The sequence below is a fragment of the Mobula hypostoma genome, chromosome 2, assembly GCF_963921235.1.
Source record: "Mobula hypostoma chromosome 2, sMobHyp1.1, whole genome shotgun sequence".
In the NCBI taxonomy this organism is placed as follows: Eukaryota; Metazoa; Chordata; class Chondrichthyes; order Myliobatiformes; family Myliobatidae; genus Mobula; species Mobula hypostoma.
In genome coordinates, this window is record NC_086098.1 from 181,982,034 (window position 1) to 182,218,733 (window position 236,700).

The window sequence follows — 236,700 nt, forward strand, 5'->3', positions numbered from 1 at the left end:
TCTCGGTCCTAAAAGGCTTCCCCTTTATCCTCAAACTGTGACCCCTCGTTCTGGACTTCCCCAACATCGGGAACAATCTTCCTGCATCTAGCCTGTCCAATCCCTTTAGGATTTTATACGTTTCAATCAGATCCCCCCCCTTAATCTTCTAAATTCCAATGAGTATAAGCCTAGTTCATCCAGTCTTTCATCATATGAAAGTCCTGCCATCCCAGGAATCAATCTGGTGAACCTTCTTTGTACTCCCTCTATGGCAAGGATGTCTTTCCTCAGATTAGAGGACCAAAACTGCACACAATACTCCAGGTGTGGTCTCACCAAGGCCTTGTACAACTGCAATAGTACCTCCCTGCTCCTGTACTCGAATCCTCTTGCTATAAATGCCAGCATACCATTTGCCTTTTTCACCGCCTGCTGTACCTGCATGCCCACTTTCAATGACTGGTGTATAATGACACCCAGGTCTCGTTGCACCTCCCCTTTTCCTAATCGGCCACCATTCAGATAATAATCTGTTTTCCTGTTTTTGCCACCAAAGTGGATAACTTCACATTTATCCACATTAAATTGCATCTGCCATGAATTTGCCCACTCACCCAACCTATCCAAGTCACCCTGCATCCTCTTAGCATCCTCCTCACAGCTAACACTGCCGCCCAGCTTCGTGTCATCCGCAAACTTGGAGATGCTGCATTTAATTCCCTCATCCAAGTCATTAATATATATTGTAAACAACTGGGGTCCCAGCACTGAGCCTTGTGGTACCCCACTAGTCACTGCCTGCCATTCTGAAAAGGTCCCGTTTATTCCCACTCTTTGCTTCCTGTCTGCCAACCAATTCTCTATCCACATCAATACCTTACCCCCAATACCGTGTGCTTTAAGTTTGCACACTAATCTCCTGTGTGGGACCTTGTCAAAAGCCTTTTGAATATCCAAATATACCACAACCACTGGTTCTCCCCTATCCACTCTACTAGTTACATCCTCAAGAAATTCTACGAGATTTGTCAGACATGAATTTCCTTTCACAAATCCATGCTGACTTTGTCCGATGATTTCACCGCTTTCCAAATGTGCTGTTATCACATCTTTGATAACTGACTCTCGCAGTTTCCCCACCACCGATGTTAGGCTAACCGGTCTATAATTCCCTGGTTTCTCTCTCCCTCCTTTTTTAAAAAGTGGGGTTACATTATCCACCCTCCAATCCTCAGGAACTAGTCCAGAATCTAAAGAGTTTTGAAAAATTATCACTAATGCATCCACTATTTCTTGGGCTACTTCCTTAAGCACTCTGGGATGCAGACCATCTGGCCCTGGGGATTTATCCGCCTTTAATCCCTTCAATTTACCTAACACCACTTCCCTACTAACATGTATTTCCCTCAGTTCCTCCATCTCACTGGACCCTCTGTCCCCTACTATTTCCGGAAGATTATTTATGTCCTCCTTAGTGAAGACAGAACCAAAGTAATTATTCAATTGGTCTGCCATGTCCTTGCTCCCCATAATCAATTCACCTGTTTCTGTCTGTAGGGGACCTACATTTGTCTTAACCAATCCTCTTCTTTTCACATATCTATAAAAGCTTTTACAGTCAGTTTTTATGTTCCCTGCCAGTTTTCTCTCATAATCTTTTTTCCCCTTCCTAATTAAGCCCTTTGTCCTCCTCTGCTGAACTCTGAATTTCTCCCAGTCCTCAGGTGAGCCACTTTTTCTGGCTAATTTGTATGCTTCTTCTTTGGAATTGATACTATCCTTAATTTCCCTTGTCAGCCACGGGTGCACTACCTTCCTTGATTTATTCTTTTGCCAAACTGGGATGAACAATTGTTGTAGTTCTTCCATGCGATCTTTAAATGCTTGCCATTGCATATCCACCGTCAACCCTTTAAGTGTCATTTGCCAGTCTATCTTAGCTAATTCATGTCTCATACCTTCAAAGTTACCCTTCCTTAAGTTCAGAACCTCTGTTTCTGAATTAACTATGTCACTCTCCATCTTAATGAAGAATTCCACCATATTATGGTCACTCTTACCCAAGGGGCCTCTCACGACAAGATTGCTAATTAACCCTTCCTCATTGCTCAATACCCAGTCTAGAATAGCCTGCTCTCTAGTTGGTTCCTCGACATGTTGGTTCAAAAAACCATCCTGCATACATTCCAAGAAATCCTCTTCCTCAGCACCCTTACCAATTTGGTTCACCCAATCTACATGTAGATTGAAGTCACCCATTATAACTGCTGTTCCTTTATTGCACACATTTCTAATTTCCTGTTTAATACCATCCCCAACCTCACTACTACTGTTAGGTGGCCTGTACACAACTCCCACCAGCGCTTTCTGCCCCTTAGTGTTATGCAGCTCTACCCATATCGATTCCACATCTTCCCGGCTTATGTCCTTCCTTTCTATTGCGTTAATCTCCTCTCTAACCAGCAACGCCACCCCACCTCCTTTTCTTTCATGTCTATCCCTCCTGAATATTGAATATCCCTGAATGTTGAACTCCCATCCTTGGTCACCCTGGAGCCATGTCTCTGTGATCCCAACTATATCATATTCATTAATAACAATCTGCACTTTTAATTCATCCACCTTGTTACGAATGCTCCTTGCATTGACACACAAAGCCTTCAGGCGCGCTTTTACAACTCTCTTAGCCCCTATACAATTACGTTGAAAAGTGGCCCTTTTTGATGCTTGCCCTGGATTTGTCGGCCTGCCACTTTTACTTTTCACCTTACTACTTTTTGCTTCTACACTCATTTTATACCCCTCTGTCTCTCTGCACTGGTTCCCATCCCCCTGTTGTGAACTAACCTCCTCTTGCCTAGCCTCTTTAAAAAACTAAGGCATTCTACAAGTATGTGAAGAGCAAGAGGATAAGACGTGAGAGAATAGGACTAATCAAGTGTGACAGTGGAAAAGTGTATGGAACCAGAGGAGATAGCTGAGGTAATGAATAATTTGCTTCAGTATTCACTACGGAGAAGGATCTTGGTGATTGTAGGGATGACTTATAGTGGATTGAAAAGCTTGAGCATATAGATATTAAGAAAGAGGATGTGCTAGAGCTTTAGGAAAGCATCAAGTTGGATAAGTCACCGGGACTGGATGAGACATAACTAAGGCTACTGTGGGAGGCAAGGGAGGAGATTGCTGAGCCTCTGGCAATGATCTTTGCATCATCATTGGGGACAGGAGAGGTTTCAGAGGATTGGAGGGTTGCAGCTGTTGTTCCCTTATCCAAAAAAGGGAGTAGAGATAGCCCAGAAAATTATAGACCAGTGAGTCTTACTTCAGTGGTTGGTAAGTTGCTGGAGAAGATCCTGAGAGGCAGTATTTGTGAACATTTGGAGAGACATAATATGATTAGGAATAGTCAGCATGGCTTTGTCAAAGGTAGGTCATGCCTTACATGCCTGATCGATTTTTTTGAGGATGTGAGTAAACACGTTGATGAAGGTAGAGTAGTAGATGTCATGTATATGGATTTCAGCAAGGCATTTGATAAGGTACCCATGCAAGGTTTATTGAGAAAGTAAGGAGGCATGGGATCCAAGGGGACCTTGCTTTGTGGATCCAGAACTGGCTTGCCCACAGAAGGCAAAGAGTGGTTGTAGATGAGTCATATTCTGCATGGAGGTTGGTCACCAGTGGTGTGCCTCAGGGATCTGTGCTGGAGCCCCTACTCTTTGTGAGTTTTATAAATGACCTAGATGAAGAAGTGGAGAGATGGGTTAGTAAATTTTCTGATGACACAAAGGTTGGAGGATAGTGCGGAGGGCTGTCAGAGGTTACAGTGGGACATTGATAGGATGCAAAACTGGGCTGAGAAGTGGCAGATGAAGTTCAACCCAGATAAGTGTGAGGTGGTTCATTTTGGTAGGTCAAATATGATGACAGAATATAGTATTAATGGTAAGACTCTTGGCAGTGTGGAGGATCAGAGGGATCTTGGGGTCGGAGTCAATAGGACACTCAAAGCTGCTGAGCAGGTTGACTGTGTGGTTAAGAAGGCATACAGTGCATTGGCCTTCATCAACTGTGGGACTGAGTTTAAGAGCCGAGAGGTAATATTACAGCTATATAAGACCCTGGTCAGACCCCACTTGGAGTACTGTGCTCGGTTCTAGTCACCTCACTGCAGGAAGGATGTGGAAACTATAGAAAGGCTGCAGAGGAGATTTACAAGGATGTTGCCTGAATTGGGGAGCATGCCTTATGAGAATAGGTTGAGTGAACTGGGCGTTTTCTCCTTGGAGCAGCAGAGGATGAGAGGTGACCTGAGAGAGGTGTGTAAGATGATGAGAGGCATTGATTGTGTAGATAGTCAGAGGCTTTTTGCCAGGGGTGAAATGGCTAACATGAGAGGGCACAGTTTTAAGGTGCTTGGAAGTAGGTACAGAGGAGATACCAGGGGTTGGTTTTTTCACACAGTGAGTGGTGAGTGCATGGAATAGGCTGCCAGCAACTGGTTGGAGGCGGATACGATAGGGTCTTGTAAGAGACTCCTGGATAGGTACATGGAGCTTCGTAAAATAGAGGGCTATGGGTAATCCTAGGTAATTTCTGAAGTAAGTACATGTTCGGCACAGCATTGTGAGCCGAAGGGCCTGTATTGTGCTGTAGGTTTTCTATGTTTCTATGAGTAGGATGTAATTTTCAATAGCATGGTATGAAGACAGCCCATCATCTGCACCTGGTGTCCATGCTGATTTTGTTCATTGTGTACACTGGATGAATTCCTCCATTGATTACTATTAGGAACTAATACACAGATTTATAGTACTCTAGTGGTATTGGTAGTGTTCTAATTTGTTCTGTATTTCTTTTAAATACATAATTTTTTACTCAGTTAATTGGTAGCTTGTCTTTTTTATACCTTTTTAGCTATTTCCATGAAACATCTGTCACATTGGTGGGGAATTGGGAGCAAGGGTGGACCCAAATGTAAGACACATCTTGTGAGGTGAATTAAATTGAGTTTATTGTTTGATACCAGGAGAGCAAAGCAGGAGCTGGAATAATAAACTGGACAAGGACTCAGGACTACGACTAGGCTGGGACAAGGGTCTGGTCTTGGACTCGGAATCGGATCCCAGAACTAGAGGCGACATGAAGAGGCTACGGTATGGACTCCGAGCCAGGGATTGGGCAAGGACCCAGTACCTGGGTCTTGCCCCGGGCTCGGACCCCAGAACCAGGCATGGACATGACATGGGCTAGGGAGAGGAGGAACATGGAAAGAGAGAGCCTCGGTCTCAGGAGACCAGGTACATGGAACCATGGACACATACACAGAACACAGAGTCGAGACCCCTCCTTGGGTACAGGACATAGGGCCGGGACTCACACACAGAACAGAGAGCCGGGACCCCTCCTTGGGTACAGGACATAGGGCCGGGACTCATGACACCCGCGGGTCAACGGCAAGACGGCCTGACTTACCCCACTGAGGCAAGGACAAGACAAGACAAGACATGACTCCCCACGGGGCAGCAGCAAGACGGCCAGACTTACCCCACAGGGGCGAGGACCAGACAAGACAAGACCAACACGAATGAACACCAGTCAGTACCTATCTAGCTCTGGTGATGGAACTAGACCGAAGTGTAGGTGAGGGCTGCAGACGAGGGCTAGAGGCGAGAGTGGCAGAGAAGGGATTCAGACCGGGGGTAGGACAGGAATCACAGACCGCCAGGGCCAGGACTTGACTCGGAACTTGGATGCCACCAGGGCCAGGACTCGATGCAGAACTTCGATGCCGCCAGGACCAGGACTCGACTCGGAACTTGGATGCCGCCAGGACCAGGACTTGATTTGGTACTTGGATGCCGCCGGGTAGTGGCGAGCTGTCGACTCGGCTCGGGAACAGTAGACAGCGGTTCTTGATTCCCTCCAGCGGGTTAACTGACGGACCCACCTCGGTGAGGAAACTTTGCAGGCTCGCTTTAGCGAGGTAACTTGACAGGGTTGCTCCGGAGAGGAAAGGCGAATTACCGGCACTTGCTTCAGGCGGAGACTAGGCTGGCTCCGGCCAGATGACATTGGCACACCGTACCTTGGTGACTTTGCGGACGCTCTTGCACCGAACGGCTGAAAGCCGGAGACTATAAACTATCGGTTCAGCCGAGAGTAAATTTCCTCTAATCACCAAGGCCGAGGGACACGGGAAAACAGGGAACCAAAGGGAAACAGGGAGTCAACGGTCCGAATCGTAACATAAACAAAGTAAATTTGTCCTTTGGATCGGGACTACAGAGCGTCGTGGGAGCTGAATTGTGAAGGAAGGCAGTTTTTTTAAAAAACTTCTTCGAGTGCCAGAAGGGTGAGACTGCGCAGGCGCGTGACGTCAGCAGGACCGCACGGAGAGTTTAAAAAGGCGACCAACCTATACAGCGGGCAGCTGTCGGAGCGGGCAGCGGAGTGAGCGGTAGCAGAGTGTAGGGCTTTGGCTTCAATGGGCTTCGGAGATAAATGGGAAGAGGCAAGAGTGAAGCGCCAACTCTTTTTTCTGTCCCTCCCCCCCACCACTTTCGCGAATCGGCCCAGACAGACAGGAACAGCAGGGCTCTCACAGCTAACGGTTTAAAAAGTTTGTCTGTTTGGCGAGGTAAGTGGGTGAGTAGACTTATTTTTCCTGTTTCATTCATGTAGAATTAGATAGCATGCCTGCAGGGTTAGTACTTTGTTCAGGGTGTCAGATGTGGGAATCCTGTGAGACCTCCAGCCTCCCTGATGGCCACATCTGCACCAGGTGCACCGAGATGCAGCTCCTCAGAGACCGTGTTAGGGATCTGGAACTGCAGTTTGATGACCTACTGCTTATCAGGGAAAGTGAAGAGGTGATAGACAGGAGCTACAGGGAGGTAGTCATCCCTAGGCTACAGGAGTCAGAACACTGGGTCACTGTCAAGAGACGGAAGGGAAATGCCCGGATAGTGGAGAGCACCCCTGTGGCAGTCCCCCTCAGCAACAAATATCTTGTTTTGGATGCTGTTGAGGGGGATGACCTGACAGGGGACACCCACGGTGACCGGGTCTCTGGCACTGAGCCTGGCGCTGTTGTGCAGGAGAGAAGGAGGGAGAAGAGAAATGCGGTAGTCGTGGGGGATTCCATAGTCAGGGGAACAGACAGGAGATTCTGTGAGCCTGACAGAGATACCCGCATGGTGTGTTGCCTCCCAGGTGCCAGGGTACGGAATGTCTCGGATCGGGTCCTGAATATTCTAAACGGGGAGGGTGAGCAGCCAGTTGTTTTGGTACATGTTGGTACCAATGAGATAGATAGGACAAAGGAGGAGGCCCTGAAGAGAGATTTCCGGGAGTTAGGAAGGAAGCTGAGAAGCAGGACCTCCAGAGTAGTAATCTCAGGATTGCTACCTGTGCCAAGTGCTAGCGAGGGCAAGAGTAGTCAGATCAGGCAGATGAATGCCTGGATGAGAGACTGGTGTAGGGGGCAGGGCTTCAGATTCTTGGATAATTGGGATCTCTTCTGGGGAAAATATGACCTGTTCAAAAAGGACAGGTTACACCTGAACCCGAAGGGGACCAATATCCTGGCGGGAAAGTTTAATAGAGCTGTTAGGGAGGGTTTAAACTAATTTGGCAGGGGGATGGGAACCGGAATGATAGAGCGGAGGAAGGGGAAAACAGAAATAAGTCTAAGATAGTGAGCAGTAAAGATGTCAGGAAAGACAGGCAGGTGATGGGGCAAATATGTAGCCATTGGGATGAGTTGCAGTGCAATAAAGTTGCAGTGAAATCAAAGCAAAAAGTATCAAATACTGGTCTTAAGGTGTTGTACTTAAATGCACGCAGCATAAGGAATAAGGTGGATGATCTTGTTGTACAGCTACAGATTGGCAGGTATGATATTGTGGCCATCACTGAGACCTGGCTAAAGGATGCATGTCTCTGGGAGCTGAACGTCCAAGGATACACGGTGTATCGGAAGGATAGGAAGGTAGGCAGAGGGGGAGGTGTGGCTTTATTGGTAAGAAATGATATTAAATCATTAGAAAGAGGTGATATAGGATTGGAAGGTGCAGAATCTTTATGGGTTGAGCTAAGGAATAGCAGGGGTAAAAGGACCCTGATGGCAGTTATTTATAGGACTCCAAACAGCTGCCAGGGATGTGGACTACAAATTACAACTGGAAATAGAAAAGGCTTGTCAGAAGGGCAGTGTTATGATAATTGTGGGGGATTTTAACATGCGAGTAGATTGGAAAAATCAGGTCGGCACTGGATCTCAAGAGAGAGAATTTGTAGAGTGTCTGCGAGATGGCTTTTTAGAACAGCTTGTTGTTGAGCCCACTAGGGGATTGGCTGTACTGGATTGGGTATTGTGTAATGAACCGGAGGTGATTGGAGAGATTGAGGTGAAGGAACCCTTAGGAGACAGTGATCATAACATAATTGAGTTCACTGTGAAATTAGAAAAAGAGAAGCCGAAATCTGATGTGTCGGTGTTAAAGTGGAGTAAAGGAAATTACAGTGGCATGAGAGAGGAACTGGCCAAAGTTGACTGGAAAGAGACACTGGCGGGAAAGACGGCAGAGCAGCAGTGGCTGGAGTTTATGTGAGAAGTGAGGAAGGTGCAAGACAGGTATATTCCAAAAAAGAAGAAGTTTTCGAGTGGAAAAAGGATGCAACCGTGGTTGACAAGAGAAGTCAAAGCCAAAGTTAAAGCAAAGGAGAGAGCATACAAGGAAGCAAAAATTAGTGGGAAGACAGAGGATTGGGAAGTTTTTTAAACCTTACAAAAGGAAACCAAGAAGGTCATTAAGAGAGAAAAGATTAACTATGAAAGGAAACTAGCAAATAATATCAAAGAGGATACTAAAAGCTTTTTCAAGTATATAAAGAGTAAAAGACAGGTGAGAGTAGATATAGGACCGATAGAAAATGATACTGGAGAAATTGTAATGGGAGATGAGGAGATGGCAGAGGAACTGAACAAGTATTTTGCATCAGTCTTCACTGAGGAAGACAGCAGGATACCGGACACTCAAGGGTGGCAGGGAAGAGAAGTGTGCACAGTCACAATTACGACAGAGAAAGTACTCAGGAAGCTGAATAGGCTAAAGGTCGATAAATCTCCTGGACCAGATGAAATCCACCCGCGTGTTCTGAAGGAAGTAGCTGTGGAGATTGCGGAGGCATTAGCGATGATCTTTCAAAAGTCGATAGATTCTGGCGTGGTTCCGGAAGACTGGAAGATTGCAAATGTCACTCCGCTATTTAAGAAGGGGACAAGGAAGCAAAAAGGAAATTATAGACCTGTTAGCTTGACGTCGGTGGTTGGGAAGTTGTTGGAGTCGATTGTCAAGGATGAGGTTACAGAGTACCTGGAGACATATGACAAGATAGGCAGAATTCAGCATGGATTCCTTAAAGGAAAATCCTGCCTGACAAACCTATTACAATTTTTTGAGGAAATTACCAGTAGGCTAGACAAGGGAGATGCAGTGGATGTTGTATATTTGGATTTTCAGAAGGCCTTTGACAAGGTGCCACATATGAGGCTACTTAACAAGATAAGAGCCCATGGAATTACAGGAAAGTTACATACGTGGATAGAGCGTTGGCTGATTGGCAGGAAACAGAGAGTGGGAATAAAGGGATCCTATTCTGGTTGGCTGCCGGTTACCAGTGGTGTTCCAGGGATCAGTGTTGGGGCCGCTTCTTTTTACATTGTACATCAACGATTTGGATTATGGAATAGATGGCTTTGTGGCTAAGTTTGCTGACGATACAAAGATAGGTGGAGGGGCCGGTAGTGCTGAGGAAACGGAGAGTCTGCAGAGAGACTTGGATAGATTGGAAGAATGGGCAAAGAAGTGGCAAATGAAGTACAATGTTGGAAAGTGTATGGTTATGCACTTTGGCTGAAAAAATAAACGGGCAGACTATTACTTAAATGGGGAAAGAACTCAAAGTTCTGAGATGCAATGGGATTTGGGAGTCCTCGTACAGGATTCCCTTAAAGTTAACCTCCAGGTTGAGTCGGTAATGAAGAAGGCGAATGCAATGTTGGCATTCATTTCTAGAGGCATAGAGTATAGGAGCAGGGATGTGATGTTGAGGCTCTATAAGGCGCTGGTGAGACCTCACTTGGAGTACTGTGGGCAGTTTTGGTCTCCTTATTTAAGAAAGGATGTGCTGACGTTGGAGAGGGTAGAGAGAAGATTCACTAGAATAATTCCGGGAATGAGAAGGTTAACATATGAAGAATGTTTGTCCGCTCTTGGACTGTATTCCTTGGAGGTTAGAAGAATGAGGGGAGACCTCATAGAAACATTTCGAATATTAAAAGGCATGGACAGAGTGGATGTGGCAAAGTCGTTTCCCATGATGGGGGAGTCTAGTACGAGAGGGCATGACTTCAGGATTGAAGGGCGCCCTTTCAGAACAGAAATGCGAAGAAATTTTTTTAGTCAGAGGGTGGTGAATCTATGGAATTTGTTGCCACGGGCAGCAGTGGAGGCCAAGTCATTGGGTGTATTTAAGGCAGAGATTGATAGGTATCTGAGTAGCCAGGGCATCAAAGGTTATGGTGAGAAGGCAGGGGAGTGGGACAAAATAGGATAAAATGGATCAGCTCATGATAAAATGGCGGAGCAGACTCGATGGGCCGAATGGCCTGCTTCTACAGTGTGACTGGGGAAGAACTTCAAGAAATCCCTGTTGTCTGTGCAAAGCCTGCACTTTAGATTTTAAAAGCCTACATTACCAAGATCAGTACCAGATATTCTGCAGATGCTGAAAATCCAGGGTAACACACACAAAATGTCAGAGGAACTCAGCTGGTCAGTCAGCATCTATGGAAAGGACTAAAGAGTCAATGTTTCAGGCTGAACCCCTTCATCAAGATTGGAAAGGAAGAGGAAAGAAGCCAGAACAAGAAGGTGGGGGAAGGGGAAGGTGTACAAGCTGAAGGTAATAGCTGAAGCCAAGTGATGGAGAAAGTAGGTGAAAGATATTGGGGGAGGGGCAAGGGGATGAAGTATGAAGCTAGGGCATGGTACGCAGAAGAGGTGAAGGCCTGAAGGAGGAACGATAGGGGAGAACAGTGGAACATGGGAGAAAGGGAAGCAGGAGAGGTACCAATGATAGGCAGGTGAGGAGAAGGGAAGGGGTAAGAGGGCGCTAGAATGGGGAATGAAAAAAGAGAGAAGGGGGAGGGGGAGGGGGAGGAATTACCAGAAGTTGGAGACATTAATGTTCATGTCATCAGGCTGGAGGCTACCCAGACAGAATATGAAATATTGCTCCTTCAATCTGAGAGTGACCTCATTGTGGCTGTAGAGAATGGGAATGGTGATTGGAATTAGTAGGGATGGTCACCAGGAAACCCTGCTTGTTGTGAATGGAGTAAATGTGCTCGCCTTCATCCAAAGACCGCCAGAAAATATAGCGAGAGTTCAGTAATTACAATACGAATACAGGAATAGCGCATGCATTGCAGTTACACAAAAATGTGATTAAACTTTCAACCTTGTTGAAGCTTATTTACTCAACAGTAAGATCATAAAGAGTCATTGTATGCACTAAATATGTCATCAAGCAGAAATATGTACTGTTGATGACCTAAAAGTAAGTGGGGTGATTGAGAGGCTTGCAAAATGTGTCACTATAAAATAAAGCTCTCGAAGGAATATACAGTACTGTGCAAAAGCCTTAGGCGCAAATATAGTATATATCTAAGGTGCCTAAGATTTTTGTACAGTACTGTATTTGTCAACAAGGAGATGAGAGTGAGTTTCTAAATCCGGCAGGAGCAAAGGATGTTGGGAATGGTGAGGGTGGAGAGCTATGGGAGAGATGAGGCACAGGTGGCAGAGAAGGAGTGTCAGAGGCAAGGATGATGCAGACACACCCAGCCCTGAGACACCGGGCAAGGTCATTTGATTCCAAACAATTGGATTATTGATCATTACAGAATGTCTCCCTGGTGCTTCCCACTCCTGCCAGTCCCCCTTGCCCTTCTCCCAACCATGGTTCCCCTCTCCCTGCCTCCTTCCCACTCTCAGTCCACAATAGAGACCCATATCAGAATCAGATTCATCATCACTCACATACGTAATGAAATTTGTTTTTTTTTGCGGCAACAGTACAGTGCAATACATAAAATTACTACAGTACTGTTCAAATGTCTTGGACATCCTTGCTATATATGTGTACCTAAGACTTTTACACACACCTGTAGAATCAGTTTTTAAAATAATATTTAATAAATAACATTAACATGCTAATCTCTTGTGTCCATTTTGGGATTAAGGGGAGACAGGCATCACATCGAAATGGACAAACTGAATCTGTGCTGTTTAACTCTATGACTAAAGATTCTAGCACTTGAGAACAAGCAACATTCTTTAGCTCAGAAGTATAGTAAAGGGAGCCTAATTCTTCTCTGCTGAGCAAATGAAACCAGCTCAGGTTAACCATACAGGGAGATTTTATTCAAGTATGTATTTTGTAGATGGGACGAATCACTGCTAGGGGTAGAGGACATGTTTAAGGTAGAGGTTAGGTTGCCCGTCAAGGATTCCATTACACTCCTAACCTGCGAATTGTGGAGAATGAGAAGCTGTGTCCCCTGCCCAGAATGCCTGAACTTTGACCTTCTCTTGTAGCTTTAATATTATGTGATTAGTTTATTTAAATGTTTGGTTAGCTGTGATTTCCAAAATGCAGAAAGTAGAATATTCACAATTGTAATGGCCTTGATGTCAAGGAGAAGGTTCAAGACTCTTTCCTGTAGGAGCACTCATTACTTGGCATAGTTTTAAGGTGCTTGGAAGTAGGTACAAGGGGGATACTAGAGGTAAGTTTTTCACACAGAGAGTGGTGGGTGCATGGAATTCACTGCCAGCGAAGGTGGTAGAGGACAGATACAATAGGGTTTTTTAAGAGACTCTTAGGTAGGCACATGGAGCTTAGAAAAATAGAGATCTACGCGGTAGGGAAATTCTAAGCAGTTTCTAGAGTAGTTACATGGGTGGCACAACATTGTGGGCCAAAGGGCCTGTAATGTGCCGTAGAATTTTATGTTTTTGTGTTTCTATTACCTGCCATGTGACAAAGATGCATTTTTAATCATATGGAAAATGCCTTATAATATTTTAAACAACATATGATTTGTTGTAATGGATAAAGCAGACAGTTATTCCTTTCTGCAGTGATTTTTTCATAGAGTCACAGAAAGGTACAGCAGAGAAACAGGCCCTTTGGCCCAGCTAGCCCATGCCAGAACCATTTAAACTGCCTACTCCCATTGACCTGCACCGGGAGCATAGTCCACCATATCCCTTTCCATCATTTTCTTTTGTTAACTGTCTTTGGTTCACTTTGCATTAAAATTGACTCTTTTTGTTCTGATGTGTTCTTTCTTGCAAAAATTGTATATAACTTATGTTCACATTATGTTTTTTTTTCCTGTGAATGCTGCTTATATGATGCTCAGTGCCCGTGATGCTGCTGCAAGTAAGTTTTTAATTGCACTTGTGCATGTGACAATAAACTTGAGTTTGAATTTGGTTAAAATAATTACAATAGGAAAATATGACTCAAATTAGTTGATTAAGAGAATGTGTTCATTTTATGTACTATGGTCAGATTTGCCTCCATTGACCCTAATGAGCCCCGGATATGACATGGACGAACTTCAGACTTTATATTCCAGAAATCTCACTCTAATATCCACACCCAAATTTAATGCTAGCACTGAGTGGAAGGAAAAAAGACTGAACTACACAGATTACTGTCCTTAAAGTCAACAGGAAAATTGGTAATTGGAACGCATGGTAGCATGGCGGTTAGCACATTGATTAACAGCGTCAGTGACCCAGGTCCAATTCCGGCCACTCCCTGTAGGGAGTGTGTATGTTCTCTCCATGACCAAGTGTGTTTCCTCTGGGTGCTCCAGTTTCCTCCCACAGTCCAAAGAAGTATTAATTACTGTAGTAGGTTAATCGGTCACTGTAAATTGTCCTGTAATTAGGCCAGGGTTAAACAGGTGGGTTGCTGGTGGGCCGGCTCACTGGGCTGGAAGGGCCTGTTCGTGCTGTATCTCTGAACAAATAAAATAGTAAACAGTTGAATTTTATGCTGATGTGCATGTTCTGATGTGCATTTACAGAGAGTGAGGGTGGGATTTCTACAAGACATACAAGTAAATAATGTCTGAAGTAAATAATCCATTTCTTATATTCACTGAACTCATCCCATCTGCCTGTGTTTGACCTGCATCTCTCTCTTCTGCCTACTATCATCAGCCAGGGGTGCAGGAATCTTCACCCCCACGCTGCCAGGTTCAGGAACAGTTGTTGCCTAGCAACCATCAGGCTCCTAGGCCTGCTTCACTTGTCTCAGCGCTGAACTGACTCCAAAGCGTGTGGACTCACTTTCAGAGACTCTGCATCTCATGTTCTATGCAGTATTTGTTTACTTTTTATTATTATTTGCACGATTTGTTCTCTTTTGCACGTTGGATGTTTGTCAGTCTTTGTTTTTTGTTTTTTTTTCTCGTGGATTCTATTGTATTTCATTGTTTTCCTGTGGCTGCCTGCAAGAAAATGAATCTCATATATGGTATACATACTTTGATAGTAAATCAATTTTGAACTTTGAACTTTAACTATGTGCATTTTTGACCATAGAAATCACAGAATAAAATGTGTCCCTATTCCCTTTTCCTACATCTTCCTTAGAGATTTAAATACCATGCAGAAATCTGCAATAAAAAGGAATTATAAATTATAAGTCATGGAGACTCCAGTCTGGTACTAAAAGTATGAACACAGTGATATCTTTTTTTTAAACTGTTTAGCTTTGTTCATTTAAGGTTCATTGCAGTTTTTATGGCATTACACTAAAATGACCTTTTTATGCAGTAACAGGTAATTTTTCCCCATTTCTCTGATCGTATTCCATGGCTTTAAAAACACTATATGGCTGTCACTTACAAAAAGCAATTCCAAACGCTAAAGTTCATGAATGATTTATAGGAGCCTTTGATGTCTGATCTGGACCACCTCTATTGTTTCATCAGCTGTCTGATCGGCAGCAAAAACCTCAGCCATAAAAGGGTAGGGGAGCACTCAAGGTTTTCAACCCCCAATTGCATCAGAAGTATACTGTTAAGTGAGCCTTGTACACCAAGAAACAGAGATTTAATCTACATTTTAGTTCTGCACCTCAATTCTCGAGTGGCAGGGTGGAAAATTGTCTCTACCAAAGGAGGTGGAAGGCGCTCCTTCTCTCTGCTAGCCTGCAGGTCACCCTTGGGCAAGGTGTAGCACCTGCTTAGCACCCCCCCCCCCCACAGTCAGGGTCTCATGAAGCCATGGGAGCAGCTGGTGCATATCACAAGTCCTGGTTATGCAACCTCTGTCACCAGGCAGACAGTCTCTGAAGAGTATTGATAATGGCTGGGGTCACCCATCTTGTAAAGACACTGCCCAGAAGAAGGTAATGGCAAACCACTTCTGTAGAAAATTTGCCTAGAATAATCATGGTCATGGAAAGACCACGGAAGCCCATGTCATACAACACGGCACATGATGATGATGACGATCACAATTCTACATCTCCCTTTAAAGCAGGGGTTGCCAACCTTTTTTATGCCATGGAGCTTTACCATCAACCGAGGGGTCTCTGGACCCCAGGTTGTGAACCCCTACTTTAAAGGATGCAAACAATCTAGATTTTATCTTTTTGATAATCATATCTAATTCAGAGTGATGTGTAATACATCTGAGGAAAATCTTGCATCATTTTTTCCAAATTCACAACTTCTTTTAGCTGAGACAGGTCAGAGGTAAGTACCTGATTTTGACTGCCTCTGTGTAATCATCTACTCTTAATGGGTGGCTGAAAAACTGGGTAGCGGACAGTTATTGAGTCATGGAGGTAACCATCTTGGCCTCTTTCAACAATTATACTCAAACATTGAATTGTGAGCAAGTGAGGGAAACTTGTCTTGCTTTTTACTAGCTGAAAATGCAAACAACCTCAACACTAAATGATTGTTTTAAAAACATGCAGATGCAGGAAATCTGAAATAAAAACAAAATGCTGGAAAACTCAGCAGGTCAGGCAGCATCCGTGAAAAGAGGAACAGTGAACATTTTGGGTCAACCATACTTCTTCAGAACTGGGAAAGAGAGAAATGCAAGTTAGTTTTCAGTGGGAAGGAAAATGGGGAAGAAATGTCCAAAATGAAGGGGATGTGATAGGATGAGTTGAGATATTTAATGATGACAGACCAAGCTGCTTGGTCTGGGTAATGTATCATTAATGGAACAACCTGTCAGCAGGCTGGACAGAAGAGAAGGATAAGAGCAAGTGAGCCAACATGATCAATAAATGGAAAATGCTAGAAAATCTGACCACAAAATTTGGTCAGACAATAGCCAACTTATTTGACCAACAAGCAGTAACTGAACACAAAGCATTCCTGAGATAAGAAACAGTGCAGGGACCTACTAGAATTTAACAGAAGTCTCTTACTCAATTTCATGTTATGTATAAAGAAACTCCTACATATGCTTTGACACTGTAACATGGGTCTTTCAGATAAGCCTAAAGAATACATAGAGAGCCTCTTAAAACATAAAGTATATGAAGGGTACCTAAACACCTGAATGTTGCATAAAAAGATTCATAAAATGGGCACTTTTAACTTGCTTTTGCTTAGTTCAGATTCCAAACGACAGATACTCACAAGTCAACTCCTTTAACATAGCAGCAAACCTATTACCCCTGCAAGAGGACCACAACCTTGTCGTGGTTTAGAGATTGGCGTGCCTCTGTGACCCAGACAGCTATGTTGGCTAGAGTCATGACTTTATGCTTTGGTTCTTGGTCGGGTCACCCATGCCAAACAGTTCAAAGGGTAGAGGCCTGAGTAAGAGTGGTCCACTGGTCCTCCAGGTTCGGGAGTTTGGCTCCGGGCTAACAACCCTAACGAGTAAAGCAAAATTGGTATGGAAACAGCAATGAAGAATCCTTCCACATCTGAGTGTGATGGTATTACTGAGTCTCCAGCTGGAACTTGCATGAGTGACAGTAGTGAAAACCAAGAGGAAGTTACTGACATGCTAAAGAAAGCCCTGTGCACCACCAGAGATGGACGACCTTCATTGCTGCCCTAAATGCCATTGGCATTTAACAGAAATGTTCATTGGCAGTGTTTAACAGAATACTAAATAATTTTAAAATTGGCTGCAAATTAAATTGGAAATAGAGTTTATAATTCCACAAACACAATCACTTACATGTTAGATTCATCTTCAAAAGCTGCATTAACAATTCTTTGTCATTCATTACCAGGGATGTTTAGAAACTTTTTTAACAGCAGTGAGATGTCAAAGAGTGTTCAGTGAGCCTGAGGGAGAGAGGTGTTTCAAAGCCCACAACCTGAGGCCTAATCACCTCTCACTGATCCATCCACCACAGGGCATATACAACAGCAAGGCCTGGAGCTCTAATGAAAGCACAGAGCCATAAATAATAAGTGCAGAAATGGACTGGGGGTGAGCGTGAGTGCAAACACAAATAGGCCCCATTATTTATATTCTGGATAGTATTGGAAAAACTAACAATGTGAATCTTTAACACAGACATCCCACCTCTCCCGGAAGTTCCAGGAGTCTCGCGCATATTAATAGTGGTTCCCTGATGCCCGCAAATTACATACAATATCCCGGAAATCAATTTTTTTGAGAGCAAGCGAGCAAGAGAGTGCGAGAGCGAGAGAGGGAGAGCAAGAGAGAGTGCCATGGCAGAGTGTTCCAAAAAAAGAAAATATAGAACGTACGTCACCACAGACTACACTAAAGTGTACTCCTGCCTAATAGGGGTCAAAAATAATGACAGTGTTGCTTGCTGCACTGTTTGCAACAGTAACTTTTCTATTGCCCATGGTGGGTTAAGACTGTAAAAGACATGTTGATGTGAGTTTAACAGGTGTCATTCGTTCATTAGCATAGCTAACATCATCTAAACTAGTTGGCTAGCTGCTAATGAGCTACTCTATTGCAGACATCCAACCTTTCCCGGAAGTTCCGGGAGTCTCCCGCAAATTGATGATTCTATCTCCCCGAAATGAGTTTTTGCAGGGTGGGATGTCAGTAAACATAAGATCCTTCTAGAAAACAGTTCTCTACCTGTGCAACAGCTTCATAATAAATTATTGTGTGCACTCACTTGTACCCAAAATGAGATTGTCTGTCTAATATAGTGGTGTAAAACCTTCTCTGCTCACTCAACAGCAATGATAAAGGTCAAAAATTCTTGTTTCATCTCTTATCAGTCTCTAAAATTTGTTTACCTTTTGAAGCACCAGTGTTTTGGAATTGACTGTAGTTTAAAGATGAAATGTCTCAAACTAGGCCATTTTGCTAAAGGTTTCTGGGTTTCTACAAACTTGTTCTTGGATAATTAACATGCAGGTGCATAGAATGTAGTGATGGGAACAATGGGTGATTAAATCTCAATTAAGCCAAATTCTAATGTTGTAATCTTTTCCTGATCAGAATCAGAATCACTTTATTGCCAGTATGTGGAACATAGAGAATTGATTGTGGTTCGGTGCCAAGCATAAAACACAGAACAATACCATAGCAGGCAACACACAGCAACCAACAATTTACAATGTAATAGTGCAAACAGCCACCAGCAATCAACAATTACCGGAATGGTCACATGCGCAAATATCAATAACCAAACAAATAAATGTGAACATATGAACAGAATAGTTATCAATGAACAAGAAAAGCAGGAAAGACCATTGAATGGATGTTGTGCAGGGACAGACAGGGTGTTACATTTGAGTGAGATTGGATTTGGGCTGCAACAAGTTCAACAGTAGGTGCCCACGAGTTGAGAGCAATGTTTAATATACATATTTAAACAACTGTTCTCCTTAAAACAATGAGAAAGTGGCCACCAAGTTTTATAAAAAATGCCTTTATATAACATCTTTCACTTCTCTCTCAGGGCATCTCAAAGTAGCATCCAGCTCACAATTATCCTGTTATTCACAATCTACTTCAAAATGATCTTGCACCTTCTTGTTTACCTCCACTGCACTTTCTCTTTAGCTGTTACACGTAATCCTGCATTGTTATTGTTTTGCCTTGTTCTGCCTTGATGTACTGTATGAAGAATTGATCTGTAGGAACAGAATACCAGGCAAGCTTTTCACAGTACATCAGGTCATATGACAATAATAAACCAATTCCATGAAATCATAAAATATAGGAGCAGAATTGGACCATTTGGCCCATCAGGTCTGCTGCACCATTCCATGATGGCTGACTGATTGTCCCACTCAACTCCATTCTCCTGCCTTCTCCCATACCTTTGATGCCTTGACTAATCTGGAACCTATCAGTTTCTGCTTTAAATATACCCAATAACTTGGCCTCCATGGCTGTTTGTGGCAATTTTTTTTTAAGCGTGTAGTACCAGACATTCAGCCATTCTTGTCTGGCACGTGGTGTCAGGATTAATCGACATTATGAACATTCCTGACTCGACCCTTGTATTTTTTATGGGGCCGAGTGGCTAGCTCGACACTCAACCCGGCACGGATGGAAAGCGGACTCAGGGGTAGCCCGACCTGGATTCGAACTCGGGAACCTTCGTTCTGGAGTCCGGCGCTGATCTCACTGCGCCACCAGCCGGCTCTGTGGCAGTGAATTCCACAGATTCACCACCCTCCGGCTAAATAAATTTTTCCTCATCTCTGTTCTAAATAGACATGCCTCTATACTGAGGCTGTACCCTGTGGTCCTTGATTCTCCAACTATAGGAAACATCCCCTCCACATCAACTCTATCTAGGCCTTTCAATATTCAATAGGATTCAATGGTATTCCCCTCATTCTTCTAAACTCCAGTGAGTACAGGCCCAGAGATGTCAAACACTCCTCATACGTTAACCCTTTCATTCCCAGAATCATTCTCATAAACCTCCTCTGGACCTTCTCTAGTGTCAGCATATCTTTTCTTAGATAAGGTGCCCAAAACTGTTCATAATACTCCAAGTGTGGTCTGACCAATGTCTTATAAAGCCTCAGCATTACATCCTTGCTTTTATATTTTAGTCCTCTCAAAATATATGCTAACATTGCATTTGTTTTTCTTCCCACCAACTCAACTTGCAAGTTAACCGTTAGGGAATCCTGCACAAAGACTCCCAAGGATGCCCGATCATCTGCCTGCCCTTCCTCACAGTCTCACTACATACTGTATCTACTTGTATACCAATTGACCCATCCTCAGCCCTATCATTCTGTTTCCCATTTAGCAAACCTGCTGCAAGGATATTGGTCCCCCTTGAGTTCAGGTGCCTATCTCCCCAAGAAGAGATCACAAATTATCCAAAAATCTGAAACCCTTCTCTCTGCACCAATTCCTCAGCCATGCATTTACCTGCCAAACCATCCTATTCGTACCCTCACTGGCATGTGGCACAGGCAGAAATGCAAAAAATAGCTACTTTTGAGGTCCTGCTTTTCAGATTTCTACCCATCTCCTTATATTCTCTCTTCAGACCTCACCCCTTTTCCTGCCTATGCTATTGGTACCATGACTTCCAGCTGTTCATCCTCCCCCTTTAGAATGCCGTGGATCCAAGCCAAGACACTTCTGACCTGGGTGGCAATATACCATCTGGATGTCTCTTTCATTTCCCTAGAATCTCCTGTCTGCTCCTCTATGGAATCCCCCATCAGTGCTGCACTCCCCTTCTCCCCAATTCCAATTCCAATACCAACTGTACCCCCAGTAAAGACAGCAACCAATTTGTGTAAAGCAAATTCATAGCATTGTAGTAAAACCCTGATGAACTGTTTTTGGTCATGTTTCTCCAGGGAATATCTTTGCTGTTTGCCTTCTGACTCCCATCCTTGTTTCTTATCAGAAACACATTGCCTAATCTATTGTTCCCAATTCCACTTTAAAACGTCTTTAAGTAATCTTGCTTTCCTTTAAGAGTTGCTGCTTCAATATCTCTCTGTCAGCATTTTGTAAATGGATTTTAAAGAATTTATTCAAATTAACTTGTCATGGAATGCTTCGGTTCCCATTTCTGCATTTTCCACATGAAATTTAAACTTACTCACATCATGATTATGCCTGTGGTTTCTTTTTGGAAAAAGAAATTAGCTCCAGTTATTAAATGCATTGCTCATTACTACAATGATAACGTGCTTTTTTCTTGAATGTGGTTGTGCATACCACTGTATAGTTATTTCAGGAGGCAGTTTGTGCAGCTGCCACATAGCTCCAGTGATCGGGGTCCATTCCTGACTTTGGTAGCCATGTGCATTTCCTGGCTTCCTGCCACATGCCAATGATATGTTGGTAGGTAAGTCAATTGGCCCCTAGCATACATGGGTGGCAGGGAAATTAGGAGCGAGTTGGTGGGTATGTGTGAAAGAATGTTACAGAGAGAGTGATTCAAATATATGTAATCATTTGAAGAAGGAGATGCATAAAATTATGGACAGCTACATACAGTGACTAGAAAGGAATTACACATAAGCGATTCTGTTGGTTTGGAAATCTACAGTAATGTACAAAATGCTGGAGGAACACAGCAGGTCAGGCAGCATCTATGGAGAGGAAGACATTTTGGGCTGAGATCCTTCATCAGGACTGGAAGGGAAAGAAAGAAAGGATTGATGGAACTCTCTGGAGCTGACAAATGTGATGAGCTACTCAAATAATGTAAACTAAAGCCACATATAAACCGGACTGAATGCAGTGGCGACAGGGATATATGGGGTTTAGGGCAAATTTTCCTTTCTGTTGCCATTAATGAAATTGTACAATTCTTATAAAAATCTAGCAATTGCCTATACTCTTGCTTTTCAAAAGTTAACTCATTGGCTTACATCAGCTCAGGTTTGCTTATTCCTGGTTATAGGGTTATTTGTTAGAAAAATGATCAATATGGCTACAGTTCACAAGATGCTCTTATATTCTATCACTTATTATATAGTTAATCTTCCAGCGGTTGACTATTTCCTTCAATATTCCCACTTACCAGAACTCACAAGGTGGAAGACAAATCTCAATACATTGAGAGTATTGACAGCCATTCTAACAGTTCCAAATACTACAACATTGGTTGATAAAGTTATGTTTAATTTTACTGTATGCATAATGCTCACAAAAATGGGAAATGTATATAGAAATTCAAATGTTTAATTATTTTATTTTCGAAGTACATATAGGTCCACATATACTCTACTACACTGAGATTGATTTTTTGTAGGGATTCACAGTAGAACAATGAAACACAATAGAATAAATGAAAAACTACACACAAAAACTGACAACCAATGCGCAAAAAAAGACAAAATGTACAAATATAAAAAACATCTAATAATAATAAATACATGAATAAATAAATAATACTGAGAACATGAGTTGTAGAGTCCTTGAAAGTAAGTCCTTTGGTTGTGGAATCAGTTCAGTGTTGAGGTGAGTGAAGTTATCTATACTAATTCAAGGGCCTGATGTTTGATGGGCAATAACTCTCCCTGAACCTGGTGATGTGGGATCTGAGGCTCCCGATCTCCCTCCCGATGGCAGCAGTGAGAAGAAAGCATGGCCTGGATGGTGGGGGACTTTGATGATGGATGCTGCCTTCTTGTGGCAGTGCTCTTTGTAGATGTGCTCATTGGAGGGGAGGGATTTCCTGTGATGGACTGAGCTGTATCAAAGCTCATCAAAACAGCATGGAAATTAAGGTGTTGGTAGTCTTGTACACTTGACCAGAACTTCTCTCCTTTGTTTAACTTTGTACCCAAGCAATTTGCATTCACTGGTTTGTTATTTTCTAATAAATAATCTTTACTAAATCAAACAAAACATCATTTTCATCTAACATCCTGCAGGAACACAGCAGTCAAAGCATCTAAGCAGGAGGAGAAAAGGTCAACATTGTGGGCCAATGTTGCCTGACCAACAGAGTTTCTCCAGCATTGTGTGTGTGATAGAACATAGACAAGGGAACTGTACAGCACAGGATCAGGCCTTTTGAGCCACAATGTTGTGCTGACCAATTCAATTAATAATCAAGTGGCCAACCGATATGATCCCCTCTGCCTACACAATGTCCATATCTTTCCATTTCCCTTACATTCATGTGCCTACCTAAACATCTCTTAAAAGTCTCTAATGTTTCTCCCTCTACCACCATCCCAGGAGTATATTCCAGGCAACAACTACTCCCTGTGTAAACAAAATTGCACCTCACATCTCCTTTGAAATTAGCCCCTCTCACCTTAAGTGCACGCCCTCTAGTATTAGGCATTTCAACCCTGTGGGAAAAAAAGATACTGTGTGTCTGCTCTATCTACCCCTCTCACGGTCTTATAAAACTCTATCCCATCTCCCCTCAGCTTCTGCCACTCCAGAGCAAACAATCCAAGTTTGTCCAACCTCTCGTTATAGCACATATCCTCTAAGCCAGGAAACATCCTGGTAAACCTCTTCTGCACTCTCTCCAAAGCCTCTACATTCTTCTTATAATAGGCAACCAGAGATGTATGCAGTACCTCAGATGCAGCCTAACTAGAGGTTTATAAAGCTGCAAAATAACTTGCTGACTTTTGAACTCAATGCCTTGTCTAATAAAGGCAAGCATACTATGTGCCTTCTTAACTTAAACACCCAATCAACCTGTGTAGCCACTTTCAGAGAGCTATGAATTTGGACCACAAGATCTGCTCTTCCACACTGTTAAGGATCTTGCCCTTAACAGTGTATTGTCTCTTTGCATTTGACCTACCAAGGTAAACACTTCACACTTGGCCAGGTTCAACTCCATCTGCCATTTCGCTGCCCATGCCTGCATTTAATCTATATCCCATTGTATTCTTTGCCAGTCTTCTACACTATCTGCAATCTTTGTAGCATCTGCAAACTTACTAAACACCCATCTAGATTTTTATCCAGGTATTTATATCCATCACAAACAGCAGAGGTCCCAGTACAAGACTCCTGTGGAACACCACTAATTGCAGACCTTCAATTTTTACCACCACCCTCTGTCTTCTAAGGGCAAGCCAGTTCTGAATCCACACGACCTATTCACCATGTATCATAATCTTCTGGATGAGCCCCCCATGAGGGACCTTGTCAAAGCCTTACTACAATCCATGAAAACAACATCCACCGCTCTACCTTCATCAATCACCCTTGTAATCTCATCATCTCATCAGAAAAACTCAATTAGGTTAGAAAGACACAATCTGCCCTGCTGACTCTCCTTAATTAAGCCATGGCTTTCCAAATGCTCATAAATCCTACCCCTAATAATTCTCTGCAGTAGCTACCCTCCCACTGATGGGAAACTCACCGGTCTATGGTTTTGAGGATTATCCCTTCTTGAATAATGGAACAATGTTAACTTCTCACCAACTGTCCAGGACGGCACCCGTGGCTAGAGAGGACACAAGATATTGGTCAAGCCCCAGTAATCGCTTCTGATGCCTCTCTTAATAATCTGGGGTATATTCCATCAAGCCCTGGGGACTCATCCTCCTTAATGCTCTTTAGGGGACCAAACACTACCTTTTCCTTTAGCTCAAAACGCCCCAGCATAACAATATACTCAGCACTGATCTCCCTATCCTCCAAGTCCTTCTCTTTGGTAAATACTACTGTAAAGTACTCATTAAGGACCTCATCCACATCCATCGCATCCAAATAAATGTTTCCCCCTTAACCCTTGAGTGGTCCTACCTTCTCCCTAGTTATTCCCTTGCTCTTGACGTGTGTATAAGATGTCTTGGGAGTCTCCTTAATCCAACTTGCCAAGAACTTTTCATGGCCCCTCCTGGCTTTCCTAATTCCCTTCTTGAGCATTGCTCAGAATTTAAAGCATCTGCAGAATATCTTGTGATTATTTATTCCCGCAGGTGTCCCAGGTAGAGCACTATCATACATATAAACAATAGGCACCAGCCTTTTGCATTATAATTTTGAAATAAGTTTATCAAAATCAATAATATCAGTTCTTCTTCTTCTTAAGCCCATCACCCCTACTGGGGCATCGGCTAACAACAGCAGCTCGCCAGAGTCTTCTGTACTGGACCAATAGAAGGTTGATTGGCCTGTGGCTTCCACACAACTTCATATGTTTTCTGGGTGAAGATCCTTCCCCTCCCAGGAATGAGGTCTTTGGACTTCTGTTGGCATTTCTGTAGCTCTGGGTTTTTAAGGGATGGGGTTGCTAGCCCCGTGCCCAACTTTCCCTCTTTTGCAGCCAGGCTTGGGACCATCCATGATGGAGTTCAATAACATCACATTCAATTGAAAACCATAATCAAACATTGAAGTTTAGTCTATAGTATTCATAAGAACAAGAGATTCTGCAGATGATGGAATCCTTAGTATTCAGCTTAGCTGCATTTAAACCATTTATAGGAGAGGCCATAAGAACAACGACATCAACACAGGCAGAGGGCATTACAATATTTCTCTTGGCATGTATCTTCATCACCAGTTTTATCTGTGCTCTCCTTTATCATTTACGACCTGGCCTTTATCCAGGGCAAAGTGTTACATTGGGCAAAGGGCCCCTCGTTATTTATTTTTTCAAATCACATCTTTCGAGTCATTAGCTTCAGCTGATCTAACTTCTATCCTGAACTATTTGCTAGAAATCAGTCCTTTACTGGCCCTAGTGAAGGGGTGGGATTCTTCACTACCATAGGAATAAAATACCATAACCAACTTCATGGATCTAAGTTAATAGTCCTTTTATATAATACACCTACTGTGGAGGAAGTTCTGGTGTTGATTCAAATTCCAGTTCCAATACTATTGCTGTTAACCTGATCTGCTTATGTTAGTTTATATTGCAGCCAGAACTACATACAAAAAGCAACTGCTTTCACCTGTATACAACTTCTGTGGAAATTCAGGAAATTAGCAAAGCGTTCAAAAACAATTGCTCATGCATTGAAATCATTTAGGCAATCATCTTAAAATATGCTTAAACTATTTTTCTATTCAAAGAAAAAGTTGAAGAAACGTTTTACATGTGATGGTCGTAAATCCTCGTTAATATTTACACTAAAAGGAAAGAACTTGGATTTACTTTGCACCTTTTATGACCAGAAAGTTCCAACAGTACAAAAGCCATTCAAATGCTATTGACTTGCAATCACTGCTGTAATACAGTAGCGTAGAGTGTATTGTTTTACAGCAGCAGTGATCACAGATTGGGGTTCAATTTCCACTACTACCTGTAAGGAGTTTGTACATCCTCCCATGACTGCATTTAGGGTTGGTGAGTTGTGGACATGCTATGTTGGCGCAGAAGCATGGTGACACTTGTGGGCGTCCCAGCATAATCCTCACTGATTTGATTTGATGCAAACGGCGCACTATGCTGTATGTTTTGATGTACATGTTTCATATAAAGCTAGTCTTTCTTTCTCCCTCTCTAATTCACAGCAAGTTTTTACAAACAGCAATGCAACATTTTTTCTCAGAGATACTGACTAAGAGATAATTGTTGGGAAAGACCCAAGCATAACACCTCTATTGTTCTCTAAGTAGTTCAACAAGATACAAAACTCTTGTGCTGGAGGAACTCAGCAGGTCAAGCAGCATCCGTGGAAAAGAGGAAAGAGTCTCAGCCCAAAATGTCAACTGTTTACTCTTTTCCATGGACACTGCCTGACCTGCTGAGTTCCTCCAGCATTTTGTGTGTGTGGTTTGAACTTTCAGAATCTGCAGATTTTCTTGTGTTTGTGATAGTATTTCCATACCCTATCTATCCTCTAGTGCTGTACCAGTCACCAGCTAAGATTAGATCAAGACTCCAGCTTGATTCTATGTCTTTCAGAGACAAAGGTACTACACTGAGCCCAGATCCACTTGAACTGCTCAGCCAAGAAATGGCCACATTTGTGAGGAGTGATGGGCCCCATATCTAAGAAAGGATGTGCTGACATTGGAGAGGGTCCAGAGGAGGTTTCCAAAAATGTTCCTGAAATTGAAGGGGTTAATAAATGAGCAGTGTTTTTATGATGCAGGGCTAGTACTTGCTGGATTTTAGAAGAATGGTGGGGGATCTCATTGAAACCTATTGAATATTAAAAACCTAGCCAGAGTGGTTGGGTGGCAGGATGGAGTTACACCTCTACCAAAGGAGGTGTAAGGTGCTCCTTCCCTCTGCTAGCCTGCAGGTCATCCTTGGCCAACGTGTAGCGCCAGCTTAGTCGCCCGATTAAGGTCATGTGAAGCCAAGGGAGCAGGTGGTGGATGGTCGTATGAGCTGCTGGTGCATATCTCAAGTCCTGGTTATGCGACCACTGACGCCAAGCAGGCCATCGCTGAAGAGTATTAATAATGGCTGGGGGTCACCCGTCTTGTAAAGACACTGCCCAGAAGAAGGCAATGGCAAACCACTTCTCTAGAGAAATTTGCCAAGAACAATCATGGTCGTAATACAACACAGCACATAATGATGATGATAAGATAGAGTGGATGTGGAGAAGATGTTTCCAATAGTGGGAGAGTCTAGGACCAATGTCAGCACAATGTCAGAATAGTAAGCCGTCCCTTTGAACAGAGTTGAGGAAGAGCCAGAGGGCAGTGAATCTGTAGGACTGATTGCCAAAGACGGCTGTGGAGGCCAAGTCATTGGATATATTTAAAGTAGAGTTTGGCAGGTTCTTGATTAGTAAGGGTGTCAAAGGTTACAGGGAGAAGGCAGAGAATGGTGTTGAGAGAGAAAATAAATCAACCGTGTCAAATGGCTTGTCTATAGGGACCCACAGCTCACATCAATATTGACCATAAGACGTAGGAGCAGAATTTCATTATGGTTGATTTATTATCTCTCTCAACCCCATTCTGCTGCATTCTCCCTGTAGCCTATGATGCTCTTACTATTCAACAAATATTGCTTACATGGGCATGATGAGAAATCACCAGATTTGATTATGTTCTCTGCCTTCAATATGACTTTATTGTCTATTTTACAAATATGCTGTCAATGGCAGAAGTCCAAACAAAAACATAACTGAGGAAGCGAAGTTTTTACCTTGACATTAAAGTGATGCTAGCAACAGTATTCCTAACACATTGGGAATACACATTGCCACAAACTCAATGTAAATCTGGGGTGGTTAAAACCAGCCTTCGGAAAGATCAAGTGAAAAAAAATGAATCAGCATTCTTCTAAATCTTATATAAAATATCTCAACATTTGAGGTAAATCTCTGTGCACACTTGTCTCTTGCTAGTAAGAGGCCATGGCAGCAATAGCCGCAGATGTCCACTAATCCTTCCCTGCTGACAGGTCTGTACTGGCATCCTATTAGCCAAGAACACATTTAAAAAGACCATAATTATGCTGAGGCAGTTTAGGGTTCTGGGTATCGGAATACACATCCTAATATTTAGTGAGGCAGTCTGTATTTGCGAGAGGGATACAGCACTACAGCACAGAAACAGGCCCTTTGGCCTATCTAGTCCATGCTGAACTGTTGTTCTGCCTAGTTTCATTTTCTTGCACATGGGCCATAGCTCTCTATGCCCCTCGCATGCATGTACATCTCTTCAATGTTGCAATCAAGCCCACATCCACTACTTCCGCTGGCAGTTCATCCCACCCTCGCACCACCCTCTGAGTGAAGAAGTTCCCTCTCAGGTTTCCCTTAAGTATTTCACCTTGCACCCTTAACTTCGGACTTCTAGTTCTAGTCTCACTCAACCTCAGTGGAAAGAGACTAATTCAATTTACTCTATCTATACTCCTCATAACTTTGTACTCCTCTGCTCCAAGAAATGAAGTCCCACCCTATTAAAACTTTCCCTATAACACATGTCTTCAGGTCCCAGTAATATCTTTGACATGATACATAGGTGAGTATATTTCACAGTGATTAAGTTACCTAACTATTGATCTGTGGATATGCATTCAGCTCTCACAATGCAGCTTGGGGAAATCAAATTCAAGTAATTAAATAAATCTCAAATAAAAAGCTGGTTCCATGAACTGTTGTGAAAATGTCTTCTGGTTCAACAAATCTGCCATCCCAATGTGGTTGACCAGTGTTTGGTTCCTAATGGTCCCTGAAATAGCCAACACGTCATTCAGTTTGGAGGCGCTTAGAGGTGAGTAACTGATGCTGAGGATATCAGTCATAGCCACATCCAGTGGATGCATGAATAAAAACAAACTGGCCCTATGCCTGACCTGGTCATTTTGCTCATCTTACAGACTATGTATCAAGCGTAGAAGAGCAGCCCAATGAATCTGTATTACATTCAGTATTACTAGGCAACCAATTAGCTCATAGATGCTGTAAAATATTCCCCTATAATTGGTAATGGATAACCCTGTAGCCGGTTTTGACTTCTACAATCACTCTGGCCTAGTTGATATCTCACCCCAGTTTGGACCATTGGGTTCTGCAACTCAACAATCCAAACCTTCACTGAAGTTGGCAGTGTACTCAGTTATCCCATTTTATTTTACACTTCATTCACTACGACGTAAAACCTTTTTGTTACCTATTCTGTACAGAGAATGTATTTTTCTCAATAGGCAGAAGTGAGCTGTTACCTTATCCAGTGACAATTCAGTACAATTCAGGGTGCCATGGTGGTGATGGTATTACAGCTTGGGCATTCCAGAGTTCAGAGTTCAATTCCAGCAGCATCTGTAAACCATGAACCACATGGGTTTCCTCCACGTGCATTGATTCCGTCCCACACTGCAAAGATGTAGTGGTTGGTAGGATAATTGATCACTGTAAATTGGCCTGCTCCATGTTGTATCTCTAAATAAATATAAAATAGATTAACCTTGTGTGACCAGTAGCAACAGGTCTTAAAATCTTGCTAACACGAGAAGTTCTCCATCATCCGTGAACGGCCAAAAACGCCCAAGTTGGTGCGGTCTTTCTTTGATTCTGTTATGGTTATTATTCTATAGGTTATTGAGTATACCCACAAGAAAATGAATCTCAGGGTTGTATATGGTGACATATATGTACTTTGATAATTAATCTACTTTGAATGTTGATCGTCAAGACTTCCCGTCTGACACCAGGGATCTGTCATCGGTGCTAAGTAGCTGTTTACCATCACAAAGTAAATAAAATGATAATGAGCTTATGTGACAGATTGCTCCTGGCAAAGTAACCCTGGAACATATCGCTGTATTTCAAGTTCTGCTATGCCGAAACCAATAATCTGTCTAGTGGGTCTATAGAAAGTTTCACTACAGTCATAACTATTCCTTTCAGACTTAATAACTAAATTAAGTACGAAAACAAACGCAACCAGTAATCCAAGTCTTTAGGGTGGGAAAATATGTAGAGGTAGCTTTGAGTTAGCTGCAAATACCTTCAGAGTCTTTTAGATGGCCCAGTCCAGTCTCCAGAGTAGTATATGTTCTGAAGCATAGCTAAAGAGACAAAGTCAAAGTAAATTTATTATCCAAGTATGCACATGTAACCATAGACTACCTTGAGATTCATTTTCTTGCAGGCATTTACAGGAAAATAAATACAATAGAATTTACAAAAAACTATAAATAACCAACACAAAACAATCTGCAGGTGTTGGGGTCAAAGCAACACTCACAACACGCTGGAGGAACTCAGCAGGTCGGGCAGCATCCATGGAAACGATCAGTCAACGTGTTGGTCCTGACGAAGGGTTCCGGCCCGAGACATTGACTGATCATTTCCACGGATGCTGCCCGACTTGCTGAGTTCCTCCAGCGTGTTGTGAGTGTAAATAACCAAGATTGATAAATAACCAATGTGCAAAAGAAGACAAATCATGCAAATAATAAAAATAAGTAATATTGAGAACATGAGATGTAGAGTCATTGAAAGTGAGTCTGTAGGCTGTGGAGTCAGTTCGGTGTTAAGGTGGGTGAAGTTATCCATGCTAGTTCAGAATCCTAATTGTTGTAGGACCAGAGGAACAGTCTGTGCTAACCCAGTCTAGTCTTTGGACAACAGAAGAGATGTGAGCCAATTATGTTAAGATATCTGATGAATGAATGAGCTCTCAAATGATCAGTTGTTTGAATAATCAAGAGAGAAACATTTTGTTCCGAAAACAGAATGCCTGAGATCCGTGGGTGTTTGGCATAGCTTCCAGAAATCAGAAGACATAAACAGCTAAAAAGCACTTTCTTTCTTTCCTGTCTGTATCAGTATGCAGATGAAGCATCGATAGTTGCCATGAGTCTCACTTGGTGCAATAAACTCTCTGGGCCGGTGCAGGGAGCCAGAGAACGTTGGGCCTCATGGTTTTTAGAGCACCTGAATGGGTTTATTGTTGTTTAACAAGATTCATCAATTGCTTTTATTTCCTTGTTAAGTTTATTCTGAAAGGCTTGGGGATCCTGTGTTACTTGCATTATTTAAGCATACACTCTATTAGCTCTACTGCAGGGTCCTCGTTTGGAGAATGTTTTGACTCATGGTATGACTCAGCTAAGCCATCGATTCTGTTGGAATTCCTATGTATAAACTCTGGTCACCGTCTCTACATGAGAGTCTGTCCTTTCTCCGCACTTAGGTTCTGTCAATGGCAGTGTACAGCGTGACACATAGCCTTGACTCCCGCTCAGACTCCTGCCATGTATACCTTTAAGAATACATGCAGGAATCTGTGTAAAAGAGAGAGAAGAGACCAGCACAACCCATCCAGGGGTCCTAAATGGATAGTGCTACCATCTCTCCCACATACCAAAACTCTACTAAAATAACTTAAATGGAGATTACTAGTAATATTTCAAACTCCACTGATTGCCCATGTTTATTTTAAAATGTATAACATTGAAGCAAAGCAGTCAAAGCATCATGAAAGGGTAAAGAATGAGTAAGGAAATTAGATCAAATTTCGGCCATGACTAACAACCATACTAAGCCTTCCCTTGTGTTGAACGTATCTAGAGTGAACATGAAATGGAAGTGAAATATCCAGAGTGACACTGGGACAAGGTATCACATTGTTTGGACCTCTCCAAAATACTTAAGCAATTTTCTATGTTTGACAACTTAGTACAATATTAGTTGGATTGTACATGCTTTCGTATAATTTGGCTATCTGGTACATCTCATACAGACCCCTATAATTATTAGATGACACCACCACATAGCATTGATGCTCCGTGCCTTGGGTGTGAGAAGCATTAGAATCTCAATCAAGTGGCAGAAAAGATTACATAATCTGTTTGCTTCAACAAGAAATTAAACCAACAGCACTTGCACACATTTCATGGGGATGAAGTCGTGACTTTTGATGGAGGATCTCAGCATGATAAGAGGAAGCAGAGAAAGTTATTTCATAAAACCATAAAACCATAAGACACAGGAGCAAAATTAGGCCATTGAGTCTGCTCCGCCATTTAATCATGGCTGATCCTTTTTTTCTATCTCCTCCTGGGTTCACTAGGTTAATTCCTGGGAGGTTCACCAGGTTAATTCCTGGGATGTCCGGACTGTCTTACGCAGAGAGGTTAGAGAGACTGGGCTTGTACATGCTGGAATTAAGGAGATTGAGGGGGGATCTGATTGAAACATATAAGATTATTAAGGGATTGGACAAGATAGAGGCAGGAGATATGTTCCAGATGCTGGGAGAGTCCAGTACCAGAGGGCATGGTTTAAGAATAAGGGGTAGGTCATTTAGGACAGAGTTGAGGAGGAACTTCTTCTCCCAGAGAGTTGTGGAGGTGTGGAACGCGCTGCCTCAGAAGGCAGTGGAGGCCAATTCTCTGGATGCTTTCAGGAAGGAGCTAGATAGGTATCTTATGGATAGGGGAATCAATGGTTACGAGGACAAGGCAGGAACCGGGTATTGATAGTCATGATCTCAGAATGGTGGTGCAGGCTTGAAGGGCCGAATGGTCTACTTCTGCACCTATTGTCTATTGTCTATTGTCCTCAACCCCAGTCCCGGCCTTCTCCCCGTAACCTTTGATGCCATGTCCAATCAAGAATCTATCAATCTCTGCCTTAAATACACCCAACAGCCTGGCCTCCACAGGCTGCCTGTGGGAATAAATGCACTTCTTTTAGAGATACAGTGTAGAACAGGCCCTTCTGGCCGAGTGAGCCTCACTATCCAGCAAACCACCTACTTAACCCCAGTTTAATCACAGGACAATTTACAACGACCAGTTAACCTAATAACCAGTACATCTTTGGACTGTGGGAGAAGACTGGAGCACCTGGAAGACACCCTCTCAGTTCATGGGCAGAACCTACAAATTCCTTACAGATGGCACCAGAATTGGACTTTGAACTCTGGTATGCTACCATAGCACCTGTTAATTTAGATTAATCTATATCAGGGGTTCCCAACTTTTTTTGTGCCATGGACCCCCACCATTAACCAAGGGGTCCAGGTTGGGAACCCCTGATTGATGGAATCTAAATGGTTCTACAAAGTGAAAATTATGCATTAATGATTGATGTTAAAGCCAAGTATAAAAACCAGTCATGAGCAAATAGAGGAGTTACACCCTGCTCTCTTTAATACATAATATAAAGACATAGAACCCTTTAACAAAATATGGACAGGGCAAAATTGAAACTAATTCATCAAATCTCTAAATGTAATTTGTCCATCATTATGATCCAACAATACACGTTAGACACTCCACACACTCATTTAAAACTTTTTTTTTCAAAACAAGCAATCAATGTTGAGTGTTTTAATAGAAATGAGCACATCATCATAAAACACTAAGATTTAGCCTGCATTTGAAATATACGTACATACCAGGCAGCATCATAGATAAAACCAAGTCATTATTACAATAAAGTTTTACACCTGAATTCTGAGTAAGTCATAGTTCACTGTTAATAACAGGTAAACAAACATACATAGCATTTTGCAACAGAATCTGAAGTTTTGAGATACAGATTTGAATACCAATACAAGGTACAGGTATTGTACACAAAGGCAAAGTTTTATACAATGCTCGAAATGTGAAGTAAATTTTATTATCAAAGTACATACATGTCACTATATACAACCCTGAGATTCATTTCCCTGTGGGCGTACTCAATAAATCTGTAGAATTGTAACTAACAGGATCGATGGAAGATCAGCCAGAGTGCCGAAGACAACAAACTGTACAAATGCAAATATAAATAAATAGCAATAAATAACGAGAATATGAGATAAATGAGACAAAGCATCATTGGAGGTGAGATCATTGGTTGTGGGAACATTTCAGTGGCGGGGCAAGTGAAGTTGAGTGTAGTTATCCCCTTTTATTCAAGAGCCTGATGGTGGAGGGACAAATAATTGTATTCGAATAATCTCTGCATAACTGAATAATTCACCATTGTAGCGAAATACTTACCGTTTCACGAAAGCTTTAAAAACCTTTGCGATATTATGAGAATATTTGCAGGTTGAATCTGCGCGTTAAATCGGATAATCAAAACCGGAATAAAAGGGTGAGAAGAAACAAAAATCTCACCATTATTATGCTTCCAATGGCATTTCAAGTTTCAGTAGTTATAATCCCTATTGAAATGTTTGATTATGGCTCTAAGTTATATTTGACATGTAATAAAATAAACTTTTTTTTAGAAAATCTTAATCTGGATTTTGCTTTTGGGTGGTAAACTGAATTCTCTTGCTCGAAGCGATGGCGTGAGCTGCGGAATTGTTTCGCCTGTGTCATCGTGCATTGATCAAATCGTTGCCTTTTATTTTATCCATCAGCTCTCATGTACGGCAAAATAAAACTATTTCGATTTGACTTGCGTCATGAGAAAATCGTACGAAAGATCTCAACGATTAACTTGCAGCGAAACCCAATCAATAACATCGAAGCAGGGATTTTCAGAGCTACAAAACACAAAAGGAATTCTCTGATTTACTTTAATTTTTCTTTCCGGGGATGTTCGTAAAGGCAGAAATCGTGGCCTCTAAATTGTTTCGAAGACGTGACCCGCGCTGCCACATTTTCTAGTGTCAGCGATGCCAGTCAGAATTGTGTTTTATACGTGCTATTGAACGCAGTCGCTGAAAACTAGCTAATTTACCGCACATTCGTGGGGTAAGGCCATGACTGTCCTTATTTTAGGATTTATCAGTGTGCTTCCCAGTTTAACACGGCAATTTTGTCTTATCTCGGCCACCAAAACTCTTTCAACGGCTAACAGACTGTGCCGCAAACTCAGGATCAGAATCAGATTTAATACACCGCCTTATGTCGTGAAATCTGTTGTTTTGCGGCAACAGTACGGTGCTATACATAATAAAAACACTATAAATTGCAATAAGAAATATATATATATTATATATATAAATTACGTAGTGCAAAAAAGAGAGGGGGAAATTGTTTGGCAATATACATGGGTTCCAAGTAACACGAAGGATAAACTACAGGATAACCTTTATCTTAATAATTTATGAATTTCTAGCGCACTGGTAAGAAAAAATGTGTCGCCGCATATGTGGCGTATTTAATGCTCAAAACTAATGTTGGCCTGAAATTGATCGACTGTCCGAGCGAAGTTCTCCATCCCGAAACCAGAGAGGTTTTGTCTTCAGTAAGCGGCAGTTGTGGAAGGGTGAATTTAGTTGGTTACCTATCTGCAGACGGGGAAGGAAGGTTATGTGCAGAAACTCCGCAAAGTGAAATGTTTTTTAAATTTATTTGAAAAATAATTTTATTGGAATTACATCTAGGATGAGAACGGAGGGTGTGAATTGTCTCAGGCAAGACAAATTGCACAAATCAACAACCAGAGTACAATAAATGCTCTCAAACATACCCTGATGATTTATATACACAAAGAGAGACAATGATGATCTATTCGTGTTAATTCATTAAATTTTCATCAGATGCTTTTGTTCTGTCTTCGTTGATTCCGTAAGATTACAGTTACACAGGTCTGTTGATAGCCCGTCGGCGTTGTGAACCCGATTGTGTTCGTACTAACAGGCTTCAAGAAAACGCCACCACACAGAGAACGTTACAGTATGAAACTCCTATCCCCACCTGCCTCCGGTATTATTTCCCCACAACAGACGGAGTCCAAATGGTTTGGAAGGTGATGAGACAGCGCAAGGCAGATTACTAATGAAGGGTCAAGCCTGGGACTGTGCAGGAATTTCTCCCGGCTCGGTTAAGCGAGAATAGGTGATGTCCCGAATCCTAGCCCTGTACCTAACCAGCTTCGCCCCTATATCCGCTCAGCAACCGTGGATGATCATTGGTTAAGGAAGCTATTCCTTACCTTGGGGAGAAGGGTGGAATGGTTACTATTAACTTCAGTACCTAGGTAGTATAACACATTACTCACATTCAAGTCCACTTCGCTCAATAACCCGATTACGGTTACCACACACCCACTGTGCCAAACACTGGTCTGATAAAAAACTACCGCTGACTGCAATTCCTAGATTTAAAAAAAAATACACAGTTTGAACCCTTCCGCTTTAAAAGAAATGCCTCGGTTCATTCGGTGTTTGACATAAGTAACACTTACTAAATAAATGACTCTTAAGAATTTTAAAAATAGCCTGAAGATTCGCAATTCAAGATTCGAGTTATTTATTGTCTTTTTTCAGTACACACGTGCAAAGGAAAGCTAAATAATTATTACTCCGGATCCTATGCAGCATAAAAAAACACAATAAATATAAATACATAAGATTATCGTATACTGTATACATAGACTGATTGTATGTACATAAAGTCAATGTTGACCGAATATATTCGCGACTCGCAACTCCTTTTAAACATTAAGCAAGTGGGCTAGTACATTTGGGGTGTCGTGATGAGGAACCAGTAGAAATTGCATTCCTCCAAACTGCAGAGTGTCCAAACAATAAATACTCTTATTGCAGCTAAATCTGCCCTGGTCTCTGTCTCATTTTGAGACATCAGCTGATTCTACAGAATAACCTGACCTGAAGAGGCGGCTACAGATTGATAACAGACCAGCTCCTCAATATAACAAAAGCTGTTTCGAATTAAAAACGGACGGGTGGTGTTTGATCCAAAGTGTCCTGTTTATTTTTGTTTTGAACAGGCAATGGCTTCTTCGGGTTCATCGGTGCCATGAGTCGAGCCGGCAATTTCACTCCCCCTCCCGTTTCCATCACAGTTCCGCACCGGTGCCTGTCGCTTTAGCCGGGATAGCCCAGCGGGCTTCTCACGCTAACCTGTCACGCGAGATCGGGCTGGCCGTGAAAAAGGCAGCAAATCACCAGGAAGTCGTGGTCTAATTCTAACGGCCGGTTCTGCTTCTTGGAACACTAATTGGATCATGAAATTACAAAGTACCACAAAATGATCGAACACGGAAGATTAATGTCCGCGCTGATGTCGAAATGCGTGTGTATAAATCATACATTCTGCATACAAACATAAACCGTGTCTGCTCTACCGTGCTGGTGTAGCTGTTGGTGGCTAATTCCTAAAGCGCCACGTTCAACAGTTGAAAATTATGAACTTGCGTTTGCTATTAGTATTTTCAAATCCCCAAACCCTGGGGTAAATGGTACTCGCGGGAACTCTCCCAGTACATTCCGAGCACTAGCTATCATAATTAACTATCTGTTGGATGTTTATCCCGGTGTACAAAATGTAATTCCCAGTGCGTCGAAGTATTTTATCCAGATTGCAAAACTATATGGACGGAATCACTTTCCAGAATAAGTGCGCGCGGCGAAAATATTTTAATCACGTTTAACTAAATGGGGGGTTAAAATTCTTTAAAAGCACGCTTCGCGTTGTACTTATTCAAGTTCACTGGGGGCTACAAAAATGCTTCCAGCCACATATTCCAGCGCGATATTTTAAAACGCTGAAGTACACTATCAAAATGCACGATTAAGAACAATATTTTAATTCAAATCACAAACAAGAGAGAATCTGCAGATGCTGGAAAACGAAACTGCCGAAGGGTCTCGGCACGAAACGTCGACTGTACTTTTTCCATAGATGCTGCCTGGCCTGCTGAGTTCCTCCAGCATTGTGTGTGTGTGTGTTGTTTAAATTCAAATGCAACTTACAGAAATGAATGTAATGTTTACTCTTTGAAGCTAAACTCCAATGCCTCACCTAATGTAGGAAAGGTGAATTTTAATTGTTCCTCTATATACATTTCGCCTGAGTCTAACTATTTTCTATAGTCGGTGAGTTTTAATGAAGCGTTTCGGCCTCAATTTACTTGCTTTGGGGGGTATTGGAAATTCTTTAGATTTTTTCCCCAGTTTATAATAAAATTGTAATGCTACGTTCTCCTTATTTTTTAGAAGGTATTCTCCCTGAGTCGCATCGATCAGTCAGTCTTGGGTAACATGCATGATAGAGTTCGATTCTTCTGCTAGTAGCAGGAACTACGTCCCAAAAGACAGTAAAAATCCTTAAACTCCAGAATTATGTGAAGCCCCTTTTTTAAATTCCAATTGCATTTAATATTTCACAATAGGATTAGAAATAAGCAGAGGCTGGCTGCGTTCTATCAAGACAACATAAGCCTCAAGTCTTGTAAATTTAGGGACTTTCTTTAGATTTCGGAGTGGGTGGGGGCGCTCGGGTTGCTGCCGGCCGAGAGGCTTTACAAACCCAGCCTGACACCTACAGGCCAAATATTATAAGTGCAAGCTGTTGAAATATTTTACGATCAGAGCAAGTTTTTGGTTTGGTGGCGTAGTCGAATTAAAACGCCCTTCAGTGGCCCGGCTGAACACAGTTTATCTACGGCCGATAATCACAACCATGAAACTGTAATACAGTAACGATAGGAATGCTTATCGGTTTATCGGTCGGTAAAATTGGTCCCGTATTTTTAAATTAGATTAATTTCATAAATCTGTGTGGATGGAGAAGAGATCTGATAAAACTGAACTTCTAGAGCCAGATTGAGGTTTTGCTCTTATATGTTGAGTTCTACAATTGGGATGTGTAATATGTGTACTTATAATTCCAAGAAATTAGATCTTGAGAAGGTCTTATTCCATCTTGCATTAATGGAAAATACAAATGCATATAATTCATCTAAATTTTAAAATAACCTAATTCGTGTCAGCAAAAACCTCAATCAGAAATAGATTCAAATATATGGAATCCTTTGAAGGAGATGTATAAAATTACGGGGAGCTGAGTACAGTAGCTACAAAGGATTTACACACAAGAGATTCTGCAGATGCGGGGAAATCCTGGGTGTAACATACAGAAGGCTGCACGAATTCATCAGGTCAGGCAGCATCTATGGAGAGGAATAAACAGTCCACGTTTCAGACTGAGACACTTCATCAGGACCATTTGTTCCTCTCCATAGATGCTGCCTGACCTGCTGAGTTCCTCCAGCTGTCACAGTCCCGACCGTTAATTCCCCATTTTCTCCCAATTCCCTTTGATTGTGCCACAGTTCCAATTATTAATTCCCCATTTTCTCCTAATTCCCTTTGATGACTGCACACCTGGTTTTCATCAAGACCTGCAGCATAAGAACCTCGGCTTTGCACCCACTAGTTGCCAAATCGTTGGTTTTGCCTGTGTGATAATTAACGTTTCCCGGCCGCTTAGGACCATGTGTTCTAAGTTTTGTTCCAGTTTCAAGCTTTACTTATGAAACTCTGTCTCTCTGTGTCAAGGCTCCGTGTCAAGATCCCTCCTGTTTGCCATTCAACGTTCACGTCCACGTAAGCATCCTAACTCAATCTCTATGCCTGTGTTCTGCACTTGGGTTCGCTTCATTCGCTCAATGCAACAGAACGATCTGGCCACAATGGACCCAGTGGACACGAATAGACATGAATACCCTGCAACAAGCCCTCGCCAGCCAAGGCTCCCTACTGGGTCTGCACGATCAACATCTTCGGGATGTCATGGAGAACCGCCATTCCCTGTCCGCTAATGTTACAAAGATGGGTGACCAGGTGGACCGTGTATCCACTCATTTTACCTCATCCACTCCTGGAAACCTGTCTAACCAGCCCAGACAGCCTGCAGTGGCTACCCCCAACATGTCAGCAACACCCCCGCCAAGAGAGCTGCACGTACCTGAACCAGAACACTACTCTGGGGATTTGGGGAAGTGCTGGGCCTTCCTCCTTCAGTGCTCCTTGGTGTTTGATCAGCAGTCGTCCACTTACTCCAGGATAAGTCAAAGGTAGCTTATATCATGAGGTTGTTGCAGGGAAGTGCCTTAGTGTGGGCTACAGCTGTCTGGGATAATCAACCAGATATCTGCTCTTCTTTCCCCACCTTTATCGCAGAAATTAGAAAGATCTTTGACCACCCCATCCGTGGTAAAGACGCTGCCAAGCATCTACTCACTCTCCGCCAGGGCTCACACAGTGTTGCCGAATATTCTGTGGGGTTCCGGACCTTAGCGGCCAACTTGGGTGGAACGATGAGGCATTCCAGGGGGTATTTCAGAATGGTCTCAGCGACATGGTGAAAGACGAGTTGGTGGCAAGAGACGACACCGATGGCCTGGATTCCCTGATCTCCCTGGCCACCAGGTTGGACAATCGTCTTCAAGAATGCCATAGGGAAAAAACTGGTCGTCCACCACCTTTGGCCACTTCACGGCATTCATTACTGTCTCCCACCAGCACAGGCCTCTCTTCTCCTCCTGCTCCTAGAATAGCTCCCAGCCCAGCCATTTCCACCACCCCGGGAGAGGAACCCATGCAGCTGGGACAGAACCATCTTTCTCCCACAGAGTGACTCTGGAGATTGAGTGTCATGGTCCAGATCGGGTTCCCTTTAAATATACTTCCTTTGTGTTATGACCCGGACCGTTGACTCCCTGTTCCCCGCTAATTCCCGGTTTTCCCGTGTCCCTCGGGCTTGGTGATTAAAGGCAATTTACTCTCAACTGAACCGGCAGTTTATAAGTCTCCGGCTTCAGCCATTCGGGTGAGAGCATTATGGTGCGTTAACGAAGTCACTGAAGCTAGTGCGAGCCGAAGTCATCTGGCTGGAGCCAACTAAGTTTCTTGCCGGAGCAAGCCAAGTCTCCTCCCCAAAGCAAGTGCCAGCAAGCCACCTTTCCTTGCCAGAGCTGGCCCGTTAAAGTTAACCTGCCGGGGTGAGTCAAGAGCTTGCCGCTGCTTGGAGCAAACTTGTGTCCAGATAAAGAACTGTCTACCATTGTGTTGGGAACTGTCTCATCGTGTTCAGCATTCTGTGTATGAGTCCCGGCCCTACATCCTGTTCCTAAGGAGGGGTCCCGGCTCTGTGATCTGTGTAAGACTCCCGACTCCATCCTGTGTCCAAGGAGGAGCCCTGGCTCGATGTTTCTTGTCCTCGCCTCCACAGGGTAGGCCCGGCCGTCTGCCACTACCCTGAGTTGGGATCTGTCTCTTCATGTCCAAGTCTATGTCCAGGTTTCGTGGATCAAGTCCAAGCTTCAAGGTTCAAGTATCAAGTCCAAGTTCCGAGGTTCAAGTATCAAGTCCATCTCTGGGTCCCAAGTTCCAAGGTTCCAGTTCCAAGTCCAAGTCCAAGTCAAAGCTTTGTGTTCTCGTTCTGTGCAGGAGTTCCTCATCCAGTCCTGTTGCCTTGTCACATCTTGTCCTCGCCTTGATCCGGAGTCCGAGCCCGAGTCAAGGCCCAGGTTCTGGGTCCCTGTCCAGTCTCTGGCTCGGAGTCCTTGTTCAGGTTCCAAGTTCCTAGTTCCTCGTCCAGGTCCCGCTTTCCTAGTCTAGTCTAGTCCAGGCCCTGTATCTTAGTCTTGTCCAGGGCCTGTGCCTTGTCCAGCATCGTTTCTTCCCCACTTCCCTTACTTTCTTGACACACCTAGTCCTATTCCTAGTCCATTACGCTTATTCCCGCTTCTGCTTTGTTCTCTTTGTAACGAGTAATAAACTCAATTTAGTTAACCCTACAAAACGTGTTTGTGTCCTGCAGTTGGGTCCACCCTTGCTCCGCACAGGGGAGTGTCTCCATTGCGGCCAGTCCGGCCACTTCCATGCTACCTGTCCCCTTCGGCCAAAAGGGAAGGCTCACCAGTAGAAAAGGGGACCCTGGTGAGCCAGACAACATTCCCTTCCGTTCCCTGAACCCGGATGCAGATCCACGCTACTTTACGTTACAACCAACGGTCCCTGCCTCTGTCAGCTCTAGTGGACTCCGGAGCTGAGGGAATCCTTTTGGATGAAGACATAGCTTCCTGGGCTGGAATTCCTTGGGAGCCGTTGAGTATCCCTCCGGAAACCCGGGCACTGGACAGTAGACTTCTGGTCCAAGTCACACGCTGCACACCACCCCTGTCTCTTATTCTTTCCGGGAACTATTGGAAACAGGTACAATTTAACCTAATTTCCTCTCCTCAACCTCCTATATTTCTTGGGTACCCCTGGTTAAGCTGCCATAATCCCCACATTGACTGGTCCACTGGGAAGATAGTCAGCTGGAATCGGTTCTGTCACTCCACTTGTCTACAATCGGCCCGTTCCCCTGAGAGAGTCACCGTGACCTCGTCTGCCGCTGACTTATCTAAGGTTCCAGCAGAGTATCACGGTCTGGGAGAAGTGTTCAGCAAACAACGGGCTCTTTCCCTGCCTCCACATCACCCTTACAATTGAGCAATTGACCTTCTCCCCAGAGCCCCTCTACCCACCAGTCGGCTGTACAACCTGTCCCGGCCAGAAAGTGAAGCAATGGAGGCTTATGCAGATGACTGTCTCGTGGCAGGCGTTGTCTGACCCTCATCTTCCCCTGCGGGTGCAGGTTTCTTCTTTGTGGGGAAGAAAGACGGCTCACTGTGCCCCTGCATTGACTACTGGGGCCTGAGTAGCATAGCCATAAAGAATAAGTATCCCCTGCCCCTTATCAACTCTGCTTTCGAACCCCTTCATAGAGCCAACATCTTCTCTCAGTTGGACCTATGAAGTGCCTACCACCTGGTCAGGATAAGGGAGGGAGATGAGTGGAAAACAGCTTTTAACACCCTTCTTGGTCACTTCAAATACCTGGTCATGCCATTCAGTCTCACCAATGCCCCTGTCGTCTTCCAAGCCCTGATCAACGATGTCCTTAGGGACCTTATTAACTGTTTCAGTTTTGTTTATTTGGACAACATCTTAATCTTCAGGAACACATCCACCATGTCCATCAGGTTCTGCAGAGGCTTTGGGAGAACAAACTATTCGTGAAGGCTGAGAAGTGCGAGTTTCATGTCCCTTCTGTCAGTTTCTTAGGGTACATCATCGAGAGCGGGCAGGTAAGGGCGGATCCCGAAAAGATCCGGGTGGTGGCGGAGTGGCCAAAACCCATGACACTGAAGCAACTCCAGCAATTTCTGGGGTTCACAAACTTCTACCGTCACTTCATCAGGGATTACAGCCGGGTGGCAGCACCCTTTGCTCGACTCACCTCTCCTACGACCCCTTTTCACTGGGACCTCGAAGTGGACTCAGCCTTCTCGGAACTGAAGAGGCGTTTCACCTCCGCTCCCCTCCTGGTCCAACCAGACCCCTCTCGCCCATTCATTGTGGAAGTCGATGCCTCCGACTCTGTGGTGGGAGCGGTCCTCTCCCAATGCGCCGGCCCAGGCCAAAAACTCTATCCCTGTGCCTTCTTTTCTCGCCAGCTATCCCCCGCCAAACGGAACTACGACGTAGGGAACCGGGAGTTACTGGCCATCAAACTCGCTTTGGAGGAGTGGAGGCACTGGCTGTAGGGAGCTGAACATCCATTCATCGTCTGGACTGATCACAAGAATCTCGCATACATCCAAACCGCCAAACGCCTGAATTCCCGCCAAATGCCTGAATTCCCGCCAAGCCCGTTGAGCATTATTTTTTGGCCATTTCAGATTCACACTCACCTATCGTCCGGGGTCCAAAAACAGGAAGCCCAATGCTGTCTCTCGTCAATACGTCTCCGAGGAGACCATCCTTCCACCATCCTGTGTAGTGGCTGCCCTCACCTGGGAGATTGAATCCATAGTCAAAGAGGCCCAAAGGACTCAACCTGACCCAGGCAATGGACCGTCCAATCACTTCTTCGTGCCTGACTTGGTTCAGTCTCAGGTTCTCCAGTGGGGGCACACTTCTCGTTTCACCTGCCACCCCGGAATCAAACAAACTCTGTCCCTTCTGAAGCAACATTTCTGGTGGCCCACCATGGATACTGACACTCGCTCCTTCGTCTCTGCCTGTTCTGTTTGTGCCCGCAGAAAAGCCTCCCACCGACCACCTGCTGGGTTGCTTCGTCCCCTACCTGTCCTTAGCCGCCCTTGGTCACACATTGCTCTGGATTTCATTACTGGACTGCCCCCTTCACATGGGAACACTGCCATACTCACCGTGGTGGACCGCTTCTCCAAAGCCATGTACTTCATAGCCCTTCCCAAACTCCCTACAGCCCATGAGACAGCCGACCTCCTTGTTCATCACATCTTCCGCCTTCATGGAATTCCTTCTGACATTGTTTCTGACCGGGGCCTCCAATTCATCCCTCAAGTCTGGAGATCCTTTTGTCAGGCCCTTGGAGCCTCAGTAAACCTATCTTCCGGTTTCCATCCACAGACTGATGGTCAAACAGAATGAGCAAACCAGGATTTGGAAGCAGCACTGTGCCGCATAACCGCCAACAACCCGTCATCCTGGAGCACCCATCTCACTTGGGTGGAGTACACCCACAACTCCCTGGTCAGCACTGCCACTGGAATGTCTCCCTTCAAATGCTCCCTCGGTTACCAACCCCCTCTGTTTCCTGCACATGAAGTTGACATTGTTGTGCCTTCTGTTCAGGCCCATCTCCACCAGTACCGCAAGATCTGGAAGGATGCAAGCACGACTGCTCCGCTCAGCCAAACGCGACCGGAGGATTGCCGATCACCATCGAATTCCTGCACCAAATTATCGGCCTGGTCAGAAGGTTTGGCTCTCATCAAAAGACATCCCCCTCAAGAATGAACCCAAGAAACTTGCCCCTCGCTACCTCGGGCCATTCAAAATTGAGAGTGTCATCAACCTCTCGGTGGTCAGACTCAAACTGCCCGGATCCATGCACATTTATCCTTCGTTCCACATCTCCCAATTGAAACCTGTGTCTGTCAGCCCTTTGTGCCCTCCTGCTGAACCCCCTCCACCCACCCAGATCATTGATAACTATCCAGCTTACACCGTCTGGCAAATACTGGATGTGTGCTGCCGAGGCAGGGGCTTCCAGTACCTGGTCGATTGGGAGGGATGCAGCCCGGAGGAGCACTCCTGGATTCCCCGCTCCTTCATCCTGGACCCTTCCCTCCTCCGTGATTTCCATCGAGACAATCCGGACAAGCCTGGTGGTTCGCCTGGAGGCTCCCATTAGAGGGAGTATTCTGTCACAGTCCCGACCGTTACTTTCCCATTTTCTCCTAATTCCCTTTGATGATGGCACACCTGGTTTTCATCAAGAACTGCAGCATAAGAACCCCGGCTTTGCACCCACTAGTTGCCAGATCGTTGGTTTTGCCTGTGTGATAATTAACATTTCCCGGCCGCTTAGGACCATGTGTTCTAAGTTTTGCTCCAGTTTCAAGATTTACCTATGAAACTTCGTCTCTCTGTGTCAAGGCTCCTTGTCAAGATCCCTCCTGTTTGCTGTTCAACGTTCACGTCTGCGTAAGCATCCTAATTCAACCTCTGTGCTGTGTCCTGCACTTGGGTTCACTTCATTCACTCATTGCAACAGCAGCATTTTGTATGTGTTATTTCAGTAAGGGGTTATTTCCCCTTAAAATGGGGCTGGGAAAACCCGGAGATACGGATTTAAAATAATTAGCAGAGGAGTTAGAGAGGAGATGGGAGGTGGATGTTGGACAGAGTGGTAGAACCTCCTCATCACACTTAAAATCTGCAGAAAATTCCACTTGAAGAGTCCTAATCTCCAGGACTAGGAACCAAGTGCTGGAAGGTCAGATTAGATTTGGCGTTTAATCTGATACAGATATAATGAGCCAAATATTCACCTCTGGGTTGTACATGTTTATGTCACTGTGCTTCTATGCTTCTACACGTGTATGTACACACACACACACACACACACACACTAAAAGATCCTTGGCATATTTTGCAAGAAGAGTGAATGAGTTATCCCAAATGCCCTGCTAATAATTCTTCCTCCACCAGTATCAGTAAAGCAGGTTAACAGGTCATTATTACATTGGTGTGTGTGGGAGCTTGCTGTACGCGAGTTGTTTATAAGGTTTCTGGCATTAAATCTGTGGCTACACATATGATGTCATGAAATGAAGACACATAAATTCAAGATTTTTTTATTCTTTTGTTCGGAGGTCCAAAGAGAACTGTCGAGATTTACAGCGACAACTCGCGGATACCTCCTCTTATTTACCCCTCGATCGTGACCCCACTAAGGAGCACCAGGCCATTGTCTCCCACACCATCACCGACTTTATCCGCTCAGGGGATCTCCCATCCACTGCTACCAACCTTATAGTTCCCACACCCCGCACTTCCCGTTTCTACCTCCTACCCAAGATCCACAAACCTGCCTGTCCTGGCCGACCTATTGTCTCAGCTTGCTCCTGCCCCACCGAACTCATTTCTGCATAGCTCGACACTGTTTTATCACCCCTTGTTCAATCCCTTCCGACCTATGTTCGTGACACTTCTCACGCTCTTAAACTTTTCGATGATTTTAAGTTCCCTGGCCCCCACCGCTTTATTTTCACCATGGATGTCCAGTCCTTATATACTTCCATCCCCCATCAGGAAGGTCTCAAAGCTCTACGCTTCTTTTTGGATTCCAGACCTAATCAGTTCCCCTCTACCACCACTCTGCTCCGTCTAGCGGAATTAGTCCTTACTCTTAATAATTTCTCCTTTGGCTCCTCCCATTTCCTCCAAACTAAAGGTGTAGCTATGGGCACCCGTATGGGTCCTAGCTATGCCTGCCTTTTTGTTGGGTTTGTGGAACAATCTATGTTCCGTGCCTATTCTGGTATCTGTCCCCCACTTTTCCTTCGCTACATCGACGACTGCATTGGCGCTGCTTCCTGCACGCATGCAGAACTCGTTGACTTTATTAACTTTGCCTCCAACTTTCACCCTGCCCTCAAGTTTACCTGGTCCATTTCCGACACCTCCCTCCCCTTTCTAGATCTTTCTGTCTCTGTCTCTGGAGACAGCTTATCCACTGATGTCTACTATAAGCCAACTGACTCTCACAGCTATCTGGACTATTCCTCTTCTCACTCTGTCTCTTGCAAAAACGCCATCCCCTTCTCGCAATTCCTCCGTCTCTGCCGCATCTGCTCTCAGGATGAGGCTTTTCATTCTAGGACGAGGGAGATGTCTTCTTTTTTTAAAGAAAGGGGCTTCCCTTCCTCCACTATCAACTCTGCTCTTAAACACATCTCCCCCATTTCACGTACATCTGCTCTCACTCCATCCTCCCACCACCCCACTAGGAATAGGGTTCCCCTGGTCCTCACCTACCACCCCACCAGCCTCCGGGTCCAACATATTACTCTCCGTAACTTCCGCCACCTCCAATGGGATCCCACCACTAAGCACATCTTTCCCTCCCCCCCTCTCTCTGCATTCCGCAGGGATCGCTCCCTACACAACTCCCTTGTCCATTCGTCCCCCCTATCCCTCCCCACTGATCTCCCTCCTGGCACTTATCCATGTAAGCGGAACAAGTGCTACACATGCCCTTACACTTCCTCCCTTACCACCATTCAGGGCCCCAAACAGTCCTTCCAGGTGAGGCATCACTTCACCTGTGAGTCGACTGGGGTGATATACTGCGTCCGGTGCTCCGGATGTGGCCTTTTATATATTGGTGAGACCCGACGCAGACTGGGAGACCACTTTGCTGAACATCTACGCTCTGTCCGCCAGAGAAAGCAGGATCTCCCAGTGGCCACACATTTTAATTCCACATCCCATTCCCATTCTGACATGTCCATCCACGGCCTCCTCTACTGTAAAGATGAAGCCACACTCAGGTTGGAGGAACAACACCTTATATTCCGTCTGGGTAGCCTCCAACCTGATGGCATGAACATCGACTTCTCTAACTTCCGCTAAGGCCCCACCTCCCCCTCGTACCCCATCTGTTACTCATTTTTATGCACACATTCTTTCTCTCACTCTCCTTTTTCTCCCTCTGTCCCTCTGAATATACCTCTTGCCCATCCTCTGGGTCACCCCCCCCCCTTGTCTTTCTTCCCGGACCTCCTGTCCCATGATCCTCTCGTATCCCCTTTTGCCTATCACCTGTCCAGCTCTCAGCTCTATCCCTCCCCCTCCTGTCTTCTCCTATCATTTTGGATCTCCCCCTCCCCCTCCAATTTTCAAATCCCTTACTCACTCTTCCTTCAGTTAGTCCTGACGAAGGGTCTCGGCCTGAAACGTCAACTGCACCTCTTCCTATAGATGCTGCTTGGCCTGCTGCGTTCACCAGCAACTTTGATGCGTGTCGAGATTTAATCCCATTATAATATAATCTTGCATTAATGTGTAACAGTTTTAGGTGGATACCGGTGTGAATGAGGCGATATAATATGGGAATACATTCTGGGAATATTTGAGGAGGAGGATCAGTTTTATTTGCCATATGCATTTTTAGGATTTTGCTATGGTGTGTGGTCAGGATGCAACATGCAACAAAAACGACATTCAACAATTATAAAGAATAAAGAACGATATAAAAATATTCCAAAGAACAGTTATTTGGCAATCAGGCCATAACTGAGGAGAGAATGGAGAGTTATCTCTCCACATCAATGACCTTCTCTTGGAAAGGTTAAAGATGCAGCAGTTTTTAAACAGATACAAAGTCATGTTCCTTTTTATTTATTATTTTTGCACCTGTAGTAATCTTTTTCAGATAGGTTAGCTGGGTCAGTGAAGTGATTTGTGAAGTATCTCTGAGACTCTAACTTAATTTGAAAATTAGAACCAAAAGATGTGGCAAATATTAACTGATATTATAAACACAAGAAATTCTCAAGATACTGGAAATCCAAAGGAACACACACAAAATGCTGAAGGAACTCAGCAGGTCAGGCAGCATCTATGGAAATGAATAGTTAAAACAGTTGACATTTTGGGCCAAGATTATTCTTCAGTCCTGAAGGGCCAAGACCCTCCTTCAGTTCGGGTGGCATCATATTTGGTGCAGGCATCGTGGGCCCATTCCTGTGCTGTACTGTTCTATGTTCTATATTCCAAGCAAGAAATATAGACATTTTTCAGACAGGATTGCATATTTTCAAAATACTCTTTAAAATAAAGGCCATAAAACAAATGAAGAATAGTTTTCTGCTTCACTACTCCTGAGAATCTGGTCTCAGAATGTCATTCGAACAAGTACAGACCTCCTTGGTGCACACAAGTCAGCCACCACGTACTCCAAAGGCAAATCAATGATGTGAAGCCCCTTCTGATGTGACTAGAATTTGAAAGGCGCCATGTAAACAAAAGATTTTTCCGACCTTCCTCACTTGTCCTTTAATAATGTTTCATTCCTGATGAGGGCTGTGGTGAATCACACAACTCATCACATTGTTCATTATGAACTGCAGGAGTGAGAAAGATTAATGGTTGATTGGCGGCACAGCGACAAATTCACACTCAATGCCAGCAAGACCAAGGAACTGATTTCAGGAAGGGGAAGTTGTGAGAACATACACCAGTTTTCACTGAGGAGTCAACAAAAGGGTGAGGGGTCCATGGGAAGCTTTAAGTTCTTGGGCATCAACATCTCAGAGGATCTGTCCTGGGCCTAGCACATTAATGCAACCACAAAAAAGGCATGCCAACGGCTCTTCTTCATTAGGACTTTCAGGAGATTTGGCATGCCACGTAAGACTCTTACAAATTTCTAGAGGCAAATGGTGGGGAGCAATATGACTGGTTGATCACAGCCTGGTATGGATGCTGAAATGCAGAGGATTGCATTGGAGCCTCCATACCAGGAGGTTGCACAGAACTTACAGACAGCTCCATCATGGGTGCAACCCTTCCCTCCATTGAGGACATCTTCGAGTGGGGGTGCCTCAGAAAGGCAGCATTCTTCCATCCACCTTCTCCATCTAGGGTGTGCTCTCTTCTCATTACCACCATTGCAAAGAAGTTACAGGAGCCTGAAGACTCACAATCAACTATCCAGAAACAGCTCCTTTCCATCTGCAATCAGACTTCTGAATCGTCCATGAATCCATGAACAATTTATTATTCCTTTCCTTTTGCACTATTTCTTTATTTTGTGATTTGTCATTTTCAGTCTTTGCACTGTACTGCTGTTGCAAGATAACAAATTTCACATCACCTAATTCAGTGATAATTAACCTGATTCCAATTCTGCAGTGAGGGAGCTAGTGACATGGTGGCCAAAGAGTACACAAGAAGGTATTTTCTCCGCCATGTTCACACTGAGCACGAATCCCATTGTATTCTTCCTACATTCCCATCAAATTCTCCCAGAATCCATCACTCACCTATGCCCTACAGAACACATTGACCAACTAACCTGGCAATCATCTTTGGGACATGGGAGGAAACACAATCATCTGGAGCGTACAACTCCACGCAGGCTGTGCCACAGGCCAGTGCTGAACCTGGGTCAGTGGAACTGTGCGGAACAAGTTCAATTGCTCCACAGTGCTGCCCATAACTATCACAGGTAACTCGTTCAATGTCACTATCTTTCCTACTTCATAACTAAGCATTAAAACGTCATTGTTTAGATGATATAAGAACGTTATAAGACCCCAAACAACCTTGAAAGTTCAAAGTACATACCTGTCACCAAATACTACCCTGAGATTCATTCTCCTGCATGCTTTCACAGAACAAAGAAACGTAATAGAGTCAGTGATCTATCCCGGATCTGGGCCATACCCTCCAAATATCCGGATCTGCCTCTCGGTTTTTTTGCACTACCTTACTTTACATTTTTCTATTTTCTACTTATGATTTATAATTTAAATTTTTAATAGTTACTATCAATTTGTAATCCAGGGAGCAGGAAGCGCAGAATCAAGTATCACTGTGATGATTGTACGTTCTAGTGTCAATTGTTTGGCGACAATAAAGTATAAGTATAAATATAAACTACACACAAAGATCGACAAATTGTGTAAATAGAGAAATAAGCAAGTAGTAATAAATAAATAAATAAATAAATGGGTAGATAGATTTTTTTAAAGCTGTGAACATGTATTATAGAGTCCTTGAAAGTGGATCCAGAGGTTGTTTTCGGTGATCAGTACAGTGTTGTGGTGAATGAAAATATCCACACTGGTTCAGGAGCCTGATGGTTGAAGGGTAATAACTATTCCTGATCCTGCTGATATGGGGGCTAAGGCTCCTTTACATTCTTCCTGGTACTGTAGAATCTTTCAACAAAAATATGCAGCAGACTGTCACAGAATTAGGATTTCCTGACTGTGTCCATCACAGTTTCAGAAGGCCAGACTCCACAAGTCATTCCTAAGTGAGTAGAAACAGTCACTTGTAAACAAGCCAAAAATGTCTTGAACAAGAACTGTTTTCAGGCACTAAAAGGAGCAATAATCCTTTGAAGTATACCTCTAATCATCAGTTTAAAATGCTTCACTACTGATTGTGAAAAACTAACAGAAGAAGAAGCCTATTCATATTTTTAATGAGTTCCTGTCACATTAACGTAGAGAGCCCAAGAATCAAAGCAATAACTTCCCATTGCTGATTTTAGAGGCAACGTATATCATTTCAGAATAATTCAGTTGGAATTTTTAATTTAACGTATTTACAGTGAAAGTATCAGAGACTCACTGGCGTAATCATGGTAATCAGGGCAATTTGAATCATTTAGAGTTTTTTAACATTTGTAATTTTCTAAATTCCTTCCTGTTCATTTCTGAGCATATTCTGTAATGTTTAGTCTTCTGCTGAACACACAGAATGTTAAAAAGGAAATACAAAAAAGTAATGGGAATTAAGAACTCTTTCATAAATAAGAATATATAAGAAATACGAATGCCAATGTTTATTTTCAAGCTTTATCGACCACTGAATTTTTTAAGAAGGCTATATTTTGTCAAAGTGGGAACAGCAGAGCAAGATTAAATGTTACAGCCCTGTTTTAACCCCGGGTATTATAGAAGCTGGTAATTAGTAACATTCCAGATATATTCCAAGAGGAACTTCCTATATCCCAATGAGTTGATTTTCTGGCTTGTATTATGATCATCAATTGGAGGGATATAACATCATTTCAAGTTGTGGAGAAAGTTTTGTTGACTGCTTTGCTCAGCCAAGTGCAAATCAGACATACACTCAGTAGCTACTTTACTAGGTATTTTCAGTAACCTAAAAAAGTGGCCACTGAGTGTACGTTCATGGTCTTCTGATGCCCAGGCCCATCCACTTCAAGGTTCAAAGTGTTGTGTGATTAGCGATGCTCTTCTGCACACCACTGTGGTAAAACATGGTTATTTGAGTTACCATTTCCTTCCTGTCAGCTTGAACTAGTCTGGCCACTCTCCTCTAAACTCTCTGACTTTCAAAGCATTTTCACCCACAGAATTTGCCACTCCCTGGATTTTTTTTGTTTCTTGCACCATTCTCTGTAAACTCTAGACACTGTTGTGCATGAAAATACCAGGAGATCAGCAGTTTCTGAGATACTGAAACCAACCCATCTGGCACCAACAATCATTCCAAGATCAAAATCACTTAGATCATATTTCTGCCCAATTCTGATGTTTGGTCTAAATAACAACTGAACCTCTTCACCATGTCTGCATGCATTGGGTTGCTGCCACATGATTGGCTGATTAGATATTTGCATTAACAAGCAGATGTACAAATGTACTTAAGAAAGTGGCCACTGAATGTAGGTCTACCATGGTGAAGAGCACTGCATGGTAAGGTAAACTCCAGTAGATAGATATGCCCAATAAACTGCAGAAGCTTCAGTAATTTCCATTTTGACAAAGGGAGCTGTACTATGAAAGCTCACTTGGTTAAAGTGGAATCATAATTCTATCTCCTTTACCATAGCATTGGAGAGGGATAGGAACAGACAAGTTAGGAAAGTGTTGAATTGGAGTAAGTGGAAATATGAAGCTATCAGGCAGGAACTTGAAAGCATAAATTGGGAACAGATGTTCTCAGGGAAATGTACAGCAGAAATGTGCCAAATATTCAGGGGATATTTGCATGGCATTATACATAGGTACGTTTCAATGAGACAGGGAAAGAATGGTAGGGTACAGGAACCGTGGTGTACAAAGGCTGTTGAAAATCTAGTCAAGAACAAAAGAAAAGCTTACGAAAGGTTCAAAACGTAGGTAATGATAGATCTATAAGATTATAAAGCTAGCAGGAAAGAGTTTAAGAATGAAATTAGGAGAGCTAGAAGGGGCCATGAAAACGCCTTGGTGAGCAGGATTAAGGAAAGCCCCAAGGCATTCTACAAGTCTGTGAAGAGTAAGAGGATAAGACGTGCGAGAATAGGTCCAATCAAGTGTGACAGTGGAAAAGTGTGTATAGAACCGGAGGAGATACTTTGCTTCAGTATTTGCTATGGAAAAGGACCTTGGCGATTGTAGGGATGACTTACAGTTGACTGAAAAGCTTGAGCATATAGACATTAAGAAAGAGGATGTGCTGGAGTTTTGGAAAGCATCAAGTTGGATAAATCTCCGGGAGACGAGATCACCCTCCCCAGGGTGCCGTGGGAGGCAAGGGAGGAGATTGCTGAGCCTTTGGCAATGACCTTTGTATCATCAATGGGGACAGGAGAGGTTCCAGAGGATTGGAGGGTTGCAGATGTTGTTCCCTTATTCAAGAAAGGAAGTAGAGATAGTCCAGGAAATTATAGACCAGTGAGTCTTACTTCAGTGATTGGTAAGTTGATGGAGAAGATCCTGAGAGGCAAGATTTATGAACATTTGGAGAGGCATAACATGATTAGGAACAGTCAGCATGGCTTTGTCAAAGGCAAGTCGTGCCTTACGAGCCTGATTGAATTTTTTGAGGATGTGACTAACCACATTGATGAAGGTAGAGCAGTAGATGTAGTGTATATGGATTTCAGCAAGCTGTTTGATAAGGTACCCCAAGCAAGGCTTACTGAGAAACTAAAAAGTCATGGGATCCAAGGGGCCCTTGCTTTGTGGATCCAGAACTGGCTTGCCCACAGAAGATTGTAGACGGGTTGTATTCTGCATAGAGGTCGGTGACCAGTGGTGTGCCTCAGAGCTCTGTTCTGGGACCCCTTCTTTTCATGATTTTTATAAATGACCTGGATGAGAAGTAAATTTGCTGATGATACAAAGGTTGAGGGTGTTGTGGATAGTGTGGAGGGCTGTCAGAGGTTACAAACTGGGCTGAGAAGTGGCAGATGGAGTTCAACCCAGGTAAGTGTGAGGTGGTTCATTTTGGTAGGTCAAATATGATGGCAGAACATAGGATTGATGGAAAGAGTCTTGGCAGTGTACAGGATCAGAGGGATCTTGGAGTCCGAGTCCATAGGACACTCAAAGCTGCTGCACAGGTTGACTCTGTGGTTAAGAAGACATACGGTGCATTGGCCTTCATCAACTGTGGGAGTGAGTTTAAGAGCCAAGAGGTAATGTTACAGCAATATAGGATCCTGCTCACACCGCACTTGGAGTACTGTGCTCAGTTCTGGTCACCTCAATACAGGAAAGACGTGGAAACTATAGTAAGGGTGCAGAGGAGATTTACAAGGATGTTGCCTGGATTGGGGAGCATGCCTTATGAGAATAGGTTGAATGAACTCAGCCTTTTCTCCTTGGAGCAACGGAGGATGAGATGTGACGTGATAGAGGTGTATAAGATGATGAGAGGTGTGATCGTGTGGATAGTCAGAGGCTTTTTCCCAGGGCTGAAATGGCTAACACGAGAGGGCACAGTTTTAAGGTGCTTGGAAGTAGGTACAAAGGAGATGTCAGGGGTAAGTTTTTTACGCAGAGAGTGGTGAGTGCGTGGGATGGGCTGCTGGCAACAGTAGTGGAGGTGGATACAATAGGGTCATTTAAGAGACTCCTGGATAGGTACATGGAACTTAGAAAAATAGAGGGCTATGGGGAACCCTAGGTAATTTCTAAAGTAAACACATTTTCAGCACAGCATTGTGAGCCGAAGGGCCTATATTGTGCTGTAGGTTTTCTATGTTTCTATAAAAGCACCCTCTACCAAGAGATTACCTGTTTTAAGTTTTTGTACATCTAGTATACCTCTCCTGTTGCTGGGAGCATACAGCAGTCAAGGTTGTGCATAGGTATACAGCTAAACCCATCTCTCTTCTCTGAACAATACATGTTTATAGGTATATGATTTTAGAATCAAGTTAAGAGCAAACCTCTAGAGGCAGCACACAAATATGTTCCTTCCATTTCAACTGCTGAGTATTAAATGTATAACTATCCTCCAAAGGACCTTGCCGATATAGCTCACCACGTTTGTGATGCACTTCTGCTGTTAGTAAAGGCGGTGGATTTATTCAAAACCAACATATTGTCCTTTTATAATGAGAACATGAGCATCTGCAACAGATTTACTCATTGACTGAAACGTTTCTCTTAAATCTCCCTTTAAGGAGTTCTGAGTGTGAGTAAGATCCTTTCAATGCTTTTCCATTTCCAAATATAATGCAGAAAACTATTTTTGAAGGTGAAGCTCTTAAAATGATCCACAATATTTCAAACTACAAAGAGCTAAGGGCTTCTGCCCTTTTCACTTCCAGTCCTGATGAAGGATCTCGGTCTGAAACGCTGACTGTTTATTCCCCTCCACAGATGCTGCCTGAAATCCCTCCAGCACTTTTGTGTGTGAGCTAAGGATAAAGAATGTTATATTGTAATCTCTTCTTATTGAGCAGTACAGCTGAGGGTAACTTGCGTCCATTCCGGTTCTGAGATGGAAGGTGCCTGTGCATTAATTATTCTAATATGGAGTTCCTGTTGAAAGAGAAAGGTCTTGGTTCCTTGACAACGAGATCCAAGAGAATAGGGATTGGGATCTGCTGCACAGAATTAGCGTATGTGAGGACACCCTCATTCTCCATGCCCCTCTGAACCACCTCCCTCAGTCTCCCCCAGCCATCCACACCTCAGTTCCCCAATTTGTAATCTGGTTTCTTTTGGCATATCTTCAACAACTTAATTAGCTTTAATAACATTTCCAATGGATGTTAATATCAGTTGTTTTATCAACTAGTTCATTATTTGTTATATTAAGTAAAGGATATACATGATATCAAGCCCACTAGGCTTTGCAGAGCAGGCAAATCTTCACCTTGCTTAAGTTTTAGTACCAGCATTGACACTTTGAAACTCAGTGCCACCTCAGCCAATTCCCGCCCTTAACCACAAACTACTGTAAGTCCAGTTTATTGGCGAGACCGATGATGGGGGAACTGCGTAGCCTCAGACGTTATGCAAACCAGGCTCTCATGTCGTGGCACTACCCATTACAACCTCCCGGGGAGGAGGCAACAGAGGCAGTGTGGGAGTGAACAGAGGCCCAGCAGGCATGTTGGAATCCTTGCTGGGTGGAGGGCTGGCCCCTGCAGAGTGGTCTCCTGTCGGTGCTGCTCCCTAGTGTTCACTCCCTAGTGTTCACAGCTGGTTTGCTTTCGTCTGCAGCTGACCCCATAAGAAATGAGGAACTGCTGCATGCTTATACTTGTGGAAACATGGCTCCAGCACAACATCCCATGCATCATCAATATTCAGGCCATGCCACTCAGGGACTTTTGCTAATATTGTTTTGTGCCTGCGTGTGCTATCATAACTATATGTTTCGTGAGCTGTGTGTGACTTTATGTGCTCTGTTTTGCATCTTAGCCCCGGATGAATGCTGCGACCAATTTTACCCACCTCAAGATTCAAGATTGTTTAATGTCATATCCAGTAGACAAATATAAAGGAGAACAAAATAATTCTAACTCTGGAACCGACGCAACAGAAAAAACACTATACGATAAAGAACACAATAATTAAAAAAAACTCAATAAGTATGTACAAATATATACAATAGCTTATATGCACGGAATGATTGTGTGTCCATAAAGTGATGCTAGGCACAAGAGTCTCTGTACCTCAGGTGACTCTGATGGGAAATGATAAAGTAATAGTAGTAGGAGGTGTGGAGATGTTAATCAACCTTACTGCTTGGGGAAAGTAACTGTTTTTGACTCTGGTGGTCCTGGCGTGGATGCTGTGTAGCCTCTTCACTGATGCGAGTGGAACAAACAGTCATTGAGTAGGGTGGGTGGATCTTTCACGATGTAACTGGCCCTCTTCCAGCACCTTTCTGTATAAGTCCTTGATGGCAGGTAGTGTGGTGCCAGTGATGTGTCAGGTAGTTTTGGCTACCCCTGGAAAAACCATCCTGTTCCACTGCAGTGTAATTTACACATCATGCAATGATGCAGCATGCTAGGATGCTCTCTACTGCACATCTGTAGAAGGACTCACCTCCTCCCTCATGATGTAAGCAAATCTTCAACTAATTTTGGGATGGTTGCTAGTGAATTTCTATCAGTTGTAGCTTCAATGGTATAGGAGCTTAACACTTACTACAGTTCTTCAAAGGAACTAAAGTCCGCAGGGAAATTACAGTAGTGCGTAAAAGTCCTAGACAGATATATGTAGCTATGGCGCCTAAGACTTCTGCACAGTACTGCAGCAATTTAAGTGATAATAAACCTGATTCTGTAATGGGTCTCTGTTAGTGGTCTGAGAGCGGGAAGGGGGCAGGGAAAGGGGAATCATGGTTGGAAAAGGGGAAGGAGACCAGGAAGCACCAGGGAGTCACTCTGTAATGATCAATAAACCAATTGTTTGGAATCAAATTACCTTGCCTGGTGTTTCAGGGCTGGGTGTGTCTGGACACTCGCCACTGACACCCCCCCCCCACCCCCACCCCGGCACTCCTTCTCTGCCACCTGTCACCCACCCCTCTTGTGGTGCTCCACCCTCGCCATTCCCAACATCTTTTGCTCCTGTCAGATTTGCAAACTCGCTCTCTGCTCTCATGTTGACAAATACTGTACTGTGCAAAAGTCTCAGGCACCCTCGCTATATATTTGTGGCTAATACTTTTGCACAGAACACAACATTGGCTAATCAAAGATATCATCTTGACTTCCAAGTTTTCTACATAAACCAGTTCCTCCTAAGAACATATTCACTAATGTTTACTCTCCTTGGATGCCTGAAGAAGGAGCACGATAAATTCACAATAGGTGAAGAAGCTGGAGAAGGAGGAAGAGGAGAAATTCTTTTATCAAAAGCCCCTAACATCCCAGAAAATACTACAAGAGCAAAGCTCCCATCTGAACTTCTGTAAGAAAAAGTGCATAAAGAGTCATTGCTTCAATCAGACTTTGTGAAATCTACGGGCTCCATGTATTTACTTCTAGAATAGCGGATTAAAGTAGCTTTAAAGTAGTGCTGGCTAGCCTTAAATGATGCTAGCCACTCAAATCTTTGAGGTGCTGTCTAAGCTCACAGGCACTCAGCAGTACATTGGCTGCTTATCTCAGCCATGTTAATTACCAGACATCATGATATTGGCATAATGCTTACCTTGGAATCAATGGACACAAGTTAATTCCACATCACGATCCCAATGTCCATTAATATGGGGTATTAAATTTAGCTGTTCTTTAAGGTTGTTATAGCCGGGGTGGGGGGGGGGGAGAAGTATTGGGGATAATCTCCCACTATCTATTAAATGCCTCTGACAATCAAGTCCAACTCCCGGCCTTCATGAGTAGCATTGCTAACAAGCCCGGTAGAATAGTTTATACTGACAGGAAAAGGGGCAAAGGCAGGTTACAACCAGACACTTCGGGCAGATGGAGCTCGTCAGCCGTGGTTGGCAGCTCATCGGGGAGAAGGAAAACTCCGATCTCAAACCTCCGCTGCCTTGGGACAATACCCACTCATGGGGAAGACTTGGGGAGTAAACCCCAAGGGAAAAATCTGAAGCTGGAGACCCTAAGGCAGTCCTATGTTGAGTTCAACAATGGCTGGCAACTCTTGTGATGCTGCTGGTGGAAACCATATTGGTATCAACTGTTCCATTGGGTTCATCAGCTGTGTGGAGAGGGGAAGCTTGCAGCATGGACAACAGCTTTCCCTCCATATCGTACTGCCCTGGCTTGTTTGCGTACTAGCTTGCATATCGCGTTGACACCTGACCCCAACCAACGGAGGGCCTCAAAAATGTAGCAGTGTCTGATTATATGATACTTCTTGTTGGCATGCTTGGGGCACTTCCTCTTATCAGTTCATTAGATGTTGTTTTTGCTAACTGGATTAATTTTATTATATTATTGTACCACAAAACCTCCACCTTCTACCTTTCAGGATGTATTCCTTATCGTACCAATTCCTGTACCAATCCAGCATTCCAATTCGTCCCTGTGAAACAGTAGAACCAAGGTTGGCAGATCATTTGGAAACGCAAACAACAGGAATTCTGAGATGCTGGAAATTCAAGCAACACACATAAAAGTTGCTGGTGAACGCAGCAGGCCAGGCAGCATCTCTAGGAAGAGGTACGGTCGACGTTTCAGGCGAGACCCTTCATCAGGACAGGGTCTCGGCCTGAAACGTCGACTGCACCTCTTCCTAGAGATGCTGCCTGGCCTGCTGCGTTCACCAGCAACTTTTATGTGTGTTGCAGATCATTTGGAATCCTAGGCTAATCCATTACTTCACTCAACAATAGTTAGGTTTGGGAAGAAATATTATGGTATTATCTTGCTGAAGGTTTATCAACTTACTTCTTCAGTTCAATCAATCCAGTTGGAAAAAGCTCAGTCCTTTTCAAATTTGATTTTATTTATTTAGATATACAGCACAGTATTGGGCCATTTACATCCATGTGACCAACTAACCTACTAACCCATACGTCTTTGGAACGTGAGAGGAATCCCATGCAGCCACAAGGAGAACGTGCAAACTCCTTTACAAGCAGCAACGGAATTGAACCTGGGTCACTGGTGTTATGTTGATTAGGCATTCTTGCTTCTCTAAATAATCATTAAGGGTTATATGTATAAACACGTAAATTGCATACGTCATCAGGCTGCCTTGTGATAAGTGCACGCCTCGCTTAAAGTAAACGTGAAGTTAGACCCAGACTTGATACTCCCCTGTCTTCCTTTGATTAGTTTAATGTTTTGAAGTTACAAAACATAACAACTGGCGCTGTAATAGTGTTACAATATCGTGTCACCCCTTATACATCAATCAAAGTGCATTCATTATCAAAGAATGTATAAATTATGCTCTTTGAGATTTGTTTGCTTACAGGCAGCCACAAAACAAGAAACCTGAAGAGCCCAATTTTTAAAAAATGGAAAGACCATAGCCACTGCGCAGAGAAAGAGGGGGAAAACACACACCTCATGCAAACAATAGATACAAGTGATAACATTCCGAACCAGATTGAGTCCTTAGATCCACTCCCCAGAGCCGCCGGACTAGTAGGCCCAAGCCTTGATCTCAGGTTCATCATAGCAGCAGGTCACAAAATGCTACAAAACTCACAGAGACAGCAGCCTCCAGAGAGAGGAATGAACATCACGGGAGAGTGAGCGAAATCAGCCTGGCCCTCACCGCTGCACTTGGGCTTTCCAGTCTATCTGAATTGGTGTTTAAATTGTCCAAGAATCGGGTTGTGCCTCATTCTAGGACCCGCGCCCCAGCACAGCGACATGGCCAGGCCGCACAGCCCGAAGCTGCTCTTGATATTGCCGTAGGCTCGGTGCCTGAAGCAAACCAACCTCACTGCCAGTTTAGGTGGATGGGCATCGAAACTCTTCTGGATCAACTCCTCTCCAAATCGTTCACTCCAACGGCGACAGCGATAACAACTGCGTCTGCGGCTGCATCTGGAACACGTTGTCGCGTTCCGGCTTTGCACTGTTCCCGTGTGGCCCATCCTTCGAATCAACTTCACCTCCGCATGCTTCTCCATTGTTTGCATGCCCTGTGATCTACACGGCCTGCATGGTTACATATTTTTTTCATGCCTATATGGTAGTTTTTTTGCCCTTAATGCTGTACTGTGGGATTTTTTTTGCGAAATTGCAACAATTTAACAAAACCAAGTACAGCTGTGAAAGCAGAATACTAAACCAAAAGGGAGCATTTCAGTATCAATGCTAAGTAAAACTGAGAGTCTGCAGAAATCTATACTGACCTGCAACACAATATTACACAAACCTCCACTTATTAATTAACAACAGAAAACAGTGCACAAACCACCATAAGCTAACAAGATCCAGAGGACAAAATACTGCTTTTTAAATTTTAAATTAGAAGTTAGGCCTCAGATATTCTGCGTGCATGTCCTCAGTCTCAAGCAATTTTGCAGAAAAAACAGCTTTAATGATTAGATGTGTCTGTAATTTACACTTGCTGAGGTAATTTTTCACATACTTGGGTGTGGGTTATTGTTCAGAGCGGGATCATTAAGGGGCTTCGTGACTCCCCAGTTCTGAAAACAGCATCAAATCCAACACTTCAGAACTAGCTTGCAGCCATGTTTCTGTCAGAGAATCAAGTGGTTTTCAACAATATCATCTATTGGGACACCTCAGTAACCAGAAAGCATAATATTCTAACAAAAAAAGGTAGCTTCTTGAATACAAATAGACCTTTCCAGTATTATTTATAGACAGCAATACAGTAGGCTTCCTCAAATTCTTCAGTTATTTTACTTGTAGGCTGCAACTGCACAGCAGATATTAGGCCATACTATTAAACAACAATGATAAACTACAGATGTTGTATATTTTTGTGGGGAACTTATTTTTAATTGAGTGCTTAATCCACAAATGGATTAATGTTTCTGTTAAAATAGAAGGGGAGGGATGAAATGTTAATTGAACAGTTTGTCTACTTAGATGATAAAGAGTCTTTGTTATAAAATTATTATTTGGAGAACTACACACAAAATGCTGGAGGAACTTCAGTAGGACCAACCAGGGTTGGTCTTACACTGAGGAATGTGGTGCAACAAAGGGATCTGGGAATACAGGTCCATTGTTCATTGAAGGTGGGATCAAAGGCAGGTAGGGTCATAAAGATAACTTTTGGCACATTGGCCTTCATAAATCAAAGTACTGAGAACAGGAAGTTATATAAGATGTTGGTGAGGCCTAATTTGGCGATTGTATGCTGTTTTGGTCACCTACCTACAGGAAAGATATGTGTCCAGAAGCATCACTAGATGTATGTACACAGTAATTGAAAGAGTGCAGAGAAAATTTACAAGGATGTTGCTTGGTCTTAAGGACCTGAGTCATAAGGAAAGATTGAATAGATTAGGACTTTTTCCTTGGAATGTAGAAGATTGAGAGGAGATTTGATAGAGGTATACAAAATTATAAGGAGTATAGAAAGGGTGAATGCAAGCAGGCTTCTTCCACTGAGGTTGTGTGGGACTACAATCAGAGGTCATGGGTTAAGGATGAAAGGTGAAAAGTTTAAGGGGAACTGGTGGGAGGATTGTGTGGGTGATGGACAGAATGAGAGGGCTGGGGGTGGGGAGAAGAGCAGGTGATAGGGCCAGTGGGATAAGGAAGGTTAAATAGAATGGGGACAGAGAGGAATAGTTACTGGAAATTAGAGAAATCAATATTCATGCCATCTGGTTGGAGACTATCCAGGCAGGATATGAGGTGTTCCTCTAATCTGCAGCTAATCTCAATTTGGCTGTAGAGTAGGCCATTGACAGATATTTTTATGTGGGAACAGGAAGTGGAATTAAAGTGGCTCTGCTGCAGAAAAACTGAGAAGCTTCTAGAAAAAACAGAATCTGCTCTATTACAATTACTAGTAAATTCACTTGTACATATATAGGTGATTATATAAAAGTTATTAGCAAACCTAGTAAAGTGAAACTGAAAGAAAAATACTAGAAAAATAGCAATTCTACAGCCCAATGTAACACTGCCTAAGTTTCTTCATAACTACATACAATTATCAACTCTGTTATCAAAGTTAAGTTCAGGGTTTCTACTGCATATATTGTAAACTTGTGATGTATAATTAAAGCACCTGATGCAGTTTGCTCCATTTTATACCACACGACCTTTTGAGCATAATCTGGGGCACAGCGGTGTGAAGTTTGAAAAATATTGCATGCTTGTTCAATTATCGCTTGACAGTCTATTATAACAGAGTGCCATGTGGAAGATCAGTGAGGGGCTGAGTGAACAATATTGTAAATGGAAGGGGTATTTACAGTGGATTAAAGTGGATTCACACAACAGGCTGTGCCTCAGATCGGGAGGGTTTAGGTCATCGCATTGCATTGTAAATCACTGTGGTTTTTGCAGCTTGCAGTTTAGAATGGTGGTATGGCCTTAGTTTTCTCTCAGGGCTTCATTTATCACAGATGTTCCTTAGGTCTGACCTGCCGCACCAACACTTGGACTGAGTGTTTCTTTTTCACTGCATGAGTATCAGACCCTTTCCTCGTTCACCTCTCCTTGGGGACAGATTAGAAGAGGGAAGAAGCCATTCCTTGCCAGGGGAGAGCCTAAACAAACCTACAGTTCTGCAGGTCAGCATATTAGGCCTCATGGAGCACATAAATCAAGCAGCCAAGCTCTCACGCAATCCAACAGGCAGCATTTCAGCTATTAGACCAATTAGAGAACTGCTAGCTCTGATCTGCAGAAGTCCGTCAATGTAAATAATGCAAAAATATTATTTCAGAGTTCCTACATTGTGTCATAATATTATTCCAGGGTCCCTACTTCAGACTGGTGGGACTGCTCGCCCAGAGTTAATCACCCTGGGCATGGAACTGCTGAAAAAATAAATAAAACGAGTTGGAAATCACAGACCGCTGATTTGTAGTTTGCGTGTACTTGTGGAAATAGTGGCTCTAAATGTTTTCTGCTACTTATAATGGATGAAATTAGTCTGAATCATGGTTACTTAAGTAGTGCATTCAATCAAACATAACACTGACCTTTATACATTACTGAAAGAGCAATATTTCATTAGTCACGCTCCAGCAAAAATGAACATAAACTGCTCAAAGTTCCAAACAATCTGAGCAACATTAGAACATCCTTCATACATTTAATTATGAAGCCAAACTGGGGAATTTTTCTTCAGGGACTCTGGGGATTGTTGACTCAATTCACTGTACATGTTTAATTTAGAGTTACTTTCTTGGCATCTAATGTGAAAAGTTATATTCACATGTTTTTCTCCTTCATAAGAAGATTACTGGTAACATCAGGTTTACTCACTCCATGGGTTCAGAAGCTTTCAAATTTTAACAAAGCTTTGAAGATAGAAAACAAGTGGACTGTCACACACATTGATACAAAACCACCAGAAAAACGACAGGGTGGCACAGAATATGGAGCCCTTACTCTGTTGAAAGTTAAAACTATAAAATACATGCTAACTTAATTGCCAGTGAGCCCATGGACAGATGCTGAAATTGAATGAAAATCAAAGAACTGCAGATGCTGGAAATCTGAAATAAATGATGGCAGCAGCATGGGCTTTATATTACCAGCAACCTGGGTTCATTTCCCACCACTGCCTATAAGGAGTTTGTATGTCCCCCCCACCCACCATCCAATGTTCCCTCTAATGTGTACAGTAATGACCAGTGCACGCAAAAATCTTGTGCTGTGCAACCTTTTGCCCAGTGACAACAAAGTATGCACACTGAATTTTTAAGTGAAAGTAAACCTGAAGCTATTCTAAGGATAATAAACGACGAAGTCCAGTTTGTTGTTCATTGTTTAAAAGAAATAAAATAATACACATCAGTAAGACATATTACCAGTGACAATACACTCACATAACACCAGTCTCTGTATTGTACATAAATATTTCTCATAGCTGCATGTTCCTGACCTCATGAGCTTATGGTGTAGCAGTCTCTACTGTTTCATTAAGCCATTCTGCTTTAAATGAACTAGCAGTTCTTTTGCACTTCACGCCCTTTGCTTCTTTGGAATTTGACATAGTGAACCAATAATTTCTTCAATAAAATCTGTGTAAATAAGCTAGTGTTAAAATTTGCAGACAAACCATCGCAAACTCCACGTTGTCAACACCGGCTGCATCAGAAACCGGAAAAGGAAATGTGATTGTATACGATTGTGAAATATACCTAACATGCCAACAAGGTAGAGGGTGATGACCTTTTGTGTGCAGTTTAAATTCCTTTGTGCACTAGTAGCAAAAGATGTGTGTGTGTGCGCGCACACGCACACACACCTTAGAGGGAACACTGCCCATGATCATGTGGGTTTTCTCCTTGTGCTCCGGTTTCCTCCCACAATCCAAAGACGTACCAGTTGGTAGGTTAATTGATCATTGTAAACTGTCCCGTGATTAGGCTAGGGTTAAATTGGGGGTTGTTGAACTGCATGACTGGAAGGGCCGGAAGGGCCAATTCCCTACTGCATCTCAATAAATAAATAAACAGCCTGGAGGAACAGAGGAACCTTTGGGTCCACATCCATTGTTGTTGTTCCTTTTCACGCCATGTGGTGCATCGGGCAGCAACCTTGCGGTTTCTTTAACAATTTTGTCTGTTCTTTACGAGGCCGAGTTGCTAGCTTTACATTTAACCTAGCATGGATGGAAAGCATACAAGGAGCCAGCCGGATTCGAACCCGACACCACTCACCTTGAAATCCAGTGCCAATGCCACAACACCACCAGCCGGCTGCCCACATCCATAGATCCCACAAGTTTGACACACAAGTTGATAGGGTGGTTGAGACCATAAGACCATGAGATATAGGAGCAGAGTTAAGCCATTCAGCCCATTGAGTGTGCTCCGCCATTCCAAGGCTGAACCCAGATCCCACTCCACCCCATACACCTGCCTACTCTCCATATCCTTTGATTCCCTGACCAATCACGAAACGATCAACTTCTGCCTTAAACATATGCACGGACTTGGCCTCCACCACAGGCAGTAGCAGAGCAATCCACAGATTTACCACTCTCTGGCTAAAATAATTCTTCCTTACCTCTGTTCTAAAAGGTCGCCCCTCAATTTTGAGGCTGTGCCTTCTAGTTCTGAATACCTCCATCATAGGAAACATCCTGTCCAGGTCCACCCTATCTAGTCCTTTCAACATTCAATAGGTTGCAATGAGATCACCACGCATTCTTCTAAATTCCAATGAGTAGAGGTCCAAAGCTGCCAAATGCTCCTCGTATCTTAACCCCTTAATTCCCAGAATCAACCTTGAGAACCTAAGAAGGCATATGGCATGTTGGCCTTCGTTAGTCAGGGGATTTAATTCAAGAGTTGTATGATAATATTGCAGCTCAATAAAACCCGTGTATATAGACCACACTTGGAGTATTGTGTTCAGTTCTGATTGCCTCTTTACAGGAAGGATGTAGAAGCTTTAGAGAGGGTGCAGAATTGTTACCAGAATACTACCTGGATTAGAGAGCATGTCTTATTTGGAAAAGATGAGTGAGTTAGGGCTTTTCTCTTTGGAGCAATTGAGGGTGAGAAGTGACTTGATAGTGATGTATCAAATAATAAGAGGCATGATAAAAGTGGACAGTCATTGCCTTTTTCCAAGATGAAAATGGCTAATAGAGAGAACAGAATTTCAAGATGATGGGAGGAAAGTGTAAGGGGTTATATTCATATAGAAAAGTACAGCTCAGAAACAGGCCTTTTCACTCATCTAATCCATGCTAACCCATTTACACCGCTTAGTCTCATGGACCTGAACTGGGACCACAGCCCTCCATTCATCCCTCCCTCCACTGATTTCAAACTTCTCTTAAACATTGAAATTGAGCTCATGTGCAACATTTGCACTGCCAGCTCGTCCAACACACTCACAACTCTCTGAGTGAAGAAGTTTCCCCTCATGTTCTCCTTAAATTGTTCACCTTTCACTCTTAACCCATGACTCTGGTAGAAGTCCCACCCAACCTTGGTGGAAAAAGTCTGCTTGCATTCACCCTATCTATACCCCTTATAATTCTGTATACTTCTCTCAATCTTCTACCTTCCAAAGAATAAAGTCCTAACCTATCCAATCTTTCCTTATAACTCAGGTCCTCCAGACCTGGCACCATCCTTGTAAGTTTTCCCTGTACCCTTTCAACCTTAATTACATCTTTCCTAAAGAGAATTGGTTTTCTACATTGTTTTTTACACCAAGGGTAGTGGATGCATGAGAAGGTGGTAGACGCAGATACATTAGGGATATTTAAAAGTCTCTCAGATAGGCACATGGTTTAAAAAAACCTTAGGGCTATGGGGAGGAAAGGGTTAGATTGATTTTAGAGTAGTTTAAGAAGACAGCACAACCTTGTGGTCAGAAGGGCCTGGACTGTACTGTATTGTTCTATGTTTTATGTACTCAGCAGGTCAAGCAACACCTCAGCTTTTCATACAACAGATGCTGCCTATTCGGCTGAATGTTTCCAGCATTTTTCTGCTTTTACCACTGGGTAAAATATGAATGTTTAGTATATCTCTCAGCTGGTCAGCAAGCATCTGTGGAAAGAGAAGTAGCTAATGCTTCAGATCGGAGTCCCTCTATCGAATGTGATAAGGAATTTAAATCTCAAACACAAGGAATTCTGCAGATGCTGGAAATTCAAGCAACACACATCAAAGTTGCTGGTGAACGCAGCAGGCCAGACAGCATCTATAGGAAGAGGTACAGACAACGTTTCGGTCCGAGACCCTTCATCAGGACTAACTGAAAGAAAAGCTAGTAAGAGATTTGAAAGTGGGAGGGGGAGGGGGAGATCCAAAATGATAGGAGAAGACAGGAGGGGAAGGGATGGAGCCAACAGCTGGACAGTTGATTGCCAAAAGGGATATGAGAGGATCATGGGACAGGAGGCCCAGGGAAAAGGAAAAGGGGGGGGAACCCAGAGGACGGGCAAGGGGTATAGTCGGAGGGACAGAGGGCGAAAAAGGAGAGAAAGAGAAAGAATGTTTGTATATAAATAAATAATGGATGGGGTACGAGGGGGAGGTGGGGCATTAGCAGAAGTTAGAGAAGTCAATGTTCATGCCATCAGGTTGCAGGCTACCCAGACGGAATATAAGGTGTTGTTCCTCCAACCTGAGTGTGGCTTCACCTTTACAGTAGAGGAGGCCGTGGATAGACATATCAGAATGGGAATGGGATGTGGAATTAAAATGTGTGGCCACTGGGAGATCCTGCTTTCTCTGGCGGACAGAGCGTAGATGTTCAGCAAAGCGGTCTCCCAGTCTGCGTCGGGTCTCGCCAATATATAGAAGGCCACATCGGGAGCACCGGACACAGTATATCACCCCAGTCGACTCACAGGTGAAGTATCGCCTCACCTGGAAGGACTGTCTGGGGCCCTGAATGGTGGTAAGGGAGGAAGTGTAAGGGCATGTGTAGCACTTGTCCAACATAGTATTCTCCGTAACTTCCGTCACCTCCAACGGGATCCCACCACTAAGCACATCTTTCTCTCTCCCCCCCCGCTTTCCACAGGGATCGCTCCCTACATGACTCCCTTGTCCATTCGTTCCCCCCCCTCCCCATCCCTCCCCACTGATCTCCCTCCTGGCACTTATCCTTGTAAGTGGAACAAGTGCTACACATGGCATGAACATTGACTTCTCTAATTTCCGCTAATGCCCCACCTCCCCCTCGTACCCCATCCGTTATTTATTTATATACACACATTCTTTCTCTCTCTCTCTTTTTTCTCCCTCTGTCCCTCTGACTATACCCCTTGCCCATCCTCTGGGTTCTTCCCCCCTCCCCGTTTTCCTTCTCCCTGGGCCTCCTGTCCCATGATCCTCTCATATCCCTTTTGCCAATCACCTGTCCAGCTCTTGGCTCCATCCCTCCCACTCCTGTCTTCTCCTATCATTTTGGATCTCCCCCTCCCCTTCCCACTTACAAATCTCTTACTAGCTCTTCCTTCAGTTAGTCCTGACGAAGGGTCTCGGCCCGAAACTTCGACTGTACCTCTTCATAGAGATGCTGCCTGGCCTGCTGCGTTCACCAGCAACTTTGATGTGTGTTGCAGGAATTTAAATCTGGTGACTTTTTAATACATATTAAACATTTATATTTTCCTCAACGAGCAATGCACAAAGTGCTGGAAATACTCAGCAGGGTAGGTAGTATTTGGTGTATAAAATGCTGAGTTAACAGATGCTCCAGACTTTCTCAACTTTCTCGTGTTAATAAGTTACTTCTTTATTATATGTTTATTATTTTATTTGCATCTGCTATCTTCTGCTTTTTATCACAAAGGAATGAAAGTAAATAGATTGATTTTATAAACATAAGCACTTGCAAGTATGTCCCTAACGTCTAATAATTATGAGAGATCCTAATATAAGACTGAATATAGTTCCCTTTATGTCTGGGTAGTTTTTTTTATTTGGATGTACAAAACGTTCAATTTTTGGGTTAAATTTATTCTACACAGAGACACGAAAAGATGGAATTATTCCACCACTTACAGGGGCAAAGGTTAAGGAGGAGATTTTAAGAAGACGCTTAACATTTTGATCAAGACCGTAAGACATAGGAGCAGAATTAGGCCACTTGGCCCATCGAGTCTGCTCCGCCATTTCATCATGGCTGATCCATTTTCCCTCTCAAACCCAGTCTCCTGCCTTCTCCCCATATCCCTGACTAATCAAGAATATATCAACCTCTGCCTTAAATATACCCAATGGTTTGGCCTCCACAGCTGTCTGTGACAACGAATTCCACAGATTCACCATTCCCTGGCTAAAGAAATGTCTCCTCATCTCCATTCTAAAAGGACACCCCTCTATTCTGAGGCTGCATCCTCCGGTCTTAAGATTATCCACCGCAGGAAACATCCTCTCCACATCCACTCTGTCGAGGCCTTTCAACATTTGATTGGTTTTAATGAGGTCACTCTTTGGAATTTCAACAAGTACAGGCCCAGAGCCATCAAACGCTCCCTATATGATAATCCTTTCAATCCCAGAATCATTTTCATGAACCTCCTTTGAACCCTGTCCAATGTCAGCCCATCCTTTCTTCGATAAGGGGCTCAGAGCTGTCCACAATACTCCAAGTGAGGCCTCACCAGTGTTTTGTAAAGGAAGTGCATGCCAGTTGATGGGTAAATTGATAAGCGAAGCCACAGGTAAGTGGTAGTAGAATAAGTGAATGTATTTGCAAAGCAGGTCTTATGTCAGAGGTTTCCCAACCTCTTTTGTGCCATGGACTAATACCATTTAACAAGGGGTCCATGGAGCCCAGGTTGGGAACTACTGACTATGCGGATGTGTCAATGATCAGACATGCACTGCACCTGAAGGTGATGTAAGTGGATTGAGTAGCAGCTTTCAAAAGGGGATTGGAAAATATTTGAAGGAGACATTTATTAGGCTATGGTTAAATTGATTGGATTGGCTTTTCTATTGGCACAAACACCACAGGTCAAAAGGCTTGCATATAATTCCATGCAAGATTTATGGATATGTTCTGCAAGAAAGTTAAATGTTCAAGGATAGAGACTAGATAATTATTTTAAGATTCAATTTGATTTGCCGTTCAGAGCTTGGGAAAATTTTCAAAGCTCAAAGGTCAATGTAAATTTTATTATGAAAGTACATATATGTCACAACCATGAGATTCATTTTCTTGAGGGCATACTCAACAAATCTATAGAAAAGTAACTATAACAGAGTCAATGAATGTCTGCCAAACTGGTGCTTTCAGTCAGAGTTCAGAAGACAACAAACTGTGCAAATGCAGAAAGAAGAAACAGCTTTAAGTTCCTTGGCATCCACATCACTCAGGACCTCACGTGGACTGTACACACCAGCTGTGTGGTGAAAAAGGCACAACAGCACCTCCTTCATCTCAGACGGTTGAGGGAGTTTGGTATGGGCCCCCAAATGCTAAGAACTTTCTACAGGGGCACAATTGAGAGCATCCTGACTGGCTGCATCACTGCCTGGTATGGGAACTGTATTTCTTTCAATCGCAGGACTCTGCAGAGAGTGGTGCGGACAGCCCAGCGCATCTGTAGATGTGAACTTCCCATGATTCAGGACATTTACAAAGACAGGTGTGTAAAAAGGGCCCGAAGGATCATTGGGGACCCGAGTCACCCCAACCACAAACTGTTCCAGCTGCTACCATCTGGGAAAAGGTACGCAGCATAAAAGCCAGAACCAACAGGCTCCGGGAGAGCTTCTTCCACCAGGCCATCAGTCTGATTAACTCATGCTGATTTGAGAGTATTTCTATGTTACATTGACTGTTCTATTTATTATAAATTATTATGAATTACTATGTTTGCACATCGCACATTTAGACAGAGATATAACGTAAAGATTTTTATTCCTCAGGTATGTGAAGGATGTAGGAAATAAAGTCAATTCAACTCAATTCAATAAATAAACAATAAATATCAGGAATGTAAGATGATGAGTCCTTGAAAGAGAGTCCATTGGGAAAATTTCAATGATGGGGTAAGTGAAGCCAAGTGAAGTTATCCCCTTTGTTCAAGACCTAATGGTTGAGGGGTAATAACTGTTCCTCATCCTGTTGGTGCAAGTTCGAAGGCTCTTGTAACTTCTTCCTGATGGCAGCTGCAAGAAGAGAGCATGACCTGGATGGTGGGGGTCCCTGATGATGGATGCTGCTTTCCTGCAACGGTGTTTCATGTAGATGTGTTCAGTGGTGGGGAGGGCTTTACCCCGATGGACTGGGCCATATCCAATACCTTTTTTAGAATTTTCCTTTCAAGGACATTGGTGCTTCCATATCAGACTAGATTAAAGCTATATTACACAGAGGTAATGGAAGGAAAAGAGAGAGGAGAAGATGGCGGCGCGACACAGCGCGCGCGGCCGCTCCGGAATGATATCTATATTTGTTAAGTAGGTACCGTGCACAATTCTGATTTGATGGAGACAGATGTGAGAAGCACGAAGGAACATTTGGAGAAACTTCTGAAATGCCCACTTCACTACCACTGCTACTGTGCGATCGACAATCTCCGGAGGGGAAGGCTCCAAATCCTCGGCTTTGCCTGTTGCTTGGCGGCCGGGGCCAGGGTTGAAGCGCTCGGCAGAGATGGTGCTCGGTGCTCATTGTCAGAGGGCTGGTCAGAGGCTTGAAGTTTTCGGACGGACTCGAGCGTCAGCTGTGGTCGGGTGTTTCCAGGGTGCTGCATCAGCAAGTTTGCGGCGCTGGAGGTTCATGGCGGGAAGAGTTTTCTTCCTTCTACCGTCTGTGTGAGATGATAGGACTTTCGAGAGACTTTGAGACTTTTTATTACTGTGCCCATGGTCTGTTCTTTATCAAATTACGGTATTGCTTTGCACTGTTGTAACTATATGTTATAATTATATGGTTTTATATGATATGTTATCATACTGCAGGAACATTGTATCATTTCTTAATGCATGCATTATTAAATGACGATAAAAGAGGACTGCGTGTCCTCATAATCTAATCTAATCTAACTGATTGGCCATTCCTTATTCCAGAGAGTTTCTACTTGCATTTATAAGTTGAAGATGGTAATATTATTGGCAATCTGGCTCAAGTCACAGCGGCGAAATTGTCCATTTTTCTCTCTCCCCGTTGAGAAGAGGCTTTGACCTGTGCTCAGTGAATCTTCAAAAGTAAGGAATCCAAGGCAAACTCATAATCTTAAAATATTAGCAACGATTTGTATTTCTAATAGAACACAAGGGGCGGTGGGATGAAGATACATCTCTACCAAAGGAGGTGTAAGACACTCCTTCCCCCTACTATCCTGCAGGTCACTCCTGGGCAAAGTATAGCACCTGCCTAGCTCCTCTGATCAGGGTCACGTGAAGCTATAGGAGCAGGTGGTGGATTGTCACATGAGTTGCTGGTGCATATCATAAATCCTGATTATGCAACCATTGACACTGGGCAGACAATCACTGAAGAGTATTGATAATGGCTGGGGATCACCCATCTTGTAAAGACACTGCCCAGAAGAAGAAAATGGCAAACCACTTCTGTAGAAATTTTGCCAAGACTAATCATGGCCATGAGACCATGATCGTTCAGGTCATACAATATGACAATGAATAGTACTCAAAGGAGCTGGAAGAACTCAGCAGGTCAAGAAGCATCTACTGAGGGAAATGGACAGTGGGCGTTTCAGGTCACAACCCTTCATCAGCACTGGTCAAGACTAACAGTAATGTATTGATTTTGGAAAAATAAAACACCAAGGGTATTTCAAATAACATTTAACACAAACCCATGTGACTAAAAGCTTGGACAGATATTAAGGTCCTTCAAAGAAGGATGAGGTAATGAATTTCAAAGGACCCCCTCCCAATAATATAGCATCAAGGCAGCCACCAGTGGGTCTAGAACAGAAGTGTGGAGAGTTTTAAAACTGTTATATACAGCTGGGAGAAGATTACATATATTGAGAGAAACATGGATCAAAACAGTCTTGTACACAGACAAATTACATGGACAGTAGAAAAAAGAATATTTATATTTTGTCACTTTATTTTGGGCCTAACACATAATGCCTTAACAAAAAACAATCTGTCACTTATTACTCTATAGTGGTCATAGAAAAGTACAGCACAGAAACAGGCCCTTTGGTCCATCTAGTCTGTGCTGAGCCATTTAGACTGCCTACTCCCATTGTCCTACACTAGGGTCATAACCCTCCCTAGCCCTACTCTCCAGGAGCCTATCCAAACTTCTCTTAAATGTTGAAATCAAGCTCGCATGAACCACTTGCACTGGCAGCTAGTCCCACACTCTCACGGCCCTCTGAATGAAGTTGTTTTCCTCATGTTCCCCTTAAATTTTTCACCTTTCACTCTTAACCCATGACCCCTCGTTGTAGTCCCACCCAACCTCAGTGGGAAAAGCCTGCTTACACTTACCCTATCTATATCCCTCATAATGTCGGTGGCAGATAATGAATATTTTTTGTGAAATTTGCAATAGAAGAGTCACCACCCAGAAGAAAGCTGAAATGGGACCTTAAACCATATCAAGTCAGCTTCTCTTCACGCTGTGGAGGTGGATCAGCTGAAACTTGAGTCAGTCTGAAATGTACTTTAAAAGAAAGTGTTAACACTCAGATTTTCAGTCCTTTATTACACAGCATTAGATTATATATGGGCAAAAGATTTTCAGCCAATTCAAAACGATAGGTAATTGCAGTGTTATCACAGTGGCCTTTTATGTCTCCTCACACCCTGCCCCCACCCGCCAACCCCTCCCCCATAAGGAGACCACCCATAAGAAATCATTGAAATACGTAGCCAACTGCTTTGAACAGATGTTCCAATTAAACATAATCTGAAACTAATGGAGGTGCCATCTGTCAGACAGGACAGAATGCATTTTTAAAATGTCGCGGTGGGCCGTGCCAGGTTTCACTCAAGCTATTCTGCTTTTTAATTTTTATCAAGCAGTCTCACTCCTGGACGTTGATCCTTAGCAGCTTGTACGTTGTTCCTGCAGAACCTGCAAACTTGTTCAGCTGCCCTGACAGGATGGTGTGCACATCTCTACCCTCTGCTCTGGAATGTATAACCCTGGGAGGGGTTTTTTTTGTGAATAATGAAGGAAATCCCAAATTGGACAGTTTAGGATTAAAATTAACACTTGGGCATCAGGAATTCTGGGACGTGAAGCTCACCTGTATGCTAATATACCTCTGAAATTATTGGAAGGAATTGAAACACGTCTCTTGCTAACAGATCTAAGTTGCAAAGGATAGGTTTTGATCCCTATATTTATCACCTGAAAGAAAAAAAAGTTAGGAAATGCTGAAATAAAACAAATAATTCTGAAAAAGGGACAGTGGATTGACCAGAACTTCTGAAGTGACTCCGCGATGTGAGGTCAATGAATGACACAGAGCTAAATTGAACTGAACTGAAGCTGAACTGAATATCCCTGAACTGGTTCAATGATCTGTGGTTCGATGTTTTATGTTCTGTGTTTTTTTTGCTCGTCTTGTTTGCCCTTTGTGCAATTTGTTCTTTCTTTTCTCATTGGGGTTTGATGTTTTTCATTGAACAAGCTCCATGGTTTCCCTTTCATTGTTTCATGGCTGTCTGTGGGAAGACGAATAACAGGATTGTATACTGCATACATACTTTGATCATAAACGTACTTCAAATCTTTGAAGTGAATCTATTACAACTTCCTCTTTCTTTCCTCAGGATTCTAATCAAAGCTTACACCCAGGTCACTTATCATGCTTTCTCTCAGATATTGATTGGATTGCTGTGGTTTTGCATTGGGCCGAAGTTTACTGCTGCCAGCATCATGATGACAACAGCCAATATATAACCAACCTTACTAAAGTAAGTCCCAGGCATGCTCACATGCACCGCAGGTCAAGATTTACTCATAGATTTGATGTCATAGATCTGGCACCATACTGCATCACATTAATTTGCAACATATTGATGCAATCATGAAAAGGCACACCTGCAGCTATACTTCATTAGGAGTTTGAGGAGATTTGGTATGTCAGCAAAGACTCTAACAAATTCCTACAGATGTACTGTGAAGAGCATTCTGACTGGTCACATCACCACTTGGTATAAGGAATACCAATGCACGGGATCGCAGGGCACTACAGATGGTTATAGTCTCGGCCAGCATCATAAGCAAATCCGCCTCACCATCAGGGACATCTTCTACAGGCAGTACCCATCATTGAGGATCCTCGCTATCCGAGATATGCCCTCTTCTCACTGCTACTATCAGGGAGGAGGTACTGTACAGGAGCTTGAAGCCCCACATTCAACGTTGTAGGAACAGTTTCTACCACTCTGACATATTTCTGAATAGAATATGAACCCACAAACACTTTCTTTATTCTATATTTTCATTGTAACTTTTATGTCTTAATTTTTGTCTTACATTATACTGCTGCCACAAAACAACAAATTTCATGGCATACGCTCTGTCCGCCAGAGAAAGCAGGATCTCCCAATGGCCACACATTTCAATTCCACGTCCCATTCCCATTCTGATATGTCTATCCACAGCCTCCTCTACTGTAAAGATGAAGCCACACTCAGGTTGGAGGAACAACACCTTATATTCCGTCTGGGTAGCCTCTGACCTGATGGCATTAACATTGATTTCTCAAACTTCCGCTAATGCCCCACCTCCCCCTCGTACTCCATCCATTATTTTTTTTATATACACGCATTCTTTTTCTCTCCCTCCTTTTTCTCCCTCTGTCCCTCTCACTATACCCCTTGCCCATCGTCTGGGTTCCCCCCCCCCCTTTTCTTTCTCCCTGGGCCTCCTGTCCCATGATCCTCTCATATCCCTTTTGCCAATCAACTTTCCAGCTCTTGGCTCCATCCCTCCCCCTCCTGTCTTCTCCTATCATTTTGGATCTCCCCCTCCCCCTCCCACTTTCAAATCTCTTACTAGCTCTTCTTTCAGTTAGTCCTGACGAAGGGTCTCGGCCCGAAACGTCGACTGTACTGCTTCCTAGAGATGCTGCGTTCACCATCAACTTTTATGTGTGTTGCTTGAAATTCCAGCATCTGCAGATTTCCTCGTGTTCATGACATATGTTATTGATAATAAGCCTGATTCAGATCATTGGACTCACTGTAGAATCTAATTGCACAGCTCAAACTTGCTGGAAATCTCCTTTCACAGAGATACTACCTTTCAAATTCTGTACCAGGTCTTTTCCTCCTCTCGCTGCGTCTGTCAGGTAGGAGATGCAGAAAATTGAAGTCCCACACCACTAGGTTCAAAAACAGTTGCCTTCCCACAGTCAAGAAGTTCTTGAATTGACCCGCACAAACCTAACCCTACTCAGCAATGGAATACTATGAACCACCATGGACTTGTTTCGATTATTTTGCACTAATGTTTTCATTTGCACAGTTTTTTCCTTTCTCTGCACAACTTGCATAATTTATGGTTTGCTTGTTGTATGAGCCTATGTGTCTGTGATTTTCATTGTACCTCACTGTACTTCAGCACATGGCAATGAACTCAACTTAACTTTCTTTTAAATTGGCTTTATTTGTCACAAGGACATCAAAACATACAGTGAAATGAATTGTTTGCATCAAAGGCCAACAAAGCCTAGAGATGTTCTGGAGGTAGTATGCAAGTGTTGCCATGCTTCTGATGTCAACAAAGGATGCCCACTCTAACCCATACCTCATTAGGAATGTGGGGGAAACCCATGCAGTTACCGGGAGAACGTACAAACTCCTTACAGTCAACAGCGGGAATTGAACCCCGATCTTACAATCGCTGGTGCTGTCAGCATTACAATAACTGCTGCACTACCATGCCACCCCTGACACGGAGAGGGGTCTAAAACTACACTGGTTTCAATAGTGACTTAGAAGCAAGTGGAAGGTTTTCTAAATCATTTTGCTTTCATTTCATATTCATGATTGTTTCAAAATGCTTTGATTTTTATTTATTTTAAACATTTCAATGTTTTTTTTAGATTACATTATGAAAACACGCAGTCCTCTTTTATTGTCATTAATAATGCATGCATTAAGAAATGTCATAGTCATAGTCATACTTTATTGATCCTGGGGGAAATTGGTTTTCGTTACAGTTGCTCCATAAATAATAAGTAGTAATAGAACCATAAATAGTTAAATAGTAATAAGTAAATTACGCCAGTAAATTATGAAATAAGTCCAGGACCAGCCTATTGACTCAGGATGTCTGACCCTCCAAGGGAGGAGTTGTAAAGTTTGATGGCCACAGGCAGGAATGACTTCCTACGATGCTCAGTGCTGCATCTCGGTGGAATGAGTCTCTGGCTGAATGTACTCCTGTGCCCACCCAGTACATTATGTAGTGGATGGGAGACATTGACCAAGATGGCATGCAACTTACACAGCATCCTCTTTTCAGACACCACCATGAGAGAGTCCAGTTCCATCCCCACAACATCACTGGCCTTACGAATGTTGATTCTGCTGGTGTCTGCCACCCTCAGCCTGCTGCCCCAGCACACAACAGCAAACATGGTAGCACTGGCCACCACAGACTCGTAGAACATCCTCAGCATTGTCTGGCAGATGTTAAAGGACCTCAGTCTCCTCAGGAAATAAAGACGGCTCTGATCCTTCTTGTAGACAGCCTCAGTGTTCTTTGACCAGTCCAGTTTATTGTCAATTCGTATCCCCAGGTATTTGTAATCCTCCACCATGTCCACACTGACCCCCTGGATGGACACAGCGGTCACCGGTACCTTAGCTCTCCTCAGGTCGACCACCAGCTCCTTAGTCTTTTTCACATTAAACTGCAGATAATTCTGCTCACACCATGTGACAAAGTTTCCTACCGTAGCCCTGTACTCAGCCTCATCTCCCATGTTGATGCATCCAACTATGGCAGAGTCATCCGAAAATGTTTGAAGATGACAAGACTCTGTGCAGTAGTTGAAGTCTGAGGTGTAAATTGTGAAGAGAAAGGGAGACAAGACAGTACCCTGTGGAGCCCCAGCGCTGCTGATCACTCTGTCGGACACACAGTGTTGCAAGCACACGTACTGTGGTCTGCCATGATACAATTTGTTCCTCCAGAATGATATCACAGAAACATAAGACAAACCAAGACTAAAAAAACTGACAAAAACCACATAATTGTAACGTATAGTTACAACAGTGCAAAGCAATACCGTAATTTGATAGAAGAACAGACCATGGGCACGGTAAAAAGTCTTAAAGTCTCTCGAAAGTCCCATCATCTCACACAGATGGTTGAAGGAAGCTTCCAGCGCCGCAAACTTGCCGAAGCAGCATCCTGGAAGCACCCCAACCACAGTCCGATTCGGAGTCCGTCCGAAAACTTCGAGCCTCCGGCCAGCCCTCTGACACCGAGCACCGAGCACCATCTCTGCCGAGCGCTTCGACCCCGGCCCCAGCAACAGGCAATAGGCAAAGCCGAGGATTTGGGACCTTCCCCTCCAGAGATTCTCGATTGCACAGTAGCAGTGGCAGCGAAGCAGGCATTTCAGAAGTTTATCCAGATGTTCCTCTGTGCTTCTCACGGCTGTCTCCATCAAATCAGGATTGTGCACGGCATCCTATTTACTCTGTTTTTAAATGTTTTTGAAAGTTGCAAAGCTCTGCCTTCAACTTAGTTCCAAGGACTGTGTCTCCACATTGAAGCACTCTTTAAGGGTGAGCTCTGCATCTGACATAAAGGCGCAGGTGAGAGGAGGTTCTGGACAAACATTCTGGGAAGGAGACCAGGATTGGCAAGATCCCTCTCTATTGTATGTTTGCTTTGCTTTTTCTCCTATCATTTCAGCAGAATGTTTGAGCCCTGTTTGTTCATTTCAATTCTTTCATATCTCCTTATGACTGGGAAAGAGGCCATTTGACCCACAATGTCTATGCTGGCCCACAAAGCAATCTGTTCACCATTTGTTTTCCTTGAAACTTAATCTCCGCACATCTCCCTCAGTTTACCTCCAAAATTCTACAACTTACCTGCACATACTAGGGGCAATTTATAGTAGTTGACCTACCAACTGGCATGACCTTCCCGACAGATATGGGAAGAAAGTAGAGCACCTGGAGGAAATCTACGTGGTGATGGAGAACATGCAGACTCCACATAGACAGCATGTGGGGTCAGGACTGAAACCAGATCTCTGGATTTGTGAGGCAGCAGCCCGGAGTAGGCCCAAAGCCTCAGTATTCAGTTCATCATATTAGAGGTACAAATCACAGACATGAAGCACTGCAGCTAGGGGCAGCCTCACAACCTTAGCATTGTGACACGAAGAGCCCCCAGTCTAACTGGGCCAACATTTAAATAAATTCAAATTCAAATAAATTCAAACAATCACAGTAAAATCCTTGTTCCTAAACAGAAATCATGAATATGTAATCCAAATATCACAAAACCTAGCAATCACAGAAGCAAGGCTTATAAAATGATCTAATAAATTTAATGTAAAATCGTGCTGGGTACAAATCATTGCAACTAGTCACTGAATATAGTTTTAAGGCAGTAACATTTACCAGAATACATTACTAATAGCAAAATAACCCTGCCCAAATCTAGTTTACATTTATTTGTTCAGCCATCAGTCACACACGTAGAATTAACATGTAAAGGCCCAGATAAAAGCTATAACAACACAACTTTGTGTACTTTTACTCTTTCACATCAAGTACACCAGCATGGTTGTAAAACAACAAAAAAGGGCTAAAGTTCTTATCTCTTTCTTATCCTGTTCAATTACCACAGTTGCAGGATTCACTAAATATTACTTGTTAGCATTGTCCTTGTTTTTAGGAGCTAATTCCGGGAGCTGGATACATACCATACACAGGCTACAGGAACAGGGTACCAAGGACTCACAACCGACACTGCTCGCAGCAGGAGCTCTGAGGACGGCCTACCTGTACCACGGTACCATAAGCGGAGGCCCTGTGCTTCATAATAAGAAGAGAAACCAAACCAGTGACAATCGACTCTTGCTACTTGTTCACACTTTGTTCATTATGAGCTTGGGAAAGGCCTGGAAGACATATAGACTGGGCAATGCTGCAGGTTAAGATCATTTAAAAAGATGGATAAAAATAATTTATCCAAATATATCTTCCAGCTATTACAACAGCAATAGCAGCAAAAACAATGGTCCCTGGTAGAAGAAATAAAGGTGTAGACTGTTTTCTAAATAGGGAGTAAATTCAAAAATCAGAGGTCCAAAGGGACTTGGGAATCCCAGTGCAGGATTTTCTAGAGATTAACTTGCAGGTCGAGACAGTAGTAAGGAAAGCAAATGCAATGTTAGCAATCATTTTGAGAGTATTTGAATGTAAAAGTAAGGGTGTAATACTGAGGCTTTATAAAGAATTTCTCAGACCACATTTGGAGTATTGTGAGCAATTTTGGGCCCCGTATCAAAGAAAGAATGTGCTGACACTAGAGCGAGTCCAGGGGAGATTAATGAGAATTATCCCAGGAATGAAAGGGTTAATGTATGAGGAGCCTTTAGCTCTGGGCCTGTACTCGCTGGAATTTAGAAGAATGAGGGGGGGATTTCATTGAAACCTATTGAATATTGAAAGGTCTAAATACAGTAGAGGTGGAGAGATGTTTCTAATAGCATGAGAGTCTAGGATTAGAGGACACAGCCTCAGAATAGAAGGACATCCCTTTAGAGCAGAGATGAGGGGCAATTCCTTTAGCCAGTGGGTGGTGAATCTGTGGAAGTCATTGCCTCAAATATCTGTAGAGGCCAAGGCATTGGGTATACCTAAAGCAGAAATGATAGTTTCTTGATTAGTCAAGGCATCAAAGAATACGGAGAGAAGGCAGGAGAATGGGGTTAAAAGGGAAAGTATATCAGCCATGATTAAATGACGAAGCAAACTCGGTGGGCTGAATGAACTAATTCTGCTCTAATTATGGCCTTTTGGTCTTATATCTGAGTTACAGCAGATTAGATACTATCTTAAATCCTATATTAGGTCCTACCTGCGCAAATATAAAAACATACTGTACAAGACTCCAGGAACTTCTGAAATAAGATTTATTGACTTCCTTTAAATGACCCCATCATTGAAGCTAAATGTGCTGCCCTAGCCGAGTATAAGCATTCACCAACTGAGAGGAACTTACAGATCCACAGGGCTGCTAGAAGTAAAGTTCAGCAGACTGTTAGGTGTTGTAACCCATGAGTACTGGATACAACTCGGTGACGACATCCAGACCGCAAAAATGACAGGCAGTATCAGTGGCATCAAAAAAGCCCTCAGCCCCTCTCAAAGCAAGATGGCTCCTCAAATCCAGCAATGGGTCAGTAATCACAAACAGGGTCAAACAAATGGAGAGACAGCTAGAACATCACTCTGATCTCTACTCCAGAGTGAACACTGTCACCACCTCAGCCCTGGACACCATTGAGTGCCTGCTGACAATGAAAGAACTGAATGCCATGACAACCCTGGAGGAGCTGAGCAAGGCCATCGGCAGCTTGGCCTCAGGGAGGGCTCCAGGTAATGCTGGGATTTCTGATCAAACACTGTATCACTACCCTACTGCACTCGCTGCATGAAGTTTTCTGTCAGCGTTGTCAGAAAGAAACTGTACCACAGAATATGAGGGATATGAAGGTCATTACCCTCCACAAAAACAAAGATGAGAGAATGGACTGCAGTGGCACACCCCTCATGAGTGTTGTTGGCAAACTCTTCTCCTGGGTCTTTTTAGTCCGCTCACAGTCACAGAGAGGCTTCCATGCTAGAAGGCCAACTGTGGACATGATTTTCACTCTCCACCAACTCCAAAAGTGCAGAGAACAGAAAAAGGCCCTTCTAGTTGTGCTTATTGATCTCACTAAGGAGTTTGACTTGGGCAGCAGAGGCAGACCCTTTCAGATCCTCTCTAAGGTAGGCCGCCATGCTCAGATCCTTCCACAACAACATGAAGGGGACTGTGCAGTACAATGGCAGCTCTTCAGAGCCCCTTGATGTAAGGAGTGGTATTAAGCAAGGCTGTGTTCTCACCCCAGTGCTCTCAGAGATCTTCTTTGCCCTTCTCCTGAGGCACACATTTGGCAATGCATCAGAGGGGATCTACCTGCACACCAGATCAGATGGCAGCCTAAAACCTCACTGCCTAACAGCCAAAAAAGAAGTGAGTGAGACTATGGTCAGAGACATGCTGTTTACTGATGATGGAGCAGTTGCAACCCACACTCCACAGCACTTCCAGACCTGTAAAGAATTTGGTCTGACTATCAACCTGAAAAAGACTAACATCTTTGGAGAAGGCATGGAGCCACTACCGGTCATTACCACTGATAACTACAAACTGGGTGCTGTTCATCAGTTCACATACCTGGGCTCCATCGTCAGTGACAACTTCTCCTTAGCTGCAGAAGTCGACAAGCACATCAGGAAGTCGGCAACACTGTTACCCGCCTCGCTGCATGAGTCTAGGAGAACTCCAAACTCTCAGTCAAATCAAAGGTCGCAGTGTAGAATGGTTGTGTGACCAGTTCACTGCTGTGCGGCAGCGGGACTGGACAACATACACTGAGCAGGAGAGAAGGCTCAACGCCTTCCATTTAAGGTGCCTTCATTGCACCTTGGGCATCTGCTGGAAAGACAGAGCACCCAGTGCTGAGGTTCCCTCTCACGTCAGCTTCCCTAACGTGTACCCGCTGCTCAGGCAGCGTGGGCTGCACTTGCTGGACCATGTCAACCACACGCAGGGCGGCTGCAACCCCAAAGACGTCCTCTGCAGTGAGCTGGCTTCAGGCAAGGGGACTGCTGGCCGCCCACAGATGCGCTACAAGGGTGTCTGCAAGTGGGATATGAAGGCGCTGGACATCAACATTGAGCCCTGGGGGATCTTGCAGCTGACCGCACCAGATGGAGGAGCATCTTAAAACAACACTTTAAGTCAGGCGAGCGAAAAAATACCTGAAAGCGGCAGAAGACAAAAAAAAAAGAACACTGTATCTTCAGCAGATCTGAGACCACTTAGAGATGCGACCTTTGCGACAGAGACTGCCACTCTTGCATCGGTCTCATCAGCCACAGACAGCGCTGCACCTACAACGTAGATAGCTAGGATACGTCTAAGGTTGACCTCAACCAATGGAAGCCAACAGGAGCTTTGATGTCCTACTTGTCATGGGGCCCTATTGCAATAATAGAAAACAAAAACGAAATAATGCTAAACTGGTGCAAAAGATTCTTCAGTAAAGAATTGCCCGCCCTCAAGAGGTCAGCTCCTTCTGGCCATCCTGTTAGAAACACTTACCATTCCCTTTGTTACTTTCAGAATGAATCAAAGCAGAATCCAGCCCTGTGACAATGAACCACATGTCTAAAGGGGGGAAAAATCTGCAAAGGCCAAGATGTAGGAATGGTTGGAGTAAAGACTCTCAAGGGTCCACAGATTTTTCTTTCCCCAGGACTGAGCTGTTCTCTTCCACAGAGAACTGAATCCTAACTCCTGAAACAAGTGCAGTTGGGATTAGATCAGAACGAATTTGAAACAGGCAGTAAACCCAATCAAACATGCCCACTTGAGGTTTAAAAATGGAGATGAAATGACAGATAGGCAGCCAATGCATGCACGGGAAGCTGGCAGAAACTGTAATGAGGAAAACTGCCTTCTTTTGACTCTCATTCCGCAATGACCACAAGTAGCTGAGTTTTCCAGTTCTATGGAAACCTGGCAGCCAAAAGGAGGAAAGAGTGACTGAATTCATGAGGTAAGTGTCGTTATAACATTTTTAGAGGGCAGAAGGAACAAAGCAGTTACTTCATGCTCTAAATCTTACCCAGTAAACAGATAGTCCCCTTGAAATGTCGTCATCCATCACAGAACACTCTTTTTCCCCACTCCAACCAAATGCAGTGCTATCCCTCTCAAACACCATCAGATTCTAAGGGCACTATCACAGACCCTAGAACTAACTCCCCACCCACACAGCCACACTCTTGACCACCACCAGACCTCTGACCTTCCGCTCCCACTTGACCACCACTAGATACCACAGCCATCAGCAATGTTACTGCCTCAGTCCCAAATCTGCAGTGGAATCCCTCCCACTGCCACAACCCTACCTTCTAGACCTCCCACTCCCCTGTAATGAAGCTGCTCGCTGGGATTCCTTCATTATGAAGCAAGCTTCTCACCTGAAGGGCCTCCGAGCTGTCAATCATGCCACCAGTGGACAATCAGGAATCCCAGCCGGTTAGGTTTCCTGAGTTTACAACAGCCCCCACCCATCAGAGTTGCTCTGCACATTACAACAAACACCCTCCATCCAAACTCCAGCTCTATCAGTCCATCCCAAAGAGTCATTGAGCTCGTGTTACCACATTTGAGTCTGTGAACAAATATTGTGCGCTCTGTAGTCTAAACGACCAAACTGCCAGCTCGATGATATTGGCCTGCTGATGTTCCTCTTCTGCCAGAACTCAGATTGCAGCACCTCAGGTCTGAGAATCTGGAAAGCAAAATAAAAAAGTTTTGTAATAAAATGCTGCTTATAGTGTCAGTTATTATTCTTGACTCAATCCTCTCCTACGTAACATGGAACGCTGGGTTAAACGAGCAAAAAAGCCGCAGAGGGTTGTACACTCAGCCAGCTCTATCACGGGCACAAGCCTCCTCACTACTGAGTACATCTTCTGAACATGGTGCCTCATCATCATCCAGGACATACCTTCTTCTCACTACCTCAAACAGGGAGGAGATACAGGAGCTTTGGGATGCAACACTCAACATTTTAGGAACAACTTCTTCCTATCCACCATGAGATTTCTGAAAGGTCCAGGAACCCATGAACTGGAATTTCTGAAAGGTCCACTCACTGTCTGACTCTCTTTGTGCACTCACTGCTAACTTATTTCTGTATAGTTCTTATTGTCACTAATGGTAACTGATCAAGTATTGCATAGTACTGCTGCCGCAAGGTAACAAATATCATGGCCTATCCCAGTGATAATAAGTTTGATTCTCATTCTGATTCTTAAGTCTCTGAACACCAATAATCCCAACCACCCAACACTTTGTGACCAACTTTAGTTTTCTTTTCCTCTCTGATACCTCAATTCAGATTGGAGCTAGACTGAATAGGAACTCACTCAGTGGGCTTATTCATTGTGTTTGAAACATTATTATTCTCACCTATACTTAATCACATTTCCACCTTAAACGTGAACCTGATTCCTACACTATGTGACTCACTAGGTAGTATCCAGAAGGAAAAACCCTACATCTCTCTGACCCGGAGCCTTGAGGTTAAATGCAATAGCGTTCAACAGAACTGGCTTATGCAGCATGGTCTAGCGATCGTAACCAGAGTCCCCTGTTCTATGCTGATTAGTTGGACCTTTGGCATTGCCTCCAGTCAATAGGTCACTGATGGACTTCATGCGTTTAACGTTTCTCAGGAGCTTGAACAGTGAGCTCCAGTGAGGGTTATGAGTTTCTCCAATAAGCCTCCAACCTGATGGCACGAACATTGATGTCTCCCCCTTCCTTCTTCTTCAATTCCCCACTCTAGCCTCTCATCTCTTCTCCTCATCCTGGTACCCCTCCTCCTTCCCTTTCTCCCATGGTCCACTCTCCTCTCCTATCAACTCTTCTTTGCTAGCCCTTTGCCTTTTCCACCTATCACCTACCAGCTTCCTATTTCATTCCCCATCCTCCACCCACCTTCATCGGGAATAGAAGGGAAGGGGGAGAAGCCAGGATGAGACAATGAGGAGAAGAGAAGGAGTACAAGTTGGCAAGCGATAGGTGAAGCCAGGTGATGGTGATGAAGGGTCCCAACCCGAAACGACAACTGCTCATTCCTCTCCATTGATGCTGCCTGACCTGTTGAATTCCTCCAGCATTTTGTGTGTGTTACTAAACATGGGGATAAAATCACACTGCCCCCTACATCAAGTCAGAAGGGAGTGTTCTATAATGTGAGGCTATACAGTGCACAATGCAAGAGATAGATTCATACCAGCAAGCGGGTATTCAATGGTGTTGCCTCTGGATGTGACCAGTATAAGTTAATTAGCTAAAGGCACACTCACAACAGCAGTAATACACATTTCTGTGTATAATAGATTCACCTTCTAGCAGAGAACAGCCTGTCAATTTCTTCCAGTGATTGTCCCTTTGTCTCAGGAAGGCAAATGCTTATAAAAGCAACAGAAGCAAATCCCACCAATCCATAGAATAGGAATGTTCCAGAAAGTCCAACGGTGTCTGAAACAGAAGAAGAGTTTGGTATAAGTGAAGTACTGGTCTTATTAGGTTACAACAGCAGCAAGTTCTTCGTCAGCTGTAAAACACTACACAATCATGAAAGGAGCTTAGTTAACAGAGAGGAACTCATTAAGTCAGGCAGCACCTATACAGCGGAATAAACAGTCAACTTTCCAGGATTGATGAAGGGTCTTGGCCTGAAACGTCAATCGATTATTCCTCTCCATAGATACTGCTTGGGTGGTGGGGTGGATATACATCTTTACCAAAGGAGGTATAAGACCATAAGACATAGGAGCAGAATTAGGCCATTCAGCCCATCTAGTCTGTTCCACCATTTCGTCATGCCCGATCCTGGATCCCATTCAACCCATACGCCTGCCCTCTCATCATATCTCTTGATGTCCCGACCAATCAGGAATCTATCAACTTTCGCTTTAAATATACCCACGGACTTGGCCTCAACTACAGTTTGTGGCAGAGCATTCCACAGATTCACCACTCTTTGGCTAAAAAATTCCTCCTTACTTCTGATCTGAAAGGTCACCCCTCAATTTTGAGGCTGTGCCCTCTAGTTCTGGATATCTCCACCATAGGAAACATCCTCTCCAAATCCACCTTATCTAGTCCTTTGAACATTCGGTAGGTTTCAATGAGAACCCCACGCATTCTTTTAAATTCCAGTGAATACAGGAAGCTGCCAAATGCTCCTCATATGTTAATCACTTCATTCCCAGAATCATGCTCTTGAACCTCAGTCAGTCAGTCAGTGGGTGCTGTCCCAAATCCAGGGCTGGCGGCTATGCACCTCCATCTTCTTCAATCTTGCGACAGCACCGAGTACAGCCTCTCCTCCAGTTTGTTCTCGCTGGCCACCTTGGCACCGCCCGCTGCCCCCGCCGAACTCGAGCCAGAGGCCGTGTCGGCCTCCAGCCGTGGCCGCTTCTTCCAGCTCAACCCTTCCTTAGGTGGAGGCCTTGGAGAGGTCCAAGCACACAGTGCAGCGCCCAAGTTCATCATATCTATTCTAACTAGGTGCATAGCATACGATTCGTAGATACGTGGTGAGGCTTTAATCTCTTTCACAGAAGATGGCCATTGGCTCACAAGGAGCACATCCGCCCTTTGTCAGGTCTTGTTGTTTTCAGTCCTGCTGGGTGTCCTCACACCCTCCTCACCAGACTAAGTCCGGTGGAGGGGCCGGCCAAGTCGCCGACCATTCGCCCTCGGCCCCTGGACAAGCGCCGGGCGCCTGTCCCCCACCGAGTCTCTCCGAGCGTCCGGCGCCCAACCGAAAACCATGGTGGAGCAGCCGGCAACCGAACCTACTCTAGTACAAAGGGGCACAAAACTGTTGACAATACTCTAAGTGCAGCCTGACCAGTATCTTATCTCTTTGTTTTTATATTCTATTCCCCTTAAAATAAATGTCAACTTTGTATTTGCCTTCTTTACCACAGACTCAGTCTGTGAATTAACTTTCTGGGAGTCATGCATGAGGACTCCTAAGTCCCTCTGCACCTCTGATGTTTGAATTTTCTCCTCATTTAGATAATAGTCCGCACTATTGTTCCTTTTACCATCATGTATTATCATACATTTGCCAACACTGAATTCCATCTGCTACTGTTTTGCCTAGACTTCCAATTCGTTTAACTCCTGCTGCAAACACGTTGCTGTACACTACCTACCCCTCCACCTACCTGTGTATCATCCACAAACTTTGCTGCAAAGTCATCTATTCCATTAACTAGATTATTGAAAAATAATGTGAATAGTAGCTGTCCCAATACTGAGGAACAGCACTAGTTACTGGCAGCCAACCAGAAAAGACCCCTTTTATTCCCACTTGCTGCTTCCTGGCTGTCAGCCATTCCTCTATCCATGCCAATATATTTCCTGTAACTTCATAAGATTTTATCTTGTCCTACAGCCTCATGTCAGGGACCTGATCAAATCCCTTCTGAAAATCTGAGTAAATGACATCCACTACCTCTCCTTTGTCCACCCTGCTTGATACTCTTCAAAGAATTCCTACAGATATGTCAGGCAAGATTTCCCTTTACAGAAACCATGCTGACTTTGATTTATTTTATCATTAGTCTCCAAATACCCCGGAACCTCATCCTTAATAACGGACTCCAACACTTTCCCAACCACTGAGATTAGGTTAACTGGCCTATAATTTCCTCTCTTTTGTCTTCCTCCCATCTTAAAGTGACATTTGCAATTTTCCAGCCCTCCTGGGCCATGCCAGAATCAAGTGATTCTTGAAAGATCATGACCAATGCATCCATTATCTCTTCAGCAACCTCTCTCAGGACTCTGGGACGTAGTCCATCTTGTTCAAGTGACTTATCCACCTTAAGACCTTTCAGTCTGCCTAGCACTTTTCCTTTGTAACAGCAATGGCATTCACTCCTGCTGCCTGACATTCATGGACCTCTGGCAAAGAGCTAGTGTCTTCCACAGTAAAGAACGAAGTAAAGTACTTAAGTTCATCTGCGACTTCTTTGACCCCCATTACTACCTCACCAACATCATTTTCCAGAGGTCCAATATCAACTCTCATCTCCCTTTTATTCTTTATATAACTGAAAAAACATTTATTATCAGCTAGTTTGCCCTCATAGTTCATCTTTTCCCTTCTTATAGCTTTTTAGTTGCCTTTTGTTGGATATTAAAGGCTTCCCAATATTCCAACTTCCCACTCACCTTTGCTATATGATATGGCCTTTCCTTGGCTTTTATGCAGTCCTTAACTTCCCTTGTCAGCCACGGTTGCCTCGCCCTGCCATTTGAGAATAACTTCTTCTGTGGAACGTATCTATCCTGTACCTTGTGAGCTATTCTCAGAAACTTCAGCCACCTCTGCTTTGCCATCATCCCCACCAGTATCCTCCTCCTATCCACCTGGGCAAGCTCCTCTTTCCAGCCTCTGTAATTTCCTTTATCTGACTTCTCCCTCTCAAATTGCAGTATGAATTCAATCACATTATGATCACTGCCTCCTAAGGATTCCTTCATATTAAGCTCCCTAATAAGATCTTGGTTATTACACAACACACAATCTAAGATAGCCTTTCCCCAAGTAGGCTTGAGCAAAAGTTGCTCTAAAAAGCCATCTCATAGGCATTTAACAAATTCCCTCTCTTGCGATCCAACACCAACTTGGTTTCCCCAAACCCCTTGCATTTTGAAGTCCCCCATTATAATTGTGACATTACCCTTATTACATGCTTTTTCCAGCTCTCTTTGCAATCTCAACCCCACATCTTGGCCTATTTGGAGGCCTATATATGAGTCCCATAATGGTAAGGCACTCCTTCCCTCTGCTGGCCTGCAAGTAAGCCATGGGCAAGGTACGGCACCTGCTTAGCCCGATCAGGGTCACATGGGAGCAGGTCGTATGAGCAGTTGGTGCATATCACAAGCCAGGCAGACCATCTCTGAACAGTATTGATCATGGCTGGGGTCATCTGTCTTGTAAAGACACTGCCCAGAAGAAGACAATGGCAAATCTCTTCTGAAGAACAATGAGAACCATGGGACCATGAACGCCTACGTTATACAACACAGCACATAACGATGATGATGTTAGATACTACCAGACATCATTTGTCCTCCAATTCCTCCAGTGTGTGTTGCTCTGAATTTCCAGCATCTACAGAATCTCTTGTGTTAATGCAAGTTGTGCTGGTATTGCTGAGGCAGAATATAAGAGACAGTGATTTAACGTGTCATTTTGATCAAAGCAATGAATGAGTGATATTACACAGGGTAAGACAACGCACAAGGGTACTGGATTTGCTGGGTCATCACATAGGGAGCGATCACACACAGCAGCCAAACTTTTACTTTGTATTGTTTAAAGAATCAATGGACTGCCTGGGTTGCAAGTTATGCCAACCTCTTGCACTTTGTTGGTGCCAGTAACACCATACAATGTCTCCAAATGCATAGGGGAGACAGTGGCAGGCACTGGCCAGAGACTATAGGATTTTCAGGAAAGTGAGTGAAGATCAATAGCACTGCAAAGTGACTCTTAAAAAACCTCCAAGAAGGCAGAGGTAAAAAGCATGTGCCACTTTTGAAGATACACATCCTTTAATTAAATTTTAATTTTAATTTAGAGATATAGCACGGTAACAGGCCTTCTGGCCCAATGAGTCCAAGCCGACCAATTTGTACCCATGTGACCAATTATCCTACTTATCCATGTGTCTTTGAAATGTGAGAAGAAACTGGAGCACCTGGAGGAACCCCACACGGTCACAGAGAGGACAGACAGTGGCGGGAATTGAACCTGGGTCGCTGGTGCTGTAATAGTGTTATACTAGCTACCACACTGCCCTCTTAATACATACAGGTTAATATGCCTAATAATTACTGGGAGGTGATCCATGCCCTCACTCTCCCCACCCACCACGGCCTTTGTGGAACCCTTGGTTTATATCTTCACCAGGGTTAAGAACTAGCGTCAACTGAATAGGACACGTCCATCCAGCATTACCACCTTGAAGTATGGTCCTGAACCAAGTACTAATTCTTACTGGTTTGCTAAACAGTTGCTGAGATTCATCAATCCATTCTGTGTAAATAATTTTGAGGCATTTTGAAAGAGTAAGACCCAATCTTAAAAACCACTCACCAATAATATCCAGGAATGTCACCGTGATAATTAGGTTAGCTGCCCAGTTGAAGCTACTGGAGAATGCAAATGCTCGGCCTCTTATTCCAGTGGGGAATATCTCACTCAGAACCAACCAAGTCACTGAAAAATTAGACCATTTTGTGTTAAGACTTTGGCATTGTTGCTACTAGACGACAATGGATCAGCAGAGCCAATCCTGGACCACTTATTCAGTTATTTTGTAGATTGAAATGTCATTGGAATGGACAAAGCTAAGCATTTATATTGTTGAAACACTTCACTTTGTACTTTTGTTATGGCTTTGGAGTTGCAATTTGCCAGAGATTGTACTGTTCACCAAATGGAACTCAAATAGTCAATCTACAGTATGTTCCAATCCCTTATTTCAGCTTCCCCTTTGCCATCTGCACCATTACCTGACAATGAACAGAACAGCATTGACTTTTATAAAATTCACTTGCCACTTTTTGTTTCAACTTACACCACCAGCACACATAGAATTTGTTATTCAAAAAACACTTCAGATTTCAGACCTAGGCATGTTCCCTAACTGCATCCATGGACCACAGATGGAGAATTGCTGGCCTACTTTTCCAAAATTCTAGGTTTCCTTAGAGAAACTTCCTCCTATATAGGGATCTAGGCTCATGAACTGAGAAGATAAAATTAGTAATCATGACTATGCACCCACCAGAGGGACACAATACTCAAAGTGAGTTTTTAATATCTTAGTGAGTTGCGGAGGAGATTTACAAAGATTTTGCCAGTTTAACCATAAGGAAACATTGGATAAGGTGCACTGGCTATGCTAAATGAAACTGAGGGGAGTCTCCACTGAGGTGTACAGCATGCCAAGAAAGAGGTGATAGGAGTTAAAAAGCAGGAGAGATATACTTAAAGTAATTAGCTGAAGGGTTAGAGGCATGCTCAGGAAATACTTTTTCATCCAAAGGCTGGTATGGGTCCATCATGAGGATTGGCCTCCCCAGCATCGAGGGCACCTTCAAAGACGACGCCACAAAAAGGGGCATCAATCATTAAGAACTCCCATCACCCAGTGCGTGCCTTCTTCTCATTGCTACCATCAGAGAGGACATACAGGAGCCTGAAGACACACACTCAGTGTTTCAGGAACAGCTTCTTCCCCTCTGTTATCAGATTTCTGAATGGACATTGAACCCATGAATACTAACTCACTATTTTTGCTGTCTTTTTGCACTACATAGTTAATTTACTTTTTATATTTTTTATTGTAATTTATAGTTTTATTTTATATACTGTATTGTACTGTTGCTGCAAAACAACAAATTCCACAACATACAGTATGTCATACTGATTCTGATTCTGAATTCTGTTCCTGAATGGGTGATAGAGGCAGAAAATGTCATCACACTTAAACAGTCTGTTTGAAATGGTGTGAGTTATTAGGCTACTGATATAGTGTTAGAAAGTGATATTGGTATGGGTAGTTTCAATTTACCCAACACAGACTCAATGAATCCAATTCCTCCTTCTATCTTGTAAACTTTCTATGATTATTTATTTATTGAGATTCAATGCGAAATAGGCCCTTCCAGCCCTTTCAGCCGTGCTGCCCAGAAACCCTGGATATAACCCTAACCTAATCACGGGACAACTCACAATGATCAATTAACCTACTAGCCGGTACACCTTTGGACTGTGGGAGGAAACCAGAGCACCCAGAGGAAACCCACTCAGTCACGGGGAGAACGTACAAACTCCTTACAGACAGTGGCAGGAATTGAACCTGGGTTGCTGGTACTGTAAAGTGTTGTGCTATCCACATGAATGGCTGCCAGCCTCTATGTGACTCCAGTTCTACAGCATGAGCTTCACTCCTAAATACACTGAAATTACACAAGTCATTCCAAAAAAAATGTTAAATGACAATAAGTGCTGCTTACACCTGAGAATGCATAAATAAAGTTCCTAGGATCCTCATTCTCAATTTAATCCTATGAATAACCAGCCCATGGTCATCATCATGAGCTTGAGTTTATCATCAACTAACAGTCCTGTTGTACATTTTCCATTTTAGGGACCCTGTTATCCACATCTGCACATCAGTCAGCCGTTTTGCCCTCTGTTACCAATCAAGGTAAAGCTTGCCAAATAGCATCCACCATAGTTTCACTACCAGTTTCTGGGATGACCTGTGTGAAAGGACTGACTAACGTTGACCAGTGCTATTTAGAAATTAAATATTGAGAGATGATTTGTATTGAAACATATACAATTCTAAAGGAAATTTGCAGGAGCGAAGTGAAAGACTCATACCTTTGGCTGGAAGGTATAAAACTAAAGGGTATGGTCTAAAACTAAAGCCCTCCCCACCAATGAGGACATCTACAAGGAGTGCAGTCATAGGAAAGCAACATCTATCATTAAGGACTCCAGTTATCCAGGCCATGCTCTCTTCCCACTGTTGCCGTCAGAATGAAGGTACAGGAGCCTCAGGACCCACACCACCAGGTTCAGGAAAAGTTACTACCCCTCAACCATCAGGCTCTTGAAGCAGAGTAGATAACTTCACTCACCCCAACACTAAACTGATTCCACAACTTTTGTACTCACTTTCAAAGACTCTACAAGTCATGTTCTTGATTTTATTTTTTATTATTATTTGTTTTTTTTGTATTTGCACAATTTGTTGCCTTTTGCATATGGGTTGTTTGTCCATCTTTGTTTGTGTGTAGTTTGTCATTGATTCTATTGTGTCTCTTTGTATCTAATATGAATGCCCACAAAAAAAGTTCCTCAGGGTAGTGTATGCTGATGCACAGTATATGTATTTTGATAGTAAATTTACTTTGAACTTTGGCCTCAAGCTAAAGGGCCAGCCACACAAGACTGAGATGTGGAGAAATTTCTTAGTGTTGAGAGTTGCAAATCTTTGAAGCTATCTTCTTCAGAAGGTAGTTGTTACTTAGTCATTGTATATACTCAGAGGTGAAACACCAGGTCTTTGGAAACTGAGAGAATGAAGAGATACGGGGATTGAGTAAGAGCGTGTTTGAAGTACGTCAAAGAATGCATGCCACATGGTCTGTTCCAGCTCCTGGTTCTAACCTTCTTATCTCTAATGTGTGTCATAGGTATTCCCTCCCTGCTTTGTAAACTAAACACAGTAACTTATCAACATTGGCTGAACACTATAAAATATCAGAAAGAATCATACTTACTTGGACCAAATCCAATTGAATAAGCACTGACAAAGCCCATCATGCTAAGCAGTGTAATCCAGTTTAAAACCAAATGTTTGGAGGTTTCAAAAGATTTTCTGGGAATTTTCATGTCATGATTCCGAGTTTGCCTGGAACGGAGACCTATATCCAAAGTGCTTGGGGTGCTTATTAAGTCCATTGCATGCTCGCTGACCAGAGTGCTATGCTTCTTCACATCCAGAGTTAAATGTTGTTTGTCCTGGACAGATGAGGATGAATTATGACTCATGTTCAGTAACCTCTCATTGGTGAATGTTAGATTTGATTTCCAAATAATTGGACCGGAGAGAGCTGCACTGGAGTTCACGAGGTAGAGTGACTCGTTGGGCTGAGGTTTGATTCTGCAGGTCTTATGCAGTTCCATTGTAATAGTCTGGCTGATGAATGCAATCACGGTGACTGAAATGGACATTACCAAGCAACCACCAATGAGCAGCATTCGCCTTCCAACTTTGTCCGCACACACCATGGCTACCAATGTTGTAATAACCTTGACAATTCCCAGTCCTACTGAGGCCAGGATGGCTGAATTATTTTGGTGAAATCCCACTGATTTAAAAATTGTTGAAGCATAGTACAGCACATTGGGCTGTCCTGTCAGCTGCTGAGCGAGCACCAGACCCAGTGCCACCAGCAGTCGTGCCCTCATGTTGTCCCTGGCCCGAAACAAGTCAAGGAATTTGTACTGCCGCTGGGGCGCTTGCATTGAACTAACATCCTCTGACTCCGCACTGTTGGGCTCCCCGTTCTGGAACTGCAACAGAATTTTCTGGGAATCATCAGCTTGGTTTTTTTCCTTCTGCAAGCTCGAGGGAAGGAAGAGAATGCAGATTCCCTGCAGAACTGCCGGGCCAATGGCCAATCCAAACATGTACTTCCATCCATTTTGTACGTCCGACCAAAGATAATTCAGTACGTAGGCACTCAAGATGCCAACGGTTATCCCCACCTCATAGAGTGACACCAACATCCCTCGTTGATGTGGCCAGACCATCTCTGAAACAAATATGCAGCAGGCAGTGGAGGAAATGGATAAGGCAAATCCAATGGCTACCCGGCCACTCACGAGCAGTGAGAACGAGGAGGACAGTAACAGGATGATGCTTCCGACACACACCAACCCCACGCTCAGAATGATCGAGTTTTTCCGTCCATAGTGATCAATAACTACCCCTCCAACCAATGAGGCAAAGAAAGCTCCAAACAGAAGGGCACTGACCAGGACTTCCTGCTGCAAGCAAGTAAGGCTGAACAGCTCCTGGAGCTGCAGTAGTGCGCCAGAGATGATTCCCAATTCGTACCCGAAAATCAGTCCACCAAGGAAGGCCACCATTGATGACAGCAACAGGACAAGCCGAAATTGGTCTGAAATGTAAAACAAATATTTACAGTATGTTCAACCTCAGATCTAAAATAATGAACAGTTAGTCACTGAAAAATAATGTAGCTATACCTTGAACTGCATTACAACGGTCCACAAGAACATGCAAAGGACCTTAACGTACCACTGCTAGTCTAGTGCCAGAGTTACTGTATAACAGATGTACGTATCGGTGACTTTAAAAGAAAGCAAAACCGCTTAGAGGCTAAGCATAGGTGGGGAGTGACACTGTATGACGCACTTTCTATCAAGTAACCAAGTTCTAATGTCAGAGAAAGTACATTTGATCCTTTATCAATAAACCAGCAAAGGTGAACTATCTTGTAACGATAAAACTAATGAAACTAAGATAAGCAATAGAACAAAATAAGCAGTCTAAGCCAAGTGTTCTTAAATGATAAATGATAAACGATAAATGACAAATCGCTCTACGGAGGATGCAATATCCACCACACTGCACACAGTTCTCTCTCACTTGGACAACAAAGACACTTATGCCAGAATCCTGTACATTGATTTCCGTTCAGCGTTCAATACCATCATCCCGCAGAGACTAGTGGAGAAACTGTCGCTGCTTGGCCTTAGCATTGCCATGTGTCGCTGGATTCTGCATTTCTTGACAGAGAGACCACAGTCAGTCCGTGTTGGCAGGAACATCTCTGACTCCATCACACTGAGCACTGGATCCCCACAAGGCTGTGTGCTTAGTCCATTGCTGTTCACACTGCTAACACATGACTGTGCAGCCAGATTCAAGGAGAACCTGATCATTAAGTTTGCAGATGATACCACAGTGGTGGGGCTCATCAGCAAAAATGATGAAACAATGTACAGGGAGGAGGTCAAACACCTAGAGAGCTGGTGCAGTGATAACAACTTGATGCTTAATGTCACCAAAACCATGGAGATGATCGTCGATTTCAGATGGTCTCAGCCTGAGCACACACCCCTCAGCATCAGCGGCTCCACAGTGGACAGCGTGGAAAACATCAAGTTCCTTGGGGTGCAGATCTCGGACAATCTCACCTGGTCCAGGGACACCACTGGGATTGTGAAACGGGCCCAGCAGAGATTGCACTTTCTGAGGAAGCTTAAACAAGCATCACTGCCCAATAACATCTTAACTACATTCTACAGAGGCGTGGTTGAGAGTGTGCTGACCTTTTGCATCACAACCTGGTACTCCAGCTGCAGTGCTGTCGACAAACAAGCCTTGCAGAGGGTTAGGGGAGCAGAGAAGGTTACTGGGGTCTCCCTACCTTCTGTCCAAGACCTCTTTCAGAGTCGATGCCTCCAGAAGACACGGTACATCATTAAAGACCCCTCACACCCTCTCTATGAACTGTTCGTTCTTCTGCCATCAGGCAAACGTTACAGGAGCACCAAAACTAAAACCACAAGGCTACTAAACAGCTTCCTCCCACAGGCAGTCAGACTGCTAAATAGCTGCTCTACCTGACTCCGCTTTTGGACACTTTTAACTCGCACTGGACACTTATAACTTGATTTTAACTGACATGTGGCTATCCTGTTTTACTACTTATTGTTATGTTTATTATTTAGTGTTGCGTTTGTTATGTTATGATTGCACTGCTCCTGGGAAACGCTGTCTCATTCTGCCCTGCAGAGCTGTTGTACGGTTAGAATGACAATAAAGTTTTTTGAATCTTTTGAATCTTAAAAGTGAAGTGGTCAACAAAAAATATCATTCCGGCTGCCTCTAACTCTAACCGGACTAGAAAACTGAACGAAAGGATTTAGCATGAATAGGTAACTATACTCTTCACCTCTACCACGCCTCAACCCACATGGCAAATTACCCAAAATAAACACACGGCATGAAATACAATAGATACATGGCTCCTACAAAGAGTTTGACTCAAATCACTGACGTTCAGTGATTATTCATAGTCTCATGAGTGTGAGACAGTGGTTGACAGGTAAAGTGCTCGTTAATCATGTGGCAGTAATCAGAATGTAGTACTGTGCACTGCCATACAATTTTCAATAAGATTGTGTTGGATTAGGGGGTGAAATTGTTATTTTTCTTGTATTTCCCATGTAGTTTAACATTCCTATCCTTGCTTATATTTTCATATCACCAATATACATATCATTGTTCAGTAATTTTTTTCCAGTAGATGTAGTATAGCTGCTTTTGTATTTTTACAGAAGCTTCTTAGTTTTCCTGCAGCAGATACCACGCTATTTGAATCTGGCTACCTTATAATTCCTGCCCGTTACGCCTTTGGCATTTAGGACAGCAATGAATGTCCTCCTTCTCTGTCTGTCCACACTGTCGCACACAAATAAAGAAGGACTCTTCATTGCTGTTTCTGTAACAATGTTTTTTTTACCATTTAGGGTTGTTAGCCCTGAGCAGAACCCCCGAACCTGGAGGACCGGTGGACCAGTCTTAGCCTGACCTCTACCCTTTGACCTGTTTGGCATGGGTGACCCTACCAAGAGCCAAAGCACAAAGCCCTGACCCCAGCCATCATAGCTCTCTGGATCACTGAGGAACGTAAGCCTCCAAACACTATGACAAGGTTGTGGTCCTTTTGGAGGGACTACCTTATAGGTTTATTGCTATCACTGGAATGTTGTTATCTTTTTAGTCGAAGCTAATTTTTTAATAAGTCAACTACACCTTCTGCGTTGTCTGCTCTTTTTTCTCTGTTCGTGTAACACTTAACCTTGTTGCATATGATTGTATTATTATGCCACATTCTTGACTTCAAAACATCTGGATTCTTAGATGAGGAGCCCAAAACTGTTCACAATACTCAAGGCGAGGCCTCACCAGTGCCTTATAAAGCCTCAGCTTCACATCCCTGCTCTTATATTCCAGACCTCTGGAAATAACTGCTAACATTGCATTTGCCTTCCTCACCACCGACCCTACCTGCAAATTAACCTTCAGGGTATTCTGCACAAGGACTCCCAAGTCCCTTTGCATCTCAGATTTCTGGATTTTCTCCCCGTTTAGAAAACAGTCTGAACATTTATTTCTTCTACCAAAGTACATGACCATGCATTTTCCAACATTGTATTTCCTGTGTCATTTTCTTGCCCATTCTCCTAAACTGTCTAAGTCAGTCTGCAGCCTATCTGTTTCCTCAACATTACCTACCCCTCCACCAATCTTCGTATCATCTGCAAATTTGGCAATAAAGCCATCTATTCCATCATCTAAATCACTGATATACAGCATAAGAAGAAGCGGTATCAACACCGACCCCTGCAAAACACCACTAGTCACTGGCAGCCAACCAGAAAAGGATCATTTATTCCTACTTGCTGCCTCCTACCTAACAGCCAATGCTCTAACCATGCCAGTAACTTTCCTGTAATACCATAAGCTCTTAACTTGGTAAGCAGCCTCATGTGTGGCACCTTGCCAAAGGCCTTCTGAAAGTCCAAATACACAACATCCACTGCATCCCCTTTATCTATCCTACTTGTAATCTCCTCAAAGAATTCCAACAGGTTTGTCAGACAAGATTTTCCCTTAAAACTATGCTGACTTTGTCTTATCTTGTCCTGTGTCACCAAGTACTCCATAATCTCATCCTTAACAATTGACTCCAACATATTTTCAACCTCTGAGGTCAGGCTAACTGGTCTATCATTTCCTTTCTGCTGGCCTCCTCCTTTCTTAAAGAGTAGAGTGACATTTGCAATTTTCCAGTCCTCTGGCACCATGCCAGAGTCCAATGATTTTTGAAAGATCATTACTAATGCCCCCACAATCTCTACTGCTACCTTTTTCAGAACCCTAGGGTGCAATTCCTCTGGTCCAAGTGCTTTTTGAGCACTCTCTCCCTTGTAATAGTAACTGCACTCACTTCTCTTCCCTCACACCCTTCACATCTGCAACACTGCTTGTGTCTTCCACAGCGAAGAATGATGCAAAATACTCATTCAGTTCATCTGCCATCTCCTTGTTCCCTATTATTACAGTGACTATCGCCCTGTAGCGCTGACACCCATAGCCATGAAGTTCTTAGAGAGACTTGTGCTCTCACACATTAAGGCTATAATCCCACCTGATCTGGACAAACACCAGTTTGCCTACCGGGCAAACCGCTCCACAGAGGATGCAATCACAACAGCCCTCCATATTGCTCCGACTCACTGAGAGGAACCGAATCTGCATTTAACACAGTCATCCCCCATACACTGAACACTCTTGACCTCAGTTCCTCCCTGTGCTCATGGGTCATGGACTTTCTCACAGACCGACCACAGCAAGTCAGAATTGGTAAGCACACCTCTGCCATCCTCATCTTAAAAATAGGCACCCCGCAGGGCTGTGTGCTGAGCCCTATGCTCTACACACTCTTCACACATGACTGCACCCCCATTTACACCTCCAACTCCATAATTAAATTTGCGGACGATACCACAGTGGTTGGCCTGATCTCCGACAAGGATGAAACAGCCTCCAGGCTTGAGGTGGATCATGTGACGGAGTGGTGTAAGGACAACGACCTGGTCCTTAACACTTCTAAAACAAAAGAAATGATCATTGACTTCAGGAGATCAAAGGACAGAGTACATACCCCCCTCTATATACATGGAGAGGTAGTGGAAAGTGTGGAAAAACTAAAGTTCCTTGGAGTTATGTTCTCAAAACAGCTGACATGGACCACCAACACCTTGCTGCTTGTAAAAAAAGCACAATAAAGACTCCTCTTCCTCAGAAAGCTGAAACAGGCCAAACTCCCACAAAAGCTGTTGCTTAACTTCGACAGAAGCACAATTGAAACCATCCTGACCAACAGCGCCACAGTGTGGTATGCCAGATGCACAGCCGCTGAGCGACAAGACCTGCATCGCGTGGTGAAGGCAGCCCAGCAAATTGTCAGGATGGGGCTCCCAGGACTAAACACCATCTATTCCAGCAGACTCAGGAGGAAAGCAATCAGCATAACCAGAGACACCACACACCCCGGCCACTCCCTGTTTGACCCGCTGCCGTCCAGCAAAAGGTCCAGGACACTAAAAGCCAGAACAAATAGACTGAGAAATAGCTTCTATCCCAGAGCTGTGGCCTCCATCACACCAGTCCCACAGAACAATGACTGAAACTGTGAGCAGACACAAGGACTCAAATACTTGCACTAACGGCACTTTGTTCATTACTGTGATATTCTGGTGCTGCTGCTGCTTATATTCTGCTACTTATCTATTTAATAGTGTTTTTCTATTACTGTCTTGTTTTTATGTACCGCTTTGTTTAATTGCCCAAGAGGAAGCCAAACAGAGTTTCATTGTACCTATGTATAATGACAATAAAGATCATTCAATTCAATTCAATTATTATTTCTCTGACCTCATTTTCTAGTGTTATATATCCACTCTCACCTCTCTTTTATTTTTCATATACTTGAAAAAGCTTTTACTATCCACTTTGATATTGTTTGCTAGCTTGCTTTCATATTTCATCTTTTCCCTCCTGATGATTCTTTTAGTTGCTCTCTGTAGGTTTTTCAAACTTCCCAATCCTCTGTCTTCCCACTAATTCTTGCTTTGTTGTATGACCTCTCTTTTGCTTTTACATTAGCTTTGACTTCCCATGTCATCCACCGTGTATTATTTTACCATCTGAATACTTCTTCATTTTTGGAATACATCTATCCTGCCTTGGCTGTTCTGTTGTCATCCCTCCCAGCAGCTCCTTCCAATTACCTTGGCCAACTCCTCTGTCATACAACTGTTATTTCCTTTACTACACTGAAGTACTGCTATGTCAGACTTCACTTTCTCCCTATCAAATTTCAGGTTGAACTCATTCATATTGTGATCATTGCCTCCTAAGGGTTCTTTTACCATAAGCTCCCTAATCACCTCCAGTTCATTACATGACACCCAATCCAGTATAGCTGATCCCCTAGTAGGCTCGGCGACAAACTGCTCTAAAAAGCTATCTTGCAGGCATTCAGCAAATTCACTCTCTTGAGATCCGTTACCAACCTGATTTTTCCAATTGACCTGCATGTTGAAATCTCCCATGACTATCATAACAATACCCTTTTGGTATGCCTTTTCTATTTCCCATTGACAGGAAACTCAGAGACCTCGGCCTTGACCCTGCCTTGTGCAGCTGGATCCTGGACTTCCTGTCAGACCTTTGAAACCTTTAAATAGAAGCCCCTCTATTCTGAGGACGTGTCCTCTGGTCTTAGGTTCTCCAACCATAGGAAACATCCTCTCCACATGCACTCTATCAAGGCCTTTCACTATTCGATAGGTTTCAATGAAGTCACCCCTCATTCTTCCGAATTCTCGCGAATACAGACCCAGAGACATCAGCCACTCTTTTAATGACAAGCCACTCAATCCTGGAATCATTTTCGTGAATCTCCTTTAAACCCTCCCCAGTCTCAGCACATCCTTTCTAAGAAAAGAAGCCCAAACCTGATCACAATACCCCAAGTGAGGCCTCACCACTGCATTATAAAGTTTCAACATTACATCCTTGCATTTATATTCTAGTCCTCTTGAAATGAATGCCAACATTGAATTTGCCTTCCTCACCACAGACTCAACCTGCAAATCAGCTTTTAGGGAATCCTGTATAATCCTCATTTTTTTGTATATCCTCTCCAGTTAGAAAATAGTCAAACCTTTGAATTCTTTTACCAAAGTGCATGACCATACACTTCCCGACACTGTATTCCATTTGCCATTTCTTTGCCCATTCTCCTAATCTGTCTAAGTCTTTCTGTAGCCTCTCTACTTCCTCAAAACTACCTGCCCCTCCACCTATCTTCATATCGTCTGCAAACTTTGCAACAAAACCATCATTCCATCATCCAAATCATTGACATTTAACGCAAAAAGAACTAGTCCCCCAGCCACAAAAGACTCCCTCTAATACCACTCTTTGCCTCCTGCCAATCAGCCACTGCTTTACCCATGCTGGAATCTTTCCTCTTATACTATGGGTTTGTAATCTGTTAAGCAGCCTCATGTATGACATCTTGTCAAGGCCTTCTGAAAATCCAAGTACACAACATCAACTGATTCTCCTTTGTTCTATCCTGCTTGTTGTTTCTTTAAAAAATTCCAACAGATTTGTCAGAAAAGACTTCCCCTCGATGAAACCATTCTGACTACGGCCTATTTTACCTTGTGCCTCCAAGTACCCTGACACCTCATCTTTGATAATCAACTCAAGCATCTTCCCAACCACTGAGGTCAGACTAACTGTCCCATAGTTTCCTTTCTTCTGCCTCTCTCCTTTCTTGAAGAGTGGGATGACATTTGCAATTTTCCAGTCTTCAGGAACCATTCCAGAATCTAGTGATTCTTGAAAGATCATAACTAATGCCTCCACAATCCCTTCAGCCACCTCTGTCAGAACTCTGGGGTGTACACCATCTGGTCCAGGTGACTTATTTACCTTCAGACCTTTTCAGTTTCTCAAGAACGTTCTCTCTAGTTATAGTAGCTTCACACAGTTCATGCCCCCTTATATCTGAAACTTCCACCATACTGCTAATGTCTTACACAGTGAAGACTGATGCAAAATACTTATTCAGTTCATCCACCATTACCTTGTCCCCCTTTACTATCTCTCCAGCATCATTTTCCAGTGGGTTCAATATCCACTCTTGCCTCTTTTACACTTTATTTATCTAAAGAAACTTTTGATATCCTCTTTAAAATTATTGGCTGGCTTACTTTCGTATTCCATCTTTACCCTCTCAATGACTTTTTTAGTTGCCTTCTGTTGGTTTTTAAAAGCTTCCCAATCCTCTAACTTCCCACAAATCTTTGTTCCATTGTATGCCCTCTCTTTGGCTTTTATTTCATTGATGTTCAGAGAATCTGCAGTGCAAGCATTGGTCACCATGTTTCCTACACTGATTATACAGTATCTCAGCATCTGTAAGGGAAATCGGGACAACTTCAGGTGTGAAGCAATAAGCTTGAAATGTACGGTATGCGTAAAGCAATAGATACAATCGATGCTATTTTTTGTATGCTGCCCTGCAAGAGTGTCAAAGTTTCTGGAGAGAAGGCAGGAGAATGGAATTCGGAAGAAAAATACGTCAGCCATGATTGAATAAAGAAGCAGACTCAATGGGCCAAATGGCCTAATTCTGCTCTGTGTCTTTTGATCTTGTCAGCCTACAACACAATTGACGTGTATTGTTCATTCCTAACTGGACTGAGGGGGTAGTGATGAAGAAATGGCAATAAACTTAAGTCAGTAAAGTCGCTGGGGTTCCAATGAAACTGCTGTCCTCATTTCCTCTAAGTTCAGAGGTCAATAATTTGGGAGGAGCTGTCAAATAAACCTTGATGATCTGGAACAGTTATTTTGTAAATTAACCCCACTGGTGCTGGAAAAAAAGGAATATGTACAGTGGTGGACTGGATACCAATTAGGTGGGGCTGCCTTGCGCCAGAAGGTGCCACATATCCTCAGTGTTGGTGCTGTTCATTTACACGACCTGTGACGCATTGGGCATTTGTGTGTGTGCGTATCTTTTACAAGGCCGAGTTGCTTGCTCGGTGCTCAACCCAGCATGGATGGAAAGTGTGCAGAGGGCCAGCCAAATTCGAATCCGGGACTACCTGCCTCAGTCCTGTGCTGATGCCACTACACCACCGGCCATCACTCAGTGTTGTTGGGGGAAAGCAAGATGCTGGAGGAATTCAGCTGATCAGCCACGACCCATAGAGAGAAATGGGCAGTCAGCCATTCAGCCTGAGACCCCTCACCTGGACTGTATGTGGAATGAAATCCCATCCAGATAAATGGTTAATCAAGAACACCAACTGTGCCTGGCCTACTGAATTCCTCCAGCAATTGGTATGTTGCTCCAGATTCCAGCACCTGCTGTCCCTTGTATCTTCAGATGAGATTGCAAATGGAATATATTCAGGATCTGAATTGTGTCAGGGTAAGGCAGGCATCACAGTACAGCCAGAACCAGACCAGAGTGGTCTTTGACCTGAAATGTTGATTCCTCTCGACACAAATAAGACCATAAGATATGGGAGCAGAATTAGGCCATTTGGCCCATCAAGTCTGCTCTAGCATTCCAACATGGCTGACTTACTATCCCTCTCAACACCATTCTTTTGCTTTCTCCCCACAGCCTTTGACACCTTTGCTAACCTTTCAACTTCCACTTTAAATATACCCAATGACTTGGCAATGACAGCCACTTTTGGCAATGAAGTCCACAGATTCACCACCCTCTGGTGAAAGAAATTCCTCCTCATCTCTGTTCTAAAGGAACATCCTTCTATTTTGAGGCTGTGCCCTCTAGTTCTAGAATCCCCTACTACAGGAAACATCGTCTCCATGTCCACTGTTTCTAGGCCTTTCAATATTTGGTAGGCCTCAGTGTGATCCTCCCCCCCACCCCCATTCTTCTAAACTCCAGCGGGTACAGGCCCAATGGAAACGCATACAATAAGTACAGACAACCAGAGTCCAGAAGACAAGAAACTGCGCAAATACAAAAAAAGGGGAAAAAAGCAATAACAATGATAAGTAACTAAGCAATAAATATCAAGAACATAAGTTTTAGGGTCCTTAAAAGTGAGTCCATAGGTTGTGGAATCATTTCAGTGCTGTGGTGAGTGAAGTTATCCCCTCTGCTTCAAGAGCCTGATGGTTGAGGGGTAATAACTGTTCCTGAACCTGGTGATGTGGGACTTGAGGCTCCTATACCTCCTTCCTGATGACAGAGCATGGGCTGGATGGTGGGGGTCCTTGATGATGGATGATGCTTTCTTAGAACAGCGCTCCTTATGACTGTGCTCAGTGGTGGGGAGTACTTTACCCGCGATGGACTACCCCACGTTTTGCAGGATTTTCCATTCAAGGGTATTGGTGTTCCCATACCAGGCTGTGATGCAACCAGTCAGTATACTCTCCAGCACACATCTGTAGAACCTACAGAACCTATAGAAGTTCTAGGATTTTGTGATTTAAGTCAGATTTCCACCATTTGTGATATTATTCTGCTTGCGTTCTTGTTATCTGTCTTGCTGTGTGAGAGGCAAATGACATCAGCAATGTAAATACAACAACAAGAATGGTAACAGGTGCACAAATTTCTTCTCCTTAATTTTCCTTCCTCTAGTTCTTTCATTAGACAGATCATACCCATTCCCAAAGCAGCAGCTCAGCACTAATAAACGATCAACTCATCTACCAACACGCTTGAGAATCTAAAGCAACAACAACCTGTTCTAATTTGTTTAGTAACAAGGAAAGATCGTTAGATGCACACAAAATATATCATGAAGTTTATCAAATTCAAACTGTGAATCAGTTAGTTAAGCCCACCACCCCTAATGGGACATAGGCTACCGACAGCAGCTCCCCAGTGTCCTCTGTCCGGGGCCAGTCTTTCAAGTTGCCGCCCGGGTGTAGCCCACCTTCAAAGATCCTTCCTCTCCCAGGGATGGAGTCTTTGGAGCTTCTGTTGTTGTTTCTGAAGCTCTGGGTTTTTACAGGATGGGGCTGCTAGCCCCGTGCCCCGCCCTCCTCCTTTCACAGCCGAGCCTGGGACCGTCTGCAGCAGAGTTAAACTGTGAAACAGCTCGGTGAAAAACATTCCACTTACCCATCTCCTGGTGAGAGCAGCGCCACCTCATCCCGACTAATACCCAGGTGAAATGGTTTCTCCAGAGCCTCTAATCTTTCTCTGTAGCTCATATATCATTAACATCAAAACAAGGTAGGTGCTGGAAATAAGACAGGAAACATCTGTGGAAAGAGAAACAGATTAAAGGTTAATTTATTTATCACATGTTCATTGAAACATGCAGTGAAATATATTGTTTTGCATCAAATCAGCGAGGATTAAACTGGGCACCCTGCAAATGTTGCCACACTTCCAGTGCCAACATATCATGCCCACAACTCACTAGCCCTAACTGTAGGTCTTTGGACTCTGGGAGGAAACCAGAGCACCCAGAGAAAACCCACGCGGTCATGGGGAGAACATGCAAACTCCTTACAGATAGCGACAAGAATTGGAGCCCCGATCTTACAACTGGATCTGGAAAGTCTTGAGTTAACCATTACACTGCTGTACCTGAGTGCTTTTTCATCATTAGTACTTAAAATTGTCCTGTTCGGTGAGCTTTATTCCTTGGAACTTAGAATGCTGAGGGGAGATTTGATCGAGGTACACAAAATTATGGGGGGCAAAGGTGGGCTAAATGCAAGTAGGTTTTTTCCACTGAGGTTGGGTGGGACTACAACCAAAGGTCACGTGTTAAGGGTGAAAGGTGAAAAGTTTAAGGGGAACATGAGGGGAAACTTCTTCACTCAGAAGGTCGTGAGAGTATGGAACGAGCAGCCAGCGCAAGTTGTCTATGCGAGCTCAATTTCATCGTTTAAGGAAAATTTAGATAGTGGAGGGCTATGGTCCTGGTGCAGGTCAATGGGAGTAGGTAGTAAAAATGGCTCAGCATAGACTAGATGGGCTAAGGGGCCTGTTACTGTGCTGTACTTCTCTATGATTCTATGACTCCAATATAGAGACTATTCTTATTAATCTCTGTTATCTGAACATTTTGCTCTTTAATGCCAGCAGGAAGAAAAAATGAAGATTGACAAGTGACATAATGGGAACCACTAGAAAATGACTTGAGGAATATCAAAGAGATTTGTCACCGAGGCAACCAATGGCTTCATTAATCAGTGTTTCATTAAGACCTACTGAGGACAAGTGGTAGCACAGCAAATTATGAAAGCAATGTGATATGCATGAAGTTCATTATTGGCAATGGGATCAGTACACATCAGAACATCAAAGTGTCCAACCTCACCTGCCTTTGCTGGATGCCAAGGGTACAGTTTCCATAGAAACCAAAAGCAGACACATGGACCAATCCAGCGTAAAGTTTGATTTACTTAGTCATTTCATTTTAAAGAGAAAATATCTAATAATGATCAGTCATCAATACTGATTTTGTCTGCACTTGACAGCAAATCCCTTGGAGGTTAGTTAAACATATTGAGGTTAGTTAGACATGCAGCCCTGGATCCTTATTTTAGAGTTATTGTTAACATGCAACACAGCATCATTGTTCTCATAAATTTCATGTATGAAAAATAATACATATGTCAGAAGGGAAATTGGGAGCCCTGAGGATCTCAAACAATAGGAATCAAGACTGGAGTGTTCTTACAGTAGGAGACAAAAGCTGAAAAAAAATCTCATGGTGTGAGACTAAAGCTGTAGTATCTCGCACTGTGGGGTAATAAAGGCTAGAAAATCTCGCACAGTGAGATCCTGAAGTTGTAACTGACTGGAGAGGGAGAGGAAGAGAGAGAGAGAGAGAGAGAGAGAGAGAGAGAGAGAACATAGAATAGTACAGCACAGTACAGGCCCTTCGGCCCACAATGTTGTGCCGACCCTCAAACCCTGCCTCCCATATAAGCCCTCACCTTAGATTCCTCCATATACCTGTCTAGTAGTCTCTTAAACTTCACTAGTGTATCTGCCTCCACCACTGACTCAGGCAGTGCATTCCACGCACCAACCACTCTCTGAGTAAAAAACCTTCCTCTAATATCCCCCTTGAACTTCCCACCTCTTGCCATAGAGGGAGTACAAAGAAGGTTCACCAGATTGATTCCTGGGATGGCAGGACTTCCATATGAAGAAAGACTGGATGAACTTGGCTTGTACTCGTTGGAATTTAGAAGATTAAGGGGGGATCTGATTGAAACGTATAAAATCCTAAAGGGATTGGACAGGCTAGATGCAGGAAGATTGTTCCCGATGTTGAGGAAGTCCAGAACGAGGGGTCACAGTCTGAGGATAAGGGGGAAGCCTTTTAGGACAGAGATTAGGAAAAACTTCTTCACACAGAGAGTGGTGAATCTGTGGAATTCTCTGCCACAGGAAACAGTTGAGGCCAGTTCATTGGCTATATTTAAGAGGGAGTTAGATATGGCCCTTGTGGCTATGGGGATCAGGGGGTATGGAGGGAAGGCTGGTGCAGGGTTCTGAGTTGGATGATCAGCCATGATCATTTAGAAATGGCGGTGCAGGCTCGAAGGGCCGAATGGCCTACTCCTGTACCTATTTTCTATGTTTCTATGTTTCTATATTAACTTAAAGCCATGTCCTCTTGTATTGAGCAGTGGTGCCCTGGGGAAGAGGCGCTGGCTATCCACTCTTTCTATTCCTCTTATCATCTTGTACACCTCTATCATGTCTCCTCTCATCCTCCTTCTCTCCAAAGAGTAAAGCCCTAGTTCCCTTAATCTCTGATCATAATGCATACTTTCTAAACCAGGCAGCATCCTGGTAAATCTCCTCTGTACCCTTTCCAATGCTTCCACATCCTTCCTATAGTGAGGTGACCAGAACTGGACACAGTACTCTAAGTGTGGCCTAACCAGAGTTTTATAGAGCTGCATCATTACATCGCGACTCTTAAACTCTATCCCTCGACTTATGAAAGCTAACACCCCATAAGCTTTCTTAACTACCCTATCCAGCTGTGAGGCAACTTTCAGGGATCTGTGGACATGTACCTCAAGATCCCTCTGCTCCTCCACACTACCAAGTATCCTGCCATTTACTTTGTACTCTGCCTTGGAATTTGTCCTCCCAAAGTGTACCACCTCACACTTCTCCGGGTTGAACTCCATCTGCCACTTCTCAGCCCACTTCTGCATCCTATCAATGTCTCTCTGCAATCTTTGACAATCCTCTACACTATCTACAACACCACGAACCTTTGTGTCGTCTGCAAACTTGCCAACCCACCCTTCTAACCCCACATCCAGGTCGTTAATAAAAATCAAGAGAAGTACAGGTCCCAGAACAGATCCTTGTGGGACACCACTAGTCACAATCCTCCAATCTGAATGTACTCCCTCCACCACCACCCTCTGCCTTCTGCAGGCAAGCCAATTCTGAATCCACCTGGCCAAACTTCCCTGGATCCCATGCCTTCTAACTTTCTGAATAAGCCTACCGTGTGGAACCTTGTCAAATGCCTTACTAAAATCCATATAGATCACATCCACTGCACTACCTTCATCTATATGCCTGGTCACCTCCTCAAAGAACTCTATCAGGCTTGTTAGACACGATCTGCCCTTCACAAAGCCATGCTGACTGTCCCTGATCAGACCATGATTCTCTAAATGCCTATAGATCCTATCTCTAAGAATCTTTTCCAACAGCTTTCCCACCACAGACGTGGCTCACTGGTCTATAATTACCCAGACTATCCCTACTATCTTTTTTGAACAAGGGAACAACATTCGCCTCCCTCTAATCATCCGGTACCATTCCCGTGGACAACGAGGACATAAAGATCCTAGCCAGAGGCTCAGCAATCTCTTCCCTCGCCTCGTGGAGCAGCCTGGGCAATATTCCATCAGACCCCGGGGACTTATCTGTCCTAATGTATTTTAACAACTCCAACACCTCCTCTCCCTTAATATCAACATGCTCCAGAACATCAACCTCACTCATATTGTCCTCACCATCATCAAGTTCCCTCTCATTGGTGAATACCGAAGAGAAGTATTCATTGAGGACCTCGCTCACTTCCACAGCCTCCAGGCACATCTTCCCATCTTTATCTCTACGGTCCTACCTTCACTCCTGTCATCCTATTTTTCTTCACATAATTGAAGAATGCCTTGGGGTTTTCATTTACCCTACTCACCAAGGCCTTCTCATGCCCCCTTCTTGCTCTTCTCAGCCCCTTCTTAAGCTCCTTTCTTGCTTCCCTATATTCCTCAATAGACCCATCTGATCCTTGCTTCCTAAACCTCATGCATGCTGCCTTCTTCCACCTGACTAGATTTTCCACCTCACTTGTCACCCATGGTTCCTTCACCCTACCATTCTTTATCTTCCTCACCGGGACAAATTTATTCCTTACATCCCGCAGGAGATCTCTAAACATCGACCACATGTCCATAGTACATTTCCCTGCAAAAACATCATCCCAATTCACACCCGCAAGTTCTAGCCTTATAGCCTCATAATTTGCCTTTCCCCAATTAAAAGTTTTCCTGTCCTCTTTGATTCTATCCTTTTCCATGATAATTATAAATGCCAGGGAGCGGTGGTCACTGTCCCCCAGATGCTCACCCACTGAGAGATCTGTGACCTGACCCGGTTCATTACCTAGTACTAGATCTAGTATGGCATTCCCCCTGGTCGGCCTGTCCACATACTGTGACAGGAATCCATCCTGGACACACTTAACAAATTCTGCCCCATCTAAACCCTTGGAACTAATCAGGTGCCAATCAATATTAGGGAAGTTAAAGTCACCCATGATAACAACCCTGTTATTTTTGCACCTTTCCAAAATCTGCCTCCCAATCTGCTCCTCTGTATCTCTGTTGCTACCAGGGGGCCTATAGAATACCCCCAGTAGAGTAACTGCTCCCTTCCAGTTCCTGACTTCACCCATATTGACTCAAAAGAGGATCCTGCTACATTACCCACCCTTTCTGTAGCTGTAATAGTATCCCTGACCAGTAATGCCACCCCTCCTCCCCTTTATCCGCCCTCTCTATCCCTTTTAAAGCACTGAAATCCAGGAATATTGAGAATCCACATTCCTGCCCTGGTGCCAGCCAAGTCTCTGTAATGGCCACTACATCATAATTCCATGTATGTATCCAAGCTCTCAGTTCATCACCTTTATTCCTGATGCTTCTTGCATTGAGGTACACACATTTCAGCCCTTCTACCTTACTGTCTTTACACCGTTTATTCTGCTTCTCTTTCCTCAAAGCCTCTCTGTATGTTAGATCTGGCTTTACTCCATGCACTTCTTTCACCTCTCTATCACTCTGGGTCCCATCCCCCTCGCAGATAGAGAGAGAGAGAGAGAGAGAGAGAGAGAGAGAGAGAGAGATAGAGAGAGAGAGAGAGAGAGAGAGATAGAGAGAGAGAGAGAGAGAGAGAGAGAGAGAGGCTATATTTGTCAACATGAGAGTGGAGAGCGAGTTTGTAAATCTGGTGGGAGCAAAGGAAGTTGGGAATGACGAGGGTGAAGCACTGTGTGGGGCAGGTGGCAGAGAAGCAGTGCCATGGCAGGGGGTGGCACAGGTCCAGACACACCCAGCCCTGAGACACCAGGCAAAGTCATTTGATTCCAAACAATTGGTTTATTGATCATTACAGAATGTCCCTCTGGTGCTCCCTGCTCCCTCCCTTCTCCCTTCCCCTTTTCCCATCCATGATTCCCGTCTTCCTACTCCCTTCCCACTTTCTGTCCACAACAGAGACCCATATCAGAATCAGGTTTATCATCGCTCACTTATGTCAGGAAATTTGTTTTTTGTTTGTGGTAGTAGTACAGTGCAATACATAAAATTACTTGTGTACAATGCAAAAATCTTAGACACCCTAATTATATACTATATATGTGTATAAGACTTTGGCACAGTACTGTAAATCAGCCATGATCAAAATGCAGAGCAGACTTGATGTTCCAAATGGCCCTAATTCTGATCCTATGTCTTATGGTCTTATGGGTTGAGTGTTGGAGGTAGGATAGATCCTACAACCAGTAATGGAGCTTGATAAATCTCTGGCACGTTCTCCTAATTAAGTTCCTACTGCTGGAGTAACAGAAGTGTATTGATTAATGTGAGGAAAGAAAGGGGGGAAATAATTTGAGGAAAACTGGAACCCTCCTTTTGCCACAGCTGTTTTTACATAGCATCTTTGGTCGACTGAACAGACTCAAGAGTTTGACAGAATGCAAACTGCCCCTTCAGCCAAACTCATCCACACCAACCAAGTTGCCTGACCGGCACCGTTTTCCTACATTTGGCCCACTTCCCTCTAAACTTTCGCTACACACAAACCTGTTTCAATTTGAGGGCGACAGAAGTGAGAAGGATCAGCTGTTTGAGTGGTGTCGCAACAACAACTTTGTACTCAGCGTCAGTAAGACCAAAGGATTGTTTGTGGACTTCAGGAGGGGTAGAATGACAGAACACACACCAGTCCTTATCGAAGGGTCAGAAGTGAAAAGTGTGAGCAGTTTCAAGTTCCTGGGTGTTAACATCTCTGAGGATCTGTCCTGGGCACAACATATCGATGCAGTTACAAAGACAGCACAACAGTGCCTACATTTCATTAGGAGTTTGAGGAGATTTGGTGTGTCACCAAACTCAATCACAAATTTCTGCAGATCTACAGATGTACTGTGGACAGCTTTCTAACTGTCTGCATCACTGCCTGGTATGGGGTGGGGGGGCTACTGCACAGGATCAAAGTAAGCTGCAGAGAGTTGTAAAGTTAGTCAGCTTCACCATAGGTACTAGCCTGTGTAATATCCAGGTCATCTTCAAGGGGCAGTGTCTCAGAAAGGCAGCGCCCATCATTTCCGACCCCTGCCACCCAGGACATGCCCTCTTATCATTGCTACCATCAAGAAAAAAGTACAGGAGCCTGAAGACACATACTCAGAGATTCAGGAACAGCTTCTTCCCCTCTGTCATCAGGTTTCTGAATGGACATTGAACCCGTGAACACTACCTCACCACTTTTTCTTTTTTTCTCTCTCTTTTTGCGCTACTTATTTAACCTTTAACTATACGTGTGAGCCTGTGTGTGTGTGTGTGTGTGTGTGTGTAGTAATTTACTGTTTTTGTTATTATGTATTGCAATGTACTGCTGCCACATAACAACAATTTCACAACATATGCCAGTGATATTAAACCTGATTTTGATGATATTTTCAATATTGTAATTGTACCCAATTCTACAGTTTCCTCTGGCAGCTCATTCCACACAACAACAATCCCCCAATCCCCCTCAAGTCTCCTGTTAATTTTTCCCCTTCACCTTAAAGCTTCTTCCTCTAGTTTTAGACTGCCCTACCCTGGGACAGCCCAGCACATCTGTAGGTGTGAACGTTTCTCCATTGAGGAAATTTATAGCAGCAGGTGCAGAAAGGAGGCCTGGAAGATCACCCCAACCATAACCTGCTTCAGCTGTTTCTGTCTGGCAAACGGTACTGCATCATTAAAGCCAGGACTAGCAGGCTATGGGACAGCTTCTTTCTACAAGCCAACAGACCTATAAATTCACATGTCTGTACATTGCAACTGAGTCATAACACAAAGATTTTTACTCCATCACGTTGCAGGACAGATGTAAGATTTAAATAAATTCACTTCAATTCAATTGAAAAAGACAATTTGCCTCATCTACACCCCTCATGGATTTCATACATCTCTATAAGGTCACCTCTCAGCCTCCTACACTCCAACGGGAAAAAAACCCAGCCTGTACAATTCCTCCTTATAACTCAGATCCGATAATGTCCTTGTGAATTTTTTTTCTGCACCAAACCCTTTCCAGCTTAATGACATCCTTTCTATAGCTAGGTGACCAGAAGTGCACACAACTAGGAGACACATCCTCGCACCATCACCAAACTTCAGAAGAGACAGCAGGATAAGTACAGTGAAAAACAAGAGATTTGATGGGAACCTTATCAGGACCTTCAAAGAGCTCTGCTAATCCTGGTCACAAATTCCGAGGCAGCTGAACCAACCTAGAGGGGCACAGTGCTGCATAAGTTGGTGCCACCACTGCATAACCCCAGCAGCTCAAGTCCCTATCTATTCCAAGGCGCTGTTTTTGATGAGGTTGCACAGATTTCCTAGCAACCATGTGGATTTCCTCTGGGTGCCCCAGTTTCCTCCAGTATACCAAAGACATCAAAGTCCACAATCAGATCCTTGAGTACAAGGGTGTGGTTATGACACCACTCAGCCATCTGATCTATCCCACTCCCGCACACTCCCTCACTCCCTCATCAGTCAGCAGGCAAGGCAGAGGTTCCACTCAGCCATCTGATCTATCCCACTCCCGCACACTCCCTCACTCCCTCATCAGTCAGCAGGCAAGGCAGAGGTTCCACTCAGCCATCTGATCTATCCCACTCCCGCACACTCCCTCACTCCCTCATCAGTCAGCAGGCAAGGCAGAGGTTCCACTCAGCCATCTGATCTATCCCACTCCCGCACACTCCCTCACTCCCTCATCAGTCAGCAGGCAAGGCAGAGGTTCCACTCAGCCATCTGATCTATCCCACTCCCGCACACTCCCTCACTCCCTCATCAGTCAGCAGGCAAGGCAGAGGTTCACAGGTATCTGCCTGAGCTAGAAAAAAAATGCTGCTAGAAAATGATTTCGGCAACAGCACTTTAAAGGAATCCAGAGATGTTCAGCAGCTAGAAAATTATACAAAATTATGAGGGTAAGTGCAAGCAAGCTCTTTTCCGCTGAGGTTGGGTGAGACAAGAACTGGTCATGTTAGGAGTGAAAGATAAAATGCTTAAGGGGATCATGATGGTGACCTTCACTCAGAGGGCGGTGAGAGCAAGAAACGAGCTGCCAACAGAGGTGGTGGATGTGGGTTTGACTTCAACACTTAAGAGAAATTTGGATAGGTACGTGGATGGGAGGGGTATGGAGAGCTATGGTCTGGGTGCAGGTCAATGGGACTGGGCAGAATAATAGTCTGGCACAGACTAGATGGGCCAAAGGGCCTGTTTCTGTGCTGTAGTGTTCTATGACTCTATGGCACAGTGGTGGGCAAGAGACATAAAATACAGCAGATGCTGAAATCTGGAGCAACAATCAAACTGCTCGGGGGAATGTCGTTTTTCCTCAAATTGTTTTCCCTCTTTCTTTCTTCACATTAACCAAAAAACCTCTGTTACTGTGGCAATAGACAACAGACAATAGACAATAGACAACAGGTGCAGGAGTAGGCCATTCGGCCCTTCAAGCCAGCACCGCCATTCACTGTGATCGTAGCTGATCATCCACAATCAGTACCCCGTTCCTGCCTTCTCCCCATATAGTCATAGTCATACTTTATTGATCCCGGGGGAAACTGGTTTTCGTTACAGTTGCACCATAAATAATAAATAGTAATAGAGCCATAAATAGTTAAATAGTAATATGTAAATTATGCTAGTAAATTATGAAATAAGTCCAGGACCAGCCTATTGGCTCAGGGTGTCTGACCCTCCAAGGGAGGAGTCGTAAAGTTTGATGGCCACAGGCAGGAATGACTTCCTATGACGCTCTGTGCTGCATCTTGGTGGAATGAGTCTCTGGCTGAATGTACTCCTGTGCCCACCCAGTACATTATGTAGTGGATGGGAGACATTGACCAAGATGGCATGCAACTTAGACAACATCCTCTTTTCAGACACCACCGTGAGAGAGTCCAGTTCCGTCCCCACAACATCACTGCTCTTACGAATGTTGATTCTGTTGGTGTCTGCCACCCTCAGCCTGCTGCCCCAGCACACAACAGCAAACATGGTAGCACTGGCCACCACAGACTTGTAGAACATCCTCAGCATTGTCTGGCAGATGTTAAAGGACCTCAGTCTCTCAGGAAATAGAGACGGCTCTGACCCTTCTTGTAGACAGCCTCAGTGTTCTTTGACCAGTCCAGTTTATTGTCAATTCGTATCCCCAGGTATTTGTAATCCTCCACCATGTCCACACTGACCCCCTGGATGGAAACAGGGGTCACCGGTACCTTAGTTCTCTTCAGGTCTACCACCAGCTCCTTAGTCTTTTTCACATTAAGCTGCAGATAATTCTGCTCACACCATGTGACAAAGTTTCCTACCGTAGACCTTTACTCAACCTCATCTCCCTTGCTGATGCATCCAACTATGGCAGAGTCATCAGAAAACTTCTGAAGATGACAAGACTCTGTGCAGTACTTGAAGCCCGAGGTGTAAATGGTGAAGAGAAAGGGAGACAAGACAGTCCCCTGTGGAGCCTCAGTGCTGCTGATCACTCTGTCGGACACACAGTGTTGCAAGCACACATACTGTGGTCTGCCAGTCAGGTAATCAAGAATCCATGATACCAGGGAAGCATCCACCTGCATCGCTGACAGCTTCTCCCCCAGCAGAGCAGGGCGGATGGTGTTGAATGCACTGGAGAAGTCAAAAACCATGACCCTCACAGTGCTCGCTGGCTTGTCCAGGTGGGCGTAGACACGGTTCAGCAGGTAGACGATGGCATCCTCAACTCCTAGTCGGGGCTGGTAGGCGAACTGGAGGGGATCTAAGTGTGGCCTGACCATAGGCCGGAGCAGCTCCAGAACAAGTCTCTCCAGGGTCTTCATGATGTGGGAGGTCAATGCCACCGGTCTGTAGTCATTGAGGCCGCTGGGGCGCGGCGTCTTCGGCACAGGGACGAGGCAGGACGTCTTCCACAATACAGGAACTCTCCGGAGCCTCAGGCTCAGGTTGAATACATGGCGAAGTACTCCACATAGCTGAGGGGCACAGGCTTTGAGCACCCTGGTACTGACACCATCCGGTCCTGCTGCCTTGCTTGGGTTGGGATCTCACCTGTTCAGCTGTGAAGCCCACTGTGGTGGTTTCGTGTGGGGAAGGGGTTTAGTCATGAGAGCAGGGTGGGGGACTGTGAGGAGGGGTAGGAGGGGAGAGTGGAATATGTGTTGGTTGGGGGCCGACAACAGATGGCTCATGTGGGGGATGGGCAGGGGTCACAATGTCAAATCTGTTAAAAAACAGGTTAAGTTCGTTGGCCCTCTCCACACTGCCTTCAGCTCCTCTGTTGCTAGTTTGCCGAAACCCAGTGATGGTCCTCATCCCCCTCCAGACCTCTCTCATGTTGTTCTGCTGGAGTTTCCACTCAATCTTCCTCCTGTACCTGTCTTTAGCCTCCCTGATCCTGGCTTTCAGGTTCCTCTGTATTGCCCTCAGCTCCTCCCCATTTCCATCTCTAAATGCCCTCTTTTTAGCATTCAGGATGTCCTTAATGTCCTTTGTCACCCATGGCTTGTTATTTGAATAACAAAGGACAGTTCTTGTCGGAACATTGCAGTCCACACAGAAGTTGATGTAATCTGTGAGCCCATCAATATCCTCTCCATGTGGCTCACAGAGTGCCTGACTGTCTGTCACCTCAAAACAACCCTGGAGTGCCTCATAAGCCTCCTCTGACCATTTTCTCACTGTCCTCGAGGTTGCAGGTTTACTCTTCACCAGAGGCACGTAGCAGGGCTTTAGATGCACCAGGTTGTGATCTGACCTTCCCAGTGGGGGGAGGGGAGAGGAGCTGTATGCATCCTTAACGTTAGCGTACATCAAATCCAGAGTCCTCTCCCCTCTGGTTGTACAGCTCACATACTGCGTGAAGTTGGGCAGTGTTCTAGCCATGGTAACCTGGTTGAAGTCACCCGGGATGGTAATGAGGGCACTCGGTTGCTGGGTTTGTAATCTGGCTATGACGGTGTAAATGATGTTACACGTCAACATCAGGTTGGCAGAGGGAGGGATGTACACAACAACCACAATTGCATGTGAGATTTCCCTGTGCAAATAATATGGCCAGAGTCCAACAGCAAAAAGTTCAATATCCGGGCTACAGACACGTTCCTTGATTGTAATATGCCCAGGATTGCACCATCTGTTATTTACCAGAACCGCAAGCCCCCCTCCTTTACGCTTACCGCTCTCGGTGCAATTCCAGTCAGCTCGAACGGTCTGGAAGCCCTCTATGGGAACGCTTTGATCGGGTATGTCCTCACGCAGCCACGTCTCAGTGAAGCACATGACACTGCTCTCCTGAAGTGTTCTCTGACTCCTGACAAGCGCCGTCAATTCGTCCATTTTATTCCCCAGCGATCTCACATTTCCCATGATGAGAGAGGGGAGACACAACTTATAACTTCTCTTCTCCATAAGCCTCTGTTGTCTCGACCCGGTCCTCTTCCCTCGCCTCTTTGATCCCCCTCTGCATCCTCTGTGTGTTTTCCTCCAGATTTCAGCCGGGGTGTCCGCTGCTCTGTTCAATAAACCAGCGGGTATGAGCGCAATCAATTGGTCCCTGGAATAAACAATGCGGCCATCCTGCTGCCACACTAACAAAACGTGTCCGAATGTAACTAATTCCAGCGCTAAAAAAAACAAGTAAAACTCTCTCCACCAGCATGTTAGAGAGGGTGCAGCTTCAACGTGTTACCGTGAGAAAAAAATACAACAAATAACTAAGTTAAAAAGTTTAAAAGTAAGAAATTACGGAGCAACTGTAACATGCTGCACGCACGACCGGCGCATGCGCACCATATCTCTTGACTCTGCTATCTTTAAGAGCTCTATCTAACTCTTTCTTGAAAGCATCCAGAGAATTGGCCTCCACTGCCTTCTGAGGCAGAGCATTCCACAGATCCACAACTCTCTGGGTGAAAAAGTTTTTCCTCAACTCCGTTCTAAATGGCCTGCCCCTTATTCTTAAACTGTGGCCTCTGGTTCTGGACTCCCCCAACATCGGGAACATGTTTCCTGCCTCTAGCATGTCCAATCCCTTAATAATCTTATATGATTCAATCAGATCTCCTCTCATCCTTCTAAATTCCAGTGTATACAAGTCCAGTCGCTCCAATCTTTCAACATATGACAGTCCCGCCATCCCAGGAATTAACCTCGTGAATCTACGCTGCACTCCCTCAATAGCAAGAATGTCCTTCCTCAAGTCGGAATCTAACGACAGGAGTGAGCTAGAGATTTACCAGGCTCCATTGCTCAGTGTAGAATCTATCCAGCTTCATTATAGAGCTCTCTTTGGCCTGCTGCCATCAGGAAGAGGTACAGGAGCCCCAGGACTCACACACCAGTTTCAGGGACACTTATTGCCCCTCAAACATCAGGCTCTTGAACCAGAGAGGCTACTTCGTTCAACTTCACTTGCCCCATCATGGAATTGTTCCCACAACCTATGGACTCACTTTCAAGGATTCTTCATCTCGAGTTCTCGATATTTATTACTTAGTTATTTATTATTACTATGTTTTTCTCTTTTTTTAATTTCCAGTTTGTTGTATTTTGCACATTGGTTGTTTGTTCGCCCTGTTGGGTGTGGTCTTCCATTGACTCGATTATGGCTGTTGGATTTGCCCACAAGGAAACAGAACTCAGGGTCCTATATGGTGACATATATGTACTTTGATAATCAATTTACTGTGAACTTTGAACTCAACATATGAAATATTGCAGCTTCAGTATTCCACCATGTGCAATTTTTTAGCCTCCATTATCCCCAACCTATAGACTCACTTATAGTCAACCTATAGTCTATAACTTGTATTGTTTATTTACTTTTTGTTATTATTTGCATTATTTGTCTTCTTTTGCACATTGGTTGTTTGTCAGTCTTTTATTTCTAGTTTTTCATAAATTCTGCTGTATTTCTTTATTTTCCTGTTAATGCTCGCAAGAAAGTGAATCTAAAGGTAACATATGATGAATATATGTACTTTGAACTTTGAACTCGGAAGTGGCAAGCTATCTGGCTACTGTATATGTCCTCATTGTGTGGTGAGTGATGGGTAGATCATGCGGAGATCTACCTCAATTAATTTTTAAAGCATCAATTTTGGATAAGGCCTTCTTAATTTGGAAAACCAAGGGAATAATAACTTTTTCAGATTTGTTTTTAGGGGACTGTTTAATGTCTTTTTCTCAGTTAGTGGAAAAATATGATTTATCTAATGTACACTTTCTTAGATATCTAAAAATATGGAATTTTTTACGTGGTTTGTTACCAAATTACCCTTCTGCTTATCCACCTAATATGACAGATGTTGTCTTTCAGTTTAAACCATTTCAAAAAGGGTCGATAGCTATAATTTATAAACGGTTATCGAGTTTACAAATGATATCTAATGATAAAATTAAACGCGCTTGGGAATCAGAACTTCAACAGTCATTTTCATATAATATATGGAGTAAAATTTTTCATTCGGTTAATAACTCATCTATTTGTGCCTGTCATTCCTTGATACAGTTCAAGGTAGTGCATCGGGCCCATATGTCAAAGGATAAACTAGTGTGTATAATTTCTCTAATATTAATCCTATTTGTGACAGATGTAATACTGAGCTGGCCACTTTAATTCATATGTATTGGTCTTGTATAAAGCTAGATAACTTTTGGAGAGATTAAAACACTATCAAGAGCTTTGGATCTGGATTTACAACCTCATTTGCTTTCGGCAATTTTTGGGATTATCATAGTCATAGTCATAGTCATACTTTATTGATCCCAGGGGAAATTGGTTGCATCGGAATCCCATCGGAAGCAGGAAATATTCCTGTTTCCGCTCAACGTATGATAGCCTTTTCGACCTTACTGGCTAGGAGAGCCATTTTACTGAAGTGGAAGGATTCTAATCCACCTATGGTCTTTTATTGGCTTTCCTCCATTATGTCCTGTTTAAGTTTAGAGAAAATAAGAAGTCGGACATTTGATACATCCTTTAAATTTGAACAAATATGGCAACCTTTTATCCAATATTTTCATTTAATTTGATTTATTACTCTTTCAATCTTTTCTTTTGAAGTTTTAGATTTGATCAGAAAGTCTTTTTCTCTTCTTCTTTTGGTCATATCCTCAAAATGGACTGCCCAGTCCCTTTTTTGTTTTGTTTGTTCTTTTTTTATATATATGGTGTAGTGGGTTTTTTCCTTTTCATTTAAAACCCAATGTTTTTTTTTTCCTTTCTCCTTTTAAACTGGTAAGAGGAGAATCGTTATTTCCTTTTTTAAAATTATATATTTTATAGTAGTTTAACAATATCTATGATTTTGACAATGTCTATTTTAATCTTCGTTACTGATATATATATTTGAACTAATTCTCCTCTTCATTGTATTTATGTTTTTTTAAATCAATAAAAAGATTAAGAAAGAAAGAAAGATCAAGCAGAGAAAGAATATGTTATAGGAAGGTGTGGGGATATGGTTTTACATGGGAATGAGAGCGAAACGTCTTCCTTCTACACTGTAAATTTATGTGGGATATGATACTGGACTGTTGAGCTAATGGACACATAATTGTTTCTTATCTATCTGTGGCTATTGCAATCAGTTGCCCCATGTTTTGCCCTACACAAAAACAGAAAGTATTGCCATTTTCCTGCAGGATGTCCCAGTTATGGATGAGTAACTGACAGTGTGCTGGGCTGTGGTTTGAAATAGTGATGAGATTATGACAAAGTCTATGAATGTTAGATAGCAGGTGTGACTGATAGCAATTGGGACAGGAGTGCACTGCATGCAGCAAGGTGTGAGATATAGCACAGACATGAATTTGACAAGGAATTCACTGACCTTGAGGCTGCCTGTGAGGTAATTAATTTGTTTTTGAGGCACTTCATCCAAATAATGATCCCCTCACTCCTGGTGTTGACCAACAACCTCCCGTTGTGGCTTGACGATGGTCCTCTGTCCTCTGAATGCTGCCCACCGAAAGATCCAGAACTCCATCAGAAGGTAAGAGCACCCGCTTTCTTCTGCACTCCACCCGTTCTACCAGCAACCTCCCCTGAAACAACTGAAGTTAAAGGCAATGAGTATCTAATCTACAGGAGATGCCCGCACGGTCAGGGAAGACACAGGAGACAGCAGATGATGGAATAATCATTGTGCTGGGGAAACTCCGTGCATTGAGCAACACCTGCAGGAGGAAAAGAATGTCCTGACGCAGGGTTTTGACCTGAGATATCGAATCCTCCCCTCCTCCTACAGATGCTGCTAAACACACTGAGTCATTTATGACTTCATGTGGAACTAAACCCAAAGGATTAGCACAAGGACAACAAACAGTGGGCTTAATACTGACGGGATAGTGAGTGCAATCACAATAATAGAAAGGGAGGAGGGTAATATTTGGGGAACATAACCATGATTTAATTGTGCACATGACCTAATCTTCCCACCCATTTCTGGCACTGTCCCATCAACTTCATTCCCTTTGACTCTGATCTGATTCCACAGCCTACAGGCTTGTTATCAAGGGCTCGCGTTCTCAGAATTATTTTAATCTGCATATTTGTCTTCTTTAGGCACATCAGTCTGGCTTTATTTATGTAAATTCTATTCTATTACTTTATCTTCTTGAATATATCTGTGAGAAAATGAATCTAAAAGTGGTATATGGCGACACATTCAGTGGCCACTTTATGGGTAAATCTGCACACCTGCTCGTCAATGTAAATATCTAATCAGCCAATCATGTCGATGTAAATATCCTATTAGCCGATCACGTGGGTAGCAACTTGATGCACAAAAGCATGCAGACATGGTCAAGAGGTTCAGTTGTTGTTCAGGCCAAATATCAGAATGGGGAAGAAATGTGATCTAAGTGACTTTGACTGCAGAATAATTGTGGTGCCAGATGGGGTGGTTTGAGTATCTCAGAAACTGCTGATCTCCTGCGAGTTTCACACACAAGTCTCTAGAGCTTTCAGAGAATGGTACAAAAAACTAAAAACATATCCTGTGAATGCCCTGTTCATAAGAGAGGTCAGAGAAGAATGGCCGGACTGGATCAAACTGACAGGAAGGTGACAGTGACTTCTGAAATACGTAGTTAATTAAACTCCATGTCATACTTAAAGGTGGCAGCTCTTCATTACCATAACAAGCCTGGGTTTGACTGTGACATTTTCCTTGGTTCACCAGCTCGTTAGCACTTGCTGTCTGGGCTCATGAGGAAGACCTTTGGGTTAGCATATGGGAGGGAGTTGCAAATGTGATTCATCAAAATGATTGGATAACCGGACCAGGGGGAAAATCCAGAAAGACTTGATGTAAAATTAAAACTGGTGAGATATCAGAAGTGGGCTGATTTATACACTGCTCCTGTGTACATTCAGCCCTTTCCTTTTCCACCCATCACCTCCCAGCTTCGTACTTCATTCCTCTGGCTCCCCGACCCACCTACCTTCCCCCTCACCTGGCTTCATCTATCACCTGCCAGCTTGTACTCCTTCCTCTCCCCCCCCCCACCCCGCTTACTCTGGCTTCCTCCCCCTCCCCTTCCAGTCCTGATGAAGGGTCTCAGCCAGAAACGTCGACTGTTTATTCCTCTCCATAGATGCTGCCTGACCTGCCGAGTTTCTCCAGCATTTTGTGTGTGTTGCTCCGGATTTCCAGCATCTGCGGAATCGCTTCTGTTTATTATATCCTGCGTGCATGATGTTTCTTGTTGAATGTCCATCCAATTGTACAAAACAAATTCGAACACCAGAAGCAATTGGCATCAGGGATACCACCTAATTCAAACACATTGTAACCATTCGCAAAGCTTTATCGTATTTGTACTGTTGCTGCCTTGGCCCAAACGGCATTCTAATCTCGACCTTCCCAGTAAGTAAATAGTTGCGATATTTTTATTTCATACACTACAGATGCGAATTGTAACATTTAACATTTTTCTTCCAGGATGCCAAAGTAACAACGTTTCTATTTAGTTTTATTTACTAAAGTTTATAACTAAATTATCGGAATAAAATACGTGTCAGAACTTCACGAATATTGTATTAAGACAAAAATCTCAATCGTCAGCATCTAGTAAAACGAAATATATGATCTTCTTAGCTTAACGTGTTCCGTTGTTTAATATTTGTGGCCTAAAGGCATTTCCAAAAAAAAATTTCCCTATCTCCTTCAATGTTTGATTAGTTACATGGACTAAACCATAAACGATATTTTCCGCAAATCTGTCCACTTTTGACCCCGCTCAACACAAGATAAAAGCCGCGAGACTACTTTCGACGAAAACAGGAAATTGATACCGTTACATTTCGTTGAATACGAACCTCTTGGAGTGGGGGATTCTGCGTCGCGAGTCGACGTGGCAGAGTTGAACTGGAAAGATGAGTGAAACTGGAGGGAACAGTTTAAGAGTGTTTGTGCAGCTATACTTAGCGACCACGAGAGGGCGACAAAGGCCGGCCTTACCTCTCGGGATATTCGTCCGTCCACATCCGTTTGCCCAAGTGAAACGCAAATTAAGTCCGATCGTCCCATTAAGTTTTACGGGCAATCGGCCTGCAGGTTGTAGCGAGGAAGGGATGCAAGTTACTGTAAGAAGCTAAAGTGCGGGAGGGGCGTTGGGGGTGTACAGCTCCTCAGGCGTGCCGCACCATTCGCTGGGCTCCTGTAGATCTACTTCCCCTCCCCATGTCTCCTAATTCCTTTGATGTCGATAAATCTATCGATCTCGGCCTCGGGTATTCTCCCTACCACCGAGCATCTACTGCCCCTTGAGAAGAATTCCGTGGTAACTTCTCATCTCCCAATTAGTCCAGCCGTGGCTTTACCTGCCGAGTTTCCAGCTCTTCTGCTGAAAGAGGCAACTTCTGGGCATTCACTGCATCCATCCCTTGTCCGTCTTCGTGGCCATTCTCCTAAACCCCAGTGTGCGTAGGTAAATATACATGGCTTTTCTTCAATCCAGTGAAACTGTGCTGTGGTGACTACCGAGCATTTTCCACATAACAGAAGGAGACCAAAATGTCCATCAAATGATGTCCCGCCGAAGTCCGATACAATAGCAAAATAAATAGGAGGAGATAAGCCTCTTAAGCCTGCCCGCCATTCAATGTGGCCATGGTTGATCGGCTCCATTCTTATCTATACTAGTTCCGCTTGACTTTAAATCTATTAGCGGTCTGGCGTTCTTACAGCGTCCGGGAGACCTCACAATCTACCTCGTCACGGCCTGTATCTTTTTGCCGACATGTACTACAAGTTTCCTGTAGTGTAACTATAACTATATTCCGTATTCTGTCGTTGCTTTTCCCTTCTACTATCTCGATGCATTTGAATAGATAGATACTTTATTGATCCCAAAGGAACCTACAGTACAAATGCACAGATATAAATACTGTATTAGAAGAGAATTAGGGGCACAACACGGACTCCTTCCCAGTGTCGTTGGCCGGCCCGGCTGGACTCGTCCAGTCCTTTAATTTTCATTTGGTTTACAGTCTGACTCCGCCATCTGTGCAGGTAGGATGACCAAAAAGATGGATTGTACTGAGAGAGCACCAAAGCACAATGGCTTTGCTACCTCGTACGTGACTGGTGCTCTGTTCCAATGTCCAGCAGAAGAATCACTGGCACACTGCATCAGTGAGGACTGCGGTGGCAGGGATAGCACTTGCATTCAGAAATCAGTTTCAACCCAGAAGAAGAAAACGGGAGAAGTGGCAGTGCTGAAGAAAAACCAAAGATACATTTACTATCTGATTACTAAAAAGAAAGCCTTTCAAAAGCCAACTTATGAAAGTCTACAGAGCCCAGGATTGGATGTGGATTGGACAAACTCAGCTGGAATAAAGTTGCTGAGAGAATTCATGATGTCTTTAAGAACACTAATATTGTTATCACTGAGGGACTGTGCAGCTTGGCCCTTTGAGTGGAAACATGGTCAGACGGGTAACCCTTTGGATTGCCATCAAAAAGTTTGTGTTCAAAGATGTGGTCCAAAGGAACAGGAAGCAGCAAGAACTGAAACCTAATACTTGTCTCGGGTTAGTATATTCATCTAAAAGTGGGAATAGTTTCTGGGGGGTTTTGATTAAATGAAACCTGTTGTTTGTATTTCTTACATCCTGTGGGAATTTCAGAATGCTGGTATTGAGATAAAATCACTTCAGCTTGGATTCTGTGCTTAGGAGTTACTGATGCTGTTAGGGAATGGATGTTGAGTGTTTCCTAGATTTCATAATAAAGAAAGTGAACATGGACTTTTAACAAAGGAGAAACTGAAGTTTGCCCTTTTGCTGTAGTAGATGGGGAGAAGCAACATAGACTCGAAGGCACAACCTGAAAGTGGACTGGAACCAAGAAACCTGGAGGTTCATTTGTGTAGATCTTTGATTATATTAAGAATAAATGGTAAAGTGTAAGGATTTTAGATGCCATGTATAAAGTACAAAACTAGGAAAGTTGTGTTGAATGTTTTATAAAGTATGCATACTGTTCTGGTCATCACACTTAAGAAAATGAAGCCTTTATATGCTGATCAGATTTGTGAAGATGCTTCCAGGAATAGAGCTACAAATTTTGTTGGAGAATCTGGGGTTGTTTCAGTAAAAAGATTAGATAGGAATGTGAGGTAGAACTTTGTTTAGCAAGAGCTGACAGCTTGCCACCTATAAATATGGGCAATCAATGATTTCAGAAGAAAATTGGAATAGCACCTGAAGGAAATCAGCTTATAAACATACGGGGGAAAGCAGGGAATGTGATTGGCTGAATGGGTCAACAGAGAGCTGATGTCAACTTGATCGCGCTGAAGTAATAATTCTATGACCCAATGGCTATTTTACAGCCTGCTAGTGAGGTGGGAAACATTTGATTATAAACTAGTTGTATCATGGGAAGCTTTAACAAAATATTGTGATGAAAATGAAAAGATTTGAGATCAAAAGCAAAATGTGAGATACATTCAGCAGGCCAGGCAACAGCTACAGAGAGAAACAGTTGAGACAACTACCTTTCATCAGAATGGGAATTGTGGAATCTCAGAATTGATATAATGCTGTTACGTACCCCGTAACTGGGTTGCCAAACCAGCAGAAATGGAACACTCGTTGGAGTCTGTGATTACTAGGAACTAATGAAGTTTTATTAAAGAAATAAGTAACACAGTACACTAACCGCAAGGATATAAATGTAACAGGTTAGCAATGATAGTATACACATATACACAGAAATAGAGTAATAGGAATCAACCAAGCTCTATCGCAGTCTAGGGGTAAAATGATCAGTCTTAAAGTGAAGCAGAGTTCAATTCAGTCTAGTGCAGTTCGAAGTATTCACTGTTGTACCATTGGAGAGAGAGAGAGAGAGAGTGAGAGATGCAGTTGGTTTCAGGCAAACCTTTCAATGCCTTCTGATCCAGCTGTGGTCATCAACTGTGTCCCCTCCGTTCCGGATACAATCGTTCTTCCATGGTGAACCCGGCACCCAGGCAAGGGCGGACACACACCAGGTTCCCACCGATCGTACCTTTACACCCTATGAGCCTCTGATCGATTCCCGCGAACCGGTCCTCCAAACTCCCACCAACTTGTGGGGCCCACTGCTCTTTCCAGGGTCTCGTGGCGTGTGTGTCGTGCCTTAGCAAACCCGCTATTTTTATCCTCCTGATGGGGTATCACCTGTCCATCAAACTTCAAACAGTTCAGGTTCAAAGCAAACGGTCTGTGGCAGATGCCAACATCTGAATTGTGTCTCTTTCTCGTTAATCTCTCTCTTCTCTCTTGTTGGCATTTTGAATGTTTCTCCATTGTCTTTCATTATCTCTCTCATTAGCATCATCTGTTCTGCAGCTCTGCCTGGCTTCACACATGACAATGCAGAAAGAGATAAATAGTCCATCCAATCCATGCTGATTCTGTAAAGTTATCCATCTGGTTGTTTGTAGAAGCTTGCTTAGGCTTTAAGAATTGTTTGGGTGAAATGTACAATTAAAGCACCCAGTAGGAGTGTTTGAGTGCCTGAAACAAATCCAATTAAAGTCTTTCTGAATGTGTTAAAAAAAAAGAAGGGAAGTAGAAAGAATAAAAAAAAGTTACCACAAACAGTCTAACAGGAGGAGTCATCATTTCCCTGGCTATAGGTTGACTCATTATAGAGCCTAATGGCCGAGGGTAAGAATGACCTCATATAGCGCTCTTTGGAGCAGCACAGTTGTCTTAGTCTGTTACTAAACGTGCTCCTCTATTCAGCCAAGGTGGCATGCAGAGGGTGAGAAACATTGTCCAGAATTGCCAGGATTTTCCGTAGGGTCCTTTGTTCTACCACGGTCTCCAGTCTGTCCAGTTTGACTCCTATAACAGAGCCTGACTGATGTTGTCAAGTCATCCATATGGTGAGGCCCTCGGTTGGTCCTGGTCGACCATGAATGTTGTGTCCCAGCTGTCTGTGATACGCAAGTCAGGGCAGTGCGATATGGAGAGCAAGCTGATGCCCGTGTAGCAGGCTCCCCCTCTGCTCGCTGTTGATGAGTCCAAACAAACGACAGAGTCTGATACAGTTTGGCACCAGCGACGTCGCAAGAGTTGCCAGTCAGTGTTGAACTCAACGTAGAACTGCTTTAGGGACTCCAGCTTCAGATTTTTCCTTGGGGTTTACTTCCGGAGCCTTCCACGTGAGTGGGCATCGCCACGAGACAGCGGAGGTTTGAGATCAGAGTTTTCCTTCTCCTTGATGAGCTGCCAACCACGGCTGACGAGCCCTGCCTGCCTGAAGCAACTGGTTTTAAGGCGACAGTAATCCGCCTTTGCCCCTTCTCGTCAGTAGAAATGGTTTCGCCAGGCTTAGTAGCTACACCTCACAAAAAAGCCAAGAGCTGGGCTATTTGAGATGAACACCATTGGGTGGATTTAATATGTAGTGGGAGCTTATCCCCACTACCAACCTCAAGGAACCAATCTGTATGGGTGGCATACAAAACAAAGTTTTTACTGTACTGGACAGTAATAATAAACCAATTAAATCGATCCCCTGATCTTTCAAGAGAAAAACCTACTTTCTCGCTAAATGCCCCCATAAAAATTCAGCCTCTCGGGCAAAGAATACAGAGATATACCATCCTCTGCAAAACAAAATCCTTAAATTATTCTCAGTTTTAAGTGACCACCCCCTTGAGTAGTAACTGTTAGCTTGCTCCAGATTTTCCCACTAACAGAACCAATTCAACATCTTCTCAGTCATGTCGTTTCGTGATCTTATTTGATTTAATTTCTTTTAGAAACAATTCAACATCTCCTCAGTCATGGCATTTCATGATCTTATTTGATTTAATTTCTTTAGTCTTAGCCAAACGTCCTTAATTTTGTATTCAAGACCATTTGGAATATCACAGTATAACTTCCCTGCTAATTACCCACGGACACCTGGAGGCTGTACATTGGAAATAAACAAAAGGTGTGTGGGAGGAGAGCACGGAAACCGCTGTGATGGGAGAGCCAGCAGGAGATCAATACTCCCAGCTCTGCTTGGCTTGACCCAGCCCTAGTGGCAGCAACAAGGACCTGATTAGCCAAAAATAATGCAGAGTAGTTTCAACCCCACTGTCGTTAATTTATCTAACAAATAATTTTGTGTTTAGTATTATCAGTTGGTTGAAATAGGAAAGCAAAGTGAGGTGCAAAATATAGCGTTGGTCAAAGTGTGTTGAAGTGTACCCGCTGCTTAGAACTCAGGCAAAGTCCCTAACAAGGGATGTATGAATGATCTGTAATCAAAGGTCTTTGCAGGGATCTCAGGAAAGTTTTTTTTAAACCAGGAGGTTTCATCCTCAAAACCAAACCTCGGTTGAGCATATCCCACAAAAGTTGCAGCTTGCAACGTGTATACAGAGACCGCTGTATCAGCTTGGAGCATTTAACCCGTCCACGCCGACCACTTCTTCCGTCTTACGCTTGTTCCCTATATCAAAGTTCAAAGTAAATTTATTATCAAATTTGCTCAGTTACTATATCCTACCTTGAGATTCATTTTCTTGCGGGCGTTTACAGGCAGCAAGAAGAAATACAATAGAATTTCCAAAAAAAACTAAACAAAAACAAAGACTGACATCCCTTTGATCTAAACATTCAAAGTTAAAATTTATTATCAAAGTCTGTATACCATCTGCAACCTAGAGATTCATTTTCATATAAATATTATTTAAGTGTCTTGGTCTTCTGTGAGTAACCTGGAATTATATTTGATTCAAAGTTGGATTTGATCTTCGCAATTCCCATAGAAAGTAAACAAACTCCCTTAAACTGAATGCAGAGGATTGGGCTCCATGTGCAAAGTTGAACTTATTCCCTTCCTGATCCGTTTCTAGCTTTTTTTTTTCATTTCGTAAAAGCTGAGAGAGCATAATGGCTTTCTCTATACGATGACGTAGAATAGGAGACAAAGAGGTTGCTTATTAAGAAATCCTGCTTATTTCAGGAATCAAAATCATGAGACTAATGCCAGAGCCTTACGTATGCTTGGCCGCAGTAGTTCTTGGTGACCTAAGCTGAATAAATAAGCTGGCTCCCTTCACAAAGTGTTGTGTTGATGGTCCATATCTTCGGGTGCTCGCTGTAATTACATGCTCGTTCACAGAGATACATTAATGGGCGTAGCCTCATCCGACCAGAGGGAAAAAACGTGAACTCCACTGTGGCGATAGGCAAATTGCAATGGGTCCAGGTCCTTGCTGAGGCAGGAATTCAGTCTAGTCATGACCAACCTCAGCATTTCATCACTGTCAATGTGAGAGCTACTGGGCGATAGTCATTAAGGCAGCCCACATTATTCTTCTTGGACACTGGTATCATTGTTGCCTGTTTGAAGCAAGTGGAAACTTCCACCCCTGGCAGTGAGAGAACTGAGGGGAAGAGCTTCTTCCCCTCTGCCATCAATAGTTTACTTCAGGATTTCTAAACGATGAACCAACCCATGAAAGCTACTACACTATTTGTGCTACTTTTTAATGTGGAAAGCGGCCAGTGAAGGAGTGGAGCTTTGAGGCTTTGACTCGAGAGATTCTGGCAGTTTTGGCAGTTGGTCTGTGCAATCAAGTCAATCAACATTTGAATAGATCAGCAGAAAGCCGTCGATTAGACAATCAAGATTTGAATAGCTCAGACTCAACAGAAAGCAGCTGATTGGGCAGTTGAGGTCAGGTGACCAAACATTTTGAAAAGCTCAAACAGATAAATAGAGGGATAGGTCAAGTGAAGCGGCCAGTGCATGAGTGGAATCTGGAGCAGCAGCTGGATGACCTTCGACTCATAAGAGAGAATGAGGCAGTCATAGATAAGAGCTACAGGGAGGTAGTCACACCTAGGCTGCTGGAAGCAGGTTGTTGGGTGACAGGCAGAGGGGGGAAAGTGAAGGTGAGCAGACAGGTAGTGCAGAGCAACCCTGCAGCCATTCCCCGGAATAATAAGTTTACCATCCTGGATACTGTTGGCGGGGACGACCGACCAGGTGTGAGACACGGTGGCAGGGCCTCTGGCACCGAGTCTGACCCGGTGGTGCAGAAGGGTGGGACGGAGAAGAGGAGAGCTGTCATCATTGGAGACTCTATAGTCAGGGGAGACAGGAGATTTTATGGACGTGAGAAGGACACCCGCATGGTTTGTTGCCCCCCGGGTGCCAGGGTCCGGGATGTCTCTGACCAGGTGCACGACATCCTGGTACGAGAGGGAAAGCAACCAGAAGTCGTGATACATGTTGGTACCAACGACATAGGCAGGAAGAGGGATGAGGCCCTGAAGTGTGAGTTTCGGGAATTAGGCAGAAGGCTGAAGAACAGGACCTCAAGGGTGGCGTTCTCAGGATTGCTGCCAGTGCTACGTGACAGAGATGGTAAGAATTGGAGGAGATGGCAGTTGAATGTGTGGCTGAGGAGTTGGTGCAGGGAGCAGGGTTTTAGATTTTGAGATCATTGGGATCTCTTCTGGGGAAGGTGGGACCTGTACAGATTGGATGGGTTGCACCTGAACTCGAGGGGGAGCAATATCCTTGCAGGTAGGTTTGCTAGCATGGTTTGGGAGGGTTTAAACTAATTTGCGAGGGGGTTGGGACCCAGAGCGATAGAGCAGTGAAAGAAGTGCATGGAGTAAAGCCAGATCTAACATACAGAGAGGCTTTGAGGAAAGAGAAGCAGAATAAATGGTGTAAAGACAGTAAGGTAGAAGGGCTGAAATCTGTGTACCTCAATGCAAGAAGCATCAGGAACAAAGGTGATGAACTGAGAGCTTGGATACATACATGGAATTATGATGTAGTGGCCATTACAGAGACTTGGCTGGCACCAGGGCAGGAATGGATTCTCAATATTCCTGGATTTCAGTGCTTTTAAAGGGATAGAGTGGGCGGAAAAAGGGGAGGAGGGGTGGCATTACTGGTCAGGGATACTATTACAGCTACAGAAAGGGTGGTTAATGTAGCAGGATCCTCTTTTGAGTCAATATGGGTGGAAGTCAGGAACAGGAAGGGAGCAGTTACTCTACTGGGGGTATTCTATAGGCCCCCTGGTAGCAACAGAGATACAGAGGAGCAGATTGGGAGGCAGATTTTGGAAAGGTGCAAAAATAACAGGGTTGTTATCATGGGTGGCTTTAACTTCCCTAATATTGATTGGCACCTGATTAGTTCCAAGGGTTTATATGGGGCAGAGTTTGTTAAGTGTGTCCAGGATGGATTCCTGTCACAGTATGTGGACAGGCTGACCAGGGAGAATGCCATACTAGATCTAGTACTAGGTAATGAACCGGGTCAGGTCACAGATTTCTCAGTGGGTGAGCATCTGGGGGACAGTGACCACCGCTCCCTGGCCTTTATAATTATCATGGAAAAGAATAGAATCAAAGAGGACAGGAAAATTTTTAATTGGGGAAAGGCAAATTATGAGGCTATAAGGCTGGAACTTGCGGTGTGAATTGGGATGATGTTTTTGCAGGGAAATATACTATGGTCACGTGGTCGATGTTTAGAGATCTCTTGCGGGATGTAAGGGATAAATTTGTCCCGGTGAGGAAGATAAAGAATGGTAGGGTGAAGGAACCATGGGTGACAAGTGAGGTGGAAAATCTAGTCAGGTGGAAGAAGGCAGCATACATGAGGTTTAGGAAGCAAGGATCAGATGGGTCTATTGAGGAATATAGGGAAGCAAGAAAGGAGCTTAAGAAGGGGCTGAGAAGAGCAAGAAGGGGGCATGAGAAGGCCTTGGTGAGTAGGGTAAAGGAAAACCCCAAGACATTCTTCAATTATGTGAAGAAAAAAAGGATGACAGGAGTGAAGGTAGGACCGATTAGAGATAAAGATGGGAAGATGTGCCTGGAGGCTGTGGAAGTGAGCGAGGTCCTCAATGAATACTTCTCTTCGGTATTCACCAATGAGATGGAACTTGATGATGGTGAGGACAATATGAGTGAGGTTGATGTTCTGGAGCATGTTGATATTAAGGGAGAGGAGGTGTTGGAGTTGTTAAAATACATTAGGACAGATAAGTCCCCGGGGTCTGATGGAATATTGCCCAGGCTGCTCCACGAGGCGAGGGAAGAGATTGCTGAGCCTCTGGCTAGGATCTTTATGTCCTCGTTGTCCACGGGAATGGTACCGGATGATTAGAGGGAGGCGAATGTTGTTCCCTTGTTCAAAAAAGATAGTAGGGATAGTCTGGGTAATTATAGACCAGTGAGCCACGTCTGTGGTGGGAAAGCTGTTGGAAAAGATTCTTAGAGATAGGATCTATAGGCATTTAGAGAATCATGGTCTGATCAGGGACAGTCAGCATGGCTTTGTGAAGGGCAGATCGTGTCTAACAAGCCTGATAGAGTTCTTTGAGGAGGTGACCAGGCATATAGATGAAGGTAGTGCAGTGGATGTGATCTATATGGATTTTAGTAAGGCATTTGACAAGGTTCCACACGGTAGGCTTATTCAGAAAGTTAGAAGGCATGGGATCCAGGGAAGTTTGGCCAGGTGGATTCAGAATTGGCTTGCCTGCAGAAGGCAGAGGGTGGTGGTGGAGGGAGTACATTCAGATTGGAGGATTGTGACTAGTGGTGTCCCACAAGGATCTGTTCTGGGACCTCTACTTTTCGTGATTTTTATTAACGACCTGGATGTGGGGTTAGAAGGGTGGGTTGGCAAGTTTGCAGACGACACAAAGGTTGGTGGTGTTGTAGATAGTGTAGAGGATTGTCAAAGATTGCAGAGAGACATTGATAGGATGCAGAAGTGGGCTGAGAAATGGCAGATGGAGTTCAACCCAGAGAAGTGTGAGGTGGTACACTTTGGAAGACAAACTCCAAGGCAGAGTACAAAGTAAATGGCAGGATACTTGGTAGTGTGGAGGAGCAGAGGGATCTGGGGGCACATGTCCACAGATCCCTGAAAGTTGCCTCACAGCTGGATAGGGTAGTTAAGAAAGCTTATGGGGTGTTCGCTTTCATAAGTCGAGGGATAGAGTTTAAGAGTCGCGATGTAATGATGCAGCTCCATAAAACTCTGGTTAGGCCACACTTGGAGTATTGTGTCCAGTTCTGGTCACCACACTATAGGAAGGATGTGGAAGCATTGGAAAGGGTACAGAGGAGATTTACCAGGATGCTGCCTGGTTTACAAAGTATGGATTATGATCAGAGATTAAGGGAGCTAGGGCTTCTCTCTTTGGAGAGAAGGAGGATGAGAGGAGACATGATAGAGGTGTACAAGATAATAAGGGGAATAGATAGAGTGGATAGCCAGCGCCTCTTCCACAGGGCACCACTGCTCAATACAAGAGGACATGGCTTTAAGGTAAGGGGTGGGAAGTTCAAGGGGGATATTAGAGGAAGGTTTTTTACTCAGAGAGTGGTTGGTGCGTGGAATGCACTGTCTGAGTCAGTGGTGGAGGCAGATATACTAGTGAAGATTAAGAGACTACTAGACAGGTATATGGAGGAATCTAAGGTGGGGGCTTATATGGGAGGCAAGGTTTAAGGGTCGGCACAACATTGTGGGCCGAAGGGCCTGTACTGTGCTGTACTATTCTATGTTCTATGTTATGTATATTGCATATATTAGTATAATGTATATTAATACATTTGTGCTTTGTGCGTGGTAGGTCATGTTTGACCAATCTATTGGAGTTTTTCGAGGAGGTTACCAGGAAAGTGGATGAAGGGAAGGCAGTGGATATTGTCTACATGGAGTTCAGTAAGGCCTTTGACAAGGTCCCGCATGGGAGGTTAGTTAGGAAAATTCAGTCGCTAGGTATACATGGAGAGGTGGTAAATTGGATTAGACGTTGGCTAAATGGAAGAAGCCAAAGAGTGGTAGTAGAGAATTGCTTCTCTGAGTGGAGGCCTGTGACTAGTGGTGTGCCACAGGGATCAGTGCTGGGTTCATTGTTGTTTGTCATCTGTATCAATGATCTGGATGATAATGTGGTAAATTGGATCAGCAAATTTGCTGATGATACAAAGATTGGAGGTGTAGTAGACAGTGAGGAAGTTTTTTAGAGCCTGCAGAGGGACTTGGACCAGCTGGAAAAATGGGCTGAAAAATGGCAGATGGAGTTTAATACAGACAAGTATGAGGTATTGCACGTTGGAAGGACAAACCAAGGTAGAACATACAGGGTTAATGGTAAGGCACTGAGGAGTGCAGTGGAACAGAGGGATCTGGGAATACAGGTACAAAATTCCCTAAAAGTGGCGTCACAGGTAGATAGGGTCGTAAAGAGAGCTTTTGGTACATTGGCCTTTATTAATCAAAGTATTGAGTATAAGAGCTGGAATGTTATGATGAGGTTGTATAAGGCATTGGTGAGGCCGAATCTGGAGTATTGTGTTCCGTTTTGGTCACCAAATTACAGTAAGGATATAAATAAGGTTGAAAGAGTGCAGAGAAGGTTTACAAGGATGTTGCCGGGACTTGAGAAACTCAGTTACAGAGAAAGGTTGAATAGGTTAGGACTTTATTCCCTGGAGCGTAGAAGAATGAGGGGAGGTTTGATAAAGGTATATAAAATTATGATGGGTATAGATAGAGTGAATGCAAGCAGGCTTTTTCCACTGAGGCAAGGGGAGAAAAAAACCAGAGGACATGGGTTAAGGGCGAGGGGGGAAAAGTTTAAAGGGAACATTAGGGGGGGCTTCTTCACACAGAGAGTGGTGGGAGTATGGAATGAGCTACCAGACGAGGTGGTAAATGCGGGTTCTTTTTTAACATTTAAGAATAAATTGGACAGATACATGGATGGGAGGTGTATGGAGGGATATAGTCCGTGTGCAGGTCAGTGGGACTAGGCAGAAAATGGTTCGGCACAGCCAAGAAGGGCCGAAAGGCCTATTTCTGTGCTGTAGTTTCTATGGTTCTATATAACTATATGTTTATATATGTATTTGTAATTTATAGTTTTAAGTATTGCACTGTACGGCGACAACAAAACAACTGATTCACAAGATGTCAGTAATATTAAACCTGATTGTGAATCTGATTCAATATAATGCTGCTAAGTATTCTCAAGCTGCAGAAACTAGCATTCACAGTTTAAATCGATTCCAATTCTTTTCCAGATTGCAAAGATGAAGAGTCATTGAGGGACAAAATTACTGTTCATCTGAATATATGGCTTGAATCTTTAGCTATTTAAAAAAAAATCAAAGACCCCAAGGCCAGTTTAGGAAATAGATTTTTAAATCTTTAAAATTCCTTGTCAGCAATAAATACTGCACATGGCTATCAAAACACTCATTCATTGGTAGCTTGCCTGCAACTCCGGATGCGTTTCCAAGAATGAGGGTGTTAATGGCATCATCGCTGAAGTAAGTCATTGGAGAGAGAGAGAGAGGCTCTCCGTTGGCTGGGGGTCAGCCACAGATGTTGTGTCCTATCTGTCTACATAGTCAGGGCAGTGTGGAGAGTGGCTTCCCCACCCCATGCAGATGATGAATTCAAAGGAACAGCAGAGACTGATACAGCTTGGCACCAGCGGCCTAGTAGGACTTGCCAGTCAGCGTTGAACTCAACATAGGACTGCCTTAGGGACTCCAGCTCCGGATTTTCCCTTCAGGCCTTCCCATAAGTGGGTATAGTCACAAGGCAGTGGAAGTTTGAGATCAGAGTTTTCCTTCTCCTAGATGAGCTGCCAGCCATGGCTGACGAGCCCCATCTGCCCAAAGTGACTGGTTATAAGGCAGCAGTAGCCTGCACTTGCCCCTTCTGACAGCAGAGGTGGTTCCTTCAGGTTTAGTAGCTAAGCCACACGGGAAGGTCAGGAGCTGCACTTGGTTGTCAGAGGCTATTTGAGACGCATGCCATTGGGAGCATTTAGTAGGTAGTGGGAGTTCATGCGCGGCTATAACAACCTGAAGGAATCAATAAGTCATTACGGCATTCTATACTGAGGATACTTCACTGACAGCACTGACATACCCTCCCTGCTGCTGTACAGGAGGCTGAGTTCCTGGGACCTGCACATACCCTTAACCCTCCTTGTTGCTGAGTTCTGCAATGTTTGGGAACGTGTTGCAATGAAATGACTTTTGGCTCAGTACGGAGAGGATGCCATGAGTCTGGTACATTGGAATGAAACCCAAAACCAAAAACCAAAAGATCAATTCCCTCCTACATCTTAATAGCTATTACATTTTACTGTAATTGACACTGTTTGATGTGCGCTAATACAGTTCTGAACTAAGTGACTGGCTTACCCAATAGAGCGGCCACACATCACTGGTACCAGGCACTGAACTTACTGTATTATGATCTGACTTTGATCAGAAAATCACTGCCCTTTATTCATTCATGGGATGGGAACATCAGCATCATTGCTCCACCTCTAATTTCACAGGGAGAGCATGCAAACTCCACATAGACAATGCCGGAGGTCAAGACTGAACCCAGCTTTGCCTCTAATTTCTCCCCGAGAGTGCCTGGCAAAGCCACTTCAAAGAGAGTCTGGAGTCACAGTTATCGTCACAGACGGATTAGCAGAGAAACAGGTTCTTCAAGTTCTCACCAGCTATCAATTTTTTAACACTAACCCTACACTAACCTATTTAATTCTCTACGTATTCCCATTAACTCCCACATTCCACCCCTAGCCCCCAAGTTTCTACCACTCACACATGCTGCAGGAAAGTTACTGTGGCCAGTTAACCCACCAATCCACATATTTTTGGAATAGAGCATAGAAAACCTACAGCACAATGCTTTGCCAAACATGTACTTACTTTAGAAATTACCTAGCATAGTAGAGTACAGCACTGGACAGGCTCTTTGGTCTACAGTGTTGTGCTGAACCAGCTAAGAAGCAAATCAAAACCACCTCCTACCTACACAATGTCCATATCCCTCCACCTATCTAAAAACTCTTAAAAGCCTCTAATGTATTTGCCTCTACCACCACACCAGGCAGCACTTTCTAGGCTCCCAACACTCTTTAAGTAAAAAAATTACCCCTCACATCCTCTTTGAAGCCACCCCACCCCCTCACCTTCAATGCACGCCTTCTGGTGTTAGATATTTCAACCCTGGGAAACAGATACTCCCTGTCCACCCTATCTCTGCCTCTCATAATCTTATGAACCTCAGTCTGATCTCCCCTCAGCCTCCACCACTCCAGAGAAAACAACCCAAGTTTACCTCACCTCTCATGACAGCACAGGCCCTCTAAACCAGGCAGTATCCTGGTAAACTTCTTCTGCACTCTCTCCAAAAACTCAACATCCTTTGTCTAGTGGGATTGAAAAGATAATTGAGCACCTGGAGGAAGCCTTCACGGGCCCCACACAGACAACACTGGCGGTCAGGATAATTAAGCAGCCATGATGGAATGGCAGAGCAGACCAAGGGGCTGAATGGTATGATTCTGCTCTTATGGCTTATTGTCTTCTGGACTGAACCCAGGTCACTAGAGCTGAGAGGCAGCTGCATCACTCTGCTGACCTCGGTATGAGGAAGTAACTCCACTAACTTTGCCACTGTGCTGCCGTACAGGTCAGCTATATGCTGGATCTGGAAAAAGATGTAGGCTATATCTGCTAAGAAAGGGATATTTCCAGAGGCTCCAGCACCTTCGACAAGAACACTACCTGACTCCGTGGATTAATTTGCAAAATGCATTTACAAAGATTAGGATTATGTGTATTGTAATTAACAAAGTTATGAAGTGACTAGGATTGATGTAGACCAGGGATTTCCAACCGTTTTTATGTCATAGACCAATACCAATAAGCAAGGGGTCCATAAACCCCATTGTAGACAGTTGCTTGATGGTTCAATATTGAAACAAGACAGCCACATAGTGATAAACAGAATGGCAGAACAGATTTGAGGGATTAAATGGTATTTTCTAATTCATATTCTCATGTTCCTCTCTGTGTTTATTATCTAGCTTCAGCTAATTCAGGGGTTCCCAACCTGGGGTTCATGGACCCCTTGGTTAATGGCAGGGCTTCATGGCATAAAAAAGGTTGGGAACGGTTGAGCTAACAGGTTGTGAATGAGTACACATTCTGATAGTGTTGAACTCAGTTACAATGATCATGGCTGGAACTAATTCCTTCCTGAGCAAGGATCTGGACCCACTGCAATTTGCCTACAACATTTCTACAGCAGATGCAATCTCACTGGTTCTCCATTAAGCCTTGGACCACCTAGATAACAGCAATACCTACTTCAGACCGCTGCCCACTGATTACAGCTCAGTGGTCATCACCATTATCCCCTTAGTGCTAATCAACAAGGTTCAAAACCTGGGCCTCTGTACCTCTCTCTGCAGCTGCATACTTGACTTCCTCAATCACTCAGTATGGATTGGAAATAACATCTCCTCCTTGCTGACCGCCAACACAGATGCACCTCAAGGGATGTGTGCTTAGTCCACTGCTCTACTCTACATTCATGACTGTGTGGCTAGGCATAGTTCAAAGGCCATCTATAAATTCACTGATGACACTACTGTTGTTGGCAAATTCAGATAGTGATGAGTAGGTGTACAGGAGTGAGACTGTGGTGTCGCAACAATAACATTAATCTCAACTTCAGTAAGACCGAGGGATTGATTGTGACCTTCAGGAAGGGGAAGTTGAGGGAGCACACATCAGTCCTCTTCAGGGGGTCAGCAATGGGAAGAATGAGCAGCTTCAGGTTCCTGGATTTCAAAATCTCCGAGGGTCTATCCTGGGCCAAACATGTTGATGCAATCACACAGAAGGCACACCAGCAGCTATACTTCATTAAGACTTTGAGGAGGTTTTTATGTCACCAAAGGTTCTAGCAAATTTCTGTAGGTGTACCGTGGGCAGCATTCTGACTGGATGCACCACATCTGGCACGGAGGCTCCAATGCACAGGATCAGTAAAGGCTGCAGAGGGTTGTAGGCTGAACCAGCTCCATCATGACCACTAGCCTCCTCATCATCGAGGACATCTTCAAAAATGCGGCATCCATCCATGAAGACCTTTACCATATGGGAGATTCCTCCTTCTCGTTCATACCATCAGGGAGGTGGAGCAGGAGCCTGAGGATGCACATTAACCCTTTAGTTTGAACAGCTTCTTCTCCTCTGCTGTTGGATTTTTGAACAGTGCTTGATCCTATGATACCTCATTAGTTTACACTGTTTTTGCACTTTTTACACATTCTTTATTGTAATTTTTTTATGTATTGCACTATGCTGCTGCCATAAGACAACAAATTTCACAGTGTATGCCGGTGATAATAAGCCTGATTCTGATTCTGATTCTGTTTTTGATTTTGTATAGCAATAGACAATAATACACGTGCAGATCATATGAGATTGTTTAATGTATTCACAAACAGGCAGAAACAAGCATGTTCTTGAGCTTCTGACCATTTTAGTTCAGAGGCAGCTTGGTTATGTTAAAACCTGTGTGGGTAACATCTCACTGATGACTGGTTTGTGCAAAGCTGGTTCACTGTAAGCCATGCCTTTGTGTCATTATCCAAAATCAGAATCAGGTTTATTATCGCTGACATACGTCGTGAAATTTGTTGTTTTGCAGTAGCAGTACAGTGCAACAGATAAGTTGCTAAAGGGAGTATATGTGACAAAAATAGTGAAGTAGTGTTCATAGGTTCATGGGCTATTTAGGAATCTGATGGCAGAGGGGAAGAAGTTGTTCCTAAAACATTGAGTGTGTGTCTTCAGGCTCTGGTTCCCCCTCTCTGCAGGTAGTAATGAGAAAAGAACATGTCCTGGGCAGTGAGGGTCCTTAATAATGGATGTCACCTCCGTGAGGCATCGCCTTTTGAAGATACACTTTATATACTGGTGCCACACAGCATTAAATGACTTTGCTGAACAACTGTCCTTATTGAGTCATAGAAAACTACAGAACAGAAACAGGCCCTTTGGCCCACCTAGTCCATGTCAAACCATTTAAACTGCTTAGGCCATTGACCTGGACCTGGACCATAGTCCTCCATACCCCTCCTATCCATATACTGTACCTATCCAAGCTTCTCTTAAACAGTGAAATCAAAATATTTCTTCTTTATGAAATAATACTCCTTCATTAATTGGGATTTATTCAAACAACTCAAAGAATGACTACATAAATTCAAACAAGATGCATTAACTATTTAGTTTCAGAATCCTTTCAGTTACACAATTCTTTGGCTTATATTTACAACTTACAAAACCTACTAACTGTGTTTATTTATCTCCCAGTCTCGATAAACCTAACCAGGGTTCAATCTTGGCAAGTTCTTCTCTAACTCAAAGTCTTCTTCTGTGGACAGTCTTCGGAGTCACTGCTGTGAAGTTATCTCAGAAGGCAGCCTTTACACATCACATCACATACCTTAGAGTCATTGCCTAGTTCCCTATCGATAATTATATGGCTATAAGTCCATTCCTTATCCATACAAGTATAAGTTTTTTAACTCCTTTAAATTCCTGCTGCCATCCCACAGTTACCTCAACCATAGTTCCTCAGTTGTCAGAGTGTCTACGCTTTTGCAATTTATCGGGGTGTCCCTTTCACAAGATGTCAGTTCTCAGCATATCTATATTTGCTTCCTCTGTTCTCCAATTCTTATGCCAGGTTTTGACTCAAAAATTCAACAGTCCTTTTACCCTCTCCCTTCACAAATGCTCCTCAACCACCGAGTTCCTCCAGCAGATTTTTGCATTGCAAAACTGCGCAAACTTTCACGGTACTGTGACTTTAGAAATGGATTTTCTGATGCATTAAGGAACAGGCTTGTATTTGGCATGCATAGTCAAACACTCAACCATAAGCAGACATTTAGCAGTGATTAAATGTTCACTTGTTTGCAGTCTGCATGTTTAACTGTTCATATATACGTTAACTGCTGGAGCAGTTTCACGTGCGCTCTCTGCGGTCGATCATGAGGATTCGATGGCAGGACCTAATCACCAACCAGGAAGTCCTTGACAGAGCCAACAGCACAAGCATTGATGCAAGGATCCTCCAGGCCCAGCTACGCTGGACTGACCATGTAATCCGCATGGGTGAAACAAGAATCCCCAGGCAGCTGCTTTACGGTGAGCTTGAGCATGGCAGTCGCAATCAGGGACACCTCAAAAAAAGATTCAAAGACAATCTGAAATCGTACATCAAATGGGCAGACCTCCAGCCTCGACAATTTGAGGTGTCCACAGCTGACAGGGCTGCGTGGTGCGTCCTGACCAGAAAAGCTGCATCTGACTTTGAGGATGACCGAAATCAGCGCCTTGCAGCAGCATGAGACCGACGCCTCAAAGCTGTGTATGCACCAGTTCTAACAACCGCCATTCCATGTCCAACCAGCAACTGCGTGTGTGCTTCGACCTTCGACCTCTGAAGCCGCATGCATATCCACAGATGACTGCACAATGTTTAGTCTTCCTCGGACCCCGAGAGACAACCACCACCACCATATAGGTTCAGTTAGCATTTTGTCCTATTCAGTAATTCATGCAATCCATCATCTTTAATTTAAAAGTTTATAAAATGCAACTAAATAAGTTCATGTTGATGATACTATTTTTCAATAGGCTGATAATGAAATTATCACTAAGTATCTGGTAGTACAGAATTGCAAGATAGGAAAGTGAAGGTTTTTAATATATTCCATTAGGATAGGCAAAAAGTTGACTGTTGAAGATTGCAATGCAAATTTTGCAAGAGTGGAAGAATGTTTTTTTTATATCTCAGGTTTGTGTTTATGTAAATAGTTTCCTGACCTTGTCAGACAGCCTGATCTCTCACATTCTTCGCCTGGCAGCAGCAAGACTAACAGCGGCTCATTATCATCTGTCGAGAAGCAGAAGGCTCCCACTTTCACAAGATTTACCCATTGAAGGTACAGTACATGCCTTTAAATTATATCCTTTGTGCTCAGTCACCTTCAGTCTAAAATACATCATTAAATTGCTGATTCTTGGCTGTAAGTATAGTACGATAATGGCCTTGTGAACCACAGTGAGATGTCCTAGCATGTTATAAGTACAGATTGTTGTTGTCACCTGAGGACTGAAGCTTCTTGGCAATTATGAAGCAGATATTTAACAATGATTACGTGTTCACTTGTTTGCAGTCTGCATCGTTAACTGTTCGTATTTAGGTTAAGTTAGCATTTTGTACTTGTGACTGCCAACAGTTAATGTGATAGAATAATATGGCAAAAATATTCATTCAATTGTGTAAAACTGAGAGAAATGCCAGTATGAATTAGCTATTAGGTACAATGATGCTTCACTGGGTCTCAGTGTCTTTGGTTTAATCTCCAATTCTGTTTGGATCGTGGCATATACATGGTAAAATAAATGGTCCAGGTCAGTGAGGCACACAAGGCATCATGGGGGGGAGGGGTTGAGAGAGCAGGAATATGGCATTGCAATAACGAGGCAGCAATGATTGTACTGAGCCGGCCAGTGTTGTAGTGGCATCCGTACCAGCCCTCAGGGTGAGTGGTCCCCGGTTCAAATCCAGCCAGCCCCTTGCACACTTTTCATCTGTGCCTGACTGAGCGTCGAGCTAGCAACCCAGAAAGAAACGGCAAGGTTGCTGCCCAATGCACCACAAGGCACGGAAAGGCACCAACTAATTAATGATAGTTTTGAATGGCAGAGGAGGGTCATGCTCCAGATTTTTTTTATGTTCTACGCTGCAATATTATATATATATATACACACACACACACACACACACACACACACACACACACACACATATATATATATATATATTTACATACACACACACATTAGAATTACGTTTGTACAAATTATCCAAATGCTGCTGTTCTTTTCTTTGGAAAAATATCAATATTGACCTTCAGCTGAATAGCTATATGGAAACGAGAAGTTGCTTTTCCAGATAGCTTGCTGCTTTAGTGTCTGAATAAACCACCAGCTGATAATACTGATGGTATTAACGGGTAAATCCATATTTATAACCTCACCAATGCATGGGCACAAAGGCCGGTGGGGGGGATGCTCTTCCTTCCCACCTCACCATTGCTGTGATATAAAATTAATCTTGGAGTTAGAAGATTGAAGTTATAAGACTGTTATCAGTACCGTGGGCCCTTACAGTAAAATTCACATTCTGTCTCCACTCTCCTCCATGACATCATTAACAAAAGAAACTACTTTGCCATTGAAATGTTCCACAACAAATTCTGATCATCATCAAACCTGGTCTGCGAAGTCCCCAGGAAATTCAGCAATACTAATGGACACTTATTAAACTTAACTATACTTAATTTAAAATCTTGAGAAATTGAAACAGTATTCATCTGATGTATGAGTATCTGTAGTGAATACAGCCCACTCCATCACAGTAAAAGCTCTCCCCACCATTGAGCACATCTACAAGGAGCACCGCCACAAGGAAGCAACATGTTTTATCAAGGACCCCCTCCATCCACGCACTCTTCTCCCTGATGACAAAGAGAAGTAGGTACAGGAACGGTTATTACGCTTCAACCATCAGTTTCCTGAACCAGCGTGGACAACTGTTCTACTCATTTTATACTTATGACTATGAGGCTAAGCACAGTGTCAATGCCGTATTTAAGTTTGCTGAGAACACCACTGTCGTTGGCTGAATCATATATCGGATGGAGGTTGAAAGTCTGGTTGAGTGGTGCCACAACAACCTCTCACTCAACATCAGCAAGAGCAAGTCATTGATGATTAACTTCAGGAGGAGGAAACTGGACATCCATGAGCCAGTCTTCATCAGGGGATCAGAGGTGGAGAGGGTCAGCAACTTTAAATTCCTCAGTGTTATCATTTCAGAGGATCTCTCCTGAGTCTAGCACATAAGGCACTTCCAAAGAAAGATCAGCAGTGCCTCTACTTTATTTGAAGTTTGTGAAGATTCAGCATGTCATCAGAAATTTTCACCTACTTCCGTGTGTGGTAGAGAATATATTGACTGGTTGCATCACGACCTGGTATGGAAACGCCAATGTCCTCTTAACAGAAAAGCCTACAAAAGTTATGAATGCAGCCCAGTCCATCATGGGTAAAGCCCTCCCGGCCATTGAACACATCTATATGGAATACTGTTGCAGGAAAGCAGCATCCATCATCAAGGACCTCCACCATCCAGGTCATGCTCTCTTCTCACTGCTGCCTTCAGGAAGAAGGTACAGAAGCCTCAGGGACCACATAACCAGGTTCAGGAACATTTATTACTCCACAACCATTAGGCTCTTGAACCAAAAGGGTTAACCAGTCAACTTTACTTACCCCATCACTGAACTGTTCCCACAATCTATGAACTCACTTTCAAGGACTATACAACACTTTTTCTTGATATTTATTGCCTATTTATTTATTATTATTATTTTGTTTACTTTCTCTTATTTTGTATTTGCAGTTTGTCCATCCTTTTGAGGGCAACCTTTCATTGACTCTATTGTGTTTCCAAATGTACTGTGTATGCCCTCAAAAAACAAATCTCAGGGTTGCATATGGACTCACTTTCAAGGACTCTACAAGTCATTTTCATGATTTTATTTGCTATTTGATTATTATTATTATTATTAATATTTGTTTTTTTTTGTATTTGCACAGTTTGTGTTCTTTTGGACACCAATTGTTAGTCTTTGTGTGTAGTATATCACTGATATTGTTGTATTCCTTTGTTCAACTGTGAATGCCCACAAGAAAATAAAGCTCAGGGTAGTGTATGGTGACATGTACGCTCTTTCATAATAAATTTAATTTGAACTTTGAACTTTGCACATTTCTGAGGTGAAAAGGTTCATCCCCTGATTTCAGACATTAAATAGATTTGAGACATACAGTAAAAAAAAATCACAACTTATTTTACAGGCTGTATACTAAGCTAGTTGCTTTCTGCTAAACCAAAGTCTTGGGAGTTAAACCTTCATTCTCACTTACATAATTGCGTTGAGAGAGCAAGGATAATTTGCTGTTGACTCCAACTGTACTGTGATCATGAGGTGAAACCTCTAATTATAGTTTGACCAGTTTTCTTAAGCAGTGCATGTAAAAATGTAGATGTAGCAACTTATAATGGAATATGTAAATAATATAACATCTGTCATGAAAATTACACTAAATTTAGTGCTTGGCACTCTGATCCAATTGTGCCTGCTCCTGGAGGGACAGCCAGTCCTAATCCACAAATGCAAGCCCCAAGGATAACATTATTGAATGTGCTGTTCTTCCTTTCTTGTTTTATAATCTGGGTTATATTTCAAATGTATACTGGTCTTGGTGGGTCCACAGCATTATGCTTGGAATCCAAGGATCACATTATGAGAAGAGATCAGAGAAACAGGGTTATATTCCCTCAAGTTTGAAAATTTTAAATTAATTTTGATGTTTTCAAGAGAATAAGAAAAAGATGGTGGGATTGGTTGAGTGCAACTACTTCCACTCTTTGTGGAATCAGACAGGTGGGAATGAACAGTCTAAAGTTAAAAGAAGACATTTCAGGATGTTAGGAATGCCTCCGGCACATCTTTGAATGTATTGCTCATTAATGCAAATGGCGCACTTCACTGTATGTTTCAATGTATATGTGATAAATAAATCGGAATCTGAATATGAACCTGAACATTTCAAAATGCATAGTGTGGTAGGAGTTTGGATTTTCCTTTGACAAATAGCAATAGATGGTAGTTTCACTTGTTACTCTTAAGCAGAGATTGTTTTTTTATTTTGCCTACCGATGGAATTAGGGGATGTGGGGGCAAAAAGAGTTTATAAGTTGATTATGAGTTATCATCAACCTTTATTTCATTGGATGATGCTGGAGTCTTAAAGTCAAATAGCCTATTTATATATTTTCCCCTAAGATTCACAAGGATGTTGCTGGGACTAGAGGACTTGAGTTGTAAGGAGTGACTAGATAGGCTGGGATTGTTTTCCTTGATGCAAAAGTAGACTGCAGTGGTAACCTTATAGATGTTCATAAAATCATAAGGATCATCACAGTTTTTGCCAGGGTACTAGTATCTAAAAGCAGCTAGCATTGGTTTACAGTTGCTTAAAAATGCATTCAGCCCACAAACTATATTCATATCTTACTGTCCCATTCTCCAAATTTAAAATATGTTGAAGTAGGATTTTTGATCCAATCTGGAAAACATTGTGCATCATGTTAATTCAAAACAAAATTTCCAAAACCTGTTAACAATTTACTAAAAATTCAAAACCAGCATTGTGAAGCTGAAAATGTGTTCATCCCCTTAGTAATTACTACGCTCGCATTCCTACTTTACCAGCCCATCCAGTTTGATAATGTAGAAAACTGGAGGATAACCTGTTTTCAATGAATTCATAAGAATAAATATCCCTTCTCTTTGTAAGGTCCAATAGTAAGGCAGATTTTCAGCAGACCAAACCAAAATGAAGACAGAAGTGCATTCAAAATAAGTCAGGGAAATAAAAATAGAGAAGCACAAATCTGGAGAAGGGTACAAGGCCATCTAAGAGGCACTGAATGTACCTCAGAGCTCAGTGAAATCCATCATGAAAAAGTGGAAAAATTAGGAAACCACAGCCACACGCCTGAGATCAAGCCGACCCTCTAAAGTTCATCGGCAGAGAAGAGGCTATGTGACACCAACAGTCACTCTGAGTGAGCTGCAGAAATCAGTGGCTGCAACTAGAGATGAAGTTCACAGTTCCACAATCTCTAAGGCCTTGCAAAAAAAGGCTATTTATGGAAGAATAGCAAGTAAGAAGCCCTGTCTTAAAAAAGAACAGATCCTTGCCTGACAAGGCTTTGCAAAGTGTCACAGAAGATCTGTAAAGATGTGGAAGAAGGTCTTTTGGTCAGATGAGACTAAAGTGGAACATTTTGGCCTCAACATTGAGCGATACGTGTAGCGTAAATATAATAATGTGCATCAGTCACGTAACACCATCTCTACTGTAAAGTATAGTGCTAAAGGGATGCTTTTCAGCAGCAGGGACTGGAAATCTGGCCGGGATTGATAAGAAGTCGAATACTGCTAAATACAGAGAGATCCTGGATAAAATTCTTTTAACCTCTGCCAGAAAGCTTAAACTGGGGTGGAAGTTCATCTTTCAGCAGGACAATGACCCAAAGCGCACTGCCAGAGCAACCACACAGTGGCTTCAAATGAAGAAAATTGATGTCCTTGAGTGTCCCAGTCGGACTCCTGTCCTTAACCTGATCAAACAACTCTGGCAAGACCTCAGGATTGATGTCCACCAGCACTACCCAATTAATCTGGCACAGCTTGCACAATTTTGCAAGGAGAAATGGGCAAATCTTGCTCTATCATATTGTTAACCAAAAGGACTACTGGCTGTAATAGTTGTGTGAGGTGGTTCATCCAAGTACTGAGCAGAGGGTGAAGAATACTTTTGAATTGCTTTACAAGATTCCTTGTTTTTTTGGAGCATGTGATCCACAAATAAAAATTCTCAGTTAATTTGATCAAAATCCCTGGTTGTAATACTCATTTATGTGAACAAAGCGTTGGGAGCACTGTAAGGTGAAATTTGTGTGAGATCATAAAACTTCAAGTGGTTTCCTGAATTAGCATATCAGTTAGCACAATGCTTCTCCCTCCTGCCAAAGGCACCGAAGTATTCGAGCTCTCACGACCAAACTAGGTAACAGTTTCTTCCCCAAAGTCATCAGACTCCTCAATACCCAGAGCCTGGACTGACACCTCTATTTATTTATAATTATAAACCTTCTGCCCTCTACTGTTCATATTGTCTTGTTTATTATTTATTGTAATGCCTGCACTGTTTTGTGCACTTTATGCAGTTCTGGGTAGGTCTGTAGTCTAGTGTAGTTTTGTGTTGTTTTTCACATAGTTCAGTGTAGTTTTTGTATTGTTCATGTAGCACCATGGCCCTGAAAAACGTTGTCTTGTTTTTATTATGTACTGTACCAGCAGTTATGGTCGAAATGACAATAAAAAGTGACTTGACTTGACTTGACTTTACTGCACAAGCAATCACTGATCAGGGTTCAGTTCCTGCAGCTGTCTGTAAGGAGTTTGTACGTTCTTGCTATGACCACATGGGTTTCATCTGAGTGTTCTGGTATACTCCCACATTCCCAACTCTATGGTTACGGTTAGGGTTAGCGTTGGTGAGTTATGGACGTTGTTATATTGGCACTGGAAACGTGGTAATACTTGTGGACTCCCTGCAGTACAATCCTCAGAGTGTGTTGGGTATTGATGCAAATGATGTATATCACTGTGTTTTAATGTACATGTGACAAATAAAGCTAATCTTTATCTTTGTGCTTTGACTTTCTTGGAAGCTGATGATATCTTAACTCTTCTAAAAATAGTTGATGAGTTCATACACGGACATACCCAATTTATTGGGAAGGTTTTTGGCTGGATAAATTGACAGTTTATTCCTCTTCATAGATGCTCCCTGACATGCTGAGTTCCTCCAGCATTTTGGTGTGTGTTCGTCTGGATTTCTGGCATTTGCAGAATATCTTCTATTTGCACACAAATCATAGACTTTCTCACTGATTTGTGAATTGCTTCAATTTTAACTCTGATTTATCATTGGCCTTTTCTGCAATTTTACCTCCTCTCATTTCATAGATGGTGATTTTGTATTGGGCATTGAGGAGTTTGCAATGCAGTCTGGTCAAGGCATTTCCAACTCTCATTAATAACCCCTCTGGGTTCTTGAATGCAACAACATAGGGTTGCATTTGTACAGAAGTCCCTTCAATGTTTCCCTTTTCCTGGCAGTAAGCCATGTAATTACACCAGGGCTAGCAAGCTCTGCAAACACTCATGGGGATGTACAGTAAACACTTCAAACTGATGAAAACCGAAACCAAATGCCATTGTTATTTTTTTAAAGAGGCACTGCTGATTTTAGTCAGTACATAACTTTGAAATTCTAAAATAAGATGTTTTGTTAACTTTTCTATAGAAAGTCATCTTCTTTTTAAAATCTTAATTTGGAAAAATACTTCCCTTCTGATCAACTTTTTCTCAATTGGGTTATCTGTAGTTTAAACTTCTGATACTGTGTGAGTACAGAGATTCCAAGCTGGAAATTGGAACATCTGTAATCAGAATCAGGTTCAATATCACTGACTTATGATGTGACATCTGTTGTTTTGCAGCAGCAGTATATTACAATACATAAAAAACTATAAATTACATTAACAAGTATACATATATATATAAAATTAAATTTAATAAGTAGTAAAAGAAAGGTAGTGTTTAAGGGTTGGATCATTGTCCATTCAGAAATCTGATGACAGAAGGGAAGAAGTTGTTCCTAAAATGTTGAGTGTGTGTACCTTCAGGCTACTGTCCTTCCTCTCTGATGGTAGTAAATACTAAGAAGGGAGCATACTCTGGGTGATGGGAGTCCTTAAAGATGATGCTGCCTTTTTGAGGCATCACATTTTGAAGATGTCCTTGGCCAGTGCCCATGATAGAACTGGCTGAGTTTGCAATGCTTAGTCTGATACTGTGCAGTGGCCCCTCCATATCAAACGGTGATGAAACCAGCTGGAATGCTCTCCATTTGCTAGTGTTTTTGGCGACATACCAAATCTCCTCAAACTCCTTATAAATATAGCCGCTGACATGCCTACTTCGTAAGTACATCAATATGCTGGGCCCAGAATAGATCTTCAGAGATGTTGACACCCAGGTACCTGAAACTGCTCACCTTTCCAGTGTTGATCCCTCTTGATGATGATAAGTCAGTGATATTGAACCTGATTCTGATTACAGATGTTCCAATTTCCAGCATGGAATCTCTGTACTCACACAGTATCAGAAGTTTAAACTACAGATAACCCAATTGACAAAAAGTTGATCAGAAGGGAAGTATTTTTCCAAATTAAGATTTTAAAAAGAAGATGACTTTCTTTGTGTGTGTTCCTTTGACTTCCCCTTCCCGAAGTCCACAAACAAATTCCTTGGTCTTACTGATGTTCAGTGCAAGTTTATTGCGACATCATTTCTCTTTCAGCATTTTTATTTTACTAACCAGTTTATTACCTGTGACTTTTACATGCGTAATACAGCTATTATTATATAACATTTTAACAACAGTTGAAGAATACATAACAATTCTAAACTGCTGACACAATTCCCTCCTATAGCTAACAAAGTGGCCACTGAGTACATGTTCACGGTCTTCTGCTGCTGTAGCCAAATCATTTCAAATTGACGTGTTGTGCGTTCAGAAGTAGTCCTCTGCACACCACTGTTGGTTATTTGAGTTGCTCTCCCCTTCCTGTCAGCTTGACCCAGTCTGGCCCTTCTCCTCTGATCTCTCTCATTAACAGAGAGTTTTTGCCCACAGCACAGCCGCTCACTGGAAGTCTTACATTATTTTTCACATCATTCTCTGTAAACTCTAGAGACTACTGTTGTGAGTCAGCAGGAGGTCAGCAATTTCTGAGATACTCAGATCACCCCGTCTGACACCAACAATCATTCTGTGGTCAAAGACACTTAGAAATCATTCCTTTCCCATTTTAATGTTTGACCTGAACAGCAACTTAACCTCTTGACCATGTCCACATGCTTTTATGGATTGAATTGCTGCCACATGATTGGCTGATTAGATATTTGCATTAATGAGCAGGTGTCAGGTGTGCCCAATAAAATGGCCACTGATTGTATACATGTTTAACAGAAGGTCTACAGATCATCTTCTTGAGTATTGTATTGAAACTAAATGTTATGGCATATTGTTTATATAAAAACCATTAAGTTATGTTTATACTACAAAGCTGATGTAGTTTCTCTATCCCTGGTTCTGACTTGACTGTGGAAGTGGAGTCCACGAGCATTCTCATTCCTTCACTACCCTTCTAACCTCAAGCAGCCATAAAAACTTGCATTTTATATTTTTTAAGTATACCTCGCTTTAATGGGTCACAAATACTGATTATAAATTTGTTTTGGATCTCCTAATCATCAGAAAAGCTTAGCCAGAACATTCAGTGGCATGAGAACATCCACCCGCTATGCTAAAAATACTCAAAATCTTATTTGTTTACTAGGTGGAAACTCCAAGTGTATGTAAGTACACATAGACACAGATCATCTGAAAAAACAAGATCATATTGGAACTGGACAACATTCACATGCTTGATTTGAACAGTAACTACATTTACACATATTTAACCAGAGGCTACATCACAATTGCAACCAATAGAAACAGAAGGGCAATGCCCTAATCTACCACATTAATCAAAATGAGTCTTTTATTGTGCCTCAACCACTTTTCTGCTCTTGATGACACATTGTTTTACTATTAATTAACATGAGAAATTATCCGATCAAGATTTAAAAGATCCTGAAGGGTATTGACGGGGTAGATGCTGTGAGGATATTTTCTCTCATGAGGGAATGGAGAAAAAGAGCCAAAGTCTCAGAATAAAGTTACCCGAAAATGACTGATATATATTCTGTCTCTCAGAGAGTTGTGAATTGTTGGAATTTTCTGTAGTATCAGACTGCGGATGCTGAACTACTGAATGTATTTCAAGACTTAGAGAAAGTTTTCTATTGTAAGTGTTACGTACCCCGTAACTGGGTTGCCAAACCAGCAGAAATGGACCACTAGTTGGAGTCTAGATTACTAGGAACTAATAAAGTTTTATTAAAGAAATAAGTAACACAGTACTCTAATCATAAGGATATAAATGCAACAGATTAGCAATGATAATACACACATGTACACAGAACTAGGGTAATAGGAATCAAACCAAGCTCTATCGCAGTCCAGGGGTAAAATGATCAGTCTTAAGTGATGCAGAGTTCAGTTCAGCTTAGTACAGTTCACAGTAATCGCTGTTGTGCCATTGGAGAGAAAGAGAGGGGGAAATTGCAGTTTGATTCAGTCAGACCTTTGATGTCTTCGCAGTTGGTTTTCAGGCGGACCCTCTTATGTCTTCTATCCCGCTGTGGTCACCGACTGTGACCCCTCCGTTTCGGATACGACCGTTCTTCCGCGGTGAACCCGGCACCTAGGCAAGGGCGGACACACACACCAGGTTCCCACCGATTGTACCTTTACACCCTGTGAGTCTATGGTCAGTTCCCGCGAACCGGACCTCCAAACTCCCGCCAGCTTGTGGGGGCACACCACTCTTCCAGGGTCTCGTTATCTCGTGATCTCATGGTGTGTCGTGCCTTAGCGAACCTGTTCTTTTTATCCCCCCGCTGGGGTATTGCCTGTCCATCAAACTTCAAACAGTTCAGGTTCAAAGCAACCGGTCTGTCAATATTCTGAATTGTGTTTCTTTTCTGTTAATCTCTCTCTCCTCTCTCGTTAATATTTTGAACATTTCTCCATTGTCTCCCTTATCTCTCTCATTAGCATCAATCGTCTGATAACTTGGTTTGGCGTCACACTCCTATTCTTCAAAGGATTTTTACCGGGGTAAAAATTATGGGCATGAATACATTATTAGATACACACTAATATACAGGGTCATCAGCTATTTGGCTAATACAGAGAACTTTAAGTTTTCAACACCTTGACAGACAGTCAGCAATCACATTGTCTGTTCCTTTTATATGTTTTATTTTAATATCAAATTCCTGTAAGACCAGGCTCCAACTTAGCAACCTTTTGTTTTTATCCTTCATAGTGACCAAAAACACTAATGGGTTGTGATCAGTGTAAATTACCAGAGGTTTCCGTGCCAGACAAATATAAACCTCAAAATGTTGTAATGCTAGTATGATGGCCAGTAATTCCTTTTCCACAGTGGAATAATTTCTCTGATGGATATTAAATTTCTTAGAAAAATATGCCACTGGGTGGTCAACCCCCTCTTTGTCTGTCTGCAACAGCACCGCCCTGGCTGCTTCATCGCTAGCATCTGTTGCTAGGGAGAAGGGTTTTGAAAAGTCAGGCGCATTTAGCACAGGATGGTGACACAGAATCGCATTTAGACTCTCGAAGGCCTGTTGACAAAGGTCGTTCCACACAAACTTCGCATTCTTTGGCAAGAGTTTAGTAAGAGGGAGGGTAATATCTGCAAAGTTTTTGCAAAACTTCCGATAGTACCCTACCATCCCCAAGAACCTTCTCAGGGCTCTCTTGTCTGTCAGAGTGGGGACTTCAGAGGTAGCCTGCACCTTAGCCTGCATCGGAGCCAGCTGCCCCTGTCTTACAACAAATCCCAGATAAGTGAACTTTCCATGGCCGAATTCACTTTTTGTGAGGTTCACTGTCAGGTTGGCTTCCGACAGCCTCTTAAACAGCTCCTCTACTGCCACAATGTGCTCCTCCCACGTGTCACTCCAGACCACTAAATCGTCAATATACGCTTTAGCCCTTTTATCACTGAATTAATCATCCTCTGGAAGGTCCCTGGGGCGTTTTTCATGCCAGAAGGTAAAACATTATACTTGTATAACCCGGATGGAGTGACAAATGCTGAGGTTTCTCTAGCCCGGTTGGTTAAAGGAACGCACCAGTACCCTTTCAGCAAATCGATCTTTGTGATGTACTTAGCGCTCCCCACTTTATCGATGTAATCGTCTACCCTTGGGATGGGGTACACATCAGTTTTTGTGATGGCGTTCACTTTTCTGTAATCTGTACAGAATCGTATGCTCCCATTGACTTTCAGGACAACCACACAGGGGGACGCCCATTCCGATTTGGATGGCCTAATAATATCTGTGGCTAGCATGTGTTCAATTTCTTTCTCCACTAGCTTGCCCTTCTCCAAGTTCATCCTATAGGGGTGTTGCTTAATAGGCTGATCTGAGGTGACAACAACATCATGCACCGTCCCTTTGCATCGCCTCGGGACATCCGGACATACGTCTGCGTGCTGGTTAATTAGCTTTATCAGTGGCTCACTCTGTTCAGGGGTTAAGTGAGAGACCTTAGCAGCAAAATTGGCCAAAACGATAGAGTTCTCCAATCTGGTCGGCACCATATTCATCTTTTCAAGATGGGTTTTCCTGGTATCATCTGACACCCCAGTCTCATTAATTTTCATGATAACACCCACTAGATCTGCTTTCTGATCATGGTAAGCTTTTAGCATGTTAATGTGTACCAACTGTGTGGGTTTACGCCTGTCCGGCATTTCGATAACATAATTCAAAGGGTCTATCTTTTTAATCACTTTGTACGGACCATGGAATCTCGCCTGGAGGGGGTCGGTTACCACTGGGAAGAACAAAGACCGGATCGCCCACTTGAAACACTTGTTCGTGGGTATGCCTATCATACCATTGTTTCATTTTAGTTTGGGAGTGTCGTAGATTTTCTTTGGCAAGGTCACAGATCCTTTTAAGCCTCTCATGAAATTTTAAAACATAATCAATCACATTAACTTGGACTGCCGGACTGGACCATTGCTCTTTCAGTAAGGTCAGGGAGACCTCAGGGCCAATGACCGAAGACGAGCTCGAATGGGCTGAACCTCAATGACTCCTGAACCGTGTCCCTTACGGCAAATAGCAAAAGAGGCAAAGCATCATCCCAGCCCCTAGCGTTCTCTTAACAGTAAATTTTAATCATGGTCTTTAATGTTGCGTGGAATTGTTCCAACGCCCCTTGGGACTCTGGGTGGTACGCGGAGGCCAAAATCTGCTTTGCTCCCATCTCATCCAACATCCGTCGGAATGTGTGAGATGTGAAGACACTCCCCTGATCTGACTGGATTTCCCTGGGCAGTCCCACCGTAGTGAAAAATTTCACAAGTGCCTTTACCATTGCGGGAGCCTTGATGCTTGCCAGGGGCACCACCTCTGGAAACCTGGTGGCGGCACACATCATAGTCATCACATACTCTCACCCACTCGCAGTTCTGGGCAGGGGACTGACAAAATCCACAATTATTCGGGAAAAAGGTTCCCTGAAAGCAGGTATTGGTGGAAGGGGTGCTTTAGGTAGGAGCTGATTTGGCTTTCCTACCACCTGACATAAATGACATCGCCTACAATATTCAACAATATCCTTCCTCATGTTCGGCCAGTAAAACTCTTTCATAATTCTATCAACTGTCTTCCTCACCCCAAAATGTCCACCAAAGGGTATCTTGTGGGCCAGGATAAAAATCTCGCCCCTATAAATTTTCGGCACTGCCACCTGGTGCACTACCCCCCATTCCTCATCTGGGGGCACGGTACTTGGTCTCCATTTCCTCACTAGTACTCCTTCCTTCACATAATAGCCCACTGGCTCCCTATTTAATTCTGCTTCGGAGAGAGCTGTCTCCGTCAGAACCATCAGCTCCTGGTCTCGTTCCTGTGCCTGTATAAATTCCTTCCTCGCTAATGATAAGTCTGCCTCAACTCCCTCACTTCCTTCCGCTCTACTATGCTCCTTCTTCTCACTTTCTAACCCCTCCTGGTACAAGGCTGGTAAAAATGTCTCAGCTAAATCTACATTCGCTTCGGCAGCCTTTCTGGACACACGCCGAGTCACTGTGCAAACGGGATAAACCTGTGTGTCTATGGGCGGGTCTTCAATCCTGGCAGGTTTGCTTGTCAGTTTTACTGCTGGGTACACCTCTCCGCTGGCGAGGTCATTACTGAGTAAGACCTCCACGTCTTCCATCGGCAGTTCGGGCCTCACCCCTATCGTGACCGGTCCGGAGACCAAGTCGCTTTTTAGGTGTATCTGGTGCAAAGGTATTGCTTCAGTCCCTTTCCCAATGCCTTTTATCACACTGACCTCCCCAGTCTCGGTCTCTGAACTAAAGTCTAAAACACTCCTTAAGATCAGTGACTGACAAGGTCCAGTGTCTCTCCAGATCCGTATTGGAACTGGGTTTGACTCCTCCTTCACCGACACCAATCGGGCTGAAATAAACTTGTCGTGCCCTTCCTGAACTCTATCAGACCTCTTCTCCCCTGGCAGTTTGTCTGCCGGCTCAATACAGCCAGTTGGAGTCATCATCTTTCCTTTCCCCGTCTCCTTCTTTGGAGCAAAGCACCTGGACACAAAGTGACCGGCTTTCCCACAATTATAGCATACGACCCCAGGAGACTTCCTACCAAACTGCTTCCTGTCTTCCTTATCCTTCTCACTAGTCCCCGGCTTACTTTCTGGCTTTTCCGGCAGACTCTCTCCGCCCTCTCGACTACCCTTGTGGTAGCTTTTACTCAGGGTAAACTTCACTTTGTGTGTTAACGCGTACTCATCCGCTAACTTAGCAGTTGCGGCTAAGGTTTCTGCCTCTTTCTCATCTAGATAGGGCCTCATACCTTCAGGGACACAACTTTTAAACTGCTCAATCAGTATTAGCTGTAGCAGTCTGTCATAATCCCCATTGACCCCTTTCGAGGCGCACCAATGCTCACAATACATCTGCATCTCACGGGCAAACTCTAAATACATGCGGCCCCACTGCTTCCTCACATTCCAGAACCTCTGCCGATATGCCTCCGGGACCAACTCATAAATCCTGAGTATCGCCTCTTTCACCACATCATACCTCTGGGCATCTTCTGCGGACAATGCCGAGTAAGCTTGCTGAGCCTTCCCTTTAAGTACGCTCTGAAGCAAAACAGCCCACTTATCCCTCGGCCAGTCCTGACTTGCAGCAACTTTTTCAAAATGTAGAAAGTACCGATCAACATCGGCCTCCTCAAATGGGGGAACCAGCCTAACCTCCTGGGTCGCCCTGAACCCTCCACCTTGGTTCGGCATGGGGCCCTGCACTAGCGTCATCCTTAACTTCTCCAGCTCAAATTCCCTTTCCCTCTGTTTCTCTCTCTCTTCTCGTTCTAACCTTTCGATACATAATGCTCAATGATAGCTCTGTGCATCTCCGCTCTCCTCATTGTCAACTTCCCCTTAAAAAGATTCAACCGTTTGGCAACAGTTGCCAATTCTGATTTCCTGGCATCCTCTAATGCCTCCAAGGATGGCGCCTTTAAAAATTCCTCAATCTCCATTTCTGCTGTTTGCCCTTTCTTTCTTTCGGGAATTTTAACCCAATCAATTTACCCAGTCCCAAATTTGGTGTTCAAAATCACAGACGAGCCCCCACTTATGTTACATACCCCGTAATTGGGTTGCCAAACCAACGGAAATGGACCACTAGTTGGAGTCTGGATTACTAGGAACTAATAAAGTTTTATTAAAGAAATAAGTAACACAGTACTCTAATCGTAAGGATATAAATGCAACAGATTAGCAATGATAATACACACATGTACACAGAACTAGGGTAATAGGATTCAAACCAAGCTCTATCGCAGTCTAGGGGTAAAATGATCAGTCTTAAGTGATGAAGAGTTCAGTTCAGCTTAGTACAGTTCACAGTAACGCTGTTGTGCCATTGGTGGGGGGGGGATTGCCGTTTGATTCAATCAGACCTTTGATGTTTTCGCAGCTGGTTTTCGGGCAGACCCTTTTATGTCTTCTATCCTGCTGTGGTCACCGACTGTGACCCCTCCATTCCAGATAAGAGCGTTCTTCCACGGTGAACCCGGCACCCAGGCAAGGGCGGACACACACACCAGGTTCCCACCGATCGTACCTTTACACCCTGTAAGTCAATGGTCGGTTCCCGCGAACCGGACCTCCAAACTCCCGCCAGCTTGTGGGGGCACACCGCTCTTCCAGGGTCTCGTTATCTTGTGATCTCATGGTGTGTTGTGCCTTAGCGAACCTGTTCTTTTTATCCCCCTACTGGGGTATCGCCTGTCCATCAGACTTCAAACAGTTCAGGTTCAAAGCAACCGGTCTGTCAATATTCTGAATTGTGTTTCTTTTCTGTTAATCTCTCTCTCCTCTGTCATTAACATTTTGAACGTTTCTCCATTGTCTCCCTTATCTCTCTCATTAGCATCAATCGTCTGATAACTTGGTTTGGCATCACATAAGGTATTCAAGCGTTATTGGGATGAAGAAGTGCTGCAGATGCTAACAATCAAACTATTACCTTAATGGGAAGACCAGTTTCAAGTAGTGTGTATGGATTCTTCCTGCCCCATTTCTTACATTCTTACAAAATGCCCATTGATTGGTGACATCAGAGATACATACAGTCATTGGCCACTTTATTAGATACACCTGTACACCTACTAGTTAATGTAAATATCTAATCAACCAATCATGTGGCAGCAATTCAATCCATAAAAGCATGCAGACATGGTCAAGGGGTTCAGTTGTTGTTCAGACCAAACATCAGGATGGAAAAGAAATTAGTTCTAAGTGGATGGGCTACAGCAGCCAAAGTCCACGATCATACACTCAGTGGTCACTTTATTAGGTAATGGAGATTCCTAACAAAATGGCCACTGAGTGTATGTCCTACAGGGCATAACCCCACAGTAATATTTGTTCATAGCTGTTAACTTTTTTATTCACTCAGAATCATTGTTAATTTCCTAGGACACATCCCTTATGAATAGCATCATAAATATAATGCAAGCCTTTCCTCCTCCAAAATTTCTCAGTCTCTTTTCAATCAAAGCAAAGTGGGAACTGGCTGCTACATTTCATTATACTATAATGGTCAAAAGATAGTTTAAAGATGTAAACTTCAAAAAATAAAAATATTTTTTTTTCCTTTTCAGCCCTTGGCCTTAGAAAATAGAGTTTTAAGAAACTCTGAAAAGGATCACTTTCATGATAGAGGAACTCCAATAAGGAGAAAATAGTTTTCATTCTTGTTTTGCTATTTCAATACGTCAGTCTTTCAGATTCTTATTATCATCAATTAACAAGCAGATTTCGCTCCTTTAAACATGTTATCCAAATCTTCTCTTACAGAGCATGTCAAAACAAAGTGATATCAACCTGGGCCCCTCAGCTAATCCTTTGTAAGTTTATTTTGACTCCAGAATAACAACCTATTTTACTTGAAAATACTGTATTTCACTTAAAATGCATTTCTTTACAGCGCCAAGCCAACAGACTTTGACTTTCTAAAAGTTATTGGAAAAGGGAGTTTTGGGAAAGTAAGTGAATTGCTTTACTACTATTTTGCTTCCGTTTCTATTTACCCTTATTTATACTGTTAAAAAGTTTCTCCTTCAAAAGCAATTGTAAAGCAGTTCCAATATTTATTTACATTTTATCCCACTTTCAATAGAGTGACTTTTAAAAAGATGTGCACTATTTTTCATTATGTGAGATCAACATTGGACATAAAAGACAGTTTCCACAAATGAGCGTATCGCTTGATATATGTTTAAATCTGTTAGATCAGAAATAGCCAGAAATAATTTGAACACACTTGTACCCTGCTTAGTTCTAACCTGTAGAGCACTATTATGACAATGCTTTTTGTCCTGGATACATACATTGATAATAAATGTACTTTGAATCTTTGAGTATAAACCTATGTGTAAATGGAATATGCACTCTCCAGCAGTTCACTGCTATGGTGAGAAATTTGCATGAACCCTTGCAGCAGTGACATTGGGGTCTCTTAATCATATGGACCTGTTTGGAGTGGAGCTTCATAACTCAACACTGACCTGTGCTATACTCTGGCTGTTGTTGAGGACTGGCAGCAGTTGTTCCGTGTGCCGTCAGACCACTCAGATTCTACAGTCTATCTTATCTGCTTCTGCTGGTTGTGATGAAAGCTTCAACCTCCTCCTTTCTTTTTTAGATTATGAAGACACTTAGTCCTCTTTTATTGTCATTTAGTAATGCATGCATTAAGAAATGATACAATATTTCCTCCGGTGTGATATCACAAAACACAGGACAGACCAAGACTGAAAAAAGTGACAAAACCATATAATTATAACATATAGTTACAACAGTGCAACAATACCATAACTTGATGAAGAAGTCCAGGAGCACAGTAAAGTTCAAAGGTTCTCAAATGTCCCATATCTCACGCAGATGGGAGCAGGAAGAAAAACTCTCCCTGCCAAGCTGACCACAGTCCGACTCTGAGTCATCCGAAAACTTCAAGCTCTGATCAGCTCTCCGACACCGAGGACTGAGCGCCATCTCTGGCCGAACGATTCGACCTCAACCTCGGTCGCCAACAGCAGGCAAAGCCGGGGATTTTGAGGCCTACCCTCCGAAAGATTCCCAACCATGCAGTAACGACAGCAGCGAACGAGCGTTTCAGAAATTTCTCCAGATGTTCCTCTGTGCTTTCACGTCCATCCTCCATCAGATCAGAATTGTCCACGGCCCCTATTTAACAGATACAATATCATTTTTCACCGGAGGGCTGCGCACGCGCAGGCGTGCTGCTCTCTCTCCTCCCGCTTTTTGGCCGCACTTCGGTGATTTCTCCATGATGACAAGTTTAATAACCAGTGAATCGAGAGCAAAGCAAAGAGGGGAGAGGTGGCAGCTTCCATGACATTCAGCAGGAGGTCGCAAAGCATCCAAGCAATCTTGTTAAAATGTGGAGTGAGTATTGCCAGTCTGCTCACTCCAACTCTATCAATATCAACATTGCCTCAGCGGCTCACTGCATGCCAGGCCACACACCTGTGTGATCCCTTTAACTATTTCATTGCTGTGGGATTACCAGCAGGCCAGTGTCCTCTCAACTATCAGTAACGCACCTCTAGAAGGTGCCTTGCGATACCTTTAAGTGCTATTTCCACTAGTGCAGTCATTACAGAGAATGCATCCTGGGTGCAAAGTAAGGTTCCAGTGTATAATCTGACAAAGGCTATAACTTGTAAATTCTATAGTCAGCATGTAATGTACAGTTGGAACTTCAATCCTAAATTGTTAATGTTGATTTAGGTTCTTCTTGCGAAACGCAAATCCGATGGCAGATTTTATGCCATCAAAGTCTTGCAGAAGAAAATGATCCTTAAAAAAAATGAGGTATGTATGAAGCTATCTAAAATGTCTTTCTTCTGAAGTGTGTATTTCAATATATTAAATTTTACTCTGCATCTCTTCACTGGTGGACGATTGGGCCCTGAAGAAATTTTTTCAGTCCAAAAAATATCCAAATTCAGTAACAGTTTATATTATTTCCTGCGCTATTTAATTAAATTAAACAGCAGAAGTACTACAAATGCTTGGGTGCTAAAACTTGAGCTGGTAGCAGGAATACGAACCTGTTTAGTGATCGGTAAATCACGATGAGAAATAATTCAATGATCATGTCCTTGGTCGGGGCCAGATCAGTACAGTGATAGGACAGAAACAAAATCTGAGGGATTTAAATAGGGAGCAGCAGGAAAGAATGCTACATGTTTGAAAGGCGAAGTAAAAATCTAATTATCCACCATCTGATTGTTCCGAAGTTCTGGTGGTTTGGCCACCATATGTTCATCCCACACTCCCTTTAACATCCAGTTCCCACATTCACTTTAAACTCACTAAGGCTTGGTTTCTACACTCTCTTTAAACTCACCAGGGTTCCTCACAGTCCTATTCAATCTACTTGGTTCACTACCGTTTAAAATTGAGCACACAAGTGAATTAAATACCATGGAAAATCTGTTAATCCAGTACCACCAAGAACAGAGTATGTAAGATTAACAGAGTTTTATAGAGCAGATTATTGACTTCAGGAGGAGGAAGCCAGAGGTCCATGACCCAGCTCTCATTACAGGATCAGAGGTGGAGAAGGTCAGCAACTTTAAGTTTATTGGTGTTATCATTTTGGAGGACCTGTCCTGTCCCGGCACATAAAGTGCAATTACAAAGAAAGCATATCAATGCCTCTACTTCCTTTGGAGTTTGAGAAGATTTGGCAGGACAGCTAAAGCTTTGACAAACTTCTATAAATGTGTGGTGGAGAGTATATTGACTGGCTGCATTAAAGCCTGGTATGGAAACACCAATGCCCTTGCATGGAAAATTCTACAAAAAATAGTCTATCACGGTTAAGGCCATTGAGCACATCTATACGGAGCTTTGAACACAGGAAAGCAGCATCCATAATCAGTGACCTCCACCACCCAGGTCATGCTCTCCTCTCACTGCTGCCATCAGGAAGAAGGTACAGGAGCCTCAGGATTCACACCATCAGGTTCAGAAATAGTTATCACCCCACAACCAATGGGCTCTTGAACCAAAGGGGATAACTTCAATTGCCCCATCATTGAAATGTTTCCACAAGGACTCTTCATCTCATGTTCTCGATATTTATCGCTTATTTATTATTTTCATTTCTTTCTCTTCGTATTTGCACAGTTTGTTGTCTTCTGCAGTCTGGCTGAACACCCATTCTATTATGGTTATTATTCTATAGATTTATTGAGTATGCCCACAAGAAAATGACTCTCAGGGTTGTATATGGTGACGTGTATGTACTTTGATAATAAGTTTACTTTGAACTTCAAATTTCAGAATTTTGGTACAGATAGTGAAATGGAAGAATAAGCAAAGATGACAATAATTTTCTCAGTGTTTTTAGGTACTAAATATAAAATTGTTCTCTTACATGAACCACCACCATGATATACTCCCTTTTTTAAAATGGACCTGCCTGTGGCAGCTTGACACTGTATTGAAGATCATTGGTGAAGATAGTAGGAAAGAAAGATATGCAATTACTTAGCATCTTCATGGCTCCAAGATGATCCATTCCTTTATAATGAATGCTGTATTTTATAAATATTGTCACTGTTATAATGAAAGAAACAGAACCAATTTGAGCACAGCTTAATATTAAAATAATAATTTAATGATGACCATTTCTCTTCTGAGAGACCTGACAGAAGTTTATAAAATTATGAAAGGCATATGATAGACAGCCATAATCTTATTCCAGGGAGGAAGTGTCAAATACTAGAGGACATTGTGTTCAAGGTGAAATAGGGAACTTTAAAGGAGATGTGCAGGGCAAATTTTTTTTTACCCAGGGAGTTGTAGGGTCGAGGCAGTAAGAGATACAGTGGTGGCACTCATGAGGCTTTTAGCTAGAGAGCTGAATATGCAGAGAATGAAAGGATATGGTTCATATGCAAGCAAAAGTGATTTAGTTTAATTTGGCATCATGTTCATCACAGACATCGTGGGCTGGAGGTCCTGTTCATGGGCAGTACTGTTCTATGTTCTATATTGTTCAGGGCAGTGGTAAGAGATCCGTAGAATTGCAGAATGGTATAATACAGAATGAACGCATTCAGCCCTACATTATCCCACCAGTTTTTAGTCGCTAATTGAAAAGCGTCTTATTCCCACCTTCCCTCACCCCTTATTTTAGTATCTAGAGAATGGACTGCCAGTGGAAGTGACAGAGGCAGATACAGAACTTGTGTTTAAAAGCCATTTGAAAGGGTACTTGGATAGGAAAGGAATAGAGGGAAAGTGGGATTATCTTAGCTGGGCATCATGGTGACATGGATAAATTTGGCTGAGGGACCCATTTCGGCACTATGTGGCTCTTGAGTATATGCTTATACTCAATACTTATTCCCCTTCCAAATAGCACTATCTGATCTGTTTGTAATCATTGCTTTAAGGTCCCAGATGAAAGAGGGAAGAACTTCCTCAGTACTCCATGAAATGTAGGCCTAAATGTTGTGCTCTGTGCTGCACTCTAAACTTAGATTTTGTGTACAAATCTCTGAAATGGAACTGACCAACTTTATCCTGAGGCAAAAGAGCGATCACTGATCTAACAACACATTGGTACCACTGTGTAAATTCATTGCTAAAGTAAATGTATGACTGGTGATTGGTAATGTAGACAATTATAATCAGAAATACAGCTAGTGAGAATCAACTTGGTATGAGTTCCCACCATTGCAAAATCTATAAAAATAAAGCATATTATTTTAAATGTATTGACTAACGAATGTATAAATTTATTCTGCTGTTGCTTGCTCAGAACCTAATGTTACCTATTTTAAATTAGCAAAAGAACATAATGGCAGAACGCAATGTGCTATTGAAAAATCTCAAGCATCCTTTTCTGGTTGGGCTCCATTATTCCTTTCAAACAACCGAAAAGCTCTATTTTGTTCTTGATTATTTAAATGGTGGAGAGGTGAGTGGATCATGATCCTTTATAAATGTGCAATTGTATTTATATTGAATAGATAAATGGGTTTCTTTGCTTTTCTCCTTGTTTCATTATGTTCCATTCTTCGTCCTGTTCTACATGACAAAACACTTCAATAGCTTTGCACATTATAATCACTATGCGTGTACTCGTGACCTCTTGAATGTTCCTGATATGCTTTGACTATCTAATTCCTGGAGCTATTAACAAAGCAAATAGGAAACTCCATGAAGTGGACAGGAAAATAAAACTGCAGATCTGGAAGTCTGAAATAAGTATAGAGCATAGTCTATATAGTCAACAGTTCAAGGAATGTTTGTGAAGCAAAAGCTCTTAATGTTGGTATTCATAGAAGAGAAATAATACTGAAGTCTTTAAGATGTGGGGAATTTTTCCAAAAGGTTTGATATGAAGTTTACACTTCATCATCCTGCGAGAGACACACAAGCAAGACATTTCATTGCATCCTGGTATAAATGACAATAAATCATTTTGAATCCGAACATCTCTCATCCATATCCAAACATTTATTACACATGCTTGGTAGAATATGTAGTGAGTGATGCCACAGAGTGCTGTGAGTGTTTGCCTTTCCCAGTAGTCACTGCAGGACAATACAACTGTAGAGTCAGTTTTAACAAGATTATAAGAGGGGAAGAGGAAAAGCAAAGAGGTGAAGTAAGTAGGCGGGGAATTCCAGAGCTAAACTAAAAGCACAGAGCCAGAATCAAATGAGGAGCATTCAGCAAAGGTTGCAAGGTTGTAATGAAAATATTTTAAATGCAGTGGCAAGTGGTATCTGCAAACAAAAGAAACACTGTACAGGTGTCACACATCAAAGTTGCTGGTGAACTTTGCAACTTTGATGTGTGTTGCTTGAATTTCCAGCATCTGCAGAATTCCTCGTGTTTACTGTACAGGTGTTAAAGGTTATAAGAAATTAATTTATTACAGTTATGAATAAAATACCAAAAAGTAGTTACTGAAGTCATAAAAGAGACAAAAGAGTACTTAGCAACCAATCACTCAGCCATGCAACACAATATATTGCTGGAGGGAACCACAATTATCTGATAGTCCTCCCCTTTCATTTCTCTCTCTCTCTCTCTTTCTCTCTCTCTATCTATCTATCTCTCAATCTCTCTCTCTTTCTCACTATCTCTCTCATCTATCTATCTATATCTATATATATATATTCTTAGCTCCAGCTCTTAGCACCAGTCACTACCTGGCCTAAGATTCCCATTTGCAACAGGAAGGTACCCTTTAATATTCCTTTAAAGATCCCTACAAAAAATAACCTAAATTTTATTCCAACACTTTTCCATCCCTTAGTGGTACCAACAGATATCTTCTTAATGACGGCCTTCTGCATAGGCACATAACTTAGAGAGACAACAGGTCTGTAAGGAGGAAAACATTCTTCATCAATATCTAACCTTAATGATATGAATTCATGCACATCTCCAGGCAATAGGCTAGTAATTACACATTCTCTAAAAATTTTGCTCAAATTATTGCTGTGAACTGGTCCCCTTGTGCTTTCTCTAAACAGTACACACTATAGACTAACATGATTTTGTCTTACAAATTTCCATTTTGTGTTACACATTTTAGGTGTACCTAGGAAGAATGAAATTAAACACTTTCCTTACGAAGGTATAGGAGGTTACAGAGATATAGGAAGAGCAAAGCAATGGGGTGAGGATTTTAAAAATGAAATTATGAAGAATTATGTCCTAACTTGGAATGAGCATGAAAGTGATAGACAAAATATGCAAGATGGGGTTATGAGAACGGAGTTTCTGATGAGCTGGAGATTATGAAGAAGTGTCAAAAGAAGACTGGAGTAATTAAATTTAAAACTATCAAAACAATGTTGGAGGTTTTGAGGGCAGACATGCAGAGACAGGGTTGATACCATAAAACAGAATAAAAGTGAGAGTAGTAGTCACGTTGATGTGGATGTTCAGAGCGGAACATCGAAAATACGGCTTTAATGAGAATTTGATTTGCAATATATTTGTGTCCTTTGAATGGGATCGAGGAAAGAGAAATACATGGTGAGCAGGACAGAACAATGCTATGTTTTTCAAGTACAAGATACACCTGGGTAATTGAAGTTCAGAATATTCTTGGAAGAAGACCATGTTAAAAATAAATTCTCCTACTTATGATATAAGTTATATACCATACCTACTAATCAGAAAGTCCTTGAAAATTCAGAAGCCATTCGTATAAATTTATTCCAGCTGACTCCATAGTATCCAGGACATCTTCAAGGAGCGATGCCTCAAAAAGGTGGCGTCCATCATTAAGGACTCCCATCATCCAGGTCATGCCTTGTTCTCATTGCTACCATCTGTTAGAAGGTACAAACGCCTGAAGGCACACACTCAATGATTCAGGAACACCTTCTTCCCCTCTGCCATCTGATTTCTGAATGGACACTCGCCACTTTTGTATTTCTATTTTTGTACTACTTATTTAATTTAACTATTTCATATATAAGACCATAATACCAAAAGATAGAGGAGCAGAATTCGTCCATTTGGCCCATCGAGTCTGCTCTGCCATTTCATCGTGGCTGATATTATTTTCCTCTCAGCCCCAATCTCCCTCCCACCTTCTCCGTACATCCCTTCATGCTCTGACCAATCAAGAATCTATCAACCTCTGCCTTAAATATACATAAAGACTTGGCCTCCAGAGCTGCCTGTGGCAAAGAATTCCACAGCTTCACCACTCTCTGTCTAAAGAAATTCCTCCTCATCTCCATTCTGAAAGGATACCCCTCTATTCTGAGGCTGTGTCCTCTGGTCTTAAACTCTCCCACCATAGAAAACATCCTCTCCACATCCACCCTACCAAGGCCTTTCATCATTCAAAAGATTTCAGTGAGGTTACCCTTTATTCTTCTGAATTCAAGTGAATACAGGCCCAGAGCCAACAAACACTCTTCATATGGCAAGCCATTCAATCCTGGAATCATTTTCGTGAACTTCCTTTGAACCCTCTCCAATGTCGGCACATCCTTTCTAAGACAAGGGGCCCAAGACTGCTCCCAGTACTCCAAGTGAGCTTTCACCAATGCTTTATAAACTCTCAACATCACATCCTTGCTTTTCTATTCTAGTCCTCTTGAAATAAATGCTATCATTGCATTTGCCTTTCTCACCACAGATTCAGCCTGCACATTCGCCTTTAGGAAATCCTGTATGTCTCTCAAGATCCTTTATGCCTCAGTTTTTTGTACTTCTCTCCATTTAGAAAATAGTCAACCCTTTTATTTCTTCTACCAAAGCGCATGACCATACACTTCCCAACACTGTATTCCATCTGACATGTCTGCCAATTTTCTCCTAATCTGTCTAAGTCCTTCAGTAGCCTCTCTACTTCCTCAAAACTACGTACCTTTCCACTCCGCAGCCCCGTCTTCCTCAGATCCCACCGTCAGCTCCTGGGCCCTCAGAGGCTCCATCTTCCTCTCACCCCAACCCTCCCCTCTCCATTGACACCCCCAGCCTCCCCCCTCCCCCCTCTGATCCCAGCTCTCATCCGTGCCGGGTCTTTACCATCCCCTCCGACCTTCAACTGTCGGAGGCAGAACGCTCTGTTCTCAGTAAGGGCCTCACGTTTGTCCCCCTTCGCCCACACCTCAGCGAGTTCCGTGTTCGCCACGATGCGGAACTTTTCTTCCGCCGTCTCCGTCTCCAAGCCTACTTCTTCGGCAAGGACTCTTCCACCCCCACCGATGACCCTTTCTCCTGTCTTCAACCCTCCTCTTCTTCATGGACACCCCACTCTGGTCTTCTGCCTGCTCTGGATCTCTTTATTGCCAACTGCCGACGGGACATCAACCGTCTCGACTTCACCGCACCTTGTCCCCATTCCAACCTCACTCCTTCGGAACGCTCTGCTCTCCACTCCCTCCGCACTAATCCTAACCTTATTATTAAAGCCGCTGATAAAGGGGGTGCTGTTGTAGTCTGGCGTACTGACCTCTACCTTGCCGAGGCACAGCGACAACTCGCGGATACCTCCTCTTATTTACCCCTCGATCGTGACCCCACTAAGGAGCACCAGGCCATTGTCTCCCACACTATCAACGACTTTATCCGCTCAGGGGATCTCCCATCCACTGCTACCAACCTTATAGTTCCCACACCCCGCACTTCCCGTTTCTACCTCCTACCCAAGATCCACAAACCTGCCTGTCCTGGCCGACCTATTGTCTCAGCTTGCTCCTGCCCCACCGAACTCGTTTCTGCATACCTCGACACTGTTTTATCACCCCTTGTTCAATCCCTTCCGACCTATGTTCGTGACACTTCTCACGCTCTTAAACTTTTCGATGATTTTAAGTTCCCTGGCCCCCACCGCTTTATTTTCACCATGGATGTCCAGTCCTTATATACTTCCATCCCCCATCAGGAAGGTCTCAAAGCTCTACGCTTCTTTTTGGATTCCAGACCTAATCAGTTCACCTCTACCACCACTCTGCTCCGTCTAGCGGAATTAGTCCTTACTCTTAATAATTTCTCCTTTTGCTCCTCCCATTTCCTCCAAACTAAAGGTGTAGCTATGGGCACCCGTATGGGTCCTAGCTATGCCTGCCTTTTTGTTGGGTTTGTGGAACAATCTATGTTCCGTGCCTATTCTGGTATCTGTCCCCCACTTTTCCTTCGCTATATCGACGACTGCATTGGCGCTGCTTCCTGCACGCATGCAGAACTCGTTGACTTTATTAACTTTGCCTCCAACTTTCACCCTGCCCTCAAGTTTACCTGGTCTATTTCCGACACCTCCCTCCCCTTTCTAGATCTTTCTGTCTCTGTCTCTGGAGACAGCTTATCCACTGATATCTACTATAAGCCTACTGACTCTCACAGCTATCTGGACTATTCCTCTTCTCACCCTGTCTCTTGCAAAAACGCCATCCCCTTCTCGCAATTCCTCCGTCTCCGCCGCATCTGCTCTCAGGATGAGGCTTTTCATTCTAGGACGAGGGAGATGTCTTCATTTTTTAAAGAAAGGGGCTTCCCTTCCTCCACTATCAACTCTGCTCTTAAACGCATCTCCTCCATTTCACGTACATCTGCTCTCACTCCATCCTCCCACCACCCCACTAGGAATAGGGTTCCCCTGGTCCTCACCTACCACCCCACCAGCCTCCGGGTCCAACATATTATTCTCCGTAACTTCCGCCACCTCCAACGGGATCCCACCACTAAGCACATCTTTCCCTCCCCCCCCTCTCTGCATTCCGCAGGGATCGCTCCCTACACAACTCCCTTGTCCATTCGTCCCCCCCATCCCTCCCCACTGATCTCCCTCCCGGCACTTATCCGTGTAAGCGGAACAAGTGCTACACATGCCCTTACACTTCCTCCCTTACCACCATTCAGGGCCCCAAACAGTCCTTCCAGGTGAGGCATCACTTCACCTGTGAGTCGACTGGGGCGATATACTGCGTCCGGTGCTCCCGATGTGGCCTTTTATATATTGGTGAGACCCGACGCAGACTGGGAGACCGCTTTGCTGAACATCTACGCTCTGTCCGCCAGAGAAAGCAGGATCTCCCAGTGGCCACACATTTTAATTCCACATCCCATTCCCATTCTGACATGTCTATCCACGGCCTCCTCTACTGTAAAGATGAAGCCACACTCAGGTTGGAGGAACAACACCTTATATTCCGTCTGGGTAGCCTCCAACCTGATGGCATGAACATTGACTTCTCTAACTTCCGCTAGGCCCCACCTCCCCCTCGTACCCCAGCTGTTACTCATTTTTATGCACACATTCTTTCTCTCACTCTCCTTTTTCTCCCTCTGTCCCTCTGAATATACCTCTTGCCCATCCTCTGGGTCACCCCCCCCCCCGTCTTTCTCCCTAGGCCTCCTGTCCCATGATCCTCTCGTATCCCCTTTTGCCTATCACCTGTCCAGCTCTCGGCTCTATCCCTCCCCCTCCTGTCTTCTCCTATCATTTTGCATCTCCCCCTCCCCCTCCAGCTTTCAAATCCCTTACTCACTCTTCCTTCAGTTAGTCCTGACGAAGGGTCTCGGCCTGAAACGTCGACTGCGCCTCTTCCTATAGATGCTGCTTGGCCTGCTGCGTTCACCAGCAACTTTGATGTATGTTGCTTGAATTTCCAGCATCTGCAGAATTCCTGTTGTTTACCTTTCCACCTTCTCATCTGGAAATTTTGCACAAAACCATCAATTCCATCATCCAAATCATTGATATATAACTTAAAAAGAATCAGTTCCAACACAGACCCCTATGGAACACCACTAGTCACCGGCAGCCAGTCAGAAAAGGCTCCCCATTATTTCAACTCTTTGCTTCCTGCCAATCACCACTGTTTCATCCTCGCTTGAATCTTTCCTGTAATACCATAGGCTCATAACTTGTTAAGCAGCCTCATGTGTGGCATCTTGTCAAATGCCTTCTGAAAATCCAAGAACACATCAACTGATTCTCCTTTGTCTATCCTGCTTGTAGTTTCTTCAGAGAATTCCAACAGATTTGTCAGAAAAGACTTCCCCTTGATGAAACAATGCTGACTATGGCCTATTTTACCATGTGCCTCCTACTCTGAGACTTCATCCTTGATAATCGACTCCAACATCTTCCCAACCACTAACTACAGACTAACTGGCCTGTAGTTTCCTTTCTTCTGCCTCTCTCTCTTCTTGAAGAGTTGAGTGAGATTTGCTATTTTCCAGTCTTCCAGAACCATTCTGGAATCTAGTGATTCTTGAAAGATCATTACTAATCTCTTCAGCTACCTTTTTTAGAAGCCATCTGGTCCAGGTGACTTATCTACCTTCAGACCTTTCAGTTTCCCAAGAATTTTCTCTCTAGTAACGGTAACTTCACACACTTCATGACCCCTGACACCTGGAACTTCCACCATAAAACTAGTGTCTTCCACTGTGAAGACTGATGCAAAATACTTATTCAGTTCATCCGCCATTTCCTTCTCCCCCATTACTATCCAACATCGTTTTCCAGCGGTCCGATATCCACTTTACCCTCTCTTTTACACTTAATGTATCTTAGGAAATTTTTGATATCCTCTTTAATATTATTGGCTAGCTTACTTTTGTATTCCATCTTTACCTTATTAATGGCTTTTTAGTAGCCTTCTATTGATTTCTAAAAGCTTCTTAATCCTTTAACTTCCCACTAATTTTTGCTCTATTATATGCCCTCTGCTTTTATGTTGGCTTTTACTTGTCTTGTTAGTCACAGTTCTGTCATCTTTCATTTGGAATACTTCTTCCTATTTGTGATGTATGTACCTTGTGCCTTCCAAATTGCTTCCAGAAATTCCAGCCATTGATGCTCTGCCCTTATTCCTGCCAGTGTTCTTTTCCAATCAATTCTGGCAAACTCCTCTGTAGTTCCTTTTACTCCACTGTAATACTGATACATCAGGCATTAGCTTCTCCTTCTCAAATTTCAGGGTGAATTCGATCATATTATGATTACTTGCCCCTAAGGGTTCTCTTACTTTAAGGTCTCTACTCATTGCACAACACCCAATCCAGAATAGCTGATCACCTAGTGGGCTCAACCACAAGCCGCTCTAAAAAGCAATCTCATAGGCACTCTAGAAATAACCCCACCTGGAATCCAGCACCAACCTGATTTTCCCAATCTACCTGCATATTGAACCCCCCATGACTTTTTGGCATGCATTTTCTATCTCCCGTTATAATTTGTATACAACATCCTAGCTACTGTTTGGGAGTCTGTATAAAACTCCCATCAGGGTATTTGTACCCTTGCAGTTCATTATCTCTATCGACAATGATTCAACACCTTCCAAACCTATGTAATTTCTTTCTAATAATTTGATTTCATTTTTGCCGATCCAGCAATGCCACCCTCTCTGCCTTCCTGCCTATCCTTTCAATACAATGTGTATCCTTGGACATTACGCTCCCAGCTATAATCTTCTTTCAGCCATGATTCAGTGATGCCAACAACATCATACCTGCCAATCTGCAACTGTGCTGCAAGTTCATCTGTCTTATTCTGTATACTGCGCGCATTCAAATACAACACCTTCAGTCCTGTATTCACCCTTTTCGATTTTGTCTGCCTTTTACATTGCAACGCATCTTGTTGACTGCAATTTTGCCATATCAACAGACTCTCCTTACTGCACATTGCCTGTGCTTATAAACTAGTTACCTCATCTTCAGCTCTATCATCCGCCTTTCCTACAATACTTCTTGCATTGAAATATATGCAGCTCACAACACTAGTTGCTCAACCTTTTGATTCTTAAGTTTGTCTGAGGTCTTAGCAATATCTGCCTTCATGATCTCTCCACTAACTGTTCTGGCACTCTAGTCCCCATTCCTGTAACTTTATTTTAAACCCCACCATGCAGCATTAACAAACCTTCTCGCTAGTTCCCCTCCAGTTCAGGTACAACTCATCCCTTTTTAAACCGGTCCCACCTTCCCTGGAAGAGAGCCAATTATCCAAAAATCTTATCCCCCCACCCCCCCCCCCACATCGACCCCTTATATTTATACATACTGCAATTCACAGCTCTTATCTGCTATTATGTATTGCATTGTACTGCTGTCACAAAGACAACAAATTTCACAAAGTATGCTGGTGCTATTAAACCTGATTCTGATTCTCTGCCAGAATCAAGATTTAGTACTTTACACCCATTCACTCGTGGCCTTTAATTGCAGCTTTTCTTCCATTTACAACGAGAACACACTTTCCCCGAGCCCAGAGCAAGATTTTATGCCTCAGAGGTTGCCAGTGCAATAGGATACCTGCACTCACTCAACATTGTGTATAGGTGAGTTTTGTTACAAAAATTTTAGTTCTTTTTTTTGCCAACATTCAAAAGTTCTGCAGTTGAGTTTTCAATCTTACTTTGTATTCCAGGGATTTAAAGCCCGAAAACATCCTCCTTGATTCTCAGGTATTATTAACAAATATCCCAATTTGTTAATAATTTAAAGAATAGTTTCAGCATCCAGTTGATGTGACCTTTTTCATATTTCAGGGTCATATTGTACTAACAGACTTTGGTCTTTGTAAAGAGGTAATAGAGCCATCAGGAACAACTTCTACTTTTTGTGGGACTCCTGAGGTAAGCATATGGTTACCCTGTTATAGGAAGGATATCATCAAGCTGGAGAGGGTGTAAAATAGATTTACAAGGATGCTGCCTGGACTAGAGGGTCTAAAATTATAGGGAAAGGTTGGTTAACTTACATAAGCCCATCACCCCTACTAGGGCATGGGCCCTCTGACAGCACCTGCCAGAGTCACCTATCCTGAGGCAGTCTTTCAAGTGTAGCCCATTTTCTTAGATCGTTACTTTTTCGGGAATGAGGTCATTGGAGTTTCTGTTGGCGTTTCTATAGCACTGACTTTTAACAGGATGGGGTTGCTAGCCCCATGCCCAACCCTTCTTTCACAGCCAGGCTTAGGACATCCATGATGGAGTTGAGGTTGATCACACTTGATCCTTATTCCTTCGAGCATAGTGGAATGTGGAGTGACTTCTTACTTAGAAGTTTATAAAATCATGAGGGATATGGATAAAGTCAGTCTTTTCCCCAGAGTTGGGATTCTAAAAGTAGAGGGTACAGATACGAGATAAGAGATAACACATTTAGAAGGGACCTAACTGCGTTATACAGAAGAGGTTAAGTAATTGGAATGAACCGCCAGAGGACGTGATTGAAGCAGATACAATTACAATATTTAAGAGGCATTCAACTGGGTATATAGAGGGAAAGGTCTTGGAGGGTTATGGACCAAACACAGGAAATTGGCACTAGCAGACAGCTGTAGTTAGCATGGGCGGGTTGAGCAAAAAAACATTCAACAGAGACACAACTATTTGAAGAAAAAATATCAGAGTGTTTTCTTTATGTAACGAATGAAAGTTCAGTGTGTAAAGAGTATTTTTCAAAGAAACATAAAGCAGATATTTTTCTTGTTTCTCCTTTTAGGATTATTTAATGTCTCTTGTTTGATATCTAGCCTTTCCAAGCCTGTCTCGTAAAACAATAGTTGAATCTTATCAAGTGCATTGTTTTTCATTCCTCATGTGTATTATTCAGGTGAAAATAGGATATTGTTTGAATGTTACAAATGCCCGATAGGATTATAAATTCCATTTTCTCACTGAGTGCACAAGGATATTAGGAATTTTCACAAGGGATGGTCAACTTTAGATTGTTGATTGACCCAGCACTAAATTGAACATTCCTAGACTATTTCAATTACTGTGGTTTGATGTTTTATATCCTGTTTTCAGTTGTTCTTTTTCACATGTTGGATGTTTGATGTTTTCTTTGATATTTCTTTGTATCATGGCTGTCTGTGGAAAGATGAATCTCAGAGTTGTATACTGCATACATACTTTGACAATAAATGTCCTTTGACTCTTTCAATCTTATATTTAGTTGTTGGCTTGCTTTTGATGGAACACTCACAATGCGCTGGAGGAACTCAGCAGGTCAGTCAGCATCAGTTGAAAAGATTAGTCGACGTTTCAGGCCGAAACCCTTCATCAGGACTGAAGGAAGAATTTTGGGGAGGGTTTGAAGAATGCTGGTAGTTGAAAAAAACAGTAATTTTTAAGACAAAGGGGTGGGGGAGGAGAAGCAGGGAGGTGATTGGCAGGAGAACAATAGTAGAAGGAGGCGGAACTATGAGGGAGGTGATGCGAAATAGGGATAGAGGAAGGGAGGGGGAAGGAATTACCGGAAGTTGGAGAATTCTATGTTCATACCAAGGGGCTGGAGACTACCTAGATGGTATATGAGGTGTTGCTCCTCCAACCTGAGTTTAGCCTCATCATGGCAGTAGAGGAGGCCATGTATGGACATATCTGAATGGAATTGGGAAGCAGAGTTGAAGTGGGTGGCTACTGGGAGATCCTGTCTGTTGTGGCAGACGGAGTGGAGGTGCTCGACGAAGCGGTCCCCCAATCTGCATCGGGTTTCACCGATGTAGAGGAGGCCGCACTGGGAGCACTGGATGCAATAGATGACCCCAACAGATTCACAAGTGAAGTGTTGTCTCACCTGGAAGAACTGTTTGGGGCCCTGAATGGTGGCAAGAGAGGAGGTGTAGGGACAGGTGTAGCACTTACGCTTACAGGGATAAGTGCCGGGTGGGAGATCCGTGGGGTTGGGTGTGCGGATAAGTGAGTCGCAGAGGGATTGATCCCTGCAGAAAGCAGAGAGGGGTGGAGAGGGAAAGATGTGCTTAGTGGTGGGGTGCTGTTGAAGGTGGCAGAAGTTGCGGAGGATAATGTGCTGGATCCGGAGGCTGGTGGGGTGGTAGGTGAGGACAAAGGGAACTCTGTCCCTGCTGTGGTGGCGGGAAGATGGGGTGAGGGCCAAAGTGCGGGAAATGGAGGCGATGCGGGTGAGGGCGTCATTGATCACCGTAGAAGGGAAACCACGATCCTTAAAGAAAGAGGACATTTGAGATGTCCTGGAACGGAAAGCCTCATCCTCGGAGCAGATGCGGCGGAGACGGAGGAACTGAGAATAGGGAATGGCATTTCTGTATGTGGCAGAGTGGGAAGAGGTATAGTCGAGGTAGTTATGAGAGTCAGTGGGCTTGTAGAAGATGTCAGTGGACAGTCTGTCTCCAGAGATGGAGACGGAGACATCGAGAAAGGGGAGAAAAGTGTCAGAGATAGACCAAGTGAATTTGAGGGCTGGGTGGAAGTTTGAAGTAAAGTCCATTAAATTGACAAGCTCAGCATGGGTACAGGAAGCAGTACCAATGTAGTTGTCAATGTATCGAAGGAAAAGTTGGGGAGCAGTACCAGAATAGGTTTGGAGCACAGAGTGTTCCACATAACCAACGAAGAGGCAGGCGTAGCTGGGTCCCATGCGAATTCCCATAGCTACACCCTTAGTCTGAAGAAAGTGGGAAGAGCCAAAAGAGAAGTTATTAAGTGTGAGAACCAGTTCCGTCAACCGGAGGAGGGTAGTGGTGGTGGGGAACTGGTGAGGTCTCCAGCCCCTTGGTATGAACATAGAATTCTCCAACTTCCAGTAATTCCCTCCCCCTCCCTTCCTCTATCCCTATTTCGCATCACCTCCCTCATAGTTCCGCCTCCTTCTACTATTGTTCTCCTGCCAATCACCTCTCTGCTTCCCCTCCCCCACCACTTTGTCTTAAAAATTACTGTTTTTTTCAACTACCAGCATTCTTCAAACCCTCCCCAAAGTTCTTCCTTCAGTCCTGGCAAAGGGTTTCAGCCCAAAACGTCGACTAATCTTTTCAACTGATGCTGACTGAACTGCTGAGTTCCTCCAGCGCATTGTGAGTGTTCCTTTGACAACAGCATCTGCAGATTATTTTGTGTTCACGGCTTGCTTTCGATCTTGTTCGGATTTAATATCCCATTAAATTGTTATTGGCTTCATTTCATGCTTGAAGGAAGTGAAATTTTCAGAGAAAATTTTACAACCTTCCATTCTAAGTGCATTTTGCTTTAACAGTATCTTGCTCCAGAAGTATTAAGAAAACATCCGTATGATCGTAGTGTTGACTGGTGGTGTTTTGGGGCAGTACTCTATGAAATGTTGCTTGGACTGGTAAGTAATGAACTCTAATCTATGAACCAGAATCTAAATCCAAATCCAGAATGAACTCAGTGGGTTGAGCAGCATCCATGGAAGCAAAGATACGATCAACATTTTATTGAAACCTGTATGAGGAGTGGGAGTGTAGACTGACAGTAGAGAGCATAGAGAGGTGGGAAGCAGAGGGTGAGGCAGAGTGATAAGTAGACCAGGTGTGGTAGGCAATGATTGGCTTATGGAATCACACTTGAGGGGGGTTGGGGGGGTGGGACTTCAGGGACAGAACCTGGTGGGTGATAAGTGGAAAAAGATAAGGTTTAAAAAAAATACTCATATAATTTTATTTGAAAGGGGAACAATTGGATCTATATCTATTATCATATGCTTATTTATAAAAATAATTTCCACATTTCACCTTTCTTTCACTTACCAACTGCCTTAAATATAGCTTTAGTAAGCCAAACCTTTCTAAAGTTGCAAATCTGTAGTATTTTTAAATAATGTGGAAATAAACTGAAAGCAACTGACTGCTTTTTTTGTTACTATAATAGAGGCAACAATGATGAAAATTGCTATAAATCCTCATGTTCTGGTAATTTAAAATTGTATGCACTTCATGACACATCTGGAAAAAAATTATTAAACAGTGGGCTTCTATTTATTTCTTTCTCCGTACAAATTGCTCTTGAGACAAATCTATATATTTGATCCTGATACATTCGTAGGTTTGATCAAGAAGGTGTATTGTTTTTCATTTTTGTTGATAGCCACCTTTCTACAGCCAGAATATAGCTGAGATGTATGACAATATTCTCCACAAGCCACTCCACTTGCCAATGAGCATATCAACAGCTGCCCGTGATATTTTGACAGGACTTCTACAAAAAGATCAAAGGAGAAGATTAGGAGCTCAAGCAGACTTTGTGAGTGCACATTTTGTATGTGACTGAATACTGGGTGTAGATGAATACAACAATACCTTGCATTGCCAGTAAGAGAGCCAATCAGATTTATGCAATGTGGTTTTAGACATGCGAGACTAATTTCTTGTTTTCTTTTAATGAATGCCAGCATAATAGTTAAGAAAGAACTAATGAATATCATCTTCCAGACTTCCGGCTATCATTTGACACTCTCTCACATACTTGCCTATTCGATAAGTTCAAAGCCTTTGAATACTAGAATATTTTTAAATGGTGTAAAATGTATAATAGTAGATGCATGAACATGAGCATTACTGTGTGACAGAAATACGGGTGATAGCCAATTACTTGTATAATCATTGTGAAGTTAAATGTTTGAGACATTTTTGTATACAACTCATTTTATAAATTACTGAGAAGTACGGAATAGTCCAAAATGTTTAGAAAATATCAAATAACAAACAGAGGCAAATAATGATGATCAATACATTGCAATTTAGGTTAGCTAGAACAGAGGGGAGATGGGGGATAATGTTTAACGAAGGGAATGTAACTGAGATCTGACAGAGAGAAGATTGATGCAAGTTATGAAGTAAATTAGAATATATTCAGTTATCAGAGCACGACAACAGTTTTGGAATTTTAATAGGTGGATCATCAGCACAATGTTCCAAAGCTGATGGAAAAAATGTTTCATGAACAGATGGATGCAGTATACATAGAATAACAGTATAACACATGCCTGGAGGCTGAAACTACATTTGGAATACTTGGCCAGTTTTAGTCTCACTATTTTTAAAAGGATATTCAACTTCAGAAATGTAATAGTGAATGAGGAGTAATTGAGTATCTTTGTCTTAAAAGTCAACATTACGATTTAAGAAACAGGAAAGGACCATTCAGCTGCTCTTTTCGGTTCCATCCTTCAGTAAGATCATGGGTAATCTTTTACCTCATCTCCACTTTCTTGACTCCCTATTGCTTGATTTCCTTAATATCAAAAAAAAATTGATTAACTAATTTGCTTCAAGCAATGTAGTTTTAGATATTGGGGAATCATGCTTGACTAATGTACTGTTTTCTGATGTAAGTTTTAGACATTTAGAAAAGTAGGTAGCAGATTACCAGTACAGAGGATGGGAGCAGTAAACTACTGGTTCCAAGAAGGAACCAATATGTCCTCACATCTGTAAAGACACATTCCTGTTAACAATTGGATTCTGTGTCATTAAAAATACACCAACAAATACAATGAATAGTTTTTCCAGATGAATTGAAGATTAAAACTGCGACAATAATACTACAAATATTTCAATCTTTGAAAATAATTAAAGTCATAGAATGCATACAGAACAGAAGAAAGACATTTGACCCAACAAGTCTATTTTGTATACTTTTATTTGAGAAATACGCGAGAAATACACTGAATTTTTATTGAAAAGAATGTGAAATGATAAAAGATAACATTCAAAAATGTAATATATATCAAAGTATGTTGAAGTAATGTTTCAAAGAGTTTATACACCCTTTGCTTAAAGCCATTTTACAGCATTAATAAAACCAAAACCCTTGAAAGGATATTTTAACTTTAAATTTATCAGAAGCTTAGATTCAGAGTCATACAGCATGGAAACAGGCACTTAGGGCCATCTGGTCCACGCCAACCAAGATTACCGTATAAGTTAGTCTCATTTGTCAATGTATGGTTCATATCTTTCTAAACTTCTCCTATCCATTTACCTGCCCAACTACCTTTTTAAAGTTGTTAATGTACCTGTCTCAACTTCCTTCAGCACCTCTGACCACTCTCTGGGTGCAAATGACTGTGCAGATTCACCCTATCTATGCCCCTCATAATGTTATACACCTCTATAAGATCACCCCTCATTCACCCACACTCTAGCGAGAAATGTCCCAATCTACTCAATTTCTCTCCATAACTCAGTCTCTTGAGACCCAGCAACATCCCCCTTTATAAATCCTGTGACCAAAACTGAACGTAATATTCCAAATGTAGCCTCACCAACAGCTTATGCAACTGTAACATAATATCTGACCTTCTAAACTCAGTATCCTGACTGATAAAGGCCACTGTACTGAAAGCCTTCTTTGCCACACTATCTATCTGTAATGTCACTTTCAGGGAGCCATGTATTGTACTCCTAGGTTCCCCTGTTCTATAACACTCCACAGGGCCCTCCCTACCTTTCACTAGGAAAGTCCTACCCTCGTTTATCTTCTAAAAATGCAAAACGTTGCTCACTTGAATTAAGGTCCTTTTGCTATTTCTCAGCACACTTAATCAGCTGATCAAGATCCTTCTGTAAATCCTGACAGCTATCTTCCTTGTGAAGATAAAGTTCAGTGAAGATGGTTAACAGAAGCTTAATTATGCTGACACATACTGCCTTTTACATTGAGCACAAACAATGTGTTGAATAGTATATAAATTCTATATCCAAGGTCTTTCATCCAAAATAAAAACAGAATTTAAGCTCCAACATGACGCATGATGAGATATCGTGCTGGTATGAGATATCATGCTAAGGAGCTGGTGGTAGACCTGAGGAGGGCTAAGGCACCGGTGACCCCTGTTTCCATCCAGGGGGTCAGTGTGGATACGAATTGACAATAAACTGGACTGGTCTAAGAACACTGAGGCTGTCTACAAGAAGGGTCAGAGCCGTCTGTATTTCCTGAGGAGACTGAGGTCCTTTAACGTCTGCCAGACGATGCTGAGGATGTTCTACGAGTCTGTGGTGGCCAGTGCAATCATGTTTGCTGTTGTGTGCTGGGGCAGCAGGCTGAAGGTAGCAGACACCAACAGAATCAACAAACTCATTCGTAAGGCCAGTGATGTTGTGGGGATGGAATTGGACTCTCTGATGGTGGTGTCTGAAAAGAGGATACTGTCCAAGTTGTATGCCATCTTGGACAATGTCTCCCATCCACTACATAATGGACTGGTTGGGCACAGAAGTACATTCAGCCAGAGATTCATTCCACGGAGATGCAACACTGAGCGTCATAGGAAGTCATTCCTGCCTGTGGCCATCAAACTTTACAACTCCTCCCTTGGAGGGTCAGAGACCCTGAGCCAATAGACTGGTCCTGGACTTATTTCCTGGCATAATTTACATATTACTATTTAATTATTTATGGTGCAACTGTAACAAAAACCAATTTCCCTCGGGATCAATAAAGTATGTCTATGACTATTAAAGCTTGATTAATTAGTGCATTCTTCTGTCACAGCTTGACGTCAAAAAACATCCATTCTTTTCAACAATTTCCTGGGAGGATCTCTACCACAAGAGAATTGCCCCACCATACAATCCCAATGTGGTAGGTGTTTTGGTTTCTGTTAGTTTTTGTGTGCAGTTTATAGATAGAATAATCTTCCAATTAATCTAGCTGCATATTATAAAAATTTAACTGATGTAATTGAGAATCAAGGTATCAATGAACATTTAATATGGAATCATAACAGTAATATATCTCCAAAGCAGGCCCTATGATCCAACTCAACCCTGCTGACCAAGATGCCATCTAAGCTTGTCCCATTTGCCCATATTTAGCTCATATCCCTCAAAAGCCTTTGCATTCCGTGCACTAATCCAAATGTCTTTTAAATGTTGCTGCTATACCTGCTTCTGTACTTTCTCTGGCTGCTCTTTCCAGATACAGAAGTAGTTGGCGCTGATCTATATTGAACAAAATCTGGTTGTTATTCAATAGGTACAATTTAATGTCAGAGAAATGTATACAATATACATCCTGAAATTCTTTTTCTTCCAAACATTCTCAAAAACAGAGGCGTGCCCCAAAGAACGAATAACAGTTAAAATGTTAGAACCTCAGAGCCTCCCAACTCCCCCCTACACATAAGCAGCAACAAGGCAACGACCGCTGCCACCCCCACCCCCACCAATAAAAAAGCATCGGCACCCTCCACCGTGCACTCAAGTGTGCAGCAAAGCATCAATAAAGACACAAACCTGCAGTACCCCAAAAACTGCTCATTCACCCAGTATTTAGACTTACCACCGAATAAGGGAAAAAGGAGTGTCCCCATTACACAGCAAGAGGGGAGAGTTAACAAACAACTCGCTGATCTACGATATTAAGAGTCTGTTCCATCACTTCTTTTGAGCTCTGTGCCCAAACAGTTGGAAGCAGAAAAGCGCAGCTCTCCATACAGACAACACCCGGCAGCTAACCTGTTGCTCCCAATGGTCTGTGTTCTCCTGCGACGCTTCAGTCACGGGCACCAGCCCAGAATCAGCAAGTCCCCAGAGCCATGAAATTCTGGAACCTTGAAGGCACGCTCATCTTCCAGGCCGTGACCTTGGGATATCAAAAAGTAGCCGGTTGTGAGGCCCTGAGAGCGAATCCCATTGCCACAAAGAACCAAAGTCAGAGTGCAACTCTAACCCTTTGTTAAGGGTCTTCAAGAGAACCTTGAATAGGAAAAAAAGAGATATCAAAGATAGAACTAGAGTTGTTTCCAAAGTTGCAAGCAAAGGAGTCACCACTTAGCGCCATCTTGACTTCACCCCACCTCCAGTCCTTTCACCCTGCCTCCAGTCTGTCTTGGACAGTCTTCAGTCAGGTCATCTGTCACAAAAGATTTTGTTTGAGATAAGATTGTGGCATGTGCCTTTAGAAACAGGAGGGAATTATTTGTTGCCACAAAAATTCTGCTTGAGGAATTCAATGGGTGAGTGGCATTTATGGGAGGAAAGAAACAGTCAAAGTTTCAGGTTGAAATCCTGCATCAGGACTGAGAAGAGAGGTGAGTTGGCTAGTATAAAGAGGAAAAGTGGCTAGAAGGGCTTGCAAGGCAATTGGCAGACTGAGGACGAGTATAAAATCACAGGCAGACAGTGCCAGGTAGGGGAGGTGAGTGTGGGGTGTTGTTGGATGACTATGGCAGCTGAATGATAGATGGAGATGACAAACAGAGAATGTAAAAAGAAAAAGAACAACAGATGGAGCAAGATGGAGAGAGGGAGGGGAGAGTGAAAATGGGAGACAACTTCTGGAGGGAGATAAGCAGGTGGAATATAAGGTGTTGCCCCACCTGGAAGGACTATTTAAATCTTTGGATGATGGGGGGAGGTATAAGGAGAAGTGTTACATCTACTGTGAGCGCAGGGAAATATGCCAGAGGTAAGGGAGGGATGGGTGTAAAGGGATAAGTGGACCAGGGAGTCACAGTGGGGATAATCCCTGCAGAAGGCAGAAGGGTGGGGAGAAGATACGGCTGATGGTGGGATTACATTGCAGCTGACACAAATGATGAAGTATGGTATGCTGGATGCAGAAACTCATAGGGTGAAAGGACCGGAGGAACTCTATCTCTGTTTTGTCTGGTAGGAGACAGAACAAGAGCAGAAGTACAAGAGACAGAGGAGATGCAAGATCGGGCTCCATCAATCACAGCAAAAGGGAAGCCACACTTCTGAAAAAAGGAAGACATTTCAGATGTCCTGGAAGAGGCATTTAGACCTTGCTTATGGGGAATGGAGAGGTGTAAAACCTAGATATACATAGTAAAGATGACGCATTAGGGGCCAGGGAATTGGAAGTTGTCCAAATGGTGACGGGTAGGTGTGGGTGTAAGGAAGTGGACAAGAAGATACAGAATGGTGTGAGAAGATAAGTTCAATGGGTCAAAGGCAGGTAGAAACAATGGGTCAGCAAACAAGAGAAAATTTGCAGATGCTGGAAATCCGAGCAACACACACAAAATGCTGGAGGAACTCAGCAGGCCAGGCAGCATCTACGGGAAAAAGTACAGTCGGCGTATCAAGCCAAAACTTTCGGTAGGCCTGGAGAAAAAAACTGAGGAGTAGATTTGAAAGGTGGGGGGAGGGGAGAAAGAAGCACCAGGTGATAGGTGAAACTTGGAGGGGGAGGGATGAAGCAAAGAGCTTGGTTTTTCACCTGGAACCTACCAGCCTTCTCCTTTCCACCCTTCCCCCACCTTCTCTATAGGGCCCCTGCCCCTTCCATCTTTAGTCCTGACGAAGGGTTCTGACCCGAAACATTGACTGATCGTTTTCACAGATGCTGCCCTACCTGCAAAGAGCTAGGAAATTGATTGGTGAAAGAGCCACAGGCCATAGAAGAAAGAAAAAGGGGGGAGGAGGAGCACCAGAGGGAGGCGATAGGCGGGCAAGGAGATAACATGAGAGAGGGACAAAGGGATGGGAAATGGTGAAGGAGAGGTGAAGGCATTTCTGGAAGTTTGAGAAATCGCTATTAATGCCATAAGGATGGAGGTTACCCAGATGGAATTATACGGTGTTGTTCCTCCAACCTAAGTGTGGCTTATCCCGACAGTGGAGGAGGCCAAGGATAGACATATTGGAAAGAGAATGGGAAGTGGAATTAAAATAGTTGGCCACCGGGAGATCACGCTTGTTCTGGTGGATGGAGCACAGATGCTTGGCGAAGTGGTCTCCCAGTCTACGTCAGGAATCACCAATATACAAGCGACCACACCAGGAGCACTGAAAACAGTACGTGACCCCAACAGACTCACAGGTGAAGTGTCGCCTCACCTTGAGGGATTGTTTGGGGCCCTGAATGGTAGTGAGGGAGGAAGTGTAGGGGCAGGTGAAGCACTTGTTCCACTTGCAAGGATAAGTGCCAGGGGGGAGATCAGTGGGGAGGGACAAATAGACAAGGGAGTCTCATAGGGTGTGGAAAGCAGTAAGTTGGGGGGGGGGGATGTGTTTAGTAGGGGGATCCAGTTGGAGGTGGCGGAAGTTTCAGAGAATTATGTGCTGGACGCAGAGACTGGTGGGGTGATAGGTGAGGACAAGAGGAACCCTATCCCTGGTAGCATGGCAGAAGGATGCGGTGAGAGCAGACATACGTGAACTGGAAGAGATGCAGTTGAGGAGAGCGTTGATGGTCGAGGAAGAGAAGCCCCTTTCTTTGAAAAAGGAGGACACCTCCTTCGTTCTAGAATAAAAAGCTTCATCCCAATTGCAGATGCGGTGGAGACAGAAGGGGATGGGGTTTTTACAAGTAGCAGGGTGGGACAAGATAGCTGTGAGAGTCCATTGGTTTATAATAGACATCGGTGGATAAGCTGTCTCAGTGAGATCGAGAAAGGGAAAGGAAGTGTCAGAAATGACCAGCTGAATTTGAGAAACGGGTGGAAATTGGAGGCAAAGTGGACAAAATCAACAAGTTCAGCACAGGTGCAGGAAGCAGCACCAATGCAGTCGTCGATGTAGCATAGGAAAATTGCAGAACTGTCACCAGTGTAGGCTTGCAACATAGACTGTACCATGTAGGTACATGGTACCTACAAACAGGCAAGCATAGCTGGGACCCATGCGATTGCCCATGGCTACCCCTTTTGTTTGAAGGAAGTGGGAGGATCCAAGGGAGAAATTATTTAGAGTGAGGATAAGTTCCACTAGGTGGAGGGGAACTAGTTGGTTCTGGTGTCTAGAAAGAAACAGAGAGCTTTGAGGCATTCCTGGTGGGGGATGGAGGAGTATAGGGACTGGACATCCATTGTAAAAATAAGATAATGGGGGCCAGGGAACCTAAAACAATTGGTCTACCAGAACAGCCCTGTTTTTAGACCTTGGGTACGAGATAGAAGCAGAAAATCATAAACACATAAACTACTTATGTATCTAGTAAGTAGATCCAGAGAAAACAAAGATTAAGCCATGTTTCCATGAGCTGGTTCAGGTTTAAATCAAGGAATAGAATCAGGCTACTCTTCAGCATCTCCCAAACCGGTAACTTCTGCCATTAAAGACAAGGGTACCAGGGGCATGGAAACACTATCACCTGATAGCTCCCAACCAAGGTGTGGACCATACTGACTTTGAAATGTTTCACTGGCCTTGATTGTCACATGTTGTAAATCCTGAAACTCACCACCCAACACAACTGTACACATACCTTCAACAGAAAGACTGCAGTGATTCAAGAAGGTAACTCACCACCACCTTCTGAAGAACAATTAGGAATGCACCAAAATTCCTGATAGTGAATGAAAATAGAACATCCATAAGACTTAAGAAAGAATTATAGTTCAATTTAGACCGTAGTAACTTTGGCCATGTCTAATCTGCACAAGATTGCTAGGAATAAGGATCAAACACAAGGATCAAGTAAGTAAAGTTCAAAATATTCCTTATTCCTTCTTAAAATTTGCATATATGTATTTGTAAGATTTGCTTTACAGATTTGTTTTACTTCTTATTACAGGCTGGCCCTGGTGACTTACAACACATTGATCCTGAATTCACACAAGAAACTGTCCCTAATTCTATTGGGCGCATTCCTGACTCCACTATTAACAGCCCAACTGCAACAAGTGCATTTTTGGGATTTTCTTATGCTACTACAGATGATAATTTGAGAAGTTAACTAAATACAGTATGTAAACTGAGCTATTTAAATGGATATTACTAGCAGGAGGAAGATAATGTAATTAACACTAAAATGCATCACTGAAATGATTTCTGAGAAATAAATTCATAATTTGAATTAAAAATAATTGTCTTGCAGTTAACTGAAAATATAATAGAATAGAATTTATTAGTTTTTACAACACTGTCATGCATGAGTTTTCAAATTTGCCTTGGCACCTCAATTATAAATGTGTACACAGTTTCTATAAGACTTCTTCTATCACTATAAGCTTGTATAAATTTCAAATGTATACTTTTCATACTTAAACAAGTTTGACATCCATAATCTCAATCACTATTTCCTGAATTTAAGAAGTCTGTTTCATTTTCAGCAATCAATGTTCAGTAGTATTTTCTGATAGCAAAATCTTACAAGGTGTTTTTCTGAAATTTGGAATATTCTGTACATTGTATTCTGTGTTTTACAAAAGGATTTTAAACCATAAGGCACAAGATGTAGGAGCCGATTTAGGTCATTCAGCTCATCGAGTCTGCTCCACCATGCCAGACGGTGATGAGGAGTGATACAGGAGCAAGATAGATCAGCTGTTTGAGTGGAGTCGCAGCAACAACCTTGCACTCAACGCCAAGGAATTGATTGTGGACTTCAGGAAGGGGAAGTTGAGGGAACACACACCAGTCCTTATTGAGGGATCAGAAGTGGAAAGGTTGAGCAGTTTCACGTTACTGGGTGACATAAATGATCTATCCTGGGCCCAACATATTGATGCAATTACAGAGAAGGCACGACAGTGGCTACATTTCATTAGGAGGTTGAGGAGAATTGTTTGGTCATCAAAGACACAAGCAACTTTCTACAGTTGTATCATGGAAATCATTCTAAGTGATTGCATAAACATCTGGTACGGAGGGAGCACTGCACAGGATTGGATAAAGCTGCAGAAAGTTGTAAACTCAGCCAGCTCCATCATGGGCGCCAGCTTCCCCAGCATCCAGGACAGATTCAAAAGGCAATGCCTCAAAAAGGTGGCACCCATCATTGAGGACCCCATCACCCAGGACATTCCCTCTTCTCATTGCTACCATCAAGGAGGAGTACACATGCCTAAAGACACACATTCAGTGTTCAAAACAGTTTCTCCCACTTTGCTTTCAGATTTCTGAATGAACAATGATCCCATGAATACTACCTCAGTAGTTTTCCCTCTCTTTCTCCATTACTTATTTAATTTAATTTTCTTTTTTATATATAATTCTTATAGTTTTTATCATTATGTTTTACAATGTACTGCTGGCACAAAACAACACATTTCTCAACATATTCCAGTGGTATTAAACTTTATTCTGATTCTGATTCCATCCTGGCTGTTTTATTATCCCTCTTAACACCATTCCCCTGCCTTCTCCCTATAGCCTTTGACACCCTTACTAATCAAGAACCTATCAAATTCCGCTTCAAATATACCCAGTGACTTAGCCTCCAGTCATCTTTGTTAATGAAATCCACAGATTCTCCGACCTCTGACTAAAGAAATTCCCCCTCATCTCTGTTCTAAAAAACATCCTTCTATTCTGAGACTGTGTCCTCTGGTCCTCAACTTTTTCACTACAAAACATCTTCTCCACGTCCACACTATCTAGGTCCTTTAGTATTCAATAGATTTCAATTAAATCCCTCCTCATTCTTGTAAACCCCTGTGAACACAGCCCCAAAGCTGTCAAATTTTCCTCATATGTTAACCCTTCCATTCCTGGGAACAGTTAGCAATCTGAAGTTTAAAAAAATTAGCTATAAAGTCATAGAAACATAGAAAACCTACAACGCAATACAGGCCCTTTGGCCCACAAAGCTGTGCTGAACATGTCCTTGCCATAGAAATTACCTAGGATTACACATAGCCCTCTATTTTTCTGAGCTCTATGTACCTGTCCAGGAGTCTCTTAAAAGACCCTATCATATCCGCCTCCACCAGTCGCTGGCAGCCCAATCAACGCACTCACCAATCCCTGTTTAAAAATACTTACCTGTGACATCTTCTCCGTACCTACTTTCAAGCACCTTAAAACTGTGCCCTCTCGTGTTAGCCATTTCAGCCCTGGGAAAAAGCCTCTGACTATCCACATGATCAATGCCTCTCATCATCTTATACACCTCTATCAGGTCACCTCTCACCTCCGCTGCTCTAAGGAGAAAAGGCCGAATTCACTCAACCTATTCTCATAAGGCATGCTCCCCAAACCAGGCAACATCCTCGTAAATCTCCTCTGTACCCTTTCTATAGTTTCCACATCCTTCCTATAGTGAAGTGACCAGAACTGAGCACAGTACTCCAAGTGGGGTCTGACCAGGGTCCTATGTAGCTGCAACATTACCTCTCGCTCCTAAACTCAATCCTATGATTGATGAAGGCCAATGCACCGTATGCTTCCTTAACCACAGAGTAAACCTGCGCAGCAGCTTTGAGTGTCCTATGGACTCAGACCCCAGGATCCCTTTGATCCTCCTCACTGCCAAGAGTCTTACCATTTAATACTATATTCTGTCATCATATTTGACCTACCAAAATGAACCACCTCACACTTATCTGGGTTGAACTCCATCTGCCACTTCTCAGCCCAGTTTTGCATCCTATCAATGTCCCGCTGTAACCTCTGACAGCCCTCCACACTATCCACAACACCGCCAACCTTTGTGCCATCAACAAATTTACTAACCCATCCCCCCAGTTCTTCATCCAGGTCATTTATCAAAATCACGAAGAGTAGGGGTCCCCAGAACAGATCCCTGAGGCACATCACTGGTCACCGGCCTCCATGTAGAATATGACCCATCTACAACCACTCTTTGCCTTCTGTGGGCAAGCCAGTTCTGGATCCACAAAGCAATGTCCCCTTGGATCCCATGCCTCCTTACTTTCTCAATAAGCTTTGCATGAGGTACCCTGTCAAATGTCTTGCTGAAATCCACATATACATCTACTGCTCTACCTTTGTCAATGTGTTTAGTCACATCATCAAAAAATTCAATCAAGTCCCTAAAACTATTGGATTGTTAAAAAATGTTTAGTTCACTATGCCATTGTGTATGGGGGGGGGGCGGGCAGGGGAGGAACCTACTACCCATAAAATGTCTGATCATCTATGTTACTAAATCAGTAAGATACTCATTACCCTTATTTCCAAAACTTATCAATGTTTCTTGAACATATTCAACAAATAAGGACCCAGAGTACACTTCTGAAGTAGACCTGTGAATGAACTTTACTCATCTCACCTAAAAGCTGACTCACTATCTGAGATGTTCTATACTCTCCAGCAAGAAATGGTCTCGTACAATTTATGCTGGCAAGTCTTTTCTTTTCAGATCATTTAAACACCACAGGACAGAGATATGTTTTACTCAATAATTTTCAAATAAGAATCACTTCATTTCCAGTCATAAATCCAGTGAGACTCTACTGCACTGGTGCCAAGGCAAGGCTATCATTCTTTAGATTAGAACATCAAAGGTGTACACAGTACTAAGAATCAGAATCGAATCATGTTTATTATCACCGGTGCGTCGTGAAATTTGTTAATTTAGCAGCAGCAGTTCAATAGAATACATAATATAGAAGAAAAATAATAAATAAAGTACAGTATACATATATTGAATAGATTAAAATTGTGCAAAAACAGAAATAATATATATTTAAAAAGTGAGGTAGTGCTCATGGGTTCAATGTCTATTTAGGAATCGGATGGCAGGGGGAAGAAGCTGTTCCTGAATCGCTGAGTGTGTACCTTCAGGCCTCTGTACCTCCTACCCAATGGTAACAGTGAGAAACAGTACTCTAAATAAGGCCTCATAAACATCTAACAAAATTGTAGCAAAACATTGTTACTGTCTAACACCAATGCATAATCTAATATCTATCTTCCTAAATGATTGCTTATCTACTATTTATAATTTTCAATAATCCATGATGAAGAACACCAAATTCTCTTTAGTTATCAAGAACTACTGGTCCAGCAACTTTTAAAAATAATCTGCTTTTCTATTCTATATATTGTAAATAGTTCAAGTCCAAACATTGCTCTTAAGTTAATAGTTTTAAAATATGAATTCATTATTCAGACACTGTGCTATCACAGACTATCCCAGCACTTATTGTCCAGACCTAATTGCACTTATTAGGCCATTTAAGACTTCACCACATTGGTGATTTGTGATACTTACAGGCCAAATCAATTAAGGATAGCAGATTACTGCCCCCCTCCCCCACATGCACAAAATGACATGTTGAATGTACAGTACTTTTTTTAACAATCCAATAGTTTTGGGGAACTGATGGCTATTTTATTTTAACTCCAGATTGTTAAATGATTTTAAATTCCATAGTGAGAACTTTTCAACACAGTTCTCTAAAATGATTGTTTTGGCCTTTGGTATCTTAATATAGAATTTAACCGCTGCAACATCACCACTACCCTCAAAATACAATTTATTTCATTCAAACCATTACCCAAAACACAGGAGCAATATTTTTTTGTCACAATTCTAACAACTGTTTGTCCGTTATTTAATAATGGACCTATTTCTTTGGGTCAACAGTTCCAGGATAGCACACCTGAGACAATTGAAGATAGATACCAAATTAACCATCTAATTAAAGTCTAATCAAAGAACAACATGGTGAAAATTAAATCACTGTAAGAACTGATTAGACCAATGATCAATGTATGCCCTATTGCTCTTTTTTGTGTTATCACTTTTTCCTGATTTTTGTTAATTATCTAAAATAAAATTGATCATTTTACTTGAATAATTATTAAATATTTAAAGACTCTAATGGTGGGAGTAACACTTTCACCAAAAATTCCAGAATTTAATGTGTATTCTTCACTTTCTATTTGCTATTATACTGTCATTGTTTTATATTCTACATTGCTCATATGTACAACTCAGTGTGTCTAAGCATACATACAGTATATATATTCTCACACACACATTTATGTATACATGTATATATTAACTAAGATATAATACATATATACATATGTATATATACATACATATAATATCTCAATTAATTGGGACATATTGTGACCAGTACTTTTTGGCTCAATTAAGCTGCTGACCCAATTAGATGAATTTCAATGGAAGTAGTTTACAAATCATTTAATTGAGTAACAAATTATGTATTTAAATGAAATAGAGAACAAATCAGAATACTACCAATACTACTACAGTACTATATATCTGTATATGAGTTCTTATCGATGGAGGGGTTCATCCAGCATACACTCCATGTTCTTTCCATTGACTGTAAACGAACAAAATCAGAGCAGACACGTAGTGTAGATTATGGACATCTTCATACAATACGTTCAACAATGCATCTTCCAAATCTTCATTATCATTGTCATATTCAAAATGATTGTCAATACCTTGAAATTCTTTGTAGTTCCTATTTGAAATAGTGAAATTGTTTCATTTTCACTCATTGCCTTTTCTGGCATCTACAGGCAGTAAGCAAAAAGTTCAGAATTTTTACGCAGCTTATTTCTCACCTACCATCAGTAAAAAATTCACTGCTTTTTGAATACAAACACACTTAGTTAACTGATACTATTTAAAAACTGTTCACTCTAATCATGGTGCACTTGACTGACACTAGTTAGAAACTGTTTGGCAACAGTCTCCTGTCCCATTAAATAGCATAGTGTCCCAAATAAAGAAAGAAAATGCTGATTATTTTCTTGATTAGTTTTAGTTCTTTAAGAGTTATCTCAAATTAGCCAAATTAGCAGTTGGCCTGATTAACCGATGGCCCAATTGACTGGAATAGTATGTGTGTGTGTGTGTGTGTGTGTGTGTCTGTCTGTGTGTGTGTGTGTGTGTGTGTGTGTGTGTGTGTGCGCGCGTGTGCGCGCGCACAATACATCCGTAAAGGAATTACTATTCTTACAGAGGAGGAATAAATGGGTCACTTTTGGGGAGGAGGTGTGACCAGTGAGTTGTTGAAAGTATCATTGCTGGGTCCATATTTCAGAAATTTTATCAATGACTTGGATGAGGAGATCAATTATAATAAATCCAAGTTTGCTGATGATACAATGCTAGTTAGAAGTATATTCTATGAGAATGATGCATATGAAAAACTATAATTGAAAGATGAAATTCAAAGAGATCAAAATAACTGCTTGTGTTGAAATCTGAAATAAAAGTACAATGTATTGAAAATGTTCAGCGGAGTAAGTAGTATTCAACTCAAAGAGAGAAAAACAGAATTATAAGTTCAGGTACATGAGCTTTCATCAGAGATGGAAACCTGCTATGGGCCAAAGTGGAAATAAGCCATAACAGGCCAAATGGTCTCAAATGGTTCCCTAAGTTTCAATAATCTTAGAATCAGACAATTTTTCAGCACAGAAATAACCCAAGTGGCCTACTTTATGGGGCTCTTGTTAACTTAATATGTAAAAATATGGAAGTTGATTGCATATGTCCATTTCAGTCAAAGAATATATTAAAAGTATGTGAATCATAGAGGGTAAGGATATTTTACTCCACAGTCCCAGTGTGTGACCTTATGTGTTCATGCAATTGCAAAGGGCTGACCAATTTCATTTTAAAGCCTGGGTCTCCAATAGCTATGTATTTAACTCCACTTCCCAGCTCTTTTTCCATGGTGCTTCGTTAAACCTGGTACTTTATTAAAATCTCATTCAATCACCGAATAAATCATCTTTCTCATATCTATCCCTTTACAAATTTTATCTGGTAGACATTTTTGCTATGTTCAGTAACAAGTCTGCTTGTCTCAGATGCCAATGGATCTGCAATATATTTTAGCCTAATATATTTTATTGCATATTTATTATATATGATTAAATAGTGCATTTTGCTGCACTTCTTTCAAGGTGCCTGCTGTGTTATGTCAAAGTTGAGTTTACTGTCATATGCATAAGTACATAAATGTACAGGTGCAATGAAAATGCAGTGGTATTATAGGCACATGGCATAATATAAGCAGCATTCACTTGAAAAACATAATTTATGCGCACTTTTACAAGAAAGAACACAATTGGAATTTTAAGAAGTCAAATTTAGTGCAATGTGATCGAAGTGGTCATGGTATTGCTATACTGAACTTGTGATTAGGGTTGAACAGGTTGGTTCAAGAAACGAATGGTTGAAGGGAAGTAGCTGTTTCGAATCTAGTGGTGTCGCACTTCATGCTCCGGTATCTCCTGCCAATGGTAGAAGATGGCATAGCAGGGATCTTTGATGATGTATGTTGACTTCCCGAGGCTGTACTTCCTGTAAATAGTACCGATGGCAGGGAAGGATGTGTCCATCACGGGCTGAGTAATGTACTATGCTGCTGCAGCAAATTAAAAACAGCTCATGGCATTTACACAGTGTATTTATGACTACGACAACAATAAAGCTGAACTTCTGCGGCCAGCAGCAATGATTGATTTTCTCCCTCCGTGGAAACGGCTAGTTACTAGCCCAGAGTGCAGCGCGGCGTCTCGCTACCGGCCCAGAGTGCAGCGCGGCACCTGGTTACCGGCCCAAGATGCAGCGCGGCGCCAACCAATGACGGCAAGCGGGGAGCATGGTGACTGGTGTACAGGTGAGGTGCTGCCGTAGGAGATTTGTTGTGTTCTGGTGCGATATAACTTTTTATAATAACATCGATCACAATTTGCTGTCAGACCATATGGAAGAATAAACTGACCGTCTGAATTCTGGTCGATGTTGCGTATTCAGTGTTTATCGGATAGTAGCCATGGCGATAACCGCAGAACAGTTCATTTACTAAACATAAACAAGAGAAAATCTGCAGATGCTGGAAATTCGAACAACACGCAAAAATGCTGGAGGAACTCAGCAGGTTTTGGGCCGAGACCTTTCATCAGCACATTTTGTGTGTGTTGCACTTACTAAATGTTTCGGGCCTCATATTCAGATTCGTTCATATGTAAGTCGAAACATAGAGTGAAATGCATTGCTTACGTAATCAACCAAAATATTTTATCCGATGTTTAGTGCTGGGAGAATATTGCCCTAATATCGATAGTGGCCTGAGGGAAAATATACAAGGTCATTTGCTTTGAGGTATTAGGGACGATTCTATATCGTAAACGGAAGCTGTGTCCAAGGAACGGAATATAGAAGGCGCTGGAGCGAGTCAGACAGCATCTATGGATAAAAATGGGCATGTGGATTGATGTCAATTGCCCATTTCCTTGCACCGTTGCTGCTTAATCCGCGCTTTATGTGTTGTTCCAGGTTCAAGCATCTGCAGTTTCTTTTGTTACAAGGAAGGAGATGTGGCTGCATCCTATTAAAAGATGAGCTCTCTTTGCGGTCAGTAGTTATCGCTTGAGGAAATTTTATGAATTTCAAATTCATAAGTACATATCTACTTATGAATTTGATTTTGAGGTCGTATTGGCTGCCCTTGTATGAATTATCCATATTTTGTGTTTAGTAATACAAATATTTGCAATTAACTTTTCTAATTAGTTCACAACAGCATTTAGAAATCGGAGGAAATAATTTGCATAATTTTTACTTGTCCGGTTTTTATATTCTTTCCCTTGTGTAAAACAATCGACAATTTTATGATCTTTATAAAGTAGCATAGTCAGTCACCAAAATTTAGTTTTCTACAGTATAATAAATGCTACTTTCCTAAGATCTGTATATCTTGCTAGCAGTTCATAGTATGCAGCATAGTCGTGAAAGACTTCCCGTGTAACAAACTCCAATGCCCAACAGCCTTATGAGCGGTTATAAAGGGAGATGCTCATATTGCAAAGTTTCTTCACTTGTTTTTTCTCAGGGTCTTGCTTTTTCGTACAGTTGGTGTGTATTTCCAGGATATTGTTTATACAGGCCCACAATCCCTTATCCAAAATCCTTGGGGCCAGTTGCATTTCGGAATTCAGAATTTTTCGGATTTCAAACCCCCCCCCAATACCAAAAAACACGTATGCTCAAGTCCCTTATTTAACCGGTCACAGTGCGGTGGACTTTAGGACCCAGCGGCAAACCAAACCTACGCACATCCTCCTGTATACTTTAAATAATCTCTAGATTACTTATAATACCTAATACAATGTAAATGTAATGTAAATAGTTGTTATACCGTATTGATTAGGGAATAATGACAAGAAAAAATTTTATTTCCCACAAAAACATTCAATAAAACATAAAATACAGCTTCAAACAAAACGAATCAAACACATGGTAAATGACTTACTGGAATAAATGTAGAAAGTCACTATAAAACTTCAGTAACTTGCCTTTCTGTTTATTTAAATCATATTAGTGGTAGTTCGGACACTATTTTCTTCAGTAAGACGCCGCACAGACACACCACGATCAAGCTTCTGCAATGACTCCACTTTCTGCATTATTGATAATGATAGATGCTTTCTTCTCTTTTTCTCATTGTTACCCGTAGGGGTATCTGCAGCTCTTTTTGACGTTTTCACAGTGAAATTAAACACAAAGTCAACAGTGAACACAAAATATCAGCGAACAGCAAATGCATATGTAATCAGTACAAGCGCTGAGCCACAACTGACATCTGGCGGCCTCTGCTAGTGCTGCCACGTCACACCTGAGTGACGTCAGCTGTTGGCAAAAAGAACTTCAGTTTTCGGAGCTTTTTGGATTTCAGAATTTCAGATAAAGGAATGTGCATCTGTACTTTCTGACAGTAAGTCCCCTTCATCTGTGTCTTAATACAAGTCCTGAAAATGATTTCGTAATTTTAATATAACTGAGAAAAGCCTCTGAGAATACAGTAGTGTAATTGAGGTTAACAATTTCAAAATAGACACTATAAATTTATAAAGATACGTTATGTTTAAGTTAGTCAATCAAATTCCATCATCTATTATATCAATTCACTGTACACTCCCAGGATTTTTTTGTACCTTAGGTAAAGTAACAGTTATCATTTGCAGTAATTTTTTTTCAAAAATCTTCAAGATGTATATTTTTATTTATGATGGCTGGACATTGTTATATAAAAAATATTACTGCCAGGGCATATAATTTTAACAAATATGATGCGTGCATATACATGAATCCAACAATTGTTATCACCTAAATTTCTATAGTATTTCTCTCATTGGTTTAGTTCCAGTTTAAGTTAGCTTATGCCAAATTCCTGTGGAAAACTGAAAGTATAAATGGAAAATGTCTAAATTAGCCTGACTCAAAAAAATGGTACTTGATTGAGACTGGCACAGAACCTTCCACTCCAATTGTCCAAATTGAGATGAAGAACATAAACGTTTATTTTGCCGACTGGAGAACTCAGCAGGTCAAGCAGCATCTATAGAAGGATAACAGATGTGAACATTTCTGATCTAGACCCTGAATGGGGGGTGGAGGTTGGCGGGTGAGGAAAGGTTGCTAGTATATAGAAGTGGGGGTGAGGAGTGGTAGAACAGGAACCAGTAGATGATGGGTGGAACTAGATGAGGGTGGAGTGGAATAGAAAAGATGAACAAATAGAGAGTGAACCTGGGAGGTTTGACGGTAGTGGGAAAGGAAAGGAAAATTAGCTGTGGGTTAACTGAAAGTGGAAAATTCAATGTTCAAGCCATTGGGTTAAAAGCTACCATATAGATTATGTTCTTTTAGTGTGTATTTGCCCTCACTAGGGCTTTGGAAAAGGCTGATGACAGATAGGTCAGTGTAGGTATGGGAAGGGAAGTTGTTCTTTTTTTCACACTTTTGATGGTCTTGTGTTTTTTTAAAACTGGTTCTATGGCGTTTCTTTGTTTTGTGGCTGCCTGCAAAAAGACATATCTCAAGGTTGTATATTATACATAGTTTGATAATAAATGTTCTTTGAACTTTGAAAGGATATACAACTAGAAGCTCAAGATGGTGGCTGTAGACAGAGTACAGCTGCTTGGCGAAACATTTACCTAGTCTGGGCTTAGTCTCACTTGTATAGAGGAGGCCACATTGTGAGCACCAAATGCACCGATTGTGAGACCAGGTTCAAGGAAGTCTATGTTCCCTCTAAGCTGTGCACGTATGTATGCACACATATTTTTCAACCAGTGCACAAAGGAAATTAATATGCACACAAAAGTTAGTTACCTAAAATGTGGTCATTAATAATTATGCTTATTGAAAATAATCTTTTAGCTAAATGTTTCTGTTAACTAGTTAGTCGGTTTTTCAAATACCACAATGCATGTCACTAATTTACGTCACCTCACCTTTCCTGTTCCGGTTTGTACAGCTGCATCACGGCAGCAGCCATCTTTGGCGGACAGTGTTCATATCGTACAGTTTACAAAGATCTGTTTCAAATCCTGTAGGTAGCTTACTAAGTTTTTATTGAAAAAGATCAGTCAAATGACCCTGTGGCTAAATACTGTCACAAGAAATTGATAAACATCACATACAAAGTGGGTTTACAGGTTTTAAGTGATGTCTTTGATGAACTGGCTGCACTGTGCAAGATTCTGCAAAGAGTGGCCTGACACCGATTGATTCACTTCATTTTGCGCGAGGCAAAATTAACAAGATAAGAAAGCAGTCTCTGGGAGACAATGTTTTGTGGAGTGACAAAGTTTTGCTAAGCCAACAACGTGAAGAAAACGTTACAGTAGATACATGTTCGCTGTTGACTTTTATAAATAGTCTTTGTGTTCATTTAGAAGAAAGATTTCCTGAAGATGAGGTACAGGAATGGTCAGCTTTTGATTTCTCCACAATTGCAGATTGTGACTTCACGGTTGGCGATGAACAAGTTAATTCCTTACATCTAAAATATCATGATTTTCTAGCTGAAAATACTGTAATAGTTAGACAGTTTAATGATTTCAAATTTTCTGTGCAAGAAAAAATTAAATCCAAACTGATTTCAAACTTTGCTCAAATGGTGGCAGTTGTACTTCAAAATGAACAGATTTGCGACGTTGCACAGTTGATGGACATTGGGGGAACCTTTCTTGCGTCTAGTGCGGATTGTGAGCGAGGTTTTAGCCTAATGAATCAACTCAAAAACAAGCTTAGAAACTGTTTAGGTGAATGTCATTTGGATATGTTAATGAGAATCAAAAGCTATCAATTGGATGGAAGTTCTATTCGTCTAGATAGAGTTTACAAAGAATGGGTAAATGCCAAAGACAGAGAGAAAAATATAACTGGGTGACTTAAATATGTAGCAACACACATAAAAGTTGCTGGTGAACGCAGCAGGCCAGGCAGCATCTATAGGAAGAGGTACAGTCGATGTTTTGGGCCGAGACTCTTCGTCAGGACTTAAATATGTGTATTATTTTGTTGTTCTGTGCAATTTTATGTCAAATATTTTGTAAACCTACATAAACTGTGCCATGTGTGCATTCAGTGCGCACATACTTTTGTCACAGGAAAAAAATTTGCACAACATAAAGATTTTTCCGCACACTGACTACTAAAAATTAGAAGGAAGATTGAAGGAGGTACATGTGAAAATCTGTCACACCTGGAAAGGCTGTTAATGTCCCTGGATGGTGGTGAGGGAGGAGGCAAGGACGACAGTTACATCTCCTACAGTTGTAAGGGAAAGTGCCAGGGTATCTGGAGAGGTGGATGGCAAGGGACCAGTGAGCCTTGAAGAGTATGGTTCCTGTAGAAAGTAGAATGATGAGGGGAAAGAGGGAAGTTGTGACAATTGAGGCAGGTAAAAACGGTGAAGGATGTGTACTGAATGTGGAAGCTAATGTGCTGAAAGGTGAGAACCAAGGGAACTCTATCTCCGTTCTGTCTTGGGAGGGAGATGGGTTGGGGTTGGTGAGAGTAGATATACAGAAAACAGAGGAAATGTGTGAGAGGGCTCTATCAACAGAGGGGAAGCCATGTTTCTGAAAGGAGGAGGACATTTCAGAAGTCAGAGACCAGGAAGCTTCAACTTGAGAACAGGTGCAGCAACTGAGTAAAAGGGTTAGAATCCTTACAAGAGGCAAAGGGGAGGGACAGTTTGCTGACTGATAAGAAGATATCTGTACCAGCTATGTTGCCAAAGTAGCAATTTTGCGTATGTTCCACCTATCTCTCAGAAATTACCTTGCTATTTGAAATATAAATTAATACAAATTGAGCAATTGATTTAAATGTTATTGTCATGTTTCTCTAGTTTTCTTGGTAATCTGGTTGAATAGAGCAAAAAGGTTATCCTCTTATTCTCGATTTTGAGACTCCATTTCAAATGCAATTTATTCTTTTGTTGAATAATTATTCGTTGGGATTTTAGAAATTTTCAAGATTTAACTGAGTGAAACTTTCATTCATCAGGCTTCACTAATGATTATTTCTACTGTAAGAATAGACTCCAAAGTAACATGCTAGAAATATCTTCTTTGCAATTCATTGGGGATGATTTTATCACATTGTTGAATCATATGTTCTAAGTATTTCTCTATCTTCACCTTTTCTTTTGGACATCTTTTGATAATATTAAAATATATATTGTAAAATCATCATGTTCGTACAATGACATCTGCATTTTTGAATGGCTGTATGTTGTCATTAGAATTGGACAACATAAATCTCAAGTATTTTAGTCGAGTACCACCATCTTATGGTATAACTGAGTATTGCATCAGTATTAAAAAGCTATTTTAATGATGCATGGAGGAACTTGTAAGAAACTTACAGGATGTCCCAAATAATTCCTAAATTTTTGTCTGAAAGGTAGCACTACCAACAATGCTCCAGTGTATGTTTACTCCATTGGAATGTCAGATTATGTAATAAACAGATTCTTCTTTTGATTTTGATTGTAAGCAATAGTTAAGGAACCTTCAGAATGTAGTCTTTGAACATTTAATAGCATTATATTTTGTACACTTTTCAATATTCCTAATTGCAATAGAATACTGATTTGCAGGAATAATATTTCTTAATGTTATTATCCATTGTCTAAAATATCATTTTGTTGTTTCATGTAAACAAAAAAAATGAAGTATCATTCGTGCTATGGATCTTGTTTCCAATATGATGTCAGGATTATTCTAACTTGCAGTTGTAGAATTAAAAAGGATGAATGCAGAAAATGCTGAGGAACATTTCGTGATGACCTCGCAGTAAAACTTTACAGTCAGTCAACATAACTGGAGTGCCTCTTTTCTGACACCATTTAGTAAATTGTTTTGTGTGCTCTTCCATGCTTTAACAATAGTATTAAAACGCGAGGCCTAGAGCTCAGCATAAGACTATAATACTGTGACCTAACTGGTGGTGTATGTCGACATGCTACGTTGGCACTAGAATGTGTGAGGATGCTTGTGGACTATAACCAGCACATCCTTAGGTTATGTTGGTTGTTAATGCAAACAGTGCATTTCACTGTATTTTTCAATGTACATGTGATAAATTAATCTGAGTATGAATTAGTTGTTATCATGGTTTGGCTGCCATTGTGACGTAAATTAATATGGGCAGCAGAATCTGAGGAGAGTGCTCCACAGTCTGGCCTGGTTCATTGTCAAAGGTTTAGCAAGGTTGTAAAGGGATCTTGTATTGGTGCACTCCTTGTATTCATGTAACATTGTCACACAGGATCAAAATAAGCTGAAGATACTTGTAAACTTAGTCAGCTCTATCATGGGCAGTAGCCTCCATAGTATCCTGAACATCTTAAAAAAGGTGGCAAGCATAATTAAGGACCCCCATCACCCAGGGCATGTCTTGTTTTCATTACTACCATTTGGAAGGTGGTACAGAAGCCTGAAGGCACACACCAAACAATTCAAGAACAGGTTTTTCCCCTCTGTCATCCAATTTCTGCAATTCATTTTTTTTTCTATATTATGTATTGCAAAATACTGCTGCCGCGAAGACAACAAATTTCATGACATATGCTGATGATATTAAACCTGATTCTGATGAGGGAAACAACATGTTCACTCTGCCTTCCTGGGGTCCACAGACCCCTTAGTTAATGGTATTGGTCTGTGGCATGAAAAAGGTTGGGAACCCCTATGTCTAAACCAACAAAATCCACACTCTGGAGCTGTGGATGACCCTAGCAATGACTTTCTTTGCTATTGACAGCAGGGAGATGTACTACAGTTATCACAATCAGATTTTTCTGCTTTCTTGTTCATTAATCAACTTTGAATGCTTGACCTTTGAGGCTATAGTAATTTGTATAGCCTTGTAAATCTTTGATTGTGGTAATAAGTTTGTATAAATTGAATCAAGACCAATTCAGAGGTGAAATGTGGCTTGTATTTGTGAAAATGTAGATCTATCCAACTGTGTTTTTGGGAGGATGAAGTTCCATGTGAATTTTTAACTTTGCAGAAATATGTTACCAATAGACATGTTGTACTTTTTAGGATAACATGGAGAAGGATCAACGAAACATTATAGTTTTCAATGCATCAAAAAAAGAACTATTTTCTACCACTAGTGGATACAAGTCATTGCAGAAAAAACTTCGCACCAACTGGAAGATACAAAGGCAAGTTTTGGGGTTTGTTTTTACAATATGACTGTTTATATTAGAGGTATTTTAGGATTGTTTTGTGCATTAAGTAGGCAGAAACCAAGAGGTTATTATTATTGGTTTAAACACATGGTCAAGCAGATACGTTGCTGATAAAATGAAAATGATTCATTAAAGTTACTAAGAAATAATAATCAGCAAAAAATACTTCTTGATCATAGGCCCAGCCATATTACAGTACTTAAAATATTAAAGATTTTAAAGATTTGAAATTACCAAAAGCTGTAATTATCCAGACAGTTCACAAAACTGGTACATTTACTGTATCATTTACCTAAACAGCATTCTCAATTTAGTGTTAAAAGAGAGTTGTGCTCTCAGATTTTGATTTTACCCTTTTATCAACAAACCCAAAAAAGGGTTAATGTGAATGCTTTGCAAAATCTTGACCTGTCTGTAGCCATGACGATTAGTCATTTTTATCCACAAATCAGAAATCCAGTTTGGATCCCTAATTTATCAGATGAATATTAGTTCACACTTTTGATAACCATCACATCGTACTTGTTTCCAGTATAACAGATCAGTGAGTTGAGGCTATGTCAGCATTCAAGGGTCCGAGAAAGGAGACGAATCTTACCTTTGATGTGCTGAAATAAAATGTAAAAAGTATTAGTCAAAAATAAATTACATATATGTTTATATTGTGCTGCCATCTAACTTGAACACTCTCTGTCCATTGTTTGTGTCTGATTAATCACATAATGAAGCATGGATGAATAAGCCTAGGAGGTACCTGAATAGCTTGGCATAATTTTATATACCTTAGTCATGTCCTGTCTTAAACTCCTCTGCTCCAGGGAGAACAGACCCAGTCTCCTTTCATGACTGAAACACACCATTCCAAACTATAACCTGGAGTATCTGCTCTGCACTCGCCCCAGCACTATCACACCTTCCTAAATGTTGGTGACTAGAATTGTGTGCAGTACTCAAGCTGAGGTCTGACCGATGACGAGTAAAAACCGGCATTCCTCTAAGATGTAGCCACCATCCGCTTCCCTCCACTACTGCTGCGAAGAGTTTCTGCTCCACTAATGTACAGGTTATGCCTATTTGCATGTTTCTTACTCCATGAATTACTGTGTATACATAAAATAATATATCAAATATCTCAGGTTTGATTTTTTTTTATCAGGCACACACGTCCATTTACATATTGTTATAATGACCTTGCAGAGTGCTGATTTACGTAGCGCTCCATCTCTGAGGAACGTGGGGTCTGAGTGTAACTGAATGTGGTGCACAAACATGGCAATTCTGTCTCTGTCCTGCTCACCTGACCTCAAACATCTAGCAGTCAAATGTTCATTTTATCTGCCGAGGGAACTTTCTACCTTCGTTCTGGTAGTGGTGTACATTGCACATTACGCCAATGTCAAACAGGCACTGGAGGATCAGAGCAACGTACTCAACAGGCACAAAACTGCGCACCCTGACATCTTTCCTATCATTGCAGGAGATTTCAATCAGGCCAATTTGAAGAAATCTGAACAACTACCACCAATATATCACCTGTCAACCAGAGGAGCCAACACACTTGACCACACTTGTACCACCATCAAGAATGCTTACCGTATCATCCCATGCCTACATTTTGGAAAGTCCAAGCAGCTGGATGTACTTCTACTCCCAGCATATAGGCAGAGATTAAAGACTGCAGCATTACTGGTGAGGACCAAGAAGGTATGGTCAAGAGAGGTGGAGGAGCACTTACAGGACTGCTTTGAGTTGGTGGACTGGACAAATTTCAGGGGTTAATCTTCGAGTCTGAATGACTGTGCCACAGTTGTCACCGACTCCAAGACCTGCATGGATGAATGTGTGCCTTCGAGAACATACCAGACATAACCAAACCAAAAGCCGTGGATGAACCAGGAGATTGAGGGCTGAGGGCTAGATTTGTGGCACACAAGACCAGTGATTCAAAGCTATACAAGAAGTCCAGGTACAATCTACAGAAGGCTATTTTAAGGACAAAAAGCAATTCTGATTGATGTTGGAGGCGGAAGTGGATGCACGTCAACTCTGGCAGGATTTGCAGGCCATTACTTCCTACAAAGCAAAACCTAACATGAATGGCTGTGATGCTTCACTCCCAGATGAGCCCAACGCCCTTTGCGCGCATTTTGAAAGAGAATAAACTACACCTTTGCAAATCGCTGCACCATCTGGTGACCCTATGATCTCGCCCAGAGGCCAACATCAAAACATTTTTCAAGAGGGTGAACCCTCACAAGGCATCAGGCCCTGATGGTGTACCTGGTGAAGCTCTGAAGACCTGTGGGTTGTATATAGTGACATATATGTACCTTGATAATAAATTTACTTTGAACTTTTGTATATTTAAAGAGGAGAGTGATAGATAATTATTAAAGGCATCAAAGATTATAGGGAGAAGCTATGGGATTGAGAGGGAAAATAAATCAGCCATGATTAAATGGCAGAGGAAAGCTGATGCATCGAATGCTATAACACTTCTCCTATGTCCTATGGTCTTTATTTGATAAATTCAGTTAAGAAAATTGAATGGCATGAATCATTCACTTCTGTATCTTCAAATCTATAATAGTAGAGAACTATAAATTCCAAATAATTAAATGTGTAGTATATTAATTAACTAATACAACATGGGTTTGCAGATATGCTGGTTTGTGTCATTATAAAATTAATCACTGTGAAATGTCTATAATTTTGAATTCATATGTTCGTGTGCTTTAACTTGTATTGGTTATGATTTAGGAGTAAGTATTTCAAACATGATGGGTATTTTGTTCTCAACAGTTTTAAAGATGAAATCACAGAAGAGAAACTAAGAGGTGTGAAATTATGGATAACAGCTGGTCCCAGAGAAAAATTCACTGCTACTGAAGTAAGCAAGCACATTTATTTTTGATTAGTATGGTTAATTTTATATCCTCAAACATCTAAAGATGCATGTTGCTATTTATAGACTTGCTACAGCTTTTCACTAAAAAGTTATTTTCAGGCCTGTACAAGTTTTAGAAATTTCTCATTGTGCTATGTGAGTTTATGAAATGAGGAATACTCTGCATTTATTGAATTCAGAATTAGTCATTGTAATTTTTTCATATTCTTAGCTCGATGTATTGAAAAAGTACTTAGAAAGTGGAGGATGTATTCTTGTGATGCTGGGAGAAGGTGGAGAGTCTAAATATAACACTAATATAAACTTCTTATTAGAGGAGTATGGAATTATGGTAAATAATGGTAAGTATTACATATTTATTTCCTTTAAATGTTATTTTTTTGCCATTTGATTACTTATGTTTATATCACATTTATCCTTTAAATGTTGTTACTTGCAGATGCAGTTATAAGAAATATGTATTATAAATACTTCCATCCCAAAGAAGCTTTAATATCAAATGGAATTTTAAACAGGTAGTTTTATGCACAACTTCTCATCCTTTGCAGTTTATCTGTGTCCTTAACAAAATGGAATGTTTTGTTTTATGCAGTGCATCTTGCACAGGAAATTTTTTCAAAAAAACAGTAATGCTGGAAACATTTCAGGCAATATCTGTGGAAAGAAATGTTTCAGGCTAAAAAATGTTAATTTTGAATTGCTATGAGAGTAGAAGAGGGATAGATAGAGCAAAGCTTGTATCACTCATGGAACAGGCCAAGGTTACCATGATGATCTGAGGTCAACTAAAAGTTGGAGAAAAAGCTTGAAACAAAAGAACATAAAACCTATGAAATGGATGTGGTTAGGGAGTGACAAGATTAATAAAGGAGGGTAAAAGCAATGTGTAAGAAATTGCCAGTAGGCGATGCCATGCAAATGGAGAAAGATGGAGTCAATATTGCTGACGGTTGACATATAGCAGAATTGTCAGTTGCAATATAGAAAAAGTCACCTGAAGTTCTAAAATTCAACACTGGGTACAGAAAGCTGCAGTGTGCCTTAGATGGAGAACAACTTGCTGTTCCTCAAGCTTACATTGATCCTCGCTATAACAGTGCAGCAGGCCACAGAAATGTCAAATGGGAGTGGGATGAAAGAATGACTGACATATCCCATGTAGGATTTGATCTTATGTATATTGATAATGTGAAATGGATTACTTCAGAACTTGCACCTTCTCCTTCAAATATAACACGGACAATAAATTACTATTCACAGAGAAATTAGTCGAGCAGCTGGTAAGTCTGTGCCTGGGATGATGGATGAAGAAAACAATGGCAACAACTTGCAGTAAGTTTTTGCATAAAATTGGTAAATTGATTAATTCTTATCATTTGTATCAAGATACAGCAAAAAATCTTGTTTTGCATGCTGTCCATGCAGATCATTTCATTACAACAGTGCGAGGGAAAACAGTAACAGGATGCAGAATAAAGTGTTACAAGAAAGTGCACTGTAGCTGACAATAAGGTGCAAGGCTATAATGAGGTCAAGAGTCTGCTAAGAGTCAAGATTATACTAGGGTCTGTTCAGTAGTCATATAGCAATGAGAAGTTGTCCTTGTGAAACATGGTTGATGTCCCATTAGATTATATTAATCATAAAGAGAACATGATTTGTACTTTTGACAATTATCTTTGTGATTTGAATATGTTATTTGGCAGCTTTCAGAAAAACGTCAGTATCTTTATGAATAAATTGTAGACTAAATTATGTGATAAACTATCAGTGAAGAATTTACATATTCAAAACATTATCCAGTCACCTGCTTGTAATAACTGCTCTTGTGCTATTTTCTATTGCAATATCTTTATAAGTAGCAAAGTAGAATAGCTCTCTAACATACTGTGCCTCAAATTAATAAATATAAATTGATTCATCTTTATTCTAGTCCAAATGAAGATAAATGTAAACCAAAAGGATTTCAAGTACATTTATGACAATTGAAATACATAATCATGTAGCATAATGGATGTTTATTCACAAAATGTTATGGTTATATGCTTTCAACAATTAAAAAATACACCAATAATAGTGGTAAATAAAAAAACTTCTACCTATCTGTAATCCACTGAAAATAAATTGTAGGGTCCAATTGATGCTAATGGAGATGCAATCGCATGTAGGTCTAATTTGCTGAAGTTAATAGATTCCCAGAAATGTTTCAATGTTAAGTTGTGGACAAGTTTGCTGTTTTGTGCTTAAGTTAACCTTATTGTCATTATGTACTACAGAGCCCTAACGTTTGTTTATCCATTTGGTGCTACACTGAGTGTAATGAAACCAGCCATTGCAGTGCTGTCTACGGGTTCTGTATGTTTTCCCCTCAACAGGCCTATTCTGGCATTCTACAATTCCAAGGTACTGTTTCAAGTAATATCTACAAATATTTAAATAGTTTCCATTAGTGTAGAATTTGTTAGTTTCTTGTCAGCTTATTACTGAGGGTATAAGGTACAAGTCTGGACTGCTTACTAGAGAAGGGATAATTGCCATATGAGGAAATGCAGCAAAGATTCACAATATTTGTTCCTGGGATGGCAGGTTTGCTGTATGAGGAGACAGTGAATAGATGTTTGTCTGTTAAGAAGAATGTGAGGCACTCTCATTGAAACACAATTTTTTACAAAGTTCTAAAGGGTAGCTGCAAGGATGGTGTTTCCCCTGGCTGAAGAGTTTAATACCTCGGGGTCATAGTCTCAAAGCAAAGAGCTATTTAGGATTTCTTCATGCAATAGGTGGTGAATCCACGGAATTCTTTAGCCTGGAGGACTTTGAAAACTTGGGTCACTGAGTTCATTCAAATTGGAAATTAATAGATTTCTAGATATTAAAGGGACTGTGGGATATCTGTATAGTGCAGGAAATGACACTGGGGTACAGGATCAGTTATATCTTGATGGATGGCAGAACAGGCAAAAGAGACCTGTTGCAAACTAGAAGAATGCATTTTGGAAAGTCGAACGGAAAGGATGTGATTTGTAAATGATAGGCCATTAGGGAATGTTGATAAACATTGGGGTTCAAGACTGCAGTTCCCCTTGATATTCAATAAATGTGCCAGAAAATTATGGATTTTTATTGTTAAGTGCATTATTAGTTGCCACAAATTCCCTGACGATGAGAATTAACTTTTGAGTAGGCATTTCATTCCTTCAGATTTTAATCATTGCTGACAATGTTTAAATTTTGCCTGCATTGTCTCTTTAATTTGCTTTCTATGCATAATTAACCATTGAAGTTGGTAGTTTCTGATTTAGGCCATGCACATCTCAGTAAGAATTCTAAAGTTGGATTGGTTAAGTAGATGCACAGTTGGATATCTTGTCCTCTGTTTCTATCAAGCCTCAGTCAAGACCCCTGAGTATTTTGTTTTTATTTCTAGTTAGTTCTAGTTCCAGTGCAAAAGCTCCCAGAAAGTCCAGTGGAAGGCAAATACTGTTCATTTGACCTGACCAAGAAATCAAGACTAGTAATGGCAGGCTGTGGCAACCATGTCACTCTTTGTAGCCTGCTTCTTTCATATCATCTTGAAGCTTTATTTTGAAACAGACATTTTATTTACCGGGTGTGCAACACCGTTAGGAAAAAGGCCAAGTTGTAAAATTTTAAAAAACATTAACAGATGAAATTTAATTTAATGGAAAAAGAAACAATTATTTCTAGCAATTGTTTAAATTTTCATTATTAAATAATGTGGTTTATTACCAAAGCAGTTCAATAGTTTAAGAACAAATGTGTGTTGAAGGATTATGCATACATGTATTCTTCTAGGTTCAGAAAGTAGGTCAATGCTTAGTGTTTTTTTCCACTGTAAGTCCCTTTGAAAGTAAACTAGATTGCAACGAGCCTGATTATAAGGACAGTGGTGATAAGCCAAATGAACCTATTATAAAATGATAATTTTCAGATGTTTAGACCAAGGGAGAACAGAAAAGAAGCAATGTGCATCATAGATTGATCATTGTGATCTTCTTAAATATTTAAAACTTATGGAATGGCATTTATCATGGTCCTACCTGCAAAGGGAATGTGTCAAATATTTTAGGTGAAAATACCCGAAGCATCTTCATGTGTAATTAAGTGAGGCAAGAAACATGGAACCTTAAAAGCTTACAATGACTCAGAATAGTGAACAGACTTCAATTGTCTTGATCATAAAAAATTCAAGCTTTTTTTTAACAGCTTCAAGGTGGAAAATTGGCTGTGCTGGGATCTTGTCACATGATAAGTGACCAATACTTTGACAAAGAAGAAAATGGCAAAATCATGGTATGTAATCATGGTATTAAAATATTAGATTCATCTATTGGTTTATTGTGGTCAAAATGTTCCAACAAAGTAAATGAAAGATAATTAATAGCCACTCAAAATTGTGAATGACAAATGATAGGGCATGTACTTAATTGTAGGAATAACTTCATATCTATTTTTAATAGATTTGTAATTTTAATACTTTACTAAGGAAAGGAAAGGTACATCGCATCCGGAGTTTCTCTGGTTAGCGAACAATTTCCCTCCACGCCTCTCTGACATAGTGGGGAACCGCGTACAAGGCAAGTTACAGCAGTGGTTTGCCATTGCCTTCTGCCAGGTGAGTTTCCAAAAAGATCACCAGCTCGTTACACAGCACAGATGGAAAGTGTGCAGGGGAGCCGGCTGGATTCGAACTCAGGACCTTTCGTTCCGAAGCACAGCACTGATGCCACTACGCCACCAGCTGGGTCAATACTTTACTAACTTTTTTTTAAAAAAATTACTATTACAACATCTCATCTGGTCACAACTGGGTTGTTCATTTCTGCAGTGTGATCTTTCTGGCTTATATCAATGGCCAGAAAATCTCAATTGTCACAGCATCTGTCAAACTAACGTCCATCAGATTTTTCACCCAATCCTTATCCAGCTCTCCTGAACTTCTTGGTGGTATTCAACCACACAATGTACTTCAGCAGTCTATTCCATATTTCATCTCATTGCATAAAACAATTCAGTCTAAACTGTCTTTCTCAACCTTTTTGCCCTGGAGGAACTCTTGAAATAATTTTCAGGTCTCAGCAACCCCTGCATAAAAATATCTAGAGCTCATGGTACATTAGCATGATCAGTAATTTGTAGATATAACAATCCAAAAATAATTGTCCTTGCTCTTTTGAGTAGGGAATGAATTTTTAGCCAACCTTTCTTGGGGAAAAAAAAACAGGTAGTTAAGCTTAGCTTACCTTTCTTGAAATTACTGTTTCTTTCTCCTTCATAAATTTTAAAAACTCTTAACACAAAAATAATAGATTTCACAATCCTGGGACAAACTTGAGATAAGCACACATGGATTTCACCTTCAACTGAAATGAGACGATTTCTATCCTTGCTCTTGATGCTTGTTATACAAGAGAAAGCTTGCTCACACAGGTAAGAAGTTGAAAACGGCAGCAAGACGTTCATTGCTTTCCTATGAATAGCAGGATACTCTTTTTTTTCACTAAAATCCAGAACATCCAGGGGCAGGTCAGTAAATCTCTTCTTGAGTGCATGATGTGACAAAAGAGGGTTACAAAAGTACACATAGACTAAGATGTTAACTGTCCTGTGCTAGCACCAGTGGGATCAACAGTTGATCTGCCACCTGTCTTCAGGAGAGAGAGATAAGTAAGACAATGGAGCAGCATTTGGAAATGTTAATGAAGAGACGAGAGAGTTTAACGGAAGGAGACACCGGTCTGAATATTGTCAAGACCGGCTCCTTTTGAACCCTGAACTGTTTGAAGTGTGATGGACAGGCGATACCTCAGCAGGGGGATAAAAAGGGGCAGGTTCGCTAAGACACCACACACGACACCACGAGGTAGCAAGACCCTGGAAGCGGTGCGCCTCCACAAGTTGGTGGGAGTTTTTGGAGGTCTGGTTGCGGGATCAGCCATAGACGCACAGGGTGGAAAGATACGGTCGGCGGGAACCTGGTGTGTGTCCGCCCTTGCCTGGATGCCGGGTTCACCGCTGAAGAATGATCGTGTCTGGAACGGAGGGGTCACAGTTGGTGACATCAGAAGACATTACCAAGGACTCGCCCGAAAGCCAACTGTGAGGAATATGGAAGGTCTGTGTGGAATCCGTTTTGAATATTCATTCGCTTTCGCTCTCTCTCCTTTTCCCCACCCAACGGCACAACAGTGATCACTGCGAACTGAACTGAACTTTGCGTCACTTGAAACTGGTGATTTACCCCTAGACTGTGATAGAGCTTGATTGATCCTATTAACCTAGTTCTGTGTACATGTGTGTTTATTCATTGCTAATCTGTTGCATTTATATCCTTACTATTAGAGTACTGTGTTGCTTATTTCTTTAATAAAACTTTCTTAGTTCCAGTAATCCAGACTCCAACTGGGTGGTCCATTTCTGCTGGTTTGGCAACCCAGTTACCGGGTACGTAACAATGATCAGAGTGCAGCTTACAAAGTTCTTCCTCTTCTCTCAAACTAAAGTTCTCAGGCTGAACAGAAGATTCAGAGAAAGTGTCCCTCACCCAGTCATACACATGTTGAAAGGGAGGAAAAATACTGTTCAATTTTGTTCTGCAGTTCTTCCAGGTGCTTTTCAATAAGACTCGAGATGTTCTGGTATCCTTCCTCACTCTCAAGCCCAAGCAGCAGTGGAAACATTTTAAAATTTTCTTTTGCAACATGATTTTTCCAAAGATTCAGTTTCCTTTTAAGTCCAAGAATCTTGTCACTTGCGAGTCAAAATATTTTCTCCAAGGCCTTGCAGAGACTTGTTCAACTGGTTCATATGATGAAACCTGTCTGTTAAGAAGCTAGTTTCTGCAGCCGTTCTTCATCTTCAAAGCACTTAGCAAAATCTGGCCTACTATTTTCTTGAAAGTACTCCTGCAATTTACCTTTCAGCTCAAACACCCTGTTGAGAACTCTTCCTCTGTTAAGCCTCCAGATTTCTATATGTAGCAGGAGATTGGTGTGCTCTTTGTCCAGATTTTCACAGTTTTTTAAACATTCTCGAGTGAGCTGGTTTTAAAGTTACTATGTAACTTGCTTCCTCAGTCTTTTTACTGACGATGACTTTATTTTCGAAAGCTTTAATCTGTTTGTTTTGAGGCTCCAATCATTGTATAAATCAGGGGTCCCCAACCTTTCTTGCACTGTGGACCGGTTTTAATATTGACAATATTCTTGCCGACCTGGGGGGGGGGGGGGTGTTCAAGTAGGGTTAAACTCACCTCAACATGTCTTTTACAGTTAGGGTTGCCAACTTTCTCACTCCCAAATAAGGGACAAGAGTAGCAGTCAAATACGGACACTTGTGTTTACCCGGAGAAAGACTACCATGACCATGAAGCCTATGTGACGTCCCACAAATCGGTTTTGGCTTAATCTTCCTGACTACACTGTACATACATTTTTTCTACTTTATATAGGCTGTGTATTTATCATATCATTCCTGCTTTTACTATATGTTAGTGTTATTTTAGGTTTTATGTGTTATTTGGTATGATTTGGTAGGTTATTTTTTGGGTCTGGGAACGCTCAAAAATTTTTCCCATATAAATTAATGGTAATTGCTTCTTCGCTTTACGCCATTTCAGCTTATGAACGGTTTCGTCGCAACGTTCTACATTAGTGGGGGAAATACGGGGCAAGGGAGGTCCCATATGGGACGAACCAATTCAGCCTAATATACGGGATGTCCCAGCAAATACGGGACAGTTGGCAACCCTATGTTCAAGTTCAACAGTGTGTGATAGGGAATGAGGAAAGGTGCAGCTGACTCATATCGTTTCCTCGCGGCCCGGTGGTTAAAGACCACTGGTTTAAAATAATCACCTTTATGTGCCATATGGCTGTGATTTGTAAAGTGTCTTTTCAATTTTGCTGGAGACATTGCTACATTTGCAAGTTGTTTGTCACAGACTAGGCGCAATGGAATAAGACAACTTGGATCACTGATCCATGTAAAATCTATTGATAAGTAGCTTCCATTGTAAAGGTATGGTACCAGCTGATTACTTTACTCCCCCAGAAGAGGCTGGTAGACTTTTTCTGGAGCAGCAGGAGGCATTGCATCTCTGCTGTGATCCTGAGTCTTCCAGTCGTGGAGGGTGGTGAGTCATTGGTGTGTGTGCACACCCAGCTAGCAGCTCTCCGCCTCAGGATACTGCAGAGATACCTGAAAAGCAACCACCCTCTGAGATGGCATGCACTGGCTACTTACTTACCCTGCCAGGGACACTGCCTGCGGGAGGGCACTTGGCTTCCAGTGGACAGCATCAGCTGCACTGCTTTGAGGGAACTGCCTCGCTTTTACCAAGAACTGTTCAGGGTATGGCGTCCAGTCTCATCTGGACAGGGTACTCCTGCACCGGTGTGGTGGCAGTACTCTAGCTGCGAGGGGACCTGGTCCCCATCCTATCATGGTGAATGTCGAGGGAGCTTAGGGAAGTACAGGGGTTCCGGCTGCACCACCGCCTGATGGGCCAGAGGCCTTGGGATACTACACGGGAGAGGATCCCTCACAACGTGAGCCATCTCACAGGGATGCCCTTCCATGACGCTCCAAAGCACTTCTTGTACGGTCTGCTCTTGCACACCTTTCACATCCTTCCCTTTGTCTGCCAATCAAGCTCGCCTTGGTGCTCTCTTTTACCATTCAGCGACTGAAGAGGTCTCTTTATTCAGGGGTCTTGCCCCTGTACATTGGGGACCTGCAGTGGAAATGTTGCATAGGGCAGTTCTGTGCAACAGGTCTTTAAGCAGGTTCACTGACAGCACATCCACCTGTCCATTCAGTGGCCAGGAGGAGTCAGTGTACCATGCTTACATGGAGTGTGAGAGATTGCAGCCCCTGTTTGAATATCTGAAGTGGCTGCTGCTCAGGTTCTGGTTACACTTTAGCCCCATGCTCCTTGTATACGTCTTCCATACCTTATAGTATGGAAGAGGGTGGTTGTGAGGAGGATCTACTGGTGGGCTTGCTGCTGGACTAGGCCAAGATGGCCATTCACAGGTCTAGGTGGTGGACAGTCGAGGGCTCTGCCAGGGTCAACTGCCTGTCCCTCTTCCGAGGATACATTTGTGTCCAGCTCTCCTTGGAGAGGGAGCATGCGGTCACAATGGGTACAGTGGAGGATTTCCAGGAGTGGTGGGCCACCAGGGAATTGACTGTTTTATAGACAGCAGTAATCATATTTAATTTGAATTTACTCACTGTCTTGTAAATTCTTAATGTACTTTGTGTAATTGTTTAAGTAAATTTTTATAGTTCTGTAAAAACAAAAGACATACTTTTTTTGTGTCCTTTATTTCACCAGTTCTGTGAAATGTCTCAGAAGATTGTAATTCTTTATCGTTAACCTTATCAGAATTGTGCGTAGGCCTAGGCCTAAGATCCTCCTCTTCCATCTCACAGCTCTTCAAAAATCGCCACACTGAACAGTCCTTAAAATGAAAATTTCCCTCCAATGTTCTCCTACACCGATTGAGTTTGTTCACTCCCATGAGTCAGTCGGCAGCACGCAAGGGGAAGTTGGAAGAGGTCATTCGGGAGGGAGAGACTGACATCACAGCCCAAGTTGGGAGAATCCATTCAATTCTTGGAAACCTCACTTTATGCTCCTCATCGGCCTACCGTCCTCCCCTCTGTGCAATACAGTGCACACCAATTATAAACAGCCTCCCCCCTATCTTGCATCAAAAACTGAGAATAGGTAGAGTCCTACTGTGCATTACCATACTGGGCTGAAACTACCAATGGGCTACTCGGTCACTGCCCACACTGCAAGTGCTAGCATCACGCATTGTTCAAAAAACGATGTTTTTTTTTATCACTATCTCTCACGGAACCCCTATCGACTTCTCATGGAACCCTGCTTAAGAAACCCTGGTCTAAGCTGTACTTTTACTCCAATTATTTCAAAGTTTAGTTCAATTTTAGCATCTATACCTGGGTTTTGAATTACCATTTAGTATCTCAAACACTTCTACAAGATCACTTGAAACAGCTTGGTTCACTGTAAACATCCTCTCATAACTCAACTATCTAACCATAATCAGTTCAATCACCTTTCAAAATAAATCTTTGAATGCCTGGGGACTTCTTTCAGAATATGAAAATCAAAGTCAGTTTTATTGTCATATGCACAAGTACATGTATGTACAGATGCAATGAAAATGTTGCATAGCATATACAAGCAGCATTCACAAAAAAATCTTAAAATTTTACTGAACTTTTATAAGTATGATATCAACTAGGACAAAAATAACAAAATCCCATTTAGTGCAAAGTGATCGTTGTGTTGCCATTTGAGTAAGTGGTTAAAGTTGTTTTGATTGTTTCAAGAGCCGAATGTTGAAGTAGATTTTCTTAAACTTCATCATATGGGACTTTAGACTTCTGTACCTTTTGCCTAACTGTAGCTCCATGAAGATGGCATGGCCTAGGTTGTGGGGATCTTTGTTGACAGATGTTGCCTTTTTGAGGCTTTGCCTCCTGTGGATACCACCAATGAGGCGAGGGATCTGCTTGTGATGTATTGGGCAGCTTCTTTCATTCCTGCGTGGGCTCATGGCCAAGTGGTTAAGGCATTGGACTAGCATTGGAAGGTCGTGAGTTCGAGCCCCAGCCAAGGCAACGCGTCTTGAGCAAGGCACTTAATCACACATTGCTGTGCGACGACACTGGTGCCAAGCTGTGTGGGTCCTAATGCCCTTCCCTTGGACAACATTAGTGTTGTGGAGAGGGGAGACTTGCAGTATGGGCAACTGCTGGTCTTCCATACAACCTTGCCCAGGCCTGCGCCCTGGAGAGTGAAGACTTTCCAGGCACAGATCCATGGTCTCGCAAGACTAATGGATGCCTTTTTCATTCCTGCACATTTGAATTGTTATAGTAGACCAGTCAACACTGATCAGGTAGTATTGCTAGACTAGCACTTCAGTACAAATTCAGCCATCTTCTGAGGTATGCCTCAAATTCTTGTGATTATAAGATATCTAACTGAATGCATCCAAAAAGAATACCCACAACTATTCACTGAGATCTGTGGATAATGTCTAAAAAATATGTGGTGGTTATTGATCCTTCAATTTTTACTCCTTTTGTTCCAGGATGTTGTTTTTCAGTGGCTGACTACAAATGAAATCCAGTTAAACCAAATTGATGCTGAGGATCCAGAGGTAAATCATGAGAACTAATTGGTAGATTCTGGATCATTTCTTAGTTGTAAGACATAGGAGCAGAATTAGGTTATTCAGCCCATTGAGTGATATTCTATCATGGCTGATTTATTATCCTTCTCAATCCCATTCTCCTTGTACCCTTTGACTCCTGACTAATCAAGAACCGATCAACCTCCCTTTTAAATATACTCAATGATATGGCCTCCACAGCCATTAGACATAGACTATATATAACACAGAAAACTTTGCCCTTGATTCAAGAGAGAAATCAATAGCTCAGAAGCAGGCTTACTATCTCTGGCATATGTCATGAAATGTGTTGTTTATGGGTTCATTGTTCATTCAGACATCTGACAGCAGAGAGGAAGAAGCTGTTTCTGAATCATTGAGTGTGTGCCTTCAGGTTCCCGTACTTCCTCCTTGATGGTAGCAACGAGAAGAGGAAATGTCCTGGGTAATGGGGGTCCTTAATGATGGATGCAGCCTTTTTTAGGCATTGCCTTTTGAAGATATCCTTAATGATCATATGTAATAGTTACATTTTAGTTAGCTGTAATGGATGCCCTAAAAATACAAAAGGGTTACTGTGTTAAGAATCAACAAGTGAAAGACTCCCAATTATGAAGCACTTTCACATCTTCATTAGTTAACATTGTTGAGGATAAAAATATATACAGTGTTAATTCTAGCTTACTTTTATTGTTTAGGCAGAACCTAGTTAATTACTGCTGCTCACCATGATTAGGTGAGCCAGAGCCACAGAGCAAAAATTGGAAGCATAGGGTCTTAGAGTTGTCCATCACAGAAACAAGCCTTTGACATACTATGTGCATTCTAACCTTTGTACTACAATCTACATTAATCTCATTATCTAAATTAATCTTGCTTTGTGTTTAACTGCCCTTAGCCTTGGCAGTTCAAGTATCTCAATACTTTTAAAAACTCACAAGAGCATCTGCCTTTGCCACCTCTTCAGACAGCACATCCAACTACCCTCTTGTGAAAAATCTGCCCTTTTATCCTCTTTAAACCCCACACCTTTTAGCTAAACCTATGCCTCCTCTACCATAGAAAAAATAATTTTATTACCTACCCTTTCTGTTTTCTTCAAATTTACATACCTATATTAGCTCACCCCTCAGCCTCCTCTGCTCCAGGAAAAACAAACCTAGGCTATCCAGTTTCTCCTTATAATTTTAAAGTTTCCATTTTCTCCCTAAATCTGCTCATATTACCAAATTCTCCAAATGTTACTTAATATAACATGGTGTAAAATTTCACTTGATAATGCTCATAAGTGTTTTGGGTTGTTTTATGATATTAAATGTGTAAATATAATTCCAAATTCTTTGGTAAATTAAATGAAAAAATTATTCAATGTTTTTGTATTATTAATGGAAAAATTCAATCTTAAGATTTCAGATTACACCATGCTTCCAGATACAGCTAAACTATCTGACAGACTGAGGAGTTGCTTGCAGGAAGGAGATGAAAATCCACGAGATTTTACCACGCTATTTGACATGTCACTCTTTAAACTGGACACAATGGCACTCCCAAAAGTTATCACGTCAGTATTAAATTGAAACTGTCTACTTTTATTTAAGAGCCAGATTTTAAGAAAGAAACTAGAATTTAAAACAACTGATAATGAACATTTCTTTAATCTTTGTTCAAACCATGTGTTACTCCCTCACAATTCAAAGAACCAGTTCAAAGTAAATTTGTTATGAAAGTCCATACATGTCACCATATTCAACCCTGACTGAGTCTGACATTAATGTACTACATTGCCAAATTGGGTCATAGGGCTATTTTTCTGTTTCATAAGGCTTGATATGGCCATAAATTCCCTCATAATATTGAAATTATAAAACTAAATTGTTTAGAGCTTTGTTCTATCCAACTTTTAAGGTACCCAGTTAGCACGCTACTTCAGACTTTAAATGATTGGCCGCCCATCATCTCAGCCAAAAAAATACCACGACTCATGGGACATTTCACTCACTTTGATAATTGAAATAATGACCAAAACAAAATATTTTTTCAAACCAAAGGAAAATAACGGCTATCAAAGTGTAGATAATTAAACATTGTTGAAATCTAAGTTACATTATATCTGCAGTGTTTGAGCCAACGATGCAGTCTTACAAGATTTCATGCATTTCCAGGGCATATGAACAACTGAATGTGAAACATGAATCACTCCAACTGATACAACCTCAGTTTGAAACACCACTCCCTACACTACAGCCAGCTGTAAGTGCAGATCTGCAAACTATTAAACAATACAAAAAACAACCATAACTGTATTAAAGGCAAAATAAATCAAATGACCTATGTTATGCTTATTATGCTCTTCGTACAGTAATTTACTCAGTTTTATTTTTAGGTGAGCATCATAGGAAGATCTGTACAAATTTTTATTATCATCGAAGTAATGTTGAAAATGTTAAGGTGATAAGTTTCATGAGAACTGTAGTCTTGCAATAATAGTCTTTTTGACAACATTAGTACTTTGTAAATCAGACAATAACAGTGATAGTGTGATGAATGTAAATGTGTTCGTAAATTTTCTTTTGGGATAGGCATGTTCTGGGGCCTCCAGCTCCGTATAGTTGATTCTTACAATAAAGGAGGATGCAAGGTGTACCTTACCCATCAAAATTACAAAATATTATCATAGAAACAGAAAACCTGCAGCACAATACAGGCCCTTCGGCCCACAAGGCGAACATGTCCCTATTTTAGAAATTACTAGGGTTACCCATAGCCCTCTATTTTACTAAGCTCCATGTACCTATCCAGGAGTCTCTTTAAAGACCCTATCGTATCTGCCTCCACCACCGTTGCCTTCAGCCCATTCCACGCATTCACCACTTTCTGCATTTTAAAAAAAAAACAAACTTACCCCTGACATCTCCTCTGTACCTACTCCCAAGTACCTTAAACAATAGAACCATAGAAACTACAGCACAGAAACAGGCCTTTTGGCCCTTCTTGGCTGTGCCAAACCATTTTCTGCCTAGTCCCACTGACCTGCACATGGACCATATCCCTCCATACACGTCCCATCCATGTATCTGTCCAATTTATTCTTAAATGTTAAAAAAGAACCCGCATTTACCACCTTGTCTGGTAGCTCATTCCATACTCCCACCACTCTGTGTGAAGAAGCCCCAATAATGTTTCCTTTAAACTTTTCCCCCCCTCACCCTTAACCCATGTCCTCTGGTTTTTTTTCTCCCCTTGCCTCAGTGGAAAAAGCCTGCTTGCATTCGCTCTATCAATACCCATCATAATTTTATATACCTCTATCAAATCTCCCCTCATTCTTCTATGCTCCAGGGAATAAAGTCCTAACCTATTCAACCTTACTTTGTAAATGAATTTCTCAAGTCCCAGCAACATCCTTGTAAACCTTCTCTGCACTCTTTCAACCTTATTTATATCCTTCCTGTAATTTGGTGACCAAAACTGAACACAGTACTCCAGATTCGGCCTCACCAATGCCTTATACAACCTCATCATAACATTCCAGCTCTTATACTCAATACTTTGATTAATAAAGGCCAATGTACCAAAAGCTCTCTTTACGACCCTATCTACCTGTGGCAACACTTTTAGGGAATTTTGTATCTGTATTCCCAGATCCCTCTGTTCCACTGCACTCCTCAGTGCCTTACCATTAACCCTGTATGTTCTACCTTGGTTTGTCCTTCCAACATGCAATACCTCACACTTGTCTGTATTAAACTCCACCTGCCATTTTTCAGCCCATTTTTCCAGCTGGTCCAAGTCCCTCTGCAGGCTCTGAAAACCTTCCTCACTGTCTACTACACCTCCAATCTTTGTATCATCAGCAAATTTGCTGATCCAATTTACCACATTATCATCCAGATCATTGATATAGATGACAAATAACAATGGACCCAGCACTGATCCCTGTGGCACACCACTAGTCACAGGCCTCCACTCGGAGAAGCAATTCTCTACTACCACTCTTTGGCTTCTACCATTGAGCCAATGTCTAATCCAAATTTACCACCTCTCCATGTATACCTAGCGACTGAACTTTCCTAACTAACCTCCCATGCAGGACCTTGTCAAAGGCCTTACTGAAGTCCATGTAGACAATATCCACTGCCTTCCCTTCATCCACTTTCCTGGTAACCTCCTCGAAAAACTCCAATAGATTGGTCAAACATGACCTACCACGCACAAAGCCATGTTGACTCTCCCTAATAAGTCCCTGTCTATCCAAATGCTTGTAGATTCTGTCTCTTAGTACTCCCTCCAATAACTTACCTACTACTGACGTTAAACTTACTGGCCTATAATTTCCTGGATAACTTTTTGATCCTTTTTTAAACAACGGAACAACATGAGCCACTCTCTAATCCTCCAGCACCTCACCTATAGACAGCGACATTTTAAATATTTCTGCCAGGGCCCCTGCAATTTCAACACTAGTCTCCTTCAAGATCCGAGGGGACACCCTGTCAGGTCCCGGGGATTTATCCACTAATTTTCCTCAAGACAGCAAGAACCTCCTCCTTTTCGATCTGTACAGTTTCCATGATCTCACTACTTGTTTCCCTTAATTCCATAGACTTCATGCCAGCTTCCTTAGTAAATACAGACGCAAAAAACCTATTTAAGATCTCCCCCATTTCCTTTGGTTCCGCACATAGCCGACCACTCTGATCTTCAAGAGGACCAATTTTGTCCCTTACAGTCCTTTTGCTCTTAATATACCTGTAAAAGCTCTTTGGATTATCCTTCACTTTGACTGCCAAGGCAACCTCATGTCTTCTTTTAGCCCTCCTGATTTCTTTCTTAAGTATTTTCTTGCACTTCTTATACTCCTCAAGCACCTCATTTACTCCCTGCTTCCTATACATGTCATACAACTCCCTCTTCTTCTTAATCAGAGTTGCAATATCCCTTGAGAACCAAGGTTCCTTATTCCTATTCACTTTGCCTTTAATCCTGACAGGAACATACAAATTCTGCACTCTCAAAATTTCTCCTTTGAAGGCTTCCCACCTACCGATCACATCCTTGCCAGAGAACAACCTGTCCCAATCCACGCTTTTTAGATCCTTTCTCATTTCTTCAAATTTGGCCTTCTTCCAGTTCAGAACCTCAACCCTAGGACCAGATCTATCCTTGTCCATGATCAAGTTGAAACTAATGGTGTTATGATCACTGGAACCAAAGTGCTCCCCTACACAGACTTCTGTCACTTGTCCTAACTCGTTTCCTAACAGGAGATCCAATATTGCATCCCCTCTAGTTGGTCCCTCTATATATTGATTTAGAAAACTTTCCTGAACACATTTTACAAACTCTAAACCATCTAGATCCCTAACAGTATGGGAGACCCAATCAATATATGGAAAATTAAAATCCCCTACCACCACAACTTTATGTTTCCTGCAGTGGCCTGCTATCTCTCTGCAGATTTGCTCTTCCAATTCTCGTTGACTATTGGGTGGTCTGTAATACAATCCCACTAATGTGGCCATACCTTTCCTGTTTCTCGGCTCCACCCACAAGGTCTCAGTAGACAAGCCCTCTAATCTGTCCAGCCTGAGCACTGCTGTAATATTTTCCCTAACAAGCAATGCTACTCCCCCACCTTTCATTCCTCTGCCTCAGTCACATCTGAAACATCAGAACCCTGAAATATTAAGCTGCCAGTCCTGCCCCTCCTGTAGCCAAGTTTCACTAATTGCTATAACGTCATAATTCCACGTGTCAATCCACGCCCTCAACTCATCCGCCTTTCCCACAATACTCCTAGCATTGAAATATATACACCTCAGAAGATTTTTACCACCACTCACAACCTTTCTATTAGTGGATTTGCTTGAACTTTTAATGTCATTTATTTTCACCCCAGCCACACTGTCAGCTCTGGCACTCTGGTTCCCATCCCCCTTCAAATCTAGTTTAAAGCCCCCCCAATAGCATTAACAAACCTCCCTGAAAGGATATTGGTCCCCCTGTAGTTCAAGTGTAACCCGTCTCTCTTGTACACGTCCCACCTGCCCCAGAAGAGGTCCCAATTATCCTGAAATCTGAAACCCTGCTCCCTACACCAGTTCCTCAGCCACTTGTTCATCCTCCAGAGCATCCTATTCCTACCCTCACTGGCATGTAGCACAGGTAGCAATCCTGAGATTACCACCCTCGAGGTCCTGCTTTTCAACTTCCTACCAAGCTCTCTATACTCACTCTCCAGGACCTCCTCACTCTTCCTTGCTATGTCATTGGTACCAATATGCACCACGACATCTGGCTGATCACTCTCCCACTTCAGAATGTCATGCAATCGATCAGAGACTTCCTTGACCCTAGCAGCCGGAGGCAAAAAACCATCCTGGATTCTCTGTCACGACCACAGAACCTCCTATCTGCACCTCTAACTATCGAGTCCCCTATCACTACCGCTCTCCTCTTTTCCCCCCTCCCTTCTGCACTGCTGAGCCAGACTCAGTGCCAGAGATCCGGCTACTGCAGTTTGTCCCAGGTAAGTCATCCCCCCCAACAGTATCCAATGCGGTATACTTGTTTTTGAGGGGAATGGCCACAGGGGAACCCTGCTCTGCCTGCCCTTTCCTCTTCCCTCACCTGACAGTGACCCAATTTCCTGTCCTCTGCTCCTTTGGTGTAACTACCTCCCTGTTGCTACTATCTATAATCTCCTCATTCTCCCGAATGATCTGCAGGTCATCCAGCTCCTGCTCCAGTTCCCTAACGCGGTTTGTTAGGAGCTCCAGCTGGATGCACTTCTTGCAGGTGTCACTGTCAGGGACACCGGAGGGCTCCCTAACTTCCCACATCCTGCAAGAGGAGCATTCCAACATCCTGCCTGGCATTCTCTCTACGCTAGACAATCTGAATAAAAATCTTACCGGAACCTACACTGGCCTCTGCCTGCTCTCGCCAAAGCCTGTTGAGCCAAAGCCATCCCACTCTGACTCAGTCCACTCCGACGATGGCCGCTGTATATGGTGGTCTGCTTTTTAAACCTTGGCGCGCTACGTCATGCACCTGCGCAGTGCAGACCCTACTCCCCGAGCAGTGTTTAACAAAAAAAAAATGACTTTTTCTACCCGAATTCTTCCACTCTTCTTCAGCTGATTGCTTCGACTAAAACAAGAACCGTTGAAATTTTCTCTTTTTAAACCTTGGCGTGCTATGTCACGCACCTGCGCAGTGCAGCCCCTACTCCCCGAGTAGTGTTTAAGAAAAAAAAAATGACTTTTTCTACCCGAATTCTTCCACTCTCTTCTTCAGCTGCTTGCTTCGACGGAAACCTGTGCCCTCTTGTGGCAGCCATTTCAGCTCTGTGAAAAAGCCTCTGACTATCCACACAATCAATGCCTGTCATCATCTTATACTCCTCTATCAGGTCTCCTCTCATCCTCTGTCACTCCAAGGAGAAAAGGCCACAGTTCACGCAACCTGTTTTCATAAGACATGCTCCCCAATCCTGGAAACATCCTTTTAAGTCTCCTCTGCACCCTTTCTATGGTTTCCACATCCTTCCTCTAGTGAGGCAACCAGAATTGAGCACAGTACTCCAAGTGGAGTCTGACCAAGGTCCTATATAGCTGCAACATACCTCTCAGCTCCTAAATTCAATTCCACAATTGATGAAGGCCAATACACCGTATGCTTTGTTAACCACAGAGTCAACCTGCGCAGCTGCTTTGAGCATCCTATGGACTCGGACCCCAGGATCCCTCTGATCCTCCACACTGCCAAGAGTCTTACCATTAATACTATATTCTGCCATCATATTTGACCTACCAAAATGTACCACTTCACACTTATCTGTGTTGAACTCCATCTGCCACTTCTCAGCCCAGTTTTGTATCTTATCAATGACTCACTGCAACCGACAGCTCTCTACACTATCCACAACACCCCCAATCTTTATGTCATCAGCAAACTTACTAACCCATCCCTTCACTTCCTCATCCAGGTTATTTATAAATAGCAAAGAGTAAGGGTCCCAGAACAGATCCCTGAGGCACACCACTGGTCACCGACCTCCATGCAGAATATGGCCCATCTACAATCACTCTTTGCCTTCTGTGGGCAAGCTAGTTCTGGATCCACAAAGCAAGGTCCCCTTGGATCCCGTGCCTCCTTACTTTCTCAATAAGCCTTGTATGGGGTACCTTTTCAAATGCTTAGCTGAAATCCCTATATACTACATCTACTGCTCTTCCTTCATCAATGTGTTTAGTCACATCCTCAAAAAATTCAATCAGGCTCATAAGGCACGACCTGCCTTTGACAAAGCGACGCTGACTATCCTAATAATATTATGCATTTCCAAATGTTCGTAAATCCTGCCTCTCAGGATCTTCTTCATCAACTGAAGTAAGACTCACTGGTCTATAATTTCCTGGGCTATCTCTACTCCCTTTCTTGAATAAGGGAAAAACATCTGTAACCCTCCAATCCTCCGGAATCTCTCCCATCCCCATTGATGATGCAAAGATCATCACCAGAGGCTCAGCAATCTCCTCCCTCACCTCCCACTGTAGCCTGGGGTACATCTCATCTGGTACCGATGACTTATCCAACTTGATGCTTTTCAAAAGCTCCAGCACATCCTCTTTCTTAATATCTACATACTCAAGCTTTTCAGTCCACTGTAAGTCATCCCTACAATCACCAAGATCCTTTTCCATAGTGAGTACTGAAGTATTCATTAACTACCTCTGCTATTTCCTCCGGTTCCATACACACTTTCCCACTGTCACACTTGATAGGTCCTATTCTTTCATGTCTTGTCCTCTTGCTCTTCACATACCTGTAGAATGCCTTGGGGTTTTCCTTAATCCTGCCCACCAAGGCCTTCTCATGGTCCTTTCTGGCTCTCCTACTTTCCTTCTTAAGCTCCTTCCTGTTTGCTTTATAATCTTCTAGATCTCTAACATTACCTAGCTCTCTGAACCTTTTGTAAGCTTTTCTTCTTAACTAGATTTACTACAGCCTTTGTACACCACAGTTCCTGTACCCTAATATAACTTCTCTCTCATTGGAACACACCCATGCAGAACTCCACAAATATCCCGACCATTTGCCACATTTCTTCAGTACCTTTCCCTGAGAACATCCGTTCCCAATCTAAGCTTCCAAGTTCCTGCCTGATAGCTTCATAATTCCCCTTACTCCAGTTAAACGCTTTTCTAACTTGTCTGTTCCTATCTCTCTCCAATGCTATTGTAAAGGAGATAGAATTATGATCACACTCTCCAAAATGCCTCCCACTGAGAGATCTGACACCTGACCGGGTTCATTTCCCAATACCAAATCAAGTACAGTCTCTTCTTTTGTAGGCTTATCTACATATTGTGTCAAGAAACCTTCCTGAACACACCTAACAAACTCCACCCCATCTAAATCCCTTGCTCTAGGGACATGCCAATCGATATTTGGGAAATTAAGATCTCCCACCATGACAACTCTGTTATTATTACACCTTTCCCAGGATCTGTTTCCCTATCTGCTCCTTGATATCTCTGTTACTATTGGGCGGCCTGTAAAAAAAAAACACACACAGTAGAGTTATTGACCCCTTCCTGTTCCTAACCTCCACCCACAGAGACTCCGTAGACAGTCCCTCCATGACATCCACCTTTTCTACAGCCGTGACACTATCTCTGATCAACAGTGCCTCTCTCCCTGTCCTTTCTGAAACGTCTAAAACCTGGCACTTGAAGTAATCATTCCTGTCCCTGAGCCATCCAAGTCTCTGTAATGGCCGCCACATCATAGCTCCAAGTACTGATCCACACTCCAAGCTCATCCACTTTGTTCACAATACTCCTTGCGTTAAAATAGACACATCTCAAACCATCGGTCTGAGCACGTCCCTTCTTTATCACCTGCCTATCCTCCCTCACACACTGTCTCCAAGCTTTCTCTATTTATGAGCCAACCTCTTCTTCTCCAGTCTCTTCAGTTCAGTTCCCACCCCCCAACAATTCTAGTTTAAACTCTCCCCAGTAGCCTTAGCAAACCTCCCCGCAAGGATATTGGTCCCCCTGGGATTCAAGTGCAACCTGTTCTTTTTGTACGGGTCACACCTGCCCCAAAAGAGGTCCCAATGATCCAGAAATCTGAATCCCTGGCCCCTGCTCCAATCCCTCAGCCATGCATTTATCCTCCACCTCATTCTATTCCTATACTCACTGTCACATGACACAGACAGTAGTCCCGAGATGACTACCTTTGAAGTCCTGCTTCTCAATTCCTTCCTAACTCCCTGTAGTCTGTTTTCAGGAACTCTTCCCTTTTCTTACCTACGTCATTGATACCAATATGTACCATGACCTCTGGCTGTTCTCCCTCCCACTGCAGGATATCGTGGACGCGATCTGAAACACCTGGACCCTGGGAGGCAAACTACCATCAGAGTTTCTTTCCTGCGTCCACAGAATCACCTATCTGACCCCCTAACTATAGAGTCCCCCATCAGTACTGCCTTTCTCTTCCTTTCACTGCCTTCTGAGCCATAGGGCTGGACTCTATGCCAGAGGCACATCCACTGTTGCTTCCCCCAGGTAGGCTGTTTCTCCCCCCTCCTCCCTCCCCCCCAAACAGTACTCAAACAGGAGTACTTATTATTCAAGGGGCCAGCCACAGGGGTACTCTCTAGTACCTGACTCTTCCCCTTCCCTCTCCTGACTGTTACCCACTTGTCTGTCTCCCCAGGCCCCGGTATGACCACCTGCCTATAACTCCTTTCCATCACCCCCTCGCTCTCCCTGACAAGACGAAGGTCATCAAGCTGCAACTCCAGTTCCCTAACACGGTCCCTTAGGAGCTGCAGCTCAACACACCTGATGCAGATATGGCCGTACAGGAGGCTGGGAGACTCCAGGACTTCCCACATCTGACACCCAGCACAGAACACCAGCCTCACACATTCTTCCTTTCCACAATTAACATAGGTAAACCTACCTCACACAGGAGGAAATCTGCAGATGCTGGAATTTCAAACAACACACACAAAAGTTGCTGGTGAACGCAGCAGTCCAGGCAGTATCTATAGGAAAAGGTACAGTCGACATTTCGGGCCAAGACTCGGCCTGAAACATCGACTGTATCTAAACCTACCTCACCTTGTTCCGTTACCGCCCAAGCCCTCTCACTCTGCTGCCTGCTCCAAATGCTGCCCGCTGGACATGGCTGTCTTCTTTTTTAAACTTTTCCCGCTCTACTGGTTGACGTCACGCACCTGCGCAGTCTTGCCTCTCTTTACCCCAAGTAGTAAAATGCCTTCGCTCCAGAAATCCTTCACTGTTCCACTCGCAGCCTTCTTGCTTCGAATCTGTTCAGTGTGTACAATATTTACATTGGCATGGGGCATGAATATTGTACATTTATTATTGTTCATCAGGTTTTTCCTCCCTCCTTTCGAGAGTTGCCAGCACCGACATTGGACCTCTTTGATCTTGACGAAACATTTTCATCTGAGAAAGTGAGGCTTGCTCAGCTGACTAACAAATGTGAGCAAATAATTTTTTTAGTTGACTATTTCTATACCTCGTATCAAGTGCTGCCTTTGCTTTGAACATTTGCTGTTTTTGTGGCCTAATATTTTTCAGATTACATAAATTGCAGTTTGCTGAAGGGCCCGTTGCGATGATGTTTGCTCAAGTGGAAGGTCAGCAAATCAGTGGAGGCAATTACCTCTGCTGAACTGCCAGTCATAACGTGAAAATCAGACAAGTGCCAACAGTTAATAGCAAGGCCACATTGAACAATTGCCCCAACATCTACTTTGAGGGGTATTTTCACAAAGATAAAAAAAAAATACATTTCTGTATAGTTGTTTAGGAAGATAATTGCCATGTTTGTATATTTTCTTTTGAGTTAGGAATATTTTACAACTCTACATCGTTGATTCTAATAACAAATGTGCCAATATGATCCAAGAAAACTCTGCACTTTTCACTTTTTTTTTTAAAAAAGATTAACAGTAGTCTGTGGTGTAATCTTTCAGTAGCATGCACACCCCCACACTCGTAGCTCATATTATTGAGCCAGGTTAAATGATAAATGAACTGAGAGAGCAGCTTCAATCAGACATTCAATTACCAAGGCTAGCAGAAGGATATAATCTACTACTAGTAGCCACAATACTTGACCTTGCTTAATATCACCAAAGAAAATATTCTGTTTTAGATATTGTTTACTCTTGCCTGGCATATTCATGAGTTGCTATATGATAGAAGGGTTCACAAGAGCCTACTATGTGTTTAATGAAAACAAACTGGCATTGGCTTCTTTTCAGGTACTGAGGACGATCTAGAATTCTACGTTCGTAAGTGTGGTGATATTCTTGGTGTATCAAATAGACAAGAAAACAAAGATGCAAAAGAAATTTTGGAACACATCTTTTTCCAAGTGGTGGAATTTAAGAAACTGAATCAGGTAAAATTTAAAGGCATGATTAAAAATCTGCAGCAAATAAGTCATAAACAACACAAGTCTCTTTAAAATTGTATACTGATATTAGAATTCAATAAGACTTGATTTCTTCTAAATTGATTTTAGTCCTGAATGATTATATTCTGTTTCTCCACAGGAGCATGACATAGACACAAATGAAGCTGGAATAATTACCTTGCAGAATAATTGAAACCAAGTAGTTGTACTTGGAGATTTCATCAGCACTTTGTCCTTTTACAAAATGTAACTTGCAAATTGTTAGATTCCTTACGCAAAATGTATATTTTTGTACTGAAAGAGTTGATCACTTTGGCTGTCTACAACTTTGAGATGTTTCATACACTACAGATAGATCTAAGATAATGGTCAATTCATTCTCTAGAGCAATTTCCTGTTTGTAAATATCTCCATTTACCAAATCTTATTCATCCTAGTTCAGAATTTAACTCTTACTTTGAATTATTTTCATATTATTTACTTTAAGCTTTGCTGTTTACCAGTTTGTACTTTTTATTTGTAAATAAAGATTTTTTTAATTATGCAAGGCTTGTCTTGTTTTGAATAGCAACTTCAATAGCAAAGTAAAAATGTACAGGAGCTCTGTCAACTTGTACAATTATATGAAATGAAACACTAAATAGTGCCCCAACCTCTGAAATGGCAGATTATATTTTGTTTCCTAGTCAATTTTCTCTTGTAAGTATCAGTATGTGACTTCAAATCTGTTCATTTTTCTAGGTTTGGATGATACTGTAATCAGTATTTGCTACCTTCATAAGATGGTGGTGATATACTGGCAGCACTCCAGTGAAGTTACTCCCGCAGTGTTTTTGGATAACATGTTCTAGGCTTTCTCAGGATGAATCTGTGAAGAATAATTTATCTTGTACTTTTGGCTGAACACTGAAACCTTCAGCTGTGCATCCAACACTCACTCCAAGTCCTATAGCCTTAGAGCAGGAGTTCCCAACCTGGTGTCTATAGCCCCCTCAGCAAGACCCATGGTATAATAAAGGTTGGGAAGCTCTGCTTTAGAAAATAGGGATACTCTGGGAGTCAGAACAGTATAGCACAGAAGCAGGCCTTTTGACCCATCTAGTTCTGCCTAGTCCCATCAACCCACACTTGGACCATAGCCTTTCATTCCAAACTTCCTCTCAGTAGCTTTAAGTGGTCTGCCACTGTCTAAGCTTAGAGTTCACCCACAAGGACAGATGCACTTGTGTCATCTAGATTGAGGAAAAGGTTAATACTATTAAGTTTATTTGGTTACTCAGTTAAAAATAGTACCCTATTTTCTCATTCAATTCAAACTGTAGCACAGTTCAATTCCTCCATTTTCCTTTCCCTGAAATGAAGATACATTTCTGTGCATATTGAGCCTTTTATAAACCAAGTATGCTGCCAGCTATGATTTGTACTACAAATTTGATAGTAGTCTCCAGAAAAAAAAGGAACTGGCTATTTGAATTTTAAAAAATGATGTATGCCATTGTTGAATAGTTATTGCTATGCTCAAAATGATGGTTCTACAATGTGATGGCATTCTCCTGTGACACTATATAATCAGTGGCCATCTGTACTGGCATTAGTAATGCTAATGTATGTGGGGCAGAGGCAAAAGGAATCTTGGAAGCAAGATTGTAAATTGAATAAAGGAAAATGAAGTGAAATATTACTTCCATTTGGTATTGGCTGCAGTAATGTCATAGGAAAGTACAGCCCTTCTAGTCCATGCCAAGCTATTTAAACTGCCTAGTCCCAATCAATACCCCTACTATCCACATACCTATCCAAACTTCTCAAACATTGAAATCGAACTTGCATACACCACTTGTACAGGCAGCTCATTCCACACCCACCACCCTCTGAGTAAGGAAGTTTCCCTTCATGTTCCCCTTAAACTTTTCACCCTTAACCCATGACCTCCAGTTGTAGTTCCACCCAACCTCAGTGGAAAAAGCCCTTCAATTTTGTATAGCTCTGTCAAATCTCCCCTCAATCTTCTACGTACGAAGGAATAAAGCCCTAACCTATTCAACTCTTTCCTTGTAACTCAGATCCTCTAGTCACGGTAACATCCTTGTAAATTTTCTCTATACTTTACAGTGCCTTTATTTCCTGAGAAAACTAAAGAAATGTGGCCTGTCCCCTAAAACCCTCACTAATTTTTATAGATGCACCATAGAAAGTATTCTTCTAGGGTGCATCACAAGCTGGTATGGAAGTTGTCCTGTCCAAGACTGAAAGAAGCTGCAGAAGATCGTGAACACGGCGCAGCACATCACACAAACCAATCTTCCGTCCGTGGACTCACTTTACACTGCACGCTGTTGGAGCAGTGCTGCCAGGATAATCAAGGACATGACCCACCCAGCCAACACACTTTTCGTCCCTCTTCCCTCCAGGAGAAGGTTCAGGAGCTTGAAGACTTGTACAGCCAGATTTGGGAACAGCTTCTTTCCCAACTGTGACAAGACTGCTGAACAGATCCTGACCCAGACCAGAGCCGTACCCTCCAAATATCTGGACCTGCCTCTTGGTTTTTTTGTACTACCTCACTTCCCATTTTTCTATTTTCCATTTATGATTTATAATTTAAATGTTTAATTTACTAATTTTAACTAGTTTTAATATTTGTAATCCAGGGAGTTTGAAGCACAGAATCAAATATCACTGTGATGATTGTACGTTCTAGTACCAATTGTTTGGCGACAATAACATATACTCTTTCAGCCTTATTTACACCTTCCCTATAGGGAGGTGACCAAAACTGCACACCATATTCCAAATTAGGCCTCACCAATATACAATTTTAACATAACATCCCATTTTCTGTACTCAGCACTTTGCTTTATGAAGGCCAATGTGCCAGAAGCTTTCCTTACATCCCTAGCAAGTTGTGCCATCACTTTCAATGAATTAGGGACCTACATTTCCAGATTCCCTTGTTCTACCTCAATCCTCAGTGCCCTACTACTCAGGGTGCAAGACCCAATCTTGTTGATCCTAAAGTGCAACATTCCACACTTATCTGCATTAAATTTCATCTGCCATTTTTCAGCTGGTCCAGATCCCACTGCAAGCCAGGATAGTCTTCCTAACTGTTCAGTGCACCCCCAATCTTGGTGTCATCTGCAAGTACAGATGAAAAGTGCAACTCATCAAACACCAATCCCTGTGGTACTCCACCAGTCAGAGGCAACAATCTACTACCTCTCTAGTTTCTCCCACAAAGTCAATCTCCAATCCAATTTACTACCTCACCTTGAATGCCAAGTGACTAAACCTTCTTGACCAATCTCCCACACAGGACCTTGTCAAAGGCATTGCTAAAGTCAGACAGACAACATCCACTGCATTGCCTTCAATTTTCCTGGTAACTTCCTTGGGGAAAAAAAAACACTTATGATTGGTTAGACAATGCCTACATGCAAAGTTGTGCTGACCATCCTTAATCAGTACATGTCAATCCAAATGCTTATTAGGTCCTTTAGAATACCTTTCAATAATTTTCCCACTGCCTACCCCAGGCTCACCAGCCTATAATTTCCTGTTTTTTTTTTAAAAATAAAAAAAGCCTTTCATAAACAGAACAACATTGGTTATCTTCTAGTCCTCTGGTACCTCACTTCAGGTTAGTGAATATTCAGATCACTTTCTCTAGAGAAATCTTTACTTAATATTTCAATGGAGTGCAGATTTAACTATTGTAGTAGTTTGCTTTTGGTGGAAAACAACACGCAAAATCCCGAAGATGCTGGAAATAACACTGAAAATACACTGACAACATTATGTGGATAGAACTGTCGTTTCACGTCAGAGGGATACACGTGGGAACTGTATTTTACCTACTCCCTGTAGTGACATAAAGGGCGCATGCATATGCATACCGAAGTGGCGTTCTCCTGAACTTGATTGAGAAGTTCAAGAAAAATCCGTGCACGTGTTAGAATTTAACATGTCTGCCTCATAAGTGCGCAATATCGAATCTAAAGACTGTACTCATGAACTCCATTAAGATCCTCTCTTATGAATCCAAGTTAAAAACAAAGAAAAACGGTTTTAAAAGGCAGGAAATTCGAGTAGAGTAATTTTTAACTAGAGGAAAAACTTATTTATCCAAATATTGTTAGCGACAATTACATAATACATAGTAGATTTGCTCCTTATGGCAAACACTTTACACGTTGTGCGGGTGTTTACGGTAGTCTGAGGGTCTTGACCATTTCATGGTGTAACAAGTAAAAGTGATACCGATGGAGACGGAGGATTTCACCGGCTAGAGTGTTCGGTCATTACCACAGAGCCGCATCCATCCTCCGAAGTCACGGCAATCTCAAGAATGCTGGAAAGATCACTGGGAATGTCTGCATTCTGATAGAAACTCTCGGCAGCAGTTTTTGTATCCCATACCGGAGTGGAAGACACAGTACCCAGCAAATCCAAAGAGAAGGCATCGGTTGCTGAAGGAGAAGGACATTGAAGCGGTTCTTGAGCTAGGATGTTGAGATCTGCAGTTGAAAGAGAAGCAACAGAGGATAAGCACAGCAAGGCTGAATCTAAACGAGAATCACAAGTACATTTTGTTGTTTCAGGTCTAACTGAGGAGCGCCCTTTATGTGAAGGTGTAGTTAAGTTACCAGGTATAGAAAAGCGCTTCTTAGCTTCCGAATAAGTACTGTCATTCTTCATTGCTCCGTACTCCAACTTTGAAGCATTTAGCGTTGTACTTATAAACGTACTCTCATCCGTCATGGCTCGCTGCTCAGAAGTAGGTGAAGATAAGGAAACAACCCCAGAACCATCATTCACGAAGCCTTGATTCAGAGTTGAATTCATGCTTATCTAAATCTAACTCAAACCAGCTCTTTGGCGGTTTATATGATTGCGATCTTGGCCAGTTAATTAGAAATCCTAAACAAACTATTAGGGTCAATCAACGCCTAATTGGTTCCAGTCCAGCGCTAATGTTGGTGCATTACCCCCAAAAGAATAAGTATTAAGAAGCTTCAACTTAGCCTGTCTTGATGGTAGAGTTTTCAGCCTGCCATGGATAAATATTAGTTCGTCTTGCAAAGGTATTTCTAACGGCTCTGGATCTCGACAATCATGGATCAATTCTGAAGAGCACTAAAAGTGTTAAGTGAATGTCGACACAGATTGACAGACAAAGTGGTGAAATAGGGAGAACAGAAAAAAAACAATAAATAAGATTGAAAATACTAAATTCCATCAATTCAAAAAGTAGTATCAGTCCTGAAGAAGGATTTGGCCTCTAAACGTCCATAGGTGCTGTCACAGGAAAGATACTGGCACGGATAGGCAGTGAGTGGAAATAAAAGGGGCCTTTTCTGGTTGGCTGCCAGTGACTAGTGGTGTTCCTCAGGGGTCAGTATTGGGACTGCCACTTTTCACATTGTTTGTCAATGATTTGGATAATGGAATTGATGGCTTTGTGGCAAAGTTTGCAGATGATAGGAAGATAGGTAGAGGGCTAGGTAGTGCTGAGGAAACATTGTGATTGCAGCAGGACTTGACAAATTGGAAGAATGGGCAAAAATTGACAAATGGATTTTTTTTGTGAAATGTATGATAATGCATTTTGGCAAAAGGAACAATAATGCAGACTATTATCTAAGTGGGGAGTAAGTTCAAACATCAGAGGTGCAAAGGACATAGGAGTCCTCGTGCAAGACTCCCAGAAGGTTAATTTACAGGTTGAGTCTGTAGTAAACAAGGCAAATGCAATGTTGGCAGTTATTTCAAGGGAATAGAACATAAAAGCAAGGGAGATAATGCTGAGGCTTTATGAGACACTAGTCAGGCTGCACTTGGAGTATTGTCAACAGTTTTGGTCTCATATCTTAGAAAGGATGTGTTGTTATTGGAGAGAGTCCAGGGAAGGTTCACAAGTTGATTCCAGGAATGAAAGGGTTAACATTCGAGGACCGTTTAGCAGCTTTGGACCTGTACTCACTGGAATTTAAAAGAATCTCATTGAAACCTACTGAATATTGAAAGGACTATATAGGGTGGATGTGGAGAGGATGTTTCCTATGGTGGGGGGTGTCCAGAACTAGAGTGCACAGCCCTGAAATTGAGGGGTGACCCTTTAGAACAGAGGTAAGGAGGATTTTTTTCAGCCAGAGAATAGTGAACCTGTGGAATGATCTGCTTCAGACTGTGGTTGAAGACAAGTATTTAGATATACTTAAGGCAGACATTGACAGGTTCCTGATCGGTCAGGGCATCAAAGGATATGGTGAGAAGGCAGGTGTATGGGATTGAGTGGGATCTGGGATCTGTCATGATGGAATGGTGGAGCAGACTTGATGGGCTGAATGGCCTAATCGTGCTCCTATGTCTTATGGTTGTATGGTCTATATTTTCTAACTCTTAATATCATTGCATTTTACAATAAAACATCATTTGGTTTTGCCAAGTCACTGTCTCGCTAAAACAGAACTCACTTCATAAAATCTTGTTCCACTCAATAATATACAACCAGCGACATGGTCAGGTGTGCAGCTGGGAACCAAGGCTAGAATGTGGCTAGGAATCCATGCCCTAAGAAGGGAAGGGTGGAGGGCCTGAAGGGAAGGGGACTGCGGCAGGGATGATTCCCTCTATGCTGTGCAGGCGCGCAGCCACACAGTAACTGGAATACTCCCATGCACGTAGCTTTTGTTGCTACATAGCTGGAATTTTCTTTTATATAATGTTAGTATAATTTTGAAGTTGTGCTAATATAACTTTGAAATCTTTTAATATAATTGTAAAATATCCTATAATTATTTATGTGTTAATGAATATAATTAA

At 42.5% G+C, this 236,700-nt stretch overlaps 3 protein-coding genes across 7 annotated transcripts; 2 read left to right on the plus strand and 1 right to left on the minus strand.

Moving 5' to 3' along the window:
- Positions 1–79,984: 79,984 nt before the first annotated feature.
- slc2a10 (solute carrier family 2 member 10) lies at positions 79,985–124,758 on the minus strand. 3 transcript variants are annotated; one of them, XM_063041193.1, is made up of 8 exons: positions 124,005–124,343; positions 122,225–122,447; positions 118,568–118,902; positions 106,654–106,796; positions 94,630–96,036; positions 91,424–91,546; positions 86,637–86,772; positions 79,985–85,012 (listed from the first exon to the last, which is right to left on the minus strand). In XM_063041193.1, exons 4-8 carry the CDS (start codon positions 106,682–106,684, stop codon positions 84,922–84,924), a joined length of 1,788 nt encoding a protein of 595 aa, XP_062897263.1. In that variant the 5' UTR covers positions 106,685–106,796; positions 118,568–118,902; positions 122,225–122,447; positions 124,005–124,343; the 3' UTR covers positions 79,985–84,921. The 3 variants fall into 3 exon arrangements, with proteins under 3 accessions (XP_062897263.1, XP_062897262.1, XP_062897261.1); XM_063041192.1 differs by lacking the exons at positions 118,568–118,902; positions 124,005–124,343 and adding an exon at positions 124,717–124,758; XM_063041191.1 differs by lacking the exon at positions 118,568–118,902.
- A 543-nt stretch (positions 124,759–125,301) lies between these two features.
- sgk2a (serum/glucocorticoid regulated kinase 2a) lies at positions 125,302–187,816 on the plus strand. Of its 2 annotated transcripts, none has more exons than XM_063074369.1 (13): positions 125,302–125,327; positions 143,661–143,738; positions 160,615–160,664; positions 160,745–160,802; positions 162,571–162,654; positions 165,647–165,778; positions 174,523–174,635; positions 174,725–174,761; positions 174,846–174,932; positions 178,321–178,416; positions 179,172–179,327; positions 182,583–182,672; positions 187,575–187,816. In XM_063074369.1, the coding sequence occupies exons 3-13, from the start codon at positions 160,618–160,620 to the stop codon at positions 187,734–187,736; spliced, it is 1,062 nt and encodes a 353-aa protein (XP_062930439.1). In that variant the 5' UTR covers positions 125,302–125,327; positions 143,661–143,738; positions 160,615–160,617; the 3' UTR covers positions 187,737–187,816. The 2 variants fall into 2 exon arrangements, with proteins under 2 accessions (XP_062930439.1, XP_062930431.1); XM_063074361.1 differs by lacking the exon at positions 125,302–125,327 and adding an exon at positions 126,338–126,435.
- A 7,470-nt stretch (positions 187,817–195,286) lies between these two features.
- Positions 195,287–230,394, plus strand: ift52 (intraflagellar transport 52 homolog (Chlamydomonas)). 2 transcript variants are annotated; one of them, XM_063041196.1, is made up of 15 exons: positions 195,305–195,366; positions 197,206–197,463; positions 203,102–203,226; positions 206,056–206,143; positions 206,373–206,502; positions 206,601–206,676; positions 207,422–207,493; positions 208,438–208,564; positions 210,389–210,475; positions 217,318–217,386; positions 218,805–218,959; positions 219,561–219,648; positions 228,824–228,932; positions 229,721–229,860; positions 230,015–230,394. In XM_063041196.1, the coding sequence occupies exons 3-15, from the start codon at positions 203,108–203,110 to the stop codon at positions 230,066–230,068; spliced, it is 1,314 nt and encodes a 437-aa protein (XP_062897266.1). In that variant the 5' UTR covers positions 195,305–195,366; positions 197,206–197,463; positions 203,102–203,107; the 3' UTR covers positions 230,069–230,394. The 2 variants fall into 2 exon arrangements, with proteins under 2 accessions (XP_062897265.1, XP_062897266.1); XM_063041195.1 differs by lacking the exon at positions 197,206–197,463 and having other exon boundaries at positions 195,287–195,366; positions 230,015–230,393.
- The last annotated feature ends 6,306 nt before the right edge of the window (positions 230,395–236,700 follow it).

Excerpts from the sequence above, each read along its gene's own strand:
- ift52 (XM_063041195.1), top strand. Across the intron at positions 206,144-206,372 it reads AAAAATTCACTGCTACTGAA|CTCGATGTATTGAAAAAGTA; the intron begins GTAAGCAAGCAC and ends TCATATTCTTAG. Across the intron at positions 219,649-228,823 it reads TCCCTACACTACAGCCAGCT|GTTTTTCCTCCCTCCTTTCG; the intron begins GTAAGTGCAGAT and ends ATTGTTCATCAG.
- slc2a10 (XM_063041192.1), bottom strand. The coding sequence starts at position 106,684 with ATGAGGTGGCGCTGCTCTCACCAGGAGATGG. Across the intron at positions 96,037-106,653 it reads CTGCTCTCACCAGGAGATGG|ACCAATTTCGGCTTGTCCTG; the intron begins GTAAGTGGAATG and ends TTTACATTTCAG. Across the intron at positions 86,773-91,423 it reads GACATTCCTGGATATTATTG|ACACCGTTGGACTTTCTGGA; the intron begins GTGAGTGGTTTT and ends CTTCTGTTTCAG.
- sgk2a (XM_063074369.1), top strand. The coding sequence starts at position 160,618 with ATGTCAAAACAAAGTGATATCAACCTGGGCCCCTCAGCTAATCCTTT. Across the intron at positions 160,803-162,570 it reads GAAAAGGGAGTTTTGGGAAA|GTTCTTCTTGCGAAACGCAA; the intron begins GTAAGTGAATTG and ends ATGTTGATTTAG. Across the intron at positions 182,673-187,574 it reads CACCATACAATCCCAATGTG|GCTGGCCCTGGTGACTTACA; the intron begins GTAGGTGTTTTG and ends TTCTTATTACAG.